Below are 281,566 nucleotides of genomic sequence, written 5' to 3' on the forward strand. Positions count from 1 at the left end.
CTTTGCAAAAAGGTTCCATACAAAAATGTCTAGTTGCGTGCAGAATGTACAGGAGAAATGATGACAGTGACCAGTTAAACTAAATCATTTTGGTCAGTTCATACACTGAGCATCAGGACTGTCTCACTCTGGCTACAGATTTATTATCACTACCGGTGTAATCCATTACAGTCATAATTGTAAAACATAATCTGTTTTCTTAGACAGCCCAAAAGTCAACATCTTAGTCCAAGTCAAGAAATCAGCTGTGGTAAGAAACATACAGAAACAAATAAGAACCTGAAAAGGGTTGTGTTATGTAATGAGTGTACCCCACTTCAATCAAGCAATCAATTGTATTCATTATATTTCACAAAGTAAGAGTAATCACATGTAGTTCACACAAAAATCAGAAAAATATGATGAGATACTAAAATGTTATCAGTCCTCCACACTGGTACGACAGCAGCAACAAAGAAAACTGAAGAATTTACGAATCCTCCTCAGCAGCTTTTTAGTGCGACCAGAAGAGGCTGAGGCTGCCGCAGTGAGGTCTCTTGGTATACCTTCATCAGAAGACCAGTCAGCTGGATCTTTGTCATAGAAGACAGACTGTGGTTCTCCATCAGAAGACCAGGCAGCTGGATCTTCGTCATAGAAGACAGACTTTGGTTCTCCATCAGAAGACCAGGCAGCTGGATCTTTGTCATAGAAGACAGATGGTAGTTGTCCATGCGAAGACCAGGCAGCTGGATCTTTGTCATAGGAACAAGTGACTGCAACTTCATCAGATGACCCTGTGGTGGGACCATCGTCACTGACTCCATTTCCATGAATATACCTGGTGGCTGTCAGGTGTGACATTGTGATGAACGGGCGCTGCAGAGCTTGATAAGGAGAGATTCTCTGATCCCCATCAAGATGCAGCAGCTGTTTCATGAGGTCCACAAAAGCCCCCCTGTCCGCAAATTCAGCAGCCTCCATTTCTGGATAGATCTGTGTTCAGAAAAAGATTCACATCAGCTGATCCAGCCCATACCTCTCAGAGACAGATCATTTAGTGCTTCTTATTGAGGCTTTACTTAAACAACAGAGTAAACTTACATTAACCAGGTCATCCAGAGAGCTGGGCAGGTCCATGAAGCTGTTCTGTTCTTCTGTCTCCATGTTGTTGGCCACTGTGTATTCTTCTGGCGTCTGAAAGAACAAAATATGTATGAGAATATTTCAAGCATTCAAATAAAATGATTAAATTAACTCAAACAAAAAAGAGCTTGGATATTCTACCATCAGCCTCCATGTTGGACCATCGGCAGCTTCCTCCTCACTGAAAAAGTACTGGTTGTGTTCGCCAGCACAGAGCAGGTGGTCCTCCGGCTGACCCAGGACCTCAACCATGCACTTCATCTGCAGACAAAAAATACAGAATTACACCAGTTGACATTCTGCATAAAGTCTCCACTTGGTTGTATACATTTGCCTGAGGCAGATGACCTACCATCTGATAGTCACAGTCGACAGGGAAGAGGTTTTCAGCCAGGTAGAGGAAGGCTAGGACACAGCCGACTCCCCACAAGTCGATCGCTTCAGTGATGGGTAAGCCGAGGGCAACTTCTGGAGCCCTAAGGAGGAGAGACAAGGCAAGCTGTGAGGACCAAGAGAATTTGAATGTTTAGCAGAATGACACAAGCTCAGATTAACAGCTGAGCCGTGGAGCATGAAGACACCTGTATCCAATTGGCTGAAGGTCCATCCCAGCCCAGACCTTGGATGCTGGAATTGCTTCACCGAAGTCAATTAATTTTACCCTCAAAGGCTGGTCCTGCTTGTTGACACACATGATGTTGTCAGGTTTTATGTCAGCATGCAGGATACCGAGAGCCTTGAGGGCATCCAAAGCCACCAACAACTGCAGGGACAAAAGAAGAAAGGATAAGTTTGAGAGATGGTTAGGGTTAGGGATTTCTTCATTGAAGAGATCTGTCGAACAATAGACAATTGGTTCCATCTTACAATAATACATACCTGTTTTGACCTGCCTGAACCTCAGGTGCTGACAGTGTGACTGTGAGGAGAGATGGTGAATAAGGACAGAAAACATGACAAGTCTCTATATTAAGTCTGTAAGGTTCTTTCAATAAAGAGATGTAAGAAGACTGAGACAAAAGTATTCGCAAAACCAACACTTGCTTTGACTAAGAAAGGTATAACAATATTTGAAGTATCCTTCCTTAAAACAAAGAGCTGCTCTGTTCTGTATCACATTTAAGGACCAGTTTAGGCTTGCTGGGAACAAATTGGTGTCCTCACTGTGTTTTCAAAGCAGATACATTTAGCATCATGTACAGTTTTGTGTGAGTCTTCTTACCTGTTGCACCAGAGGCGGCCGAGCTGGACCACGATGACATTTTTCAGAGTGGAATCTTCTCAGTTGAGTAAATCCAAGGTTGAGAATGAACCTTCAAGCTTGTTACAAAGATGGTGAGACTGTTGTCAACAAATGCTTTTCTCGCTCTTGCTTTCTCTGTCTTCTACAAACAACTCTCAAATGTGTGTTTCTCTCTCTCAATATTCTAATGATAAAAGTGTTCTGTTACTGTTACGTCTGTTTCCATTGGTTTGAGAACGGACTGACACGCAGTTTAAAAAACAGTAGTTACATTAAAGAATGTTAACTTCCTTTGAAACCACAAGTTTTTTAAATTGATTTCTTTTGCTTGTGTAGATTTAACAAACAAGGGCAACACATCATTTGAAAGGTGTACAGGAGACTGACATGATATACCATCATATTACGACATGACTTCTGACATCTTCATGAACATGAAGGGGTCTTTATAATTGTTTATGACTGCTGTCATCAAGTGTCATTTGTCACTTATAGAGATATCTTTGTGATGACAATTTGACATTAAACAGGACAACACAACCTGTCACAGCAGGTGTCATTTTTAAACTGAAATGAACTCTTTATGTGTTAGCATTACATTAAACTGTCATGTGTGGTTGGTTTTGACTTTGGCTGGTATGAGACCATTTTTATTGTGTCATTAACATTTGTCTTGACCTCAATTACAATTGGACTTGTCATAATAATAATAATGATGATAATAATAATAATAATGCATTTTATTTAAAGGCACCTTTCAAAGCACTCAAGGACACCTTACAAGACACACATAACACAACAGTAATCAAATAAAATAAAAATGCGATTACATAGTGAATAGTACAGAAAATAGACAAGAATGTGATTTGCATAGTTAGTGTAAAACAGAGTATGCCATTCGGAATAAGTGTGTTTTCAGGCGGGATTTAAAGGTGGGGACAGTGTCGGAAGTGCGAATGTGTGGTGGGACAGAGTTCTAAAGGCGGGGGGCAGATCGGCTGAAAGCTCTTGACCCCATGGTAGTTAGGTTGGCAGATGGGGCAAAGAGCTGGATGAAGAGAGAATTGCAATGGTCCAGACGGGATGTAATCAGTGTGTTTACAAGGATAGCGGTGCAGGTTGGTGTGAGGCAGAAAATAAATACAAAAAATATAAGAATAAGTTAACTCATATTATAAGGAGATGTAGAAAGGACTACTACAGTAACATATTAGATGATGATAAAATAATGTTAAAGGAATATGGAATATATTAAATAGTGTTATTAGAAATGGTTCTAAACAAATAAGTTATCCTCAGTATTTTATTGATGATGATAATGAAAATCATAATATGGACGATGTGGTAAATGGCTTTAATACATTTTTGTGAGTGTTGCACCAAACTGATCCACCGGTGCCAACTGAAGAAATTAATGATAATTCTATAGAAACGAATCCCATCTCTATGTTCCTTACAGCAGTGGAAGAGAAATCATTTTTCATAGATATTGGTAATAAATGTAAAAACAAGACGTCTACTGACTTTGATGAAACAGACTTGACAGTAGTGAAAAGGGTTATTAATGGGATTTCAAAACCACTAACAGACATCTGCAGCTCGTCTTTCCAAACCGGTACATTTCCAAACCAAATGAAAATAGCTAAAGTAAAGGGTTAGTTATTTTTCATTTTAGGTGTCAGATTGGATTTAAAAACAGAAATCACTCATTCGCTTGTGAGCTAATTGATACTATGAGCTAAGGAGATTTACAAGGACAACTAGTTTTTGACTCTGTGTGGGTCATACACACTACACTTCTTTTTTATCTGTTTCAAAGATGTCAAGGAAGAAGAAAGACCTGCTTTCATTCTGGGCAGTGATAATTTGTCAGAATTTCTTGCTTTAACAGATTTTACAATTATTTTCTACAGATGCTGCTCCATTATGAACAATATGTCAAATTGCAGGAAACTGTTTTTTAAGTTGCAAAAAGTATTGGGTGGGGGAGAGGGGCTGCCTGAGTAATGACATAATAAGACTGAATAATGACATCACAACAGTCTAATCTTAATGTAGACTGTGTGTATGAACATCTTTCTGGTCACTAATTTACTGATAATATAATATATAATAATATTTCTTGCATGTTCACTGGTATATTCAGAGTAAGGACAGAGAGGCAGAGAGCATGCAGAGGCCAGCAGGGCAGGAAGAGTAGCTGGCATGGAGGTGAATGAGAAATTAGCAAATATTGATGGTTAAGACCAAATAATGACATCACAACAGTCTAATCGTAATGTTAATTTAAATTGACTGGCTTCACACAGCTCCAGCCAGCGACAGAAGGTCCCTTCCCCCAAAGTGTCACTCCAAACTTTTGGTGAAACTTGGCAGCACTGATTTTAGTCATTTTTTGAAATGATGCAACTGAAATTCTTACATATTGCACCTGCACCTGCATAAGAATCCTGCCTCATAATATCATATTGTTTTAAGTTTTGTAAAGTTTTGTTCATGAATAAGAATTGGTGGGAAATCACTTAATGTTCCACACATAGTGGTTTTCATTCATTCAGATTTATTTGTGCAACGTCTGCCCAGCTCCTGCCTCGTACACACACACAAAGATAAACACACACTGCTGTCCCTCCCCTTAGCCTTTGCTCTTTAGGCGCTTCTTTGCACAGTCAGGCAGAAATGCTGTCTCTCCTCCCTCCTCAGTGGAATCTCCCTCAGGCATCCAGCCCGACACCCCTCTGAAGTGGTTGGACAGGGTATATCTGATGTCAAGTGCAAAGTAGTGCAGTTTGTCACTGATCATGTAACTGTAGCACGTGCTGCCATGTGTAGTATCGTGTAAAGTGTCTGTGTGTCTGTATGTGCCGATCAACGATTGATGCTACTGTTTCATATGTTCAACAGGAGTCCTCATAAAGATAAGACTGAAGATTACAGTTTCTTGGAATTTAATTGTTCTGAGTCAAAGTGTGTGTATGTGTGTGTGTGTGTGTGTGTGTGTGTGTGTGTGTGTGTTGGAATGTCGGATTTGTCGGTTTGTTCTTTCACATGTTGATACCAGGGGAACATTCCTGGAAAACTGTGCACACCTGTTTACATAGGTTACATACTCTATGCTGTGTACACACATGCACAGGGTTACATCACATGTGCACACCTGGACTGTTTAGGAGACACCATACTGGTCATATCTTGTGCAACGCATGTTATTATAACTGTATAATTTGACAGTAAAAGGAGACGACACAGTGAGTGGTGTTGGTGGGGCTCCCTCTCTGTTCACTATTGGGTATTTAATAACTAATCAATCAATCTATCTATCTTTATTTGTATAGCGCCAATTCCCAACAGAAGTCATCTCATGACACTTTCCAAATTGAGCAGGTCTAGACCATACTCCTTGATTGATTTGATTAAATAAAAGAAATCATACCTAAAACCATGACAGCTTTTAATATGGAGATATATGTTAACTAATAAACCTGATGAAGGTCTGTGTACTGAAACATTATTATATATATCTCACTGCAAGTGAAGCGGAGAGTGTGTGGGAGTCTTTCGCTCTGACTGCGTTGACCCACAGTATTCTCCTACACACCTCTACAGGTGTACAAGTATTACAAAACGTGCATATACTGCAGTGTCTTTAAATCTACAACCCTGACAGCGAGGCTCTGACAGCGAGCTAATCTGGGAAATGTGTGGGTGTGATGCCAAAAGGAGTTCGAATTTACCCCATGGGGCTGGATTAGGACAGCCAAACAGACAGCTGACAGTATTGATGTCTGTGAGTTTGTGTGCTTGAGGCCAGAGCATTGCCTCTTACTTGGTTTCTTTAGGCAGTGTTCAGTTAAATACCTTTCAGCAGTGTTTCTGTGAAGTGCACACTGTGGAATTACCTTTCTTTCCCCAAGTTACAATTGACTGATTTACACTGTGATCATGTATGTGCAAAAGGTTAGAGAGAGTAGAAAATGTGTTTGAACGAGTTATCCAATAGAATAATTTACTTTTACATACACTTAGACTCTATTAAAAAATGTCATAACAAAAACTAAACAGCATGGTACCAGCATTGAGTCAATAATTACAGTGGAGAAAAATTTCAGCAGCCTGATTAGATGTATACCACTATGGTTTAATACTGTATCAAGTGGAGAATAGGAAAAATATATTATTAAGAGAGTAAATTAGTGTTGGGGCGCCACAGTGACCTTTATCTACAACAGACACCCCAAATATTTACTAAACAAATTATAGGAATTAATGTACAAAGCTTGTAAAACCATGGTTTTTAAGTTATTTTGTATTGATTTCCTTAATTTACGTCATGAGTGTACATTCACTCAAGAAAATAATATGCCTAAAATAGTGGCTTTACGTATTTTAATGGCACTCATGCAGTGCCTGTTGAAAACATGCTGTCTAGCACAGATTATCTGGTAATGTGAGGGGTGTACAGATCTTAAGCCTCCTGAACTGCTCATAGACTCATCGGTGCCATCCCGATAATATCAAACATGTCTGATATTTTTAAGCTAAAATCTGGATGATAACATCAGTACTTTCTGAGCTGGACCCCAACAAACACTGAGAAAAGCGTCCTAGAGCAGCGGACAGTGCTGCCAAGCAGCAGTAAACATTCTAACTTTTGAGGCCAATGCTAGTTAGCATACTACTGTTGACAGAAACTTAAAATCTCACCTCCAGTTCTCGCTGAAGAATAGTAATGTCCTGCTTTTGATTTTTCTCACCGCAACACGTTGCTACAGAAAGTTGTTGCACCATGCCATTCTCCATTTTGTTTATGTCTGCTTCCCCATGAAATCACTTGAGAGCCCAGCCCTTAAGTTCAATGTAAAGGGTCAAAATTGATACAAAGTTTTTCTATCACGTTGAGTTCATGTGTATAAATTCAATAACTAGATGTGTGATCCATTACACAAGACAGAATAAACAATTTGAAATGCTTTACATTCATCTATACTTTATGTATTCTATTTAAAAACACTTTATGTAGAAGTTCTACTTAACTTCAGATGCAATAATTGAAGAAGCACATAAGATCTATGTGTAAATCTGCAATGGTTTAAAGCTATAGTGCGTAACTTCTACGTGTCTGTAAATATCCATTTCACCCAAGCCACTATAAGAGGAGATGATACAAGACTGATTAAGCCATTCGGCTCCTCTAACATCTCGCGGTACTTTTCAGTATTTGCTCTTTTTGTATTTACTGTCTTGGAGCGACATTCCGGCGCTGGCGCACAGGAAATGACGCGTTCTACTCTTTACCTGACAACGAGAAGGGAGGGGGGAGGAGAGCGCTGCTAGCAGCAACATGGCGGAGAACCCGAAGAAGCGAGCAAGAGGTGGATCCGAAGTGGTGGATCCTACTAAAAAGCCTAAAAAACCTTCACGTTCGGCAGAAGGTATCTTGGCAAAGAAAGAGAGTGACAAAAGGAGAAGACAAACGCGGGTTATCATCGGTGTCGCTTTTCCTCGATGGAGAGCCCTGAAGGAGGAGATTGGACTGAGGTCCGACACGGATCTTGCCCTGTTACTGCTGGATAAGTAAGTGACTCTGTTTATTACGAGCAGGATGTGTTGCTGTTACATGTACTGGACCGAGTACTTTATTATTTTTCTTGGAAATGGTGCTATGAATGTAATGTATTGTTAGCAGCCTGGTGTTAGCCACATCGTTAGCCTAACGAGCAGTAAGTTACCAGGTGTGTAGCCTGTGTTGCTGTGTGTAACTTACTGGGGGGGGTCTGTGTGCTGTGACGAGTAACTTTAGTAGCCTACACGTTGTGTGGACAGTTACAGTCCGTGTGTACCGTGACGAGAAGTACACGTTGTGTGGACAGTTATAGTCCGTGTACGTGGTCCGTGACCAATAGCATGCGGTGTGTTGCGAGTGTTACTCCGTGTACGTGACGAGCAGTAAACATTTTGTAGCCAGTGTTACTTTGTGTACCGATACAAACAGTATGCTGTGTCTGGTGAGTGTTACTGTGTGTGATGTGCATTACACGGTACCGTGGAGAGCTCCACTCTAACACAGAATTTACACAATAATTACCTCTTCTGAAGAGTCAATTTTTCATTTTTTGCATCGGCTGTTCTTCAAAAATGTTGTTTAATCGCATACGGTGGTGGAGGGGTAGCGGTGGGGAGGGGAGGAGTAGCGGTGAGGATCTCCATGGTTACACCGGGGCCATACGTCATATTGAGGCGCCGGCCGTGTCATTGTAATAACGCAGAATTCCTTTAGGGGGCGGTAGAAGTTACGCACTATAACTTTAAGTTAATTAAGTAGCTATGAGTCAACAAGACATTGAAATTATTATTATAATTCAAGGCAAAACTATGTTCAGGGTTCAAACATCCATATTGCAAGAAAACAGACCAAATGGTGAAACACACAATCACAATTTGCTTTTATACCAAGTATTTTTATACTTTTATTTCCATTTATAAGTATTCATCTCAAGTCGACAATTTACATCACAGCCCATCAGCTCTCTGGAATTGTCTACAAGTCGATGCGCTGTATGTCAGCCATAGAGGGAGAGGGGGAATGGTGGTAAGACTGAGGGACACCAGATATGGCTAAAACAGGGGGGGAGGACAGGGGGGAGGAACTGTGGTTACTGCCGCCAGATCCCAAACTCAGCCCGAATCAACACAAGGTTTGTCACGCCGCCATCATCATCATCATCATCATCATCATCATAAATGTCATCATTCAGTTCAGTGCTGTTGTGCAGAAGGGAATGCTGGGAACTCGGAGGACTCAGTGCAGTGGACCTGGAAGAGAAGAGAGAGAGGAGATTGAGGAAGGCATTCACAACATATTAACATGTGATCTGGATGTGGTTTATAATCTGGATTACAACTGAAACCAAGGTGGTCAATTAGTAAATCTTTAGAATGTAATCATATACTTATTTAGACAAAGCGATTTGCTGATGAATCAATGATTGATAAAATAATCATTAGATTAATTGATACTGAAAATAGCAATAATCTGGATAATCTCAACCGTTTTTAAAAAATATTTTTTCTTTTCTAACACAGCTGTTTGCAGCAGTATGAAGCTACAAGTAACCCGATACATTGCCTCCAGTGATGACACACAGTGGCAGTGATTACCCACAATGCAACTGAGTCACTGAGTGACATCTCTGAAGGCAATTTATCAGATTACATACAGCTTCCTCTGATGCCACAAAAGGCTTTATATTACTTTTTTGTTGTTTTTTAATTATTATTATTTTTTTTTACACCTACAGTAGTACTCCCTGTGACCTGTAAACACACTTCATGTGTCAAATTGGTGGAGTTACCCTTTTAGGGAGTTCATCCACTCAAATGTTGCACTGCAGCCCTGTAAATGCTCATCTTTATCAAGAGCTATTCACAAGCCATTACAGGATTAGAATTGAGCAATAAAGGGTAAATTCATTAAAAAGAACATTGAATGCAACTGCAATGGTCCAGCCACACAGTCAGTTTCAGTGTTATGGTTTTGGTTTACCTCCACTCCAACACAACTGAGGTGACTGGATTTTCATTTATAGAGCACAAAGCATTGGAAAAGGAAGAGACTGCAGCCCTGATGGATAATCCACTGACTTTTCTGACAGTTTTTCGAGCTACTTTCTATTACTATGAAGGAATCAGCAAAGTTAACATTCTTACATTTGAGGTTGGAGGGCGGCTCCTCATGACGTCCCCTCAGCTGCGCTCTTCACACAAGCAGCAAAGGCCTCCATCAGATCTTTGCAGCCCTCGGCTCCTTTCTCTGCCACACTGGAAGAAAGATTAATGACAATTAGACCACAATCAAGATAACACACATTTCAATACCCTAGCATTTCGGTTCACAAACAGTTGCTGCATTGAAATGTCACCATCTCACACAGATGCTGCGTGAGTTGGAAACAGAGTTGTCAGCAGTAGTGGACTCGAAGTCCCTGTCCAACTAAATCTGTTGACAAAACAGTTGCTTGTTTCTTGTGCTAACAGAGCAGAAACAACATCATGCAAGTCACAGTGACAAAAGTGCAGTCTCACTGCTGTCCCTTCATTGGATGTGGATAGATACAATAAATAAAAGGGGGGATGTTTGGAGATCACTTGAAATGAGACATGGAAAGTGGCTAATGCTGCGGGGTGCCAAGTGTCCCCCCCCCCCTTCAATGCAAGCTCAACTAATTTACAAAGTTCGATCGCAATCACTTTAAGCACCAAAATTAATTGATATCCAATGACATTTTACCCAAATGACTTGTTCTTTACATATGAAATGCAATGGCTGACAAAGACAGAAAAAAAACAAGAATGAATGAGTGAAGGATGAGACAAAAAGAGGATGAACGTGTGAGAGATAGAGGGAGAGAATGCCGGCTAACAGATTATTTCAGGCTCCCATGCAGGAGCAAACACAGCAGCCGACACTGCCACAAAGCATTAGGGTGATGGAGCGAGAGGAAGAGGAGGGAGAGAGGGGGTAGAGGGAGGAGAGAAAAGCCATGTGGATGAACCCATCTGTTTGATAGGACACCAGAGAGGGAGGCAGGGAGGTTGCGTGATCATGCAGAGATGACAGGACACGGGGGTAAGACGGTGGAGCATACGGGGGGAGGAGGAGGGGTTTTGTGATACATGAATGTGAACCCATCCTTTGGCTCCTCCCATCGCTTCATGGAGGTCTGATCATCCCTCTGTTCTGCTGTTGTCCAATCACTCAACACATTGGAGAGCAGTGGTTTAGAATCCTCATCTCCTTAACATCAATCCCTAAATTCCTGCTTCAACTTCACTGTAAAGCAGCAAAAATAGAATAACTTTTGCTACTGATCCAATATCTGGTCATTCTAATTTAAAGAATAATGCCTGTGATATGCTCCTTTTGGTATTAACATTAGCTATTTATGCACAATAATTAAAATGTATGTAAATAAACAATTAACTCTGTAGCACTGTGTGTACTGGGGGAGTCCGCCGGTCTTGTGAAAGATTTAGGCTACATGTATGCACACAGGACATCATAGGAAACAATGGGTGCAAGCAATCCAGGATAACTGTTTTTAAATTGTATCTCATTGATATTACTGTTCAGTCTAGTGGAGCTGTATCAAGTTTCTGCTAAAGCTAATCCAACAGATATCACCTTTTTCATTCTACACATTCTTCTTCCTTTTCAAAACCTACCACCTACATTATCCACAATGCAACTGAGCCACTAATCCTTATTAGGTCTTATGAGTCCCCCAACTTTATGAAAGTGTAACACTAAATCACTGATGTACTCCCCAATACCTGTAAACACACACAAACAGGGCAAACTGTTATTCATGTTTTTGCCAAGAGTTGGAGAAGTTTGATACCACTCACTGACACTGGAGCCGGTCCATAATGAAATAACCGTCCACTCTCTAAACAGTCAGTTTCATTTTCAGTTGTGTGATCAACTAAAATCAGACCACAGAGTCAGCCAAATCTAAAAAAGCATAGACCATCACATTACAGCCTCACAACCATTTTAATATACTAGCTCGGCGACACAGTGCCATTTCCGCTGCTTTATCTCTTTATATTGTGGCTGTGTGCCTGTTAGTGATGTAACACACAGCTGGCTGCTACAGATTATCATTCAGTGCTTTACTTTGCCAGGAGGAGTGTGTGAGGCAATGTGAGCCATTAAGAGCCATTGACTTTATGTCGCTGCAAGCATGCATTTCTGGTGCTGTGTTAATATGTGCGTGTGCGTGCGTGTGTGTGTGTGCATGCCTGGACAGAGTCAATGAGCGCTTATGTTTGACGCACTGCACCGATGACCCAACATCAGTTCGGCAGAGAGTCTAACTCGGGGGTGTGTCATAAGATAATCCTGCCACAGCATCATTGGTCCACCACAGCACACATACACAAGAGGAGCTGACTGAACTGAGGTAGATGGAGGAATCATATTGGCAAAGTGGTCGCCACGCTGGAGTAGTTTAAAGAAACCGATATTCAAATGTCACCTAAACCAGCTGATGCTTTTTTGTGCAACATTGGAAATAGAAGCCCCCTGTTTCAGTACTATCAAGTTCTGAAGAAAAACAGAAGATGCTCATAGGTGCTGCAAATGTGGGCTCTCCTCAAATTCTCTTTTTTCAAAATAAAGGCAAGATTCTTCCGTTTACATCCTCATTTCCTTAATTTTAAATGCAGTATCACTTACCTTGACTAATTGACTATGTTGCAGATTATCTCGTGTGATTCTTAAGGTTTAAATCTGCACAGTCCTGATATGAATGCATACACGTATATTAGTGCACACAGGGGGATTAGAGAAGCATCAGAGCAGGGCGGTCACATGCACAAGCGGAGGAGGCAAAGGGATCCTATGACATCATCACAAAACCACAGCCATCACGCAATCTTCTGAGAGAAATTGCGACTGAGTGAGGTCATGTTGCAGGGTCATGGAGCAAAGCTGGGTTGTCATGGTGACAATTTTAGGCCCGAACATTTTGGCTAGTACAGACTATTAAATTACATGAAACAAAGCTTCTAATATTCAGATGTAAAATCTTGCAGGGAATTCATACAAACCAGCTTCATGCTATTTATGCCACTACTGTAGCTGCATCCTGATGCAGTGATGTCAGCACGTCCAGGTCAGACTGATCATCATGGACGCTTGGTCCAAGAGTGACGAAGTCCGCCTGTCTGCACAATCAGGAAATGAAGGCTGAATTATTTAGACCGGGCTAGCCGTGGTCTGTCCTCTGGGATAAACATGCATAATAGATCACTGAGCAGGTGCAGTGGGAAGACATGATGTAGAGGCCAAACATTAGTCAACAGAAAGCCACTGCCTCCGGATGTCTACCTAACCCCAGTTTGTTCCTCTCATGTACTGTTACCATTATATTCAATTCACAGAGATGAGCTTTTTTGGTTTGTTACTTGGATTTCCCAATCCAGTAACATGAATTAATCCATCTCCTTTCTGATTTGGTCAAAGGTTCTAAGAAAACATATAAAATACTGTAAGTACAATATAAACATGTTTTGTATGAAAATATACTAAAAGAAAATGCAACAACAATAGATATAACTTACAATTTTACAGCCCTGATTCCAAAAAAAGTTGGGACACGGGTTCTACCTTTCTGTGTTCTAGTCTTAAAATTTAGTAAAGTGTACATTTACAAAAACAATTTAGTTCATCAGTTAGAACACTGAACGTCTTGTCTATAAACTGTACTCAATTGAATAAAAAGGTCAAAAAGCATTTGCATCTCTTTGCATTCTGTTTTTATTTAAGTTTCATACAGTTTCCCATTTTTTTGGGAGTCGGGGTTGTATTTCTCATTGCACAAATTGAGCACATCTGTCACTTCCATCGACCATCTTTGTTTGGATTAGGAAACAGTGGTGTAATTTTAAAAATCAGGTTCAATCTGTTTTATGAGTCTTCAGGAAAAGCCTCCAGAAAGTTTTTTCAAAGACCACAGGACAGAATGTAAATGGGACTAAATGTAATGTAAATTCGGCATTGGTGTGACACAGTTACAACACAGCACTCAGATTACTGACTTCTGCCGCGTCACCGAATTCCATAATGAAAACCAGCACGGTTTCCACTGGCAAGAATGTACATGCATGTCTACACATAAAACTGCAGGCAATCAGTAACAGAGAGGCAGTGTGTGTGTGTTTGTGTGTGTGTGTGTGTGTGTGTGCGTGTGTGCGCGTGTGTGTGTGTAGGGCAAAGTTCTTGTGTCCAACTCTTGTGAAAGAGCCTGAAGTCTCAAAGTACAAACATGTAGCACAGACCAACATGTTAGCTACAGGAGTTTGTAACACACTGAACATGACAAATATTAACAAGAAATAACAGCTCAACAAGTCACATACTGTACTGTATGTGAGCACAGATCTATACTCTGTGTGTGTGAATGCACACATTGATTTTCCTGGCCCTACACACAAGTTCCCAACTTCCGGCAAAATAAATCTGATACTGAGAATACTTACTTTTTAAGAGTTTTGTTGAAATAAATGTCTGTATCATGAAACAATAAGTCTTTGCATTAGTCAAGAAAAAAAATTACATTTGAAAATACATAAAACAAGTTGACTTGTGTTAAATATTCAGACTGTGCAGCACTCTTTAACTTAAAGACTGAATTACAAACAAAAATGACTTAAGATTAAGATTTCTGGAGTGCATAAATAAAGTAGTAACAGAGTGTCACCAATGTTTAAAGAGAAAAATACATCTTAATAAATGCTTTATTATCTCATAAAGCCCGTTTCTCACGCTTCACCTCTGTGTGACTTTGCCTGTGTGACCTTTACAAGGTCATGACTACTGCTACTATTGTCCAGAAAAGTAGAGTTATTAATCCACATGAATACCCTGTCCCATAACTGTAGGAAAATCATCAATTCAGAGCAGGTGCCTGTATAAAAAGATGCTTAACACCTTAGCATGAGGGCCATATTCCAACATGGCCGCCTCCATGTGTCTGAGCATGAATGCAAGGTTTTGCTTATTTGACTGGCCTAGTTAAAAGAAGCAGGTGTCATTTGGAGCAGTAACGCGATCTATGGCTGGGAACATGTCAAGGTATCCTGCACACACAGTCTCGCTCGTACACATGTCTATAAATACATAGGGGTTATGGTATTTATTACACACAGTCAGCCACGTTGAATTTACAGCAGGCTTGCTGCGTGGAGTGAAATGAAAGACCCAGACGGACTGCGTCTCCACTCCCATTCAGCACATATTAATATGTAGGAGCACTCGACACATAATTGGCCACATGCTGAGCGGTGGCGCAGGTCTAGGGCGAAGCTGAGTATTCGATATTGGAATACACTTTGCCTCAAGTAGATCTAATAATAGAGTATAAATTATGGGTTTAAAATATTCTAAACAAGTTACACAAGTACCTTCAAGGAGACCACCTTCAGCCTTAATGGATGTCAAACTGTTACCTCACCCTAGTGCCAGCAGAGGTCAAAAGACACTCATTTGCACTAAAAATGGCCGTGACCAGAGCAGAGGCCAATGACAGCACATTCAATGTCCAACTGGTCCAATGAGACAGAGGAACTTGGGAGCATGGTTAACTTGCAAAGTTGAGTGGAGAAGTGGTTCTTAACAGTCAAGGTATTTCTAGCTCACAGATTAGTCAAGGGTTGTGTTCAAAAACCCTTAAAGGGAACTCCATTATTTTTTTTTTAACTGTGCATCCAGGTACATTGAACTCTTTCAAACAACAAGAACCTATTTGGTCAAACATCAATCTTTAAACCTAAAAAGGATAAGTCCCAAACTGAAGACGTTAGTTACAGCAATTATTAAACTGAAATCCTCACTGAAGCTGTATAGTTAAAATGTTTGCATGCACTCCATCTATAGTTCGGTTCATGAGCTCGACCACAAATCAGGGGTGTAAATAACAATCATTTGAAATCAGTTTGGGTGCTCTGGGCTTCTAGGGACTTTGATTACACTGGATGAGCTGTAGGGAGTAATTGAATTTATTTCATGTAGTTTTAAAACAAGTCTCCATCTACTTCAGTTGTTTCGGAGAATGCTACAATGCTGTGAAGCTCCAGAAATGGACTGTAACCTTCATCCAACTTTCCATCGGCATGGGGGTGCGAGGTCATTTTTGGGTGAAGTTATCCTTTAACAGTAGAGTTGTGGCAAGCCAGCAGGTAACCTTGGTTATTTAGCCACATCATCTTTTACATTGACATGGAGAACCTGTTAGCAGGCAGCTGCTCCTTTACACATCCACATTGTGTTTCTGGCAACTTGACAAATCTTAGTCCAATATTCACTCTTTTAGCTCTGCTCTTAGTCTCCACCAACTCCTGAGGGGACATATCTGCAGTGTGAGCAGGGTCAAGGATCCAGTTGTATACTGTGAGGGGCCAATGCAGCCCTCAGATTAACACTGTCAGCTTAAGGCCCCACTCGCTAATGCAGGTGCTAATGACCTTTCACCTTTCAAGGTCATGTTCTGCGTGGTTAGCACACAATAGTTACTTAAAACCGTGATTATGAAGCATGAGCGACAGAACGCCCTATCACTGTAAACTGACTGGATTGTGCTTTTAACACCTATAGAGTGCAGACCTTGCCCACATGAGTTCCCACTATAAGCTTACTTTACTGCACTTTAACAAGTTGCAGTGAATGGCATTAGCCCTAACCATGACTACCCTGGGACTGACGACAGGGAAGAATCACATCTGCAGCTTTAACACAAGAGCAACTTTTACACATGATTAGTCAGCTATCAACACTTTGCAGTGCCGGCCCTCCCTCCACCACCTCGACCTGCTGTCTTATCTCAAAACTTCACACACCCACTGCCACCTTATCAAGTCCCGACGGTCTGGCTGGACCAGACTTGACAGCCTTTGCTATGAAAAAAAATTGTGTATTCTGCACACACATGAACACAAAAGGGCACATTTACAGAATCCAATTATGCCTCAAGTGTAAGAGTGTGAAAGAATGCAGAGATACATCTTCACTGTTGATGATAATCCATTCAATCAATCAGATCTTAAGCTAACGCTCATCCACCAAAAAACTGTCAAAATGGACTGTTCCAGAGAAGGAGGGGGGGGATGGTTGATGTGCAGAAGCCAAGATGACGTGCACCAAGGTGTTATGTCATTGCACTCACACACAGAACAGAAAATATCCCCCAGTTGGTGTCCCTAACCGTTGACACAGCAAGTGGCAGAAGGAGACGACAGGGGACAAACGGAACGAGCCAACGCAGGGTATTCTGGGGAAAGGGAGGCTAGTGATGTAAGCAGATTCCCAGCCTTCATCCATGCGTGCTGATGAACATCAAACATCAATGCGCTGCCACACATTATTAACCCCCAAATCAGTCACCCTACAGAGGGAACCCCACGTTTTCATAACCCTTCCTCCCTGATGTCAAATTCAGTCACATTTCAACGTGCAGGGCTTCATTCTCTCTCAGTCGTTTTTCGCCGCTTACCACAGCCTCTTCCGAGGGGACTCCATTTTAGCATGGCGCATTTTAGGATGCGGCGGTCTTTTCATTCAATAGTTTGAATTGTGCAACGATAAAATCAGCTTGCAATTCTGGAAATATTTGCTCTGAGCTTAGATGCGATGCTCCCTTTCTGTGGAGCCGCCGGAGAGCTTGTTAGACGACATTCAAGCCCGACGATTCAAACTATTCAAATTGTCGGGTTTTTGCTCAAGGTTGTTTCACCTTCAGCAAATATGAACATTTGACGCATTTCTTACAGCCAGCGGAGAACTTGTGGTATGTTCAGAGGCCAGAGACAGCAAGAGCTTCCAATGTGCTCACAGAGTTTAGTGTCATGATGGACTGTCCTTCAGTGAAGGTAGAAGAAACACATTTACACTTTCTCAAGAATACATCTCTGCAACATGCACACAATCACCTACCATTTGTCCAGGTCAGCCTTGATGCTGGCGCAAGCAGCGGGGACGGGGGCCTCGGCGGGGGCAGCGGCGGTCTCGGAGTCTGACATGTCTGTGGTGCTGCTGTGGGGTGTCGTGGGTGCCTGTCCTGTCCTGTTCCTGTCCTCCAAACGCCTACGGATCCCAGAACCAACAAGAGAAACAGAGAGAGAGAGAGAGAGAGAGAGAGACAGAGAAACAGTGGGGTTGAGAGAGCGTTGGTGGAAGGGGAGGGCACACGAGAGGTGGTGGGAGGAGATAACATGTAAGAGGGCAGCACACGTGTGCACAGCCGTCAAGGGGAGGGGGCAAGGGTGAAGGGGCAGTGACCTCGAGTGGAGTACAAAGGCAGGCGACTGGGCAACAAGGACAAAAGGGGAAGTGATTCATTGAGGTTCCTTGCAGATGACAGGGTCATTATGTGGTGTGATACCTTCAGGAGGAACAGTGGGGTTCCTACCCAACTGTACAGCTCACGGTTGAAGTAAAAAGCTCAAATAGTCATGTCATAATGTCAATAGTAATGGATAAAAAAACTCTAGAAAAAGACATTAATGTAATTCACATCCCATGTAGATGTGATGGAGCACAGTAACTGGTCTGTGTGTGTGTGTTGGTGCTGTTGGAACATGTCCAGGATGTTAGCCCAGTCTGTCCATTGAATTGTGACACCTAGTGGCAGATCTGTGCAACAGGTTACAGCATCCTGCTGCTCCTGCAGTTTTCACTGCACATGGCAGCCATGCTGCAAAGGTCAGAGGATGTAATGCAGCAAAATGTTTTAAACAAAATGAAAGGACACTTGACTTTAATGAGTGTATTTTATGATCAACAGCCAATGTAGTTTTATATATTAAGTATTTTTTTTTTTTATTGGCATCTATTCAACACTAAGTGGGAGCGGTGGCCATATTGAGTCAAGTGTCCTTGTTCAAACTCAAGTTTTCTCAAGGTCACAGTCAGAGCTTCCCCTGGAAAAGTTTCAACTCTGGCTGCAACTAGTGATCTTTTTCACTGGGCTATCAATTCATCTGCAGGCTAGTGTTGGGATTTAACGATTAATCACCAGCCTACAAATGTCTCCCCAGAAATATTCAGCTTAAAGATCAGAAACTGACAGTCTTTTCCACTCATTTTGCTTGAAAAACTACTGAAACAATCAGCCTATCAAATTATGTTTGTTTTTTTTCAAGTCAATCAACTTATGTTTATGTTTTATATGAGCTCACCACCACTTTCAGAGCAGACACAGCCGTTTTGAACAGTTTTGAACAGTTTCTACCCTCACATGAAAATTACTATGAAAACTTATAATGATCACAGGGTTGCTTGAATAACTGACACTGTGTGCTAAAGATGCGCTGTTTATATTCGTTTCAAATATCACAATTTTTTTTTTTGTATGTTTTACAAGTGGAATTAGTTTACCTCAGCGTTATCGGGGGATGGCATAAGTTTATGCCATCCCCCTGAGCCATCCCCCTAAGCCTCCATGGCTACTAATAAGTGAGAAAATGTGTTCCTTTATACTTAGGGGGACCGACCCTTTAACGGGATAAAGACCCAATTATGACCGAAGATTATCAGCCATTATCACTGCGACACATTACGGACACTTGTGTAATGTTACATCAGCGCTCCTCAGATGTTATGCAACAACCTGCACAAGCGCAGCTCTACAGAAAGACCGCTAGGACTGCTTTTGTGCGCAAAACGCGCAAAACTCGGTCACTCCTGTGCAAGTTTTGCATTCTGACAGCATCAGTCTTCTCTTATTCTAAAAAACATAAATCACGTCTTAATTTCTTTGTGTCGTTCATCTACCAAACATTCCTTCGTGTCTCACCTGACCCGTACGCGTACTGTATCTACACCTCTTTGTTGCTTATGACCTGCACACCTGGCAAAGCCCCTTAAATTTTAAACAAGCCTATGAATTATGGGATATGTAGTCAGAGCTTCACAGCCTCAGGCTGCTCCAAAGACATGTTGCTGAATAGTTGCAGCCAAGGCAAAAGGGGAACAGCAGGAGCCCCCCCCCCCCCCCCCCCTTCTCTTTTTAAAACTATTTTCAACCTCTGCTCAACATGTATGTTACACTGAGCACAGTCCTCATTAACTCTGCTGTTTCTTGAACCAGTACTTATTCATATTCCACAAAGAGCGCAGTGCCCAAATTACATTAGCATTAAATGTCATCCAATTATCTCCCTGCATGGAAAAACCTCCTCTCCTCACCTTCCTCTCACAGAAATAATGCTCTCTCATGCATACATTCCCTGACATGAGGACACAAGTTAAAGCAGATGCAACTCACCACAAAACAGGGATAAAAAGAAGTGTAAAAGTGATACTTTAACTTTGTAATATTATATTATGAAGCACTGGATTTTTCACCAAAGTACATGGTCTTTAAATCTTATAGGTTCTGTAAAAATAGAAGTTTTTGAGCTCCTCTGTGAAGCATGTAGAAATGTGCTTCACTGTGAGGCTCATACCACACCTCCCTGTGAGTCCATGTGCAGAGACACAATTGGGTACACCATGTACTTTAAGTAACACAAGTGGCTTCCAGTGAAGAAACCCACCGTATGAAATTGAATTCATAAAGCAATGGCATTAATACCTACCTATCTGCAGATGGGATGTCCTGGTCCTGAGTTAGACAGCTCAAAAAGTGTGTAAGTGTGTGCAGGAAGCAGCAGAAAATGCCACGGGGGGCTGCAACTGCTCTGTAGCCAGTATGATCTCACAGAAAGGGGGTGTGTAGCTCTGCTTTACGACCATGTGTGCATGTGTGTGCATGTGTGTGCTCATGATATCTGCCAGGAGCTAAAAGACAAAGTGGGGGGGGGGGGGGGGGGGGGGGGGGGGAATAAAGAAAGAGCTGGAAGGAGGCTTGTGGGACTAAAAGAGACAATGTGCCTGTTTGATATTCTATGGGAGTTAAACAGTCCTATAGGGGGAGGGGAGGGGCAGAGCTGTGCACATGTGTAACATATACATGTATGTCTGCCTGGCTGTGGCGTACTGCGGCAAGGTCGACTACTCAGCCACTATAAAGTTAAATATGGCTCCTGTGGTTCTCACGTTTCTCCACAGTCTTCTCCTCATTTCAGCCTGCATTTCCTTATGATCTCTTATTATGTGCAGGTTCATTACACACATACACATGGACATCACAAGCTCAGACTTCAGGCTAACTCGGTACAATTTACACCATATACATGTTCAAACACTCTAAACACACAGACAGACACCCTATGTGCACAGCCAATACAATAAACCTGTTGTGTGAAGTGAATATTTGTCTGTAGCAGTTGCTGATCTGAGTATGTAAAATGTGTGTGTGTGTGTGTGTGTTTGTGTGTGTTATTGGAGGTGGTGCCTTGCAAGTGATAAAATCAGAGCCTTCAAAGTCAGTCTGTAGGTCACACATGGGACTCCTGCTGCGCATGTGCATGTTTACACATGTACAATATATCATGTGTGGTGCTGTCGGTTGAACTGAGCAGGCTCCAGGACAGCAGAACGGAAATATACAGAATAAAGGTCACCTGTTGGCTGCGGAGCATGAAGAACTGTGTCCATGCATGAAGCAGGAGGCTGACACAGTCTGGTGAAGGAACATGTAGATAGTTCCTGTGTAATATCTGTGAAATGAGTGTTGATAAGTAACTTTCTGTACTGGTTTCTGGAAAAGGTTCAATAAATTATGACCTCAACCCAAGTGTTCTGTTTGATGTCCTCTTAAACAGCTCAAAAACTCATAAACTCAAAACAGATTTGAATTGATGATGTTTTCTTTCAGACCTGTTTAAATTAAACTGGTCTTTATTTATCCTAGATCTGTGACTGGTGTGAACAGGAGTATTTATTCAGCACTACAGTACATCTCCTAAATAAAAAAAAAACAACTTTATTTAGATTTGTGTTATCGTTGTTTTACCATAGTATGTTTTTTTCACCAGAGGACTACTGTATATTCATTTGTGTGTGAATCAGGCCAAACCAAGGGAATCTATATATTGCTTCATGCACAGTGCATGTACATGTAACATTTAAAACCTTAAATTATTTCCTTGTTTGGTTTAATACGAATGCTTTCTGGTCATTACTGTATTTTCATCAAATGTCCATGTTCAGTTTGTGGCTTCAGTGCTTTTTTACATATCACAGCAAATCTTCATAAGAAGAAAAAAAGTGAAAAATGTTTTTCTGTTCTTTTACATAAACACATGTGTGTTTGGGTCAGCATGCCTCCGAACAATAAAGAATGAATCCCAATGTCAACAAAATATAAGAATTAAATATGGAAAAGTTGAGACAGAACTACTTTTCTAAAAAAAGTACACACTGATTAAAATACTGATATACTGGATAATATATTACTGGTGACACTGGTTTATTCACTACCTGGAGGGAAAAACAACCTCATGAAGTTGTTTGTCTAACCTTTAGGATGTGCTACAGTGGATTTAAACAGAGTTAAAACAAGTTCACGCCCCTGTCTTTCTTTGTTTACTCTTATTCTTTCTCTCTACATCATACATCACCCTTTTTTTTTTTTACAGCCATTAGCTTTAATAAGACATAAGTATTCAACCCCTAAATAATCAAATGAGCTTCGACCCGGTGTCTCTGTCACTATGTCAACACATTATATACAGCACATGGTATCAGGTAATCACTTAAACTGTTAATTTTATCAGTCAAAAATGTTCTTATTGCTAAATTGACCAGATCGTTTTATTTCATTTCATTGATCAGACCCAAAAAAACACATTTTCTATGTGCAGTGTCACATTAATGTACAAGTGCAGTTTGTGTCTCCTCCTCATCCTCTGTTTTGCTGTTTCATCAGTCTTGCAGTGTCATTTTGGACCTGCTATTCCAAACCTGTCCCTCAGATGTCACCATTGAGTTTCTCACTCTGTCCGCCACTCTGCACAACTGTAAACGGTTTGTTTTACCAGAACTGATGTCTGCAATAAATACAATATAAATTGTATGCATGGGATTAAAATGGATTCGATGAAAGTCATTCCACCATACCATGAAACCTTTAAAGAGGCAGTTGATCATTAACTTAAATATTCTGTTTGATTCTTGAGGTTTGTGGAAGCCTGAGTGCAGAAGAGATCGTCTGAATATTGACAACTGATTCACAAAAAGACTCAAAGCTTTATTTCAAGTTCTCTTGTTCCCATGAATGTTTTATCTTTCTCATAGATAGACCAGCAGTTCCTCTGTCTGATACATCCATCTGTTCCTTCTGAAAATACACAACAAAAAAGCGAGATGAATAATCCTTGCATTGAGGGTAAGACTTTTGTTGATTATAATCTAACCTGTGTGTCATACACACATCTATACATCTGGGAAAAAATACATAAAAAAATATAACAGATTGAGTAAAATCATCATTTAACATGAATTAAGTGAAAGTAAAAGTTGTCGTAGATATTTCTTAACGTTGACATTAACAAACTAACCTCTGGGAGCTCTACAGAAATCTACACGTTATGGAGGAATAATATATTTGTTGATGAAGGTTCTCAGTCCTCCAGGTCGTGGTAATTCTAAGTGTTTCCTGTAGATGTTTCACCTCTCATCAAAGAGGCTTCAGTTCTGAAGAAGCCTCAGGGCTGATGTGCCAAACTTTAAGAAATGTCCTCCTGGTGTTCCTGAAATATTCCGGTTATGAAAATGGGACAGCCTTACATCATTATATGATGTAATAAACTCATGTTTTGTCCTGTGTTGTATTTACTATCCAGACAATACATATTATCATCCAGTTGTCTTTGCAAAATAGGTGCCAACAAACCACTTGGAAGGCAGGGTGGAAAAGTTGTCTCTTGCCGCATTAAGTAAAATTTCAAATGTAGGTTTTCTTACTTGGACCAGAGGATTTCTACATTTCTATTGTCGCTTTTACCTCGGTAAATGATCTGAGTTGTTCTTTCATTACTGATTGCAAATTAAAAAAGATCAGTTGAGTTATGGACCGTGATGGTCATCAGTAAATTATGGTTAATTTACTGATGAATTAAAAGAAATAAAACCCATGTCACAGTAAACATCAATGGTTTTATTCATCCATCCAATTAAGATGGAAGAATCTTTTTCCACATCTATGTCCCTCGCACACACACACACACACACACACACACACACACACACACACACACACACACACACACACACACGCACTTACCAACCTGTTACATCCATTCAAGACTCCTTGACCATGTTTCTCATTATAAAGTGGACCAAACAGGTTTCAAGCAATCAGCACACACTGACCCAGCTGCTGCATAACCAAACAGTTGAAGCCAAGGAACTATAAAATGGAGGGAACACGGAGAAAGAGAAAGAAAGAGCGACGGGGTAAAGACGCCAAAGCCAGCAAAAGAAGTGAGATGGCTCACAGAGGAACCAATGGAAGCAAAATCTTCATTACGGGTGAGATGAGCTCTGCTTGGCTGTTTAATCTATCTATGAAATCATTTTTTGTCTGGGAACTATACAAGACTATGTATTGCATTGAACTAATAAGAAATGCATCTATTCCACAATGTAGATTTCTTAAAAAGAAAGAAAGGTTTTTAATCAGAATTGATATGTCCTGCTGTTAAAACCAGAGATTGCTGTTACGAATATTGGCTCATCACAGATCTCAGTATTTAGTAAAAGTGTGAAGCACTTCAGAAGTGTGTATGCTTGAGGTCATTTAGAAACTGTGTTACAGAGCACTGACACGTTTATTTTTTACACTTTAAAATGTTCTGCTTTGACATACTGTACATTGAACTCTAAAATATTGGTATCTTTACCAGCCTCATATACAGTATCAGTCGGGCTGCTTTACAGCCAAAAGTGGATTAATGCAGAGTGTATGTTTTTTTTTTTTTTTAAATATATGTAATGTGTCTTTGAGTACCATTTAAAGTGCTATATATGTTTAAAATATTATAAGCGATTCAGGTTTTTTTTGTACAAAATCATTCATTCTTTCATCAATGGTCAGTAATTCATTACATCATATAGAACACTTTTATTTTGAGAAGAGATCTCAAATATGCTGCATGATATCAGGCTGGAAAGCCTTCACATCTGCTGTTTATAATAACTCACCTACTATCAAGGCATATGTTAACATTTAACAAAATGACCACTTGTAATGTAACGTGTGCTGGTATTGCTGAAACAAAGGATAATGAACTTTGACTTTCTCAGCTCATCGGTGTGTTTCAGTTCTGTTGGTGTGACATCAGGCTTTGCAAATACGGTTGACTTGAGTGTCATGAAAAGAAAAAATAACCTCCATCATTTCTGTCATGTTGATTCATGATCCTCAGTGTTGTATATGGTGGCAGCATGCAGTGCTGTCCCCATCAATGACCTGCTTGATCGAGCCTCTCAGCGCTCTGACACACTGCACTCCCTCAGCACGACACTCACCCAAGATCTGGTCAGTGCCTGTGTGTGTGTGTGTGTGTGTGTCTGCTCTGTCTTGGGGTGTCCAAGCTCTTCCAAACACACATGTTTAACCTTCTGTTGAAAAACCTTCTCAGCTGTGCTCTTGGCATGCAGGTTGCCTTTGCGTGGGATGCTTAGATCTCATTATAATCTAGTATTGTCATGTCTTCAGAATGAACAAAAATACTACATGAGGCCAAATAATGCAATTACTGTTAATTATCTGAGATGTCAGATTTGTTTAAGCTCTTAATTTTAGCATGTTAAACCTTCATGTAGGCATTTTTCCAACTTGGTTTCCATCACAGTGAAACATTTATTTGCCAGGGAATCAGTCAATTTTGATACAATATAATAATCATCCCTTCCAGAACAATCATGTCCCACCTATAGGCTGGATGATGATGCCTCGCCCCTCACTGTGCCACACCTCCTCTCTACAGACACCCAATGACAAAGAGCAAACACTGCAATTATCAGTAAGTGACTGTGTCTCTTTATGTTCTTCCTTTCATTTTGTATTCTCTGCTTTCATTTTTTCCCCACAGATGTCCTTATTAAAGGTCCCATATTGTAGAACAGGTAGAAGTGCGATAAGAAATTATAACGTTTGATTTTGAGATTGGTGGGGACACAAAAGTGCTCCAAGGCAGCACTCCTGAAAGTTGACGTTTTTTTGCATTAGCAATCATAATTTCACATCATGCAGATGTTATAGGTTAAATAAGGAACATACGAGGAATAAACCACAATATACATTTCACAACTGTATAGTAACTACTGTAAACACATACACACTAGTAATACATGATGAGGCCTCTTTGAACACCAGACTTGATATAAAGTTCTGATTTTAAAGCCACATGGGTGAAACATTGCTATTCAGATCATCATCACACTAACATTTGTCACAGTGCTGAATCTCATGACTAACATATCCATCATTATTTAACCTCACCTGTGAATTTCCAGCCTCTCTTTCAGCTTCTCCTCCTCCATCTCCTCCAGCTTCTCCTCCTCTATCTCCTCCAGTCTCTCCTTCTCTACCTCCTCCAGCCTCTCTGCTGTCTGTCACCTTACAAAAATATGTTGATGCATGACATGAACAGATACATTAGGGATAAAATGATCATAGTTTATATTTTATAATTATAAAATCACATGATCATCTAGAATCTGAGGTTTTATTGTATTTCCACCACACATTTTCTTTATTTGTGTATTTAAACCGTTACTCTCTTCTACACAAATACATGAAAATAAGAATTAAAAATAACTTTAAAAAAGTGCATCTCTTTGGCATTTAATATTCTCTTTTATTCAATATCTGTATTGTTGAGCCTCTATACACCCTTGAAGTAACTTACACTTTGACTCCTAAAGAAGTCTCTTATATCCAGTTTTCTTTTCTTTGACATCCTTCAAATCCTATACAGCACACACGCACGCACGCACACACGTACGTACACGCACGCACGCACGCAAACAGACACAAACACAAATGTAAATGACACCACTGATATTAAAATCCAAATAGCTGACGTGTATGGGGTTATTTTTGTCTCATATATATTTGTAAACGCACAGAGGGTGATCTACAAATATTCCTTGGTTTGCACACGTGTTTTGCTATCCACAAATACAAATTTCTAATTTGTAACTTGTATTTTGGTTTTTACAAATACATGTGTATTTGTAAATAAAATGTGTATTTGTAAATATATAATTTTCCATTTGTGAAACGGAAAATTCTGCTTGTGAAGTGTGATTCATCATTTGTGGATCACCAATCGCACACACGCATCTCTAGCCAAAGATATGGTGGGGGAGACATATTAACCAGGGATGGAAATTAGCAAAGTGAATTCAATCAGTTTACCAGCCACTGTGGCGGGTTCATTCCGATCACTGGTCACAGTCTACAGATTACCTCCGCTCTCCTGCACAGTTATACACGGGCTTGTGGTATTTCAAGTGTCCGACGTTTGGCTCCGTTTGCAGCTCTTTCGGACCGGCACTGCCTCCAGTTCTGTCTGCTGCTGCTGCTGCTGTTGCGGTGGCTGCTTCCGCTGCTGCCACCTTGTGCCGACTGCCGCGGCCCCTTTCCCCATGTATTCTGCCCTCAGCTTCTCTGCCGGCTGCTGCAGGACTTTCCTCGGGCTCTCCTGCTGCTGGTGCTCCTTGAAAAAGATGCGGGCATTGATCACACCAGGTCGAGGATGTTATAGAAGACCGCCACTGGCCATCTTCCGTACCGCCTCTGACGGAGTAGGCTACGTCCTCGCCATCTGGTCCAGGACGTCCACGCCGTACTCGGTGTTGTTGTACATCACAGACTCTGGTTTTGCCTTCGCCCCACTAAAGGTGCCCACACCTGTGTGCACGGTGCTCGGGATGCAGACATTCTTCCTCGGCTTTCCCTGGTACACAGTCAGAGTCGCACCGAACAGCTCCGCTCGCTGTTTCACGGAAGAGGAACTCCCGTTTTTGTTTGCCCATGGTGCCAACCAGGCGATATAATACAACTAGCTATATAATCATTAACTTACAAGTTAAGTCGCAAAGAAGCACAAACAATGAAACCCCGTGAAATAATGTGCGGTCAATATGACCGCTTATGGCCGAAATAGGTAAAACATATCATATTGTCTTTGTCTGTTGTGTAATTTATATGAAAACTATTCTAAATTGAAATACAGACAAAGTTATTGCACATATTTGAAAACGGCCGAAATGACCATCTTGGCCGTTCTACTGCTAGCAAGCCTTCACTTGAACTCTTTACTGCTACTAATTATTACTCCGCGCTCCGGTCAGCTGAGCTGGCTACTCTTTTGTCTGAGTTTACAAGAACGGAAGTAAATAAAAATGTGGCGTTACATAACGGTTAAACATAGGTAATAATTGAGTACAGTAAATTCTTTAGTTGCAAGTAGATATTGCTAGCCTCCTAATCACCTAATGATGCAACTTCCACTTCCTTTGTGTAGGTCCAGTGCAGTTGAATATATGAAATAAGTTGAAAGTTGTAAATTCCTGTAAGTTGCAGGGAAATATTGATAGAGATTTCTAGCCATCTGTTACTCCCACTGCGCCACCTGCCACACATCTAACCTTCATTTTGAACCACTTTGTCTATTCAGACTTCATTTCCTGTTATTTCACGGCTTAGTAGATGACCCTTGAATAGATACTAGGCCCTATACTCTCTCTGTGATTATGAACAAGTTTCCTCACTTCAAGCCAAATATATGGGGGGATACAAATTCTGGCAGACAGGTTGACAGTCTGAAATAATATGTCTCCCCCCATAAGAGAAGAAACGTGTTCATAATCACAGAGGTTATAGAGTAGTATCTGAAGTACACATAAAATAGCCTAAATCGTTCAAAGGTCAGGCTTCATCTGTCCATTATAGTACATTTCGAGCGAAGTAGATTTAATAGACGTAACTGAAGCCAGAAAACAATCACAGTGATCTTGATTTTGGATATTGACGTTTATTTAGTTCGACAATTTCCATATCAGGACTTGAATTACAGCGTGTTATATGTCAATCGTTTTTCCGTTCAGTAGGTAGTACGACGTTACGACATACAAAAGAATAAAAGCATTTATTTTGATGGGTGGGACATGTTGCAAAACCTCGTAGATAATTACAACACCAGAACAGTGAATTAAACAATGCAATTGTTGTTAGTTTTAGCGCTGTTTCCGTCTTCGCTGAATGAATGCGTGCTCCCCGGCCAGGGGAAACAGTTTCTGTCGGGGATACTTATCATTGTTATGTTGTTGTCATAAGCTAGCGGGCAGGCAGCAGGCTGTATTGTTTTGCCCATAGACTTGCTCTCCAAGTGGGGCGTTAAACCATTCAGCTACTAGAAAACACTGCCACCTAGTGGTAGTGTTGTGTCGTTCGCGAACGTTTCGTTTGAACGAACGAATCTTTTGAGTGAACGTACTGAACCGAATCACTTCATGACCTGAATCGTTCCTTTCTCAGTTCAGTTGAGCTCAGCCGCGACCGTGCCGGTGGGAGTGGAACTGGCGCGTTCTGTGACTCACTGAACCCTCGAACTGACTGGTTGTCGCTGAGGACGTGATTCAGGTTCGCGCTGCACTCACTTTACTCATTCAGGACTCGCGAACCCATAGTCGCGACTCGCGAACCTACTGTGACACAGAGAACTGACTGTGTCGCGGAGGAGGACGTTACGTCTGGGCTCCCGTTCACTCACTGTGCGCGTCATTCACTGGGTGCTGAGGGCTTGTGTCGTTCGCGAACTGACAAGGTGATTCACGTTAGGCTGCCACTCACTCGCAAACCTACTGCAGTGAATGCACACACCGAGATCTGCCGCTGGGGAAGCTGTTACTCACTCACTCACTCATGATTCGCCAACCTGCACCTGACCTGCACACAGAACTGCTGCTGCAGACGTGATTCAGGTACTGTGGCGCTGTGTCACTCACTGCCTGGCGTTCTGCATGCACAGAGCAGAGGACTTGATTCACAATCAGTAACCTTACTGCTAAACTAAGCACATCTGTGTATGTTAAGTGACTGTACTGTGCACGGAGGACTCCCGTTCACCGTGTAGTAATATTTGAATATTTGCTGCATTTCCCGCGAATGTCTGTGTACTGGTCCTTGTCCGTGAACGCACCGGGCGTCCTTTTTTTTTTTTGCACTGTCCCTCAAGTGCAGTGAACGTGTTACAGAGTGAATGTGAACCTCGGGGCTGAATCATGACCTAGTAACGGATTGTTTGGCTGTGTATCAGTTCAGGAAGTTGGAGAATAATGCACTTTGCAGTCAGGGCTCCATAAGCACTGAGTGATTCGGTGAATGAATTTTTTGAACGACTCATTTTAATGAACTGATTCTAGTGATTCAGTACAGTCAAAAGAACTGCCGATCCCATCACTACCTAGTGGTGGGGAGGGCGGGCCATTTGTGAATCACGACTTATTTGTTTGTGGATCTGTGTGAATCTCGACAAGAACATCTCAGAAATACGTCATCGAGGAAAGAGATGCGTGTGTGTGATTGGTGATCCACAAATGCTGAATCACACTTCACAAGCAGAATTTTCCATTTTTGCAAATGTCCTTTTTTTTACGAATGAAAAAATAATATTTACAAATACACATTTATTTGTAAAAACCAACACACAAGTTACACATCCTAACTTTGTGTTTGTGGAGGGTATATTTACATGCATAGAACAACACTGCCACGTAGTGGTGAGGAGGGCGGGCCATTTGTGAATCAAGACCTATTTGTTTGTGGATCTGTGTGAATCTTGACAAGAACGTCTCAGAAATACGTCATTGAGGTGCGATTGGTGATCCACAAATGATGAATCACACTTCACAAGCAGAATTTTCCGTTTCACTAATGGAAAATGATATATTTACAAATACACATTTTATTTACAAATACACATGTATTTGACCTGACCCAGGAAGAACAAATGCCGAACATGTTGACAACTTACACTCGCAGAAACATGCGCTGCCTCTCGTCCGGTCCAACTAGCACTTTGCAGGTAGTTTTGACAAGCAGAAGGAGTGACAGTGGGGACAGCCAATCACATGTTAGTTAGCGAGAAACCGGCAGCCGATCAGGGAGCGGTATTTAGGTTAGAGGCGGGACTTCTAGCAGACACCGACATTTAACCCTTTGTGTGCCATAATCATTGCCTAAACACTACGGACAGCGGTTGTATTGATAGTGACTACACAGTAGCGGCCGAATATTGGTAGGCACGTGTCCCTAGCGTCCCTACCCAATTCTACGCCCTTGATTGTGTGTATGGTCTTGCATTATATATTATCATATTATGACAGCAGAAAGCTAAGTATATGTTTTGCTGTCTCAAATAAAGATTAAAAAGAAAGTAAAAAAAATAAATAAAAAACAAGCATAATATGTCCTGTTTAAAAGATGATCATCAAATCACTGGGTTTTTTAATGAGCTGTCTCAGCCTTCACCTACAAAACACTAAAAAGTTCTAATCAAAGCAATTTGCAACAGAGGCACAAGCCACAAGAGAGCCTGTTTTAATTAATCAGTAGTTTGAAAGGAAAATTGACCTGATTTAATGATAAAAACAGGAGAATATATTGGCATTTATTTGGTAGATATGACTTGAAAATAAGCTCACAGCGGGGAAGGCATTAAAAACTCTCTGTGACATAAACTTTGCAAATCTGACTATTTATTGACCTCTGCAGGTGAACGATGGGAATGACATTTTGGAAGTTGACTTTTGCAATTGATTACACCAGTGTAGTAAAAATACCATTTCACTACAGCTTTTGCATATCACATCTTTTTGATCTTTAGTTTTTTCCATTTGCCCTTCAACTTATCATGTTATTATCTCTTTTACTTCTTCTGCAGGAGTCAGACCTGTTGTCATTGGCTCGCTCCCTGCTCCAAGCCTGGCAAGACCCCCTGGTAGACCTGTCCACCTCCGCTTACAGCCTGCTTCACCCATCCCAAAGCAGCATTTCCAACAAGATCCGGGAGCTGCAGGAGCACTCCAAGAACCTGGGAGATGGCCTGGATATTCTATCTGGCAGGGTGTGAAGACAAACCATTGAAGGAATACTTATTTGCTTTTGCACTGATTTAAAATGTTACTATAAAATGTGTTTTAAAAACAGCTTTTTACCCTTTCCCTTTTCCCACTCACTTTACCTGTCTCCTCTTTGTCCCAGATGGGTCCAGCAGCTCAGGCCATCTCCTCACTGCCCTACAGAGGGGGCAATGACATCGGCGAGGACAAGATTTCCCAACTGACCAACTTCCATTTCCTGTTGTCCTGCTTCCGCCGCGACTCTCACAAGATTGACAGCTTCCTGAAAGTCCTCCGCTGCCGGGCTGCAAAAGTGCAACCCGAAATGTGCTAAAGAGTGAGGCAGCCTGCTTGACTCCGAGGGGAGATTTCTTTCAAAGGTTGTACTGTCTACCAACTATAGATTAGCTTGTACTAGAAATCTGCTATCTGAGCTAATATAATAACTGCTAAGATGTTGGCATTATGATCTTAGAGAAGGCAGAGATAAGGAGGAGTGACACACAAGAAATCATCTTTTGTTTGAAGTGATACCTTTAAGCAATAAATGGGCGAAAAACTTTGACTTCAATGATCCAAATTCTCAATGTAAATCTGAAGAAGCTACTTTTATACTTACAAACATTCAAATTGATGGTTTTGGCTCTTGATTTTGAAACAAACATTTAAAGTATTACTTTAAACAGCATCCTTATTGAGGTTAAAACACTTCAAGTAGGGGAGCAGCCCACAAAACCTAAAGGTTTATACTGTTGTCCAGTCTTGCTAATGGGTCATTGGAGGACAAAGCATGGCTCATACACTTCCCCAGATGTTTCCAGCTGGTCTGGCATTATGATCCGACCATATTGTGGTTAAAAAACAGAGGTAGATCTGTGTGTGATCTCTCCTGTGTCTCCTCCTTGTCTTTTCCTTCTACTAAAGCTTTATATCCTCAAAGTCAAGCTGCTGCAGAAGCATTGCATTGGCAGACAGGGTGTGATGTATCAAATCACCCTAGCAGCGTCTGCAGGGCTTTAATGGAGAATACTATTTCTCTCTCTTTCTTTCTAATGCTTGTCTGATGACAAACTGCAGCATTTGCACTTTAGATCTGAATAAACTTGCATGAAAAGCATCTTGCATTTGATGCCCATACTTTCAAATGTTTCTTTAAAATCAATAAAAATAATTTCTCGCATAATAAAACTATTTTTGTGGTTATTTTTTTAAAGCAATCCAGCAAGAGCGTCTCCCCAAGAAAAGCAAAAAACAAGCATGATGTGATCAAGAGTAAAACATCAGACTTGAACGTGGGAGACCAACATTTCACAATGTGACTTTCCAATGTGCTCAGTAATGAGATAGTCACTCTAAACAGATAGTCACTCTAAACAGAGCTCAAGAAATGATGATACATTTCGGCCCGCGACAGAATTTGAGATGACCAAAAGAACTCAAATCAAACTATAGTGAACGGTACCTGGCTGATGGCTTTTTGTGGAGAGGTGAAAGCTGGCTGTCCCACAACTGAATTCCTCTCAGCAGCATACATCATGTATGACGCTCATATTGTCCAATGAGATCAAAAGACATCTCAAGAGAAACGCTATATGGGATGCTGAATGCTAATGGTAGGTGCAGACCAATTTTTGTGATCGTTCGTGCACTGGGCCATTTGTGTTTACTTGCCTCAAACAGCCAAAGTACAAACTGAACAGACGTTAGCTGCAAGCTAACACACCGTGTCTGTGGGAGTGGGTTTGTGTTCAGCCAAGTTTCCGACTGAACCTCGAGTTCCTTCTGTTACTTCTCACTCGTCTCTCGCTTTTTATCATGTCTACTTGTTTACAGAGCAATTTCAAAATGCCACAGAATGCATGCACATTTTAAATTCACGTTGATGCATCTCTAATCACGCTGTCTGAGATGAATCACATTTTTCCATTGACTTGCTTTTTTCTGAACTGTGAAAGAAAATTGCTTACGTTTTTATAAATGAGCATAGGCTACTTAATGTTTATCCATTGCTTCTATTAGTTCATATGCATATGACATGTGGAGCCAACATCAGGGGTGACACTTTTTTATTTTATACATAATTAAACTTTGGCTAATGAAATGCTTTATAAAACATTTGTTAAGCAATTGTGAAGGTTTATAAACACATCATTTGAAACTTTATAATGGCCATATAAATCATGTTTATAGATGAACTACATGGTATTTATTAACTATTTATTTGTGTATAAAAATTCAGTTGCAATTCTAGTCTAATTGGTTATAAAGCATTTCATTGTTTTTAACAGTGAAATAACAATAATAAATAACAGTGAAATAATAATAATTTACTTTGATGAGGATGGTTATTATTAAATGACCTGAACAAGGACCAAAAAAGTAGATCACATCACTCCAGTTCTCAGATCTTTACACTGGCTTCCTGTCTGTCAGAGAATAGATTTCTACATCCTGCTGTTGGTTTATAAAGAACTGAATGGTTTCGGGCCAAAATACATTTCTGATCTGCTGCTACGTTATGAACCATCCAGACCTCTGAGGTCTTCAGGTAAAGATCTGCTTTCAGTCCCTAGAGTCAAAACTAAACATGGAGAAGCAGCGTTCAGTCATTATGCACCACATATCTGGAACAAACTCCCAGAAAACTGCAAGTCTGCTCCAACTCTCACCTCTTTTAAATCAAGGCTGAAAGAAGAAATTTTAAGGCTTTGAACTGCGCTGTGACTTCTACTCTTTAGTCTCGTCTCTTCTAAACCTATTCTATTTTAGCCTACTTTCCTATTTCTTAACTTGTTTTAATGTTTTGTTCCTTGATGTCTTCCTACTTGTTTTTAATGTATTTTAAATTAATTTGGAATGCCTTTTAATGTCATTTTTATGTCCCTGTAAAGCACTTTGCCTTGTGTCTGAGTTTTTCTTTGGCATCACCTTATTTACCTTGGGGCCCCTTGATTGGGAACCACAGACCCCGGGCCACCAAAAACCCGAGGCCGGCCCTGCATGTGTGCTCCGTCCCCACAGCACCGAGCAGCCTCCACAGCAGAGCCGCACTGGAGGCGCGCGGAGAGCGGCGGCGCATCGTGCTCTTCACCGGCCCGGTAAACCGACACCTGCCCGCCACCTTCGCCACCTTCCTCCCCCTCTTTCTGCGTGTGCCTGGCGGAGGCGCCGCCTCGGATCCTCCGGGTATGAAGAATAAACACAACCAACAGGTGAAGACAGCGGCTCCGGACCGACTCGACATGTCGGGCTTCGAGGTGACTCTACAGCAGCTGAACGACCTGCTGACAGACGACAGCGGCTTCTACAGCTGGCCCACCAAACACTTCCATGAGGTCTACCCGAGGATCTACGTGGGCAATGCGTGAGTCATTGTTGTGATCATATGGAGAACTCCTCAGGGCTTTGTTTTTCTTTTGTTTCTTCCACCTACAGATTATAGGCTACATGACGTTGAACGCGTCGCCCTTATATTCAGGTCACACAGTATAAACAGTCCCAATCAATCAGTTGGCATTCAATCAGTCCTTATCGCTCTAATTATCTTATCAGGATACCCTCTGCTGTATTAATAGGTCTATTATACCACAATTGCAGCAAAATTATGTGTCCGAATATTTAAATTATTATTTTATAACGAGAAAGGTTAAAAATAGAAGGAGCTACAGGAGAGGAAATCATTAAAGCAAACGCATTGTGTCAGAAGAACATCACAGGGTTTCAGATATGCTCCAGAATAATCTGTATCCTGCAGCAAATCTAAAACCCTGTGATGTTCTTGTATGTTAGACACAATGCGTTGGCTTTAAATGTAGTCAAATTGTAGTTAAATCTAGATTCCAGTCAGGTCATGAGGTACCTATGGATGTAACATAATTAGTCACTGTTTTTATAATGAGGATTAAGTGTTTTATTGAGGCTATATGTCGAAAGTGTATCAGTATGTTCCTGTCATAGACACACAGTCTGCTCAGAGAGCTATGAGGGCTGTATCAGACAGAAGCTTGTTTAATTTTTGAAGAGGTGGAGGAGTGTTATAAAAAGGCAAAATGGAGCAGCGACCCAGAGCTGGCAGGATGAGGGTTTGAAAATAGCTTGCCTGCCGCACCTGTTAATCCCCTGTTCAATTCAGATGTTCAGATTGCTCTGAACTTCAATCTCTCTAATTAACATCACTGACCTCTCTGTCTCTGTTGGGGTTAGCTCGAAAGGAAACGCACACACTCAGGCCTGTAGTCTAATGAATCTATATACTGTAACACAAGAGCATATACAATATACCAGCTGTTCATCTTTTCACTGTGTCAAATTAAACTAATTCACATTTTCACTTGAGCCTTGTGTTGATAATGAAAAATTGTCATATGTTTTCAGTCAACTTTTCCCAATGTACAGACAGAGAACACAATTGAAAGCCTGCGTTACAAGCTGGAAATGCAGAGTTAAAAAAAAGCTTAAGTGGAAAACTATATCAAGTTGCATTATGGAAAGTGTGATCCAAGGTATTTGGCCCCTAAAGACTAAAAGTCAGGATGTCTGAGGCTATGACGCTTTAATTTTGACAATTTTTTTCTGCCTATTTCGAGTCTCCGGCCTTTGAGGTGCGATTGAATAGGATGGAACAATAACAGTTCACACCTCTAACAGCAGCTGCTAGCCTTGCTCTATCTAAAACTAACAAAATTGGTGAATATGGTTAAGCAAGCTTGTTTTAACATGCTGTTAATCGCAGTTTTTGCACAGATTACCCCAAAAATATATGATGTGTTCATTTGTGAGAGGAGGAGGTGCACGTACGTGGGTTTTGTTACCTTTGGACAGAGCCAAGCTAGCTGTTTCTCCCTGTTTGTCGTCTTTACTTTAAACTAAGCTAACTGGCTGCTGATGTTGGTTATGCAGATATGATAGTTGAATCAATCTTCTCATCAATTCTCATTTAATTCAATTCTATTTTGTGATGTGGAAATCATAAGAAGAATGTTGCCAAAGCATGAAAATAAGACACAGCGCGCTCGAATCACGTAATAACTTGAATGCAGGGTGCTGAATCCTTCTTGTAGTGAATTAGCAAAAAGAAAAATCGAGGACAGCACTCCCATTAAAGTGTTTAAATTATGATTTTACAACAGCTACAAACGGCTTCAATCGGCTTCAAAGCCTGATGCTCCTCCTGGGGTCCGTTTCACAAAGCAGGTTCAACAAACTCTGAGTCTAACCTTGAACTCTGAGTTGATCTACTCTGAGATAGGAAACTCTGAGTTTTCGGTTCCAGAACAGCTGATTTGAGTTAGTTTGATCAACTCGGAGTAGTTTCACCTGGAGTTAAGCGCGTGCGCCACAAGTATAAAAAGACAGCGTCAATGGAGCCCCGAGTCGACGAGTCACCATGGCAACAGGGAAGAGGAGGGCTACGTTTTTCACCCCACTGGGCGTTTCAGGGCGAGGCACACTTTTCTGACCGCTCTGCATACAGTTGCCTTGCTCAAGTGCTCTGCATCTCCGACATTGTATAAAAAAAACAACCTATTAAAAAAATTTTAAAAAACGCAGCGCAATATCTACTGGGATGAGAGAGCATGACTTCGGTTGGTAATGTTGGAAATGTAAGGACGGATTAGGTTGTGTATGTAAATGATGATAATTGTCTGGAAATGCAAGAACATCTATGCTCGGCCTGATAATCATCTCCCAACGAATATTTAAATCTCTGCGCAGTAATGCTGCACCTTCATCCACGGGATCATTATCAAAAGGACATGCCATGGTAGTGAAAATAGTCGCCACCTAATGTAACTTCTAATGTAGGCCTACTGACTGATTTTGCAATGATTTTCTCAAAAAACAGACGGCAGAACTATATTATGCCAAAACTCGCCTGCTGACTGAATGAATGAGGAAATCAAATATCGTGTGTGGCTGAAAGAGGGCGGAGACAGAGAGAAACTCGAGGTTTGTTGAGAAAAACCTGGTCCCGACCAGGTTAGGTTCATAGAGTATGTTACCATGGTAACTGACCGAGAGCTTAAGTTACCTCTCTCTGTGAAACAGGCTAGAGTTACCCCTCTTTCTCTGGTTTGAGTTACCTCCCTTTGTGAAACGGAAAACTCAGAGTTTCCCTCATTTCAGGGTTAACAGACTCAGAGTTTTCACTAAACCTGCTTTGTGAAACGGACCCCTGGAGTCTTGGAAGCTACTCACATCAAGGCCCCTTCGGTGGGGTCTGCCATGTTACAAGGCCATGTTTTACACGAGCCCAGAATGGACTAAACAAACACCGACTATGAAGCAGTCTCCATAGAGGATGGTGAGGTGAGGGGCTTTCAGTTGATGCAATCTGCAACCTCACCGCTAGATGCCACTAAATCCTACACATTGGACCTTTAAAATACAATAATTTATCTATATGTCGCCTATGGTCGTGCAAATTGTCTTACATTACAGGAAAGTATGGCACTTCATATGCAGTATGTGTGACTGAAAAGAGAAAAACATACCTTTATATGGACACACATATTCTCTAATATGAGGAGATATTGCAATATATATGTTATAGCAATCCTAAAATCACCAGAAGCTTGTTGTACAATGCAGATTACTGCACATAAGATCATTTTATTTCACAGTACATCAGCTGGGAAGAGTATAGTCCAGACTTACAATCAAATATGTGTTCTAAATTTTAAATAGCCTGATCTTAAAGCTTTAACACAGAAACTCTTAGATGTGTTTTCTTCCTACACAGTGAGTCATGCCAGTGTATTTCAGGAGTGCAAACCTCTTTAGTGCCTCCTTTATTGTGCCTGTGCTCCTAAAGGAGCCATAATGGACAGAGCAGAAACACATGTTACTGGAGCAAAACTCCTAACAAATATAGGCTCGAACACACAGATGCATGAACACAGCTCTGTGAAGCCAAGTGAAGAGGGAACATGCACCCACGCTTCGTTCTGTCTCAGTGGGTGTTTTCTGTTTTGATGTATCTGTCCTGGTTCCACTGTGGAATCTGAAAGCATGGCAGACTGTTTTTTTTGTGGAGGCATGACGCTGCCTTCAGTAAAAGCGCAAGAGTGCATCGAGTCTGTTTTTAGCTCTCTACATCTAAAAGGCAGGAGGTGCCAAGTGGTACAGCAATCCCAGAGGTTCTGAGCAAGAAGCAGCAGCAGGCAGTCCACTCTGTCAGTCCATGGCAGACTAAAACTAACACTGCAAATGACTGTTTTCAAAAGTCTGTTTTTATTTTATAATGACATTAATTACAGTTTTATGTTTTGCCATTGTGTACTTCACACTTTATTCAATAATGTCACTCTTCGTTGCAATTGTGTCTACCAGCCTCTCACCTTTCAGCCTCTGCCCCCTGCTGCTAAAGCTACAAAAACAAAAACTGCTACCAGATTTAGCCTGTCAGCTCCTGTTAGCTAGAGCAACAACAATACTGAACCCACTGAGGCTGCTGCTGTAAATAAACACAGTATATAGACTAACATCTACCTTTGATTGATTTAGCTTAAAAAGGCGACATATGCTACCGTAGACAGTACAGGAGGTGGATGAGCATAGCTTCTTGGTCTGAAAAGCGAAGCCAATGTGGAAGTGGCTTGAACCTGCATTCCTTCTAATGGCCAGCAGGGGGTAACTCCACTGGTTTCAAAAAGAGGTCTGATTGTATGTAAGCTTATGAGAAAATGGTGCTACTTCTACCATTTAGAGTAAAATAGACAATAAAGCAGGGTACGCTTTAGGGCGTGGCTACCTCGTAGAAGTTACTTTCACAGTGTGTCCTCAGGTTCTCTGTCAGATCCATTAGGGATATCCTTCCCAGTTCTAAAATATGCCCAAATATGGTCATTTCTGTCTCCAAGAGAATCCCAAAACAAACAAAAGAAATCACAATGCCAAAAGCCATAATGCCACACCTGAGGCTTCAAAACAGTATTTCGAACCATGCTGCATGCTACCTACCGACTACCTGACTAACTCACTCAGTCACTCAGTAATATTACTCATCAGTTTCTCATTTGTTTTGCTGAACAATCTGATGCAGGTTTGTAGCAATGAACGTGATGCGTCTAAAGCGTCCGGGCATCACCCACATCCTGAACGCTGCGGAGGGAAACTCCTTCATGCACGTCAACACCAACGCTGAGTTCTATGCCGGCACAGGCATCGTTTACCACGGCATACCAGCCAGTGACACGGACCACTTCGACATAAGTGTTTACTTTGAGGAGGCTGCAGACTTCATCGAGAAGGCACTGGCATACAAAAACGGAAAAGGTCAGAAGATAACAGAGCTGAGATTAACTGAAACTGAAATGCAGTTTTTTTGTGTGTGTAAACGTTGGCGCTGTGGGGATCTGACTGCTTATTCTTATATTTCTTGATATTTGAAAAACTGACATTTGCTGAATTCTTTGATTTTCTGAGAAGCAAAAACAAACTAAAGACTTCAACACAGGTTAAAAAGCATGTTTGTCATGTCAAATACCACTTTAGCAAAACATAGAGGACTAATTCTGTACTGTACATTTTGCGTATGTTACGTGTTCACACTGGAAATGGAACTAGGCTTGAAAAAGTCAGTATACAAAGAAAAAAAACCTAGACTTTTGCGTGCGCTTCTGGAAGACGTCATTGGACTCCAACACATTCTCAACTCCCTTGCTCCGCTAAAAACCAGATCTGTCTCCTTCTCCCTTTCCGCTCCCTGGTTTACCCCCGAACTTCGACTCATGAAAGCTAAAGGACGACAACTCGAGCGGCTATACAGGAAAACTGGACTTCATGTTCACAAAGACATTTACAAAAATCATATGTTACATTACAAGAACTGCATTACCCAAACCAAATCAAATTATTACACTGGCATAATCTGTTCCAACAAAGGTAACACCAAATCACTGTTCTCACTGTACAAGAATATCACCCAAGCCCCGGAATCTCTACCATCTCACCTCTGTTCAACTGCTTTCTGTAACTCCATCATGTCATTCCTCAGTCAGAAAATCCAGATGATTCACCAACATCTCAGCTCACAAACCACCCTCAATGTCGTATCCGAACTTCCTCCTCCTACCCACTCTTTCTCCTCCTTCCAGCTCCCCACCACCTCAGAAATTTCAGATCTTATCCGCAAGTCCAAGCCATCCACCTGTCAGCTCGACCCTCTCCCTTCCAAGATTCTTGAAAAAACAGTAGCAATTCAACTCCATTCTCATTTATCCAACAACAACCTGTACGAACAGTTCCAGTCTGGTTTCCGCCCTCTCCATAGCACAGAGACTGCACCCATTAAAATAACCAACGACCTCCTCATGGCAGCTGATTCTGGTTTACTCTCCATTCTCATCCTCCTCGACCTCAGTGCAGCCTTCGATACCATCTGTCACACCACCCTCCTCAAGAGACTATCCTCCCTCGGCATCACTCATACTCCTCTAAACTGGTTCAAATCATATCTCTCCTGCCGCACTCAGTTCATCCAGCTAAAAACCTTCACATCCCAACCTTCCCCTGTCATCTCAGGTGTGCCTCAGGGCTCTGTCCTGGGGCCCCTCCTCTTTATCATTTATCTCCTTCCCCTTGGCAATATCTTCCGCAAACATAACATCACTTTTCACTGCTATGCAGATGACACCCAGCTCTACTTCGCCAGCAAGCCCACTTCCAACCTCCCGCCCTCCTCCCTTACCGACTGCTTAACTGAAATAAAATCCTGGTTCACTTCAAATCTACTAAAACTCAACTCTGACAAAACTGAGATTCTTCTCATTGGCACACAATCAATACTCTCCAAAACCAACAATTTCCCCCTCATCATTGATAACTGCTCCGTTTCCCCCTCCCCACAGGTTAAGAGTCTGGGTGTCATCCTCGACAGCACACTTTTCTTCCAATCTCACATCAACAACATCACCCGGTCTACTTACTTCCACCTACGCAACATCAACCGCCTCCGCCCCTCCCTTACTCCCCATACCACTGCTATCCTTGTCCATAGTCTCATCACTTCCCGCCTGGATTACTGCAACTCCCTCCTCTCCGGTCTCACCCACAAATCCCTGCACAAACTTCAACTGGTCCAGAATTCAGCTGCCTGTGTCATTACCAGAACCCCCTCCATCCACCACATCACTCCCGTCCTACAGCAGCTCCACTGGCTCCCGGTCCAGTCCTGCATTGACTTCAAAATCCTTCTGCTAACATTCAAGGCCATTCACAATCTTGCCCCCCGATATCTTTCCAATCTTCTCCATATTGCCATTCCCTCTCGCAGCCTCCATTCATCCTGACCATTCTGCTGACTGTCCCCCCGGCCCGTCTCACCACCATGGGGAGCAGAGCTTTCGGGTGCTCTGCTCCTCGGCTCTGAACCTCTCTGCCACCCGAAATAAGGAACATCAGTACACTATCACATTTCAAGTCCCGACTCAAAACACACCTGTTTAAGATTGCCTTTTCCCTCTAACTGACCTTCCTGTCCATTTTACCTGTTTTTACTCTTGTGTACTTTTGTGGCTTTCTTTTTTATTTTATTATTTTAATTTTATTTTTAACTTATTTATTCTATTGTGTACTGTGCATTGTCTTTTATTTACTGTAAGGTGACCTTGAGTGATAGAAAGGCGCCTATGAAATAAAATGTATTATTATTGTGAGAGAGCTCAACAATGATCTTGGAAACAAAAAATACAAAAATGAATTGGTACACATTATTCATGTTCTGACTTTTAGGATTATTGCATTTACAGTCTTGATGGGGAGCTGCAATTAATGGTCAATACTAAAGCTGCACTAATCAATACTATTATATAAACAACAGATCACATGACTGTGTAATGTGAGAGGATCAACTCAAGGTTAGAAACCCACACATAATTATCTATTGAGTCTGCTGTTCTCTTTAGCTCTACAGCACTTTCAGCCTGTTGTAGCTCATTGTTTTGGTTTCCAAAAAAACCTTTGTTTCCAGCTGCAACAAGAGGCAATTACTAATAGAGAAGCTCTGATAATCCTGAAAATGTGTTTCCAGTTGGTGGAGACCAAAACAGAGCTGAAAGAAAAGTGAATATTGGTGTTAAATGTTGTTAGGCGGCCAGAAACTTAATTCCAAATAATTACTAATGTTGCTCTGTGTTTGTTTGACGTAAATAAGTGCTTGGATACAGATTAGCCCTTGATTTCAATGGCGATAAATTGTCAAAGTTGTGCTTTTATCCTTTATCTCAGGTAGTACTGTTTTAAATGCGGTCAAACTAAAACTCCTCTTTTGTTCCGCAGGTAAAGTGTACGTTCACTGTAGGGAAGGCTACAGCCGCTCGCCTACCTTAGTCATAGCCTACCTGATGCTTCGCCAAAACATGGATGTCCACACCGCTCTGGCCATGGTGCGTCAGAAAAGAGAGATCGGACCCAACGACGGCTTTCTTCGGCAGCTCTGTCGGCTCAACCAGAGGCTGGATGCTGAGGGAAAGTTCTGGAGCAAATGAGGCAGACAAGAAAGTAGAAATACGGTCTGTAAGACAGAGCAAAAGCTTGCTTAAGGGCACATCACCTTCTTTCACTTGTTCTACAGCTTTAACAAGCAGCAGATATGTGAGATGTGAGGATAGTGGATGATGACAGACATGATCCCCTAGGCTAGGGCTGAAAGCACTGAGTGTATGTATAGTACAACTTACACACAAACGTTTGACATGTACAGTATCTTATTGTGCCCATACAAACACCAGTGATACCATGTGCTGATCATACGATGTAATGTGTAAATCCAGGTTCACTGTGTTTGCTGATGTATATTCTGAATATTAGATTTATCTTGGTTGTGACAATGAAAAAGGCTAACCACTAAGCATACTTTACATGTCCCCTAGAGTTTGTTGTGCTTTCCTGCTGCTCGTTATTCCAGAGACAAACATCGAGGTATAAAGGGAATGTTAATATGCATTTAAATGCACTCCCACTTTCTTGCCATTGTGTCCTCCGTGTCAGCCTCACACACACAAACACTGCCAAATGTCTCGGTCCCAGCAGCTCCCAGAGGGGATATCAAGCGGACACTGTGATTTTTCGTATTGAGTCATATTTTCAGGGTACTAGAGGATGATATTAAAGCAGTTTTTGTCTAATATCCTTAGTGAACTGCACAATCTTTGACTTATATTGTACTCACTTCTAGAAGCCTGCCTCAGAAGTACGTCTCAGTCAGAAGTTTGTCTTGCTGTTATGGTGCTTTATAGCTGCTTTGTTGACACTATTTCATACTCCAAGAAAATTACATTTTTAATAGTTAGATAATGCTGGTCTGATGTTATTGGAGAAACAAAGGAATAGTTTCAACCCACTATTATAGAGAATAATTGTTGGCAGTGTATAAATGTTGGCAGTGTACATTTCTGCAAACCACAGATACGTTGAACCTTTAAGTTATTATTTAGGTTAAATCTTGATAACGCTGTGCTTATGATCTTGTTAAGGTACAAAAACCTTTTGGTTAGGGTTTTGTTGCCAGAAACACGGCTGGAAGGTGTCCCGAGGACTGGTTAAAACAATATTCAGTGGTTTCACACGTACAAATGTTGAAACTTCATATACATGAAATGTGAATGTGATATGACACATAAAGTAGAAATGGCAATATGGTTTGACGCGTGCAAATTTGAACGTACCTTTGGTTTGCAGAAATGTTAACTGCCAATGTATCCTGGCTTTGTGCTAAGCTAAGCTAACCAGCTACTGGCTGTAGGTTCATTTTTACTCCACAGACATGGGAGTGGTATCAAGACAGCAAATACGTGTATTTCCCAAATCGGCAAAGTATTCCTTCATTGTCAGCTTTGGGATATAATGTGTCTCGCATTCTTACATCAAACAATTAATTCTATACACAAGCCCTGTCTGGTTGCTTAGGGTGTATGTCCTGTAACTTTATGCCAAAGGGTCCAGTGAGTGAAACCAAGCCACTTAAGTCTCTGATTTTAACTTAAACACTGCCAGAATGTGAGATATGTAACTTTAATATTATCGGATAACTTCTCAGATAACACCTTTTGCACAGTAGTGTGTGTTTATGCAGTTTTATATTGTACAGCAGCATGCTTTCATACGTGTGGGCCAAAGTGTTGTTTATATTCCCTTGTTAGCACAGCCGTGTATCTGTGTATATTTATTGAGTCATAGTGTGCATTGAGTGTACATTATTCGTCACAATGTGCATTATTAAGCCTGTAACTTGTGAGTCATCATGTGCATTACCGAGTAGGATGTGATGTAATTGGTCATGTCAGTAGGCTTTCATCGAGTCTCACAGATTATGACACCGCTTACATGAAGTGCACTTTATCTAATGACACTTGTGATTGTTGTCGCTCTCTTTTCTTACGTTAAGTAATAAACAGAAAACAACACGTGTGGTTTTCTTTAAGAGTATCTTATAACAAACCGTTGATTACTATTACTATATTATCCTGTCTGATGTGATTTCACTAAACAGCACTTCTGTAATTCTGAAGATGTGACACTACAAGATTAGAAGGGCTTTACATTTTTTGGTGTAAGTGTAACAGATGGCTAAAATACAATATCTTCATTTTATGCATCTTTAGATATTAAATGTGTTCTTTTACCATTTGTTAGTAATTACTATGAAATGAATATTTATAAAAGATTTACACTGTATTAATACAATGTGATACTGATAAAAATAAAAGTAACATAACCACACCAAATCATGAATTCAACTTAAGTCAAAAACTGACATGGCAATACTCTGCTAAGCTAGGCTAACCCTAACCCTGACCCTAGACCTGTTTAGCAGCATTTAGCTGCTGCCTTAAGGATATAAAGCTAAATGAGCCAGATGTTAGTCTCTCAAAATATATATTTTTTGAGTACAGGTAACATCAGTCAAGGCTAGCCATGACCATCTCTCATGCTCGGCCTCTCGCCTCCTAAGTACAGTACTTGAGTAAATGTACTTAGCTACATTCCATCACTTCCTATAAATAAGTGTACAATCTATTACTCGCTGCATGTTGGCCTGTAGATGATGGACTGCTGGTTAGTAGTCACTTCATCCTGTAGAGGGAGCAGTAGGACTACTGTTGCAGTGCCAGTGATCAACAGGGTCACCAGCTCATACTGCAAGATTTCGGCATCACATTATAGTAAAACTATGGAAAGCTTTAACAACTGTTAAAGCTACAGCTCTGAAAAACTGATCAACACTTATAAAATAAACATCATTTTTATGCTGATGCAGCTTTACCGGAGTAGTTTATGTATTAGACAACAATTTAATATACATTTGTTGGAAGAAAGAAAAGAACAGCCTCCACAAATAGGATTCAAAGGAGCAGTCCAACCAAAGGTCAGTTGATGCATCGGAAAAGAGTTGTATGATGTTGTCTGTGGTTGTGAAGAACCACAGTTATAGAACATTATATCTCCCTGATGATATAATCAGGGTTATCTTGACTTGAGCATGAAGACTACACATGTATAATGGAGGATCAGGCTTCATCATTAGGCTCATTTCATAAACTGAACAAAGAACTTATAGGCTCGGCTGTATTAAACACACAAAGCTTATATTAATATGGTCATGTTGGTGGGGATGGGTTCAATAAACTCTTCACTTCGGTCAGTAACATGGATCGTAAAGCGTTACATGACATAACTGTAGTTATATATTACTGAAATATTATTAGTAATGTGTTTTATTACTCCGTTAGCGCTACAAGAAATATCTTACTGTAACGCATTGTTTTTGTAATGCGTTACCCCCAACACTGTTTACTAGGCAGGGTAATTCCAGAGATATATGCTCCTGACTTACATAATTGGATGCACATGAGCTTGTATTTATAGAGCTTAACCCAAGGGGCCAAAAGTCAGGATATCTCAGCCTCTGTTACATCCAATGAGAGTCATACCCTCTGTGCAAGTGCAATACTAAATCACTGCAGTAGCCCTTCACACAAATGTTAGAACATCTATTTCAATAAAAGGCCATGAAAAACTATGTTCTTCTTAAACGGTTATGATTAAAAGAGATTTCTCTGTTGTTGGCAGGGCCCTTTTGGAAAAAACAAGATGTCCCATAATTTCATGCAACATTCAGCATTTCACAACATCTGAGGCAAAATGTGGTGACAGTTGTGAGATTGTCTGCTTCTGTTGCCAAATGTCAATCAAACCACACACACACACACACACACACACACACACACACACACACACAGTCCTGATGAAGCAGATGAGTGTTAAAATGTAATAAGTGAGGATGTTTTTAGATTTTAAACCATGTTTTAAGGGGTTTTCATTTTGATATTTATAAAGTATTGAAATTTATATGTTTTAATAAGAATGTCAATATATCACTACACACTATGATGATACATATAAAATTCTAACAAAAGGTTTCTCAGTGGTTTACAGTAGTATCAGATGTACTTAAAAACATACTAAAAGTTTACCAAAGTTTGACTCCAAGAAAGGCCCCATTTTCAAAATGGCGGCCGTCAGGTCCTTAAAATGACCATTACACCTTTGTATTCCTCCTAGACCAAGAACATTGGTGCCTGATACATGTTTTGGGCATGTAATATTCTAAATAGCATATTTGCATGATAGATAAGTGATAACAAGTACAATAATATATTAAAGCAATTGGCTACAAGCATATTTATGCGAAAAATAAGTACACTTTCCCTTAAGTAATTGCATATTTCTCCTTTCTCATATCGTTTTGCCTAGTGTTTGTGGTTTCTGTGGTTCATAACCATTCTTTTGATTCCAATAATGAATAAATTCATTAGAACTGTATGGTACTGTAAAATTAGTCAAAACAGGGCTGCCACCCAATCATGATGATCCTCTTTTTTTAATGAACTACTCCTAAGGATTGCTGCAGCTCAGGGACACTGCCTTATTGGTGGCGATTTTAACTTGGTCTTTAATCCAACTATGGCCCGTTCCTTGCCTAAATCACCCACACCATCAAAGGCAGCCGTGATTTTGAACCATGGCATAAAAGAGTTGGGGCTATGTGATGTCTGGCGCACTCTCAATCCTAATAAGAAAGATTTCTCCTTTTTCTCTAACGTTCATAAATCTTATTCCAACGTGAACTCTGCCTCCAATGCAATTATATGGGATGCCTTAAGACCTTCATGAGGGGATGTATTTTGTCCTACAGTTCATATAAATCAAGGGAAAGGAGAAAAGAATTGACAAAATTAGATGAAGAAATTAGAATACTTGAACAAAAACATTCTGAAACCAAAAAAATGGACATTTTAAATTCTTTGACTGTGAAACAAATACAGTATAATAATTTATGTACTACCAAGGCCGAAGCAGCTTCAGCTTCACTATTATGGGTGCGGCAATAAAACTGGTAAATTACTAGCATGGCAAATCAAGAAGGGGGAATCAGATGAAATAATTCATTCAATAATTATTGATGATGGCAGGTCTCTGACTGACCCATCCAGCTCTCTCGAATTAGCTACCACTACACTATTACCAAAACCTGACAAGGATAGACAAAAATGTAGCTCCTACAGGCCCTTAAGTCTTATAAACGCTGATTACAAGGTTATCTCTGAATTGCTTGCTACTAGATAAGAAGACATTATGCCAAAAATAATACACCCAGATCAAACTGGGTTCATCAGGAATAGGCAAGGGTCAGATAATGTCCGCCATTTATTTCATATAATTGATTCTGCATAGATGACAAAAGAGCCTAGGCTGATAATATCAATGGATGTTGAGAAGGCGTTTGACAGGATCGAACCTACCTTTCTATTTCAAATGAATGTTGGTGTAAAATTCATTCACTATCTTAAAACACTTTTCAAGGCACCTAAAGCACAAATATAAATTAATGGAGTCCTGTCGGTCGCTTCTCACTTTTTAGAGGGGTCCGACAGGGCTGTTGTGTCTCTCCGTTATTAATCTCGCTTGCCATCGAACCATTTGCTCATGCCAATCCAAGTTAATGCTGCCATCTCTGGTGTCAAATTTGGTACCTCTGAGCATAAAATTACACTCTGAGGGCCGGATCTACTAAGGTTTGCGTGTATTAAAATGTGTGCAAACTGCTTGCACACGCAAAAAAAGGTGCAAACTGATTTACTAACAGTGCGCAAAAAGGGTTGCGTCTGTCAAAGGTGCAAAATAGCGCGTCTGCATTCAGTTAGTACGTTTGCAGCAATGAATATGCAACATGGGGCGTTTACACGCAATTGTGCGTGTTGTGGGTGGAGAAAATGGAAATATATTAATTTAGCACACGCAAAGTGATTTATCAAACCGGAAAGCAATTTTGCTCATAGAAACTGCGTCTATATTTACCACGTCTCAAAGGGAGGTGCAAACGGTTTGTATGCGTAATTGCGCACACATGGCTGCGGTTATTGTTGCAAGAAGGAGACGCCGAGAACGCATTTTTCACCCTCGTGTGAACATTTTTGGGATGAATGAGGAAACTATCATTAGAACATATCGCCTATCCAGCCTTGCCATTTTGGAGCTGTTGGAGGAACTCAGAGCGGATTTGGACCCAGCTACGAGGAGTCACGCAATACCTGCAATAACAAAACTCCTCACAAGTTTACTAATATTTATATTATTTTACGCCTTTTTTTCTTTTGTTCTTCTTCTGATGTCTTGGTATCTCCTCTTCACTTCATCCACTGTTCGCCTTTTTTTCCAACAGCATTAACTTTTTCACTGATTTTCTCCCACACAGCGTTCCTTTGCGCGACCGTCAGATTCCTTTGCTGCAGCTCATTGAAATGTTTATTCGCTTCCTCTACCAACATTTCTTTTCCAAAGGGTCCAATTTCACTTCGCGCTTTCGCTCTCAAACTTGCCATGCTGAAAACCATGAAACACACTAAACCCTCATTTAAATAGGCGTGTCTCCAACACGTTTGCACCTGTTGTCATTAACGCAATCACTCTTAGTAAATCGCCCGCAAACCGCGGTTCAACCCCACACGCAAATTTCTAGATTGCCCACGCAGATTAGTACAAGCAATTTGGGATCTTAGTAGATCCGGCCCTGAGAGTAGTGACATCAGATGGCTCTCTATAGAACGACATATATTGAAAGCTACCCCATTAAAAAATATCCCCTTGTTGGGATCAAAGAAAAACCTTTCTTTAATAACAAAAAACCCATAATCTTGAGCACTTTTTGTGCATGGCAGGAAACTCATGCAAGTTCCTTCAAGTTAGACACTGACTCCAAGATAACTCTGCTGACTTTCCAAATTTGCCAGTGAGTCCCCCTTTGAGAAGCATCTGCTTGATACATGACTCTCCTCCACAAGAGGACTGATATCCTCTATATACAACATCTTGAACAGAAACTTGCCAATTTCTGATAGACTATCGATTAAAAACAAGTGGGAGACAGACCTAGGTTGTAATTATGAAGATGCCGACTGACGAAACACATTGGAAAGATCCCCAACGGTACTAATTTCCACTAAACATAGACAAATACAATTTAAGATCTTTCATAGAATTTATCTCACCCCACACAGACTTCATAAGATTGATAGGAATGTCTCTGCCATGTGCCTAAGGTGTAAGGTGAATGAAGGAAAGTTACTCCATATGCTCTGGACCGAAATTCCAAGAGATCAGAAATTTTGGCTTTTGGGAGATGTCAACATGCTTAAGATAACTAAACATAAGAAATATTTTGTGTCATTAGCCAGCACAGCTGGGAAAAAAATTATACTAGTGAACTGGAAATCAGAAAACCCACCCTCACAAAAGCACTGGCTGAACAAACTTTCATCATACTGCACGCCAGAGAAAATTCTGTACAATGTCAGGAAAAAACCTGAAACACAATAGAATATGGGACTCATTTTTAGCACTTCTCCCTTCAATTAACCCTCTCAGTTAAGTATGCATATCTACTTCTTGTATCCGTCTCTTTTTTTGGCCTTTTCTTTATCTCTAATAAGGACCGAGTGTTGTGAACTGTGCCAATCTATGGCTGGGGTGGGGGGGTGGGGTGTTTAAATTGCAAGAGTGAAGTTACTGTGTTATGTGTTTTTGTATTTTTTTTGTATTTTTTGTATTTTTTCTCTTTGTCTTTGTTATTTTATCTTTTACACTGTATAAAAAATGACCAATGTACCTTGTGCATTGTCAATAAATAAATCTTAAAAAAAAAAAAAACAGGGCTGCCACGTGAAGGCTCAGTACTGCTAACCCCTTTTATTTTTTTGTGTTTTATTTTTTATATATACGTTTATATTTTTTATAATGCGTTTTGATTTTTTTTTTTTGCGTTTTGTTTTTTATATTTTTTTAATACTTTTCTTATTTATACATAACTTTTTCTATTTTCTTCACTTGTTTCCTCTAAATTTTGGTTTATTTTTTTTTATACTTTTTTGCACTGTGACCTTCACTAGATTTACCATTAGTCGTCACACTCTTCCTCCCATAGAGGTTGATTATAGTGATTCTCACAATAATAGGCTAAATCGTTTACATCTCTGGTTCACCCCAAACAAAGATAAAACCTTACAGTAATTTCACAAAATCATATATTCCATAAGTGTGTAATCATGCCAGTGCAATTTAGACAAGTCCAATGGATTCATAGACCCAGAAAACATGGGGTTAGACACCAAGATTACTTGGCTAGGTCAAATAATGAAGGAGTTAGGATATTTTAAAGGCTTCGTGCCCATCTTGGACGCCATCTTGAAAATTACACCTTTCTAGTGGTCAAACTTTGGTAAACTTTTAGTATGTTATTAAGGACACCTAATACTACAAAAAACTGCTGAGAAACCTTTTGCTAGAATTTTTTCAGGGTTAGGTGTTTTTTTTCCATATATGCAGCCACCTAATATAAATGTGAAGCAATTCAAAATGAATAACTAGGGACATAGAGCTGAGTTACATTAAAATATGAGTAAAAATATGATTATACATGGTGAATCATAACAGTGTTTTTCTATCTGCCATCACATCTGTTACAAACATTAAACCCAATAAAAGCCTATTCATCATATTCACCCTATCCACCATTTTGTTTCCTTATGGTTGTACATTTGTTTTCTAAAGATTATTCCCACGACATTCATCATGTCAATCACACTTCATGTAGATAATATTACCATAAAATATATTTCATTCTAAAATTGTTTTCTAATGATAATTATCATAATAACAATAATTAACAATCTGGGCTTTAGTATAACACTCCCTCCTGTCCACACTGTACACCCATGACTGCACTCCAAGACATCAAGAGAACTCTGTTGTGACGTATGTGGACGACACCACCATCACCTGCCACATTGTAAACAACGATGAGAGTTCATAGCGGGAGGAAATCAACAGTCTTGCTGAGTAGTGCACAGAGAACAGTCTACTGCTCAATATCAGCAAAAAGGAGGCAGAAGACACACAACCCTGTCTACATCAGTGGAGCTGAGGTGGAGCAGGTAAACAGTTGTATGTTCCTTGGAATTACCATCCATCACTGAGAACCTATCTCACTCATCACATCACCGCCCTGGTTAAAAAAGCACAGAAAGGGCTTTACTTCCTATGAAAACTGAGGAAAGATAAATTCTGGAGCAAGATGCTGGTCAACTTTTTCCCGACTGGAACGCTGACTGGAAGCATCACAATCTGGCATGGATCGTGCACGGTCCCAGGAGTGGGTGATTAAAACTGCCCAGAAACATCACTGGTACCCATCGACAGAACATCAGTGACATTAGTGAAGTGAGATGTCTGCACAGAGCCCAAAGATACTAAAAGACAACACCCACCCAGCCAGTCTGTTCACCCTGCTGCCATCTGACAGATACAACACAGAAACAGATACAGACCAGACCATACCAGACTACAGAGCAGCTCCTCTCCTCAGGCTGAGACTTCATCTTGATGATGAATTTTCTGTAATAGATAAAAATTACATTGTGATTTAAAGAATGACAATACATTTTCCTTGTAGCCTTAATGTCTGAGCTGCTGCCATGAAAGCACATGAAAGCTAAAACCATACAACCACTGTCATCTTCATGAAATACACAAAGCAAGTTTTGTTAAAATGTACAACTTAATCTCTTCAAAATTGTCAACATTTTCAACATGTAGACGGTTCACCATCACACACACACACACACACACACACACACACACACACACACATACACAAACATCCCTCACAAATACTCTTCCACCCCCTGTTGCTTCCTTCTGCTTCCCTCTAAATCCCTATCATCCTGCCAGTGGCCTTTTAATGGGCACCTCCTCCTCTCCTATGAAGCATGTGTGTGTGTGTGTGTGTGTGTGTGTTATTGCATTCCACAGGCTTTGTAGGTTGAGCTCCACGGTGGGGCCTCTCTCTCCCTCCATATAGTCTTCACTTCTATTTGTCTTTTTCTGTCTCTTCTGCCCTCTCATCTGTTTTCACACATGCTTAGTCACTCTTTCTCCTTTCCCTCTCTCTCTGCATCTGTCTCTCTCGTTCTCTCCTCTGTCCTGGTCTGACACATGGAGTTGACACAAGGACATGTCTTTTAGGAGAGGATGGTAACTCTCTTACATAACACCAGTCTGCATGAATGAATCCATGGGGGTGGGGCAGCCATGTGTTTTTAAGTGTGTGTGTGCGTGTGTGTGTGTGTGTGTGTGTGTGTGTGTGTGTGTGTGTGTGTGTGTGTGTGCGTGTGTGTGTGTGTGTGTGTGTGTGTGTGTGTGAGTTTTGAGGAGTCAGGTGGATGTGTGTAGTCAAGTGTGACTGTACCATGTAGATCCTCGGTATTTAAAACAATTTATTTCTCACTGGTTGATCCATTTTCATCCTCTTAGACCTAAGTGACCCCAAAGTCATGCTGTGCAGCCAGACTTCATTCAAACTGACAGAAATTAATTTTAAATTCTAGTGAAGATCCCAAATTTTCATTCCAAATATGCCAGGCTGAAAAAATATGTATGGTAGTTAAAGTGAAACTCTCGCCAAAAAGCAACCGAGGCTTTATTTACGATTGGGTATGAGTCAAACCTTCACGTACAAGCACACTCATGACCAAAGAGGCACTTTTAAGATTTACCGTAGTTTCGTTTTGGGGCAAGCTCATTTTGAACGGGAGTACATAGGGCATACCACGACGGCATCAAAATGTCTATTTTTAGACCACTAAGAAGGCTCCACACATCATGAAACTTTACTGGTAGCATCACCAGGGTCTCTACTCATGACACGAACAGTAAGAACATTGTTTGTGTACACAAAGTGTGTGAAAAAGACGGTTTTGAACTACTTACGCTTAGCTACTGGGACTCCGGCGCGCCGCCGCCATTCCAGGCAAAAAGTGTCGATCTCCGAGTGCGGCCATCATGGCCATCAAAAGCAACACTGACGTCCATGTTGTTGCTTTTGACTAACGACAGAACAACGAATTATCCGCGAATTCATCTGGAAATAAGCCCGAGGAGCGTCCCACCGTTACTCTCCGTCATGATGGCCGCACTCGGAGATCGACACTTTTTGCCTGGAATGGCGGCGGCGCGCCGGAGTCCCAGTAGCTAAGCGTAAGTACTTCAAAACCGTCTTTTTCACACACTTTGTGTACACAAACAATGTTCTTACTGCTCGTGTCATGAGTAGAGACCCTGGTGATGCTACCAGTAAAGTTTCATGATGTGTGGAGCCTTCTTAGTGGTCTAAAAATAGACATTTTGATGCCTTCGTGGTATGCCCTATGTACTCCCGTTCAAAATGAGTTTGCCCTAAAACGAAACTACGGTAAATCTTAAAAGTGCCTCTTTGGTCATGAGTGTGCTTGTACGTGAAGGTTTGACTCATACCCAATCATAAATAAAGCCTCGGTTGCTTTTTGGCGAGAGTTTCACTTTAATGGAGAGACAAATAATTTTTTGGTCACGTTTGAATTGTGCCATGAATAACGTTGAATTGTCATTAAACTAATAAAGTACAGTATCTGTGAAAGTTCGTGATTAAAAAATTCCCTGCTCGTTTGATTTGTCTCTCGTCATTGACTACTGTACAAATTGTTTCCGAATTGAGGTCCCATGGGGTTCACCAGAGGGGGCGGGACTTTGCCTTTTTATAGTGGTCGACCTAGAAGAACTTATCACATCTGGCGTCGCGTCCACCTCTGCTCCACTCATCATGTACATTTCTAAAGTCAAATGGAACCAATAAATACGCCAATTATAATGTACACCATCTTGATACTTTAAGTCTATAATTACACCATCACTTAGTGTAGTTGTACAGTTTGTTAAAGCACACTTCCTGATGTCTTGTGTTTGTGAGGTTGCCCAGCAACCAGCAGAGACTTCAACTAAATTAGGGAGTTTTAGTCACATTGGCTCACATTGGCACATCGGCTAGGCTAGCTGTTTTCCCTCCTTTCTGGTCTATATATGGCTTAAATATCTAGTTTCTTAATGAGGCTTTATATTTACTGTGTGGACATGAGTGTGGCATCAATTATTTTATTTTGGTAGATAATGGTTGTTATTCAAATGTGGATCTGACCTCAGAAAATATCTAATTCCAATGATGGACACATCTTTTTATTTTTGGTTTTGCCAACTATTATGATAAAATATGAAATCAAATCATATGTGCTTCGTTCAGCCGTGAATTAGATGCATGCATGATTGTAAACATGAGCGTGTGCTTTTCTTAGAATCTGCAAAATTATCAAAATGACATGCAAAGTCAGTGAATATGAGAATTATCATCAAAACACACTGTTTTATTTTTAGAGCCTTGCTGGAAGCACTTTTCCCTTGGTCGAGGGGAAAAATCTGTAATGGATGTCCGGCTCTCTCAATCTGTGTCTGTGTAAGAGGGTTACACACACACACAAACACACACACACACACACATACACAAACACACGCACTACACAGTAGTACACACTATCCATGCCAATCTGCACAGATAGTACCAGCTGTGCCCCTCTGTGTTTTTTTTGGAGGGAGGTGTGTGTGTGTGTGTGTGTGTGTGTGTCTTGGGGGTTTTGGCAGTGAAGGATTTTTGATTGGTGGAGAGCAAAGCTGCTCATTGTTACATCATCTCCTCCACAACAACCCTAAAACAAATTTGACATCGTCTGACTCTCATGCGTCTCAGAGTTTGTAATTATTTAGTAGTCTGTTTCCAAATTTAGCGAAGGTGCACCATGGATAACCAATTGCTGTGCATATACAACACGATAACAGGGAGCATTACATTCAATCATGTCTCTTAATTCTATAGATGAAGAACATACATGATTATTATGGGTATGTTTCAATTCAATATATCCCTCTGTACAGTCTCACTAAGACACCAGCAGTGTAATAATAAACAATCTTATAACTAGACTGACATAAGGTGCTTTTGCAAGACAGGGTGTAAAATAAGGTAACAATGCATGACCTACCCTTATTGATACATATTCCTGGTATTTCCAGGGACCAATCAAATTACCAAAGTCAGCTGACATGGGGGACTTTGTGTCTTCTGGGGCCACAGGAGATTTCCATTCTTCACCTGGTTATCAATCCATCCTTAGTGCTGAGGAAAGTGGTTTGGTGTTCAGTCAGGAGGGACACATGGGCCTGTGATGCTGAATGTGGATTTGTTGGAGCTCTGCATCAGACAGACTGCAGCTGTTGGAGGCTACAGTACTAACAGAGCTGCTGTCAGCATCCACGATCTGTACATTTATTGACTGAGGTGTTGTCAGACTATTGTACTGTAGGTCTGTGCTGATGTATTATATGTTATACAGTATACTTGTGGGTCACCAGTAGCCTCTTCAGAACTCAACATGTCAGACGCAGATGTTATACCTTGATTTATAGACAGGGACATACAGTAAGAGTCTGTTCAGTGCAGAGTTTTTACTGTGACACACACGTGCTGTGTGCTGTCATTTGCGTCTGTGTAAGTGCATAGACTGGTAACAGAACTTTATTAGCTTGCATGATTTTAAAGTTTTTGTCAATATGAGGGTCAATAGTACTGGAACTCTTTAATGGGTTGACTGATGATAGTCAAATGTGACATACTGTTCCTGACAGAGTCCATAGACAGCTACAGTCCTGTCCTGTGGGGCTGATGTACTGTTAGGGTTTCTAACATCACTCTCTCTGAAATGCTGAAATATACTGTGTTTGGTGTTCTGGTTCTACAGCAAAGAAATATAGTATGTTTTATAAAATAGTTAGAAATGTAACACTTTTTAGTCAGAACACAATGTCTAAACTCAACAAAGATGATTTGATTGTGCACAGTTACTGCTGATATACTTAGCTAATATATTTAAGCGAATATAGCATATAGATATTATTACAGAAACCTTGTTTTAGTTTCTTTAAACTATTAATCAACTACTCTCAGGTTTTTGTACAAATACACTATAACACTAAATATTATGTGGACACAGTGTCCATATACTTTTGATGCGGGGGTGGTTTTAATGGTTTAGGCCAGGGGTCAGCAACCTTTACTATCAAAAGAGCCATTCTCGCCCCCTGCCTCACCAGAAAATCTGTCTGTAGCAGCAAAACACATGTTAAAATGTCTAAATTGGCCCATCAAGATTATCAATAGGCCCTAATGAGCATTCATTAATATGTTCACATGTGGCTACTCTGGAGTGGGCTATTTATTCACATTACGTACTTGGCCAATATAATAATACCAACTTTTGGTGTTTTGGTGCAAATGTTGTTCTTTATATTGGGGGATGCTATTACCAACAAAACACAAAACTGAACACCGTGACTTGAATCCATCCTGTGTTTGTGAAAATGAATAAAATAAAAAAGTAGCATACTTTTAAAATAAATAAAACATATAGCAGCATCCTAGCCATAAAACAGCATGTTTAATTTTGACTAAAGTCCATCTCAATGTGAGATAATCCTCTTGTCTTTTTTCCTCAGCCACAGACAGCATTCAACCCTCAGGCCTGAGCATAAAGCACAACAAGATCAGTTCAGGGTCATTCAATTCACGGACCAAAATCGCAACTTGCTAGAACAGATAGTATTCTGTGTGTAGGCTACGCATTTTTCACAATCAATGAATGTACGAATCACTCCTGCAGAAAAATATCCATCATCATTCATTTTCATGGCAGTTACTGGCAAAAGTCACAGGGAGCTGCTGCTGCAGAGGAGCAAAACAGCCACATGTGGCTCCAGGGCCGCAGGTTGCTGACCCCTGGTTCAGGCCAACAGAACACCTTTGGGATTCACTGAAAATGTAAGACCATCAAAGTGTTTTGTTGCCACACTGGAAAAAAGAAAAGGGATCAGTAATATGTTATGATTTCAAATGTTTGTTATAACAAGATGGTTTCACATTATAGCAAGATATTTTCACGTTATTATGAAATACAAACTTATCATGTCATAACAACACACTTTTTTGTTAAGACAATAAACTATTGATCTTGTTATAGCATAAACGTTTCACACTATGACTTGATCACTAATTGTTGTAACATAAAACAGTTCATGCTATAAAAAATGTTTGATGTTATAACATTATCTTGTTTGTTTGTAAAAAGCTTTTACACATTACACGTTGTAATAAGATACATGTATATTAAAAAACACCCACCAAAAACAAAACCACTTTCCTCTGACCAATCAGACACAGTGTGCTGATTTATTTTTTCTACTAATGAAACCAGACATTGATGTTGTTGCACCTATGATGTCATCCAAAAGGAAAGTTTGAAGTCCCTTTAAAGGAATCAATCAATTAGTCAATCATCTCATGACACTTTCCAAATTGAGCAGGTCTAGACCACACTCCTTGATTAAAACAATTTACAGACACCCAACATTTACCCCAGGAGCAAGCACTTGGTGACAGTGGTGAGAAAAAAACCTGCCTCTTGACAGGCAGAAACCTCGGAGCAGAACCGGACTCAATGGGGGCGGCCATCTGCCTCGACAGGTCAATGAAATCAATGACAGCTGGTAGAGGTCAGTGACATAAGACTGATCTCATAACACTGTCCAAAGTCATTTGGGTGGAAAACTACAGCCTTACCAACACAATATATATACTGTATATTCACAATCATTCATATAAGTCAAAACAAAAAACCCTTTAAACATCAGCTTTGTAATCCTCTTGACAAAGACAAAGCAGGCAAATTGATATCAAATAATTTTTAATGTTGAAAATGAACGTCACATAGCCACAAACACAAACAGCTTTGAGCCATTGAGATGCCATTCTCTGATTGTGCCATGAATGATTTGTCACAGAAAACAAGACAGACAACAACCGTGCCCATTACAAACCCACAACCAGCATTATAAAATACACCAGCAAACTCTCATCTGGGGCGCTTCCACCCCACGTCTCATTCAGATTTACATTCAACACTGTGCTGTGCCAAAAAATTATGGCTGCTTCTCTAACAGGAAATAGTCTCCTGCTTGTGCATGGCCTCACATGATGTCTCTCAGATACGCTAATTAGGGCCGGGTTGTGTGCTACTGCATAAAGTCACTGTGAAGGGGAGCTGCAGGGAGCGACCAACAAAAACAAGAGAGGACATTGTTATCATGGGAATAGTAGGCTGGGACTTGGGGTCCTAAACCTTTTTCTTGTTCAAGGCACAATTGACTGGCCTGTATTAAAGTTCACTGGTTACAAATAGAAATGTCTAACTGCATGTTTGCACTTGTGAAGATCTGAAGGCCTGAAGAGGACACAGTGTCTCTTCAAAGCTGTTTTTTTTGGGGGGGGACAGGAGCAGCATCTTTGATTTCTTTGCCCCTGCCGACTATTTTTTTACTATTTGCATTTAAAGATTCTACTACTCAATGTCCTGATAAAACATCAGTCCTCTCTTGGTTTGTCAGGGCAGAACACACGTACAGAAGGAATAAACATCTGCCAGCCGAAGATAAATACTCAAAGCATGGCTTCGTATCTCATGCTATCAGTTCCGTAAGAACAAAACAAAGTAAGTGCAGTCATTTTCAAACTTTTTTTTTCTTCTAGAGCCACACCATTGTCACCATGGTGTATCTTACAACCCGAACTGATCCTGTAAGCATTTTTACTAAATTCATTCACCCTCTTCAACACGTTTTGAGTGGTTGCTTTTTCTAAGTCTGGCTTACATTTCCAGGACGTGGCCAGGAGCTCCGAACTAAACTGTCCTGCCTAAAAACTATTCAAGCCACCAAGTTTTATTCAAAAACATTTGGGGCTACATTTTAGGACCACTGTTGGGTCTTGTTTCATATTCTGACAACCACTGATGATTTTCCTTGCTTGAGACTGATCACTCCCCCTCCTTTACTCTGGCACATGGCAGTACAATGAGGTATGAACAGTTGTATAAATCTCTGTTTTTTTTTTGGTTCGTATTTTGTGATTTTTTTTCTTTGTCGCTTTCCTTTTTTGTATGTGAGGCTTTATTCCATCAAATCCAATATTCTTGTCACAACATTGAGATTAATACATAGCAGATTTATACATTGTAAGATGAGCCCTGGTCTAAGGTCAGATTCATTTTGAGCAATCTAAAGGCTAAGATCAGGATGTGGCTGTTGTTTTTTTTAAATTTTAAATCGACTTAGATCAGGGATATTAGCAAATACTCAGCTTAGCGAGTGATACAGCTCAAGCAACTGTGGAAAGCAGGATTCAGGTTCATTCACTTTCAGTTCAGCTAACTGGGTAAAAGATTTGGCATGACCGAAGTTTACTGTAAAATGAAACATCTTCCCAAAACAACTTCAAGGGACTGTATGAAAATTATTAGGAAGGGGTTATTTAATCATTCTTTTCGTTGAAGGAAGAGCAGGAAAATATTCTTCAAATCTTTTAAATGTTGTACCAATACTTTTCCATTAAATAAAATGTCAATACCGCTGAAGAGGGTCTCGAAATGTGAGGGTTCAACTCCCTTTCCTTCACTAATAAGTTTTGTACAGTCCCTACGATATATAAATACATTAATTGTACGAAGTATGAAGTGAAACTGATCTTCAAATGTGTTGTTAGCTGTTATGTTAGCTAGAGTTTCCCATTGGTCCACCTTACCCAATGTGAGAGTGGAAATAGACGCAGATAGGTTTAGAGCTAACCACTGTGCATGCTAAGGGTTTGGGAAACAGTTTTTGACTTGTCATATAGGTAATTACTTTATTATGGGATATGAGAAAACATGCAGTTCCCAATTAGTTTCTAATTCAGTTACAGCCAATAATATAACAAGAGCAATGTGGCCCGAGCATTAAACTCCACATGATAGTGTGTGTAAGTTCTGTTTGTGTTTCAGGTTGTCTGCTTTCTCAGCAACTCGTTAGCTATCGAGCTGTGACTCCTCTAATGGCTGACAGAAGCTATAATCAAGAAAACTCTTGTGTCCTAATGAAAAAATATGATTACCATTTCTTCATTAAGTGGGTTTTAAGATTAAAAAATGTATGTACTCAGGTATCTTGACAGTGTCTCGGCCTGTCATGGCAGCAATGGTGGTAAGTGACAAAAAAGGCGGGAAAATCCAATTGTGGGCATCAAAACTATAGAATCTGCTTAAAATCATTATGAATCCAAACCAGAACTAAGTTTGTGTTACTTAAAGATTATACTTGGAGTAACACAAGTCACCTATGATTAAAGGTGCATATTAAGGTGCAATGTGACCAATGGACCTATGGATGTGTTTTGTTTTGTTATTCTGAATATGTAACTGCATTACTTGCAGATTATAACACCAAAATAAGGCAACTACAAAGTATAAATGCTAAATCTGATTACACATGTGAATAGCAGGCTGTTTTGAAGAGCCATGCAAACTTCTTTTTCAATCAGCTAAACTGAAGGTGATTTGAACCCTGGCCCTTGGGTGATGTTCGAGCACTAGCTACCACTACACCAATGATGGTCTAAAAGTGCATACACAGCCATTTTTCTCACAGTAAAGCATCAACACAGATAGACAGACATTCACTTACCAAGAAAATCAGATGCAAAGTAATATCAACATGAAAGAATACTCATAAAAAACATTTTTTTCCTCTATCCAAAATAAAGTCACTTCATCTCTTGCTTTACAACACTCCAAATCTTTTATAAACATACTATATTAAAAAAAAAAGGACTTATCAGTAGCAGTCTGTCACACGATCAAGGTTTTAAACCCACCTACGAACTCATCCACCCCAGAATAAGCATAACAACGAACACTTGGTGCACAACGAAAGCAACATCAACAACATCAAAAACAACATGAGTGTGGGACTTCACACCGTGTCTTTAATCGTACAATTTCAGTATTTTACATTCCACATGTGGACATATTCCTGCAGGGATTGTCATCTTTCTCAACCAGAGTGCTAGTATGAGTTGGGGTAGGTTTATGTGAGTGCGCATGTGCTCGGGAAGGAAAGAGGACAGAGTGAAATAAATAGAGAAAGGGGGCGGGGATGAGGATTTTGGGAGAAGACTGAGATAAACAGGAACTACTGAATGGGAACGCTGGGTATTGGAGATGGAAGGACAGGAAACGACAGATGTTAGGAAGATAGAAAGGATGTTATTGACTTACTTATGTTTTCCCTGGGTAAGTAATAAAAGTAGTAGAAGTATTTATTTGTGGGAAACAAATGACATGAGAGTTGAACTGTTTCAGAGTGGTTTGTTATAGTTTTATGCCATGCTGCAGTGACAGAGCTTTTACATCTTCACATTTTTAGTTGAGTGTAAACAAACATTAAACTGAACCCTAACTTTATTCTTAGAGACAGAAGAGAGAGAAACACAATTCTGTGGTCACTGTGCGGAAAAGACAGAGGTTTTTTTTGATTTGCAGCTTGGCTAGGAAGTGCAGAAAGTAATACAGGGTGCAACTTTTGGGGCAACTAACATGGCTGCTTTTGTCAAACCGTGTTTTACTCTTAGAGGGAAACACATTTCTGACTCTGTGGCTCTTATAATGGAAGGCTTTTCCATTTAGCTTTGCCTGCAAAATTGCCTCGTGTGCCACCACCCTGGCCATGTCCAAACACGCAGAGCAAATCCATGAAACTTTCAGAAGCTTCATGCCTTTCCCTTGTGAATGCACTGCAAGGGGGGTAATGAAGCCATAAAAGTTAGAATAAGCACCCCGTGTCATCGGTTTGTTGCAGCGTCTCGAGTTGTCGGTCATGCGCAAAAACATGTTCCTCATCACTGTGTGCCTGGCTGCCCTGCCACTATGACGACCAAGGTCATACAGACAACAAATAAATATACTGTTCAAACTCAAATTTGACTTTTCCGAAAAAAAAAAAAAGATAGTATTAACAGATCAGATTTGAACAACTAATCAATTTGCCTGCTGTGTGAACGTAGCGCTATCATAGCGAGCAGTGATGTCCAGGTAAAAATGGCTTTTTGGTGAGGAGGATGGTTGCTGACTATTAGTCTGTCTCTCTGCTATGCTGGTGCAACTGATCATGGCTGAAGGCAGTGTGCTCTGTGGTGCTGGTGTGGTTTTTCTTTAAGAGGACGGGGTGAGGATTTCTCCAATGATCATTTGGCTGAGAGAGACAGAGAGAGAAGAGAGAGACAGACAGACGAGAGCGGCGGTGCTGCCAGCTCAAATCCTAACCTGAACTTGCCGGGTTATGTGGACCAGACCTGATCTCATGTTTGTCGTCCTGAAGCAGGAACAAACAAACAGAGCTGCTTAAGGTACTCGCTGTGCTAAGTGACGTGATTTAGAGGTATGCGAAAGGCGGGTAAACTATGAGAGTTAGTTGGTGATCACCACAAGGCAAACAAGCATCATAATGCAATATGACGTTAACTGCAAACAATGCATAAATATTACTTTGAAGATATTAATACAGTTGGGTAAACTGAGTACTGACGCCCCCTGCTACATGACTGGTCAGACAGATTCGTGATCTGATTTGAGCTGGCAGCAGAAATTCACAAACTGATAGCTCTAATGCCACAAACAATAACTGTAACATTTATACATATCTATATATATCCATAAATATATGCTTCTGTATACTGTATAATGTATATTTGTATTACCGACCTCTGTGAGGCACATTAACATCGGAAATCAGAATTACTAAGCCAGCGTTTTCCCTGTCTGAGCCATGACCCGGTTGCAGCATGGCTTTCATTCACAGTGATAGTGAGCAAAGTACGGTACAAACACACAAGGCCGGGAGATGGCGGGTATGAAACTGTACTGCTTGATCATCCTATTGCTGTGTGTGTGTGTGTGTGTGTGCTGCTGCTGCTGTGTGTGTGTGTATCCCTGTATAATCAGCGCTTACGGTTCTATTTTAATACCCTGCACCATAGATTAGTAACACTGAGAGTGGCGGCGCCTGAAGGCCATGTCACAGTCCTTGTTGGTTTCAACAGGTAATCGAGAGATAAAACGAAATGCGTGTGTTCTTATGCGTGTGTCAGAGAATACTGTTAAGACTGCTAAATACAGGCAGGAACAGGAGAGATGTGGTGGGGAGGGGAGAAAGGAAGGAGGTTCAGGGCTACTAAGGGATACAGACATTGTGGTTTTAGTGCAACAGAAAAAAACCTGATAGTTATTTGTAGTGGATGGCAATTCGGGATATGGTTGGTGGAGCTTATTTCAGCAGTGTTTAATTCATATTCCAAGTGTCTGGGATAGGACAGTCGCTCAGAAAGTCTTTAAAGTTGCTTGGTGTCCATTTCTGCTGCGACGGCGAGGGAAGGATCTGGAGATGTACTGCAGGTGCGAGGACAAGGGTCCATTTTCGTGTGGCGGTCTGCTATTGGCTTGGCCTGAGTCACATCGCTACCTGCCAAAGTCGCTCACTCACCGTGTCCCTCCCCTCGGCTGGGATGAAATCGTATCCACAGGCGAATACTGCTGACTCACTTGCTGCTTATTTACCTCCCAGTCACCACCCACAAAAGTCTGTTGGCCTGACCCAATTGGGCCCAAAATGGCTTCCACTGGAGTCTAAGCTTCCAGCAGTCGTTGTCCTCTGACAGTCTCCTTTGAGTTCAATCGGCACACTGTATTGTCATATATTCACCCCTGCCCTTGGTGTTGGTTTGGGTTGTGAAATGAAAACTGAATCCAGAGTGACTGTTGGTCCCACGTGGTGTGTGATAAAAATGAAAAAAATGGGAAAAAAAGTCAAATGTTGATCCACGGAGCGGCTGAAAGACCTGCTGTACACTGTCAGTGGAGCAGCACACCCAACGGGTCCATGTTGGCAACTCATTTGTGCGCTGTATAGATATTTATATATGTGTGCATGCATGTCAGTGTGTTGCAGACAGAGGGGCAGCTGCACTGAGATGAGAGGTGAGGTAGAATCTGTCGGTTCAGGCTGGACTTGAAAAGGGTACAGGTGTGCAGAGGTAAGTGACACTATCCCCTCCCATCACCACCACCACCACCACCACCACTACCATCTGCCAGCGCTGGACCTATCACAAGACAGCGGGGAGGTGAGGAGGCGGGGCAGTGGTGCGATTAACAGGGGGAGGGCTCCGATGAGAAGACGCACTCATGTATGCACACAGAGACAGAAGTGTGGTGCAGCCCAGGAGTTATTCAGGATGAGGAGGAGAGGAGCAACACAACAACTGAGGTAATACATCAGAAAACAACTGCATGGGTGTGTGTAATGTGTGTGTGTGTGTGTGTGTGAGGTAACAAAAACAGGAGGTATGTGTCGGAGAGGTATTGTAGATATATATATATATACACACATATATATATATATATAGATGTATATACGTATGTAAGTACAGTAGATTACTTGTCAGTATTAATGAGTAACATGAATTTTCAAGTCATATTGCACCTACATGTATTGTGATTTTAAAATGTGTTTTCTTTTAATAAAGTAAATTTGTTACCTAACTATTTTCTTTTGTTTCCTACGTAACACTGTATTATAAAGTAGTGGAAACAATTTCCATGTAGCCTATAGCTACAATACACCTTTGTATCATAACAATACACTTAATTTTATCAATTAGCATGAAAAGGTCTAATGTATTATGAATGAAACTGTACTTCCTGTAAACATATTGAATGATTGTAGCAGGTAATGTTCCTTTCTTACGCCTCACTGTTTACAGCAAGTACAGTAAGGATCGACTGATCCCGAGCAAACACACTTTAATTATCCATAGCCATAGGGATGAATGTAAGAATGGAAGTGGTTGTTATGCTAACGTGCCATGGATCTACTAAAGGAAATCTGGATACAACGTAGGAGGCAGAACCCCATTTATTCCTATGAAACCAAACAGTCTGGCTGCAGGACGGAAAACAAAACCAATGAGCTGAAATATACTATAAAGCTGCAGCTACTGTTGATTTAGAAATGTTGATTTTAGCCTATATGTATAGATATATAGGCTATAACAATAATAATAATAATAATAATTTAATAATTTAGATATTAACTTGCTGAGGTAAGTTGTATTTGCTGTACTCACAATCTTAGTTTAGCATGCTAACATTTGCTGTAATTGGCACGGAACACAAAGTACAGCCAAGGCTGATGATTATTATGTTATTAGCGTCGACGTTTCTGAAAATTTGACCTGATGAAAAGACATTACAAGTCATACTCTGGGGAGATTCCCTTAATGGTAATTAATCTAACAGTTGTAATTCTGATTCTGGAAGCTACGATGCGATGATGAACGACTATCAGATGTTCATAACACATTACAACTTTTAATGCATTAAAACTTACCAATGTGTTGTGACCGCAGTTTTAAGACATAATAATGCACATAGCAAATGTGATAATGCATTATTATGTGTCACACAGGTCTATGTATAAATAATAATTACATTATAGATAAGGGCTTCATACAATTTGTTCCCACTGTAACTTATCCTAACACTAACAGAGAGGTTCATGGGTAGCTGAGGACTGCATGGCTCCATGTTTTCTCAATAAACTACCACCACCCACATAATAAATGAGGAAATACATTATATAAGCTATGAGGTAACAGTGTCGGGGTGTGTTTTGTGCACGTTCACAACGTGTGTGTGTGTCTCTGTGTGTACGTGAGACAGTGAGAGATAGAGAGGTCAGTACGTGAGGGAGGTAGGCCGACAAAGACTCACAGAGCCTCGGAGGACTGAGGGGTGGGCTGCACCTGCGGACAGAGAGTGCCATTGCAGTTAAGGAAATGCATGGGAGACGGGTGTCTGGCGGGGGGTGGGGGTTGTCTGAGAAGCTAATGGTCAAGTCCCGAAGAAAAATAAAAAATATTACAGTTTCTGTGGTGTGGGGTGGTTGTGGGGGGAGTAGAGACATGACGGAGCCCCTCAGTTTGCATTAGTGTAGGAACAGAGTACAGTTGTTTGTCCAACAGGTGCAAGAGGAGTTAATTGCTGAGATTTGCATAAAGGTCTTCTGTACTGTACGTTCATGGCAGTGTGTCTGGAATTTATATATGTGAATAACTAACTGCTTACAACTTTGTACTGTTTGTGTGTGTGTGTGTGTACCTTTAAGAAATGACAATACACAAATCCAGATTGTCAGTGTGTTTCTCTGGTGTGTTTGCTGGTGGCAGGAGGTGGATCTTGTGGGTGTTTGACAAAAAAAACCAACAAAATTTACAGGGCACGTTCCCACTGAAGAAAAAAAACAAAAATATAGACTTTCTTCGCCTCTTGTCCTTCCCCCACGCTTCCTCTTCCACTTAAGCCACCCCATTTATTTCCTTCTGTGTCCAGGGTTCTTTTAGGGGGACTAGGCGCTCCATAAGTCACACTTCCTGATCCTCGAAGACCTCCAGGAAGAGCGGGGGAAAGAGTTCGTTAGGACACTCCACCTTCATATGGAGGAAGCGGCTGGCGTGGCAGGCTCCGATCATGCGCAGGTCCGTCACCTTCATCAGCAGCTTGGGCCAGAAGTGGGGAATGTTGTGCTTGCGGTAGTTGATGTAGTGCTCGAACGCCAGCAGGTAAGCCTCTTGGCACTGCTCGATTTTCTCCACACTGGTCAGCCCTGAACGGTCTGGGGTGATACGGAAGAGATAAAAAATTACATTTGTTACTTTTAGGAAACATTTCCACCTCATCCTGAAGCAGAAAGTACATTTCCAAAATAGTAGAATACGTTTTAGTCTTGTCTTATGATGACATCATCTAACAGCCAAAAGAAGATATGAAAAATAGCATTTTCTGGGCATTTCATTACCGTTTGGCAGAGAGAAGAGAGACGGCAGCAAATTAGGGAGAGAGTAAGCAAATGCAACAAATGCTGGAGTTCAGCCAAACGGGAACCGGGGACAATGCAGGTCATAAGTGCGCTATCAACTGTTTTTAAGCACCGTATTCAATACAAAAACAGATCTGTGTGTAACCTTCCTCAAATGAAACAACATTAAACAATCAGATGTCATCTTGTTGTGCATTGTTCTTCTGCAATGGTTTAATAGGATCTGCCTAGAGAACTAGTGCAACCAACTACTGTATTTATGAACCAACTCACCAACTCATTTGCATTTTCATTGTGTTCAAATTTATGCTAAACTGGATTATATCCAGCATATTAACCTCTTAGGGTTATCTGGAAAATTGATTTTTAAATTGATCTGGCTTTATTTAGCTGATACCATTCCCTTAACGAATGCCTGTATTGGGCACAATCCCAATCATGATGCTCATGCGGTTAAGCTTTGAAACACTTAGCTGTAAATAGACCCATGGAAAACCTGTCTGAACTCAAAGTGAGTAACTTATAATAATATACAGACAATACTGGCAGCAGCATGCCAGTAAAGAGCAGTAACAGTCAGTCAAAAAGCTGGTAGAGGTGACAATGAGCCCGACCTGCAACAATAGGACGGAAACCCCATCGTGATTAGACTAAAAATAATATGCACCCAGATAGGACCTCAAATCCCTCTAATTTTTATAGGAAAATTCTGCAGGATTTGTGTTTTTCCACTTTTGGTAATGTTTGTGGCGACATTTACCTATGATTGCCTTTCACTCGTGTCATGAACTGTGCTCTTGTCCCAGACTTTGTTCCAAGCACACTGCTTGCATTATTCCAACTGACAAGAGAGATAATTAAACTTTATGTAAAAAAAATGTGGTAACTTTTTTTGCGGTGGAATTAATTTTTCTCTTAAATGTCAAATCTGGAGTCTATATTACTCAGGAGGCATCAGACTATTTGCTCCAGTTTACATAAAACGGTGACTGCCTACAAACTTGTCAGTGATGGGATTGAAGGCAGATCAGACGAGATTACTCTTATTCAGATTGTTTAGGAGGTGTGGGAATTCATCTGAGATGACGAGATATGTGGGTATTGGTAATTCCCAAATTTTTAACAACTTTCAAAGTAGACTGAAAATTGATGTGATACTTATATAACTAATTATATGACTATGTATAATTACCTAATATATAACTATAGTTATTTTCTGAGACTTGACAAAGTTCCTTCACAAAAAAGAGAGCGATGAACTCAAAATGACTAGTCCAATCATCTGGGTGTGTGAAACTGGTGAAGTTCTCCTTTGATGTAGCGAGAGACACGACTCCTTGTTCTTACAGAAGTAACGATGTCAGTGTCTTGTTTTGAAGTGAAAAGCTAAAAAGTGAAATCTATGAACCAGTTAAATGATCTGAGCTCAGAAACAGCAAAACCTTCACTCCTTGTATTATTAATGTGCCAGTTATTAAATATTTAATTCTGTTTTTACCAGAATCTTTTATTTTAAGCTGAAGGAAAACTCTGGTCATTGCAAAAGAAGGCAGGTGAGAGTCAGAAAACCAAAACACTACATTTAAAACTACTCTGTCTGTAACAACAGCAGAAGTAGTACACAGAGTTTAAAAGACTGCAACTTCCCTCCAGTTAGTTAGAACTGAAGAAGCCTCTTGGATGAGAGGTGACGATGCAGCACTTAGAATTCAAAGTGTGTACATGCACCAACATGACTTATTCCTCACCTGAGCTCATGAGCAGCACGGCCTGCATCAGAGCCACCTCTGAGTCATCCAGGTTGAACTGAGCCAGGCTCTTGCCCAAATCAAAGATGGCGTCCGACACCACGCCCAACCCGCCATTCTTCAGCTGCTCACGTTTCACGGCCATCTCGCCGTTTAGTGTCAGCGTCTCGCTTTCCGGATCGTAGCGTACGGCGGCCCGCAGCGACATGATCTCCATGCAGCAGCCCTTCAGCAAGATGATCTGGTCTTCACAAGGCAGCTGCGAAACATCAAGGAATGATATGACAGGAAATTTAATGAACGTAAGAGTTTCAATCTAAATGGCCACAATAATATGAAAACTGTTCTAATAATTATGGCTTATAAAAGACGTTTAGATTCAACACAAACTCTGAAGTATTCTAGATAAGTACAGAATTGTTTGTGTTGTAGGAATGAATGGATGAACCAATACAGTTATTGTAATGGCTGGCAACATATTACAATTTTTTTTTACTTCAAAAAAGCTTCAATATAAGTGTTTATATAATAGCTTATATTATATATGATGGAAATGTATTTTATTTATTCATATATACTGGAGAAAGGTACTTTGGCTTCTTTTTTAATATTCATTTTCACTGATGGACTGTATGGATTTGTCAAAATCAACCTTTGAAATGCACTGTAAAATGCTATGTCATAGCTTTTCTTCAACCCTGATAATAATTATCTTGGAGTGCTTCCTTGCAGAGAAGGGCTATCGTTTTCTTTTCACAAACAAATCCGCTGCCAAGCATTATGTAACCGGGAGGCCCCTACAATATACATGATGACCGTGCTCAGTAAGGTGGAACTCAGGCGAGGACACTCAAACTCTCACGCATATCATTTCTGTCGAGAGCAGAGCGAAATCAGAGAGTGGTGAGTCATCACATCCTCAAGAGAGAGAGAGAGGTGGGAGGATGACAGGCAGCATGACAAAGGCTGCAGATAGGGGAAGTTCTCAATCAACAGACCTCATTACAGTTAATAAGCGCGTTAGTGGGTTAACAGTGTTCATGAGACGGGTCTTGAGTTAATGAGGAGAAGCAATTACATGTCAGTGAAACTTCAAAAAGAGGCTGTGTTCAAAGGCACAACCTGTTCTATCCAAGCTTACTGCTTTCTGTCTCTTATTTACATCCTCACCATGTACTGTATAATAAATGGAAAATTACTTGTTAGCTTACAAAACAGGACAAGCAAGACAGAGGCTTGTGTGGGACTATAAACTTCCCATAGCTTAATGAAAAGCAGGACAGAGCTGTTAGTTATACTCTACACTGTGATATAGTAGCATCCAGGATTAGCTTCCACACTAACAGGAAATACTACACATTGGATGCGCCAATAATTAACAGGGAGTTTGTTTTTTTAACTTAACCTGTGAAGCAAATGAGTTTATGATGTGCTCCTTTCCCTGGAAGTAACACTAGGTAACGCTACTGTGGTAAGTTATTTAGCCAGGCATGCTAATGTTAGAGAAAACACACCGTTAACTATCGTCCTCATACTTTTCTCTTGATGAAAGCATTCACAAGTGTTTTTATATCACTGTGCTAAGGTTGATGATAGACAAAAACCCACAGATATGTTTGAGTGTGAGAACAGATTTAAACACACACCACCTGCTGAACCTACCTCCGAGAACATGGGCAATTTCTTGGCGAAGTCGACGACACGTGTGATCGCAGGAGTCATGATCTTGGTGAACTCGCTGAAGGCTTCCAGGTCCACCTTATCTCCGTCGGAGGTGGGCACCACTGGACCCTGGCCGATATCATCCGACTGGAGACAAGACATCATATATGTGAGGGAACCTTTCAGACTAAAATGTCAGAAGGAAATGATAATATTTCAAACAGTTCGCTTAAGAGAAGACTGTTCAAAAGGTCAGATGTCTTGTGAGTTGACCTTTGAGCTTTGATTATCTTTGGATGGGAACACTGACTAATAGAACCCTGGAAATGTTCTAAAAGGTTAACAGACTTATAAAAAGCCGAACATACAGACTGTTGCAATGTGGAGACTCATATGGAATCAATTTAAACACCACTGGTTTATAAAAGATACTGTCAGACTGTACTGTAGTGTAAAATACAGATTATATTTCTCATCTGTATTCGAGGAAAACCTCATGTGAGTTCAGCAGCTTAATGACAGGATGATTAGATGAGCCATGCTGCATTACAATATGGACAAATGGAGTCTGTAGTGATAATGGCATACTATATGACTATCAGTATGAATGCAAGACACATAGTTCATTGATTTAAATATTGCTGTGATGCATTTTTAGCCTTGCATGTACCAGCTTAATGTACTTGTGTGATCAGAAACACATGCGGATCATCCTCTGTCTAATTGAAAGGCAGTTGGCATCCTCCCATTAGATCAGCTTATCTGTGCTACAGTGGATTTGGCACCAGGGAGCGCTGAGGTAAGACGTTATCTAACAGACTGGGAGGTAGCACAGATAGTCACACAGCAGATCCCTATCCTGTTTTGATAACACAGGATCTTGAGTGCTTTAACAGACAGGAAACAGCTTCAGGCAACGCATCGTCAGGAATACTTGGGGGTCATCAGCAGGATGTTAGGATGAAACCTAATGAAATATTAAAGGAGGCATATCATGCTCATATTCAGGTAGATCATTTTAATTTGGGTTAGTACTAGAAGAGGTAGAGCTTCTCATTCTGTCCAGTAATGCAGCGCTGTCTGAAACGCTCTGTTTTAGCTCCCGTCTCTTTAAGGCCCCCCTCCCAAATACTTAGTCTCCTCTGATTGGTCAGCTCATAAATGCCTGACCCAGCATCTTTAACAACAACACAGCTGCTGTGTCAAGTTGGGTCGTATGTGCTAAACTAGCAGCTAGGCATGAATTATGCAAATATGTGACACGGTGACGTAGTGTGATGTCACAATGTTACAGAATAAGAGGCAGGACTACTGACGGGGCGTTTCGGGAGCAGTGTTTTCTGGGGAGAGAGGAGCTACTGTTGGTGTGGATTTTTAAAGGCTGATATAATACAAACAGTTGGTAGATTTGAGATATCAACCATCCAGCTGTTTCTGGATGACGTTCACATCTGTTTTGAGTGGCTGTATTGATAGTATGTAAGATGGCTAATCCAAAGTATGAAGCAGTGAAGTTGCTGTAACAACAGACAGACTCCGCTCTGATTGGCTTCGCCTGCTGTGTTCCCAAATACTGAATCTGTTATTTTCTTTTTGGGCATTCTTCTGTTCTCTTGTTCACCTTGGACAAGCTTCCCCACTGTGCAGTTTTTCAGCAGGGCCAGGCCTTCAAAACAGTATTTGACAATAAACCTGTCTTTGCCTTTATGGAACGGTTGCCTGGTAACTGTCATCTGACCTTTGCCTTGAGGTAACCATTGGCGCTGTAGACACATGCATCATGCACGTGCCACCGATCGCATACTGTAGGATGGCGGGGAGTGAAGTTGCTGATGAAAAGGCATGCTGTCAAAACATTTCTTTTGGAAAATGAAACAAAGTCGCTTTCTGATTTTGATTTTAACAACTTTAAACACACTGCTGGAGGAACAGGGATTTATGAGCCACATAAAAGAAAAAATAAACTACTTTGACAGGCTCAACGAGTGTGATTATGCCATAGAGTATCCCGATTTAGATACCCATTAATGAAAATGTGACATAATTGATAACATTTCCTTGGTTATGATTTATTGTAAGCTTTCATGGAATAGGGTAGAGGGCATTTTCACAGGAGCTAAAAAGAGAGTGGGGAGGTGAGCCTGCTGTATGTTTTTTACACCCCGGTGCTTTAGTTTCTGGTGTGTTAGCGTGTTAATAAGTCGGCCTGAGTTTTGGAAGTCACACTGTGGGCCTCCCCTCAAAGCAAAGAAGAGAATCATTCTAATCTACCATGAAAAAAGTTCATATTTTGGGGATAGTCATGCTCTAGGTCACACTGTGTGGGCTAAAACTAAAGCCCTTTTGTTTATTGTCTTTATTTTTTTTTACATTTTGGTAAACAGGCAGAACCAGAATAAAGCCGATTTAGCTATTAGCAGTTCCTGTGTGCAGTGTACTCATGGATGTACAGATCACTGGAAAGCTGATAGTAAAGAAAACACATGATATAAAGTTCTGCTCTTACAAGGAACGCCTTTCTTTCTATTTCCATGTGCTGCTGCAATTGTTGACCAAGTTGCTGAGTGGACCAAATCAGTAGGCCAAACCACAATAACTAACTCCCAGTAGCTTTTTCAAACATTAGAAGCATTTCACTTCATTGCTCTGTCTGCTCAAAACAAAAAGCTTACCAGGAACTTGCGCTTCTGTTTCCAGCTGGAGCCCTGGGCATTGGTGTGCCGGTGGGCCTCGGTTACCATCCTGATCAGCTCCCACTCTGCCGTGTTCGGCTCCGGCCTCGTCTGCAGCGTCCGCACCATCTCCTCCCTCTTCCTCCTCTGTCGATTCTCCTCGATCAGACGCCGCTTGGCCACACGCTTTGACTCGTCCAACACCACTGATAGGCGCGATGGAAGAGAACATTCAGGCGAGTTAATGCAGTGAGGCTACAACTGAGGCTAGCAGGTCTTCAACATAAACTGTAAAATGTTCTTTCTTTCTTTCTGGTTGTGAATCTGTTTTTGCTTTCTCTTTGCTGAGGGAAATTAAAAGGCTCTAGTTTGTCAGTGAGTTTGTGTCGTTCTCCTGATTGTGTTTTTGTCTCCGTTTGTCGCTTGTTGCTGAAAATGTTGCAAAAACAAAAGCCATACTAAGAGTCTAAAGCCGTACTTCCAGCTCTGTTGACATTTTGCTCAGCTGTTACTGTTAACATTATAGCTACAACCACTCAGAGTACCTGTTGTAAATGGACATATGATACTGAGACATTATCTAGCGTATACTGATGTCTAGCATCTCGATGCCTTCAGTGCACGGAAACCAAAATCAGAATGTATTCTGGGAAATGTAGTTTGTGGACAATGTTATTGTGCTATATCGTAGGCAACTGGACGTGTCTCAGTTTCTTGTAGACGTGTCACCTCTCATCCAAGAGCTTCTTCAGTTCTAACTAACTGGAGGGGAGTTGCAGGCTGTTAACCTCTGTGTGGGAGTGTCCTTACAGAGTCGTTAAGGACACCTGTGAGCTCTGAGTTTCAGAGTCGTTAGGGCCACTTGTGGGTCGTTGACCCAACAGGCCTTCATCTGGGTTGCTAAGGCTAGGTGAGCCCAGGTGTGAATGGTTGTTAAGCTGTCGGGGGAGAGAACTCAGTACAGCATTGTAGGTGGGTGATAAGTAATGTCTTAGGCCATCTCCTCTGTTCAAAGACGGTCATTCCAGTTTGACATAGATGGATTCTTTTACTCCTCTTTCGAACCATCAGTCTTCTCTGGCCAAGATGTTTACATTGTTGTCCTCAAAGGAATGATTGTTCTCCTTCAGATGTAAGAGTCTTGCCCTGAGGAGTTGGCCCTCCTGACTCTGTAAGGATACTCCCACACAGAGTTTAAAAGCCTGCAACTCCCCTCCAGTTAGTCAGAACTGAACGCAGAATAGAATTGTATTATGCAAAGTTTATTCTTTGCAATCACTCATGGGCCACATAAAATGAGGTGCCAGGGCCACCATCCTCTAGTTGTTGACGAACAAGCCATGCTAGCTTTGTGAGGGTTTGCTTAAAGACAGTGGGGCCTAGAGCTAAATGCTAACATCAGCATGCTTATATGCTAACTCTGACAATCACAAGGACACTCAGTAGAGCACATACCTCCACCAAGGTGCAATAGATAACAGATAGTTAACATTGCTGAAAAATCTATCACTTGAACCTCACATTTCTTGCAGGAACGTGGACTACACATGTGACTCTCTCTGAATTCGATCAAAATACGACCAAAGAGGAGCAGATAATTCTGAAAGAAATGTTACTAGGTATTCAACCTTATTAGAACTAAGCTGGGTGACATTCAAAACATCCAGTGAAATATTGAAAGGAAGTCAAAGCAAAATGTCAGATGCAACACTGAGTTCTAAGGACTCTGCTTTGTGGAGAGCTGTTATTTGTGTTGGTGGAGTTGGAACAGAATAAATGTAATAAAACCCAAGGTTTCTGTCTTGTATTGCTCAACAATCATTACTGTACAAATGTCAGAACACACTGTTGTGTGTATGGTGCTAAGCAGTATCACAGTGGTGCAACAGTACTGAATAGAGCTTCAGCCACATCACCAAAATCTTACTTAAGACATATGTAGTTTGTTGTATTATACTGTATGTCTTGTTACTATCTGTATATACTGTATTCTTCATCAGGTTCAACTGATAAGCAGAAACCATTTCCTTTATCCACAGGTGTGGCTAGATCGCTTAATTAACATCCTCCACTACATGAAATTACATGATCAGTTCAGTATATGTGTATGGGTATGTGTGTGTACTATGTTATGTTACTCCTTAAGTAGTTAGACCACAAGGTGGAGCAGAAATCTGTGTGTGTACATGTGAATACAAATGTGGGACACATGGATCTAAGTACCGAATCTCATGCCAATCCATCCAGTATCTGTCAGTGATCATTTATGTCTGGAGCAGAGTGGTGGACAGGCCATCCATGGATCCCTGTCCCTGAAATGGCTGAAAATATTTCTCTCTGCTCTGTGCTTTGAATACGTTTTCCACAGTTACACAGTGAGAGTAGCAGCCTCAGCCTCATGGATCTATTTGCAAACACTTTGATGATAAGAATACTAAGAATACACAAGCTTATAATAACTCACAGTCCATCGCCATGCCCACTGAGATGCACTTCTTAAAGCGGCACAGCTGGCACTGGTTGCGGGTGATCTTGTCGATGATGCAGCAGCCTTCATATTTACACGAGTAAGCTGGATGCAGGTTCTTCTGGATAGTCCTGCGGAAGAAGCCCTGCAGAGAGGAAGGGAAACAGGATGAGAAAAAAAACAAAGAGAGGGGCAGTAAAACGAAGAAAAAAAAAGGTAGCAAAAGTGGAACAGAGAAAGAGCATTCAGTTATTGAGAGAGACACGCAACTCCATAACCTCAATATTAAATCCACCAATTAAATGTTCTTGTGTCTTAATTAGCATAAAACAAGTGCATTAAATGGGTCATATCACATGGCAGGCTGATGATTGCATGACAGGATCTTGCTTGCCAAGAATGGCTAAGTAATGAAGTGATGGCAGACTGAATGTCTCTCAGTAAGAGCTTTGTACAAGACAGTCAGGGAACAGTTAGATTAGAATCCCACTGTGGTTTACATAAAACATGATTTGAAGCAGAGAAATATCAGGGTGGCAGGTAGAGAAGTTTTGTGAAATCCCCTCTGAGTCATATCAAAACAAGCTGACTGGTCACTCCCTAACCCAAAAAGCAGCTTCATTTATCATAATATTGTAAGTTCACAATGAAATCTTATTTGGGAACAAAGTTTATTTCTTTTAAGTGGGCAATATGTAAGAATTGTAGTCAAAAAAGTCCAAAAATGAAGAAAGTGAAGTGGTTTTGACATTATGATGTGTACATATGTTACTGCGGAGATATCTACTGATGTTAACCAGCTCGCCTCGGCCCATTCTGGTCCAAAGCTCTTGTCCTAGGGTTGTAAACACTAACACTCCCCTGGTCCCTGAGATCCTAGTCCAAGCTGCTAGCTGTATGGCTAACTAAGCTAAATAGCCATGGTTAGCTGAAGTTAGCAGCAGTTAGTAGTTAAGCCGGTGGTATGCTGGTCCTAACAGGTGGACAATTCTTGAATATTGCACCTTTAAGCCTTATTTCCTGGATGATTGTACATGATACAGACAATTGAGCAAATGCTTTGTGTCAGTCGTGAATTCTGTATTTCGTATTCGGTGTATTCGTTTTTAAGACTCCAGTATTTTTGCATTTTTTTGCGCTACTTTTTAAAAAATGACAAACCAGTGACCCTACAGAGCTCATCTGTGCACGATGCTCCTGACCATTTTTGCTTCCGTTTTCGAATCACCTTAGGTTAACTATAGCTTTATGCATGTGTCACTGAGAACAGGTTTGTCTTTTAATTTCCACTTAGTAAAACTATACACATTTTAAATACTTCTACTTCCTTCTTTTAATTACCATTAAAAGAAGGAATGTCACATGAGCTATGTTGGCATTTGGTTTCATAGTTTTTGGTGTCTAAAAAATGTGGCATATGATTATTAAGTTAGTGGGTTATTGTGCTGTGAAATGGTGAAATGAGTGTGGTTAAATGTGTGTGTGTGTGTGTTTGTGTGCGTGTGCAGGTGTGATGCTGTCCATAGTGCTGAAATGGAACGGAGGAGATCGAACAAAACAGAGATTGCTGCGAACAGCTGTTTCTGCGCATCCCCGCTGCTGATTCTCGTGATCATTGTGAACGCTATAATTAATACAAGTAAATAAATAATGCTGTTTGTGATGAAAGTTTCAGTTTTGTTTGGTTGTCCAGTGTGCACTGAGGATTTTTGATGCGTTCCGTGATTTATCTCTCCCCCCGTGACCTCTCTGTGTGACAAATTAAGCATTTCCCATGTTTGTACTGCAGATATAAATCTTTAATAAACGATTATGGAAAAGTTTAATTGGTGACCCAATAAAATCTTATGCAACCCACATGTGGGTCGCCACCCAGTCTATGGGAATTAATTTTAGCTCACTTAACATCCCTGCCAACAGTGATAAAAACATACCACTGATTTTTAGAGAACCGAGTACGTTTTCTCAACTTCTGGGCCACCGTTTTCTTCAGATCACATCTTTAAAGCGCTGCAGTAAAATTAGCTTATAGATGATTGAAATCTGTTCAGAAAGCAGACTTCTTGGCTTGGATCAATAATTTTCTGGAGTCTCTGCTGCCTGACTGCCAGCTGCTCAGATCTGAGTATTTGTGCTAAGCTAAGGTTTCTGGGTGCTGGCTCAGGCCTTATATTTTAAAGACAGTTATGAGAGTAGCATCCATCCTCTCAGCTTACTTTCTGCCAGAGAGCACATACCTAAGCATATTTCGCAAAACGTCAAACTCTATAGTTTAACAGCTGGCTACTAAACAGCACGAAACACACAGCTGTCTGCATATCAGTTCTGGGCAGGGGAACATACACATACATGAACTATTACACAATGCTGGTATGAATTGTGGTCTATTTTGATTCCAACCCACATATGTTCTATGGCACCAAATGTGTATTAATCTATGGCTGATGAAATTAACAATTCATTTCCGTTTGAAACACAGTTACTCAATAATATAGTGGCCAGCTGTTTAAGGGAATCATTGAGCTCCTATTTTAAAATTATTTATGAAAGTGTGACTCATACGACTCCACATCATATGAGTCATACTTTGGGCCTGAGTACCACAGACAGGCCGGGGAAGTCAGACAATGTAGACAGATGGACTCAGACATGTCAGTGAACTACCTGATTAAATATCCAAAACCAACACATTTAATTCAAGTGGACACAAAGGGCTGCGTCCTCTGAGCTCCACATATTAAAAACTTGCTCCGGGTCATATCCAGCCAGCTTTTATTCTAGCTTCTATACATGCCGCTTCATGGGTTTAACAAAGCCTGAATATATCAAATTCAGGAGGGATTTGAAGACTGTTCACATTTCTCTTCAGCTTTGACTATATATTGTGCTTAAACAATTGACATGGGCCTTGAACAGATAAGAGAATATTGTTGTGTGACGGCTGACTGAGGACTGTTTTGTGAGAAAAATGCTTTGGATGATTCTACCAGTGACGGCTAGCCTCAGGGCTCAAAGGGTGGTACTGTGACATCAGAATAAATCAAAATGTCAAGGATGTAATTCCAAATTACTTCTCATGCCAGCAGTTATTTTGAGCTGGAGCCACATTATTCAGACGATAGGGGCCTTTAATGATAAGAGATCTACAAGACCAAAAATCATGTCTGGCCAGGTCAGTTGGACAGGAGCTTCAGAAATCGGTTAAAAACAGTCTCCACTTTTTAATGGAGCATCGCTCTAACTACAGCCCCATGCACACTGCTTCAACATGTGGAGCGCTGCAGGGCTTGATAAGCCTGCTGTGCCTACAATGGTTGCTAATCTATGATAAGACGACCACTTGTTCCATTGAGGGGTTTAATGAACAGTCAGTTCAGCTCCCACTGGCTCTGCTCTCTTGTGTCAATGATCATTTATTAAGGAGATTGTCTACCGTACCTTGCAACCCTCACATGTGATGCAGCGGTAGTGGTAGCCAGTCGCTTTATCCCCACACACCACACATGGCTCATCCTTCTCCAGGTAGCTGGGGATGTACCCTGGAACAGAGACACTAAGAGCTATAGGAGAGGAGGAGGAGGAGGAGGAGTTTGAAAAGGAAGACAGGATGGAATGAGACAAGTGTGATCAATGAGTACAAGGGAGGTAGGTGAGGTGGAGTGGAGGATGAGGAGGTAAGGTGATGATTTTGAGGGATGGGGGGAGGGGGAGAAAAGAAGCGTGGTGGTGACGAGGGAAGGGAGGAAAAGATTAAGGGACAGAGGAGTGGAGGAGGAGAGGGAGGAGGGGGCTGAGTGTTATCACAGGGTCTCAAAGAAGCTCCAGTGCATAGGGCCTCAAGAGACTGTGGTACAGGATGGAGCGTACAGTATAAAACACTGGCAGGCTTTCCTGCAAACAGAGACCTGAAATCACACAGGCTTATGTTTACAGTCACATTCCCGCAATTCATAAAATATGCTTTTCATCTTGATTTTTGATTTAGATGAAAAGTTTCCCTCTGCTCCTCGATCCCTTTAACCAACACTCACAATATGAACAGTAGATCATCTTATTTTCTTCATCTTGCTATTACGTTGTATGCACGAGGACTGTAGAGGTCGTCTGGGAGCGCTTTCTCCTCAAACAGACTGCTAACCGTAGAGTTTTTTTTTTTTTAGAGCACATACATACATTTGCACACTTTCATTGAAATGCCCAGGCATCCCCCTCCACCTCTACACATACCTTGACACCCACACGACCCCGCAACCATGTCACAGTTGCTCGCAGTCGCACGAACACACACATGCTGAGGCGCTTTGAGTAAGCGAAAGTGCTAAGAGCTATTGAGCGGCTCTTCTCGTATTACTGAGGCCAATGACGGGTATTTGCAAGATAATTACAGTATAGGCTAATAAATGTTCACCCGACAAATCAGCTTGTGTTAAATAAATACATAAATATTAATACATTTTTCATTCCACATAAAATAAACCCCACTGTATTAATCAAGGAAATACATGCAACATAGTGTGTTGTATTTCACTTTGTCAATTTGTTTGACTGGTTTTAATTTAATCATTACTAATCGTCCATAAGTTGTTACTTAAAATGCAGAATTAAGTACCAACTCATGGATGATAAGAAATGATTAAATTAAAACCAGTTAAACAAATGAATGTGTTCTTTGGTGCACATCTTTAATGAGCAGCACGATTTCTTCTCTGCTCAAGTTTTTAAAAAGTTTTATTTTCCATTGCAGACAATTTTTATAATTTTACCCTTGATTCTAGTAGTTGGACACTACTTGAAGATATTCAGGATTAAAAAAATAATAATAATACACTTTTGCTGTAAAGAAGGGATACATTGCTTGATAATTGTCTTATTCTTCAATTATAGGGAATAACATTATTACTCCGAGGTTGACTCTTCTCCAGTAAAATAAACCTGTGAAAAGGGAACAAAACACTTATTTTTGGCTGACAATTAGGCAATGATTTTTTTCATCTTTGATTAAGCATGCAGTCTTGTACCTTAAGAGCTCTGTGTACAGCTCTACCCAAACAAATCTCTTTAGCCTATAGTATTTGGTCACCTAGGTGAGTGAATTTGTGTTCAACAAGGCCTCTGAAGGAAAAGAATATAAATATAACATGATGGGAAGGAGATTATCATAGTAATGACACAAAGGAAACCATTCAGAGCTCAGGAGAGCCAGCTATGAAGTGATGTGCACACTGAACACTGACTGAATCAACCGGCACATCAAAAGAATGAGCGTCTTAAAAGAAACCTGCTCTGAATTGAGTTCGCTCACTCGTTTGGAGGTGAAAACGACACGAGGAGGTGAAGGAGGAGATGACAGATCCTTACCAGACATACTCTTCACCGAACACTGCCCATTCTTGCTCTTTCTCTTCGGCACATTTGGCCACCTGGGAGGGGGGAGAGGAAGAAGATGGGGGAGGAAGAAAAGAAAGAACAATGTTACAACGTGAAAAACAACACTGTGATGAAAACACACTGCTTTTTTATTAATTAACTATTAATCCATCATCTTTGGTTGATTGGTTCCTTTCTAACTGTATATTCTACATACATTTAAATGGTAAAAAGTCTCAGAACCAAAGGTGGTCTTAACATTATAGCTTGGACCAAACAGTCAAAGTCCCAGAGATACTTACATGTCATTTGCTTAATGTGCGAATCTTCACATATGAGAAATTAGAAGCAAGAAACCTTTGGCCTTTTTGCTTGATGACTTTCACAGTTAATCTTTTATGAAAGCTTTGCAATAACTTATCTTGTGAACATTTAAGTTATTGGTTTCATCGTTCATTAATCTGTTGCTTTTTCAATTAATCAACAGTCTATAAAATGTTAGAAAACAGTAGAGATAAAGCCCAAAGTGACGTCTTCAAAGTGCTAGTTATGTCCAACCTGCAGCCCAAAACCCAGCTGAGACGTTTCAGTTGAAACTAGTGAATGTTTTATCACGGATCATGATAAAAACAGAAAAAAATGATTGTGGTGAATTTGTGTTATTGGGATAATCATGAATATCCTCACATGAGTGACTTAAAAAAAGCCGTTGAGCTCAATAACAAACAGCTCTCTTGATTTGAAGGAGGAGCCTGTACTTCTCCAGTCATTCCAAAAACCATAAGCCTGTCACCATGGCTGAAGGTTCAGTTCACCCATTATATCCCCCACCAAACAGTTAAATCAGATGTGTGTAGCTATGGTATCATAATATGGATTCCAGACTAAAGAACCACACAGTGGTCGGGTTAGAAAGCTACTGTGGCTAACGTGTTGTAACATGTTGGCCACAATAACAGCCACACATCCAGCAGACGTGGAGCAACATTATTATTCATTTAAAGTCATATTTTATTCTGACTGAATGCTTATAGACAATCTCAGTCCAAAGTTCAACCGCAGCCAACACTTACAAACGACAAAAAAGAGAATTATACGAGATAAATGAACTTGTGTCAGACGGCTTGTGGACTTGCTGGTGGCGTGGATGCTCAGCTGAGGAGGAATCAGCCTGGAGCGGCTCGACCCGAGACACGTCTGAGTCAATTTTCTCTTTCCTTATGATCTCTTTTTTTCTCTGCTGCCATCTTCCTGAATTCATTTCAACTTCTTACTTCAGCCTGAATAATATTTTCATTTTCAATCACATATCTAATTTAGAGGTAATTCAAAGCCGTGTACAGCCAGTGTCCATTTGGAACACTCAGAAATGAACAAATTACTATATATATACAGTATATGTATATAGAGACCGCACACACACACACACACACACACTCACACACACACACACATAGACTCCAGGATATGGATAATTCCTTCAGTCATCTGTTCCCCACCTCATATCTCTTTCTATTATTCCTTATCCTTCCTCTTGTCTCACTCTCACAGGATGGAATGAATTTGCTCCTGGCGGCAGATTTAGATTACCGTCTTCTCTCCCTCCCTTTTCTGTCTGACTATTTGCTTCCAAACCCCTCCCATTCCCATTTTCCCTCTCCTCTCCATAAAAATTTCTACATCGCTCTCTGTCCCTCCCACTTTTGGCTATTCTTTGGCATTTCTTTCTTTCTTCTCCCCTCGACCTTCCTTCTTCTTCGCTCCAAGTTGTTTCTGTTTTCCCCCTCTCCTTCACCCCAATCCCTCTCTTCTCCTCTCTAAACTTCCATCAGCAGTATTAGGTAACACCGCTCGTCTCTCTTGTTCCCCCTCGCTCCCTCCCTCCATTCCTCTCTGTGGCTGTCAAATCCACTTTCCTCTTCCAACCAATAAAAAAAAAAAAATCCTCTGACGCCTCTTTCTCGGCTCTTGCTGCTCTTCACGGTTGAGCAAACTTATTAATTTATTGCGGTGCACATGGCCAGGCAGTAACACTGTGGGAAACTGTCTACTCTGGTAGCTGCTCACTGTGAGGTGAGCTACCATAACAGAAACACCCACATTATCATTTCTGCATCTAAAAGAACTTCAATTAACGTCATTCTGTCGAACTCGTGACAGTGTTGACAGGTCTGTGTGTATTATCTGGATGTGGACCGTGAGTCAAAGCAGACATATACATACAAAACAACTCTAAAATACTAGACTACATCACAATATGTAAATAAAAACTGGCAGAAAACGTCCTCTGTGAAATTTAAAGCAGCAATTATTCATTTTTGGCCACTAAGGGGCAGCAAAACAATAAAAGAATTTAATTATTAAGGTGAATTTGTTAGCAAAAGTTCTCCTCGCTACACATCAGGAAGAAATACAAACATTATTGTGTGAATTTGCTCAATTTATTTGCACCTGATGCATTTAAAAACGGCTGCGAGTGACATCCTGATCGGATACAAATTTCCAATCAGGACAGAGGTCTCCATAAGAGGCACATTCATCTGATCCATTTTCGTTGTTAAAAATATTGATCGGTGCAGCTTTAAAGCCTCCGTGTTCACTCTGAAAATGTCAAATTTAAATCCCCAGTGGCAGCATCAGAAAAGACACTGTGGGGGACAAAAATACATGCTGCTACAAAGTTTTGCTTGGTGCTATGATTACGTTAAGACCTGACAATTAGTGGCTTTAAATACACTACCCTGGGAGAAAACACGGTACGAGAGCGGCTACAAATGCTGCGGTTGCAAAGACAGAGACAAGCGGCGGTCTATAGCTCCGATCGGAAGGCGTCAGCCGGAAAATCACAAGCTTCAAGATGCTGCGGTGCGGTGTGAGCTTTAAAAACATCGTAACTGTTACGACGGCACGGTTTATAGAATCACTAACATGCAGTAACAACTGATATCAAGCTCCCAAACACTAAAGACCCAGAGGCACATGTATATCAACTGATTGTCAGACGACAGACCCTTCTGCTGGACTGATAAGGCACCACCAAATGAACACAATGTACTACTTTGAGGGAGTTTCCCTTGTAATTTCTTCAGTGAAAAGACTGATAGCAACAAATTAGTTCATGAAAAGCACTAGAAGAATCATGTTGGTAAGTAGATTATTTGTTTTATTTGAGAACATTCCAACATTCTTCTAGACAATTTTAATCCCTTAATAATTTGGAAATCCAATATGTGGACTTCAGTTATAAACTCAAGACTAATACATTCACAACAAACAGGTCAGACAACAATACGGGAAAAAGGGCAAGCCCTTCTTAACTGCACTCAACACACATCTCTTAGTTTATCTGCTGTACAGATGCAGTACAGGATACGGATGTCAACAGTGGCACACACCCACTTTCAGCACACATCAATGTACAGAAACATATGCACAGGAGCACACCAACCTGTTGATGCAGTACGGCTGTAATATATGCATGTTGCTGTCTTTGTAGGAAATATCAGAGGAAGAGAACGTGAGCCAGCAGTTCTCCCTGCTGTATCAGCCTCCCAGCAGTCAGCACACGTGCCTCATTCAGCCTTGTTTACATTAAAACACTAAGGTTTTCCCCGCTTGATTAGTATTACGATTGGTTCCACTTCTCCAGGAGTACATGCGCCTGAATCTGGCTAACGGCAGCTGTTCGTTGGTCTATAAACCTCTATCAGGAGGTCCTTAAATCCCCTGACGCCAACCTGCAGGTGACCTGAGAGCTCAAGTCGATCCCAGTGAAGTCGAGTCGAGCAGAACCTCGAGCTACTGCTGTCAGCTGAGATAACTGAGGCGATAGTAGCTCTCTGCCTCAGACTTGCTGCTGGGAGGATTGGCTACTCTGTTTATTTCCCTCTCTCCCTCCCTCCCTTCTGGTTGTTTTTGTCCAGCCTCCCCCAACACCTCTCTGTCTAGCTCCCTGTCTGTCTGCATGTGCATGTGTAGTTCCTCCCCCAGTGACATGCTCACTTTCATCACGACAGACCTCGTCATGCTTCTGTCTACCTTGCGCAACCCCACCCGCCTGCTATCACTTCCTTTCCTCGCTTTTTTTCTGATTTATTTTCTCTTTCTTTACTCAACTATGCGTCCCGTTCTCTTCTTCTCTTCCTCAGTTCTTCTGTCACCCTCTCATCGTGTCATATGTCGCGTTATTTTTACACCCGTCACTTTCTCCCTGCGTGCCCTTTTATTGTTTCTCTTTTGCTCTTTTCATTTTTGTCCCCCCGAGAAAACAAAGCAAAATAAAAAAAGACAAAAAAACACGCTGCCTCTCTACATCCAAACTCACTTAAGCTTTAATGCTAACTTGATTACATAACAGCAGGGCTGATGCGGTCTCCACAGTACAGCCTAGTGAAGTCTTATGAGGACAAATAAGAGATGCTTGATATCTCATCAATTGAATTAGATTGCACTATGATCTCTTTTCGCTCCGAGTGTGATCATAACCAGTTATTATGAAGTCCACGCTGACAGCTGGACACGACACTACCTCAGGCGGTTAGCTGAATGATCATTAGGGTTCATCTCAGGCATAATAGCTACACAGCATGCTAAGCACCGTGTAAATTATGAAGTAAAAGTATTCCAATTATAGCCAGGGGTGTAGCTGGCACAAACAAAAAGGCTGGGTGCTCATGAAGGCTAGGTAAAGACCTTGGGCGTCGTTGGACGTACCTGTGCTACACTGGCTCACATGGTAAATTGAGCATAAAGCACATTTACACAGCACAAATGAACCATTAATATATAAACAAAGTCATGCCATGACTATGTATTTTTAACTAACATTATGTTTTCATCGTTACAATGAGTGATTATATCCAGTCACCTCTGCAGTACTTTGACATTTTTTCAATCATTGTTAGAGGAAGGTTCATCCAACAATGAAAATGTAGTCATTATCTTCTCAGCCTCATGCGACGGAAAACTGGGTGAAGTTTCATAGTCCACAAAACTTTTCTGGGGCTTCACAGCAAAACAGCACTGCAGCATTCTCCCAAACAGCTAAAGTAGCTAGGACTTGTTTTTAAAGGTAAAAAAATAAATACAAAATAAAATCATTTTAACTGCTGGCAGGCTTTTATTGTGAACCAACCTTGAAGGAGATGTTGTTTTGTTAAAATTTGACTGACAGCAGATCAAGAGCTAGTAAAAGAGTGTGACTGGTATTGAAATGTGAAAGGAAGAACACTGCTGTTAAAAATAGAAAACTCTGAAAGCGGTGAATGTAACATGATTAATAGAGGGAATCTGTGTTCAAGATAATGGGATAACATGTTGGAAGCGTCCACTGCTAACTACGCACAATGACAACGCTGACATTCACCACTTTAACATGCTGACATTTGCCTACAGGAACTAAACATTAGTTATGCAGGTACTTGATCAAAGTTTTAATGTTGGCCCTCTAGATAAAGTAGTCAGGGGATCGCCAAAGTTATTCCAACTTATCCTAAGTGGAATATAAATATCTGCACTGACAATCCATCCAATATTTTTGCAGAGTCAGGGAACATCAATCTACCAATCAGTAGAGTTAATTTGATAGCTGTTGGGATACTGATGAAGAAGCAAAGCAAATCCTGCATTTAAACTAAAAGTGCAGCAGTGGTTTAGGAAAGAATGCCGTAAACAGACAAATGGTGATCGTTAAAAGTGCAATAATAAAAGTAAACCTCACTCTTAAATCCTCCAGGTTTCATTTTTCTGTATGGCCTGTCAGAAAAAATGTCACATTCAAATGGTGAATAATTCATTTTGGATTCATCTCCTCCCCCCTCGTCATCACCGTTCACACCACTCTGTTATTCACTCTCCTCCTCTGACTTGTAAACACTAACTTCTCTTACAATTTCACTGACAATGTCACCCTTTTGTCAGGCCTTAACCGCACACTGACAGTTTTAGCAACACCTCAAGGTAATTTCCACAGTGTCACTTATCTGTCAGATTCCTCACTGCCTGAAGAGTAGAGAACAGCACAGAAAAAGATCTCTGGTGTTTAGTCGATGTTCTTATCATACGTGACCAAGCAGTGGTTCAGTGTCCTACCAAATAATCATCATGTTGATAGACACACTAAGTAATCAGTTGGTCGCAGGAAAATGATGCGGCACGCTAATTCACCTTGTCATGTGCAAAAGTTTCAAGGCTTCTGTCCGCGGCTGTGACCAACCTGTGCTCGTTATCAAATCAACGGCACCACTGGCTTAAAAAAAAAAAAGAGTAAAAAACGGAAGGTTAATTGGGCTCTGGCCTCAGTGGTTCTGAGAAGGGCTCATGCAGTTGCTTTCCTCTGGTGACTACACAAACGCACAGTGTTTGTGACAGTGTTATGTCATTATCAGTGCTGACACATTAACGTTGTACAGTGCTGGTGTCCTCACAATAGTTTGCTAGAGGCCCTTAAAAATACTGCTGCACTGAATGGATTATAATGGTCTGCTAGCACAACAGACACTTGAAGTATTAAAATACTGAATATAATGCTGTCTCATTTTGTCTCAGGAAACATGGCTTTTTGTTCACAGAGATGCTGGTAAGTGAATTTTGCCTTTTAAGCTTGGTGGTGTTACCTTCATATGTTCTATACACACGAGAACAGTATCGATATTCTCATTCAACTCTCAGCAACCAAGTAAATAAGCATTATTCCAAAATGAATTCCTTTGATGTTAGAAGATTTTGATTTGTTTTATAGTATTATAATAATCACATTAAATTTTGGAAAGTTCACCCGCAATTGAACATTTCCGATGGGAAGTCAGTTGAAGTTTCTCAGTCCTAGAAACATCTCTGGAGCTTCACAGAACAAGTCCCCAGCTACCTCAGCTCACGAGGTCTCTAACATGGTTAAGAAGAGATTAAAAATAGGTTTTTGAAGGATATCACTGAGGAAGGATCTTCTGGAAAGAATACAAGATGGAACAGATAAATGCTAGATGCCTGGCTGTTTCTCTCTGAACAGACATATGATTAATAGATAGGTAATAGGTTGGAGTGAATTGCTTGTGTGTTATAGCTACAATTATTCTTGACTTTTAGTGAATAATGTCGGCCGTTTGTAGAGGAAGAGATGTTGATTCTGCAACAAATCATGAGGCAACCCATAAAAGGTTGGTACTTGGATAGCAGATGAACACAAGAGAACACAAAGATGGCAGTTTTGGTCCGATGATGTTTTATCAGGTATTTTTGGCAGAAAAGTCTGGGAGCAGAGTGAGTAGACTGAACGCGCACATAATGTTGGCACATAATGTTGGTTGTAGGTAAATGTCCTGGATAACAGGAAGCTGGTACCATTGACCCTCATGATGGGGCTTGTGGTCTTGGCCCGTGATACTCCACGGCACACATGTAGAACTTCCTGAGCTGCATTAGATGATTAACTTGCAGTTGTGTCATCTCAACTGCAGTTCCTGAATGTAGATCCCATTCTCTGTTTTGGGCAAGCTGAGGAACCTAAAGTACTGACTTTCTCTTTCTGCCTCTGTTAATGGAGGAATGCTCGCCTGTAATCCCCCACCACCTGCTTGGTCTTACTGATGTTAAGGGACTATCTGGCTGGCACCACTGCGACAGATCTCCTTATGTCTGCCCAACAGTCGCTGGAAATCAAGTCGACAACTGTTGTGATGTTGGTGAACTCCAGGGTGATGCTGCAGAAGTGTGTGTTCATAGGTTCCAGAGGAATATGAGTTCAAGAGGGACCAAAGGCCTTATTTGACGTAGTTACTGTTTTTAAGTTATTTGCATCAAAGTGTATCAAAGACCTCACGTGATGGACTGTTGCGCTAAATGAAATGAAATCCTTGCATTAAATTTAATTGTGGAGAAACCCTGCCTGCACCCATGACAATGTTATGTCACGTTGTCACATGAAGCCACGGATTAGCTTGGAGGCAGAGTGCTATATGAGTGTCTGTAGGTCACATGAATTAATTATTGACAGTGATCCACTGAGGCCTACTTCACATGATCACTGGGATGTGTATGTGCCCACAGCAAGGCACTGGTGCTATGTTGTCAACTACTAGCATAACACATAGGCATCTCTGAACTCTGAACTCCGAACTCCAAACTGCCAAAATTTGACACTCCCTTGGGTCCTTAACAACAAATCTGCTAAGTGTGAAGTAGAGCCGATGAATGGTTCTCAAGATATGCTTATAACATACATACATACATACATACATACATACAGACAAACAGACAGAGGTAGATTCCTTACTGTGGGGCAGTGAAGTTGATCCCTGGCATCATCGTTCTCATCGCTTCTACACGTAATCTGTAAAAGTCACCAAGCTGTGACTGGTCAGGGGGTAATACTGTATGTAGTCTGTCATGCCTCCATCATGTGAAGAAGTAGTAAGCCATGCCATTGTCAACGTCAGGAGACCCTCACCACTTCATTATTTGCCCCAGGCACACACTTTAGCAGGTCAAACGGCAAAGAGGCTTTTGAATTAATACAGAACTGTTGTTGTGTTCACTTGTGCTGCTTCACCTAATAAACTCCATGTACAACTACAGAGGGGTCACCTGAGGACAAGGCCTCACCAAGAGGAAGAAAGGCCCTTTGAAAAGGAGTGGAGGAAGGATAAAGCCTATTTGTTCATTTTACATAAAAAGCCATGCAGTTACTGGTATCAGTTTCTTTGAAAACAAATTCTTGTAGTAAAATGCAGTACGAAAGACTTGAAAAGAATAATGCAATATTTCCTTGGCTATAATAACCGCCATGTGAATGTTCTTTACCATGATTACAAGACAACTAAGCAACTGCCTGTCCAGCAATGGAAACCAGGAGAATCATTTGTTTTGGCCCTTTGACAGAGATGAAAGCAGCAAATCAGAATCTCTCCCTAGATATTTCTCTAGGTCAGTGAAACCTTTCACATGCTAAAGGACAAAATCACTCTATGATGGCACCATCAATCTCTGCTTTGTGTTGGACCCACAGACTGAGCAACTAACTGCCATCCATACAGTTGTGTTGTTAGCAGGGCTAGAAATGTACAGGTAGCACTTGATGTTGACAGATCAGCTGTAGCTCATTAAAGTTTAAGCCTTAACTAAACTGCAAATATATGAAACCTGTGCATACTATTGTCAGCTAGCTCTTTGAAAACTGGTGTCTGTAATCAGCCAGATTATAGAATTGATCCAAAAATTGACCCAGAATCTGAGCGAGAGTTCATTTAAGGTGCAGATTCTCTGATCAGTTTAATCTCTGGCTTTCATTCACTGTCAGTGGTAAATCTAAGTGATGTGTTTCAGTTTGTTGAAGACATTTCACCTCTCATCCAAGAGGCTTCTTCTTCAGTTCTAACTAACTGGAGGGGAGCTGCAGGCTTTTAAACTCTGTGTGGGTGTGTCCTTAGAGAGTCGTTAAGGACACGTGTGAGCTCTGAGTTTCAGAGTTGCTAGAGGCCACGACTCTGAAACTCAGAGCTCACACGTGTCCTTAGTTAGAACAGAAGAAGCCTCTTGGACGAGAGGTGAAACGTCTTCAACAAATTGAGACAAGTCCAGCTGCCTACAATACAGCACTCAGAATTACCATGACCTGGATGACTGAGAGCCTTCATCAACAAACTGTTAGTGGTGCATGTGACAAAAATACTGAGCTTTGTTATGGATGACTCTTCATTAAACTCCACTTGGGAGTCAGAATTAATGTCTCATCTTCTGTTTTTATGTGCACAGGCTGACTTTTTTGAACCGGATAGGCAGTTGTTCATCTCTGATGATTCAACTGGAAGTTTCATGCATATACAAGCTTTGGAAGCGATCCAACCGTGAGTCACAGACTTTCATGCATGTCATGTCAATAATTTACACTCCAAACCATTTCAGATAGGGACTTCCAGTATTTTGTAGCATATGCTATTCTTCTCATTTTCCCTTTGTTACTTACAAATGTTGAAATCTAAACTTAAGCTGACTCAATAAGGGATTCAAAAGGACTGTACTTTACAAATATACATGTTTGTGCTAGTATAAATACACAGTACAAACACACACACAGTTAAAATCCCTCTATTTAAAATGTTAATTGAATTGAAATCCTGAAAGCCATCAACCTTCTCAAATATTTAGAGGCTTCAGACTGTAGTTACACGCACACAAAAATAGACACACATACATGCACCAAATTCTATTTCAGCGTCCCCTACTCCAGGCTATGTGAAGTTTTTCATCAACATCTCTGTGTGCGTAAATGTGTGTGTGTGTGTGTGTGTGTGTGTGTGTGTATCCAGAATGCTCAGTGACTCAGAAATCACAGGGGGGAGGGGTCAGGGCATGAGGCAGCGCTCACAAGAACACGTGCGTGCTCAATGACACTGACAAACACACATACACACACACACACACACACACACACGCGCGCGCGCACATGCGCACAAACATAAAGCGACAATCCCCTGTTGTTGTCACATATTGAGGCGTCCTGAGCTGTCCTCTGCTTTCTCTGTCCATCTGCCCTCACTGCTCCTAATCCTGCTCTCTCCACTCCACTAATCCGCGTACGTACGACACATGCGCGAGCACACACACACACACACACACACACACACACACACACACACACACACACACACACACACACACACCTATAGCTGCATTTACATGCACATAAACACACTGTCTCTGCAGCCAGGAAAGGCCTGATACACCTTCATGCACACATACATGTTCAATAATATAAACACATCTGCTCACATTAGGATGCACACACACACATGCATATGGCACACACTCAAACCAGAGAGGCCTCTGCCAATGCCTAATTACCTCCCCAGGTAGATGCTAGTTTAACATTGTGCTGGCAATGCCTCGCACTACCTAAACGAGGGCAGCCATGGTGATAGCGGCATTAGAGGTCATAGGGAAAACCTCTCTTTCTACCGACAGCATGATATTTCATATGAATAATGAATCATTACTGAACTGAAGGGAAGGCCAATGTAACTTTTTACTTCTGAGGTTGTAAATAAAACTCAGTATGCCAACTTAATAATACTGAAGTTAACAGCTAAACAACTGTTGTTAACAACCTGAAACGTGCCTTGAACCACTAATTAAACACAAAGGACCTCCAAAAATCGTTACGACGGCCTCACACACACACTACCTTCCAACTGTGTTCTTTAACATAATCCTCTGGATAAATAGAAGCTTACTATACATAGAAGGGGCTCTATGTAACAATTTATAAATATGAATCACTTTTTTATCGGTCATATGTGAGCGGATTGTAATGTGACGTGAAAAATGAGACCGTCCCCGTCTCTCTCGACTGTCTATACAATCCTACGGACAATTTGTTGAAGCTGTTTAATGCTGCTGGACTGATTTCTGGTGAAGGACTCGGGTCTGTTTTTCCGTGACGGTCCAAAGGATGTGACTTTATGCATGTTTCTCGAGTGCATCTGTCTGCGGCACTAACAGAGAGCAACAGTCACCGATAATACTGTTAGTCTGACATGTAGAAAAACTCCGTTCTGAGCTGCGTGTCTTTCTCAGAGGAAGATCTTTAGATTCAAAACGTGGCAGAGGTAACTTAGCCAGCTGTTAGCACTGCCTCTCTACTTGGTGCTGACGCTGAAGCTCACACCCCCACCTAGCTAGTTAGCCGGCTATGTAGGTTGCATGTGCCGCCTTGTTTTTGTTTTTGTTGCTCTAGCTAACGGGAGCTAACTGGCTAAATCTGGTTGCAGCTGCTGAAGCCTGCTAGCTAAAGTGTGCATGTGACTGGCTGAATGGTGACAGAGTGGCAACGACTCCGCTGTCGTGAAAAGTGACATTATATGAAATACAGCTCACCTTGATTTAAAAGTGTGACTGAGTGAGTTTGAATTATTTCTCAGATCATTCTGGTGGCGTGGGATCTAACAAGCTCAATGTTTGTGTTCAGTTCTCTGAAGTCAGTCTCTGTGAATTTATTTAATGAAGCGATGAGGGCAGCATGTGTGCGACGTGTCTGTGTGTATGTGTGTGTGTGTGTGTGACTGCACGTGCCGGAGAAACGGAGAGAGCACAGATGGCAGCAGGATGGATTGTTCTGCCTTCCCTTTTTACCTCTCCCAAAATACACTACAACGCTGTCTCCCCCCCTCGCCGTCTAGCCTCACATCCAGCCCGATAACGTCCTCGTCTTTATCTTCTACACAATCGCTGATCTCTTATTAATCATGTCTTCATGTTCTATTCGCCCTGTCATTAAAGCAACCTCTGTCCATCCTTGTATTGATTTCTCCTCTCTATATTATATGAAATGTGCGAGTGCTTGTGTACGGACCGAGATGATGTGAGATCGTGTTGATGCAGCTCTGCATCTGTGTATACTTTCATCCATCCATCAATCCATCCTCCATCCATCCATGCCCACAGCTATTCTTTCATCCGTCAAATCCACAGTTAATCTCTGCTTCCCTTTCATGTTGACATCAAAGATGGACACACACACACATGCAGATGTACAATCCATCACATTTTTGGGCCACACACATGTACACACACACCCTCGCCGTCTCACCCTTTCTCATCTCCCTCTGATGAGTTGCTATCGTGCTTGTTGGACATTGGCTCCATGCAGCCTCAGTCCCATCCAGCAGCCAATCACAGGACAATGAGGCGGACCTCGAGCTCGCCAGCCTGCTCAGCATTCGCCGGCGGCCACTTCAATGTACGGCCATCTGAGATTCTGGGCGGCGATTGGCTGGGAGGAGCACGGTGGGCGGGACATCAGTGGAAGCAAAATACAGCTGGAGAGGGAAGAGAGAGGAGATACATTTATTATTACATTTTAAATACACACTATCATATGATAATACACATGTAGTGTCTCTGCTTACCTTGTAAACATGCCTGGGTGCTTACGTGATGCAAGTAGGAATACTTTTATGGTTTAAAACATTCTGCACAATTTTGTTTGCATTCAGTACTAAATTGTTCATCAAATTAAGTAATCAGGAGATTGAATTTGTTGTTCAAGGGAGGACTTGTCCTTTAAAGCCTGAAATTATATCAATTGTCAGCTAAATATATCCATTGAGGCCTGCAACTAACTTATTTTCTTATTTAACTGATAAACTGCCTGGTCTGTGTGGTACGTATGAAGATAGTGAAAAATGCCAGTCGCAACTGCTTTGAGCCTGACTTGACTTTTCAAAATGTCATTTTGTCAACCTAAAGTCTTTTTGACTTATGTCTGGTTTGCAATAATATAACACAGAGAACAGCAGCAGTTCGTCACACTGGAGAGGCTACATTATGGACATTTGGCTGGAATAAATGACTTCGCTCATTTATTTTCTGTCAACTGACTGCTACAACCCTTTATTTCTCCATGTCTGAGGAGGTGGTATTTTGAAGGGCATTGAGGGAATGCATGGGCTGGTAAAAATAACATGAAACGTCGTCCCGTATGTGTTCATACATCACAGACGAGGCATAGCTTTCTGTACTTTTTCCAGAATTCTGTGTGCAGTTTTTGAACTTTCGGAACAAAAAACAAAACAAAACAAACACCATGTCATGTGTTTTTTTTTACTATTGTTACTGTGTTCCTCTGAATTTAAGACTGTGAGAGTAAGAGGTTTTTTTAGGTATTTGATCATGATTATTTTTGAGTATTGGACAACTTAAATGTTTGAATCAAGCAGTTTTTTAAGACAGCATCAGAGGTATCTAGTTTTTTCAGAATGTCTGTACTATATATATACTTTTCATTTATTGATGATTGAGTCATTTTTCCATCCTCCATAAATCTGAACCGGAGGCTGAGTTATATAAAGCTGCCAAGACCAGTAGACACACAACTAACTAACCCATCAAGGCTTCTTGAGTTCACCTATTAAAAGGAGGAAAATGTCTTTTACTACATTATTAGATTTCCAGTAAAAGTGATCTGCATTGAAGGAATTTCTTCAGCTTCGAGTGGCAAATGTTTTCTAATATACCGAGGACTGCTAGGAAAGTACTTAAAATCAAATCATCCTCAACTTAAAAGGTACGCTCCGACCCTTTGACCCCATTCATTCTTTAATTTCCTCGTTAGATGTCTGATGCAGACGGCTGCCTTCACAATACATCCTCTGTGTTCGCTGTGTTTCATTCACCACAACAATCCTGCATCTATTAGAGGAAACAGGCTCCAGCCAAATCTAATTTACTATAAGCTACTTACAAATCCTTGAAAGGAATTCAGGGTACATTGCAGTTCACAATTTTCTTGGCTGTTTGTTCAGCATTGTATTCCCCTTTTTGCTCAAGTCCACAGCTACAGTTAGACCACGCAGATAAACGGTAAAGGCAAATTTAAGCTTCTCTGGCAAACCGTTGTGGTTTTAACACACGGTAAATCTTTGAAGTGTGCTAAAAAACGTTATGCTTTAACTTTGCAGCTTTGCTAAAAAGATGTATAAATAGCCTAATATACCGTCTGCCTCAAAGACTTAAAAGGATAGGATAAAATTAAGAAAATCATCTGCAGGTCGGCTATAATGACATTATAAACATATGTGGGGAACTCGTGAAATTAAAGAAAGTTGATTTTCTCTTAATGGACCAGTGAAACTGACCTCAAGAAGTCTGAGTTGAAATGACCAAAAATATCTTTAATTCAGTTTAGTAAGCAATTTAGTTGACATTTAACAAGATTTTAAAATGTTTTCAGCGAACTAGCTAAGCTCTAGGAATGGCAGTGTCTGTTGGTCTGTTGGTGGGTCAGTCGTTCCGTCTAACACTCTGGTCTGGACTGAAATGCTTCAACTACTATTGGATTAGTCTAGCATAGCCAGGTCTGGCTGCACCAATTCTCATTCTGGTATGGGGGGAAAAACGCGCTGGCTTGTTTGCATGTCTTTGAACCAATCACAATTGTCTTGGGTAGCGTTGGTTGGATGAGTACTACTGGATGGATTGCCATAAAATTCTGTTTAGACATTCACGGGCCCCAGAGGATACTGATGACACTTTTTGTTCTTCTTGGTCCTACAGTTGAATGTTTCACAGTGTAGAATGGTGAGTTGTTGCGCGAGGGCAGTTTTAACATTCATTAGTTGATACATTTTTCTGTGCTCATTAAAAATCCTATTCTAAGGGCGGGCCTACGATCATGATTTGCGACATCACAAATAGTTTGGAAGCCAATCCTGGTCCACTATTCAGCATACACAAGTGTGATGTGGAAACTTGAAGACTCCAGTGTGCAGACACTGAGGTATGGACTTTACAGTGACGTAGGAGACGTCTCGTGTCCAGAAGGAAAACTTTGGAAATGAAAAAATATTCTGGATACTGGAAATGTTGATGAAGTAGAGGGAGCAGATTCCTCTTTAGGGACTTTAATGTGAAAACTTTGATTAAATACAGTAAAAAAGCAAAAGCAAGACACTTTTCTTTTTTAAAGCATTGGTCTTGCTACTTGTCTGTCGGAGATCCAAGTGGGATTTTTCAGCAGGAGTGTGGCCCCTCACTCATGCTGAAAATCCTACTTGTGGTGCCACCTAGTGGGTGCAGCACTTCACAATGCACTGTTATGCACAGTGGGCCACCTCTGAAAACATAAATATAATGACTCAATAAATAGTATTTGTCGTTATACCATGAACGCAGAGAATGCTTTAGTCTCACCATCTGGGAGGCAGTTATCCATGTTATAGATGTCTTATCACTGACATTAAATCAAAGGGAACAACAGCCTGAGGTTCTGCTGGTGGGCTCAATGTTTTGGTCCTGACGCTATTCAACAAGGTTCTCTAGTTATGTCTTCAAAGTTTGACAAAGTTATAAAAAAATAACGCAATCCTTTGTATGAATCGTTATTAACTGTGTTATGTTTCTATGACTGCAGGGCTCAGAGTGGATTATCTTGATAACACCATGGACATTTGCCAGAGATTGAAATATTACCATCTACTCATAGTTTGAGGCAACACTCATGGTCTTCTCAGAGAGCTTCTGTATCTGTGTCAAGTCATCATCACTATAACTTTTAATTAAACAAAACCCTAATATAACTAACATTAACTTACATAAAGACCTGTCACTCTTAACCTATGGATAAATCCACAAACACATTGCATGTTTGGCACCACCTCAGCTGTTTGCATATTACCATGCAAGGAGCGGCGCGTGCCAGGTGAGGGCACCAGAGTCATCACAACACTGGTGATCTGGATGTTAATGTGACCTGAGCTGACCTGCTTCCTGTGCAGAGCCCGGCTTCTACAGGCTGATCTCACATCACTGAGCACGAACACTGTAAACACTGGGATATAGCTACTTATGGAGATTCCCTTAAGATTGATTTGACTGCTTAGCACAAATACTATTACTTATTTCATGCACAAGTTTTTGGATGCATATTTGTACGTAGTCAACTATGTCTGTGCATTAGTGTCAGTGTACTGCAGAAAATGCTGTTTTACAGTTACTATCCAAACTTTCTTGAACTTATAGTATTGTCACGAGTGACATCCCAGTGCTTTTGTGGTCCTTCGAAAGTGTTAACAAAATCAATTAAATGAAATCATCTTGGCATGTTTGAAAACAATTTTCTCCTTGGATTTAAGATAACAAACAAATATTGCTGATAAATTGTCTCTGAAATACCTCAAGGTCTTGATTTTTGGCTGTTATTGCTGACTACCCTGGTGATTACTTTCTTATCCATCTATAATCAATTAAGAAAATGACCATCATTGTGACCATTAACAATGATAGAAAATCTGACAACATTTGCAATTATTCCACTTGAGGTGTTTTTGTTTTTGCTCTAGTTCATGAATATTAAGGGTATGTCACCCATGGCTGGAACTAATTATTTTCACTATCAACTGATCAGTCAATTAATGTTTTTTTCCACCAAATGTTCAAAACCAAAGAAATATAATAATAAAAGTACTTTAAAATAGAGAAACACTGCAAACCTTCAATTTAAGGAGATGAAACCTGAAAGTATTTGGTGTTCCTGCTTAATGAATTACTTTTACTTATTGATTGATTATGAAAATGATTGGTAATTAGTTACCTCTGACGCTGTTTTATGTTTTGAATAGTCTTTGGCTGAGCTTCATGAGGCTTCACAGACGAGACTTGTCTGTACAATAAATGCTTTGTTTCAAGTCTTTGTAAGGGATCTGTTGATGATAACAATAATAAAGAAAAATAGCGCCTTGAGCTTTGAGGTGAAGTATCTGCCAGTTCCATTTCAGATAACATTTTATGCTGCCTGCTGTGGAACCCAATACATTTTTTTTTAAAGAAAGCAGAGCAGTAAAGCTCCACTTCCCCACCCGGGACAGTAGATGGCATCAGAGTGTGAGAGATCAGATAGGCGATCTATACACCAACAAGAAAAACATCTGATATCAAGATTTGATTGCCACTTGTGACAATTATATTCATAAGAGTTTGAGTGCTTCAAAGCTTTATTCTCTTCAGGCTGTATTCAGAAAAGGGAAATGAATAGAACAAGTGAAATAACCCCAAACAGAACAATAACAATAAAACTCGATTAATTGTGAAAAACAATCTGCAAACTGTTGACTTGTCTTTTGGTCGTGTGCCAAGCTGACTTTTGGATTTAAGTTTTTCTTGTTATAGGTAATGTTTTGGAGGTTTTCCTTGCAAATGAATCCAAAGAAGTTAATTATAGACAGAAAGCCAAGTACACTACACTTTATTCATACAGGCTGAAGTTGAGTTTGAAAGACTGCAGAAAGATGTTGGCGTGCAGTCTACACCTACAGTAATGGACAGTGTTCGTGAAAAGTACTCAAGAATTATACTTTTGTAAGATATCGTGTTAAAATATAACTTTTGTTTTAGTGAAAGTCATCCACAGGAATAGAGGAAAACTAATATTAAATGGTATCAAAAGTATCTGGAAAAGTGAATTGTACATGTATTTATATGTATGTACTGTATACTTGGAGTTGACTGATTATTGGATCCAATGTTTAGCATTTTTCTAATCAATGATTTTAAAAAAAATTGCCGATAAAATCAAAGACTTTAAATTCTGCTGCTTTGGCTCTAGTGACTAAAGTTATCAAATAAATAAAGTGTTGATAATATTTCCTTACAAACTGTAGTGTAGTGGAAGTATACACTTGTAGAAAATGGAATTTCTTGACAAAGTACAAGCACGTCAAAATTGTATGTAGTAGTTAGTACAGTACTCGAGTGAATTAACTTAGTTACGTTGCATCACTGCTTATGAACGTCACAAGACTCTATATTTATATAGACAATATTTAAGTGCTGCATGCTTTAATGTGTTGTCAGGCAAAGAACAATTAATCCTTTTACTTGGAATATATGTTCACTTTTTTATGATGTGATTTTTGAGATATTTGTATGCAACCAAATTTAGATCTATAGTGTTAATGTGGAAGCATCACCTGTGTGGTTCACACCAACACTGTGCATCACACTCGCTAACACTGTTCAATTCTTGTCACACAAAGAGTCATCAAACAACCACATATACACACTTAAACACAGCAAAACATAAATGAACGCTGTCAGAGTTTTTTTTTTTCATTCTTAACTTTTATGTTTTATACCAGCAACAACATTTGTAACTGCATTTTGGCAAATCACAATGAATTAAAAATTTAAAACAAAATGAAAGTTGAAAAAAGGGGGAAATTTCAGAAAGCCATGAAATGAAACACACACACACACACACACACACACACACACACACACACACACACACACACACACACACAACTTGGTGTAAATGTATATAGGGTCATGGGTACATTCAGATCAATGTACTGTGCATTACCAACAGACAGATCAGCTATGTACACTCTGCTGTGGACATACTGTACCAGTCTGTCTGAACTTGGCAATTAAAAGATCTTGCACGGGTATTTCAAAACTCACACATGCACACACACACACACACACACACACACACACACACACACACACACACATACACACACTTATGAAAAACACCCGAGTCTTTATGAAACCTGTTCTCTCCGACACACACAGTCGAAGCCATAGACACAATCTATGTGCACACACACACACACACACACACACACACACACACACACACACACACACACACACACACACACACAAGCAAACACGCACACCTCTAGTCTGTCTCAGAGCGGGGAGGCCTTGGATGGCATCCAAGCTGATTAGATGGAGAGAAGCAGCAGCACAGCATGATCTCTTTCTGTCTCTCTCTTTCTTTCAAACCACCTCTCTCTGCCTACTTCTCCCACTGTCACTCACACTTTCTCTGTAATCAAAATCAGAAGAAAAATAGTCATCACATGCAAAAACAAAGGAGGTGAATGGCCCAAAAGGAAAGCTGGAAATGACTGTTTTTCTCTCTCATTTCAGACAATCTAAATGCAGCATTCCCCAGGCGGCTGCTGTTGATAAGTTCATACTATTACTCATAACACAATGTTCTTTCAATAAACAGTCGTGGCAACATTTCTAGTGTTACCTCACAGTACCACCATTTTTCTGAGCACTTAAAAGACTTCTTGAGGTTTAGATGTTCATATTTGATTCATGGGGTGTGATCGAAAGCCCCGGCACAGCTACTAAATGGCCTTTAAGGTGAGATTGTTTCGACTGAGGCTGTTTCCAAGGCTGAGAGTGATCGTCTCGTGTACTGCCTTCTATTACCTCGCATTGTCAGGGTGCAAAACACTTGAAAATATTGCATTCTGTCGAGAATGATGTTTTGAAAGGCACAATAACTGGAAACTCATTATCAGAACTGCAAACACTTCCAGCGTTCAAATAAGAACTCACTAAAACAACACAGAAGTTTGCTCCTGCAGCTCCTGAAAGAAAACACCGGTCCAACATTGGAGTCTATCTGATGGTGAGCATCAGCTGACAATTGGATGCTTTACAGTTCACTCAGTGCATGGTAAACATGGGTGGCCTTAGATGATCCATGGTAAGACTGGAGTTATGAGTACTGTACACAGTCCATATTAGCTGATATGTGTCTTGGCTGAGGGTGCATCAGCTGCCACATGATCCCTGGAGCTTATGTGTGACAGATCAGCAGGCTACAACGGTTTGACGGTGGGACTAAGTGGGCAAAGCCAGGGGAAAAATATGCAGATTATCTGGGCTAAGATGATTTTATCAGTGCAAACAAGTTAATGGCAGTTGTGAAGTCCCAGTATGCTTCTTTAACCAGACCTGGGACACACAGGCTACCAACCAACCGACAGGCAGTCAAACATTAGTTGCACTGCACCCAAGTGCATTTTTCAACAGCTGAAACAATTTGATGAACAATGTCGCGCTCCTGGGTCTTTATGCTGATCACATACAAGTCTTTGGAAACTTTGAAACTTCTCTTCTCCCCTTCTTAAAGTACCGGATTGATGAGCAGTACCGCTTAGAGTAGTAGTACCGTTAAAATCTTAATGGTACCCATTCCTAGTCTTGCCTCTGTACACCCCCCATCGCCACCAACCACTATCATGTAATGTCTGCATTTTCTAAGCATATGAAGCAACAGAAAGGAACATTGTGTCCCACTCTCCCTGAACCTGATGGAGTTACCACAGTCCCTCTGACATTTAAATTAAACACAAAGTTACTTTCAACTGCAAAACCACTCTGTGCATGCAGTTAAACAGTTTGTCTCAATGTACTTATTTATATTTCAAATGACAGTAATGTTAAAAGAGTAAACTTAATTTCATATCCGTGCCTTCTCTCCTCATCTCAGCCTCTTCTCCCCTTCTTCGATCTCTTTCGTCTTTATTTACGCCCTCGTTCTTTCCAATCCCCATTCCCCTCTGTGCCAGCCGCATCGTGTCCTCCTCCGTTCCTCCCTTGCTCCACTTTCATTCTTTTATTTACAGCAATCATCTGCTCTGTGTGTTCATTGTTTTCCCCGCTCTCATTGACTATGTATGGCTGCGGCTCCCCTGCCAGCAACTGTAATTACCGACCGATGACAGTGTGTGTGTGTAGATGTGTGGGTGCTTGCATGTGCGCATTTGTGTGTGCATTTCCCAGCAAGCGTGCGCATATAAATACATAAGTGCATTTATGTGACGTTGTGTCTGTGGACGTCTGCCTGCACACAACTGTGTACGGACTAATGAGTTAGCAAGCACGCATATGCCTATATGTGTGTGTGTATGTGCTTCAGTGGGCATGTGAGAGTGCATGTGTGTGTGATGTACCACAGTCTAGCTTCTTATCTCTTGGGCGATATAAAAACTTGCCTCTGCTCTTTGTTTGGTGCATTAACTTCCATTTTATGTCTTCACCCTGTCAAACTGACACTTTTTCCTCCTCATGTCTGTTCTGTCTAGACTTGTGACAAATACAAGCATTTTAAAATACCTGTGTGGGTTACAGGTGATGGGTGGAGTATAGAAGATCTGTCTGGTAAATGTGACATTTTGTGAGCATGAAATGTGATTTAAATGTATTTCTCTGAAAAAGGCTGAGAGGAATAAATCAGCTTCATGAATACGACATGAAAAGAAGAATGGGAAGGAGTGATTACCACTGAGCGAGTGGAGGCAATATTTTAGGCTTTTATAAAGTTGAAAACAGGGTTATTACTTGGAAATGTTGATGTTGCAAGATATCCAACTGAATGTGTGGGCAGGTAGTAAAGTGATGGTTGAAGAGAAACTTAAAAGTCAGTCCTAAGTGGAGGGGATTTTAAACTTTGTGTGGGAGTGTCCTTACAGAGTCGTTAAGGCCATGTGTGATAAGTAATGACGTAGGCCACCTCCTCTGTTCAAATGAGATTACTTATCACCTCGCTACAATGCTGTACTGAGTTCTCTCCCCAGACAGCTTAACAACCATTCACACCTGGGCTCACTTAATGACTGCCTACTCCTCTCCAGTTAGTTAGAACTGAAGAAGCTCTTGGATGAGAGGTGAAACGTCTTTAAGAAACTGAAACAGGTCCAGTGGTCTACGATACAGCACTTAGAATTACCATGACCTGGATGACTGAGAACCTTCGTCAACATTAAAAATCAGTCCTTTTCTAGCTAAAACACGGCCCAAACAGACAAAGCGAATAAATTCTGACGTAAACCAAGCATGGTACTTAAACATCACTTGTCATTGAGGGAATGCGTGAAAACAGCAGCATTTTAATTGCACAAGCCTGGAGAACTAGTGCCAACGATTGCTCATCTCAATGAATCCAATCCAATCTAACAAACTAATATTTGTAGAACAGTACTGGATGGGAGTTCATTTGCATTTCCGATTACAAATTTTCAAGACAGTCGGTTGTCACTGGCTTTAAATTTGGATGGGAGCTTGGCCGTAACTGCTCGCTCGATGAAGCGTCTTTCTTACCGGCCGAAACTGAAAGTGTGCCGCTGACACAGTGACTGAGTGTCAGTGGGTTTAGTGTTAAGTTACTATTTGAGCCGACACTCAACACTCTCAGGACACACAACTGTCGATGGACACACACACAAGCTGTCGAGGGCGCTGACCCTGGTCCTGATTCTAATCCCAGCCGTCCGGATGCAGTAAACCTCACCCATCTGCTCATTGACACAGATTACAGAAATGCCAAGAATTATCAGACGTGATGCTGCAGGTATTCCTCTGGCTTTATAGAGAGACAGTTGGTTTAAACACAAGGTTCTGCTACTGGGCTGTATTATTAAGTAATTATTTGCATTATACGTTAATCTCTTGATTATTTTTTTGTTATCTCTCATCTCATCTCATTATCTTGTCCGCTTTTTCCTGTTCGGGTCGCGGGGTGTTGCCGCTTTGCGGGGCTACTGGGGCCTAATCCAGTTCTCACACATTTTTTTGTTATTTAGTCTACAAAATGTCAAAAACTAGTCTTTTTTTGTCCAAACCATTACGTTATTAAATTCACAGTAATATAAAACAGAGGAAATTAACAGATAATGTATCTGAGAACTGAAACAAGCAAATGTTTGACATTTTTGTTTGATAATTGACTTAAATCGATTATTAAAATAGCCATACATCTGAAGGAAACTATTTTTGTTTCAGTTTCTTGGCTGAATATTCTCTTGTTCCAACAGAGGGTTTGCTTCCTGTCTGTGTTTTATATCATTATAAACTGATTTTGGACTAGTGATTGATCAAAAAACATCACTTTTCACTGTTTTTTGATATTTCACTTCATATCCATGGGCTTTAAAGTCTGAAAATTTAAGTGTCCCCTCAGACAAAGATGTAATGTTTCACTGTAACTTTCGGATCTACAGTTATCAGAACTTGGGGGCTTTTGTTGGATGTAAAATGGAAATATAATGTCGCTGTACAGTCAGTGTGTTAGCTTGGGCTACAACTTGAGCCCCGTTTTTAATCCTATATTTGTTTTCATTTTGGGAGATTCGTTTGACACCATTCAAAGTCTGGTAAATTCACACATAGCAGTGCAGCATACCCATAAGTCCACAGATAACTACAGCTTCTTTTTAATGTGATTTCTAATGAGCCTCGTGGATGTTTATTTTTAGAGGACATCTGATTTTGACTAATTTAGTTATAAAAAGACAGATCTATTCCTGCACATCCACTGGTCTGAGGCATAGCTAGGACATAGACGGATTCACTTTTTCTTTTCTGAGCCACAGACAAAGCACCTCCTTCTTCTGTTGTAGGAATGTGAACACAGGGAAGCAAGTCAGGGCAGACTGATGTATTCGACAAATAATAAAGAAACTGACATACAGAGACAAACACAAAACCAATGTTCTTTGCAGCTAAGATTAAAAATTCTTTCCATAACTTGTTTACTAAATTGTACGAACAAGCTCACACATACACCGAGGCAACATAAAAGCAAAGACTGACCTTCTGATCAATGCTCTATGGCCTCCTCTCCCCTCTGTCTCCATACCCCTGCAGTCTCTCATCCTTCACCTCTCCTTTGTTTCCTCCCTTCCATCCTCCCTGCTCTCTCCCTCTAATGACCAGCCAATGTGAGGGCTGCCAAGAATGTAAGGCTGCCATGGTTGACCTTCCTTTCGCATCTCCTCTCTGTTTATGTGGATGTGTTAGAATGACTGCACTCCCCCTCATCTCTCTGTCCACTGTTGACTGTTATTCATTCAGCAGAAGCTGCAGCCCTGCCGCAGCTGCATAATTGACCCTGCTGCTGGAAACATGTAGGAACAATCATAATCTGATACCAAGTCTTGTTGCCCAGACAAGAACAAAAACAGGGCTGACTATGGAGCTGTGGTAATAACTAATGTAGCCGCATTGTTTACTGCATTATCTTAACCTTTCCTTTCCCTGCGCTTTCACCATTTGAGTTCATTTAATTCACCAACCTCTCTTTAAAGGGGCACTATGTAGCTTTTGAGAGGAATATTTCCAATATTAATGAGATAATAATACATTTTTTTTTTGTTTTTTTCCATAACTGACCAAACAAGCTGTTCTCAGATGAAAATAAGGTCCCCAGAACAATGTTGAAAGCTAGAAAGACGGCTGGGTCCGCAACATATAAACAAAATAAAACAGTGTGATATTGTGTGCCATTTATATAACTTCATGTCAAACTTTTCATGCTATAGCACAGCTCTGTTCTGATTACACTATGTTGGCAGCTGTGTTCACATCTTCTATCTGATGTTCCTAAATTGTAATGTGGCTTCCCAACAGCAGGGCTTACATTTAGTTAAAGAATGCTCTGTAACACTAGAAGGGTATTTTCATGTTTATCTGATGAAAATCCCTGTGGGATTTTGTGACATCACAAAAAGACCAGTCAATCATTGCTCAATATGCCATGGTGAATTTCCGACAAGGTAATTTGGGAGGAAAAACATCAGACTCAAATGATTATTCAGAGAAATCCTAGAATTGACCAAGGCAGCACGAGGGAGCATCACGCTGTGACATTTATGAAGCTATAAAACCAAGACCAAGGTGTTATAAAAAAAAGTCTTTATGCTCCTGTGCTCCCGCCAGCGTACATTTTCTCTGCTTTATCTTGAACAGAATCTCCTTTCGGAGTTTTTGCTGCTGAGGATAAACAGCTCTATGACCCCAAGGGCACAGCATTGGTTGTGTAGATAAAACCTGTGACTATTCCGTTATTGGATGGACTCAATAACCTCTAGCCCAGTCTTCCTCCCCCTGACCTCGCCTTCCTCTTTTAATCCTCTACTTATACAGTATATGACCTGGAGTTCCTCCCTCAGCTCATCACCCATCCAATCTAACTTTTGATTTTATCACTTTGAGTCATTCTGAAAAGGCTACAGGGACTGGAATTGAGGAATAAAACCAGAGCAAACTTGAATCACAATACTGTACTGCCTCGCCAGTGTCTCAATGTATGTGCGCTTCGCTGTTTAACCTTTTCCTCTGGCATCCTCATAGGTATTATCTGGCCTACTCACAACTTCAAATTTTTTCCCATTGTCCCTGTCAACTCAGTTTACAGATAACATGTAATTCAGACTGGAAATATAACGTGTGAACTGCCACTAACAATTACAGTTTGGTCAAACTTGCACTTTTCCAATGTATATATATATAATAGCTTTTTTACTGGCTACCATCATTATTTTAATCAAATATTTATCAGTGACATTGATTGTAGGGGAGATATTACCAAGATAGATTGTACAAAAATCGTGTTCAAACTGAGAGCCTACCACTGATTTCATTTTCTCCACAACATCTCGCCAGTAGGGTTGTATAATCGGACAGCCCCAAAAGACATGGAAATGATCCGCCTGAGTATTTCCACACTCTCTCCAACACCTTTCATAACTTGGGTGGCCTTTCTGATGCTGTTTAATTTTGGGAGTAATAAAAAATCGAATCATATTTTTCCACGAAAATTCCCTCCAATGACCAGAACTGGAAGTGCTCATTTGAGTTTTACAAATGTTTAACCAGTCATCTTCTGAAATGGTTATTTTTGCTTCTTTTTCCCAGATGGATTTAACATAAAGAGTGGAAAAGCCATTGAATGACTGTAAACTGGAGTATATTCGGGTAATCAGTTTCCGGTTTAACTTAGATTTGTATGCATCAATCAAAATGTTAACTAAATCAGAACTACCTTCCTCTGTTGTTTTTATATCACAGTTAAAATGAGCTCTAACTTGAAGGTATCTGAAGAAGTCTTGGTTTTCTAAGTCATAATTGTCTTTAAGTTTTTGAAAACAATGTAGTCTCCCTTTATCAGAAATAAGACAGTATGTTGTGATACCTTTCAACAGCCACTGTTTAAAACGCCCATCCATTTGGGCGGGTTTAAAATCCTTATCATGCGCCACCCATCGTAATATTTTGATATGATTTTCCAGTTTGTTTTTATGACTTTCTTGCAAACCAAATGTTTAGGGTTGTTTTTGTCCAATCATTTAAGTTTTGTTTATGCAGTAGGTATAGGTTCCTGTCTCCAAGCAAGGTCTGAAGGGGAATGTCCAATTGACTTAGTTCTAGATTTTTCCATTTAGCATTATAATATGGGTCGCACAAATAAATCAAGTATCTAAGCTGTGCAGCTTTGTAATAATTCTCTATGTTTGGAAGAGATAGCCCTCCCTTTTCCTTGGACAGTTGCAATGTTTTGTACCTGATCCTTGGTTTAAGGCCTTTCCATATAAACCCAGATAGCATTCTCTTCCACTCCGTTAATTGTTTTTCAGGTATTTCTATTGGTATTGACAGAAAAAGAAAAAGCAATCGCGGTAAGATATTCATTTTAACTATATCTATTCGGTTATGTAAATCTAGTGGTAATAAACTCCATTTAAGTCTGTCTTTATTTCTTTGGTAATTGGCAAATAATTAGTTGCATAGATGGTGGATAAATCCTTCGGAATTTTTATTCCTAGATATTTGATGATGTCATTCTCCCATTTGAAATTACACAGGTTATTTATTTGTAGTGAGGGGGTATAATTAAATGAAATGATTTGTGTTTTATGAATGTTTAATTTGTAGCCCGAGTAGTAACCAAATGTTTTCAAGGAGGACATTAATTTTGGTAAACTCAAATCTGGTTGCGAAAGAGTGATTAATATATCATCTACATAAAGGCAGGTCTTATATTCAGTGTCTTTAAAATAAATTCCTCTTATGTCTTGGTCTTCTCTAATAGCCTGAGCCAGAGGTTCGATAAATAATGCAAACAAGGCCGGACTTAAGGGACATCCCTGCCGACAGCCTCTTTTGAGTGACACAAGGTTGGACAGACAACCGTTTATTTTGATTCTGGCTGAAGGGGAATGATATAATTGTTTTAGATATGAGATAATTTTAATATCAAAGCCAAATCTTTGTAATGTTAAATATAGGTATTCCCAGCTAACTGAATCGAATGCCTTTTCGGCATCAAGGCTGAGAGCGATGGATTCATCTTTATCTTTGCTCATATGCTCCATTAAATGTAAAGCCCGTCTTACGTTATCTTGTGTCTGTCTGTTTTTAAGGAACCCAGTCTGGTCTTCATCTATTATGTTCGGAATAATATTTTCTAATCTTTTTGCAATTATGGAAGCAAATAATCTGTAATCTAAATTTAAAATCGATATTGGCCTATACGAACTGCACTCCGACTTATCTTTGCCCATCTTAGGAATTACAGAGATAATGGCACGTCTCCAAGAAGCTGGTGTTTCACCTCCATTAAGTATAAAGTTAAAACATTTCAATAATGTTGGTGATAGTAATTCTCTAAATGTTTTATACCATTCTGTGGAGTATCCGTCGTCACCGGGCATATTATTTGTTTTGAGTCTCGAAATAGCATTATCCAATTCTTTTTGTGTTATTTCATTCATCATTATTTTATTCTGTTCTAATCCAATGGATGGTAAATCCAGTGAGTTAAGAAAATGTGTAATACTTAAGGAATCTGCTCCTTTCGGTTGGGTGTACAGATCTTTATAGTAATTTTCAAAGGACTTTTGTATTTCTTCTAGTTTATGACAAATTTTTCCAGATTGCGCGTCTTTAATTTTATGAATGGATCTTTCTTCTTGTTGCTTTCTTATTCTCCAGGCTAGCAGTTTTTTAGCTCTTGGTCCATTATCATAGTACTTTTGTTTGATGAACTTTGCCTTCATCTCCTCATAACTATCATATAGTTTGTTTAAGTTTTGTTTAATAAGTTGTATCTGATCTAATAATTTGGGATCGTTAAGTTCCATGTGTTTCATTTCTAGGTTTTTTAGTTCCTGTAATAGGTCTTTTATTCGCTTCTGTTTTTCCCTCTTTTTAAATGAGGACCACAATATAAGTTTTCCCCTTATTACTGCCTTAGCAGCATCCCATACAGTACCTGGAGACACTTCACCAGTATCATTTTGTTCTAGATATTCTTTAAATTCCTTATGAATGTATTGGATACATAAAGGATCATTTAGTAAGCTTGTGTTAAGCTTCCATGTAGTATTTTTAATTTCAGTGTCCAAATGTAGGGATAGATATACACCTGCGTGGTCTGAGATATCTTTGACCCCTATTTGACACTTTAGGATTCGGTGTCTTTCTGAATTAAACAAAAAAAAGTAGTCAATTCTTGAATGAACATTATGGGGATGAGAGAAAAATGTAAATTGTCTTGCTGTTGGGTTTAATTCCCTCCAAACATCCATCATACCTGTTTCAAGGAGAAGTTTCTTAACAGTATCTGTCTCAGAATTAATTCTTTTCGTTACATTAGTGGAGTCAAGAGAAGGTTGTAACTGTATATTCCAATCACCACCACAAATCAGGACCCCGTCAGCTTCTTCAGTAATCAGATCAAATATTTTCTTCATAAATGTTTTATCGTTACCTGGGGGTCTATACACATTCAATAATGTTACCTGCTTATGATCAATGTAACCTTTCACTAGAATGTATCTCCCTTCAGTATCCTTTATCTGTTTTGAGACTTGGAACACAACTTTGTTAGAGATTAATATTATAACTCCTCTTTTTTTCCCATGCTTATAGGATGAGTAGTAAGCATTTTTAAATCCCAAGTGTTTAAACTTCTCATGTTCTTTATCACTAAGATGAGTCTCCTGCCAGAAGATAATTTGTTGTTTTTCTCTTTTCATCTTAGTGATCAACTTGCTTCTTTTGATAGGATTTTGCAGACCATTAACATTTAAAGTAATTATCTTATATTCCTGATTTAGCATTCTGACTCTTAATTTCAATGCACATATTTCCCACCTCTATTACTGTAAGCATGTAAGTAAAAAACCATCTGTGCCGAACATGACAACAAAACAAAAATGACCTCCAACAGTGAAGTAAAGTAACAACTTCTGAACAGGGAGGCCAAATCTCTTCTTAATGCTTAGCACTTGTTCCATCACTAACAATCATCTTGCATTCAGCAGGTAACAGTGATGTGAACTAATGTTACTATTTTTTAGGTCTCTATCAGTATTGTTAGCTAATGTTATGCTCTGTTGGTAATGTTAATCCCACTGATGTCAGGCTGCGTCAACATATCAGCTTATAAAAAAGTACAGGCCAGTACACAGACTTTTGGAAAAATGTAAGCAAATTTTACAATTCCGATATCAAGAACCAATCCTGTATAAAGTGGCTAAAGATCAAACAAGGGGTGAGAATATTTGGCAATCTCACAATTCATTCCGTCAACATCATGCACAAATTCAAATTTAGAAAATCAAATTTTGACATTAGTGAATAGATTCTGAATCCTAGGAGATAAGAGTATCAGGGCCAGTGGTGAGAAAAAAAATGAGAGGAAGACTTTTTTTTCCATTATGCACTCAATAGAATATTGTGAATAGAGAATAAAGTTGAAATCCAATTTTGTGAATAAAGTCAAAATAGTCGAGAATAGTCTTCTTCAAATCCAGTGAGGAGAGCGATTGACAGCTATGTGTGCTGCCTGAGCCTACAGTCTGTAGTGTAACAATCTCATCCAATTCCTAATACTGACAACTACATTGTGTTTATGAGCTGAAAGAGAAATCATTTCTTTGTTACTAAAGCTGATTCTTCTTAAAAAACTGTTAAAAACATACTGTTATAGGCTGGCCTTCCCATGATCTTTAGGCTTCATCTGTGTGAGTGTGGATCTCTAGTGGTGTTTTACTTTCTTACTTACTATTTCTGGGGCATGCAGCTTTAGCCTTTGCCTTTTACAACAATATCATGAATGTAGGCATTATGTGCATATTTATGAGCCCTTACCAGGATTCACATTATTATGGTATTACGGTTATTGTAATTGTAAACTGCTTATGGACTGCTAACGGAAAGGAGGAGTAGCAAAAGTAACCGGTTGCTTACCGGCTTACATAAGATGAATGTACTGCACTATCAGGCTTTATTAATCATAAACATGCTCAGTAGCTATTTATATGATATTGAAATGCTGCTTTCACATTAAATCCTGAGTGAAATGTGTGTTGAAGGAAAACCATTAATTGACATTAAATGGGTTGTGTGTGCGGTCTGTGCTGTCTGTGTGTGACAGCAGCACTGGCACACAGGAGTCTTCGTACGCCTATGCATTGCTTTGATTGAGCACAGCAGGTTGACATGTGTGAGGAGACATTGGATGAGGGGGAACGAGGACATGTGACACTGCAGGAATCAGCAGCCAAGATTGACTAATCAGCCCTGCATAACTGAATATAAACAGGAGCATCTCTCCACAGGAGGACATGAGGCCACATGGAAAGGGGGGCGGGCAAAATCACATCGCATGCAGATCTACTGGCAGACAAGCAGTACAGACGAGCAGACAGCTCTTCAGCCATGACGTTGAGTTTTGCCTCGTTCGTTTATGATGTGACATTCCAGCAATCCGAGGATGCATTTTAAATCCTTTCACTGTGTGGACCATCACAGAGTTGATTGCAGCCATTTCACCATGTTGATTCAGTGGCTCGAGGCACACCGTTGGAATTTGAATTATGCTTATAGGCTTTATACTTGCTCTATGCTCCATATATGCTGCTCTTTACTCTGATTGGGGATGTTGAACCATCTGTTCTTGTTGACAGGTTTTCTACTGTTCATACTTATTTTGCCAACATTTCTATCACATTATATCTATATCACTGTATCAACAGCCTATCAAGGTTCCTACAACAGCTGTGCCAGAGCGTGAATCAAGTTTGGAGACAGTCTAATACACAAACACAAGTGAATACTTAAATACAAGCACAAAAAAATAAAAAAATAAAAAAAATAAAATATATATATATATATATATATATATATATATATATATATATATTCTAGTGAACTCCCAGGTTTTTAATTCCAAGCTGCTTTTAACCCATACATATGCTGAAACTGCATTAAACAGTAGTAATCTAATATCTAACCTGTTTATCAGGTTTGATCCCCCCTCCTGCATCAAACAAGAACTTGAAGCGAGGACTAAAATGACTGCCGTGGTTGCAGCTGATAGTCTTGATCTATTTACTGTTTAGGAGGGAGTACTGCTATAGGAGGACAGCTGACAGCATGGCCTCAGATCATGCTGGCACACTGGAACCAAGCCAACCAAACCAGGCCAAGGACTCCATGTTGGTCCAAGCTTCTCTCAACATGCCTGTCAGGCAGGCCACAAGCACAGACGACAGGAAGAGTTGGTACAAAGACTAGTAGAAAAAAATGATTCAGAAACTGAGAGGACAAAAAGGGATGACTGAGGGATGAGAAACAGACTTGGTAGGAGATGGTGATAAAAGGAGAAGCATCAAAAAATCAAGCTTGATCTGTGTGCAACAGCATTGCTGTGTGTCCGTGTTTGTGAGTGTTCCCAGTGTTAACATGTCCTAGTGTGTATGTATGTGTGTACACATTTTTGTTCTTTGAACCCATTGACTGCACAGACAGAGACCATGCTGCTGATTAGGAAAAGGTCAACAACACATTCAGCGGTCTCACACAACCCCTTATGTATGAATTATTAAATGAATGTGAGTACTGTACGTACAGAACAGGCCAGGCACTCTGTCTAGACTGAGGCTGATAAGAGAATTTGCCAAGAGTACACTTATTGTACTGTACGTATACTTTATTGACTGAAACCAGGCTGTCTCAATGTTTACAGCTTCTCTACCCTTTAGAAAGAGTAGCGTCAGGAACTACTTTACCAGTGGACCTTCATCCACAGCACATATAGAAAACCTTAGTTCAAGTACAGCTTTCAGATAACAATTGCCTTGGTCATTTTTCAACAATTGTCACTAACATTTTAGCCAACATTATGCCAGAATAACAGGGTTTTCCTGACCATTAGAGCACCTGGAAGCAATAAAATTCAACTTGTTTTTCAGATTGTGTGGTTAAACTTTATTGCGTGTTTATTTAGGATATATAGAGTTCTGCAGGTATGAGTCCTAAAACCAGGAAATACGTTAATCAATGGATTTTTTTGAATGGGATCCTGTTTTTAATGCCTGAAATAAGGTCTGTGGTTAACACAGGCGGTAGAGATTTTCACGTTTTCTACAGCATACATTATGTTAATAAATACACCACGTTTAAATTATAGTGTTTAAGGGTCTTTTTGATGACTGAATGTGTGTATAGTATGATGTAGTCTGACGTTAAGTGGCGGTGACGTTAAAGTCATGGTACTTTTATAGCCTTACGTTAGCTTTTTATTTCTGGTGGATTCATTTACAGCTCAAAAATCTTTTCAGTGGTGTTGATCTGTGAGGGTTATCTGGCTGAACAAAACGGGTATGATGGGGATTTACTGATACCAGTCCCATCTGGACTGCAATAAACAAAACTTTGGAAATGGTCTTACGTTATATTTGGCTTTATTGTATAAAGCCGATATAGGGATATCAGGACTTCCATTCTAAATCAAAAATCTATCAACATGAGGTGTCAAGTTTGATAATCAAACTCAAAAGCAGGATCTGCGATTCTTCCGTTTTTTTTTTCCCGCCACCCCTGCCTATTTACGCATGTCTGGCACCTCAATACACTTATCCTGTGTGCAGCAAGATGATCAAGTGACTGGTATTGGATGTAACTCTGATGCATATGTTTTTTTTGTTGTTTTTTTCACCCTGTATTGATTTGTTTGGGACCATCAGACTTTGTAACAAACTCTCTCTTTTGTTGTTTTGATTAATACTTGAACTTGCCCAACCCTAACATGTAAAAAGCCACCAGGATTAAGTCAAGCTGTTGTTGTAAAGTACCCTCACGCCATCTAGTCACTCTGTTGTAGTTTTTGTGTTTAAGTTGGTTACGAATTGGCTGGTGAAATTTGGATTTGGAGAATCATGACACCCAGAAGCAATCAAATAGAGACCTGAGGTGACACAGAGCTTGCTGATTGGCTCAGAACATCCCAGATAACACTGCCTGAAGAAAATGGCTCTGCAAATATCAGAAAAAAATATGATATTTTATGAAATACATCAGGCAACAAAGGTGAGATATTCAAAGACAGAGGCAGCTGCTTAATTGTATAATTCTCAAGACTTTAGTCCTGGTTGATTTGCCCACAGATGTAGCTTAACACTGCAGCAAAACTCCTTCAGCTATGACTTCATCAAAAATACAACAGAAGGGCAACAAGGGTACAGTGCAGTCAAACAAACTCACTTGTTTTAATAAAATAAAAAGCCAGTCAGTAATTGGCCTTTTTCCATCGTGCAACGATCAATCGACCTCTGATGCCATGTTGCCTGAGTGAGTAGGTTTCCAGCAGGGAACAGTAACTGGAGTTGATTATCTAGCTGAGGGGTTGGAGGTCAACCACAGCTCTTCATCTGATAGAGAGTAATGACTGTTTCATTGCTCTGTGCAGTTAATTCAATGAAAGTTTAAAGGTTTATAACTTAAAACGGTCATCTAGTAATGAAATTGATAAGTAGATGAGATGCATTAGGGGGGTAGTGACCAATTCTGCAAACTACTTTTAAGATGCTTGTGACCCAAGCATCGATCAGATTGGGAACTGGAGAAGTTGGAGGCCAGGACAATGCCTTGGGCTGTTTGTTGTGTTCCTCAAGCCATCACTAAGCAGTTTTTGTTGTGTGTCAGGGCACATTGTACTGCTGGGGGGGGCCACTGACATCGGGGAGTGCCGTTGCCATGAGAGGTTGTACTTGATCCAGAAACGTGTTTGGATGGGTGGTGCACATGAATGCCAGGACCCAAGGTTTCCCAACATTTTGATTGTAACAGGATGAACAAGGTTATTCACATCATCTGTCTGTGGTTTTAATGTTGTGGCTGATCATTGTTTGTTCAACCGTGTTAATTTTTCCCAGCTCAGAAAGAATCTAGAATATAAAGTGTAGTGTGTTTACAAAGAGAAGTCTTTCTTTAAGACACAAACAGCTGAAAAACATTAAAGGAATTAATACTTTATGTGTATGGACTCAAATATTTCTCTAAGGTAAATTCTACTTTCACAGTTGAAGAGATTCCATTACCTCTCACCTTATATCCTACAAAACATTGGATGTTTTGAGAATAAACACAGTAGTAGACCCAGCTATGATTACAGATGATGACCTCCATCTCGAGGCGCTCAGCAGCGGTATACAAAAAGCTCTGCAAATAAAGTTTTATTATCTTCTGTGCTGCATGTTGTTAAAGGCTTTGAATTGCTGCAACTTGCTACAAGTTGTGCTGCTCCACCCAGGGATTATTAAGAGACTCTCAGGGATTTGTAGATTGATTGCCTAAACAGTTTACGGCTGCCAGTCACACATTAGTATCTACAGTATTGATTGGCTCTTATCAGTCAAGCTTATCAATTAAAGTAGAGTTTTCAAGGCCATACAGATCAGTAATTAGACTACAAAGAGTTCACAATGTTCTGGACCCCATGACTGTTGTTTGTCTTGTTCTCTAGCGCAGTTAAGGAATAAATAATTGGGATAAGTGCATCTGCAACGATGACAGGATCTGCTCGAGGAGGCCAAATTAATCCACATAAATGCTCCACATAGAGTGTAGCTCTGCTGAACTTTGACCTATAACTCCACGCCACTGACACAGTCTACAGAGAGCTGACCTTAGAGGGGAAGGAGGTCCAGAGAGTCCAAACTAGAGGCAGCTATCGTAGCTTAGTAGCTGTGTTGCGGCATTCATTTTTTAATGAACCTCTGTTGTTGGAATAAAAACTGCACCACTGTGCAATGTGCAGACAATTATAAAAGGGAGTCTATGGTACAAGTACGCCCTTTGAATAAACTACAAGTTCAGCAAACTCGTTGGCTCAGAGAACTTTATTTTTCGTCATCAATAACTCAGGATTCAACAAAATGGTACGCAATGGTGAGTCCAGCAGCATTTAACAACTTAAACAAATCGTCCGAAGGCTTGTCGAGAGACAGGGAAGATCTCATATTTCACATCACGTGACAATCCACTCACATATGGCTCATAAAAAAGTGATGAAGAGTGTAGTGATGAGATAAATCTGTATACTTTTTTTAAAAGCTCAGCATTAAATATAGGTTTTCTTGTATCGTTGTTACAGTAAATATGTTATAGTAAAATAATTATGTGTTGTTAGCCATGTACCTTTTGGTGTAACTTATTCCGTGCACCACTGTGGGCTCATATTTCTAAACTTCATGGTTGATATTTATGTGAAAATTCATAGGCATATCCCGCTAATGTGTCAACCATGCAGTAATCAGTCGCTGGTTTGAATCCCCGGCTCCCCCCGCTGCATGTTGAAGTGTCCTTCAGCAAGACACTGAACCCCAAATTGCTCCTGATGAGATGGCACCTTGAATGGCAGCCTCTGCCATCAGTGTGTGAATGGGTGAATGTGACAAGTGCTATAATGCGCTTTGATCGGTCAGCCTGGAAAAGCGCTATAGAAATGCAAGTCCATTTACCACATAGTTTAGCTGTAAAACTTTCAAAACCATCACACTGAATGAAGCGCTTTCCGAAGCACCGGTGACGTCTGCTACAGCTATTCACCAGCTAAGTTTGCAAGTACAGTCGATATGTCACCAAGCTCCTATTTCACATGAATGAGTGAGTGTCATTTTGGAAAAGCAAATGTCAGAGGATGGACACACAACAACAATTTCAAGTGACTGAACCTCCCTGGGAGTGCAGTTAAATCAACCATTAAGACATTTTTAAGAGTATGGCACCTCTGTAAACCTGCCCAGAGCTGGCCGTCCCCAAGAGTGTTGATGTCTTGGGGTGGATGAGTCAGAGTCCAGATCTCCATCCAATGGAGATTTTGTGGCTGGACTTGGAAAAGACTGTCCATTAATCATCATGACGCAACCTGACAGAGCTTGAGCTGTTTGGTAAAGTAAAAATGCAGAAAGCTTAAAGAGACCTATCCAAACAGTATACTAATGTAAAAAGCCACAATATATCACAACAGTCATATTACTGTACACTGTAAACATGACTAGGTCAAAACCTAGTCTATGGCTGCACCATGTCTAGTCAAGGTGTGAAGATGCAGGGTAGTCAGTCTATGTACAATTTCATCTTTACAAATAATTTCAGTTTTCGCATTTTAAATTTTACTTGAGATTATAACTTTACATTATTATTTTACATTTTAAGTATGTTTTATCAATTTACTTTTCCTTTTTAAGTTTAAGTTATGTATGTGTATCTGTATTTATTTCACTTTTAATTTCTTTTTGGACTTCGAATTTTATTTATGACCAAAAATGTCCTCAACACAGGATGCTCAGAGTGCTCTGTAACTGTGACTGTCACACCGGAGGTGAATGAGGAAACAAGACACAAACTCTGAGCTTGGCAGTCTACATTTTTCTTCTGTACGTCGGCCCAAGTGATGCACCTTCGCTAGATCTTGGGAAAGATTTCTAGTGTTTCGGCCCTTACGTACTTGTTGCACTTGAGGCAAGGCACTGTCTGTTTGTGGCGCACTGTCATCAGAGCAGGGTCTCTGAAAGTGTTCATGAGGGCTGAGAGAGCTGCCCTGCCCCTCACACAGCACACTACTGACAGCCATGAGAAAGGGAGGTCTCTCTTGTGGAGTGAAAACAGCCAAAATACAGCAGAACCCAATTAAAACATTGAATACATGCTTCAAAATCTGAGGGGGAATGACATTTGCCTTAATAATGTTTAATTTCTCTAATTAACTGCTTTGTCGTGATACCGCAGCTCACACTCTTCATTCACTCTGTAGCTTGCATGACCACTGCTGCTCTGTCTCTCTCTGCTCCCTGTTTGCAAACACAGCTTGTTTGCAACGGTCCAATGATCAAATGATACCGTGCATGAAACCTGCCCACGCTTTAATTTTGCAGTGAACCACAGAGCAAAAAAAAGCCTTTTTTTACGAGGCTGGCCTACTTTTGAGCGAAGTGATATCATGCATGTTTTAACAGGGATGTTCTGGTCAAAAATTAACAGTGAGGAGGGAGTAACAATCAAAAGAGAGCAAATTAAAAGGATTCCAAATTACCCTGTGTGCAACTACCAATTAGACAGGTAACGAAGCCGGCGTCGTTATAAAAGTACACCCCAAGGAAACCAAAATAACATCAGGACGACTGCAAATAACAGGAAGTTGCAGCCGTGTGATGAAACAGGGTACAGGTAGAAGATCAAACCGCCAGCTTGCCTGGATCTGTCAAAATCTGCCTAATAGCAACTCTAAAGCTCACTAATTAACGTGTACAATCTTGCTTGTTTAATCTGTACAAAAATTCAAGTTAAAAGCTAGCCGGCTGCTGACGGGTTCATTTTTACCGTACAGACATGAGAGTGGTGTCAATCTTCTCATGTGATTGCCAGCAAGAAAGCAAATCAATGTATTTCCCGAAATGCCAAATTATTCCTGTAAGCATGGAGCTAGAGTCGAGAGATACCCCAGTGAACCTTAATCCTAACCTGGTTGAAGAATCTACCTGCCAGAACTTTAGCAGCTGAATAATGAACATGTTTGATCTCATATGTTCAATCTGCAAAGGAAGAGAAATGTAAAAAAAAAAAAAAATGTTTACCCAGAATACAGTTTAAAACGCTTTTGTTTCCTACATCTTATACTTACACTATGCATGCACATGGCAATGAGACACTATCAACTCATCCCACCAGGTCACTTGAACAAATGCAAGTTTAATGTCTAATGTGTGAATAACCTCGCCTCTCTTGGTACCATAAGTAGCCACCCTTCCATGAACATTAGAAGTCAGTGTGCAGCTGCACCAATCCAGTTGAAACTGTTGTTAATCTCAACTGTCGGTGCAACAACACAATCGGCTGATATTTTTCCTGGTTTGGCTGAGATAGAGCACAGAATTGTTATTAGGGGTTGGGGGCCAGATAAGCGTCATACATCTGCCATCTCCGACCTCACAGACGTTTCTATTCAAAATGCTTTAAGTGGTTTGTCTTCTCTCTTATAACATCTGTGCTGGAGGATTTCCCCTGCCTCCACTCTTTATGTTAAGCTTAGCTAATCACCTCCCAGTTCCAGCACAAGACATAATGAACAGACATGTGAATGGTATAAGTTTTATTTTTTCATACTTGAATTTTGTTTTTTATTTCCACATTCATCAAAAATATACAGTACCAATAAAGGTGAGCAGAATCATTAAACCTGCCGATCCATCAGTACCTGCCTTTTAATTCTCAAAGACTTTGATGAACCTGTATCATCCTCCACAGTAGGCACACACTGTATGTCTGTAGAAAATGAACTTCGGACAACTGCTTTCTATCACTGGTGAAAGGTATTCAGGTGGAAAAGCCCTCACTGAACCCAGCACACACTGTGTGGAACGACACCCACCTGTCCACACATTCTCTCTCGCTCTCACACACACAGCATGATTGCAGCAATAGTCAGAGAGCCCATTGATGACTCATTCAATGCTCTAATTTCATGTACCTGAGCACACACGAGATAATGAGATCTCATCCAGCTCCTGTCGGCCTCACGTGCCCTTTAATGCGGCAGCAGAACAACCGGGCCTATTAGCAGTATACATACGTTACCACCGACACATTTTACCAAGCCTTCTGATTGGTCCAAGTAGGTCAGCGCTTCCTAAACATGACTGGGCCAGGCGCTCATATGCACACGAATGCACGCGTGCACGGCCTGGAACACAAAGAAGTCGGCGATCTGATTGGCTGACATTGGCTCTGCGTTCTATACATCACGGCGTATCTGAGCCACAGGTGGCTGGGGAAGGGTGTGCGTTACCGTGGCAACACGAAGCAGAGGGCGGGAACAACTTATGGCGCTATGATGTGAGGAGACTGTCAATGATGGAGGCTAATACATGTGTGACTCCCTCTGTATGACTGAGGGAGGGAGGGAGGGATGGAGGGAGAGGACAGAGGGTGTCTGAGGTGAGTCTTGGACATTTTCTGTCTCTTGCTGTAATCTCTGCATTACTCTTCAGTGTTTGCCATACATTGAGTCATTTGTGGCGGCACAAAATCACATAATCAACACTGACCATTGGCCATTGATTTTCTGCTTCTCTTGCTTTTGAAAAATGGGGAAAATCTTATTTCATCATAGGGCTCCGCACTGCGCATTGATTTCGCTCAGCCCCTCCTTGCCCATCCCTCCCTCTCCATCTCTCTCTCTCAGGAACACATTAACAACAGACCTGTCTGAGAATAGCTCCTCCTCTCTGTGCACACTCTGAACCAAAACATGATTGGGATGAAGGATTATTGTCCGCAGAGAAAACAGCTGGTTGAATTCCTTAATATAATCAACTCTCCGCACAAAACTGACGCATTCAAGTTAACTCTCAGAATGAGTCTATCCATATTCTTGACACAATGCTGTCAACCTCTGAGACCTGACTCTTCAGCCACCCCCCAATCATCTACCTCTCTAAGTGTTTGCTTTACACCACACTCCTTCTCCTTGTCTTCAAACCACGTCAAACAAGCAACAGCATGTGGCCACATTACAAGTTAATATGCAGCAGCAGTGCTATGCATTATTTCCATGCGGGGATCTCGTCACTCGTCTTATGGTGAAGTAAAAGCTGCTCCACATTTAAAGTAATTGAATACAGATCATAATGCTTAGATGATTTGGGAAATCTAGGCCAAGTAGCATCGTCTTTCCCCTCATGGGGTGGCCTGATGTTCTTATTGGACTGACAGCTGAGATGTACACATCGTCTTTTGCAAGAGGAACTGTCTTCTTTTGGTGCATGATGCAGGTTTATCCAATCAGGTTTGGATGGTTTTCATAAGTTGGCAGCTGTAATATTCTCAGTTTCTTCCGTATGATCCTTCCAATGCTGTTCCAAAGTGAAGTCTGTTCACTCGGGCAGTTTTAAGAGGTTTAATATGACAACAGCAGTAGTGCTTTCAACTAAATGCTAAAGTCAGCATGCTCACAATGTCAACGCTAATATACTGAAGTTTAAAAGGTGTAATGGTGTTATTATTACCATCTTAGATGAGCATGTTAACATGGTAACACTTGCTAATTAGCACAAAAAAGTACAACTGAGACTGAAGGAAAGTCAGGTAGTTAGCCACAAACTGACTTTTGATGACTGCATTAGATCAAAAGACTGTGACTACAATTCATGAATGCCTGTACCAGTGACTTCATGTCTATTTATGACAATCCATCCAATATTTGTTGAGACACAATACTAAAAAATCACAAATGTCAACTTCAAGGTAGCTTGGAAAAAAAGTCAGAGGATCAACAGAGTCAGCAAGATTCATCCTCTGCGGGATTGAATGTCTAAAAAGACGTCATGGCAATCCATCTTAAAGTTGTCCCGGCATTTCTGTATGTGTGTAGTGGTAGTAAATCAATACATGCACACAATTAGTTGTGTTGAGCGTTGCAACCAGCGATGTTAGCTGAAGTCACAACACTGAGAAAGAGAAAAGCTAAGTTTTACAGCAGACAAACAACATTCAAACACCAATAGCTCCAATCAGGAGCCAATACAAATGTAAGATTGGTCCTCAGTACCCACCTTTACTTGAAGCTGCAGTCATCAGCAGGGATACATGAGGGACAGTGTTTACAAGCTGATATGCACTGTTTGCGTCTCTCCACTAAAATGTTCCATTTTACTCTCATCAAGGCCTTTCTGCTGCAATTCTCTACCACTTCACCACTCGTCTCTTAAGAGCCTCTGTTGTGATTGTTGAGTCATAAACAGAATAACTTGATCAGTCACAGCCACTGTCTTCTGCAACTCAATCAGCTTGTATGGAATGCTATTTTGTCTTTTGGTTTGGACTCAAGATAAGGTGTACACCTGTGGATTCATTGTAAACAGGAGATACACCAGTTTTTATATAACACATAACACATTTGACGATGGCGCAGGATGAAAGGTCAGAGGATAAAAGTTCATCTCCTCAGGGACCCTAACCCTAACCCTCCTCGAAACAAAATCCTGAAGACTGGCGATCATATATGCGGGATATGACTCATCAGGTCAAACCTTGTTCACCACTGACAGGCACCAACTAAAGCATGAGAATCAGAAGAATTGTCTGATAAGTTAACATATCATAACAACTTAGGGCTGCTTCAAGCTTCCCAGAGAGTTTATTTGAAGCATAGTCTCGTCCGTGTGAGGTTTCTTTGCCAAGATGTATGTTACTGTGAGAGAGTTCAGATTCACTGAGTGACCTTTTCGCAAAGCGTTTTTTCCATCTCTCTTAATCTCCTGTCTGTCTCCACTCTGGACCATCTAATAAGGCAGAAATGCCATTTAAATGTCAGTTAGTGATCCGACTAAATGAAAAGATAAGAAATGAAAAAATGAAAAGCTTTCTTGTACTCTTGTGTACAGTGTAGCTGAGGAGAAGAGAAATGAAAAGAGAGCACGCTGATAAACAAGCGTAGAGAATAAGAAAGAGGAACTCACCGCTGCATTCTTCTCTTTACTCTTAATGCTTGTTTCCCTCCTTTTCTCCTCACTGTCACACAATATAGGTGTTCTGTGAAGTTAAATCTGCCAGGAACTTCTATATTCTCTGTGGCTCGCCCCCAGACTCCTGATGAGGTCCCGAGAACTTCTCCTGCGGGTAGTTTTGACTTCTCTGGGGGCTTCGCAGGGTGAAGAGGAAGCTCAAGGCAGGAGGAACGTCTGAGTCTCTTCTGTGATCTCTGAAGGCCTCGTGGGCAATGGCTGATTTATGCTACCGCTTCGATCACGAAAGCTCGCGTATGATGTGATTTTGCCGAGAAGCAATTGAAGTGACGTTGCCTGCCAGGCAATACTCCTGAGTCTCTTACCCTGCTTCTCCGGAGGCCTCCCTGGCTACTGTTGCTATCCTCCCGCCTCTAAGGCAAATGGAACATGCTGAAGTGAGTTCTCTACTGGGTAGATTGAAGCACCAGGCTAGTGAGGATGTGGTACCCGCTAGGTGGATTGAAGCACCTGGATAGTGAATGCTGTTACTGAAAAGTTCCCTTGTGTTGACTGTCTGTTTAGAGTCAGTAGTGTTGAGGTATATTTGCCTGCCAGGTATATTGTAGTGAAGTGTGAGGTTTGTTGTGGAGGTATATAGTTGCCTGCCAGGTATACTGTATTGAAGTGTGAGGCTATTGTGAGTGTGTAGCTGCCTTTCTGGCAATATGATACTTTTCCTTCCAGTATCAATCAGCCCAGCGTCCGGGCTGCGAGTGTGGATCCGCACAGTTTAGGCAGTGAGCACGTCTGAGCTGGCAGGTGGTAAGAGGTCCAAGGTCATTGCTGCTCGTCACGGTTGCGGTGAAGAGAGCTTGAGAGGCAATACAGGTTGTCACGGTAACGGCAGTGAGAGGTCACAGGTGTGTTCCTGTCACTGGGTTGGCTGATTCGGTGGAGGAGGTAGGCAGTGGGAGAAAATCCCTGAGGTAAATGGAGAAATGTTGCACGAAAAGAGAAGAAAAAGAAGAACTGATAACGGATTATAGATTGCTGTTTGTTTCCTTTTCTAGTTCTCTGGGAGGTAGAAAGCGGACGAGGTTTTCTGAATCGGAGGAAGAGGAGAGGACGGTGGGAGGTAAAACTGTGCTGTGTCAATCTTGAGTTGTTTCTTCTATCTTATGCCTTTTGAAACAGAACGCTGGTGGGTTCCCTGTGTCCATCTGAGAAAGTCGATGCTTGGCTCTGCCTCTTAACATGCACAGGTAGGTTTCCTCAGGGGCTCCACCTGCAGAAGACAGAACACACCGACAGGTTAGAGTATGACCCCAGCGCAACATTATTAATACTATTATTATTGGACTTGACCGAGGATGTCCCTTTTCACAGATTGAGTCTTTGACTTTTCTGGATCTCTATTCACAGTCAAGTACTGAGACTCTTCAGGACACATCAAGTTCTTCAGACTTAACAAAGCATTTGAAGAACAATCTTTCTAAGAATAACAGGAGCTGAATGGTTAAATACCTGAGACTGCCCACCAGTCAATCAGGACTGAGGAAGCCTTTTTGATTAGGTCCAGATACTCTTGACCTGGCCCTTCTGGATTCACTTCCACTGTGAACCAGACTTGAACCAGCATTGAGTTGTCTTTGACAATCAAAACCGCATCTAAAAACATCAACACAGGCAGGGCTCTAGACTAACGGCATCCCATCGTGATGGGGGATGAGGGTGCACAACTTCTTGTACTTTTACCATGATTATCTATTCGTCCATAGCCCTGGGTCAACGCTAGTCATTATCACTGGTTGGCTACTCAGCGCGAGACCTTTAGCAGTAGACTGGAAGAAGACACAAAAATGTATTCTACTCCAGCCAGTCTTAAGTCATACATTAGAAGACTGCATACTTTCCATGATGTCTTCCCTGCAGATTCCACAATGTAATATCATGTTTTTTTCATTATCTAGTGCTGATTTTACTTCCTTACTGCCTTCATCATACCTGTGTCAATTGATCAGAACATCATTTAAAGTTTCAGCTTCATGAAAGTGTAGGCATAGTCATGAAGGGTGCTTGCCTTACAGTAAATAAATGGACTGAGTTACTTTAGCGAAGTACAAATTAGGTAAAAGTAGTTTGAATGTTAATACTTTTACTAATAACCATAGATGATAAAGTAAAGAAACAACATTTTGGTTTCAGTACAGTTTACATTCACTTCAGGGCGGTTAAAATTGTTTTTCGAGACGGTTCCAGGACAGTCGTGAAAAATCTCGAGCCCTGAACACAGGGCAGAGGCGTTAGACAGTTATTATCCTGGAATAAAAAATAACAGTCCAGAAGATAAAACATCAGGTAATTTAAAAACTCTGCATCACCCTTGGATGTGAATGTATTGTTCTGTTATGTGTTCGTCTTGTGATGGACGGGCATCGCATGCTAGGATTCTCCCCAGTAAATTCAGACATATTGTAGGGTTTGCTTTTTGTTGACAATTTTATAGTCTCGATGATGACATTTAAATACATATATGTTTAAAATGAAGTTAAATGTCTGGTGATGCACTCCCCAGTCCCCCCCAGCAACCGTGAATAAGTATATAGAGACTGGATGGACAGAAAGCAGAAGATAAACCACCTTCTTATTAATATTCTGAGTGATGGGTCTGTGCAGTTTTTTTCTTCACCTGCGTAACTTGGTTGGTTTCCAAAATGACACCACTATCAAAATGATGCATTTCCACTGTAATTACAGTACATTAGATGTGGCAAAGTACTTACTGTCTCCATAACAAAAATACTCCTAAGTGGCTGTAATTATATGCATACTGATGCGCTCAGAAAACACGCTGCAACATGTGTAATGTTGCACAGTGCGTTTCTGCATGTTACAATGGCCCTGCAGTGCTGATAGTGCTGTCAGACAAACAAGTTCATTCCGCAATAACAAAAGCTACGGCACTTGTTCAGTATGCAAAGCAGCGAGCGAGTGGACAATCTATTGTTGGCATCGACATCTGAATTCACAAAATGTACAGACAGACACATACACAGACACACATTCCGTGTTAATCTTCCTCCATCTGTGCAAGCTGCTCTTGGGTTGGGTCTCTGTCACAAACACATACATCTTGTGGTGTGACTCTTTCTCATACAGACAAACAGATAATAGATTCATGCTTAAGAAGACACACACACACACACACACACACACGCATGCACACACACACATACATAACAGTTGGAGGCTTCACTGAACTCGAAGTGCTCACAATCAAAGCGACCATGAGAGTTGAGGTCTGTCCTCACTTTTTAAGACGCACTCTACCTTTTTATCTGAATGCCCTGTGTCTGCATGTCTGAGACTCAAGCACTCTTAACACTGTTGGCACCACTTGTCGATACATTAACGGTGAATTGGACAGGCAGATACACAATGTCCTACACTCACACACTCACTCAAAAATTTAATTAAATCGAGACGTGCCCAAACTTTACACCCGCCTGCTACGGGCGGGTTTAGAAACTTTTGAATGAGGTGGCAGGCCGGGTCATAGATTCAAAGAGCTGGTAAACATTTTAAAAATTTATTCAATGTAAAGGAAAAATAGACAAAGGTAGCTGAAATATTCTAACATGAAATAGTATTTTTTTTAAAAGCTGCCATTTGTGACTCCAAATAACCTACACCCATGGACTATGACACAACATAGACATAAAATACACCCCAAAAGAAGTGTCATCGAATGTAAGCTCATGAGACAGTGACCCTACTTCTGACTTGATTTATTACCACAGTAAACAGTTTCCTCATGAGTTTTTTTTTTTTAACTTAAATTTTTTATCGAGTTTTCACATGCAAATAAGCAAAACAATACAAAACACAATCCAGATCAAAGTAACAGTAATGATAATAATAACGTTGACAGACTGTCTGGAGATGTTCTGCCATTCGGTCCACTCTTCCATTTAGCAATTGTTCAGTTGGTGTCATGTCTCATATAAATGTTCCATTTTTCACAGTTTTTTTCAAATACGTTCTCTTTGAGTCTCAACAGACATGTCAGTTTTTCCATAACAAGGATTTCCTGAACAATTTCCAACCACTGTTCCTGTTTTGGAGCATTTACATTAAGCCAGTTTCTTGTGACCGCTTTCTTACTTGCTGCAAGTAATGCTTTAGTCAGGTACAGATCTTCTTTCATTACTGCCTTGTCAATCTTCCCAAGATACATCACTGGACAGGTATTGGGGATTTTGTATCCCAGAACATTTTTTACAACAGAGTTAACATTTTGCCAGTATATCCTCATTTTTGTACAGTTCCAGAAGATATGTGCATGATCTGCCTCCACGCTCCCACACAGTCTCCAGCAGTGTTGTTCTATAGCGAGTTGCCTAGATTTTATCTTTGGTGTTATAAAATAACGAGTTAGGTTTTTCCAGCAGAACTCCCTCCAAATTAATGAATTTGTCGATGTACATTGTGTCTCACACATGTGATACCACTCCTCCTCTTGTATTTTAATTTTTAGTTCTGCTTCCCATTTTGCTTTTATATAGTGTTGATTCCCCCCTGCTCTCACCCAAAGCTCAATAGAAAGCAGAGATGGGCCGAAACCCCTTCTGTTTATATGAATCTATAATAACTCCAATCACCTTATTTATAGTTTCATTTGACCTTATCTCTTTTGTAAAGTAATCTCGCAACTGCATGTATCTATAAAAGTCTTTGTTTTCGAGGCCGTACTTTATCTTTAGATCATGGAAACTTAAAAATTCTCCGCCCTCTGAAACTGTACAGATTGCTGTCGCACCTTTTTGTACCCATTCTTTGAATGCTGGATCAGACGTCCCTGGCTTAAACTTTGAATCATAAGCAAACCACCTCAAAGTGCATAGATCCCTCTTAAGTTTGTATTTTCTTACTACAGCGCTCCATATTTGTTGTGTTTTTTGTATCTTTGCAGTCCTTTTGTGTCTTTGTTGTCATCTTATGTCTCTCTGTAGCCATGTTGATTCTTTCTGTGGTCATGTTGTGTCTCTTTGTGTGTCTTTTGTGGTTATTTGAGGTCTTTTGTGTGTCTTTTGATTGACTTTTCAACAAGAAATGTTTAATCACTTCATACAGGCCTGCTCACTAATTCAACCCTGATCCTGAAAGGCCAACTACCTAGAACCTTGAGAGGGCACCGAGGGTGGCCAATCAAATTCTATGGGGGCCTGTGCCACCTCCACAGAGGCAAACACAAACCAACACTAATGAAGGTCTGTTCAAAACCTCAACCACTGGTGTGTAGGCACGCACGATCTGATATCACCAAGTAATTAACAGCCCAGGATCAATGTCAAAGTTGTTCACCCAGGAGCGCTGTTATAACCAACCAATCAGGGGTCATTTGTGCGTTGTGATGTTATTGACAGTGCGACGTGAAAAATTCAGATCAGCAAACGAACAACCCGCCTTTTCTGTAGCCTGCCTTCATTTCACCAAAAAGGTAAGACCATTTCCAAAACTTTGCTGTACCATTCTAGACTTTTGATTGTTTTTAAAACATTTGCGAGAAAAAAAGGCTTGATGAGCAAGTAGGCTTATGTTTTCAGTGTTGGATAAGGTAGCTAATTTGCTAACAACTAGCAACTAGCCAATTGTTAGCCTAACTAAGACTTTTGCTTGGTTTTAAAACATTTGCGAGAAAAAGAGTCTTAATAAGCAGGTAGGTGAATGTTTTCAGTGTTGGATAAGGTAGCTAATTTGCTAACAACTAGCAACTAGCCGATTGTTAGCTGTTTACTGTTAAAACTCGGAACTAAAGAGAAAGATAGAAGAGCTCCTTGCCCTTGGAACAAAACCTGACATCATTCTGTCTGAGAGTCATAAATGGGCACGGAATCGAGGACACAGTAACATCCATTATAGGACATACTTTGCCACACCACGAGACATAGACATGCAACATATACATCAATAAAAAAATATGAAAACCCTAAAACTGGTCTGGGTGTGTTTGGACCAATGCAGAAGAGTGGTATGAAAGTGGGTAAAAAAAATACTTTGTCTGTGTGAAATTTGGATCCTCATCAAAGGCCATATAGGCTTTGTTTATGTTTATAAACAGACTCCTATCTCCCATTTGTATGGTATCTCCATACAAATCTTTACAAAAACATACAAAATATAGAAAAAATAATATAAAACTTCATATCTACAGTTAGGTCTGAAGTTTGTGAAAAGATTTGATGCAGTAAAAAAAAAAAAAATTAATGTATATTGCCTTTTTATGGCATTTATATGACAAGGGCCGTTAGTATAAAAGTATATGTTTTTGTTATAGCTCCAAAAATAATAATGCATTCAAATTAATGTTGTTATCAATTGTTGACATATTCAAGCCTCTAATAACCTCATATGGAGTGATCCACTTTGGATCCCATTTTTGGGAAATATTGCATATTTACTATTTTTTCTCATGAAAAGATCAGGGGTTCGCCTGACAAAAAGTGCATAAAAACATTAAAAAAAATAAATAATAATAAAACAAATTATATTTATGGATAGGTCTTTTCAGTTTAAGGAGAAAAATCTGATTACAAATCTTTCTGGCAAGATGTAATGCAGCTTTGTTTACTGAATTGTAAGGCAAAACCGTATATTAAAAAAGCTGTGACAGATTTCAACACAAGTAACCCATTACGTAAAGTACAATATTAAGAGTAGCAGCAAAAAGGGCTTCTATAAGCAAAGCTCTCTAGATTTCAAGGGTTCAATTTAATGAAATGTGTTAAATATGAAATGAGTCAACACCGTAAAATCTGCTGTACAAGTCAATTTATTTTGGAGGGTCTCAAACAAACCAACATATTCAGTGAGAGAACATGAAATGAGAAAATGCGAGAAATATGGGTACCTAAAGAAAAAGTTTGGGAACCACTGTCTTACAATACCCAAATAATGTTGAATTTGAAAAGAAATATAACTAAAACTTTAAACTGTCCAAATTGTTAATCAGGGCAGTTAGGACATGCTCGAGAGCTTGGGGCCCAAATGAATGAGTCTCCTGACTGAAAGCAGAATTTTCGTCAAATGCAGACTTTGCATTGGTCACCATCTTCTGGAGGGTCTGTCTACGGAAGAAACATCAAAAAACAAGCAACAAAAAAGACTGTTAAGAAAATGGCATGGAACTCATTTGTGAAACACCTGAAACATTCTATTACACACTCGGTCACACTCACCTGGCATCTTCTACGCCTACACAACCACACAACTCTTGGGGGGGGGCAAAAAAAACAAACAAACAAAAAACATCCAAGTTATTAAAACTACTAGCCTAAATCTCATTGTATCTCGGACAAAAACGCAACAATTCAGGGACAATTAAATTTCAGACCAAATGACAATTCAGGAATACAAGATATAATATTCTCTGAAGATCCTAGGTAAGCACTCAATAACAGTAAACCATAGCTCTAAGGCTGTGATTGTCCTGGGCTAACAATAAATAACAGTCCGCAACAGTCCAGGATAAAAGTAGTGCTATGTTGGTCCTAGATTAAAGTGCAGGATGAAGTGCAGGAGTCCTGGACTAAAGATAGGCCTAAGCAAAAACAGCCCAGGATGAATGTGATACTGTATCAGTCCTGGACTGAAACTTAATGAGAGGAGAGTGAGACCGTGATTGTCCTGGACTGATGAAGAAGAACAGTCCACGTCAATATGATGACTGTCCTGGACTAAAGATAAGTAACAACAGTCCAGGATGAATGTGATGCTGTATCAGTCCTGGATTAACAATGAGTGGAAAGTGAGACTGACTGTCCTGGGCTGGTGATGAACAACTGTCCAGGATAAATGTGATGCTCTAGTGCTCCTGGATGAAAATTTTGATAGCACAGACAATGTGTGGGGTTATCGGCCTGGCCTGGATTAGCCTGTTGCCATCATTCTCTGTCAAAATTGAGGTGAGTAGCCTAAGCTACAGTTAGCTATTGATGAATTAACTAGTAACAGCAATTATTTACATTAGCCTGTTTCCCTGCTAACAGTTAACAAAGCTACGTACATTGCATCCTGTTCAGAAATATTTTGAACTATGCTGCTTCACCACTCTGCCCTTCAAAAGTAACTATTCATTTTTATCAAGGCAAAATGCAGTATCTGACAGTAATTCTGAATATTTTCCAAGGCAATAACTGCACAGTTGACCCGCTGTTCACTTTTCTGGCTAGTTTTAACAGTAAACAGCTAACAATCGGCTAGTTGCTAGTTGTTAGCAAATTAGCTACCTTATCCAACACTGAAAACATTCACCTACCTGCTTATTAAGACTTTTTTTCTCGCAAATGTTTTAAAACCAAGCAAAAGTCTTAGTTAGGCTAACAATTGGCTAGTTGCTAGTTGTTAGCAAATTAGCTACCTTATCCAACACTGAAAACATAAGCCTACTTGCTCATCAAGCCTTTTTTTCTCGCAAATGTTTTAAAAACAATCAAAAGTCTAGAATGGTACAGCAAAGTTTTGGAAATGGTCTTACCTTTTTGGTGAAATGAAGGCAGGCTACAGAAAAGGCGGGTTGTTCGTTTGCTGATCTGAATTTTTCACGTTGCACTGTCAATAACATCACAACGCACAAATGATTCTGATTGGTTGGTTATAACAGCGCTCCTGGGCGAACAACTTTGACATTGATCCTGGGCTGTTAATTTCTTGGTGATATCAGATCGTGCGTGTAGGCACAGGCAAGAGCTGTGTAACGCCTGCACAGTATGTCATGGTTCATGCTGCCCTCTTTGCTCTGCTTGTACATCTATTTGTGGCAAGAACGACAACAAAAAGCACCACACTACTAGTCTCTTCTCCCCAACACACCGGAGCCTCCCAGGCAAACAAATGAGACCTCAGCAGAGGGGCTAATTAAGCTGCAGCAGGAGACGCCAAATGAAAGAGACATCAAGATTAATCTTCTGAAGGAAGATGGCAGGGGAAAAGAGTGGGGATGAGAGGAAAGAGCCATTTCGTACAGTATGCATCATTCTGTAAGCAGGAGGGGAAAGAAGACTTCCCTCCCCCATTAGCTACAGTGACAGATGTACAGTACAGGCTGCTATCAGTCGTTCACCAGATATACAGTGTCAGAATGCAAAAGAAACCTTGACTTTATGCCTGGTTGCCTGCCAAATTAGCTGTGAACGTGGAAAAAAACCCACCATCCGTGAACAAAATTAACGACCATTTGGCTGTTGGAAGAGACAGAAAGGAAGAGAACAAGGAAGGAGAGGGGGGTAATCTTTCTGTCTACGACAACCAAATTCAAGGCTGAAAATTCTCACAGTTTTCCAAATCTTGAAAAATTGAATAGAGCAAAGCCAGCAATGAATTGATTCAAATAAGTATTTCACTGCATAGCATTTGGTGCTGAATATTTTTTATTTCTGCCATGGAGCAAAACTCATCAATGAGGTACGCTGTTAAGGGTATAAATTAAAAAATCCTATATCACAGTAAATGTCATTTGCAAATCTGTTTTTATCCATGCAGGTGGCTTTGCTCTATGTATGGCAATGCCTGTCAGTTAGTAGGTCCACCACTTCGGTGGACCTACTAACTGGCTGCTAACTGACTACTAACATAAGTTTAAAGGTACATTTAACTTATGTTTTTTTTTCCTTTTATGCTACTTTCACAGAAAAAAAAAGATTAATTCTAGAAATAGATTTATAAATAGAAAGCAATATGCCAAAGTAGCCTCACAAAGCTGCTATCATTACTGTAGACATCTTGTTGGGTATTCACTCAAACAAAATACCTGACAAATCAAAGAATCATCACATTAATAAAAAAAATACTATACCAATCCAATATTGCCATTAAAGAGTGCTGATCATTTCCAAAACTGCCCACAAATGGCCTTGAACATGGAGATATACAGTATTCAAGGTATCATTTCTGTGAGAAAAGCAGTAACATATCTGATGGCAGATAAATGTTATATATTGTTACATTGTCCACTGCAAATGGTACTAACAAACGCACCACTAACTCCTGCGTTTGCTATAAACTACACTGCCCAGCCTTTTCATGAACATACTTTGGTGCTGAAAAGTTAAAACTATATATTTGTGATGTGTGTTTTATATTGTATATGAGAACGCATGGGCTCGGGGCTGAGCCACAGAGACTGTAGGGAACACACAGTTGGTTTTTAATTCTCTTTTTGTCCACAGTGTGATCATAGCTGGAGGAAAATTACAATATAATTGTATTCATGGACTAAAGCTATTTTACTGTAACATATTCTATATTCAGCATTTCGTTCACATTGTTACTGCATAGTAAAGATTTTTGGATTCAGGTTGAAGGGTTATAGGGCTGGTTGTGAGTCGGCTGACTGCCCGTCGTTGTTCTGTATCTGACTGTGACCTTTGACCTCAGAGACCAGGCAGGAAACCAAAAAGGGAAGTTACCCTCCAGGCATTAATAAAATATCACATTGATGTTTCATTGCCTCTGAACCTGCTGACCTGTCTTTTAATACTAAGACACTGGCACACTGACCTGGAACAGCGTGTATGAATGTGTGTGTGTGTGTGTGTGTGTGTGTGTGTGTGTGTGTGTTTGTAGTGAGCACAGTCTCTTGGCTGAAGCTCTGGCTCAATATTTGGCAGCAGGTAGGGGTGAGGTCAAACAGCGTAGTGTGAGTAGGACTATTTTTTTCTTAACTATTTTCTCCTTCCATTTTGGATGTGGATGGGGTGCTGAGCCTGGAAAACACCCACAACCCGCCCACGCACACTCTGCAGCAACAACAGTGGGTACTCAGCCAAGAGTGTGTGTCTGTGCGTGTGTGCGTGCGTGTGTGTGTGTGCGAGACCTTCTCTCGTCCTCAGCACTGCAATGTTACTCTGCACCAAACCCACCACGCTGAATTAACTGTTTTCAGCAGCCTTTACTAAAAACAAGAACACGCTTGCCATAAAAAGCTAAAAAAAAAGATAAGAGATTAATATGTGAGTTAATTGAAAATGTCTTTCCCAGCTGTGAAGATCCTCTTGCATTTGTGCATTTTTTTAATTTGGAAAGTAGCTGGGCCGTAGTGGCTGTGTGGCACTGCAGAGTGCTGTGGTATTCAGTGTATTCACTGGCTCTAAGTTAATGTGAATATGTGAAACTATGTCAAACAATGAGACACGGTATGTGATCCTATCGAACTGGTGAAGCCTGTTTAACAATGCAGAACATCACATAGTTTGATGGCAGTACTGGCTGATAACATCCCAGCTCTGTTTTCACATTGGCTCAGGTGTGGCGTTCCTGATATCAACGTGTAATGAATATTTCTCTGACAGCGTGGAGCATTCTTTCATGTCACATCCAACCTGCAGACTAATCTCTTCCCTTTTATCTCAAGGATATCAAGACATGAAGACAATTTTACAGAATGGCAGAAGTGTGTAATTACAGCGTCAAGTGATGAAATGGAGCCCAAAAAGACGTTTTCCTATAAGCTTGTATTGTGAAAGAAGCATCTTTTTGAACGTCACAACACCCGCAGAATGACAGATTTTCATCCTCAACATATAATCCACTGGTCTGATAACATTTGTAAAGTCTAAAAGAGCCACACTTCTCCTAAACAACTTAAGAAGAACCCCTGAGATCTAAAACTGATTTAGAAAGACATTATTTACACCCTTACCCACAAGACGGGGTGCACACTAACACTTTTAGCATAGCAGCTACAGTGAACATTTTGGCTCAAAAAGGTGTAAATAAAGTCTTTTTAAATCAATATTGGAACTCGGGGCTTTTTTTCAGTTGTTTTTTAACCTTTTCAAACAAGTCTCCCAACTACTTCAGTTGTTTAGGACAATGCTGCAGCGCTGTTTTACTGTGAAGCTCCAGAAATGTTTTGTGGACTACAAACCTTCACTTTCCAACAACATGGCGGTGAGTAGATAATGACTGAATTCTAATTTTGGGGGGAACTTATCCTTTAGCACTACAAATCTTATGACAGAAATGGAATATTAAACCATCCATCTTTTCTTATTACATCTTAGCCTTTCCTAGCCTCAGGTGTGCATAAACTCCAGGTTATGAACTTCTTTTTAAATCACAATAATGGGCAATTATTGGTCATCTTGTCAGAATCGGCCATGAAGAGCTGGTAACTGTTGGTTATCAGATGGAAAAAATATGTGTTGTGCATCCATAATCTTAATTGTTGAAAACTAGTCAGTCATGGCAGAAAAAGAGCATCATCATTGATTTTTCAACAATCTTGAAATGATCTTTAGGCCACTGTTAATTCACCAAACCTTATATTTTATTAGGTCTTAAAAGCATATGATAATAGGAAAACGATGGCAGTATTATACAATGCTGGAAATGATAAGCCAGGTGAACTTCAGGAAAATGGTTCTTAAAATGTAGAACTTATCAGTCACATTTCCCACCAACATAATGGAGCGGCACACTATAAAGATATAAGTGTGGTCTCGTTACTTCCTGTAAAAACACTTACATCCAGGATGGAAAATGGAACTCAAATAAAGTGGGCAATTAAGGCTGTGTTTTATTGACGGTGAGTAAAATACCCTTTTTCATGCGGTCTCTCCATTTATCTGTGGTCTTTATCTTCTCTCCACTGCTCATCAAAGCAAACTGAACACATCTGCCTTCTTTTGATCATCTCTCTCAGCGTGAACCGCTGCGGAAAAAAATACACCTGCGGCTTGACTGCAGCAAAGTAGATCTATTTTCTTTTTTCTACATGCATGACTGATGCCTCGCAAAATCACCGAGTAGATAGACCAAATTTATAATTGCATATTTTTTCAGGATAATGTCGCTGGTTACTGTGTAGAAAAGGTCTAATATGAAAGGAGTAGGGGTCATTACTGTCTCTTGGACATGCAGAAAGTCACATGCTTACCGTAAAGTCGATCTTGAATGAAAAAAAAGGCCTTGAGAAATAATGAAAAAAAAGCCAAAGTCCTTAGAGACGATGAATCATAACTTTCTTTGAACATTAAACCCTCTTTTATATATGCATTAATATTCCATTCATGTCAGCCCTGTTAAGTGTGGAGTTTGCCTCCCACTGTGAGGTCTGCGGCTGATTCAGGGCCACTCATTTCATTTGGGACTCTTATATGAGGTTGTGCTTATAAGAAGCAGGATTCAGTACTCGCAGTGTGAGCTAACTGAGGCTAGATGGCACGAGCGCAGTGAAGTGAAGAAGCTGAGTAAGGCTCGACGTGTAACGTAAACCCCAGGAAATGTTGAAGCTGTTTGCGGTTTTCAGGAACAGGCCAGGAAGTGACAGCAGAGACTTTGGCGGGGTCCATCTGGATGTTGCCTTGTGTCACAATGTTCCCCAGGAAAGACACTGAAGAGACATGGAATTCACATTTCTCTGCTTTCACATACAGGGAATTCTCCAGGAGGCGCTGAAGGACGGACTGGACATGATGGATGTGTTGCTCCTTGGACCGTGAGAAGATGAGGATGTCATCGAGATAAACAAAGACATATCGATTGAGCATGTCTCTGAGCACATCGTTTATCATTGCATGGAAGACAAAGACAAATGCTACCTTTGCCGGTTCCGTGGCAAAGGTGCGGGGCTGCAGGGCGAACAGGAGAGAGCAGTTGGTGAGGAAGGGGCCACAAGTCTCTCAATCACCGTCGTAACGCTCCGGGGTTCCCACCCGGGGCTCAGGAGCATCTCTGGGCGGTGAAGAGGCTGGTACAGGTGCAGGAGCAGAGGCCGATGCTCCAGAAGAGGGGGCAGACACAGCCGATGGGGAGAGCTGGGAGAAGCGGGCTGCTAGCTGATGGTACAGGCCAAGTGCCAACCAGCCGCAGGCAGACGAGTAACAGGAAACAGGCAGGCAATACTCGTGGTCGGGGACAGAAGGCTGGTAGATTTCCCGGGGCTGAGACGTGAGGCGATGGTCGGGGGCAGATCGGGTCGATACCAGGTAGGCAATCCGGGAACAAGAGCTGGAGAGTCAGGCATGGGAGCGAAGACAATCTGGCAAAGAGTGAGTGGAGTGAGGCTGCCTACATCTATCAGGGTTTCCCCCAGTGTATTATAAGCCTGGCGGGCCGCCAGGTCTTACTTGCCCCCCCGCCGGGCTAAGCATCGTTTATTTATTTTCTTGAAATCAGTTTTTGCGCTCCATCAACACGTGATCAGGCGTCTTTTTCATCACCTGACAACGTCACAACTTCGTCGCGCATAATGGGACATGTCACGGACATCATGCTCATCAGACCGCTGCTTCACCAGCTGACCGAGAGGAACGCACCAGGTCGACGTCGACCTCGTAGCCGTTAACGTGAGCCGAGCCGCGGCTCTAGAGGCTCAGCCAGCTGCTGCAGCGGCTAGTAGCTGTTAGCTGTTAGCACGTCGTCCCCTGCAGCGTCAGAGCTCCGGACTTCTGTGAGCCGAGCTGCTTTCACCAGATGTCAAAATGACCCAGCGTTTCATTTTTCAGCTCGTACGGTTCACGTTTACACACGTTTGTTTTCTCTGGTCCAAACAGTAGATTACAGAGTGTCTTTGGTAGATCCGTGATTGTCACGTTTCCATGACGACTGACCAGAAACAGACGCGTGGTCATGTTCACGTGACTCCAGATTGTAAAAATCTCTGAGGAAAAAAAATAAAATCTCTGGAGACACCAGGCAGTTGTTTTCTAGTTTTTAGTGCAGGCAGTTGATATTATTTATCTAAATTATATTTTTATTATTTATTTATTTTTGTGGTTGGTTGAATAGCATTTCAAGAGTGCAATCTGTAAGACCTGGTGTTACATAAATGTCTTATAATAACACATGATAATGATAATATTTTCAAATTTCCAGTCAACTTTTAACATTGATCTTAAAGCCTTATGGAATCACTCCTTCTAAATTCTACTACTCCATTAATGAATCTGTTACCTATAGGGCCCTGCCATCAGTCAATGGTCAGGGTTAGGCCCCTGACACAAAAGAACACGCTTGGGCACCGGTGGGCCGCTGGTGGGCCACCCTACCACCGGGCTTAACAAGTTTTCTGGGGGAAACCCTGTATATACTGGCTTGATTGGAGATGGGGAGCAGGTGAGAGCAGCAGGTGAAAGCTGTTAGACTGCTGAGGGGTGTGGCTGAGCAGCAGAGCAGGGGAGTAGCAGAGCAGACTGTGACACGACGGTGAGAACAGAGTCGATATCACTGGACATCTTACCCAGTGTGACTTGTGCCGAGTGATTAGGAGGACGTGTGCAGTTCGCTTTGAGACAGAAGTTTGCAGCTTAATTGGAAATCAATTGTTATTTCATTAAGTTTGACTGGATTTAGTACCTTTAGTAGCTTTATCCCCCTTTGTTTTCACGCTCGACTGATTCCACAACAGCAGACTTGTTTCACGAAGCAGACACTTCCACCTCAGCCAACAGCCAGTTATACACAAATGTCTTTTTCATATCTGAGTACTACAAAATGCCATAAACTCTGATAACGGTTATTAATGTTTTCGCTTTATTCAAAGTTGTAACCCTCAAAATAATTAAATAAATCCCATTAACGCTGCATTAAGTGCGGCACCAAAAACTGATGCCACAACGGTAACAAAAAAACCAAAATCAACAAAAGGCAAACAGACGGATGATGAAACCGCTGCGCCAGTTCTGTTGACTAAATGAGGTGGAGGTAGAAAAATGATTGGAAACATGACAACGAAGCAAAATATACAGGAAGTGGAAATGAGAACATTAACACCTGGAATATTTTATATGCCTTATTTTTTAAATGGGTGTTTTTCAGTTATTATCTATTCATCCACCATGCTGATGGGAAGACTTTGTGACAGTGAGAAAGCTCTTTGGGAGAACAGTCTCAGTCCATTCACTTTATAAAAACAAACACAGACACCCTCTCTCTGCACTTATATATATTACTGCTATCAGTTTCATAGTTTATTTGGTAACACTTTATAATAACGATCATTAGTAAGTCCTTTATAAGACATTAGTTAATGATGAACAAAACATGAACAAAACATTAATAAACCTTTGTAAATGATTAGTTAATACTAAATTAACATATCACAACTATGTTGTAAGTCATATGCAAATGACTTGTTAACCATGGAATATTCATGAACAAATCATTAGTAAATGATTACTTAATGATTTGTTGATATATTATGAATGACTTGTGAGTGATTATAAGAAATTATTATTAATGAATGCTGTTAACATATCACAAATATGTTGCAAGTCATCTACAACTGATTAGTTAATGATGAAATATTCATGAAATAATCATTAGTAAATGTTTACCTAATGATTTGTTATGTAACGAAAGTGGCCTGTTCTTCATCTTTTATAACTCATGTGTAAATGTATTACTGAATCATCTATAAGTCATTTACAAGTGCTTTTGCATCCCCCTAATCTAAAGTGTAAACACCCCTCGCCACACAGCTGTGTGAACAGGGCTAGTGCCCGGCCAGGATGCGAACCAGTGTCCTGTGGTTTAAAATGCAATGGCTGGCAGCGTACTTAACCACTCAACTATCGTATCATGAGTTATATACATATATCCGCTAATATTAAATTTTAAAAAATCTAAACTACGATAACTCTTTTAAGGATTAATGAATGAATGAATGACGGATGCCGCCTTGGGTGCGTTCCTTCGCCTTTTTTTGAGTGCTCCGTAGGGGCGGGTATATGGTCTGTTTGTAAAACTGCTTCTCTCAAAATACACCAATTTACCACATTAGCCAGCTATTTTAATCGTCACCTATTTATACAGCACATTTATGTATAATTAAACTTTAGTAATCCTAAAAAGAGTTATCGTAGTTTAGATTTTTTTAAATTTAATATTAGCGGATATATGTAATATAGTATACTTGTGCTTATGTTACTATGATACGGTAGTCGAGTGGTTAAGTACGCTGCCAGCCATTGCATTTTAAACCACAGGACACTGGTTCGCATCCTGGCCGGGCACTAGCCCTGTTCACACAGCTGTGTGGCGAGGGGTGTTTACACTTTAGATTAGAGGAATGCAGAAGCACTTGTAAATGACTTATAGATGATTCAGTAATACATTTACACATGAGTTATAAAAGATGAAGAACAGGCCTCTTTCATTACATAACAAATCATTAGGTAAACATTTACTAATGATTATTTCATGAATATTTCATCATTAACTAATCAGTTGTAGATGACTTACAACATAGTTGTGATATGTTAATTTAGTATTAACTAATCATTTACAAAGGTTTATTAATGTTTAGTTCATCATTAACTAATGTCTTATAAAGGACTTACTAATGATCGTTATTATAAAGTGTTACCGTTTATTTGTATATTGTTGCCTTTTCATTTTAAAAAAATGTCAGTTGTGTATTAGCTGGTTCATCCATCTGCATGTTTTCTATTACTCAATGTGACTTTCAGTTGGATTGCATTCACTGTTGCTCATTGTGAAGCCTTTCTAGTATGTGCATATGTACACATACATATGGGCGTGCAGTTGGAGGATGATTGCTGTATGTTTGACTTGCTGGAACGCGTTACTTTCTAATGCAGCTGACAGTGTCGTGGGTATCTTGTGCGGCCTAAAACTATGTAATTTTGTTTCTCTCAAATGACACGTCTCTTTTCGCACTTTGTAACACAGATGAGGGTCTGTATTTGCCAGTTGAGGCGACAGACAGGAGGTTTGAGACAATCAGACTGGTCCTGCATGTTTCACACAGAACAGAGTGTCTTATATCGCCTCCTATATCACCGCCTACATGACCTCCTGGGACAGTTACACAAGCGGGCCATACGAGGACACAGAGGCATGGACTCCGTAAGGACAGCCACATAACCACACAAGCACTGCTGTACTGGAGAAAGTGCATGAAAGAAATCATCACATTCATTTACATCAAAACAACGCAGAGAAGCTTTTATCCACATCCATGGGTCCATATCAACACATTATCTGTGGAGGGGTGAGGACACGCTTACTGTACTCTGTGCTGAATTCTCCTAGTAATTACACGCACACGCAAAGACACACACCAGCCCACTTGTCACACCAACAGCACAGTATGGATGACCTTGGATGCCGTAAGCTTTGCCAGCAGCTGAGCCAGCCAACACCAGGAGCAGAAGAGGAGGGCAGGGAGGAGGCAGCAGCATGGGGGACAGATGACGGGGGGGGGGGGGCGGCAGAGCACCCGAAGTATGAACAGATCATTTGCATCCATTTCAAAAAGGATGCAGAGAGATGAGAGGGAGAAATGGAACAGGAGGAAGTTGGGAAGGAACAAAGAAGAGAGGGAGAGGGGAAGGATGAGGAGGAAGAGAGTGGAGGTGTGAAAAGCTATGCACATGAATAAGCTGGAAACATCTTCCTATGGTTGCATAGCAACCAATCGAAAGTCATGAAAACTGAACCCTGTGCAATCTGCCAAAAAGGGAGAAAAAAAAAGTACTACTCTGATTTTCAAGCACTCAGAGGCTGAACAACTCCCCCATTCGTGCAACGCAAACACACACACACACTTTCATACATCAACCTACGCACACACAAATCCTATACAGCTACAAGCAGAGGGGATGTGGTTAAGCAGTAACGAACAGCTTAAGGGATGGGTAGATGAAACGATGAGGGATGGTGAAAAGGACATCAGCACGGAGTAAAATGAACAAAGTATTAAGATAAATATAGAAAAAAATAAATAAAAAAGAAAGGTAGAGAAAGATAGGGAGATTATTTGTGAACAACACTCAGACATGGAGAAAGATGCCATCCACCATCCACCAGTCACATACAATGAAGATGAATGCCGTTAAGTAATCTACCGGGTGTAGTGTAGCATCGATCGTTTTGAATGCTCAGTATCATTGTTTTGATCAAGGTTGGCTAAGCCATAACACTTTTAATTCCATTACAGCAATTCCTTTTCTTTAGACAGCCAGCTGAAATGAGCTCCACTGTCTAACATCCTTTCTTTAAACTGTATTTCAAAGTGCCTTCGCTTAGGCTTTAGTGTCAGAAAGGGAGCAGGCATTTAGAAAGCATCTTGTTTCTTGAGTATTCTGAGTGTCACTGTAAAGCACAGCCGAGGAAATATACACTGCTGAGCCCTGTACCATCGTAACATTGTGATTTAAAAGGCCTCAACTAGAGAGCTTTAACAAAGAAGCGTGTCCTCTCAGAGTCTCAGTAAGGGATGAGATGTTTGCATTTGTAACATATGGGAGAGAAAATGAAAAGCATTTTGTTGCTGCTACGTACAACGTTATGTCTCCCATGATGTCCCATTCATTATTTTCTTCAAACCTGCCCAGTTAGGCAAACCCAAGATTGTTGGTAGCAGTGTTTCATTTCTGCAGCTGTTAGTGTGTCTCCTTCAAACTGTCTTTTGTTATTTGCGCTGTCTTTGCACACGGGGATGTACAGTACGCTGGAGATGAAAGGAGACATTTTTCTCACACTGGACGGGCCATAATGGAGGAGGCAAACCTTTTGACTCAGTTTTATTTGTCCCCAGCAGAACGGAAATTGCCATCAGAACATCAGCGTAATGGTTTGGTTTCATTCAGAGTTCTCAAACAGGATATCTGTTGCCATAAAACCAAATTATAACAAAAATGGAGATGATGTGTAGACATGACATTAGCACTTCATATTATCATTTTGAAGAAGTAAGCCGAAGGCAAACAGGAACAGTCACTGTCATTAGTCTTATTTCCTATTCATTAAAATGTACTCTAACACTGCAGTGATGGCACAGACTGCACCGCTGTCATTAAGTCAGCGCAATATCCTGATCAGCTGGCTGTCGCAGACTAATCCCTCGAGGAAATCTTTAGCAGAGGCCCAATCAGCAGCTTGGCACTAGAGCATGACATTTTTCGGGAATTCCCGCGGGTCACGTGATTCCCGTGGGATTCCCGCGGGATGGGAGTCAAAGTTTTATTAATCCCGTGATTGGGACGGGATGGGAATAAAAATCAACGGGAGCGGGCAGGAGCGGGAACGCCATTAATAGATGATGATTTTCAGCCGTGTTAAACAACCAAAAGGACAGACACGTCCATTTTTGTAGTCATCTTTCAGTGAGCCAAAACTATTTTGACTTGCGTTAGAACTACACATCCAACAGTGCTTTGACTTCCGGCCGGGCCGGCCACTAAAAAACGGAGTGGGATGGGAGTGGGAGTAATTTTGAGTGGGAGCGGGATGGGAGCGGGAGTCATTCTACAGGAGTGGGACGGGATGGGATTTTTTTTTTTACTCCGGCCCAGGATTGGGATGGGATGGGATTTTTTCTCTGGGAGTGGGATGGGACGGGAGTGAAAATCCACTCCCGTGTCATGCTCTACTTGGCACCTCAGATTTAAATGTCACCTCTCCTCTTTGCATTGTGTCTACTGGTGAAACATTTACATCTTAATGTGCCTCGGAAGCTGTTGGACACGAGGCAGCTACATTGGGGAGTGCATATATCTTGCATGTCTTGAGCATCTACATATGTTAATATCAGTTCAACAGCTGCCAAGTCAGACGAAAGCGTTCCCTTTCTCCACTCACATTTTCCCAGCTGCTGTGGGGAAATCGAAGCGCTCTGGTCACATGTCCACTTCTTTGCCTCCTCTTATGTCCACTTCCTTTCAACTCCCTGCTCTCTGAAACAATCCTATTCAGCAACAGATCACATGCAAGCAGTTTCTGTCTTTCCGAGAGGCCAATGACCCACTTAGCGAGTTTATACCCAGTCTTCTGGGCAGGCACTTATTAGCCCTGCTATTCAATTTATACACAATGTGTTATCCTGCATTCGAGCCAGCTTTGCAGCTATCCCTGCAACAGTGACCACGATAAAACATCAGGTGTCAGTCACAGACACCATGACAAGTCTAACCAACACAGCTATGGTCCTGCTTTGTGGACTAAAAAATTAGATTCAACTACATTCAGTTAATTGACCATTCACTAAACCTACACACAACAAGTGATTGTCCAATAAAAGCTTAGCAAATACAAATAGACAAAAGGCCAGTCAATCTGTGGGTTTCTTCATGTTGAAGCCAACTGCACAAGGCTTTAGTGAGACCAATACTCAATGTTTGAAGGGTTTTGAGGACTGTGCCCTTTATAAACCTTTTAATGAAAACAAATACATTAGATGAAAAGTTTAACAAATGAATCAAACAGTGTGGTTAAGCGCCATATTGTAAGCCGCAAACAATAGCATGTCCTGCTAACAAGCCTAAACTAGATCATATTTCATGAAGAAAATGTTTTCTGGTTTTCCCTCTGATGTGCTCAGGCTGCTCTGCCTCAACTCTCGGAGTTTCCTGAAAGCAACCTGTAGCTGTACGACAGACACCGAGCTAGACTTGTTCTTGTTGAATAGTAATTAATACTAGCTGACTTGCTAAGTTATATGTCTTGGTTGGTGTTTGACTGTGTTAGCAAAGTTGTCAACGTATCAACGTGTCAATGTGCTGAGTTTTGTTTGTTGTTAATGTGTATTGTTACATTACATCTGACAAATTGTTACAGAAACGTGTGTGTTGCACTCAGAAACAGTTTGGGGCACCAAACCACACAAAATCTGAATTACTACATAATATTGCTTTAATCAAAGCCCCATTTACACAAAGCATATGCACCGTGTGAAAGCTAGTCGTAGACCTGTTTTCAGACTTTAGGGATAGAATTGGTAGAGGAGCAGATGTCCTAATCTTTTCAACTGTTTACACTTCAGAAACCCCAGTGAAGTTAGCAAAGATTTGGGAAACACTTTGATTAGTTCTGATATTGATCAATTCTTTTTTTCTCATAACCTCAACAGTGACAATATGTTTTGTACATTTTTTTGAGAAATTATTGTAGAACTTTTTAATTATACCTCTAGGACCAGATCCACACTGCAATACCTTTTTGTTATTTCCATGTGTTCTACATGGATCGTATGTTCCTGTGACATGTATCTTCAGCATCAGTCTTTTAGCATGATCTCATGTATGTAGCCATCGAGCCAATATTACACACTGCTTCCATTGTTCTTGCTTTGAAATGAGTCTGTTGGAAACAGAGACAGTGTTTTCAACCAAGTCACGGAGCTAAATTGCAGCTGTCATTTCAACCAGCGACTGTCTATCAAAAACAGAAATGCTACCTACAAATACGTATCTTTATCACCTCCATTATTAAACTACATCCTAATGGGTTTTCTCTTTCAGCTGTGGAGGAGGCCATCCAAAACCCAGGCTCCAGAAAACTTATTTGCAGGTTTATAGGGCCCTATCAAGCCCAAATAACGTATTTACGGCTCATGTTAGGGCTCTCTGGGAAGCCGATTTTGGAGAGGTTATTTCAGATGATGAGTGGGACAGTGTTTGGTCGAGCTCCGCAGGCTGCCTGTTTACCAACAAAGCTAGGGAGTTGCAGTTTAAGGTTGTACACAGGCTTCAAATTACTCCTGTGAAACGTAACAAATTCAATCATCTGCTTTCAAAATACTGTAATAAATGTAAAATTATCGAAGGTTCATATTTCCACTGTATTTTTGAATGCCCTCTTATTAATGACTTTTGGATCAAAGTGTGTAAAGAAATTGACATTATTTTCAAGAGGAAACTAGCCCTGGAACCTATTTCCTGTATCCTGGAAGTACAACCAGCAGCTTTGAACCTCAGCCCCCCTTCACTGAAGCTGCTCAAGGTGCTGCTGTTTAATGCACGGAGATGTATTCTTTTACAGTGGATTTCAGACTCTGCCCCCACAGTCTCACACTGGATCCGGAGTATTATGGATTTTCTCCCTCTAGAAGCTATAAGCTTCTGGCTTAATGCTAAACCATTTAAGTTTTTACAAATCTTGGACCCCTTTCTAGAACATATTGGAGACGATGGGGCCGGGGCTCTCCGGAGTGGCCTCTGTGGTCTGGCATGGACTGAGGTTTCAGGATGCATTCCTAGATCTTGATGTGCTGTTGGCGTATTGCTGTGTTTGATCCCCCTTGGTACTTTGACTGTGTAAACCTTCTGTTTTTTGGGGGTTTTTTTGTTTTTGTTTTTTTTTCTGTTCTTTTTCGTCTGTTTTTGTTTTGTTTTTTGTTTTTTTCGCATGTATGTGTGGAGAGTAAGTTCTAAAAAACAAAAAGAATAAGAGCTATATTTGTCAGGGATGTAAGTATTTGCAGGCATCTGTGTTCATGTGTTTCATGCTGTACTGACAAAGCGAGAAATAAAGAGTTAAATCCTAAAAAAAAACCAAAAAAAAAAAACCAGAAATGCTAAAGATGAGATGTCGGGTGCTGGCTACATCTACCATTATGTGCCATGTGAGAAAATAAAGCCTGTCAAGCGTAGCAGCAGTAACTAAGGGCGGCTTATTGAATGGTCATTTTCAGGAGACACAACAACTGTGATTCTACTGCACATAACCACGGTGCATGAGACGTTTCAACACTAACACGCAAAACAAGCCGTTGGGTATACAGTATTGGGGCAATGATGGCTTCAGTGGCATTACTGTTTCTGAAGAAGACGTGGGTCTAAACCTAGTCAACATCCAATGAGACAAAATAAAAACTAAGACACCTAGATAATACATTCGCAAGTTAAACCCTAATAGATACTGACCGCAAACCACAACAATTACGATAAAGATGGGCAAATGCCCTATATTACTGTACTGACATTTTACAGTCCACCTTGTGCACTCATGTGTGAAGACGTGGTTTTGTGTGTGTGTTAGAATTTGAAAGTCAGGATACTTCAAGACACAACAAAAAGAACATACAGGTTACATTTACATGTGCTATGAGGCACTGCGGTACATGAGAGAAGAATATTTGTCAAATGTACGCATGCTTTATTTACACTCACACACCCAGGACTTGTCACGGAACATGAAGAAAGATTAGAGGTTTGAATATTACCTCAGTATGGATCAGACAGAGGTTGTACTATGGAGCTTACAGATGTGAATGTGTAACTTTGTGAATGTGATCAGGGCACTCCTGGAAATGACTACACCTAAATGAATAAAGGCTAAAAAATAAATTGAGAGAGAGAACCCTGGGAGGACAGTGGACAACTTACAATACAACAACTATTTTCTAGCTAAAACTAAGAAGGGAATGTAAATATGGTTGGAAGATGCACCGACGCACTAAGTTTACTTTATAGGGATTAATAACAATTAAAATTGCATTCACAGCCCTGTAGACAAATGTAATTAGATATGCAATCCGTTACAGTGTTCAAAGGGCACAGTGAAATGCTCCTCCATCCTTTGTGCAAATGACTACTACACTAAATGTAAAGACTGGAAATTGATTGGGCTTTATAGAGCTGATACTGAGCCATAAAAATGACTTAATTGGCTCTAATCCTGAGGACCAGCTAAGGACTTTACAACCAAACACGTTACCAAAAAACAATATGCCAGCATGTCACTGCTACTTCATCTAACTGAAGAAAAAAAAAAAAAAGAAAAACAACCTCAGAGGACTCAAATTGGGTCATCACATATATGTCACAACGCCAAGGCAATGTCACAATTGACCCCAACGTGATGATGGGTTCATCCCACGGTCAGCTGTCAGCTGGAGTCTTGATTTCAAATCAATCACGCACCATCAACAAAACAGGGGGATACGTAGATAAAAGAATGAGGACAATAATGGTGGTGGTTCGGGGGGTGCTCAGATGGGAACAGGGGCTCCCTTGTCTCACCACGGTCCACTCGCATTATCTGGGCCTCAAGCTAGATTGTCCAAAACCTTCCCAGCAGCACTGGTCTGGATAAACAACAATGGATGACCAGATATTGCTCAGCGATGCTGTGAGCTGCTTCATTAATGCTTCATGCCGCTGAGCGCTGTTCTGGAAATGAGCTGGAGTGTTTGTTGTCCCGTCAAAGCATTCAGTGCCCCAATCATCCCTCGTCAGAATGGAGCAAATTATAACATGATGAGTGCGATGAGCAAGAACAAAGAATGGAATTCACACATAAACAAACGTGTGCGCAAAAAGATACTAATACACATTAAGACGTAGACATGTTGTGACGGTTTTTAAAGAGTGACTTTTGGTTTATGCTGGGGTGCCAGTCAGGTGTCTGTGTCCTGACAAAGAGTCTGTCTGTGTCACACTTATGAATAAACCTCCCACAAAGGATATGTACCTTCTTACTAATTCAAGCTAAGCACATAACCATTTTTTAAACACATGTAAGCACACTGTACCCAGCACAAAAGGCAATGAAACAAGACACCACAAAAGCTTTTTCTTCGTTCTTTTCAAAAATGTATTTAAATTGTCCACAACCAATAAACAATGTTCTTGGATGAGTTCTTATCTCAGTTCTTTACAACAAAACATCTGACCTTGTAAAAACAAAAGAGGGTAACCAGAAATACCCCAAAGTATCCAGAAAAAAAAGGAAAAAACAAAAGTAATCCAACAAAACTTGATCGGTAGTACTCACACACACCACTGGGGGGGAGCCGTTCAAACGTACTAGTCATGTCAGTCAGTCTAATAGTCAGAGGGATTCCGGAGAAGCAAGAAGCAAGACGTTCACAGCAAGGAGACGGTAACCGAGTTTCCGGCGGCCAAACGTGGCGGACAAACGGGCTTAACTACCTCTCCTTTGCTATTCTACACTACGTCGCTTCTGCGACTCGACTCGGCCACTCTAACTAGAGATATGCAGCTCTGCTTCCTCTCCTGCTGCTGCCATTCCCCTCGCTACTGGCGCCGCCATGACACTTATGACGTCTCTATTGCCTCTCCTACCGGCGACGCCATGACACTGGTGACGTATCCTTTTTTTTTTCACCTGGCGGTCACGTGAACGGGGATTACTTCAGCCCGTCACAATGTCCACCCCTAACAGACACACATGTTTGTGTTTACCTCACAGTGTGGGGACACATGATATCTCACTGCGCTTTGATTTGGTTGTCGAGGTAAATTTCAACCAGGGTTTTTTAAATGATGGGTGGCTCTGCTAAGATGGTGTGTACAAAGACAAATACTAATGTACAAACAGGAGGTTACGGACTAAGTGAGAAAAGGAATCCGGGGAATAAATTCCACCAAAATGTCAGATAGAAATGTCTCACTTTCACACACACTAAAGATCACTTCTGTGATCTAATTTTAATTAAAGGTGTTGCTTGTCATGTCAGTTTCTCCCCAAATTGTTGTGTAGGAGACATTTTTCTGCTTGACATTTAGCTGATACTTACACAGAAATGAGACAATGCTCAAAACAAGGTCATTTTTCAGTCTTGTTTGCTATCAGCTAGGGCTCTACCCATATATTTTTTTCAGAGCCGATATCAATATCAATTATTAGTTATCAAGGAGACCAATAATTGGAAACGATATACATTTGCAGTAAAAAAAAAAAAAAATCGTAGCGTCAAAGCTGAGAATAACCAGTGATGGAATGTAACTAACTACGAGTAACTCGTATTTCCATTTTCTCCTACTCAATACTTCCACTCCACCGCATTTATTCAGTCACTTGTTACTTTGCAGATCCTGATTTTTAAGTGTTGATCGGCCATTACTTGTGACGTGTAACCAATCATAGTGCTGTGGGACAGAAAAAGGATGCTGCATCAGACACAAAAAAACACTGATACCAATAATCGGAAAAAATGTTGAATATCTGCCGTGATAATTGGCCAAGGCTGATAATCCCTACTAATTACTTTAATTTCATTGTATTTTTTAAAGGACACATGAGCATGTTGTGCGTTTCCAAAGCCCAACAAATATGTCACAGGTATCAGCGTATATGTCTGACAATGAGCAATAAAAACACTTTTGTTGTTTCTCAGGGAATCTCTTGGTTGCAGGTTAAGTCTCTCTTCCTGTTCCTATTTTGAGATATCTCCTGTATTTTACTGTTTCACCATGTTCAGTTTTGGCAGTTTGATCTTGTTACCGCTGGTGAAAACACAACACGTCCTGATTTTGCTGCTTCATAATAAAAGCTTTTAAATGACAAAATAACGTAGCACTTTTATTGTAAAGAATTTATACTAAATGAACCATGTGTGTCATTGACTTGGCGGCACTTTGTTAGCGGCTACTCTTTGATAAATCTGCGGGGAGAAGGAGTACTTACAGCCGCTCCTTCGCCCACTACTCAAGCACGTCATCAGTTAAAGACACGCTTTCAAGCAGGTCACCCTGTTGTAGTGGAAATGCAAATCCCTTCCACGCCCAGTCAAATTGAGTTGAGTCATGTTAGTAAATGTATATGGAAAGATGCTATGGCAGGTCGCAATAAGATGACAATAAAATGAGCTCTACTTATACCTCAAACAAACAAAATTTGGAAAATGTTTTGTTTCTTGCATTATTTCAAGGAATTATGTATATATAAATTGTGTATACCATTCCTTAAGTCTGTATCCACTGAATTTTGTTAATGGAAACACTAACTTTTCTGACCTGTCAACAATTCTTCAGCCCAAAGCCTACCAACACTATACCCATTAGTAGTAATATATGTTAGTGAGTGAGGTCTGGTAGTGATGAAACATCTTACTGGAATTTCAAGTGCACAGAACAAAGTGCTTCAAACTCCTGGTATGAAAACTTTGGACAACTCTGATCTGAAGTGTGCTGGGAAATTGCTGCAGCGATGTTTCTCTGTGTTAACACGGGATATGCTACACAGCTGGGGATGAACATGAATCATACAGCTTGTCGGAAACACTGCATTGCAAATGAAGATGTCACCCCCGGGCCCATAAGCTTTCATCTGTGGCTCTGATCTGGCATGTGAACAGGACTGAAAATAAATCGAACTCCTTGTACAAATTCTCCCACTGCATCTCTTTTTATGATCGCTAAGAAAATAACAGGGATTATTTTGTTGAATATGGGAGCTCATGTGACTGACTCACCCAAAATCCTTCCGGCAGAAAAAAAAAAAAAAAGTGGAAACTCTTTCTACTCAGATTTGACTCAGAATGCTGATGTTCTTTTTGGAGTTCCCTGTGAATAGCTTTATGGGGATAAACTTCCAAGATCTCAGTTTCTGCTCATCAAAAAGCAGAAAAATTCAGTTCTGCCGATGTTATTTCAGTGAACAAATTGTTTTCTATTGATGCAGGCCCATGAAGCGTGTTCTTGTCGTACTATGGTGCACTTTGGATGAAAGTGCTGAAAAAATGGCATGTGTGAGGTCATTCACTTCCTACTTCTGGGTCTGGAGAGATAAGGTCTGCTGATTGCTATCACAGCCTAAACGCCTGTTAGGACTGCATGCATGTGGACTTTTGAGCTCACAGAAACATGGTGTTTCTCAGAGGTGGGACACACTAGCCCACTATTTTGGTGATTGCACTTCAGAGCTCATGATCGCGTTTGTGGATTTTGGGACGGACTAGCAGTTTGCACCAACAGCCTGATGCTCTCTAACAGTACTGTAGATGCATCCAATGTGCAACAACAATTTGGTTTCTTTCAGACTTAATGATATGCATCTAAAGAAAGCACAGTAGGGCAAAGCCGGAGGTTAGGGGGCAGTCAGACTAGGGCCTGAGTTGAACAGGAAGTGTCTCCATTAGCGGCCCATTAGAGGCAGTTGCTGGTAATTATGTGTGGGTTTACGGTAGCACGGATGATGACCAAGAATATGCCTTCAATTCCATCATCGCACTCACCTTGCTGCACACTTTGGAGTGACTAGCAAGCTTTCTGACGTACAGTGTGACAAACCTACAGTAACTGTGGAAAAGGTCAACAAAATGTCTGGACATGGACAAATCGTTTGACATCCAGGTAATTAGCGCGGCCATTGGAGAGTAAGTGCTTATTTCGAACAGCTGTAAAATAAATCACATAAGCCTTTAATGGTTTTTCAGAGTCAGACGGCTGCTCTCGCTCAGAGTGAGCTATAGCCTGCCTCCACATATCTGAAAAACTAAAGAAAAGAGGCTCATGATGACACATCTCAGCTTTTATGTAGGTTAATGCATTTTTTTTTTTTTGCCTCTGGGTCTGGCGCGTACTCATGTTCGTGTAGGGCTTGCAACCAAAATTATTTATGCAACATTTAAAGGACTCTATAATTTAAGCTGAGGGGAGAGTTTGCATTACAGTACATGTTTAGTGGCTCTGAAATGGTTGAACACCCACCGGCTTATATAGGCATTTATCTGAGTCATCCAACTGAGTGCATGGAGACGACTTCTTTTTCTTATCACAAAGTTCTGAAACCCAGAAACCAACACAACCCTGGAATAACTGAGATATGCGATACACTTAATTTCCAACAACTGAGCTGTAGTGAAGTGAATATTTTCTGAAAAATGCATTTACAAAGTGGAACTTGTAATTTCACGGTGTATCAAGAACTGTGCTTAATCTGCATTTGTTTAATTCATTTAATATTTCTACATAATTATTCAAAAAGGATTGACTACCATCCATTTAGTCCTCAAGTTTATGAACATCCTCTTCTCATTTTTTTGCTACACCGACAACTCTTACATTCTTATGAATTTAGCTGTCTATTTAAGTTTAAGCTCTTAAAGTAGGGATTGGTGTAGAGCTGCAATGGTAAGAATATTAATCAAGAAAATTTATCAGCAACTATTTTGATAATGAAGGATTCATTTCAGTAGTTTTTAAGCCGAGATGCTATCTAACTGCTAACCAACTTCTCAAATGCAAGGTTCTGATGCTAATCTATAGGACTGGTCAGACAACACATGACATTTAAATCTTTAAGAAGGTCTCCAAATTGGATCTCACGAATTGCTGAAGATCTCCTGACTTCACCCTATTTGTTTAACCTATTTAGTTTATATAAATGGTTGTTTTCATTCTTATTTTATCATGTAAGTAGACCAGGGGTGAGGAATCATCACTTGGTACCCAAAGAAAACTCAGTGAAAAGTAAGTGTCTCATTGTTCTCTTGCTTCTACTATCAGGAAATGTTCATCCTAACCCTTAATGTTAAATGGTTTAATGAACATTTGTGGCAGTCTGGCTGTCTGGTTAACATGCTTTCGACAAGTTGGTGTCTGTACTCCAACTTTAAGACCTGAAGACCAAAAGAGAAGTGAGTGCAGAAATGATCTCATTGACTGATACATCATATGAATTTCAGGAGAACCTTCAAGTTAAACCTTCATGCATATCATGTTAATAATTCAAGCATCACAGCTCTGAATCAGCTCCTCTCGTATTAAAAGCAAGGATTTCGTGTAGGATGAGGTAAAGTTATTTCAATGTGTCAGATTCATTTAATCAGCATTGCATATCTCCTGCTGCTCATCTCATTTTCAGGTCGTAGCTGCAGGTTGTGAATATTAACCAGGGCGACGGTAGAAAACTGCGCTATATCTGTCATCTCAGCTAAGAAAAGCTGATTAAAGAGCTGCGAGTTTTAGTTTTTTATAACTTCAGTTCCCCGAGAGCACAAAATAATTAGATTCAATATGGGCTTCAAATCTAATAACTTGATACTAGGATTCACATTTGATAAAATATTTAAAAATGATTGGGATTGAATCCCAACCAGACCACATTTATTTCAACCTGCAGCATCACTCTCAAACCCTTTTTACAGCTCACGATTTCTCTGCTCAAGATTTCTGTATTCAGAACCATAACATCACGTCCCTTTTCAGTGCTGAAAGCAGAACACTTTGGTGAACTGAAGGCTAAGATGACTGTACTTTAACCCCACCAATATCAGCCAGTCATTACAGTTTCTCTTTGCTCTGTCAATCCCACCGCTACTTCAAAAGGGCAGTCAGTGCGGTCACTGCCTCTTGGTCTGCACGGCTACAATGCATCAATTCCTACACAGAACATGAAAACTAACACTTGCACAGTTATGGCAACACTAAATCTGATTTTTATATTCCAAACATATCTGGCATGCCATGTGCTGCAGCTTCATCCTGCCTGAGGTTGGTCACACTGATTCAGATTCTGTGTCGCTTGTGAGGAAATCAGGACAGTGTGAATGCAGCCATTAAGGAGGTACTGAGCATGTGTCATGAATTTTGTATCATGAGGACTAACGAGTGTGAAAATAATTAAAGGTGTTTGAGACAAGGTTATTTCAAATCACATTACATCTACCGTCCTGTCACGTCGCATCGCATCAGAGGGTCAGAGTGTCTATCTATGACTCCCGCCGCTCTGCTAATCTCTCTGCTCTGCTTTCCCCACATTCACTCAGAGGGGGTAATAAGGCCATACAACCATTATCCACTCCCAGCAGGGGACGTACCACTTTACAGTCAACACACACACACACTTCTCGTACAGAACTGCTAATTTAAAGCGAACGGGTAATGTCAAAAATCCTTCGCTGCTCATGTGATGATGAGGTCTTACACAATATGTGTTTGTATGTGTTGTCATTATTTACATTCACTAAATTTTTAGTGACATTTACTATACGAAACTGTTATCTTACATTTTCTATTACCTCGCCTGTAATAATTTAGTTTTAAAATATTCTGCCTCATATCAGCCTCATCTAATCAACAGGGAGAGAGGAGCACACAAGAAGAAGTGATGCAGCAGATAATGTGTAAAGGCTTTTAGCTAAAGCTAATCTAAAACCATTCATCAATAATAATAAGTTGTGTTTTTGCATCTCGAAAAAGGGTATCAACCAATCATGTTGTTTGCAATAGATGCCACATCACCTGTTGATTGTTTATGTTTGTCATCATTCTGCATTATATGACAATGTGACAAAGCTGACTTGGGATCAGTTACCTTTATTGCTCACCGCACAGACAGGCTGCTTTATATGTATTTTTACAAACATGCCGATGTTAAGCAGGTACTGTATAATGTCCACCATCATCATCAATACACTTTGGTTATTGGCGTGCTAACATTTGCACTCAACGCAAAGCACAGCTAAGGCTGATGGGAGTGTCATTAGTTTAGTCAACCTCATGGTAGCACTAGAGATAAAGTTCCCCCTGGGAACAATTAGCACCACATTTAGTTCCATTCCATCTAATTGGCATTGAGACATTTAAATCTGAACCAAAGTGGGAGGCAGACAGAGAAACACTGGCAAAACTGAGAATTGAAAATGCTGGCATTAAAAATCACAACCATAAAAGGAGGATTATCATTTAATAGTTGTCATCATACTGCCAAAACATGTTTGCCTGAGCCAGTTATTTACGCTGTAACATGTAATATTGTTTTGGAAACACACCGCATTTCTCAAAACACTGAAAAGGTTAATAAGCTCAAGTCAAAGCATGTTTCATTATCTAATTAAAAAAGATCGATTTAAGAGCCGAGAGCTTAAAGCCTTCTCCTGTCTGCTGACTAAGAACACCTTCTTCCTCTTTTCCTACCATGTTGCTGCTTGCTGAGCCATGCAGGCGTGACACAATTAACCTGACTACTAAAAATGCTGATTTCACTTACAGATACTGCCTGAAATAACCAACCTGAGGGCAGACTGTGTCGCAGATGTGCAGCGGGTACATAAAATTAGCTTCATCATATAACGCTGGTGATAATTATTTGCCTGTGCACTGACGTGTGTGCATGACTGAATGTCATCTACTTTTTCTTTTTCTTTCACCTTTCTTTAACCAGCTTTTTCTTATCATAAGTAACCATGATGTCACACCTGAGCTGTCAGATGTAGCCTTCAATTAATGAGATGCTACTGATGTTGTACCCTGTAGGCTTACAGCAGCATGGTTTTAGTACCAACACCTGCATGGAAATCATTTTAATAAGTAGTTCCACCCTGCTAAAATTGTATGTGAAAGCACTGTATTGCTATAATTTGTGCCATATAAACGTTGATTCCCTTATAATTAAAAAAGCCATCTGTGCAGTGTAGCAGGTGACTTACACAAGTGGACGTTAGCTGCTTCTGGTGAAATTATTTATTGCAGATATTTAAGACGACAGTGTTTGGTAAAGAGGTCAGCCTGCTTCAAAGTTCACTGCAATCAGCTACGAAGATGAAGTGATGAAGAATACCAACCTGGTGCTGTGAAGACGGAGGTCAGTATCCCTCACTGAGACAAACACCAGATGGAACGTCTTCATTGAAATAGATGAACGGCTCCTATGCCAGACGAGAAGTTCTGAAACAATATGAAAAATAACTTAAGACTTATTTTCTAGCAAACTTGACATTCTGAATGTAAACAGATTTTACTCAAGTTTATTTTGAAATATATTTTTTCTGATAATATGCTGCATTTTTTCACTAGTATATTATATTTAGGCCTGGGCGATATGGCCTTGTATAATAATATTGGGATATTTTTAAGCAATATCGCGACAAAATCAGTGTTACATCATATCATCATCGCTTAAAGCTTATCACTTTCAGTACTGGAAATCATTCAGTAGGCGACTGTGAAGCTGTTGAACCAGTCAATCTGTTAAGCTCACATTAGCTTAAGCAGCGTTGCTACAGAGTTCTCTGCTTGGTACAAGCTTATTGTGTTTAATACTACATTTGTGTTGACCACAAATGAAAGCCTGTGGTGTAATTAATCAAAAAAAATGGCGACTTAAATCTTAACTGCAGTACTGGCCAGAAAAGAAAAAAGTCAAATAGCCTTACATGTTTGCTTTCTTAGAAAAACTAAATTTGGGCGTTGAAGTTGTAGTTTGGAAGTTAATAAAGAATTAAAACGCAAAGTCAAAATGTTCCCTTAGCAGTCAGCACCATTACATAGGCTACCACCAAGTCCATTTTTATGTGGACTACACACAGCCTGGAAAGCTCTGTATTGATCGTACCTCATTATCACTTTAAATTCACCAGGCAACGCCAGCTCCTTCAGCTTTATATCACTTGGAACTAAATTAAGTGAAGCTGGGCATATGTAGAACAGCACCGCGTGTGTGCGTCTTTGTTATGCACGTTAATCTGATTTAGTTTAAATGAAAAGAAAAAAAAAAAAAATCGACCTATGATCTGAACCTCCTTATAAGAGGGTCAACTCGTGCCTTAAGTTATGTATATCACATGGCTCTGATATCAGGAGGAATTTCCCAACTTGTCTCGTAACAGCTGCCTTAAGACCTTTTCCTCGGTCGTTTACTTGAGTATTAGCTGGCAGCTCTGACACGGTGAGCTTAATGAAAACTGAGAACGCATTTAATCTACTAACTAGTGAAATGTTAGCTGTTAATGAAGTGGTGTATGTGACAAGCCACATGAAGCCCCTGGCCCGAGGTAAATCCTGCACCAGGGCTAAAAAACAACATCTGAATTACTAAACAAACATCACAGTGAACTGAAGCTGACCTCCACCATCAGACTATGTGTCGTTTCCACTCTATTTACCTGCTATGGACAGCATAGCCCGACTACTGATACTTGCGCATATGTGGAACCGTCTTAGGCTGCAATTTCCCATCTCACACTTCATCAAGTAGAAAACATACAACTGCAAACAGTCAAAAATGCTGGAATGCTACAAAACGCCTCTGACTGTAAAATAAATGAGGCACTGCAGGCCAGAATGGATGGACAGATGGCTCACTAGATAAGACAGTATTGTAGTTTAGTGCTGAAATGACTGGATGATTAATGTAGTTAATTAAGTAATCAGATAATCGACAGGAAATTAATCTTTTTTTAGGCAAAGACCCCAAAGATTCACTGCTTTCTTTCACTCAAACATGATCTGCTGGCTTTTATTTTATTTTATATCATTTAAAATAAAATGTCTTTATGATTTGAATTGCTAATCTAATAAAACGATGAGAAACAGAATAGCTGAAAATATAAAATATTAGTTACATCCCTGTAATCAGCAACAATTGTTCAGTCCAGCAATGACTTAAAGGATAATTCCTTTTATTTTAAGCTTTAGACCTTATTCTAACATCTTGTGCAGAACACAAACACTACGGATGTCAGTTTCGGTTGATTTTGCTTCTGATAGCCCGACACTCATTAAGCAGGAACTACATGGGTAATTATCGAGAGAGAAAAAAACCCAAGATGACATTAAATACAAGAGGCGCCTTCCTTTTAATCACATCGGCTCTCTGACATGACAGACAAAGAGACTCTGAAAGAGGAGCGCACTAGTCTCGCATGACTGGACTTATTTTCACACTTAGTTTTGTCGTGTGAGTGCTGGAGATGGGAGCGAGCACGCAGGACTGCATTAACATTAGTGTGTCTGCTCTGGCTAGCTTCAGCTCATCCTTCCTCTTCTCAAAGTGTTTTCCATGTGTTTGTTCACAGCATCTCTCAGTGTTATACTGTACTGGGGCTGGTATGAGGTACCTCTCTAGATCTGGGAATCCCCTGCCCTCTACCACACTGATTAGCAGCATGGTAATCCTCTGACCAGCGCATCACACTGTTTGTTGTTAATGTGGTAGAGCATAGTGGTAGTAGTACTACTACACTGAAGAGTTGAGACTTTTGACTTTTGATTTTGTTGCCTTCCCGGAGGAAATGTTCCCAAACTAAGCTTCTTTTAGCGTGCTTCACTTATTTTTTTACCTCCAACTGTTGTAGCGAAGTCGTTAGTTGTGTCTGTGTGCAGTTAACCTATAGACTGACATGCATAACAGTTCAGAAATATCACGATTAACCGAATAACAGTTAACATGGCCTAACTGCTTTGGCATTAGTACAGTTATTAGCTAGATCACTATTTTCATGTCAGCCCCTGGACTTATTGCTCATATTATAAACACAGCGGAGAAAACCGCGCTGGAAGAGCCTCAAGTATCCTTCAGATTTTTAGTTAAGTAGTACTTTGTTACACTTGCAGTGACACTGGACAAAGGGGGGAATGGCCAAAAATGTGCATTGACCTGTTGAACTAAAGCTGGTTGACAATATGTCTCTGAAAAAGCAGTCAAACGTGCTAATTCACCCGTCTCAGGTCTTAAACACCTCCATAATGGTCCCTCCATGTTCTGTTCAACCTGCTGTATTTCTGTTGTTTTTCCTGCTTTACTGAAAACATACATAAACCTGAAAATGTAATGCTCAGAGATGACGTGATAAGAAAAAAGAAACTATAACAGCACAGCTAATATTCAACTGATAAAATCCATGAGACACAGCTCAGTGTAGTTCCTCTCTGGTGGGTGCTTACAGGAGCAGGAGGGGGCAACACCAAGTTCTTCATGGTGGATCCACGTCCAGAACATGACCTTTACTGTGCAGCGCCTCCTTTATTATAGTCTCCTTCCATCTTGATCTTGATTTCCTGCACAGTGTCTCTCTCCTCCCTCCCATCTTCCCCATCTCTCTCAGATGTTGAGAACAGCAGGATGCCAGGACAATACTCTTTCAAAAGTCGTGACAAGAGCTTTGCTGTACAAGATTGCTGTAAGCCCCCCGAGGGGAGGAGTGAAGGCCCTGACCTCCAGCAGAAGTTTATTCTGAGCAGGGAGTCCGTTCTTTTAATGTAATCCCTGGACCACTTCCTGTTATGGCCACTCCTAACACCGGCCTCTGTTCCTTCCTCCATAGGGCAGAGAGTGTGTGTGCGTTGCCTGCAACATGGATTTGTGTCTTCTCTTTGAGAACATTCGTGAATTGGGAGTGTGTGAGAGTCCTCCCTGGAGGGCCGGGAGCTTGTTATAAAGTCTTTCTCTTATCCAAGTAAAGCAGGATTTTTTTTTTGGTCTTTGCTCTTATCCCCCAAAACAATACAAGCCCCCTGAGAGATGCTCCTGAAAGAGAGAGAACGACTGCACCGTAAGAGAGCCAGAGATGCAGGGAGGGGAAACTGAGAGATGTCATCTTGCCACTTGTCACTAACCCTCATGCACTCACCTTTTCTGTACCATTCAAATTTGATAGTTCATTCTCTCCTCATTTAGTTTGTTGACCATCTCATCTTTTGTTTCACACATTATACTCAATGTGAATGTCACTTTTTTGGCAGTACATTATGGACACCTACGGAGACAGACCCGTTGCCCCAAAGGATTACATTGCAGCCATTGGAGCCCATATTGTGGCTGCATCGTGGCTGCCAGCTGAGGTTATCTCCTGGACCGATCATTTACACACCAAACATGTGAAGTACATATGAATACCAGAATTTCTCTTTAACTTCCATACAGTTGGCACTTTGTCACAGTTGCTAGGTAAGTGAGTTATAGTTCTCTTAGATACAGGAAGTGGCCAATCAAACTGTTTAGTTAGGGTTAGGGTTAGGTGATAGATTGATTGTCCTGTTGTGCTTTATTTCTAGTCTGGGGGATAGTTTTTGTCTTTGTGTTATCAACCATGATGTTGCCTTTTTTATTCAGTTTGTTAGTTTGGTCTGCTAAGCTCTATTCAGCTCTTGTTATGCTGTCCTGACTTTAGTTCTGGTTAGTTGACCTGTTTTAGAACTTAGTTGCAGATTTTCTTACACTAAGTGTTTCGTTCATTTCTTCGGTGAGTGCTTGCCAGCTCAGTCCCTCATAATCAGTGAGATTTAATCAATTCAATCAGAATCTGATCAGTAGCGTCTTGAGTGGCACATGTGACAAGTGGATGAAGAACTATATGATTGACGTAATCCCCCCCAAGAGGGCCAATCACTGTAAATTAAAAGCATGGAAACACATCGATGAGATGCATCATTTCCTCGAGGTGTGAGCCAATTTCATCAGGAGTGTTTGAGATATCAAGTGTGACACATGGACAAACAATTATAAAGTTCAGAATCCCTCAGGCTCATCAGTGTTGATGCTGAAAACCCTGTGGAGCAGTGGTTGGACGCATTACTTCCCCCCGATTTTGGTAAAATACTATTTGTGATGTCTGTCACAGATGTTGCAAACCCAACAGCATGGAACTGATCTTGTTTAGTTCTTAACACATCCTTGCCAATAAAGATTGTTCATTGCCACCATAAGGTAACTAAAATTATTTTCTTTAAAACTATAATATAAATCTCTCTCTAAAACTTTTTGTGAGGTAAAATTGCTCTTTGAATATATAGGATCCATCATTATTAATTATTTGTCATCATTTCAGCATGGCGGGTAGAGTGACAGTCAATCAAGGGAACTTCAGATCCAGTACCATTTCTTGCATCATAACAATACTTTACAGCAGGTGTTTGCTTTTGGATTGTGCCACACCAGTACGTTTGATATATGGCCCACCAAGGGAGAAAGTCAAGGCACCACTGGATTAGACTGAGTAAACAGGATAATGAATCCGACATTTGATGACAGTTTTTGCTGCTAAACATTTCTTAAATCTGTGTACAGAGCCTTCTGTACAGGGGTATCAAAACAATCAGTATCAATTTTCTTCATCAACAATGGATGAATCAACTGTATATCATGTGAAGCAAAGCTCATAGCGATGAACCCAGAGAGTTATCGCCCAGCTCTGCAGTTCCCCTGAGCCCTACTCAACGTCTAGGTCTAAGTTTGGCCAGCTAGTGAACGGTGAACATAGTGGAGTGTTTAGCAGCTAAGGTGTACAAAACAAAAAACAACATGGACAAAAACAAACATCCAAACAGATGTTAATGCAACTTTTTGCTAATGCGTTGGCTATAACAACTTCAGCTATTGGTGTTGCCTCCAAGTAGCCCAAAAATATCAATCATCAATTTAATTACAAAGGCAGACGGTTGCTTTTAGCAGGGTTTATGTTGTCTGGGACAAATTCCAGTCTTCTCTGCTTTGTTCCAGACTTTAATATCTTTAGATCCTTGGCCTGTTTTCAACATAATAACCTCTGTTTAAATCCCCTTTTATATCATCCTGCCTTTATCCCACATTACAAATGGACACAGTGGATACCACGGTGAATACCATTTTGCCTCCTCATCTGTATCTGCCCCTTGACATATAGCTTGGTATTGTGTGCATTTTTTCAATACTCTTACAATATAGATATATGATTCAACTTTTTTCAACATTCCTTGAGAAATATGGGAGATGCATTTCAAAGTTTGCCTTTAAATGATGATGGAATTGATGTGAACATTTTAAAGCATTTACAATTTGCTGTCTTTGGTTAACTAGCTGCGGCTGTGAAGGTCTGCAGGACGTTAACAATAATGGTGCAAATCAGTGAGGAAAGACCAGACAGACTCTAGAGAAAAAAAAGAAAAAATTTCCGACTAATATATCCACCCAACTCTGGCGCCCCCTCATGAGTTCAATATGGCCCTGAAACACATGCATCTGCAATAGGACACTGCCATAAAAAAAAAACTACCACAAACTCTTTTCATGCCTGCTTTCAATTATTAATGTTTCCTGCTCAGACACAACTCATGCTTTGAGCACATATTCCTTTAGGTAACACAACATTAAAACTTAAACTCAATTAAAGCCCAATGTCATGGTCTTAAAACAATACGTCATGAGACTTCTGGTGATTCTCAAGGCTGAGTTACGACCTTCTTTATCAGTAATTTCCTGTAAGATGGAGGGAGAATTGTCCTTGGCTGATATTTAATTGTCTGTGTGGGAGATGCATGCCTAGATCTGGTGTTTAAAATGAATTGAATAGAGGCTGCCTTACATTAAGATGTTCCTGCCTTGACAGAAAAGAACAGAACATTCCCGACAGACTCGCATCAAGGAGTTGCCACGAGGCTCTTCTATGTCTCTGTGTCTATGTGCATATATGTGTGTGTGTGTGTGTGTGTGTGTGTGTGTGTGTGTGTGAGTGTGAATGAGTACACTTAAGAGCAGTACAGCCTGTTTTAAATTGTACTCTGTCAGGCGGTACAGTATGTACATTCACCAGTTGGTAACTTCAATCAGTAGTCTCTAAGTTTAAGCTCTGCGCTGTCTATCTCTTACCCCTTTCTTTTCTGATCCTCTCTTTTCTCATCGACCTGGTCACCTATCGACGTGCGTCTGGTTCAACTGGAGGTTACTTTTCAGATTAATCGTTGGTTGGTATATAAAGTGTAAAAAACCCCAAAGATATTCAGTTTAGATTGATATAAAACAGAGACAGTCATCAAGTCGTCACATTTGACCGGCTAACACCATCAACATTTCACCAGCTTTAGTTGATTAATGACTCAAAGGAGGAATATTAATAAATGCTGCCTTTTAATCTTCTTTGATCCATTGATCAATTAATCAACTCATTAGGTTCAGTAAAACCATGTTATCATTCCAAAGAGCTTTGATTGCAAAGTAAGACAAGACAAAGTACAGAAGTGACACAGTAGCAAAACACTGATAAGTACTTTAGATTGCTATATAATTATATTTTGATTAGTTTAGAAAGTTAGAGCTCTAAATTGGACAAGCCAATGTACTTATGAGCAGATATTAGCTTATTGCATATGAACAGTTATAACATTATCATAGTACTGCTGACCTGAATGCTGGAACCGTCTACCATTTTAGTTTTTGTATTTTTCCCTCCACCAAGGAGGTTATGTTTTCGCCTGTGCCTGCGTGTTAGTGGTTGGTTATTCAGAAAGATTACACACAACTACTGGACAGATTTCCATAAAAATTAGAATAGCGCAGAATAGACCTCATTAACTTCTGGTGTGATCCAGGATCACTGTCTTTAACTTTATGAGATAACCATTTGATATTGGTTAATATCTCAGGGAATATTCTATGGATCGTAATAAAAAAAAAAAATCAGCATTAGCAATTAGTATTTAAGTGGCTGGTATCTATGACTGAGTACAATTTGATGCCAATCCAGATGAAAAGCCGGATGTAGTTGATATATATATATATATATATATATATATATACTTGATTGAATTAAAGGGGACTGTTGGGCCTTGGCAGAGGTGTGCACTCTACTGAGATCCATACTAGTTGTAAACACTTCCCTTGAATATACTTAATTAGGGGTGTGAATCTTTGGCAATCTCACAATTCAATTTATTTCCAATTCTTTTCAAAGGAGGCACTATATTGAGTCTTTTGCCCAGTAAACTATTCACTGGTGTCCTTAATCTGCTGACATACCATATGAAACTAGATAAGACAATAATAAAATAAAAGATCTGCCTCTTTATTTCAAAAAGTTAGCAGAATTAATGATTTAATTCATTTGAAAGCATACATGGCTGTATGTAGATTACAAAATAAGAGGCTGTGCCCTGCTGTGTTATTAATGTTAGAAGTCCAGCAGTGAGAGCAGCCTCTCTGCTGGGCTTTATCTGATGTCATTACTGCACATTTTGTACTTATATAAATATATACGTAAGTAATGAGCCCAAGTTTGAGGAAAGTTAAAAACAAGTTAGAGCCTAACTAACTTCTGCTGAACAGCGCTCTATGTGGCCACTAGTGGTAAATACAGGATGCTGGCACATGGAATCTCCCCACATTCCCCAAGATTGTCTTGAGTCATTTGCATAAAGGCCCTTCACACCAGCACAGGTGTTTACAGCACTTCCGTCTGATTGGAGCTCTGCTCAGGCAGAATTACAGTACGCTGGAAATGACGTACATTTACTTGACACCGTCTAACAATGACAGTGAGGTGTAATATATCACACCCTGACATGTGCAACATAGCTAAAGAAGGGTGAGGGATCAAGCACAGTGTGTACATGCTCACATAGTGCTGAGAGGACGTCTAATTAGCCAAACTAAGTCAAAACATCTGTGTGGGTGTTTACTGGGTCGCAAGAACTTACGTGACATCATGAGTGGAACGTGACCAAAGACCAAGTGTGAAGGAATGTACTCTGCTACCGAGCTTGTTTAAACAAATGAAACATATTTCAGTGCACATAAAGGAAGGCTGCACTTGAGAAGATGGTATTAGAAAGTGCCACCAGCTGATAAGAAGGCTGAGACACTGAGCTAAATGGTCCGATCAACTCGAGTACGACATGAGCTACGCTGAAGTGAAATGTGATTAAGAGTAGGCTTAGAAATAACCTCTTCCATCGCACTGACAGTGTCTCTGCTACAGTCAGGATTTATATGATTCTTCATCCCCATCTCACATATTTTATACTCATAACAACATAACAACACCTGAAAATAAAAAAGGCAGTGCATACGACTCTGCACAGCACCGACTATCACCGACATGTGTGAAACTGGATCTTATTTTATGGAAATAATGTTAGTCGGCTTGCCAAGTTATATGTCTTAGGCAAGTAATATTAATTTTAAGCTTTAAGCTATATGCTTGTGGCCAAACACACGGTGGTTCAATCCATCAGCATCCTCAGAGAAACTCGCAGCAGCTACAGGCGTGGTTCAGGTTGTGACAACCACTGAGACATGCGACTGTTGGTGCGAAAACAACAAAGATGGCACCTCAGGAGGTTGGCATAGCTGCTGCCATAGTATCGGTTATATCGGAACTGGAGTGTATATTTCATTAAAAAAAGGCATTTTCCTGTTGTCACAAGTCTTTGGTAATCACATCTGACGGATCATATTGTTTTATTCCCTAATATCAGCATCAGCAGTGGCCTCAAAAGTTGAGGGGCTCTACTCTGTAATGAAAACAATTACCTGTTGTGGTCCTTCATTGGTTTGACAACATAAAACAGCTACATGCTATTTGTTAGCATCTAACGAGAGCCACAATCTTTAGTGAAACAAACACACGATACAAGGTAGTAAACAGCTTAGTAAGTGGGTTACATGTAGACAACACTGTCGAACTAATCTATAGCATTAAACACACTGCATGGATCACTGAGAGCTCCTCCTCCCTGTGTCTACACCTCTGTGATGTAAGCAGGCCGTGGGACCTCGGGGACTTGGGCAGCGCCTGTTATGTAACTGGTTTTCCCTCAGACAAGAGGCAGGCAGGGGAGAGAGAGACTGGTTTTCCTTCCTGTCTCTCTCCCTCCCCCTTCCTCGCCCCAAACACCCTCTCCTCCCCTCCCCTCCCCTTCCCTCGCTATACATTAAGCCTCAACCTCAGAAAACCAGGACACTGCCTTCCAGCAACGAGCTATGGGAACGGAGGGGAGGGGGAGGAAGGTGTTAGTCGGAGCGGACGTCAAAAGAGGTCACGTCTGGCTGCGGGCAGAGATTATGGCTTTGTGTGAATGTATATATACATACATGGAGTGTTTTCGCATGGACTTTCTTTGTTTTATGATTTATTTCAGTAGCATTTTTGTTTAGTTTTCTTTGAGGAGTAATACATGTCACAGTAATATACATGCCATCAGTTTCCTGTGATATTAGTGAAATCCTGACAGGTGGAATGTACCTGACAAACACATACTAACAGCATTTTTAGCTTGATTTAGCTTCATATGGGTTATTAAGCATTGTGCATTGGCTTGGTAAGCTGCTTTAGGAAAAAAAAAGTCCTTTTGTCCAAGAAATCCTGAGAAAAGGACTCATAAAGGCTAATAAATCTGAGAGAAAGGTCGCTGAAAACTAATAAAATCCTATTTGGGTTACTGGGGGAAACTCCTGTAAACAACGTGAGTGAGAGTGCTTCCCCTGTATTATTATGTAGGCCACTCTCCTGCACTACAGGGAACTATCCTTTTTGGATGCACATTCATTCTTATCTCACACACAGCTATGGTCACATGAGTTGTCCTTTCTTGTCCACCTCTCTGCATGTTGGATTTCTTGACTGGATTGGAAGATTTTTAGACTAATGCGTAACGGCATGTCAAAAATGTCATGTCAGGTTCAGCCCAGGAACGGCATCCACTCGCAAAAATGTGGAGTGACAGTGGCAGTGAACTATGAAGTCGCGCGTGATGCACGCCATGAGGCAAAACAACCTTTACCATTAGTGTTTCGTGTAGACATTGCTGACCTGTGAACTCTGCTGTAATATTTTGCGCTGGTCATCACCTACCCTGATCCAGGACGCCTGGGACCGCGGAAATGAATCATAGAACCACGTCTGTCTGGTCCACAAACGAAGGCGATGATGTTGACCTCATCCTGGAATTGAAATTTCAAAACAGTCAACAACACATTCCTCCTTCAGAGCACACATTTACCCTAACCACACACACACACAGACATGGTATAGACTGCCTGTAATATGTGTAACTGTAATCTAATAGAACACAAACACACCACGCCTCAGCCCTGCAGGAGCAGCTATAGGCTGGTAACTACATTTCATATTTCATGCTGTCCTGTAACACATGCATGATTCATATCCAGTCTCAGGGAGCTCTTCAAGCACTTTGGCACACTCCAGCACAGCACTTGGATATGTCACACAGAAGGAATGTGGACAAGCATATATGCATATGTAGCCTATATATATATATATATATATATATATATATATATATATATCAATGAACATCTATAGGCTGCCTACAAGTTGGCACAAAGCACTATCTCTGCAGCTTATGGGTGCCATCTCTCACACGTCCAGACTGTGCAGCCATTTAGGGAAGTGTGAGTGCACAGAGACCCTATAGTCCCCCCCCACCACCACCACCACCTTAACCGTGAACCTCAGTCCTACCTGACCCAGGTCCCCTCTGCGTTAAGACAGGGGAAAAGAAAGCACATGGCAGGCATGCAGGACACTTTCTCTAATGGCACACCGGCGCGCACACACACACACACACACACACACACACACACATACAAACACACAGAGCGCAGTGGCCGTGCAGTCTTTGCATTAACCTGACGGTACAGTATGCAGGCCGGCGCGGAGCCCCGGGTTGACGTGAGGACAGCACGTAAAGACGCCTCCGCTGGATCTCGCTACATGCGGCACGTTGACACACTCACCAAAGCTCGACTTGTGGTACAAAACAGCCTCCTGCACCGTCAACATAAAGCCCCCCCCCCCGCGTGGACGAGGAACAGCCGGATTAACACGTGAGGAAAAGAAAGAAGAAGAACAAATACAAGCTGATAGAGTCCAGCTGATAAGCGTATCGATGACGGCTCTCCCGGTGGTAGCCCCCCGCTCTCAGTCCGCGATCAGGTGCGAGGAGACGGGAGCGCCGTGTCTGCCGGGGACTGCCAAAGCCATGGCCACGGTCTGCAGAGGAACTCTACGGCGTTTATTTGCTTTCTGCGCTCGGTCCTCCCCCCCTGCCTGTACAGTACGGGTGAATGCGGGTCAGGAGAAGCGGAGCAGCCGCCGGGAATGATTCATCACCAGGCTCCACAGCGCCCTCTACCGGCCGGGGAGCGGTACTGCAGCGGGGGGTTGCATAATCCCGAGAGCCTGGAGAGTTAAAGGGGAAGCTCACCCGTTTATTAAAATCAAGGTTTGAGCTGCAGGGTTTATTTAATAGTCAATACAACATAGGGCTGTAGAACAAAATGTAAGTTGTAGTCCCTACAAGAAAAAAACCTTTTATGGTGGAGTGTTGATGATGAGTTCAGGAGTCTCACGGCTTGAGGAGAGAAGCTGCTCTGTAGTCTGGTGGTATGACAGCGGATACTTCTGTATCTGTTGGCAGATGGCAGCAGGGTGAACAGACTGTGGCTGGGTGGGTGTCATCTTTTAGTACCCCTCTGGGCTCTGTGTGTGCAGACATCTCACTTCAGCAATGTCACTCGTGCTCAGTGGTTGGGTGACCTGCTGAAGAGCCTTCCTGTCCCGGGCCATGCATGAACCACACCAGTTTGTGATGTTTCCAGTCAGGATGCTTTGGATTGCTCCTCTGGAGACATTGGTGAGAACTTGGCACAGGGATTCTTAAGTTTCCATAAGAAGTAGAGCCTTCTCTGTGCTTGCTTTCTTTCTTTCTTTCTTTCTTTCTTTCTTTCTTTCTTTCTTTCTTAGTGTGATCCCAGGATCCCTGTTCACCTGCTCCACCTCAGCTCCATTGATGTAGACAGGGTTGTGTGTCTTTGCCTCCTTCTTTCTAAAATCAACAATCAGCGCCTTGGTTTTACTGACAGTGAGCAGTCAGTAGATTGTTCGCTGTGCACCACTCTCCAAGATTGTCGATTTCCTCCCGATATGAACTCAGAGTTGTTTTATAGTGGGGCCGATGATGGGGGTGTCGTCGGCGTACTTCACAATAGAGTTTCTCTTGATATCTGGGAGTGCAGTCATGGGTGTACAGTTTGAACAAGAGGGGGCCGAGCACACAGCCTTCCGGCTCCGGTGTCGAGCATTCAAGTAGGAGGTGTGACAGCCAGTCTGTGTGTGAGGAAGCCCGATATCCAGTTCCAGAGTGTGGAACTCACAATGCTGCATGCCTTACACAATAATGCTGCGATGATGATGATCAAATTACATGCTACTTGGAAAGTGTAGCCTGCTATTTACTTTTGACTCTTTAAAGTGAGTATAACTAATATTGTTATCATGATATTGACAATTTAAAAACAGTGTGAAGGGGTTTTGCTAGTAATGAACCTCCAAACCTGCCTGAATCTGCAGCTCCTTCAGCTTTACTGAGCATTATAGTGAGTATTAGCTCATTGTTAAGCTGCCACACCCACAATTTTATGGCTCTGTTTTACTCTCTGGGTACCAGACTAAAAAAAAAGAGCTAATTGAAGAGTGAATATTGGATTTATATTTTACCAAGTTGGACTCCAAATGAGTGCTAACATTGCTTCTAGATGTGTAAATAAGCTGATTACGAGTGAAATATCAACTAGATATAAGTAATAATGATCTAGGTAATGATTTGTCAACATTCAATAAAACTAAAATCAGTTTTTGCTATATTAAATACATTAAGCTGATAATGCGTTTGTATCCTTTAAAAAAGTAAAAAGTAAAAAGTAAAACTTTGGTTTTGCCTTGGAGTAGCCTACTTTTTTATGACGGTAGCTGGCCTTTGTAAAAAATACCAACATTTAAAAACAAAAAATTGCAATTTAAGAATATTTATCATCATTTTACTGTTGTAGTTAAATGTGGAAGTATAATCTTTAACTAAGCATCATGTGTATTTTGAGCTGATCCCTTGTTTTGTGTGTAAAATCACCAGCAAAGCAGGTTAACCACCTATTAGAGCAGTAAAACATAAAAAATGTAATGAAATGCAGGGTAGTAGAAGTAAAGATGTAAATGTTGAAGTAGGCTTAAAGTATAAATGCTTCAGTAAATGTGCTTTGGAGGATTTCTGTCTGGGTAAAAATGAAGTAATGAGGTTGAAAATCATCTTTCATCGGAATATTTAGTGAGAAAACAGAGAGTTAAAGGAGGTAACATGACAGACAACAAAGCAAAGTATAGTGGAGGTCACTGTGGCACTGCTTTCGAGTATGAATCGTTAACTCGGAGCTTTTTCACAAGTCCAGGATCAATGAGAACTAGCCTTGAGCTTAGCCCAGGGCCACATGCAGGACATATCTGGACACCATGTTGTCTCTTCGACCTGATGTTTGGATTTTCTCCTATGTATGTTCGATTTTCTTTTCAACGTTTTTATACATTATTACACACTTTGAGTGTCCCTGAACCAGAACCCTTGCTTTTCATCATGGCCGTGTTAATAAGGTGTATCTTTCTTTCCCGTTTTCTGCCACAATATGGCATGCAGCCTTTCCTTTTTGAGGATCCTATTCCCCTTTCAGACAACCCTGCTCTCCCTGTGAAAGCCTGCTAGTGCTTTCTATTGTTTGTCCATGATGGTATGGGTCTTAGTGGTCAGTTGAGTGTAGAGATCCTACAGATACAGATCTGCTGTAGATCTCTGTTTTGAAGCGCATTAACTTTATTAATGTAAATACAAGGGACGTGTCACCAGTTGTGTTTATGTCCAGGATATGCTCATATTCCAGGCCCCTTTTGGACTTGGCTCTGGTTTTGGAGATTCATTAAGATGATTTCGACTATTTCGACTCAGAAGACCCTCGGGCCCTCTAGATGGGTATCTGGGACCCACTGTGTCTTTCAAGGGTCACCATGTTTATGAGATCACGTTAAGTTCCCATGAACGCCCACTTTGCTGGTTCTCCCTGGCTTGTACACTGAATTTCAGAGGGAAATGAATGTAATGTTTTCACCCAAACTGCACATTTATCTGACAGCTATGTATCGTTGCAACTTTGCAGGTAAAGTTAAAAAAACAACTATAATGTGCATATCAAAAGGTTATGCCTGCTTATTCAGTGGATTCAACTACTCTTAATACTTTTACTTCCGTACAGTTTTGAATGCAGGACTTTTACTTGTGTTTTACTTCTACTTAAGTAAATCTGTTTGTGTGTTGGCTGGTTGGCTGGTTTGTCAGCAGGATGACACACAATTCCATAGTGGATTTCAGTGAAACTTGGTTGGAGCATTGTTCTCGACCCAGAACAGACCCCATTAACTTTTAGTGCAGATCTGGAGAAAGGAGCAGATCCGGGTAGTTTTCTCATTTTCTCTAACATAGATGAAACGGTTTTTTTCTTCTTTTCATTGATTTCTGAGGGAATAATACATAACACATTTAATTAATGTGTTGCTCTCTGTTAGAAGAGCAGAGAGAGGCACTGAGACAAGCCACTCGAGAACGTTCATTAAGTCACATCCTCTCCAATATTGCAGAAAATCCAACACGAGTCCCTCACAGAGAAATCTACAGTCCAGCAGCATTGAAGGAGCAGTTTGTAAGATATGGGCGGAATTTTTGTGTAAAGCCATGAGTTAATATAGCTGGCAAAAGACAGCAGCTGCCTGTTACTCTGCTGATATGCGGCCCCCTATGTTTGTGGAGCTACCTTTAAATGTTGGTCATGTTCTATAAATCACATTTAAACAACCTTAAAACAGCTTAAACAAATCGCCCACAGGTTTGTAAAGGCAACAAAGAGAGAGACGAAGAAAGTTCCTTATTTACTTTCCCATAAACCCATAAATTCCTCCCAAAAAAAAGAGAGCAGACACACAGCTGGAAGTTTCTTTTTCTTGTGCATCAGTGCTTTTTATTGCAATAATACATCTGCATGTTGATATATATGTACACGCGCACGCACACACACATTACACACACTCACGCATCGTCAATGGTCAGAACAGAACTTTGGACGATAAGCACTGAACATATTACATGAGAAAAAAACACACAAATTAACCACTGACTGTCTAAACCCAGATTCACACGAGAACCGAAACACACACATGCTCAGATTCAAAAGCACGTTCTGCCACCACGCACACACACACACACGCTCACATACTCGACACATGCAGCATAATGTTCCCCCACACATGCACACGAGTGGACACAAGCTCGAGTTGAGAAAAGGTCTTTTGAGTTGATGTTAAAAGTGCAGAATATTTTTTTAAAACACTGATGATGCCGTAGCTACACTAGCTGGACTGAACTGTACTGTACGCTACACAGACAGACAGACAGGCCCACAATCCAACATTTACACTCACTATTACAGTAACCTGGTAACATCTCCAGAGCAATAGGGAAGAAGAATCATACTGATATAGTACTAAATAGACTGTAGACTGATCATTAAATTATTCTGCTGATATACTGTATTTTGTCTATATATACTATTTACAGAACATGGACATGTTACATACTGTATATTTAAAGGGTTTACATTTACACATGGAGCTGCTTCTTTTTTTTTTACAGCCACTACATATTCACTGAAAGCCTCCCACAGATTCACGTAGAAGCTTGTGTTCGCGAGGATACACATCACACTAACGATAACTACAGCGGGACGAGAGATATGCAACGAATACAACGAATACTATAGCGAAAAAACATACATGGCTTCTTTTTTACGTTATTTTTTACGCACGATGCACAAAACAGCACTTTTTACAATCATCTATTGCAATTTTCCTTTACAGATAACAGTTGTAACAGTACGACTTCCAGTAGATTGCTGCGATATGTACGTGAGGTCGTTGATGAGAAAGGAGGACAGCCGAGGCGGTTATATCGCCCATGGAAACATGCTGAGATAAAGAGGACCTGTGTGTGCCTCGCTTTTGACCAGGTGTGTATTTAGACTGACAGACGGATGGATCACTGGGTGGATGGATAAAAGGGAAGATCCCCTTTTTTCTCCCCCTCTTCTTCGTTTTGCCTCATGGGTGGCTTGCTGATGGTAAGATGATCGCTTCACTCCCTTTAGCCGATCTACTCGTAGAAGCTGCGATCACTAGGGAAAACAGAAACAGCAGAGGAGGAAGGAGAGGAGGGTTTAGTGTTGGTTGTGTTGCTTTACTTCCCCTCTAATAGAACTCCTATTAAAGATGGGTCCTTTTTTAGCAAGCCTCGACAAACTCCAGTGTACTCACACAACACCAGCACAACGCTGGGCGGTGTCTTGAGTAAAAGAAAAAGTGACGGGCGGCATTTAACAGGCTATAAAACAAGAAGAGAGCCACAACATTAAACCATTGACTTTATTTACACTCCTGCACTCTTGATTCTGTGTAAGGAGGGTTCAATAGATTTGCTTTATTGACATAATACTGTAACATCCTCCAACACACAGTCTAAAACTATATTTCATGTAGCTCTGCAGGCTCTCACTTTAGCCATCTACTCAAGGTTAGGGTTGCACCAGCTATTTGTAAATTCAGAAACAATCCTTTGTGTTAAGTCCTTCTTTATTTCTCCCATAAAACTTCAGAAATGTCTTATGTGTACAGACGTTCATATGGATTGCACACATAGGAAAGGCTCTCATGTTAACTACTTGTGTTCACAACAACTCAAGACGGTTGTATGATTACACAATTGGTTGTGTAAAATGGTTAAAGATACCATGAAATTACAAAATAACACTATATATATTAAAGCAGCTGGAAGGAACGTTGGTTGGTTAAGATCATGATCCGGCTCGTACATGCGTTTGTTAGTTAGTGACAGAAAAAGCGCACTGTATTTTCAATGCTATTATTCTCTTTTAAACACAGCTTTTTGCAGGATGCATGTTGATAAGGTAATATATCTTTCAGTGGCTATGGAAGATCAATAAATGTAATATGACGATGCTGATTTTTTTTTTTTAACCGACAGACTACAAAGCAGCTTCTTTCTTTCAGCTGTGAGACTCCTCAAATCATCCTAAGAACTCCACCATATAAAAGTTTTATTTCACGACTTATCCAACAAAATCGAAATCCAATCTGATGACAAGAACAAAGTGTGACTATGTAAAAATGGCCAATCTTCTTGCTGACTTGCTTATGTGGGTCATATACAGGCCTCAGTATGAAATTAAAATAGTTTCATAAACAGTCAACACTCTTTATAGTATGTTCAAATATGAGTTTCATAACATTAAACAACAGACTGTAGAGGACATGAGCATCAATGTTTGCTAATTTTTCAGATGGATATATTTATGTTTGCAAATTATATCTATGACTTGTATGTTGACGTGAACGCTACATACGTGCTGGATAACCCTGATATAATGTCACACAGCATCAGGTAGACTTCAGTAATGTGTGATGCTAGCTAGCCCCATCCAGTTAACGGCAAACTGTTATGCTAACAGGAAGTCTTGGTTAACGCAGTATAAATGACGGTGTCATATACACCTGCATATTTTCCATGGTGAAATACATGTATTTCAGACTGTGCACCTTATTTGAATGCATGTGAAATATCCAGATATGCTAACCAAACTAATGCTAGTGAATAATTTAGTCTGACTCTTTTAGCATGTGTTTGTAACATATATTGCACATTTTTGTGAAATGGCATTTATTCACCATCACTTCTGATCAAGTGTAAGGTCACGTGATGACCATATTACTTTCATTTACTAGCAAGCTAACGTTAGCGTAAGTACATTTTGTTAGCTATCAAACAGCTATGCCTGTGTGTGCTTTGGTGCAACCCCCTTTTTGATTTAGTAATGTATTATCTCCCTAAAGTCAACACTTCATTAGCATTAATGCTAAGTTTACATTTACAAGACAACTGCAAGCCACTTCTGAAACCTTACAGGCCTGTTCTGCTGCTGAAACTGTACATAGAAACACCCAGGTTCACTGTAGTGATATGAGTCATAAGACTGCTTGCAATAATAAAATAAAGATGAAGAGGAAGAAAAAAAAAACAGTGCATACACTACATACATTATGAATGACGCTGTCAAGGTGAAGGCTTATACTATTCAAGATACACATGTTGTACAAGGTTCCTGTGATGTGATGTGATGTGATGTAAAAAGACAGACATGTGAAGACACAGGACAGGTTTCATAAGACCTTCAAAGCGAGACTATTTCACTTCATACCACACTATGCTCTTACAAATTACAAGATGAATTTGAAAGAAAAAAAAAATAATTTTTTTTTAATACAACCTTTTGCAGTCTGATACAGGAGCAGGAGCTCATGGCTGGTTGACTTCTCTTTTAGCATTTATCATTGTCATGTATGAGCTAGCAAGTCACATAGTCTCGCTTTAAACGTTGAAGACATGAACTGTGTAAAATAAAACATTTGTACTCAGTGTAAATGCCTTCCATGTACACTAAAACAGTTATTTAAAGGTTCAACTGCAATCAAATCCTAGAGCTACAGGAAAAAACAAATGCGTTAATGCTAATGCGCTAGCTAACTAGGAAGTGACAGGTTTTGTACTTCTAACCTTCAGGCACACGTCTCATTTGCTTTGCTGTTGACCTTACCGGTGTGCAGCAAGAGTGATCGACAGCTTAAATTCGGATTTGATCGCCTTCATTCAACCTGGTGATTGCAAAATAAAGCCATTATGGTAAATAGTTGGTGTGAGGGGATCACTGATTGTTAGCCTTTGTTTTTGGCAGCTACTTGCAGTGTGGAAATATAAGATTTAAGTCTTCAACATGTATGATTGTGTGACATTACTGTGCACAGTCGGTGATGTGTATGGAAATAACAATATACTGACACATAATGGTCTGAAGAAAATAAAGAGGGAAGATGGGAGAAACTAAAATGGCCTAAAATGAGAACAAAATAAGAGGGTTTAGGTAAATGGAGGCTCTTGACAAGCGATGAAATTGAATATGATTGGTGTGGAACGGCTGTACTTACGCCCCCTCGTCTCTGAGCAGAGACAGGAACTTGGTCACTCTGTAATCCTGGTCCATCTAGAGACGGCAACAGAAAGAAAAAGGAAGAGAAGAGATTGAGCAGTCTGTCTAGAAATATAATCGACAACAGAAGCGGTCTTTCCCAACACTATGGAGGTCCACTAAAGCTTGTGACTAAATATCCCCATGGTACAGTAATATCATCGCAGACAGTGGAACATTCATGGTCATTTTAGCATTCAGCAGAGAAGACCGCCTCTTTATGGAGCTCTCTGATCAAGTGGGCAGGGATGCCAGAATATTTTTGTTCTCTTTTACTGTATGGGGGAAGGAGAGACATGGGCACTGACCAAACACTCTGTAACAGTGATTACTGCTGGAATACAGAGTTATCAAACACTCGTGTTAATAAAATACAGTTTATTATGTACAGCAGCTTTAAAGTGCCTGATATTAAATTTAAGTGTCAAAAGAAATAAATCAGGCAATAAATACACTTTAAAAAAAGCAAATAAAGTGAATTACACATATGTTTATATGTTATATACCATATGTTACAGGTCAACTGAAAACAGCCTGGATGATTATTGGATCCGATATTCAGCATTTTTACAGTTGGAGTTAAGATAAGAGATAAAATATATCAATTTAGAAATACTTTGGCTCCAATGCAGGAGGCAATCTACAAAGGAACTATGAACTAAAGTAATAAAATAAATCTGGTGGAGAAAAAGTACAATATTTGCCTCTAAAACCCTAAAATGAACTGGAGTGGAAGTTTAAAGTAGCAGAAAATTGGAATACTACTGATAATAAGTAAAGTTCCTCAAAATTGTACTGACAGTAAGTACAGTAGTTGAGTAAAAGTACTTAGTTACATCACATTATAGACACATCAGTAATGAATAATTATAGGCCCATATCGAACCTCCCAATCTTAAGTAAAATCATTGAAAAAGCTGTTTTTCAACAGCTGAACAATTACTTAATAGTAAATGGCTGTTTTGATGTCTTCCAATCAGGATTTCGACCACATCATAGCACTGAGACTGCTCTAGTCAAGGTCCTCAATGACATTCATTTAAACACAGACAATGGCAAAATTTCAGTCTTAGTATTACTGGATCTCAGTGCTGCGTTTGACACAGTCGACCAAAACATACTACTGGACCGATTGGAAAACTGGGTGGGACTCTCTGGTACAGCACTAAACTGGTTTAAATCCTATCTAAATGATAGAGACTACTTTGTGTCTATTGGTAATTACACATCTGAACGGATGAAAATGACAAGCGGAGTACCCCAGGGCTCCATTCTGGGGCCTCTACTATTCAACATTTACATGCTTCCTCTAGCTCAGATAATGGAAAACAACAAAACATGTTACCATAGTTAGCAGATGACACACAAATTTACATAACCATCTCACCAGGGGACTATAATCCCATACAAACGCTAAGTAGATGCATTGAACAAATCAATGATTGGATGTGTCAGAGTTTTCTTCAGTTAAACAAAGATAAGACTGAAATAATTGTTTTTGGAGCCAAGGAAGAACGACTCACAGTCTCTGCTCAGCTTCAATCTATAATGTTGAAAACTGCAAACCAAGCCAGAAACCTCGGTGTAATAATGGACTCAGACCTGAACTTCAGCAACCACATTAAGTCAATTACAAAGTCGGCCTACTATCATCTTAAAAATATATCCAGGATAAAAGGACTTATGTCTCAGCAGGATTTAGAAAAACTTATCCATGCATTTATCTTCAGCAGACTGGACTACTGTAACGGTGTCTTTACAGGACTCTCTAAAAAATCCATCAGACAGCTGCAGCTGATTCAGAACGCTGCTGCTCGAGTCCTAACAAGAACCAAAAAAGTAGATCACATCACTCCAGTTCTCAGATCTTTACACTGGCTTCCTGTCAGTCAAAGAATAGATTTCAAAATCCTGGTGTTGGTTTATAAAGCACTGGATGGTTTCGGGCCGAAATAGATTTCTGATCTGCTGCCACGTTATGAACCATCCAGACTTCTGAGGTCATCAGGCTCAGGTCTACTTTCAGTCCCTAGAGTCAAAACTAGACATGGAGAAGCAGCGTTCAGTTATTATGCGCCACACATCTGGAACAAACTCCCAGAAAACTGCAGGTCTGCTCCGACTCTCACCTCTTTTAAATCAAGGTTGAAGACCTTTCTGTTTGCCACAGCCTTTCACTGAAGCAATTTTAAGACTTTGAACTGCACTGTGACTTTTGTTTTTTCTCTGTGACTTTTGTTTTACTTTCCTATTTCTTAACTTGTTTCAATGTTTTGTTTTAATGTATTTTAAATGTTTTACTGTAATTGTATGCGCCTGTAAAGCACTTTGAGTTGCCCTGTGTCTGAATTGTGCTATACAAATAAACTTGCCTTGCCTTGCCTTACATTGCACTGTAACTATTTCTTGGTCTAAGTAGATGCAACGTATTGCAGAATCACATGACTGACACTGGCGTCAAAAAACCCTTCTTTTTCCCATTTATAATGATGATAATGGCGTTTAAAACAATGAATATTCACAAACCCCCTGAAACAAGTCTTTATTTGTAACTTTTATAATCAGAAGTTGGTCGATTCAGTCCAAGTCAAAATGTTTAAAGTCTACAATAACCATATCATTAAATGATTAAAGCTTATGTGTATCATTAAATGATTAAAGCTTATGTGTGCTCACAGGGACCAGAAGGCAGGAGCACATTACACCTGTTTTAAAATCGCTGCATTGGCTCCCCGTGCGTTTCAGGATCGATTTTAAGGTTCTATTATTAGTTTTTAAGTGTCTTAACGGTCTTGGGCCTTCTTATCTTTCTGATTTGCTTTTACATTACTATCCCTCGCGGACCCTGAGGTCCTCCGGCTCCAACCTTTTAGTCATCCCAAGTGTTCGGACAAAAACCCACGGTGAGGCATCATTTTATTACTACGGCCCACGTCTGTGGAATGGCCTGCCGGAGAGCCTCAGGGCTGCAGAGACTGTTGATGTTTTTAAAAGCAGGCTCAAGACACACCTTTTTAACTTGGCTTTTAATTGATCTCTTTTTATCCTTCTTCTAAACACCTTTTAACTTGTCATTTATGCTGTTTTACTCAGATCTTAGGCTGTTTTTTTTTTTGTTTTTTTTTGTTTTTTTATTAACTTTTATGATACAGTTTTAAGAATGGTACCTTAACTTTTTTCTTTTAGTCTCTTTCTTAATAGTCTTAAATACTTTTAACTTCTTTTAGTGTTGATTTTATCCTGCTCTCTTTTTATCTTTTAGCTCCAGTGTTTTTTTCACAGGGGGCCCTCGACGCTGGGAATAGTTTGATCCGCCTATGGGGGTGCTGCCCTGGGGGCTGTCCTGGCCTGGACGGGCGGGGTGGTACTGCACCGCGGCCATCCCCAGAGCCGCGGTGTGGGCTCCTCTGTCTGTCCTGGTTGGGTGGTTCCCGTGGCGGTGCCCCCTTGTGGCCATGGATCAACATGATTTCCCAGCGTGGATGGCTCCCCAACGTTGCTTTCCTCACCTGGATCCTCAGTGCCCAGCCATACCCTATCTTAATGAGTGTATGTTTGTGGCTGTGTGTGCATGCCTAAGTGAGTGAGTGAGCGCATGTACTTGTGTGTATGTGTGTGCTTGCGTGTGTGTGCATGTGTGTGTGTGTGTGTGTGTGTGTGTGTGTGTGTCGGGGTGGCGGGGGGGGTTCGGGTCTTTTAAGTTGTACAGCACTTTGTGTTGCATTTTTAATGTATGAAAGGTGCTATATAAATAAATAAAGTTTAAGTTTAAGTTTAAGTTTATGCCGGTTTATGATCTGTTACTCATCAGTGCTGTGGTGAGTCTCCCGTACCTGCAGCGACATCTCGATGAGCACCAGGAGTTTCTTGATGCCGATCCAGACCCTCTTTCCTTTGAGCTGGTGTGCGATGTTGGCCCGCTCTTTGTCTGAGAAGCTCCCCAGCAGCTGCAGAGGAAAACAAAGGAAGATGGAGATTTTCATTACTGCCTTCAAAACCCTCCCACCAAAAAGCAGAATAAAGAAAGGGCGGCACTGAAAACACCCTTTGAACAATGTCTAGACCACTTACATTATTCCAGTCAATGAATTTAGCAAATGTGGTTTTTTTTACAGCTTCCAGGAAGGTTACAAGGTTGGATAATTCAAGGCTGTGTGTGCATCAGTGTGCGCTCTTGAGAAAGGGGAAGTGGTCGTGTATAATTCATCCCCTTCATCTGTGTGTCCTTGTGTGACAGCACAATTATGAGCGTATTTACCTTTAAGCAACCACATGTATGACTACATAAAAGAGAGTGCCTCTGGTTGTGTGTGTGTGTGTGTGTGTGTCAATACCTCTAAAGCGTCGACCAGCTGCTCCCCAGTAGAGATGTTGGGGATGTGGATGGTGGTGCTGAAGGCGTCCAGCATCTCCATCTCCTGCAGCACGTCCTTCCTGCTGGTTGTGCCGATGATGAGCAGCTTCCGACCCTGCGGGAGGAAAAACATGACTCGGTTTGTCCTTTGTTAATTACACCACATGGGTGACGAGTGAAGATTAACTGTCCATTCACAAATTCACGAGTGAAGAAAATTTAATATTAATGAGTATGGACAGCTATAACCACAGGCTCAATGTCTATATATATCTCTATATAATTAAAAGGCAAAATATTGAGAACTCCAGCTACATTACATCATTTGTTGAAGCAGAAAAACAGTGAAATAAAACACAAGATAAAGGCAAGAGATAACAAGGGATTTGCTGACTATCGTAACAGATGCACTCTGACCTTTGGCGGAGCTTTCTTCAGCAGCACCAGCAGAGCCTGGAGCACCAGGTTGGAGAAACGAGGTCCGATGGGGACGTAGTCCAGCAGGCGCTCGATGTCATCCACCACCACGCAGCTGAGCTGAGACTTATAGGCATCATCGAAGACCTGAAACAGAGGGAGGATAGAGGGCGGGACAAATAGACAAAGGGAAGACAGACAGGGAGGATGCACGACGACATTCGAGGATGGAGAAAACAAATGGAGGAGTCAGCAGTGAAAGAGAAAGAGCAATTAAACACATTAGATCCTTCCATGAGCCATTGTTTACATGCAAATGTTGAATTGTTTGCTGTCATACTATAAGGGGTTAAAACACACTGCGGCACGTACCTTTTTGATTGCCTGGCACTTGGAGATCTCTGAGTTTCCAATCATCTTGTCTGGAGAGCAGATCTTAATGAAGGGGAACTGCGAGTCCTCTGCAATCTTTGCTGCCAAGGCTGTCTTTCCACTGTGTGGTGGACCTGAGTGTGTGTTGAGAGGTGAGGAGGGGTACAATTTAATGCCTGCATGTGTTTGTGTTTGTATGTGTGAAGCTTTTCTAAAAAAAACATGATATTTACATGAATCATTGCAAATGCTAGGAGTTTGTCCTACTGTAAACAGAAATTAACCTTTACGGTAAGTGCTTCTGTGTGTGTTGTGTCCTTTACTCTGTTTTTGTGTGTGTTTCTGATCCCTTACCCTCCAGCAACACAGCCACCAGCGGTGTGCGGTCGCTGTTCTTGGTCTGCTGTACCAGCAGCTCTCCATCATCCAGCACATGAGTGACTGGGTCACCCCATTTAATGATGCCGTTCATGATGTAGCTGGCGTAATCCTCCTGGTTTGTACCGAACGCCTGGATGAAAAGAACTGTGTTAAGTTCTGTGCTTTGCCTTGTCATTTTTACAGGATTATACTGCATTCTGCAGTCAGGGACATTTAAAGAGACCTGGTACATACAGGTTTGATGTCGTTGTTAAGGGATCCCATGAAGTCGCTTCTGGTGACCTGCAGCTTCTCAGCCCTCTCCATGTCCACCTCCACTGTAGATGTAGCCTGGAAGAGAATGCACATATACAACTGCATCAAGATAACGTCAGGTTTAAGGGTCGCTCCACTTATTTAAGTCAGCCTGTGATAACTGACATGACACTAATAACCCTAATAAAACCCTGCATGAAATAAAATCTTAAATACTATTTTTAAAAGCTGTTACAATGGATATATTATAGTAGTTATTGATCACTACAGTAGCATCCCAACCCAGCCCTTTGTGTATTTGAAAGTGTCAGGCGACCTTGATGTGTCGGTTCATGGCGGTGGACTGAGCGGCCCTGACCAGCCCCTCCAGCTCTGCACCGCTGTAGTTCTTAGTCTCGGCTGCCAGTTCCTTGATGTCGACATCGGCGGCAAGCAGGTTGAAGCTTTTCATCTTAGTAGTGTGGATGTTCAGGATCTGGACACGGCCCTTCTCGTCAGGCAGACCTGGAGGTTAGACGGTGACGAACATAGAAATGGGAAATTAGTAATATAGCGCTCATACTGAGTCTCTATTCGCACATTCAATTCTATTCTGATTTATTGGCATGGTATTCTGATTAAAAACATGTTGCCGAAGCGTACAATGAAAACATGAAGAGTAGAGATTTAGACTACAGGGAATTCATTAGTTACACTAAAACGTATGATAAAATGTATATTCTGTGTATTTCAGTATACAAAGATTTAAAAAAGTCATACATGGAAGCATGTCTTACTCTGTGACAAGAAAACAGTTGGTTTAAGACAAGCAGACATGTTTTAATAATTGTGGAGCCCCAAAATAAAACTAAAAATAATTATTAATATTAATTAAAATGAGAGATATGCACTTGAAAATAATATAAAGAAGTTTGAAGTATGTTGTCTGTGAACTTCTAAGTAGCATTATGCAATTATTATTATTGTCTTTATTTTGACAGATATTATGATTGTGATATGATTCATAATTAGTGGGAATGATCACTTATGTGTCACAATTTTCAGCATTTTTGCTTTTTTGATCCAATAAAGTGGAGTTCAAAGGTAAAGCATGAAGCTGATGTCATACTTTGTCTCCCAACACTTTGGTGCTGCGTAGAAAAGCTCTTCTTTTTGAAGGAAAGGTGACTGGAATTGTCTTTCTATGAGAAAACAGACTTATTTTGTTTTCCCCTGTCCTCTGTCTTCTATGGCAACCTATTCAAATGCGCAGTTGGTGATCATGTGCATTTTTGCGATTTCGTTATATACCAGAAATGCATGAAACAACACATAAGACTTCCCACTTGCACAGTTCAGGAGGCTTCACGAGAAACTGCCTAACACGAAAGGTGACATTTCAGCACGTTGAAGTCATGGTTATGGATGAGGAATTCTATCTTTAACCCTCACAGCGTCAAGTCGAGTTGTTTCTACAGAAAGGAAGAGGAAGTTGAACACTCACTGATCTCCATCTTGACCTCAAACCTGCCAGGCCTCATCAGGGCGTCATCTATCAGGTCAGGCCTGTTGGTCATACCTGCAGAGGAAGAGGAAACAACAGTGAGAGAAGAAGCGGAAGGAGGGAGGGCACGAATGCTGACCGGTATCAACCGCATGAAATACATTTCTAGAAATTTGTCACAGCGACGTCTGTGCCGATACATGGAATAACAGAGGAAACTGACTTTATATGGAGTTGGATGATATGATATGATATGGATATGGATGATATCACACACACATTGCATATATTACATGTATTCAGTTTAATAATGTTGATATTATTTCATATGTAAACCTCAATACATTTATCATACTCAGTCAAAAAAGGGTATTTGTCACGAATCTGATCAAAATGAACTCTTTGAAGCCAACAATGGGCCTCATGCAAATCAAATCAGACCTACGAGTGATCTAATTTATTCTATCTCATTCCAATATTAATATTCTGTTATGATGTCATCATTGTGGCTTACTAATTCTGCCCTAGAGACACATCGTTAGCTGTTTATCATTATTTTTTTACAGCAAATTGTTTCAGTTCCACAGCGTGGAGCAGAGCTGACAGCCTTATATAGTAATTAAAGTGAAGGGGATTACGCTAATGATCAAATCTCACAAGTGCACACCTGTTCACAAACAGATGGCGCTCATCAAGTTGAAGTGAGCAGTTAATGAGAGTCTGACTTGGAAAGCTCATACGACAAACCTCAGGGTGAGAAGTAAGAGAGATTTAAGACGAGAATGCGGAAATGTTGTTTAGCCAATGAGACTTTTACAAAGAAAAGTAAAGGTGTTGGTGCCTGTCTAATGATGATGTTATTGGCCAAGTTGTCTAACCTCTTCAAAAAGTATGACAACCAACTGAATTTGTATTAGAATTATTGATATTCATTGAAATAAATCAATACATTAACATAGACGAATGATTTGAGTCATCTGGTCTCAAGTCAAGTCTTTTACATCCAAGTTGAGTCTCAAGTCATTTATTTTCTGTCAAGCCAAGTTGCAAGTCATGGTTACTGTTTGCTGTATTTGTAAAACTGATGTGTTTATTGTCAATAAAGTGATTTCTTCCTGTAAATGTTAAATCAGTTGAAACAGTGTGTTCAGACAGCTGAGAGATGGAAGCAGACAGGCTGGGACGATGATGCTGCGACAAACGGACACTTTTTAACGAAGATAGAAGCAACTTCATGTACTTAAAGCTGTCCACTTGTGATCGGACCACTCGGGACGCATGCTGATACCAGGTCTGAACAGCCAATAAGAGCCTCCGGGGCAGCTGTAACGCTGCTTGGTTTGGATTCTCTGGAGTCCCATTACTGGCTGTTTTGATGGTGATGGTGGTGAGTGCTGCCTCACACGGTGCTCTTAAACAGCATTTCACTCGTTGTGGGACATAAAATATCTTTCAATGCTGAATATGTGCACAGAAAATAAACACCACTGGAAGGTAAACAGTCTGGAGCCAATTTCAACAAAAGCCATTTGCATGTGTTTGGCAATTGATTGTCACTCTCAGCTTACAGAGAACAGCTGGGCTCTTGCGCACTCATTCATGGGCTGAAAGTGCGCTATTTGACTTGATTAGTGAGTGTGTGTGTGTGAAACGTGCCTCTCCAATCACTATAATGTATCACAGAGCTGGTGAGGATGTGGAATGGGGTGAATCAGTCTCCTGTGATGCTACTGACCGATGACCAGGATGTTGTTCAGTTGCTCCACACCGTCGATCTTAGACAGAAGCTGGTTGACCACGGTGTCATGCACACCTGTGCTGCTGGCGCCCGTGCCTCTCTGCTTGCAGATGGCATCCAACTCGTCAAAGATGATGATATGGAGCCCGCTGTTGGCTCCCAACTGTGGACGGACAGGTTGCGTTTAAAAATCGATCAATTCAGTTTTGTTTTTTAAATGAACAAGTAGAAATATGTGCTCACCCTCTTCTGCTCCTCCTCTGCCTCGGCGAACAGCTTGCGGATGTTGGCCTCAGACTCTCCCACGTACTTGTTGAGGATCTCCGGGCCGTTGACGACCTTTGGCTCACGGGCGTTGAGCATCTTGCCAATTTGCCTGGCCATCAGTGTCTTACCACAGCCAGGGGGCCCAAACAGCAGGATACCCTTCACATGCTTGCACCCTGGAACAAAGAAAGAGGCGACACATGATGAAGGGCAGAGATAAAGAGCAAGGGAGAATAAAATGGGAGGAAAAAGAGTGAGATGGGAGAAATAAAAAGAGTGAGAAGAATGAGAAAGGAAGAAGTCAGGGGAAAAGGCAGGGATGAGGCAGGAGAGGGGGGTAAGACATTGAGAGAAAAGAGATGTATGCATGTTATAAAATGGTTTTATGTGCTTAAAGCCAGAGGGAGCAGAAACCGGGTTAATAAAATGAATCATAAAACCAATGAATAAATTGTGTGTTATTGTCTCTCATTGTGCATGTAGATGAGAAAAAATATTTGTGACTAACCCTGTTTCCTGCATTATATTACATTCTGCTACCACAGGGAGTACATAATATAGAAATGTATTAGCAAGGTTAGGTTATCCAAACCAAATGTTTGATCCATGATGTAAAATATTTTTTTTACAATAAGAACACTTCACTTGTTGGTTGACAAAAAACATTAATTTACAGTAAAACCAACAGCAAATGCTGAAGACAGAGACATTTCAAATCTTGTGCATACAGAGAAAAACAAAGACATAATGACAACCTGTGGGAGCCAAATTATAATTACAATAATTGATTTAATTGAATAATAAGTTAATTATAAATATGTAAAAGGTCGGCTAAATTCATTTGATTTAATTCATGTTTGGTAAGGATGATGTTTTTGGTAGGAAAACAGTATTTTTAAGGTTTCTGTTAGGAGAGTCATCTTATGTTACTGTCACTTTAAGAGAGTAGGTCTCTTGGGTGCACAGAGGTGTTTAGTGCAGTTGAGGCTCAATTGAGGACCGAGCCACACAGTTTTCTTACCGTAGTACCTTTGCTGATTAGAAAGGCTTAATTTGGATCAATCCTGTAATAAGACACAGCAAAACCTTGGAATAAATATATTTTGTTTTATCTTTTTACATCGGAGTCCTGTGGAAGTTTTTTGCTGCTCAAGCGAATGTACACAAGTCAAGTTAACACTATGGATGAGCTTCAGCTCCCACACAACCCAGAAAAGGATGGTGGACATTACCACAAAAAAAGCTTCACTTGGATGAATGGACAAACAAAGGATTCGTAACCACAAGGGAAGAGGAATTACAACTAATACAGGATACAGTGGTCGTGAGTAAAGTGAAACTCTCAACTTTGCAAAGAAAATGTGCTGAGTCATGTGCTAGTTAGCAGCCTAGCCACAACATCATCGTTAAGGGACACATATGGGCAGTGTCAGCTATCTTTGTGTACTGTAATGATCAGACTTCAAGCAATTCACATCGGCTAGTGTGTAGTTTTGCACATAAGGCATGGAGCACGGAGATGAGGATTTGGCTACAGTTGTGGATGCTAGGGCAGGGAAGGTCTCAGCTAAGGCAATGGAGGAAAGGCTGCAACGTGCCGTTAGCACACGAAAGGCCAAGCTGGCTAAGCTAACAGGTAAAATGAACCAGATACGTCAAGCAATGGATGAAAGTGGGTGATGGCTGCTTAACAGTAATTCAAACCAAAATGGTGGATTTTAAAAAGCTATTTGGAGTGTTCTGTGGCTTGAATATCAGTGCTAAGGAGATATTTCACCAACTTTCTGAAGAAGACATGATCAGGGATCAAGCTAACTGGTTTGAACCTAAGGCTTATAGCTTTAAAGATTTTGCAGAGAAGGCTGAGGCTTGGATTAAAGGAGCTCAGCTACGCATTGAAGAAGCTACAGAATACAATGAAGCGGTTCAGCCATCTGATAGCATATCTAGCGCATCCTTCCCATCATTGAAGCAAGGTTCCAAGGCGGCTTCTGGGCATTCTTCTCGTGCATCGTCTTCTGCTTCATCTACTCGTCTGAAGGCAGAATTGGAGAGAGCTACATTGTTAGCCAAGGCATCCACTCTGAAAAGGAAACAGAACTTGGAGGAGCAGGAAGCTAAGCTTAAAAGAGTAAAGGAGGAATTAGAGATTCAAACTGCTTTAGCAGCATCTGATGCTAAAATTAAGATCTTGGATGAGTTTGAAGGGTTGCGTATCTCATCCAGAGCATCAAGTCGTGATGGCATGGACTCCTACGTAGGTTTAAAGCCCCCCTCACACACAGACAGGCAAGCAGCGCAAGGTAAAGATATTCAACCCAATGTCCAAAGAACAGCCGCTGCAACTGCCCAGACACAACTACAGGCACCGGAAACATTGCAAGGTGTTGCTGAAATGCTAACGAAGCAGCAAAGACTTGCTACGCTGCCTCCTCAGAGCATTCCTGTGTTCAAAGGAGACCCCCTAGAATATCTGTTGTTCAAAAGAGTGTTTGAACATGGAGTGGAGAACAAGACAGAGAGCAGCAAAGATCGGCTCTATTTTATGGAGCAGTATACTGCAGGACAGCCTAGGGAGCTGGTAAGGAGTTGTCTCCATATGGAACCTGAACATGGCTACTGTGAAGCTAAGAGACTTCTGGAAGAACACTTCGGGAAACGCCTACAAGATTTCAGTGGCATATATTAACAAAGCTTTGAACTGGCCTACTATCAAGTCTGATGATGGAGAAGCTCTTCAGTCTTTCGGCCTCTATCTCACAGGATGTTGTAATGCTATGACTGATGTGGAGTATATGGTGGAGCTGGATAGCGCAGTTAACATGCGTGCTATCATTGCCAAGCTCCCATATAAGCTGAGGGAAAGATGGAGAAGCGTGGTCTGTAGTATTCATGACCATGGAAATCACAGAGCCAAGTTTAATGACCTTGTGGATTTTATTAACAAGCAAGCGAAAGAAATGTTACACCCCAGGGCTCCAGACTAACTTTTTGCATTGGTTGCACTGGTGCACCTAACTTTTTTTTTTAGGTGCACCAGCAGAAAATTTAGGTGCACCCACATTTTTCATTGCGTCGCCTTTAACGCCAAAAGGTCACCTTTTTATAGCTTTCCATAACTTTCATATAATGTGAATGATTTTTTAACAACAATAAGGTGTAGAGAAATGATTTTCTTAATTTTCAGCCCAATTATATATATATATATATATAAAAGAAAAATAAAGTGTTTAAAGTGCTGAAATTGAACATTTAAAACATAAACTAAAACATTAGCAAACCAAAACATTAAGCAAAATAAAACATTTCCAAATAAAAGTGCTTGTGCTTAAATGAATGGTCAAACTTAAACATTTCAAGTAAAATAAAACATTTCCAAATAAAAGTGCTAAAGTCTTCCAAAGTCTTATAGCAGGTCTCCTCTTGCTGGCACATGCCCCTCAGATGGCCAACACTTGTAATTTGGCCTTCTTGCCCTTTGGCCTTGGCTGAACCAGTTTGCCACACTCTCCCTAGCATCAAAATCCTCCAAACTAGGCCCCTCCACACTGATTCTGATGAGATCTTCCACTGTGTCTGTGTGGAGTGATGCTCTTGCATCTGATTTAATTCTCTTCTGTGAAGAGAATCCTCTCTCACAAACCGCAGAAGACACTGGGAGGACCAGCAGAATGTGGACCAGGTGTAGTATGTTCTGAAAAATATACAAAAAACAATACACATATATATATATACACATACACACACACAAAATCAAACACATTCTCATTGGCATGTACAAGCTGTCAAAGTTGTTTTTTTATGTCAAAGTTGACATTGATATTGATATAAAAATGTCATTAAAAAGAAAAAGAGTAAAACCTTGTACTCTGAACAGTATGGCTCTCTGGTTAACATCAGCTCCCAGAGGCTGAGGTAGGTCTTGTCCTTGAACATCCTGGCAATTAACAGCTTCAGGCCCACAAACTCTTCTTTTGCCAACTCAGTGTTAACACCATTTCTGAAATTGACATGGATTAAACAGCCAATCAGTGTTTAAATTAACATGATTGCCACCAGCACTACTACATACCATTGTGTAGTGGTCCACTATGCTACCTTGTGAGGACAGGGGAGAAGTGATCCAAGAGAAATGCTAGGTCATCTGCACCATGGTCCACTAACTCCTCTTGGTCTTCTGGCCAGCTATCATGATTGAAGATGTTGAAGCATTTGACAGCCTTAGTTGTGGCAGATTGGGTAGCATCCTCTCCTATTGGAAGGATAAAGACATTTTAATAAAATGATTAACATAATGTCTGATCTATCAATGTGTTCATAAGACAGGGGAGTACACTTGCCTAGGAGGCTACAGAATCTTGCTTTCAAGTGTTTGACAGTAGATTTGATTGTTGTCTCCATTGCTCTGTGTAGTTTAGTGATAGCACCACCATCTTCTGCCAGCTTAGAGACTTCCCCGTTGAGTGTAACTGTCTGTGTGGGACATAAAGCATAAACACAAATTGTGAGTTAGATATTATATATATATATATACATTCCTATATCAGAAACAAAACCACAAATGTACCTGGAATTTGTAGAGTGGCATTTCACCCTGCTTATCCTGCTGCCTCCTCTGCAGCCTAAGGTCAGCCATGAACTGTGACAGTCTGCCCCCAGGCTTAGGTCTTGCAGCCATCACCTCTGTGGTCACCAGCAGATTTTCAAGAGCACAAACTGCCTGTTTAGACATATCAAGCACTTTTATAAATACAGCTGAAGCTAATAACAAACATAATTGAAAATGTAATCCCATTTCATCTCCCTTACCTGAGGTAGGATGGTCTCATTTTTCTGAAGTAGGAGACTGAACTTGGTTATTCCAGCAAAAACATCAGCCAGAAAGTGACAAAAAGCCACAAAAGTGGCATCTTCCATTGATTTCTTGACCTGTATCACACAACCAGAGCATATATTCATATAGCCTTCAACATGAATAAACAACATTCTGGGCAGGGAAAATGACTGAAGTTAAAATGGCACTAATTTAGTACATTTCCTGTGGAAATCCACTAACCTTTCTGGCTCGTCCTGCAATATCTGCATTGGCAGAGGACCCTGCCAAATGGTCCATATGACAGTAGACTGCAGTGAACTGGCCATGGCCATTCTGTCCGGGTCTGAGGAATGTCTCCAGGGCCCTGGAGACATGTGGAAGCCATCGTGTTCCTTTAACCCCACCGGGGACTAGGACATCCACTCCCAGGTCTGCTCCAATGGCCTTCAGCTCCCTCATTGATTTTGGACTAAAATGGTAGGTCTTCCACACCAAATGTAGCAGATCATATACTTGACCAATCATAGCATTGTCCCTCTGGACTGACAACATAGCCAATTCCAATCTGTAAAGATACATCACAATTAATCTACAAAGATAAACTACATTAATATGAGAAAATGCACAACAGCCTATATAATTAGGCCTACCTGTGAGGCATACAGTGAAAGGGCACAACGAAATCTCCTGCATCTCTTTGTAAAAGGGCTATAACGCCCCCCTTGTGGCCTAGGTTAACTGCAGCACCATCAGCACCCAGAGCAACCGTTTTCCCCAGCCAATCTGCACACTGATGCCCAAGCGCAGCAAATGCTTGCTTTGTGGCAGCATAAATTCCTAAAGAATAAAAGGATCATACAGGTCACTAGCCTATAGATTGCAAAAGGAAAACTGTTTATGTGAGCTTAGCCTACTTAACTTTTTATTTATTCATTTTTAATAATATTTAGGAATACTATACAATTTTCTTAAGATTTCTATTTCATTATCTCTCATGCTGTAATGTGGCTGGGCCTTCAAACTTACCTTGTGCATGTCCATGCTCCACCTCAACGTGTCCAATTAATATGTTGACCGGCCGTCCTTTCCGCAAAATGCGGCTGTAGATAATCACGCACTCCTTTGTAGAGATGTCTGTGTCGCCGTCAATCATGAAAGACATATACGTGGCGTTACCAACGTCCGCAGCTGTCTTCTTCTTCAATGTGTCTCCTATTACACCAATAAATTGGGCACATGCCGTATCATTGCTGTAGGTCGGGTTGACGTTTAAGCCATTTTTCTTCATCAAAATAATCTCTGACTTAAATTTGGTGAACGGCATTTCCTCCTTTGCAATGTTGTATGCCACATTAAATTTTATGATCATTTCGGATTCCTCAGAGGACCTGATTAATGCTGCCTGCCTCTGAAATGCAGCTGGGAGAGGGGCCACTTTATCTACACATTTGTCACGGCATATAGTATGCTTTTTTGACATGTTGTGCTTTTTTAATGTTTCGATACGAAACGTCGTTGCCTCGCCTACGAATGCACTATTACCGGCCATATTCTGACCGCACTCCCGACAGTAAATGCAGTGCATTGCATTCCGTCCTTTATCGTATCTCAGCCAGGGAAATTGTGTCAACCAGTCATGTCTGAAAGAATAAATTTTGGGCTTTTTAATCTGAGTCTCGGGGCCGGGCTCTATCTCAGACTCGGTTGTCTCCTCTGGTTCCGAATCTGACATTATCGCCGAAGGACCGGGGCTTGGCATCTTCCCAGGGACCGTCACCGAGGCCGAGGTCTCCGTGTCTTGGCTGGATGGACTCTCAGTGGGGATGGATGGAATGACAGTAGGGCTGGTTGTAAGAGTAGGCTTAGTTTTCTTAATGAAAAAGCTTTCAATGTTTCTACCTCTCTTCATTTTCACTCGTTTTGTCGCGTTTATTTTCTTTTCTGTTTCAGTTAGGCTACTCTGGCGCTCAGCCTGCTCAGGTCGCTCGCATTTTTTTAACTCACACAACTTAGAGCAGTGAAAAGGACGACAGCCAATCAGAGGCAAAGACCCGCCCTGAGCTATGTCTCTTATTGGTTTAGACCACGATGCCATCAGGCGAGCAAAGAGAGATCCTGCGCTTGCGGAAGAAATTTATGTTTTCACCCGAGCAGCGTCAGGTGCACCAGTGCGACCTAGAATTTTTTTTAGTCGCACTATTAAATATTTTGGTCGCATATGCGACCAAATTGGTCGCACTCTGGAGCCCTGCACCCACTGTTCGGTGACATTAAGGACTTCTCTACAAAGAGCTCAGCTAAAGGTCAACTGGATGAGAGGTTGCATAGGAGAAGTGATAACAAGAGAGGTTTCATCACACTGCAACTATCACAAGCAATGAAGCAAAGAGTCCTATGCTTAAGCCGGGAAGTAAGGCTACTGGCAACCAAGTCCATGCATTTTCCAAACCTTGTCTTTTCTGTCATGGTGCAGAACATTCTATGGAACAGTGCAAGAAAATGAAGAAGTCTCTTCATAAGGAGAAGATTGACTTCCTACGAGCCAAAGGTCTGTGCTTCAGCTGTCTTAAACAGGGCCACATGAGTAACTCATGTAACGAGAAGATGACCTGCCAAGTCTGCACACAGTTGCACCCTACAGTGTTACACATGAAGGCCAAAAGTGGCATTGTGAACAAAGACATAAGGCCTGAACATGAGTCGTGCGATGAGTCAGTCATAAGTGGGTTTGTGGGCACCAGTGCTGCGACCTACAGAGCTACAAGTGCTGAGATCACAGAGAGCATTTTAGCTATAGTTCCAGTTCAAGTAAAGAGCAGCAAGGGCCAAAAGGTGACGACGACTTATGCTTTCCTTGACCCTGGCAGTACTGCCTGCTTTTGTACTGAGGGTCTAATGAAAGAGCTCAACCTCACAGGCAGAAAGACACACATCTTATTAAAGACCATGGGAGAGAAAAGGATTGTGAGCAGTCACGTATTGTCTGAATTGGAAGTGAGCAGCTTGGACTGCAATGACTTTCTGGAGCTCCCAGATACATTTTCCCAGAAAACCATTCCTGCAACCAAAGGTAATATTCAAGAGGATACAAGAGGACGTTGACAAGTGGCCACACCTACGGGAGGTGTTGCTTCCAAATATAGAGGCAGAGATAGGACTGCTTATTGGGACTAATGCACCCAAGGCCATTGAACCCTGGCAAGTTATTGCCAGTATAGAGGACGGTCCATATGCTGTAAGAACACGGCTTGGCTGGACAATCAATGGACCTCTCCGGGAAGACATTGGTCACAGCACAACACGTGGGCTGATACAGGTTCAGGCAAACCGAATTGCAGTTACTAGACTGGAGGAACTCTGGAATCAGCAGTTCCAGTGTGACTTTCCTGAGTGCAATCAGTATGAGAGGCTGGAGATGTCTAGGGAAGATTGTCAGTTCCTTGACATGGTTACACAGTCAGCTAGACTTGTGGATGGACATTACAGCATTGCCCTGCCACTAAGGAACAAGGACCTGAAGATGCCCAACAATCGAAAGGTAGCTGAACAACGTGCTCTGAACTTAAGGCGAAAGTTTGTAAAGAATCCAACATTCCACACAGAGTACTCAGCATTCATGGACGGGACTATAGAAAAGGGCTACGCTGTGAGGGTACCCAGCAAAGATCTCAGCCGTGAAGATGGTAGAGTTTGGTACCTGCCGCATCATGGGGTTTATCACCCGAGGAAGAAAACGCACAGAGTGGTTTTTGATTGCGGAGCATCATACCAGGGCATCACTCTGAATGAACAGCTGCTACAGGGACCAAATCTCACCAGCACTCTTCTTGGTGTTATCACCAGGTTCAGACAAGAGGAAGTGGCAGTCATGGCCAATGTGGAAGCAATGTTCCACCAAGTGAAGGTGCCTGACGAAGACGCAGACCTTCTCCGGTTCCTTTGATGGACATTAGGTGACACAAGTCAAGAGATGGTGGAGTATAGGATGATGGTGCACTTGTTCGGTGCTACCTCATCTCCAAGCTGTGCCAGTTTCGCCCTGCGGAAATGTGCAGAAGACAGCAGAACTCAGTCTAACACCCAAGTAGTCGACACAGTGGACTGTCTCAAATCAGTCCATTCAGAAGAAGAGGCAGTGTCTTTGTACGACAGCCTGTGAGCTGTATGTGAAAAGGGTGGATTCAGGCTCACCAAGTGGGTAAGCAACAACAGGGCCGTGCTGTCTGCTATTTCAGAAGAGGACAGGGCGACCGAGGTTGAAGACCTTGACCTGGATCGGGATGCACTTCCCATAGAGCAGGCTTTGGGAGTTCATTGGTGTATCGAGTCTGATAGCTTCAGGTTTAAGATCATCATGCCGCACAAAGCACCCACCAGGAGAAACATCCTATCCCTTGTAAGCTCATTTTATGATACATTGGGTATCTTGGCACCAGTGGTGCTCTCAGCTAAGAAAATCCTGCAACAGCTCTGCAGACTGAAGATAGGCTGGGATGTCCTTATACCTGAAGAGCTTGCTCATGAGTGGTCTGCTTGGAATACTGCACTGAAACAGCTAGCGAATGTCAGTGTTCCTAGGTGTTTCAAGCCTGCAGGTTTTGGTGACGCAGTAAGACGCAGTTGAGATCTGAATTGCAGCTGCAACTCCAAGAGTCTGTATTCTGGACAGACAGCACAACTGTACAGAAGTACATCAGAAACAGAACAAGCAGATTCCGCACCTTCGTCACTAACCGTGTGGAGACCATCTTGAGGATCTCTGAACCTTGTCAGTGGAGGTACGTTAACACCTCACTGAACCCTGCAGATTACGCATCAAGGGGTCTCAAGGCAGAGAAATCCAACCAGAGCCATACTTGGTTACAGGGGCCGGAATTTCTCACCAAACCCACTGAAGATTGGCCCGAGAACTCAGAACACCCTGGGGATCTAACCACGGAGGACCCAGAGGTAAGGAATGCCGTGGTTGGTGCTACTGCAACTGAAGATCAATGGGATGCAGTACTGGAGTTAATGCAGTACTTCTCTTCATGCATTCGTCTTAAGAAGGCCATCGCTTGGATGCTTAAGGTTAAGAGCACTCTGCTGAGTTTGTGCCAAAAGAGGAAGGAGTTGAACACTACTCTTGCTCCACCTGAAGTTGACAAGGAGATGAGGAACTTCAAAGCAGGTCTTTTGAGAGCAGATGTTTGTAAACTCACAGCAGAGAACCTTATGGAAGCAGAGCAAGAGATCATTTGCTATTGTCAAGGAAAGGCTTTCGCAAAAGAAATCACGGCACTCCAAAGGGGTGAAAACGTGAAGAGAAGCAGTAGTCTCTTCAGGCTTAATCCAGTTCTCCAAGAAGGCATCCTCAGAGTAGGAGGAAGACTCATCAGGGCTGCTATGCCTGAGGAGTCGAAGCAGCCAGCAATTTTACACAAAGACCATCATGGATGCTGATCCTCAGAGAAATCCATGAGAACCTGGGTCACAGTGGTCGCAATCATGTGCTCTCCAAGTTGCGGTCCAAGTATTGGATCCCTGGTGCAAACTCGGCTACAAGGAGAATCCTATCCAAGTGTCATGTTTGTTGGCGCTCTCATGGAGCTGCAGGGCAACAACAGATGGCTGCTCTACCTCGAGACAGAGTTCTGACAGATGAGCCTCCGTTTACTAACACTGGAGTGGACTACTTCGGCCCGTTCAAGTAAAACGCGGAAGAAGTTTGGTGAAAAGGTATGGCGTGATTTGTACATGCCTGGCAGTCCGCGCAATACACTTGGAGGTGGCGTCTTCTCTGGATACAGATTCATTCATAGCTGCTCTTCGTCGCTTCATGGCTAGAAGAGGCCAGGTGAAGATCCTCCGTTCAGACAATGGAACTAACTTCGTTGGAGCCGAGCGTGAGTTAAAGAGAGCCATCCAGGAGTGGAATAGCTCCAAGATTGAAAACACTCTACACCAGAGTGGCATCCAGTGGATATTCAATCCTCCCACTGGCTCCCACCATGGAGGAGTTTGGGAGATTGGATGATCAAGTCTGTGAGGAAGATCCTGAACGTCACCTTGAGACTACAGAAACTTGATAAGGAGAGCCTGCATACCTTGCTATGCGAAGCAGAGGCCATCATCAACAGTCGGCCTATAACCAAGGCGTCAAGTGATCCAAACGATCTGGAGGCGCTTACACCAAACCATCTCTTGCTCCTCAAGAGCAAGCCATCTCTACCCCCAGGTCTGTTTGACAACCAGGATCTGTATTCACGCAGGAGATGGAAACAGATCCAGTATATGGCAGACATATTCTGGAAGAGATGGACAAGAGAATATCTACCACAGCTTCAAGAGCGCCACAAGTGGTCGCACCCATCTCGCAACTTTGCCATAGGAGACATCGTGTTGGTCGTAGACGACTCTGCACCACGCAACTCCTGGGTAGTGGGAAAGGTCATCCAGACAGTCCCGGACAGGTTTGGACTGATACGTCAGGTTCGCATAAAGACCAAGACCAGCACGTTGGACAGGCCCATCACAAAGATTTGCCTCCTCCAGGAAGTTGAATGAGGCATATGGTAACTCATGCAATGAAAAAGAAGACTACTTATTTCGAAGTACTTTAATTTCTTTGGCTCCACATGTTATATAATTTGGTAATTGTCTCCAGTCAAGAGTACAATTAGGGGCCGGTATGTGGGAGCCAAATTGTGTTTTATATGTTTCAGTTAAATAAATAAGTGCAGTTTGGATTGTGTTTAAAAGTTCACGTGAATGGAAATAAATAATTGATTTAATTGAATAATAAGTTAATTATAAATATGTAAAAGGTCAGCTAAATTCATTTGATTTAATTTATGTTTGGTAAGAATGATGTTTTTGGTAGGAAAACAGTATTTTTAAGGTTTCTGTTAGGAGAGTCATCTTATGTTACTGTCACTTTAAGAGAGTAGGTCTCTTGAGTGCACAGAGGTGTTTAGTGCAGTTGAGGCTCAATTGAGGACCGAGCCACACAGTTTTCTTACCGTAGTACCTTTGCTGATTAGAAAGGCTTAATTTGGATCACTCCTGTAATAAGACACCGCAAAACCTTGGAATAAATATATTTTGTTTTATCTTTTTACATCGGAGTCCTGTGGAAGTTTTTTCCTGCTCAAGCGAATGTACACGAGTCAAGTTAACACTATGGATGAGCTTCAGCTCCCACACAACCCAAAAAAGGATGGTGGACATTACCACAAAAAACAGCAAAAAATATGACCAGTGACAAAGAAGAGGAAGAGGAAGAGGAAGATGACTGAGCGGGTTTCTCACCCATCTGCTCCACAATGTCTGGAGGGAAGACTCGGGAAGCGAAGGCTCTGCGGAAGATGTCGGAGAATTCCCTGTCCAGACCTCCGATTCCCATCTTCTCAAAGTTCCAGTCAGGGTTGATGATTGTCTGTCGTGCCTCCTTGGTCTTTGCCTTACCTTGTTAAAACACAGAAAGGGACTACGTTACCAGAACAGCACAGATTTAGATTTCAAAGGATGGAGGAAGATATTTCTTAAAGATTCTGAAAATAAAGCATGCTTCATGATGTTGGAAAGGAAAAGGGCATTTCTGAGGAACGCAATAATGAATTAAGAACCATGAAATAAAAGCTAAGTTTGCTGTTTCTCTTAAGGCTTTTTCCTTGACAGGCAGTGGAGTAGGATCCTATGTGGTGATGTGTGAAAGATGATGCATTAGTGAGAGAAAACTGTTATGTGTTTTTACTGCCATCCTGTGGAGGAAGTGGATAAGGGACGGTTACATGCCCTCATATTGCTTAAGCAGAGATTTTACCATGACGGTTGTACAGCATTGAAATATCTCAGCTTTTAAAAACACGACACATTTATAAAATCATGCAAAGAAAAGCTGCGAAACGGATGTTCTGACCACACTCGCCCTCATAATGAGGTGACATTTCTTCTCCTTTCTTAGTCCCTCAAAACCCAGATCCTGAGCTCAAAATGTTTGGGGAAATATTATCTACGTTAAGGGAGAAAACATACCAACGAGTGTGAGGGATGAACTCTCCGCCTTTTCAAAAACCACTTGGCTGTTGCCCACCATCAGCCCGATGTCGATCTGTCAGAGAAAACAAGGTTACAATCAGTCTGAAATCCATTCAGAGAAGTGGCCTTTCTTTAGCTTCATTCATTAAGTGACATGCCAGTCATAACAGCATCAACTAGGATAGAATTTTGAATGTAAAATGCTTGAGAATTATTTCCCTTCATCTCCTGATTAAAACCTCAGCTGGGAGCAGACTCATATACAGCACTATATTAATGCACTGTGGCCCCTTTGAATAAGACACAAACAAGAGCAAGGGCACCAAGGGCTAAATTTAAAAATGCAAACAATAACAAAACATGTCTGATTTATAATTTGAAGCATTTTTAGTTTTGAAGTGTTAAGAATTTCTCTGAATGATTTTGCCTTCACTCAAGGGTATGTTTATATTTTCACCAATTCTGATTTTGAAATGACATTTTTAATAAGTTTTGTTTTTACCTCCCCAGGATTTATAGTTTTAGATTTTTTCTTTAAATGTTTGTGTTTTGACTCTTGTATATGTGTGTCCTATGCCTCATTTCTGCATTTGGAGTGTTTGGGGGTTGTTAGGGCTACATGCTGTGGTAAAAAAAAAAACCCATCAAATTGTGATTATTTTGACAGATGAACTGTCTGGCCAAAAAAAAGTCACCGCCTGGATTTAACTAAGCAAAAAGGTAAGAGCCTTCCATTGGATAATTACTGCAGTAATTAAAATGTTTCAGCTGGCAACAAGTTATTTAACCCTAACTGATGCAGTGAGTAGCTTCTCATTCATTCAACAACCATGTCAGAAGACATATCCTGTGGTCCTGGAAAAGATGTTACTCTGTTCAGAAGGGTCAGATTATTGGCCTGCATCAAGCAAAGAAAACAACTAAGGAGATTACTGAAGCTACTAAAATTGGCTTAAGATCTGTCCAACACATTATTAAAACCTGGAAGGGTGGTGGTGAACCATTAACTTCAAGGAAGAAATGTGGTCGAAAAAAGTCTTGAATGATCGTAATCGGAGATCACTAAGTGAAATCAAATTGTAAAAGATCAACAGCAGAACTCAGCTGTGTAGCCTTAAGAAAACCACTTATTCAGTTTGCTAGGGAGCATAAAGATTGGACTCTGGATCAATGGAAAAAGGTTATGTGGTCTGATGAGTCCAGATTTACTCTGTTCCAGGGTGATGGGTACATCAGAGTAAGAAGGGAGGTGGATGAAATGATGCACCCAGCATGCCTAGTGCCTACTGTACAAGCCTGTTGGGGCAGTGTTATGATCTGGGAATATACTGAATGACCAGGTTTTTCCATCAATGGATTTTTTCTTCCCTGATGGCACGAGCATATTCCAAGATGACAATGCCTCAATTCATTGGGCTCAAATTGTGAACACAGCTCTGGACGGAAATAAATGTTTCATAAGCTTATCAAAACGATGACACAGTGAATACGTGCCGTAATCAAAGCTAAAGGCGGTCCAAGGAAGGCGTGTGTGACTTGTTTTTTGACCGGGCAGTGTATTACAATGGCGATATGATCCAGGATTAGTGGGGCTGATAATTTTTGCATCACAATTTTCATTCTCACTAATAAAACTATTAAAATGATATTACATTTGTCAGGGTCTGTACCAAACAAACATTTCTTACATCTGGAGAACTTCTGAAGAAGATTTGTAGGCCAGGACATCTCTGCAGCACTACAGTACTAATGCTGTTTTTCACACATTTGACCTTCATCAAAAAACTGCAGCTTCTTGCGGTTTGGATTTAACACTAAGCCCAACTGTGATTCTGATTATATTTTGATTCACTGTGCAGCCCAGCATTTCTGAATTGGGAGCAAAGACCCAAAATGTTGTTTTGTTTTTTTACTGTTGTATTTTTGGATCTTACGTGCATTTCTCTAAATGATTGTACTTTTGCTGGTGCGTGCCTTGTGTCCTCGGGGGCCACCATATTAAAGTGCATGAATAAATAAAGCAAAATACAATAATTTAGGGGGTAGGAGGCTCATCTGTATTAGAGAGGCCTTGGCTGTCAGCTGGGTGTATATGAGGGTCATGATGCTTAAACAAGAGATGAATTATTCACCAGAAGACATCCAGTGGTAAACATCGGGCAAATCATTCAACAATGTACCCGCTGTAATGATTCCATCCCTGTGATTCATTATGAGCTGACTGCACCAGAGATCCAGATGAAATCGGGCCACTACGTTTCTTAAAAGCAATTTCACTTCAAGCTGATTCTCAATAAATTGTTAATTAGAGTTTAATTGCGGAAGGCTAATAATATTGCTCCAATTTACATTTTACAAATCAACGATCTCTGCTTCTCTGACAAAGGGGAATGGAGCAGAGGTAAAATGACATGTAATATCAACAATATGCCACCGCTGGGAGGACTGAGTCACACTGACAATCAAGCTTTTAGTAACAGTGTGACAACATCCCTGCCATCTACATTTAGTGGAGTTTAAAAAAAGACAAATCCACTACACTATAATAGCCTAATTTGAGAAAGGCTTGTAAATGGTGACACTGTGAACTTTTTATTTTACTGGTTATGAGGATAAATCTCAAAGCACATCAACCTCAGCGAGGTCAGGTACCTTCTGTTTCTTTCCAGAGGCTGGTTCTCCTTTGAGGATGCTGGCGTCCATGGCCTCGATGTCCTTTACCATCAAGCCGAACAGCTTATCGCAGAAACTGAACACGAGCTGAGAGAGGGAGAAAAAGCAAGAGGGTGATCAAAAAGCCCTACAGAGAAACATCAGACAGCACAGAACAAAGCAAATGAATGTGCGCTTCCACGTCTGTGTATGTGTGTAGATATTTTGAGAAAATGAACCTGCTGGGTGACGGAAAAGGCCTGGTTATTGAACTGTTGGATAAACTCGGCGGCCATCCTGTCTGAGTCATACGGGGAGGAGTCGGTGCTCTTCTTTTGCAGGAAGTCAATTTCGATTGTCATGGAGCCAATGCACTGCTTGGACTTGTCAAAGTTGTAGTTGGACACTGAAGGGACAGACAGGGACATGTTCACTGGAATGATCGAGAGCACAGGCAACAACAGCAGCTGTTCAGGACCTGAACAGAACATGTAAGATAAATAAATGCAACATCTTAGACTAGATGACCACACGTTAGATTGTATGAAGACAGATTTTATAAGATCATAGCCGAATACAGATTAAAATAATATTGCAGCTTTAGCCTCACAATATCATGTGCGTAGCTACTATTTCAGATTGGTTTTTTTTCTAACATGAGTCAGCTGGAAGCATTAAAACCTCAGCCTGAGATAATGTTTCTAAGCGTCTCTCAGCTAACATTAGCTTATTAAGTTAACCAAAGATGGACTATTTCAGGTGCTAGTCAATCACTGTATATGTGCTGTTCCAAAACTGAAAGCTTGACAGGCGTTGCAACATTATCTCAGGAAGGTGGGGCTTAGTGAATGTCAATTACAGCAAAAGACCTGTGATATTCTTATACTTGTATAGTTAACCATCAAGAGATCATACCTTCCACCTCCTGGCCAATGGAGAGACCGGCCCATTTCCTCTGCAAGAGAGATGAGTGAAAAAAGAGAAATCAAGAATTGAGCATTGAGCTAACGAGTAGTAATTGACAATGTGTGTGTGACTGCACATGAGTGTGTGTACCTGCGGCAGGCTGAAGGCGATGCTCCCAGGGGCCACAGTGTGGTGGGTCTTGACTGTAAACACAAACTTGTGATTGGGCGTGGTCTTCACAGTCACATGTCTGCAGAATCAGGAGACAGCTGGTTAGTTCGTATGCCATAATGGATTTTTTGGCTTAAAAATAAAATGTGGCAAACAATTGTCTTTGCACATCCAGCAGATGTAGAGCAACATTAGCATTCAGTCGAGAGTTGTGTTTCTGTCTAATATTTCGTCCCCTTTTTGCTCCTTTTTAGGTCTCCACCACCTCCTGGGGGAAAATATCTGCTAAATGCTTCACTATCCTCAAGCAAGCAGCTACTTTCTAACTGGCTCTGCTGTTTGGTGCTGAGCAGGTAGCTGCATGCTAAAAACACCAAGGCAATTATCCAAAACAGAATACAAACACCACTCTGTTCTCATTACACATGTAATAGTCGTTTTTTTTGTTTTATTTTTATTGTTGATTCTAGGACGGGAGGAAAAATACACCCACATGCATCACAGATCAGTGTGTTTGGAGACCATGCAGCACTTTTAATTAGCCAATTTCATAGAACAGTTGCGCTCACGATCGTTACTAGGATACTAGTACCTTCTTCTCCCATAAACCACAAAGCTGCCTTCAGTAAACACCCTCTAATGTTGATGTTCATGAATGCACCACATTACATCATTACATTGGGTATTTAACTCCTTAATTTTAAGATTAATTAAAATTCATGTTACTGCTACCGTAAGTCATGACTTTAAAAATAAAGTATTTACTACAATGCGAGAAGACTACGATGTGCTCCATGCAGTATGCTCAGTATACCACTGACAGCACCAGCATTACTGCTTGGTAGCGGTGAATGATAAAGACAAGGCTGCAGTTGCCATGGCAGCAAAAATATGGGACTACCTCATTAGTCTCGAAATAATAATGTTATTTTTTTTAAATTGATGTGTGCATCAAAATGTATGCTGTGACCTATAGGATCTGTTTGCATGCAACACACAGTTGATTTCTGTTGTTGGTCAGCAGCTCAGTCCTGCCATTGTTTTCCATCTGAGCGTTAGTACAGAGCTTCAGCACACAAAGAGATAAAAGCAGGAGGAACATGACGACATCTGAATGCCTGAATGAATGTCTGAATGCTTATCACGCTGCAGAGAGAAAAGCCGACTGGAGAGGCTTTTATTTCACTGTGACACGAAATGGTCTGCAGGGACAATAATTCACACACTACAAAAAGAAAAAAGTGTGTGTTTGCTTACTTTTAATTTTCATATTTTATTTCACTTAGAGAGTAAACTGAGATAACATAAATACACATAGTTATTTTGGTTTTGCTTTTGGGTTGTTTTTAATGGCAATAACAAAAATATTTTGTTCTTTAGTTTCTCACTTGTCACATTTTTTCCTGGTTTTTACTTCTGTGCTGGTGAGTTAAGGTTGGAAAGATTGTGTATTTTTACATCAAATTTTTACTGATTTAATTATCATTACTACAATATCCAGAGAAATAATCTAATAATCATCAATCACTGATCATTGTAAGGAGTATCGACTGATACCGATAACCAAATCAAATCAAATCAAATCAACTTTATTTATATGGCACTTTTCATACGTTTCAGTAGCACAAAGTGCCTCACAGAGGTTAAAAGCAAAACAAAACAAAACAATACAAAACACCATGAAAACCCCAAACCTCCCACCCCCACAAACATACACACAGATACACATTTACATACACACTCACGCACATACATAGATATACGGACAGACATACACACACACCCACACACACACAAACATACACACACCCACACACATACACTAGCTGTTGCTAAGGAGACATGGCTGGGCACCGAAATCAGAGGTGAGGAAGAAGCTACCTTTGGGGGCCGCGCACACCGATAGAAATCATGGTCCATGACTGCAGGGGCGCCACCACAATGACCCCCCCAGCCCAGGCAGACAGGAGGCTCCACACCAAGGTGTAGAGCTCTCTAGCCACCCGGGCCAGGGCCGTCCACAGGACAGCACCCCCATCGGTGGACCAGAGCAACTCCCGGTGTGGTAGGCCCCCAGGAGGAAACACTGGAAAATCGAGGGGCTAAAACAGTAAAATAAGATAAAAGGTATAAAAACTGAGGGAATAAAACAATAGAATGTATAAAATAGACCATAAATAACGACTAAAACATTGAAATAAAACAATAAAATAATAAAACAGGATAAACTAAACTAAAAATTAATATAAAATAGAATAATAATAAAATAAATAAATAAAAAAAATAATAATAATAAAAAATATAAGAACTTAGAGAGAGTTAAATGAGTTCAGTTAAAAGCCTGATTAAAAAGATGGGTCTTGAGCCTCTTTTTAAAAACATCAACAGTCTCTGCGGCCCTAAGGTTCTCCGGGAGGCTGTTCCACAATCGGGGGCCATAATAACTGAATGCCGCCTCCCCGTGTGTTCTAGTTCTAACTTGTGGTATCGTTAAAAGGCCAGCACCGGAGGACCTCAGGGTCCGCGAGGGTTGATAGGGTAAAAGTAATGCAGATAGATAAGAAGGCCCAAGACCGTTAAGACACTTAAAAACTAGTAAAAGAACCTTAAAATCAATCCTGAAGCGCACAGGGAGCCAATGCAGCGATTTTAAAACAGGTGTAATATGCCAACCAATCACAGATCAGATAGATGTTTCTTCTTCTTAGTTAATAGTGGCATGGTAAAGTACATTTATTTGGTGTAAACTTGTTGTGTTGTCACGTGCCACTGCAGTTTACAGTTTAGCACTTCAAGGTCCTCTGAACAATTCTCCTGTGTTTATCTCTGCTGTAAGCTATTCACTGTGTCAGCTGTGTTATGTCGTCCCTCCACTCAGGACAACAGAAAATGTATCCCAAATAATGAACTAAACTGAATACTTTCTGACTACAATGCAGCATCAGACTTCTCGCGCTGTTACCATAGTTATCTCACTCTTCACAGCTCTGTGTCCGCGCTAGTTATAATCACCGGCTGGCCTCTCAGTCACTGGCCGGCAGGCCCCTCGCGAATATAATGAACTGGCTGAACCAAGAAGGCACTGAAAAAGATATTGGCACAAGGATGGCTGGTCAGCTGTTAGCAGCCAGCAGCAGAGTCCTGTAGTGTGTGTGACTGTGGCATTTTAATTGCTGCATAGAGAAACTGTCTCCTGTGTTTATCGGCTCTTCTGATCGGGCTCTATAGAGACTTTTTACAATGCATATCGGCCGATAACAATCAGTGCCCGACCAATTGGAGCACCCTTAACAAAAATGCTGCATGATAAACACACACTGCAAGTCGTGCAGCCTCATATCAGATTATTGACTGTGACCTTTCGGATGGATGATGGGTGTTAAGGCTGGTGGATGGATGGGTGTGAATGGATGAGAAAACGACTGCAGAGATGGCTGGGTGCGTTCCTGTATAGACAAATGCAATGATAAATAGGGGATAGTAACTACTCACTGTCCTGACTGCAGATCCTTCTCGCTCACCACGGCACAATTAGTCAGCGACAGCTCATCTGTCGGGCATCGCGCCGCTTGCATGGTCTGTGAAGAGAAACACAGAGGAGGAAGGGACACAGAGGGCATTAGTTAAAAGATACAGAGCACGTTTTTATTCCAGGAGAGAACAAATATGTGATGAAACCCACTTTTACTAAATCTGTTGTACAGCTAGCATAAAGGTTTGAAGTGAAATGTTAATAGAACATTTGAGATCTGTATCCCACATTGGACAGAGGGCTGTTTTCTGAAGTCAGGTTACTGTATGTGCACACTGAGGTGAGATCTGTGGTTTAAGGAAATGTTCAGCCGATTGGAAGCAGAATCTTGTCACTTTATCAGGATTTTAAAATTCCACCTGACACATCTATCCTCTCTGTGTTTTTCAGTCCTGGTCCTGTGGCCGCCCTTCCCTGCATGTTTCAGATGTTTCCCTGCCCGGACACACCTGATTCAAATGATCGGCTCGTCATCCAGCTCTGCTGAAGCCCGATGACGACCCATTCATTTGTGTGATTATCTCATATCAGCTATCTCTATTACTACATGGTGCTGGCAACATTAGAATTGGAATCATGCACCCAGCATCAGGCGCACGCAAACATTTCTTGAGAAATGTTCTAGTTTTCTATTCAATCGTACACTTTAAATCATTTCATGCTGGTTCACCCACGAAACACTTTTCTACTGCTCCCTTAAAAATGGGAGTTAACTCAAGTTAGGTTGAATAATAAATTCAATCCTCTGAGTTTTATAAAATACAAAACCAGCTGAAATGACAGAATTTATAAAGCGAGCTGAATGAACTTAAAACTATCAAGCTGAATCAACAGTTGTTCAAACAGATTTGCCTTCCCTTTCCTTTTCTCAGTTTGACATGGACACTTCCAGCTGTGGCTGCTGTCGGAGCCATTTTGTATCAAAGTGAGCACAGAGACTACACATAAGGGTGCTCCTGGTGACTTGTGACTGTCGTGAGTGCACTATAGCAGCGACTGAATCCAATACAAGCATTCACTGAAGCTTATTATCATGAAAACAAGTTTCCATCTTGAATATTCTCTTCAACCTTTAATAAAGAGGGGTCTCTGGAGACGTCTAACTCTCAAAAATGCACACAGGGAGGTCTGCTGGTATGCTGATGATATTTCCATGATATTTTTATGAATTGGAAGGAGTCTCAGTAATACAATGATTCAAATTATCACACCAAATTGAAACAATTGAAGTCAGAAGAACTCATATTGATGAGAACAGGTGTGCCAAACTAGCCGCTTTGCAGACAGTTATGCAAGTGTGTGACATGGTTACGTAGCGTGAGTCACAGAATCAAAGTGTTTTCTGTGGGAGAGAGGAGCTTCTCTTGGTGCAGACTTTGACCTTTTTAGCTTTATGACATTTTAATACATAAATGTTACATTAATCTTTAATGAGAAAAAATGGATGATTCCACAAAATCCCTGCAACTTTTACAGTGTTAGTTTTCTTACATGATTTCTGGAGTGAATGCATTCTGTTAAAGGTGATGCAGACACCTGTTGAGATGACCAGTGGTGCAAAGTAACTCTATACTATACAGTATTTACTTTAGTATTGTAGTGTTCTTACTTACTTACTTACTTAGTATTCTTAAGTATACTTCTGAGGTATTTGCACTTTACTTAAGGATTTCTGTTCTTATTGTACTAATTTCCACTCCAATACATTTTAGATAGAAATATTACACTTTCTACTATTTATCTGGCACAGTTACAGTTACGAATTATTATTATTATTATTATTAATGAGTCATTTTAAATGAAGGTAGGTCATTTTTTGCATAAGTAAGTAGTAACTAAGATCTAGTTCTAGATCTAGAGGAATGAATCATAGCACTTTAGAGAAAGTGATGAAGTTTGCACTTCCACGCAGCTATTATTAGGAAGGTGAAAATAGATTTTCTTGGCACAATGTCACAGTGTATATCTTTATATTTGCTATCAACATGGAAGACGAAGAAAACCCCGGCCTACACCGAATAATCTCTTTTCATTAGCACAGAAAAAAAAGGAAAAATTGTAAAGTAGAACAACATTCTGGAAACAAGCAATGCCTGAAGAGAAAATTAGTCACTGCATGAGACGTTTAATCTCAAAGAGTGTGAAGAACCAATACCCTTTCAGCGTTACCGAAGGAGGTGAGATTTGGCCATCACTGTCATCACCAGATGGTCAGAGACAGACACGTAATATCGTTTTGATGTCTCATAAAAAGGCGAATCTCATCAGTTTTATCTGAGTAAAAGTGGGTCGGACATGAGGAGAAGACGCATCAAAGTCCATGCTTCGTAATAATCTGTTCACTGTGTTTCACCTTGACAGAATTCATGTCCTTGTAGCCTATAAGTCCATTTCTTTCAGTAGGGCCTCACTCTTTCACAGCCAAGGCCGGGTTATGTTAATTCTCCACCGAGGACACAGCGCCTCGTCCTAATCTTCGACACAAAATGAAAAGCCTCTGTAGTACAACCACCTCTTCAGCACAGAAGACAGGTACAAGAATCTGCCCTGCGGTTCAGCAGATAGAGAAATTCCAATGCACATCACTGCAGCCTGAGGGTTGAAGTGGTAACCATGGGAACTGCATTAAGCGATCAGGCAGTGGCTCTGACGATAATTCAGGCTTTACTGCTGACTTATTCATCCTGGGTTTGAACGGCACTGTCCCCAAGAAGCAGCAGAGAGTACTCTGCTGCAAATTGATTTTAAGTCATTTGCTCCTGCAAGACAGCTCCTCCCTCCCTGTTGACCTGTGTGCTGCTTCAACTGAAGTGTTTCATTTAAAGCTGACCCGATACAGCAGCTTGCTGATATACACTGGTGAAACCTCCTCCTATAGGCCTCACTCGACCAAATCAGGCATAACAGCAATCAGTGCAGGGTTGTGCAGACGTGTGGGAGGACACAACTAGGAGAGTATCATAAATTGGTCCATATGAAAATGAAATATTTAAATGAATGGTCTGACTCAATGCCTCATGTGGTCGGAATGAGGCCTTCAAGAACATCTAAACTAAACTAAAGCTTGAACTCACACCCTTAAGAAATTAAGTGCATTGTGTTAAATGCATTCAAACTCTGACACACCCAACTGTGTTTTCTCTGGTTCAGGGAAAATAACTTCTGTTTTAAATCAGGATTAGTTGGTTGTGTAATAAAGTGACTGTAAATATAATTTACTAACTTCATTATGAGTGTCCAGTGGTCTGCATGTTGTTTTGGATGCTTTGGGCAGATATGTGGGTAGTTATTATTTCGTCAGCTTCAAAACAACATTGTTCACAATTTATTGATCGATGTACAGATAATCGATGTATTTATTGGTCCAATATTCACTCTCTTGTTGTTCTGTTTTTGGTCTCTACCAACCCCGGCAGGAAACGTTTGGCTCATTAGCTGCTAAAAGCTCCACAATGTTCACTAGCTAGTTGCCAACTGTGTCTGTCTGGATTTTTAGGGCTTTTTTCTGTGACGACAGCTGCCTGTTGCGGCCCAGAATGATGCTGTGAGAGCAGCGAGAGTGGCATAAAACAGTAAAATCGCAGCTCAAACAGCTTAACTATGAGCTGAAGCTCATTATAAAGCTGAGGAGAGCAGCAGATTCAGTTGACAATTCAATGTTGGTTCATCATCACCAGTTGTCATTTGATACGAGGTAAATTTACAATGTGTTCTATGTGTTCCTACCACTTGCATTTGCAGATATATGCAGACGACTCAGAGTCAGGTAAGAGTCATGTTACCTAGCTGTGCGGGTATCAACTTTCCTTTAATCACTGTGTTTCTGTACAGCATGTGTTGATCTATAATCAGCTTGCATATAAACAGATATCCAACACTGTCAGATCGTTCTGCTTCTTCTAAAGCTGCACCCTCTGCAGCAATTTAACATCAGCATCGCTCTGCTTGCCAGATTTCTGGCCAACGTGGCACATAAACAATGTTATTTTTAACAGGTTGATAGCAGGGCCTCTTCATTAGGACAGTGGCTAGGGACAGAAAATGAAAACTGTTTCATGGGCGAAAAATTCCAGATTCAGATTACAGGCAAAATCTAGGAAACGAATGATTTTCTGCCTGAGCCTTCCTCCGAATTTCTAACAATCGATTCATAATCTCTAGAAATTCTAGAGAAGAGAAACAGGCATACAAGAACACCTGTTGACGACAGCAACATTTTCATTACCTGTGAAAGCAGAAAAAATCTGAATGATCACTAATTGTGTATTTTTATAAACTGAAATGAGAAGACAGTAGATACAGAGAGAGAAAGCACTGCAGTGCTGGCATCACGCCCACATCACCTGCTCCCCCTGCTGTCTGACCAGACAGAGGTGAAACAGAGCAAGACCAATGTGTCAAGAAAAGCCTTAAAGGGGCCTTTCACTCAAAATAAAACAGATTCTTTCCCTTATTGTTTTAAAGTCATAATTATTTTTCCCAAAGAGGATTTTATCACAGTGACTGAATAGATATTTAATTCTGTTTGGATTTTTATCACCATATAGAATGAGTCAGCATTTTTATATCAAAAACCTTATCAAGCACGGCTGAAATAACGACTGCCACACCATTACAAGAACAAAAAAACTGCAGCCTAAAAACATTTAATTCCATGTCCAGTTGAACTTCTGAGATGAGAAATGCCCATTTTAGGCCACAAATATAATAGTTACTACTCAAACGTAATGATCTAATCAACAATGTCATTAAAGGTTAGAGATGCCTGGGTTAGCTTGACAGCTAAATTAGCTGTCAAGCTAACCCAGGCATATTTACATTGGTGTCACCACAATATTAATTAATATTAACACATAAAGAAGCAAACACATATTCGGCAGATATGAAGCGAGCATTCACAGTATTTGGTCTCCACCAACTCCTGAGGGAAATATCTGGATCCTTAGTGGCTAAATTCTTCAGGCTGTTCACCAGCTAGTTGCTAACTTTTTCTGCTTGCCTGCTCTTTGGTGCTTGGGCAGGTAGCATACAGTGTGTTTAGCAGAGCTTTTACGCTGGAGGTTGATGAGAGCTGTGAGAGTGAGCCTCAAACAGTAAAGTCGCTGGCCATAAAACCCAAATAATGAGCTCAAAGACACTGCAGTGCCCTGGAAAACTAAACTAAAATGTCAAATATGATTGCATTACCAGCCTTTAGTCAATACCTTATTCAGTGTGTATAATTGTAAATGGTCAAACTGCAATTGTCTATGCATGTCCAAGATGTGTACTGTATGTATTTTTCTGTTTATTATACAACATCAATGCTTAATCAATAGGACAAGCAATTACAAGTGTTTTACAAAGAGGGTAGTTATAACTCTATAATAATTCAATTATCTTAAAGAGTATTACAATCAAGCAAAACCATTTTCCGTTGAAAAGGCTGCGTCATATACTGAGGAAATGAAGATTTCCCCTGGTGGAAAGTACACATACTGTAGATTACAAATGTACAATGATGATGCATAATGGAAAACATTTTATTGTAATGGAGATGGGAAATATTGCTTTAAGCAGGGACAGCAAAGTGGCAAAAAGATTGATATGGATGACAGAGAGGGCAGGAAAGAGCAAAAGCATCATGAAATTCAAATACGGGATTGCCATGGTTATCTGCAAACTGAATCCCATCTAGGCTACCCTAGAAAGCATCTGGGTAACCTAGAAAACAGTGAATATCGAGTGTCATAACATGGTTTATGTAAAACCTAAAGCAATGGCATTTGAAATCAGCTAGTTAGAATCACACTGTGTTTGCTGAGAAATTAAGTTTTAACAATTAGTCTTTTAAATGTCTCTCTCTAAAGAAATATGATTATGGTCCTTTCAAACCGACAACACCAATAGTGCAACCATGTCTATATTTAAATCAGCTTTCAAAAACCCTTTAGAGGTTGGGCGCATGGCGTATGTCCGACTTCCCATTTCTCCGACTTCCCATTTGTCCGACTTCCTATTTCTCCGACCATACATTTCTAAATTTTTGCGTCCATTAGTCCGACTCTCTATTTCTCCGACTACCCAAAATTTCGACTTCCCATTTCTCCGGCCATACATTTCTATATTTTTTCGTCCATTAGTCCGACCTCCCATTTCCCCGACTTAAGTATGCCCGGTGTTACGACTCCCAGTAATTATGACAGTGTATTAGACCGACTAATCCGGCCCAGAAGCAGGATAGACTGAGATATCAACTTAATCTCCTGTATTTTGACGGCGCCACAGTGTAGTCAAAAGCGCGTGGGTCCTGCTCCTGTTCCTTTTATTTTTTAAGACATGTGCACAGATGTGATACAGTCAGTGAAAGCTTAATTAATAAACACAAAGTCTCGGCATCCGAAGGAGGAGATGCCTTGAACGGGAAGCAGACCGTGGTGGATTTTAATCACACACTCCGACCCCAAATGTTGCAACTTTAGAAAATGTTATCCAGGAAAAAAAAGACTTACTAACACGGACCAAAACGGCTCCATAATACGCACAAAAATCCAAAAGAAACTAAAGTTAAAAAAAAATAAAAATCTCTGCATGACATATTGTTCAGTGAAATCAGTCAGTTTATTTTGAAAAGTGCTGGGGACAATAACCATATACTGGAGTTTGTTTTGAGGGGTGCTGGGTAGGCTACAGTTATGTTCCGTTAGTTTTGACTTTTGTTAACACTAGAGGTGACCCCGAATCATACACCGCGGAACCAGGGGGGGGGCATGGCCCAGGTAACTTTTGTGCTCTGATTATTTTATGAATAAAAGCAAGCTCAGCCTACCCGGGGTTACTTTAAACCGTGACTGTGAATCTCCTTCGCCTCGAGCCATGACCCAGAGCCGGTTCGGTCCAAAGTCGGAATTCTGGATGGTCTGATTTAGCCCTGGTCGGAATATAGAGATTATTTTGGTCGGAGCAATGGGCAGTCGGGCCAATGGGCCTATAAAAGTCGGATTAATGAGTAGTCGGAGAGATGGGCGGTCGGACTTTTGGGCCGTCGGACTGACGTATGCTCCCCTTAGAGGTTAGCCTGGGATATGGTAGACAAGACACTAAGTGTTATGTGGTCTCAAATGATCTGATACAGACATTGCAGTCTTGACTAAAATGCCCACTTATACTCAACAAGCCTTTAGCTTTCAACTGAAGGTCTTCATTGGGAATTTGGTATTGTGTGATTGTAGAGTCTGTCGACAGCCTGAGAATGATCCCATCCAACGCCAAAGGCTATTTATTTTGAGATCAAAGTTCCAAATGTGGGTCACGTGGCGACAACTGAGCCAACTTTGGTCAATGATGAGGACTGTGAGAGGCAGTGGAAAGCTATGACAAATGGCTAGTAGGTGGATATTTGAGTTAAGATTATTTTCCCAAGAATGAACCTCCATGCTCAAGACACTGTCCCACATATTTAATGGGTTCAGGGACTCACCAACCCCCTCGGCTGTTTTTGCCCTGGGATGTTAGTACTAGATTAAAAGCAAATAGACCATATCCACACGGCGGCCTTTTCCTGTGATGTCACGCTCAGGGTGGGAAGTATAAATGTGGGGATCTGACAAATTGTTAACTTTTCACAACTTCCCAATTAATCAGCAATTGAAAAAATGGTAGATAGTTAAATCTGCAGGGACATTGGGCCATATTTCAAGGTAAAATAACATATTTGATAATCCATTAGCTAATGTTAGCATTCAACAATTTCTTATTTAATATAACTGTTAATATCCAGGGCGTCTTCCAGGGTTAAATAAATGAGTACACAATGTGCGTTGATATATTTGATATTTATTTACATCTTTCCTATGACATTGTGTAACTAACAGTAACTTTAGCTAGCAAGTGGTTAAATGGAAGCTAATGGGATTTATCAAATATGTTGTTTCACTTTGAAATATATTGCAAGATGTCCCTCCCTCTTTTCATTATTAATTGTCTGTACATATGCTGATGAATCAAGAAACGGTGAAGTGGAAACGATTTGTCAGATTTGCCACATTTATTTATAACCTGGGAGACAGAATTACAACATTTGAGCTTCCCACCCTGAGCGTGATGTCAGATGAAAATGACCAACGTCTGAACATTGTTGATGTGTTGGCATGAATTTACAGAACCCCAAATTGGGTTCATAAAAGTTGCAATGGATTCCAATGGTGGCAAGTTGTCAAAATGGAGACAACTAACCCTACAACCCGTCCCAGCACGTCCTGCCTAGTTATGGACCGAGCTAGCGATTAGCAGTTCATTGCAATGTAGCCATAACCTGACATGCCAGATGGTTTGTTACATACAACCATCTGGGTAGTCGTCCTTAAGGTTGGAAAAGGGGCAGGGACTTGTTGTTGTTGCTCACTGGTCCTACCACCTAGACCACGCCTGTAGCTGCCAGTAGTTCCTCATAGGATGCTGACTGGTCGAACCACTGTCGTTTGGCCTTTAGCTTGAAGCTGGGCAAGATGGATTCTCGAGAACACATGCTCATGTGATCTTGCAAACCCATCTGCCTCACAAAATAAATGTGCCCATGAATGTACGGCCGACTATGATTGAAGTTCTGGAGTTATAATTCCATTGTTTCTAAGTGATTTATGTATGCTGATGTATTTATACTATGGAAACTCATCATCACTGAAATCCATTGCAACTGTTGTGACACCACCCTGACCACTGGCTCTGCTGTCTGTCAAGAAGAAGAAAACGTTTAGCTTTTAGCAGGCACTAAGGATTAAATCCCCACAAAATGAATTAAAATAACTAATTTTCACTGGCTATAATTGCTACCTAAAATGGCATTTTTACAGCACCTAATCTCTTGAGTATCAACCTTCACTTCACATTTAGGATCCTAGATGTAAGCAAAACTTGGCTATTTGGCTACCTCACTAGATTGAACTTGAACCTGAATCAAAATGGCAAGCTCCGTATGGAACAAATCCATTTTGTTCTGGGCTTCAGAGACTACGCATTTGGGTTTGCAGTGCACCAGGGGAGCTGATTAATGGATGCTAATGAGTTTCCATTCAGCCAGCATGTGACATTGGCTTGACATTGCAGCTCAGTCGCTGGTTGCAATGGTGCCAGACATTCTAGCGTTGCTACTATGTGTACGGCTGACTGTCTCCGGAGGAAATAGCCAGCTATCCTACCTGTAGCAAAGGGGTTGGAAGCAGTGACGCACAATACGTTTCCTATACAACCATCTCCAGTCAGAAAGCCACAAGAAAATATGTTCCCCCTGGTGAGGACGCGGTAGCTCGTTTTGAAAGTTTAACAGGTGTGCATCCAAACATACGTACCTTGAAAAATATTACGACCTTGTGGGGCGCCAGCATAGGCAAGCAGAGAGGAAGGACAGAAGACAGTATTTGAGACGGAGGGGGACTGAGAGCAGCAAGCTGCTGAGGTGCGAAGCTGCGGTAGCTGAAGACAGATGCATTCAAGCTGCATTCACATGGATGGATTCAGTCATGCAAGGCCACACACACACACACACACACAGAGTGATCACCTGGGATGATGTTTAGTGCATGCAGGCCAGATTTGGGGTTTACTTGTATTGGATTCAAAGCCATATTTCAAGCAGAAAACACGTTTGTATTTCTTTCTGGAATGTGAGCCAAATTTGCACATTTTCCTGTTACATATTATGCCCCAAATCTGGTAGTGGTGTGATGATGTGAGCCGTATGCTTTAGTGCCATGCCAAACAGACAGTTTTATGTTCATCATGTATCTCTTGCCCACAAGACAAGATGCCATCTGTCTCATTGTGGTAAGGGACATACAAGAGAATGGAATTAGCTGATGTTCTCCTCTGATGGGTGAGTGTTAATTGTTAATGGATGAGAGGGGAGATGTCACCAATGTGACCACACTGGGAGTGGGAACCTTTACTGTGTTGATGTGCCCTCATGGTTATTTAACTTCACATTTCATTCAATCAATAAATCGCTCAGTGGATGAATGCATTTGAAAATCCATAATTTGTAAAATGGTGCAGAAGGGCAGTGGTTCACACCAGTATTAGTCCTGTTACTGCTTTGTGTTAGGTCTGCCGTTGTTAGGACTGTTAGGACTGGATCAGTTAGCATTAGCCGGCATGCTCAAACAGACAGGACATCACAGGTAGTGGAACAATATCAGAAGAAAAATACATGACAAGTGGTCCTGCTAACATCAGCTGTCTTGCATGAATTTCCATTTTGACTTCCTGCTCCAGCTTTCTGAGTAGAACTGTATCTACCTTTGCCTCGAGGAAGCTCTGGGCTACCTTTGACAGCTGGTTAAACTCATGACGAACAGCAGAGGAGTACAACTTCAAAGAAGGAAGCCTTTCTGTAACGCTCTGTATCTATGGATTACGAATACTATTGGTAGTATTGGCTTGAAATTAAATCAAACAGTTAATAGATTTTATAAAATCAATTCAATGTATTTGAGTAATGTCGAATTAATAGCTCAATATTTTGCCGATTATGCTTATTCAATATTTGTCGAGAGCTAGATGAGGAGACTGATACCTCTCATGTCTGTACCTCAGATATAAAGATACAGTCGGCAGCTGGTTAGCTTAGCTTAGCTTAGCTTAGCACAGAGACCGGAAACAAGGAGAAACAGCTCGCCTGGCTCTCCCCAAAGGTAGCAAAATGTGCACAGCAATACCCCTAAAACTCACTAATTAACATGTCACATCTTGCTTGTTTAATCTTGACAGAAGCGTAAAAGCAGCACTTTGTGGTGTTACAGGTAGTTGCGTAACAGACTGTTTCTTGGCTGGGTGCAGGAAATTATAAAATCAGAAATGTGTCTGGCATGAAGACCTTTTTTATTTCTTACTTTCTGTCTTGTCAGTCATCATGCCACTCCATCGACCCCTTGGGAGATTCTGACCTGCAGGTTGCCAACACTTTGTGCTGACTCAGTTAACAAGCATTTAGGATGAATGGCTAAAACTATTTCAGGGCTCTCGTGACATTAAGGTCCTTCCGTCCTTTCCTTCCTTGTTGAAATATTTACAGTGGGATCTTGCCTTTGCTGCGACTGCAGCTTGGCTGTAGCAATGATAAAAGGCTTGACAGTCTCCTTGTTTGATTTATTGAGCAAAAATACAGCCAGCGTGTCTGTTTCCTCTGGATGGCTGATAGAACATCTGTTGTCCAAGGATTTCCACTGAGTTTCTGCTGGCTCAGGTGTTTTTTTTACTTCTTCTCAAGCTGCAATCTCTCTATATTTACAGTAAGTAGTTAAGTGTTTTCCTGCATTCTGATGTTTGATTTCCTTCTGCCAAAAGACCACCTCGATCATCTCTTTCAGTTTGCGTTTGCTGGATTCAGTCTTCCAGTAAACTCTCCACCTCCTGTCTGTGGACAAATTATCTGTCCATGGGCTTTTTGCGAAATGACTCCTGTTTAGTGTCGCCCTCATCTAATTATGTATTCATTTCAGCAAACACCATTATCTCCAGAAAAAAAAGACATCACTTTAAAATCTCAACCCAACAATTTTCTCTCCCATTTTTAAATAACGACACGTTATTCAATTCCTAATCATCATTCTGTCTCCCTTCCTTGAGACTGTAACAAGTCTACGGTATAATCTGCTGTTCCTTCATTATATTATTCAAGGAGAGTTTCCACTTTTGGCAGTGTGGTGTGTGTGTGTAAAACTGCAGAGGCAGGGAGTGGCTGGACAACATCTCCTTTTGGCTGCTTCTAAGTATTCCTTTTAACCCAAGATTCCCATGAAATTATTCATGCTGCTGTGCCTCAGGGGTGTATCCAGTAAGATACCTGCACTGTCAATCGATGGTAACTAAGCCACCGCTGCAGCATCATATAAAAGGGTTTATGATAAAAATACAGTGGATAGCATGGTATCATGCTGAGCAAGACTACAAATTAAACCCTGTGGACATTCTCAGATTGTATCAAATAGTCCATGTTACCAGTGCTCTAAAGATAGATTAAAACAGTATGTCGTGTCAGCAGAATCTCAAAATCTCTCTTTTTCCTCTCACTGGAATTAAAGCTGCACTAATGAATATTTTTATAAGAACGACTGGTCAAATAAAAACGTTTATATGTGAAAGGGCTTGCCTGTGTAGATGAACCTACAGAGAGAGAGAAAGCCAACTTTATCATTTGGTTCAGTCAAAGGAGGATTTAGCTACTAAAGATCCAGATATTTCCCTCAGGAGGTGGTGGAGACCAAAAATGGGCTCAAAGGAGAGTGAGTTTTTGGGGCAAGTTTTTCCTCACTCGAAACGAGGGTCGAAGGACAGAGGGTGTCGTCTCTGTACAAATTGTAAAGCCCTCTGAGGCAAACTGTGATTTGTGAATTTGGGCTATACAAATAAAATTTGATTTGATTTGATTTGAAGAACAAACCTACAGGCCCAATCCCGATTCACCCCATGGCCCTTCCCCTCCATTTTACGTGTTCTCGCGTAGGGGTAGTGTGTCTAGATTCTTGTTGGGATACAGGTGTAGGGTGAAGTGTTGGGGCTACATGGTCGTCCAAACAGAGATTTTTTCAGAGGCACAATTCAAACTGAGGTTAGATATCTGTCATTTCAATGTATTGTGGTTTTCTGTATGATAAGCAAAAAACAATAGCAACTAGTTTGCTAATGTCTTGGTACTCATTAACTCATTAAATTGAAGAATGAATTATTTGTAATTAAATTAATGGTTGCTGTGTTACTGACCCTCACAGATGTATGATTTAACTGCTTTTATGGGGGCTTAACTCTGACTTTGATAGCTACTGAGAGGCCTTTCTAATCATTATCATTTATCTCAATGAGTAAATAATAGAAACACCTCTCAGTATAACACAAAGCAGTTCAACACCACAAACATCCAAACTGTTTCAACACAAACTGAGCAACACACACAACAATCTTTTTTCCCCCAATGGAGCGCACAATGACAGTCATCTTTTTCAGCAAGTTCAATTAAAAGAAATAAAAAATCAAAACCTAATGACAATCTACAATCTTTCAATCTCAATCACTTCAGCCTCTCAACCTCGGGCCTCAGTTTGGCTTCATGATCTCGCCGAAGAAATACCAGAAAAATCAATGTCAAACAAATTTGTTGGATTTTCTTGCCTGCAATTCAATTATAAACCACTGCTGTCTAACTTTTCCATCCAAGTGCATGAAATATGAGCTAAGCAGAGCAGTTAAAGTATCAGCTCTGTGTGTATTTTCAAGCACAAACATGGCTTAAACACCTACAAATGTGGATACTGATAATGACTGGTACATGTTTGATGTAGATCGTAAAAAGCCAAATTACAATAAACGAAAGGAACACCCAAATCAGCTTTGAGGCTGCTCCTGCTCAGCACTTGAACCCAACGTACACAAATCCAATACCAGCTGTCGCAGAGCACATTATGAAATTAATAAGTAGCCTATAAGAGCCAATTCACTTTCCCATTTAAATGGATCACACTAAGTGATTCCTTGGCAGCTTTCTGTTGAAGACGGTATTAGATCAGGAGGGTATGGGGGCACAAGGTGCTGTAATTCTTTTTACAGGGAGTGATCGTTCTTGCCTATCAGATTTCATTTGTTATAAGTGTCTGTTATTCAAGGGCTCTTCTGCAAAGTTCATGAAAAATGTATTACAACATGGTCAATTTTTGTTATGCTATTATAAGCATTGCAAATCATATCGTATCAATGTAACAAATGCAGAAAATTTTGCGTTTCTTTAAATTGCATGTGCAGCAGTATGTGGCTTTGGATCATTATTCATCTACTGCAGATAATCTTTAACTTGTGTTGACTGAGTGCATAGTGTCAATGAGAGGTCAATAGAGGTCATCAGCGAGTGCACTTCAAAACCTGACTCAGCCCACAAACATTATGTATACTGTCAACCATTCACCACAGCTGGGTGATATTATCTTGACTTTACAACGAGTCAATCACAATGATATGACCATATTGTATGATTGTTTGTTGACACGTCAACACATAGCAGGAACTAATGATCGCTCTGTTCCAGCAATTACTGCAAAGCAGCAATAATGATTCAGGCTGAGAATATTGCTGCAGATATGAGTGACTGCAGCAGCCACGTGATGTTTTCTCCTCAATTTACCCATTTCATTTCTAACACCGGCCGGACACTCTGCGCCAATCAGCTGGTGTTGTTAGCTACTCCTGACAAAATGTCTCATGTCTTGTTTTCCCTGTGGTCATGTGCGCCCACTTAGCTTAGCCTAGCTCACTCATTTTCTTTCTTGCCATGAGTAAAATTACATTATAAGTTGATTAGTTTTGTTAATTAATACCACTCCCATGTGTTTACAGTAAATACTGTATAAGGTAACGGCCAGCAGCCGATTAGCTTAGCTCACTTAGAAGTGGGGTAAACATGTAGCCCTGCTAGGATGGCACACTTGCTTTCTGAGCCCGTGTTAATCAGTTGGGCGGGTCAAACAGAGGGCACTATGGCTGGCTTACAATCTGGATCAGTGTCTATTATCTCCTGGAGCTAATCTGGCACAAAAACACACTGATAATATCTTAGAAATCAAGTCACTGCTGTTTCTTAATTGTTCTTGTTCAAATATTCCACATATATGTCAGTTGTGTCCAAACACAGAGTGAGAATGTCATCGTCCTGGGGTTTTTGCTTGATGTGTGTTTCCTGATTTTTCTTTTTTTTTTTGTTCTAAATTTCACTGCCCTCATGTAATGTTTCGCTTTACTTACTGCCTTTGGCATTGTGCTTCTGGTGTGAACAGCCAGGCTACTATTTACATGAGAATTGAACCTGTCATGTTTTTTTCCACCTGCTGCGTATCCCCGGCGTCAAGGTAATACAAATCCCTCCCCAAGCATCTCTAAAGCTCACTAATTAACATGTTGTATCTTGTTTGTTGAATCCATATATAGGATAAAAACAACAAGCTGCAGTTTGGCTGGATGATTTCTTGGGTAGGAGCACTGACTTTCAAAATTCACTGCTTTAATCCCCAGAAAAATGGGTGATGACCAAAAAACATCACATTCTTATCTTACATACATTTGCCATGTCCTTATTTTCGTGCATTAGTACTGGAAAAATATTCTAATTAATACTGAAATATTGTTTAAACCAGCTCTGACGATGTCAATCCCCTGTTTATGCTACAGACGGACATCAGGGTTGCACCTCTTCACAGAACAAACATGCCGACCCACACAAAGACACTCCCAGAAACACAATATGTACGGTGTGTTTGGATCGGTGTATTTGCTGGTGTTTTGTTGTGTTGGCTGCAGCTGCCTCACAGCAGAGAGGGGCTCGCTAAAAATAGCTGTAGCTCAGAGCTCACAGAGGAAGGCCCTGCATCGACAGCCGGGGATTAACCATTACTCTCTTACACACACAAACATGCACACACACATAGATACATTCCTAGACACACGACCACTCACACGCTGAACAAGCACGTACAAGATACACACAAACATACACTATGCATTTACAGAAGATACATAACCATGTACTGTATGTGGTTTACATGCAGATGGATTATGCCCATCCACACGCAACAACTGGCCTTGGTAGCAATGTTTGTGTGCGTTCAGAAAACAGGCCACCACACAACGGGCATTCAATTCCAAGGGGACATGTTTCATGAGGTTTTGGAATAATAGCATGTCACCAGACCACAAACGTGCTGTTCTGAACAAGGATGTTTTATTACTGGACAAAGCCCTGGAGGGCGGAGCCCCATTCATGCTTATGAAAGCTGCTCAGTGGCACATGAAGCCAAAAAGCTCGACTTCCCCGGCTTCGAAAATATCCGGATCTTCTGTGTTGTTTGGCCAACAGAGCGTGCACACTGGAGACTTCTGCCGACCGAGCCGGCTAACTTCCAGTTTAGCTCCCGGCTAACTTGAATGGGGATAAAATAATTTAATTGTGCGGCTCTTCTGGACTTTCCAATTTTTTTTGGACCAAATGGCTCAAATTATGATAGTGAAACAAGTCATTTCGCGGGGGGCTGCAGTATATCACTTGACGTTATAATTACACAGTTTGGCCACTACGTCTTCAAGGCCTGGTGCTCCTCCTGGGGGGTTTTAAATGGGCTTCCCAGAAGGATTGTTGAAGTTAGCTAGCTAATGTTAGCTCTCCTGATACAACCAGACATTGTCTCAGGATAATACATACACCCACCAGAGTGTAAATATTATTAATCTCCACAGGCCCATTGATTGCAGGGCAACAATCTGCTGCAGACATAGCATATAACTGAGCCGTTAGCTAATCAGTTAGCATTCCCTCTATGTACTAATTTAAAGGGGCTGTGTGTAACAATTTGTTGCAATTTACATGCATAAATCCATTTTTTATTGGCCACGAGTGGATCTTAATTTGACACAAAAAATAAGACCTTCCCGTCTCTCTTGCCTATAAAAAGTTTAATGGGGCATGCATTACCAATATTTGGAGATGGGATAGGTTTGTGTTAATTCTTACAATTACATTTTTTTAAATTAATATGTATTGGAAACAAAAGGAAAAAAAATCCTATTCACTTTAATTATTCATATTTAACAGCCAATGAGATTTGTTGCAGTGATGTATGTTTATGATCTATACACCAATGTGCATAGGTGTGTGAAAAAAAGGAAAAGAAAAGATTAATCAACAAAGGGAGAGGACGAGGAGGGAGAAGCAGAGAAATGAATGTGTTGGTGCAGCTGCTGATGGAGGTAAAATACTGGAAAAAAACATGACTACGCTGTCTACCTCCGAAATAGGGTGTGGGTGCTAAAAAGGAGGCAGGAGCAGAAAAGTAAATAACTCCTGAAGAAGAGTTGCTGAGTAATAGATGGTGGAACTACAGGGAAATCATAATGGAAATAAACTGCTCACTTCATTAAAGAGGAGAGAGGAAGAGACCGTGAGGAAGGAGAGACACACATTGGGAGAGCTGCCATCTTCTGTAGCCCACTCACTTGTTCCATAACACGAGATGTGTCTGTTTCTTTTTCTTTTCCTTCTCTGACTGGAGGATGAGAAGCCCTTCAGCTCTATCTATTGATTTTGACACAATTAGATCAATCAGGTTGTGCTTGAAAGACAATAAGCACCTACACTGCATTGTTGGGAGGCAAAATAAATGTTCCATCTGCCGATGATTGATCTGCCTCAAATCAATGTTTCATCTAAAATGTGTCACGGTCCACTGGTTATATTAACCTGGTTTGCGTCCACACTCCACTAGAGGTCTATTTTGAGTTAAGCTGTTTCAATTTTACACTTCAGTGCCAAAGATACAATTAATAAAGCGGTAACCTGAATATTTGCCTCCAGAGGGAGAAATGTCCGTCTACACCACATGTACCCGTAACAACAGTATAAATCTGAAAGTATGATGATGTTTTATTCTTGAACATTTGTAATGATTGCATGCGACGGTATTGAGTTGCTGCTCTCTAATCAAGTGGCTTTATGAAGGCCAAGTGGCTGCTGAGGCTGCCTAGTGGTCAAAAAAAGCTGTGCAGTTCAACCTCCACCACAGCAGGACAGTGCCCAAGTGTCTCACTGATCTTTTATCTTCCTCCCTGACCTTACACTGAGCAGTCTATGTTTACTTTAAGCACACAAGGCGAACGCAGATAATCCCTGTGAGAATCCTGAGGTGAATTCACCATTTTAGATCAATAATCTATTAACGTCACATCAAACTGCACCAGCTACCTGTGCTCACCCGTATCTTCATCTTAAAGGTGTTGCATGTAATAATAATCCTTTGGCTGTGGTTATCTGCCCTGGATAACTGGTGCAGCAAGTCTTTCTAGTTTCCATTATTAATTTTAATGTTTTAAAATCGACTGTGTGCTAAATTTGAGCTGAGCAACCATGACGCAGGCACTGCAAGCCTGTCGAGCTTTGGATTTCTCTACATGCTGAATGGGTGCACACTGGGCTGCAGCAAGAGTGATATCGCTTATTTAAATAGTTGAGTAGTAGAATTATTAACAGTGCCAGGTCATTAATTTCTTCCCAAATTAATTGGCCCATTGATCATCATAGTTGTAATATTTGACACTAGTGGGGAGCAGGAAAACATGATGTTAGTTTGCTCAGTCCAAAAAATTTTTTTTTTTTTAATAAAAATGTATATAAGCAGACCAGAATACTTAAGCCATTTAGCAATGTCCTGGTACGCAGCTAGTTTAAGCTTGGCAGCGCTACTAGTACTTGAACCAGTACCAATATCTAAATTAACTATTGTACTGTTATCATTAGCAAATATTGCGCTAATGTTAGTCAGTAAGCATGTCTGATGTTTAAAAACAATCAATGTATCATTTTCACTGTCATCAGGACCAACAAAGACCAGGCTTCGGCTTAAACCAGGTATTGTAAAGTTTATTATAACCTATAGAAATTTAATTAAAATCTTTTGCTAGGTTAGCAGCATATACTTTCTGTCTCTCTTAAACTCAAACCTACAGGGGTTAGTCATACTAATAAATGTCAAGTTTATTGGTTGTGCTCAAACTAGAAAAAAAATCCATACATATATTTACTGTGACTGCTTCACACTTAAAGGTTCAGTGTGTGTAGGATTTAGTGGCTCTAGTGACAAGATAATGAATATCCTTTATCTTAATCTCCCCTACGGTGGTGAAGAAACACTAAGGGCCCCCTTAGAGCCAGTGTTTGGTTTGTCCATTCTGTGCTACTACAGACACACCATGGAAGACAACCAGCTCATTGTAAGGTAACAAAATGCAACAATTCTATGTTTCAGAGGATCATAATGAAAACATGAAAACTGTGATTACTACATTCGATTTCTGCCAGTAGATCCTATAAATCCCCCTAAAGCCTATGTACTGGACCTTTAAATCAGACCAGCCTGGGATCAGCATCACCGCCATGTTTCTTATTTTGGCATCAGTGATGGATTCTCTCTCTGCCTCCCCCTCCTCGACAGGGAGTCAGCACATAGGTCAGAAACAGCAAGCCAGTGCCAAAGGCTTATCAACATGCAGACTGGACCACATCTTCTTCTTTCCCCACTGAAAGCTTTCTTGGCCGTATAATTATGAAAGCCATTAAAATATTCATGAATATATTTGACAAACAGGCAGTCTGAAAGGCCACCACCTGCTCTGGAAGTGAGAACTGAAAGAAGCTGATTTTCAAAACAGTTTTTCTGTCGAAAGCACCAGACAAAACGATGATATAAACAGTGAGGTGATAGAGAGATCTGTCAACAATCAACCAATATCACATTAATCTGTGAATCATTCATTTCCATAATCCATAAATATTCATTTCTATTGGGCCTGATGTTGAATCCATCATGGTGTCACTCTGTAGAGCTGTTTGCTTTGTCCTGACTCCCTCTGACAAGCTGCAGTATGCCCAGCAACAGTACAGAGTCTGCTGGGCAAGTGAGGGTGAAGAGTGTGTGTGTGTGTGTGTGTGTGTGTGTGTGTGTGTGTGTGTGTGTGTGTGTGTGTGTGTGTTTGTGACTGCAGTGGGGAGATTCATACAACACGCCACTGGACATGTTTGACTCATGCTGGATGACCGAGAGGAGGAACGTACCATCACATCTCCACTTTCCATGCACACACACACAACTGTGATGCATTATTAAAATATTATCTGCTATATAAAACGGCAGACTGAGAGCTGTGTCCTTCAACAGCCACATCTACATGTCAAACAGGTGCATTGCATTATTGTTGTCCCTTTACGAAAGCCCAGTTCAACTCTAGCTTAGTAGCGTACTATTAATCCCAGCGCGTTGTAGTTGGTCCTGGATGCTATCAGAGCTAATGCTAACGTTAGCAGCTCTGTCCTGCTTTTGGATTTGGAAACCTTTACACTCCAGCAACCACAACCAGCGTTACGTTCTCTAAACACATATTAGTCCTCTTTCTGAAAGATTTTTCTCTTGTAACGAAAGTTGAAAGTCGAATATTGTAGTACACACATTGTTTGGAAATACTAACTGGTAAGTAGCCTAAGCTAAGCATAGCCTACTCTTACTAATACTAGGGCTAGGTTGTCTACCTTGATTGTCTACTGATGAGGATGTTGACTTTTTGTCTGTAGCTTTAGCCTCAGTCTTGTAGCATGATATCATGTATGTAGCCAACAAGTGAATGTTTAAGTGGCCCTTAACAAGATTTGCATTTTATAATGAATCAGCTAGAAACAATAAAAAGGAGAAACAAAAAGAGTTATCACGTAACCCGTGGAGCGAATGTTGGCTGAACTGGCTAGGTAACTATGGCTAGTGACAGATGTAGGAATAGCAGCTAAAGGGGGCAGAGGAAGCAGTCATTTCCTCTTTCACTCACCTTTCTGCTAAATGTTGTTATCATATTCAATATCACAACGTTACTAAAACATTCACTTAATCTTCTCTATCCAAGTGTTACAGCGTGTACTCCAGATGATGTCACAACCCCGCAGCTACCCTGAAGGTTTTCTTTTCATACGAGCGCACCAGCTTTAATGATTTGGATTTTTTTTGTTTGTTTGTTTGTTTGTATTCCTAATGATGTAAAGTCCTTATGTAAAGACTGACAAATGCAAACATTGCAGCCATTTATAGAAGTGTTGACTCATCTCCCACGGGTGCACAGCCTCATCCACAAGTCAGTCAGTGGTCAGATTGTTAAGACACAGCACGTTCAGACTGATAAACAAAATGCTGCCGGGCTCTGCTGCAGAAGTGGACCGCACTGGCAGGTCGGCGCTTTCCTCCAGGTTCATGGGTATCCTAGCTTGTTTATTCTACAGAACTATTACAGAGAAAAGACAATGAGAGCTATCATCGCCGAGGTTCAAAGACTTCTCTGTATAAAAGCACCCACCCCATGGCATGTATTAACCCCCGAGTGTCTCTTCAGCATGCACCGCTCTTCATCTGGAGCTTACAAGCTGAATGGGTTAAACTATTGAATGAGCTGCTATGAGAGGTTATGAATAAGGCCCCTGCTGAACTACACTGAATTCAATCTGCCAGCACAATGCTACACCCCCATGCATAAATGTGCATGTGTGATGTCTGCTCACTCTGTAGTGTACATGCCTGAGCACAACGAGACAATCTTCCTGCATAATGCTACAGCTGTTAGCACCCTGCATCACTACTCTGCACTGTGACGCACTGTTACCACAGACAAAAAAAAAACACTCAAGTAAGTACATAAGATTGGTTGAGAGATAGATAGATGCATGAGCCCATTTTATGATAATATGATACTGACTAGGAATATGGGTTCCCAAGCTGGGGTCGGGACTCCACCAGGGGTCACAAGATACATGTGAATGGTCGTGAGATGATTAACTTGATTTAAGAAAAAAAAAAATGAACTGATTGTGACTTTTTTTCTGGTACATTTGAAATGCTCGCCAGTTTTAAACCTCAAGTATGAAAATCTGAAAATGTCTCTGCAGTGGACCTCACTCAGGTATGCAGCAGACAAAGAGGGCCCACAAGAAAATGCTGCATAATTTTCAAGGAAAGGCTTGACTCGTTTGCTTTATGGCAAAGAGTCAGAGTAGAAGATACCCCCCTCATGTCGTCAGGGTAAAGATGAAGCTATGGCCACAGAACAGACTGGAAACAGTGTCAAAGCAACAATTCTCCATTTTATGACAGGGTTCTGTGCAGAGAGGATGAAAATGGTAAACTGTAAGACCCAGCCAGTCAGTGCATGTTGGTCTGTGACAAACACTTTGTCACAGGTTAGTTAATGATGTAACTGATTAGATGACGTGTACCGATTGTGCCTGAGGATTGAAGCGAATCAGATAAGAGTCTTTTAATAGTGTAACTCCAGTTAAAAATATGGTCCTTCTATAAAACACCTGCTTTTAGAATGGAGTTCAGTTTAACTGTCTCTCCACTGGAAAGAGTGCTGTGAACAGAGGGTATTTTAACATTGATAATTCACATCAATTAAGTTGACCCACCTTCTTATAATAAACCTTGTAAACAGCGTTAAGTAACGTAGGAAATCGGGCTAAAATCGACCTGTTTTCTATCCTCTTGGCTCGTAGCAGCTCGAATCAGATAAGAGTCTTTTAATAGTGTAACTCCAGTTAAAAATATGGTCCTTCTATAAAACACCTGCGTTTAGAATGGAGTTCAGTTTAACTGTCTCTCCACTGGAAAGAGTGCTGTGAACAGAGGGTATTTTAACATTGATAATTCACATCAATTAAGTTGACCCACCTTCTTATAATAAACCTTGTAAACAGCGTTAAGTAACGTAGGAAATCGGGCTAAAATCGACCTGTTTTCTATCCTCTTGGCTCGTAGCAGAAGGTCATGTAATGAGCACAAACAGATATCAAAACAGAGGCAGTGGTTCTGCTTTGCCAAAGAGATGTAATTAGTTTACAGTAATGTCAATTATAAAACAGAAAAAATAAGTATCTTAACAACAGAAAAGATGATGGATGACAGAAATATATTACCTAGGCATTCAAGCGTAGTTGCGTATGTCAGGTTCGTCCATTTTGATGGCGACTGCGACTGAAAGGATGGTCATCAACCATTTTTTCTTTAATTTCTTCTATATGACGGCGATCACACATCGACAGCACCATAACATGATTCTTGCTTGTGGCGTAAAACGCAATAATGTTCTTATTTTATGCTATTAAACTGCCAAAAACTGCAGAATTTGCATTTAGCGCAAATTACAAGGGCTGTTTTTCACCCAAAAAGGGGCGGGGCATGATGCAAGGGCAAGGTACCGTGAAAGACTGGCTTCTCCGATCTATCCTAGTAGTTGCTGGTTTTACACTTGTATGGATGACACAAACATAATGACTTAAAGTGGAAACAAATGGTGCCGGGCTGCCAGCGTGACAGGATCGCCGGTCAGCCTTCATTTTCCCAGGAGATCACGCAGTGGGAGACAGAGCACCCTAGCCATCACTTCATGTTAAAACAAGAAACGTGTCTATTGCTGGTTTAAGGTGTTAATTAGTGAGCCTCAGAGGTGATGACAAAGACAGGCTAGCTGTTTCCCCTTGTTTCCAGTCTCTGTGCTAAGCTAAGCTAAGTAGCTACTTGTGGTAGCTTTATATTTACCGTACATACATGACAGTGGTATCAATCTTTTCCTCAAAAAAAAGAAGAGCATTTCCAAAATGTTGAACTGCTCCTTTAAGGAGTCATAAGAGTCTACATTGATGACTTGCAAGAGCAGACAGCCTTTGTCAAATCAGGAAGGAACCTGACGTTTGAATGCCTTTTCATAACATGATGGAAAGAAGAGTATAGGAAGGTTTATCCATCTGTGACCAGTTTAATTTCACTGCTTCCACCTGGAATATTAATGAACATACTGCAGCAAAATTACATTTCTGGGTTGCCCTTCCCTTGGTCATTACAGTGTTTTGCCTTATTTCTAACCGGTGGGTTCCATTTTAAGATCTAAAGGAAAATAAAACAAAAAAAGGAGGCAATTTGGGGAAATACGTCCAGTTTGAGCCTACAGAGGACCTCAGCTCCATCCTGTCTGTAAAATGAACCCACATCAGCATCCTTCTCCAGTGAGGCCTGTGATGAGGCTGATGGCAGACAGACCAGGTTGACACTGGTTACCTGGCATCATCCTCCCTGTACGTCGACAGCTTCTTCACAACCACTCATGTAAATATGCACACAGTCCACCAGCCGGCCATCCAATGCTCATCTGCTGTGCCACAAAGCGCTTATCAACGCAAACAGACTGCAGATCGGACGCTAAAGCAGCGAACCTCGCTGTTTTTTTTTAACTGATCTCATCAATGCTGACATGCTTCACACGGCCTGGTTGTGGTCGATGCACCGACCACTCTGATCTTTTAGACGCAGCTCGTAAAAGGCGGCTCGGTGGTCGCTAGTTACGCAGCCGTGTCGGCTCAAGGGCAAGCAGAGCCGAGGATTAATATTACAGCCGGAGATCCTCCCAGAGAAGGCGGCTGTGTGCGGGGCTGAGGAGGGCTGAGATGTAGCCCTGGGTGAAATGATTCCCGGTGGGAGGTGGCAGGGCTGAGGGGCTGCAGCACCGTGTGAAACCAGCACCAGATCCTGTGACATTCAGGCGTTAAAGGTACCGAGACCGCCTCGAGACAACACTCGGCCGACGTTTTTTCCGCCCTGTGTATGTTTTTCTCTTATTTTCCAGACAGACACACGAAGGCATCATGTACCTATATATTACATAATATATAATAAATATCTTACCCGGGTCGCCATCTTCGCGGTCGCCGTAGATCAGGGATGCAGCTCGGGTCAATGATTCACAGGACAGCGGGGACAGTGAGCGGAAAGGCTCGGCAGCAGATGGGTTTATAAGCTGCAGCGTACCTTGCTCTGATTGGCTGATTCAGGCGGAAGCGTTCCGATTAGCTCGCGTGCGGCTAAGGAGGATATCGCCTTTGCTTCTCACGTGGCAGGAGGCAAAACACAGTTGGCACGACGGAGGCTGTCAATGTGATAATATTAAGTGTCTGATTTCATAACTCTGAGCGGAACTTGTGAATTATTTGTTGTTTATTACCATTATTATTATTTTTTATTTTATTTTGGTAAATCTCATATTCGGCCTCAGCACCCTGGACAGCGCCCCTGTCTCCCTCTGTCCTGTCCTGTCCTGTCCCACCGCAGTGATCAAACCCTGCTGAGACCACGAAAAACAGCCCACGCACCCAAACAGAATATAAAGTAGTCAATGAGACATTAACACACCATGTAGAGGGAAAATACCCACGGGCAGCTGAACACAATAAGAGGAGTTAAAAGGGCATTATGTATGAGAAGAATTTTAAAATCAGAATTTTTTTATATTTACAATATTAATGAGGTAATATAACACAAACATAAATAAATCAAATTATTAAATCAAATTGAATAACAAGCTAAAATCCCCAGAATACTGTTAGAAGCTAGGAAGGTGGCAGGGTCCACCAAATACAAACAAAGTAGGAAAAAAAAATCAGTCAATGAAGATTTTTCTCTTCTGTTAATCTTCCCCAAAACTACATGCTCCTTTAAAAATGCTGCGCCTCCCACTGGGCTGATCTTGAAAGGATTCAGCACCATGGACAGAAACATGATCACATACTGTGTCTCCGCCTCTTTTTTATGTATCAGCCTGATAATGTTACAATTCAACACCTCAGTCCAGGTATAGTTTCTACATTAGTTCTTTCTGAGCTGGTCTTAATGGTTGGATTGACTTACTACATTATGATCACTCAGGGCTCAGTCAAACTCATCAATGATTAATCATAGTGTCTCTGAAACAATTTCATCTGTATATTTAGCAGCCATGTCAACACTATATATATACTGTATATACAAATGTAAAATGATCAACAGTATGCCATCTATGAATCAGTTAATACGTCTTTTAAAGGGATACCTGCCATCAAATTATTTAACTAGTAAATACTATAGTATAAGTTTATCTCGCTAGCTCACAATTTTCTCCTTGGAGGGCCAAGACTAAACCTTGATGGTGGACCATGGGCCAACAGCACACACCTAATGTATTGTTTTGTTCTGTTAAGAGTGTACCTGGATCCCAAGTCCCCTTAATTGACTGCCTTCCTGTGCAAAGTGGGTACCTGAAGAGCATCATTACCTCAAAAACATAAAACAGCATAAACATTATTATAATCTTCTAAAACCCAATTATTTTCTTCCCTAGAAACATCTGGTGAGCAAAACTGAACCCTATGTTGGGTCAGCGTTTTGGCCCCACTTTGGGCAGCCCTGCTCTAGTTACTAAGCAACCAAGCTATTAGTTTATTTGGTACATTGACAGCTAATCTATGTGTAGCAGTGGTGGCCTAAAGGTAAGAGAAGTGAGCTTGTGACTGGAGAGTTACTGGTTCAATCCTTCACAGTGAAAGATGTCCCCTCCTGTTATAACCACTACCAAGGTGCCCTTGAGCAATGTCCCTAATCCCCAACCACTCCAGATCTTCCAAGTGCGACTGTATAACTGTGTGAATGTTATCAGGGCGTTCCTGAGGAAGCGAGCTGGACAATCTGAGAAGTAAAGAACAGTAACAAGAAAACCCTTTTATGTGAGGTCGGAGTAAAAAATAGTAAGAAAATCTTATTTTATGAAATCAAACATTTGAGGGAAGGGAATATAAAAAAACGAAATATTGTAGTCATAAGAATATTGGAAAACAATCTCACCAACCAACTGGGTCGATTTCTCATGCATTTAAGAACCACAGTATACAGCATGTGATGGACAGGACCAGCATTAGTCTGTGCTGTTTCAGCACCATGGAGAGCACCATCCACAGAGACATCAGTGCTCTCTGACCACCCTGGACAGGAACAGAGTGACCAAGAAAACATCCTTCCATAGCCACTTATGCTTTGCAGGGTCACAGGGAGCTGGAGCAACAGTGGGGTACCCTGGACAGATCGCTGGTTCACCACAGGGCTGACTACAAACAACCATCCACACTTACACTCACATGGACAAACTCCACAGAGAAGGGTCCTGCCCCAGTCTGGCATCAAACCCAGAACCCTCTCGCTGTGGAGCAACAAGATAACATAGAAATTGTTTTTGACATTTCAATTACATTGAGTCTTAGCCATTATTTCTGACCAAGTCGCCTGTACATTTACAAAACCCACCCCAGCTCTTTCTTTTTTGACAGTAATGCACTGTATATCGCTGTCTTTCAGTCGTGAGGGGAGCTACAGGCTACTGATTCAACCAGTCACGATCATGGTTCATATGGGAAGCCATTGTTGTCGAGGATTCACCACACAGGATTGACCCACACTATCAAATCACTCCAATCTAGCTGGAGACTTTTGTTGCATGTCAGTTTCTGATATTGACTATATGGTTCATTTAAGAAGGTTCTGTGAAAAACTGAGCTGACATGACTAGCCGGCTCTAGAGTTGAGTAGACTCATAAAGCTGCCTTATTTGCTTGCCTTTTTTCAGGTTCTATGTATTTACATTGTGTTCGGACTGTGTTAACCTCAGCAAGCTGGTATTTTGCCTGAATCCTTTGAGTTGTACTTTTCAAGAACAATATCCTTGCTGCACTTGGTATAAAAATGTCATCACCCTTGGCTAGAATTTGTGTTTAATTTTGGTAAAGAAATGTTATTCTTGTTACACAAAAGTCTCAAATTCAAATTTGCTTTAAACCTAACTTCAAATCTCTGCACCTGATGTCACAATTCTTCTTTGGTGGTCCACCCTGCCTAATCGGCAGAGCCCAGGACAGTCATCGTCAGTGATTGGACCGACTTAGCTGCACTTCTATCATCAATTTCACCACAATAACTGTTTATAGACCAATAACTTTACAACCGCACATGTTCCAGACAGCTAATAAAGCTACTATAGTAATATAATAAGCACTGTGGCCACTGTATCTGTGTTCTCCTGACTATGCATTAGCAGCTTTGTCAGACCAGTGACACCCATGATGAGACAGAAACCTGTCTTGTAGGTTACCATGTCAACATAACTGAGGGAGTTACAGATCGTAGACAGTCAGTGACCAAAGTATGTGCAGCTGCTGTGAAGGACTGTGTCCCTGAGTTAGAGTTTTACTTGTCAGACTGTTATTACCATATTAGAACCGTCAAATGGTTGTCAAAACTGCAGGTGACATGCTTGATACCTTTTTCAAATGCCGTAGAGAATATTGCAAAACTTGTATTATGATCCGTCCACCAAGTAATAAAGTTTGACTGTGAAACTGGAATATTTGGTGTTGCTTACAGTCTCTATTTTACTACCTGTACTAAAGGATAGCTAGCAGAACATCTTCATGGATCAATGTGACAGGACCTGTAGTGCTGTATTTCAAAATAAAGCTCTTTAATCAGTCAGCTGGCCGATGACAGGGCCTTGTTTCTTAAAGGTGCTTCCCAGGTACCAGTGGCAGTCAGCACTATCCAGTCCTTCTCTGAGGCTCCTGGGCTCTCTCTCAATCTTAATATGTGTGAATTATTACCAGTGAATAACTGTATCGTGACTTGGGTTTGTAATATTCCCATGAGACACTGTGTTACATATCTTTTGGTGTATATTACTAAAGAAAGGAAATCCAGAGGAACTCTACACTTCACGCGAATCATTGAAAAGAGCCAAAAGGTTCTGAACCACTGGCTACAAAGTGACTTGTCTCTGAAGGGCAGAGTTCTGCTCACTGAGGCGGGGGTTATGTCTCGTCCCACCTGTGCTGTCATTATACATCTACTCCCGCAGCAACGCTTTAACAGAGTACTTTTGTTGGTAATATTGACCGGAAAAAAGTGTGGAGATTCCTTCTAACAAATAAAGCCATATGTTTGATGTTTTAAGGTGACATTTTGTATGTCTACTCTTACATCTTTCATCTGCATCACCAAGGAAAAGTCATCAGAGAAGTTTACAGTTTTCAGACACAGGTCACCATCTCATCACTGCCTTCAAGATAAATGAAAGAAACGTCACATTCTTAACATTTCGTCTCTGTGGGTGCATCGCAACAACATCTGTCAACACCACATCCACTATGAGAGCCATCAAGTGATGATTGCATCACCTATTATGGGCCTTTTTCCTGGATAGGAGCTCTCAAAAACTCCCCAAATACCACTTCACACCTGAAAGAACCTGCAGCTGGTGTAGATCACTTCAACAACTCAGTGCTGCCTTGCTGTGGTCAGACTCAGAACATCTATCTATGACATCTCACTGTGACCTGAGAAGTAAACAAAGAAGACCATGCTTGTAAAGGTTTTTATATAAAGTACCTGTAACAGTTGATCAAATTATTCTTATTTCTCACATACATATTCATACATCCACATAGTAACAGACTGCAGCATCAGCACTCTAGTAACACTAGTAGCCTTGACTTTTGTTCAACAAAGATTCTTGTTTACACAACATGAGTCACAAATGAAAAGGAAGGAAAAACCATAATAACTTCATCATCATTATCATAAGCTTCATATGTTACACGATAGTTTTTGTCTTGTACGTGTTGCAAGATAAAATATGGCACATATTTATGAGTCGATCGATGATGAGAGCATGTACCGGAGGGGAGATCATCAACCCATACTGTTCTCTCTCCAATTCTAGAAAAAGATTCATTCTTCCTTGTCTGTTTTTTTTATTGCCCCTGCACAGCTGGAAGGACGGGATTTTTTGCCTGTCCACTCCTTTGTTTCACAGAGAAATGTAACAAATCCCCTCTTGTCTGTTAAAAGCTGTCATCTGACATCCACATGGTCTTGAATAATCAACATATAATACACTTAGTGTGTGTGTGCGTGTGTGTGTGTGTGTGTGTGTGTGTGTGTGTGTGTGTGTGTGTGGGGGGGGGGGGGTGTTTTCAACATAGGATAGGTGTCAAACTATTTTAATAGAAATAGTCAAATTGACCATTCGCTAAATCCCTCCCTCGAACACTGTTTGCACCTGTAACGTTAACAACGTTATCTAGACACAGCAGGCCTGTCAAGCTTTGGATTCCTCTACATGTAGAAGTCGTGTACATACAGTAGTTATGTAGAGAGACTCATTTCAAGAGTTCAAAAGTATAAGAAACTGATTAAACAGTGTGTTTGTTTGCTAGGGTATGTTGGAATCATGAACGACTAACTAGCTTACTAGCTACAGTAGCCTACCAACCCTGCTTTACGTCCAGGGACAAGGAACACTAGGCTACAGTACATTAGCTAGCTTGTGGGGCTACAGTTTACATAAAAAAGTCAAATCCCCAGTGCAGCATTTTTCCACTGTGAGGACGCCGGTTGTGGAGGCTATCAGAGTTCAGGCTAAAAACTTAGCAGCTCTGCTCTTCACTGAATCTGGGGCAGCTTACACTTCAGCAACAACTGCCGGCTTTTGCCAGCATTAGCTAGTGTTACATTAAATTTACATTAGCGTAACACTCTTGTAATGTTAAAAGTGAACATAAACACTCTACTTTTTCCTCATCATGGTCACAATATTGGGACAAACTAGCTCTAAACTGCAACAGAAAAACAACACCAGTTAGATCATCAGCTGGTTAGAACACTAGCTTTTCCCCCAGGACCTAGCATTGTGTTGTGTATGTAGGCTAGCCATCATGTGCATATTTAAGAGCCCTTTGACATAATGAGTCAGCTGGAAACAATAAAAAGTCAGGAGGTGATGCATTTTTATCCAACATGTTGAGCTAACGTTAGCTTAATTAGCTAGCTACAGTTGATCAAATCTGACCATTGCCATCTGGAAACAAACAAATGTTTTGTCTACCTCTGTCTGATATTGAGGACCCACTGTTTCATTTATGAATCTTTCATCGCTATCATGTAAACTGGCATATGTGCCATACAAGAACAGAAAGCTTGAGGCGGAGCAACAGGGGCTAAAGGTGGCAGCGTTTAGCGAACGGTCAATTAAACCTTGATATTTACCAGAGATAACCCAGATTATCAGCACAAAAAAATCATCAGTCCTCCACTGTATAGGTGACAGTCAAATAATAATGATAAAAAAAAGAATTTATGTTCACAGACTTCTTTCACTTAACCAAAGGAGGATGTGTCACCCTTTGTATTTTGCTCATTAACCTGCTGTGATATAATTCCCATCAAACCTACCATGTTCAGCTTGGATCCTTGGGTACAATACATGGAAAAAAAGAAAACGATCATTAAACAGTCCTCCTGGGAATGCCGTTCAGAGAAATGCTACTTGTATACTGTTCAACCCATCAGAAACAGCTAGGAGGAAGGATGTGTAAACAAGCTAGTTTGCCACGGATTCATTCTTCATGTGCATATTTGTCTCATATGAGGTCTGACTCTGCATCAAGGCTACATTATTTTTTACAGCATGGTACCTACTGCAGCCCGGTCACTAATCATCTGAACACAAAACACAACCAGAGTTAAAACATCACCTGCATCATGGAGACACCCAGTCTGGAAACAGACACCGTATTCTGTTTTGTTAACAAATTTCTAAAACCCATTTTCCCCCATGTTTCTGAGCAAATAGGGAGCTGTTATTTCAAACGTTTTATCATGTAAGAGGCAGAATACAGCTTTTCAAAAATTTTAAATTTACTAACAGAATGATGAATGCTCCAGCTTTGGATGGCTCCAATTTTGGCTTACATTTTCGCAAAGTGACACATAAAACTTCACCGTGTATTAAAAATCACAAGCTTTTCATTTGGACTCCACTTCCTCGCCACCTGAACAAAGTCCCTCTTTCATGGTCATCATCTCTGACGATAACGTAGCAACATCGTGAAAAAGCTTATTCGTCATCGTTCCTTTAAAGTCTTTCTTGTTCGGCGGTTCGGAGACTTTGAGTTGGCTCATGTTTCTTTGTGTTTTGTATGAAATAATGAGTCTTTAGAACGATATGGCACAAGATCTCTGCCCTGTTTGAGGAGGCGGAGCGTTTCTAAAATTGTAGACAGTTTATTGGCTGCGGTTAGACTTAGTGATGTGACATCATCAGGGCGAGGAATCTCTTGAGGCACGCGGTTGACTTTTTGACATGAAGTTCAGTTGTATGAGGTCTTCCAGCATCTCTGCTTGGGCTTCAGACCTGAACATTTTTAATAGAAAACTGGAAGGGTGAGGTTTGAAAGAATGGGGCATGAAATCCACTTGCATTATGGGACATGTAGGATTCAACATTTTTGGAGCATGACCCAATCAAACATTAGGGTATCTTGGCATCTGCTGCCTCGATCTTGACTGTTCCTTTTTTAAAATGTCTCTTGTGAAGCCCCCGACCTTATTAAACTTCCATGCTTAATTGCTGGCATGCCCTTTAAATATCCAAATTTAAATTGCAGGGGTCTTTTCAGCCCCTGAGCACCATGAGACCAAGAACAGTGGGGATCTCGATAAGGGTCAGCACAGGCAAGGATACAAACCAGCCTTCCACCAATTCCTTCATTGGAGAGTCTTTGTGCCGAGTCGCCTGGATGTCACATCACTGAGTCTAGCGTTCAGCAGTTCGGCACGGTGACCGCTCAGTCTCTGCTGTAACATGTGGTGCGGTGTGCCCAACACAAAGCAGCATGCTAGGAAACCTATAGAAGCACACATGCATGTCAAACAACTCAGTGAATAAGTAAGCCATCGGGTCAACACGACCGGAGAGTGTCTCTAAATATCAGATGACTGGATTGGACAGGACCGCACCAGACAGGACACGACCAGTTCAGACTGGACAGAGAGAGAGAGAATCTGTGTCGTTTGAGTTTGTTTCCATGGAGAGTAATGAGCGGAGGAAAGAGGGAGGGGAAGGTGACGCTTTAAACAGCAGAGGAAGTCCACTGAGGCGACGAAGGCGACATCAAAGCGTCGTGCTGGAAGAAGAAGTCACATGTACACTTGTAGCGTCTGCCCCCGCCCACACACAACTGCTGGGATATAATCACATTTTCCTTTCATTCTGACGTGAACAGCCACTGGTCGAGACAGATCACATGATCTCTGAACATGTCCTCCATGACCCAGCGCCACCGATCATTCATACAGTATGAAGCACACAACGTGAGTGCAGCATTTTTCTTCTTTCTTTCTTTCTTTCTTTCTTTCTTTCTTTCCTTCCTTCCTTCCTTCCTTCCTTCCTGGACTGCAGGAGAAAGTGCAGGGGTACAGGCAGGAATGAAATCATTGCCCGTGATAAATTTGCCCTAGAGGGGTCAGTATTGCATTTTCCCACGTTTTTGTAAATGTAAACATCTTACAGAAGGGCTCGTTCAGTGATTATTAATCTGTGCCCTGGGGATTAGCATTTCATACTCTTAAAAATAAATAACCGATCTCCCAATTCATAGTAGATTTTGGATCCCGTAAAAGTACAGTACTTTATGTAAGACGCCAATGAATAAATCCACTACAGTACAATTATGCCAAATAGTGACTGAAAATTTCTCAGTCTGACACGTTTTGCGTTTGTGGCTAAGTGATGGTATTATTCAATGCTCTTAAAGTTTCAACAGTGGACCTCACAGCCAGTGTTGGTGAGTGCAATAAGCTTGGGCAGGACAATGGGAATAAGGTAAAGTGGAGTTGGCAATAAGCAGGGGGGTCATGTGCAAGGACGTATGAAGTGACCTCATGCAAGGTGGTCCGTGTTTCTCATCACCCTGACATTTCTCTATAGCGATAATGCCTGGATGCTATCACACTATATCATCGTATCCACATCCTGTATCCTTATATTTATAATATCCACCCTCAATGAGTTCATCTGTGTTGTCTGGCGTTTCTAAATCCATTCATTTACATTACTCGCTGAAACAAGATACAGATCAGACTGATTTGTGTTTCTGGACCTCAGGCATCACATACAAATGATGGTTATCTCTTGAGATAGTCGGTCTTGAGAATCTAACCAGATCCAATCATGTTAAATAACGTGGCTCATGATGTGACCAGCGCTACAGTAACCTATTTTTATTTGTTTTGTTGGGGTAAAAGTGCCCTGGAGGCACCAATTCACCTACTCAGTCAGGTGAGCCTAACCCTAACACTGCAGTTCAGTAACTGCCTTTGTTAGTGTTAAGGTGGCTTTTTCAAAAATTGAATGTTTTGTTTAACCCCAGAGGCTCCTTGTTCTGGGTTATGATCAGGAAATTGGATGAATGGTGAAACAGTAGAGACGGCAGACAACAGTACTGCTCCAAGGTATCAGTGCTGCACTGCATTATATTAATCCACCCGTCCTCAACCTAATTAAATAATTCTCTATCCTTCCTTCCTTCCTTCCTTCCTTCCTTCTTTCCTTCCTCCCAGCTCCTTCTTATCGGTCAAGGCCTATGAGGAGTTTGGTCTTCTCCTCCTCTTTCTTGCTCTCGTTCTTCAGGTCAGCAAACACCTGGGTGAAGAAGTGCGGGTCGGTGTTGATCTGGAGCATCTTGCCGCTCATGCGGTTGATGATCTCCAGGCAGCGGTCCCAGAAGGCTTCCTTCTCTGCCTCGACCAGGAAGGGCTTCAGCGGGTAGGAGATCTCGTTGCCCATGTAGGAGTACGACAGGTAGAGGCAGGTGAGCAGCGAGGCCTGCAGCTCGCGCTCTGAGGCCACCTCGGACGAGACCACGTCGCGGCACAGCATGTAGAGGAAGACCACATTGGCCGGCGTGATGAAGCCCTGGTCCTGCCAGCCCTGTAGGAGGAGGGAGCGGTCCACGCTGCGCAGCCACAGCACCGGATCTGTCGGGGATAGACGCTTCAGTCGGTAACACCGACGGCACAGGAACTCACCCAGGCTGCGCATCAGTTCACTGGTGGAGGCCTGGGTTGGAGAGAGACAACAAAATAGAAAAGAAAGGACAGTAAGAAAGGAAGGGACTTGTGTAAGACCAAGGAGAAACAGCTGAGATTCTGTTTACCTGGACGATGACACGTTTTGGCGTGCCGGCTGCAGTAGACGGCTGGAGTCCAGAGCCTGTGAGGGAGTTCTTTTTGGCAGCGACGGTAACTACATTAGCCAGGGTCTTGGAGGTGGGCAGATGGGAGGAGGTAGTGGTGCTGGTGGCTGAGGGGTCCTGGCTCGATGTGAAAGATGACAGGTTAGCGCAGGACTGAGACTTCTTCAGCTTTAGGCTGTTGGAGGCCGAGTTGGCCATGGCAGTGGCCTGGCCATCCGGGGAGCTCCCCTTACCACCATCGCCGGCGTCTGACTGCAGCTTCTTCGAGCCCTTCCTCTTCGCCGATACAGCCACAATGCGTTTCCATGGCAACACATTGATAATAGAGGGCCGTTTGAGGGACTTTGCGGCCGCTGCGGCTGCATCCTTGGCATTCTTGCTGTTCTGGACCGCCGTGTAGTGGCCCACAGTGGCCGGGCCGTCTTCAAACAGCACCGCCTTGCGGTAGCTGGGAGACAGCGACAGCACCGTACCCATGACGTCTGTGTGAGATCTACCAGTGGGATGGAGGAAGGGTGGAGTGGGGGGAAAGCTCTTTGAATGGTCTAGACAAAGAGCTTCAAGGTGTGCGTCTCACTTCTGGAGCAGGTCGAACCTGGAGGTAATGGCAATACTGCATTAGTTACATTATATGTAGTAAAGAAGCCGTCAACAACAACCAAAATGTTAGCCAAGTGAAGCAAAGGTGACTCTTTAGTTTGACAATATATTGGCTCAAGGTCCATTTATTGGCCTTTTTCTGAGCTTTTAATTCCATCTGATGGTCGTCCTCAGAAGATGGGGCTCATGACGTTTTCACTGATATTACTGCTTAGAGAGCTGCATCCATGGTGACAATTAAATGAACTCCATCTGCTGAGTAGGACAGTGAGATACGGTGAAAGCTCTAGAAAAAACAAGTAAAAAGACTTGACTTATGAAAAAACATAACTCTCATCCAATGTAACCCAGGTCTCCAGAGGCCCCGAGATCAGAAATTGATTGATTTTTTTTTAGCAGACTTTTTCACAGTAGCTTCTCAGCTAAAAGTTAGCACGCACCCTGTCTGAAGTGGGTGCGAGTTTAGAGAAAGCTCGACCACGCATCGAGGGTGTAAATAACTTTTTTTTTTCTAAATCATTTTGGATTCTGGAGACTTGGATTACACTAGACGAGCTGTTTGGAGCAATTTTATCATATTGCAGTTGTTCTTTAAGGTTTTAAAATGAATCCCCATCTACTTCAGTTGTTTAATAGACTGCTGCAACACTGTTTTTGCTTTGAAGCTCCAGAAATGTTTCATAGACTAGGAAAATCATTTTTTGGGTAGCTTATCCTTTAAGTTTTTTTAATGTTTAATTTTTTTAATTTATTTACTTTGTCAAGCTATTGTTTCAAGAGTAAACCTTCACAAATGAGCCTTAAACTGCTTTATTAACAGTAAGAAAGGAGGAAACTAGTAGAGGTACACTTATCTTTTTTTTTCTCTGAATGCTTTTCAGCATAAGTAAGTGGACCTTGAGTTAAATGATTCCAGGGTGAGAAATGAATTCTCACGCTTGTGTTTTTACTCATTTTGTGATCAGCGAGCCAGAGAAGTGGTCACAGCCTCTCACTCCTTCTCATTCTTCCTCAGCTATCTTGCCTCCCAGATTCCATGTATATATTTTCCTCTAGCAACTTGATGAAGACCATGAGATGTGGCTGAAAGCTTCACAAAAACTACTCAGTGTATGTTTTTTAAGATTGTTTGTAGTTGTCATTTTTTCTGTCTGTATGACGAAAATGTAATACATATATCAGAAAACTAGTAAGTGGACCTTGAGTTGAGTAGTTGTTTTTGTTTGTCTTGTTTTGTTCAACCCACTTTTCTTCTTGTCTATGTGAGAGTGAGTCAGAGGAAACCCTTTAAAAACACTGAATGACATCATCATTGCATTTTACAGAACAATTCTTCCACACATGATGAAATATTAACCAGACTAACAGAGCTGAGATCTCAACCTGACTGAAAAATCACTACACTGAGCCACACCATTTGGTGACATTCCCTCATAGTAACGTACAGACCACATCTGCAACCATGAATCTCATCTCTTAACCACCAACTGAGCCTCAATGTGATCGACTGAACAGCGATTGCTCGCATCTCCCTGCACCGTCTCTCACGTCAGTGTGACTCGGGCCTGCCGCCGCTCCAGTGTTCATGGGTGTTATATAAGATAAGGCCACAGAGGCAGGAGGAAGAATTGTGCGCAAGCATCCATCTTAGCTCCAAAATGGAAGCCTTGAAAACAGCCCCTCCAACACCAGGCAGCTCCAGGCCTGCGCGCTCACACATCCACAGCCTCCACACAACAGTTATGATGCCATGTGTCTAATGTTGGTGCGATCCATTGATTAATTCATCTGATTCCCTGTGCGTTACGTGATTAATGTGCCTGTATCGTTGGCTCTTGCATTATTCAGCTCCCCTCATGAGGCTGTGTTTTATGTTTTATCATGTGCAGACACAACAGCATGTTGTTAAAACAGCCCTGTGTGTCCTCCTACCTTCTGATTAATCGACTCTTCGTGTAGGATCCATATATCACACCTTGACCCGCTCGCTCCTGCGGTCAAAATGTGAGAAACGCGCTCTAGCACAGGCTGTCCAGGGTCCAGGGCGTGCAGGCGGCTCGGTCCCTGATGGTGTGGGAGCCCCCCCAGTGGTGCAGGCCGACAGGTTCGTCTCCCGGTTGGGCTGCTGCCTTTTTTCCCCTCAAACCTTCATTTATAAAAAGTCCCTCGCTCGTCGATGGGAATACAGATGCGAAGCAGATGCGAAACGTGCCTCGGTCCTTCGCTCGCAGCGAGTGGGAAGATGTCTTCCATTGAGAGCAGAAAATCTCTCACGGCTGTTAACGTCCCGATACGATGCTCGCGGCTTTGGACGAACCTCTCTCACACAGTCAGTGAAAAAACATCGGTCCAAAAAATCTAAATCAAAACAAAGGCGGAGAAAATACCGTGAGAGGAGGAGGAGAGAAAAAAATGGCCACTATGGATTCCAAAAATAGCAGCTTATAGCTCAGCTATGCAAACCTGCCAGAGAGAGACAGAGCCGCCGCTTTGATGCGGGCATCTGCAGTTATTCGGGTTGGATGTGGGAGAGAAACGGCGGCCTCTCATTGGCTGCTGCCGGGATGCTGCTGCTGCTGCTGCTGGACGTCGCTGGCTCAGCCGCGCGGGTGAAGCCATTGGCCGTCGAGCGGCTCCAGCCTATCGGAGAATTCGCTGTCCGAGGTGCTGAAGCAGCCGAGCAGATGTGTCAGAGCTGCTGCTGCTGCTGCTGAGGAGGAGGAGGAGGAGGAGGATGCTCGAGATCAACAAGGAGGATTTTATGAATCACTTGGCCGAGCCCCGCTAACACTGTGGGGTGCTAAATCCTCCTGCAGACTAATGTGCTCATGCGCTGCACTGACACTCCACAAGCCTGCATGCCTTCATGCTCCTCTTGGTATTAGAAAGAGGGGGAACCGCTTCCCATTTATTCTCTACTAGAGATCAACCAGTGGTGGAAACTAAGTCAGCTACATCTGAGTATTCCCTACTTTATACTAGTCTGATTATATAACATGACATATGATGCTTATAAAATTGCTAAAGATCAAAAATGTGCTTCAAAAAATATCTAATGTGTATCTGACAAGCACGGTTACCACATTAAAATCCTTGAAAAAGGAGCCTACTCCTTCTCTGTCAATTAATAATCCAGAATATATGGATATGTGAATATTTTTCACTTCACAAGTTTAGCTGTTGGCCACAGGATGCCTCCTACTTTGCTATAAAGTCCATTCTCACTGTATGTGCACTGGAGGCTTCAAGCTTCCACATCACGCTGCTGTATGCTGAATATTGCACCAGGATTTGCCTCCAGACCAGCTGTAATGTCTCAAATCATACTTATTATACTTATCACATCATTCTACACAGTGAAGGTCAAACACGTTTTTGACAAGCTCCTCCTCCATCTGCTACAACAGTATAATGCTGCTCACATATCAGTGTATCAGTAGCGACAATATAATTATGACACATATTAATGTTAGTCGAGGGACATTTTTCTGCAAACAAGCACTTTTGATTTTGATATTTAAAGTATATTTATCCGATAATACTTCTTTGACCTAAATAAGATTTGTTTGCAGGACATTTACTTGAAATTAAGGATTTTTCACATTAATGTTTTGGCACTTTACTTAAATAAATTATCTGAATACAATTGAATGAACATTATGACACTATACAGTATGTTACTGTAAATTCAATAAATGTTTTATATCAATTGGTATGACTTATTGGGAGAGAGTTCATGCAGTTGGTAGACTTACAATCCACACAATTGATTAAATGTAACTGTAACATGAGGAGTCTTTAGTTTATGGCACAGCAGGTGATATTTATCTACAGGTGACAATTCAACAAATAATGTTTCCAAGAATGAATTAATACTGAATGTTTGGGTTTCAAAGAAAGTATTGATTTCCAGTTGATCTGCAGGGAGAACCTTCAGTTAACTAAACTCAAATACACAAAACAGAACTTCATCTTTATTATCTCTATTTAGTACATAAATAACATAGGTAACTTTATATTATTAAAGGCAGAATGAACAGGGTTTTCCAAAGAAAATGGACTTGAATTTCTATAATGCTTTTCCAGTCCGCTAAAAGCACTTTACAACACTCGTCACATTCACAAGCTTATGAGCAGTTGCAAGGTGCCAACTGCTCATCAAGAGCAATTTGGGGTTCAGTATCTTGCTCATGGATACTCCGACATGCAGCTGGGGGAGCCAAGGATTTGAAACAGCGACCTCCCGATTACTAGATGACCTGCTCTACCTCCTGAGCTACAGCCACCCATATAGACCCATACAAATGTAATCCCTCTCAATTATTGATTATATTTTCTTGTTTTGCTGTGTTCACAATGTTTCTGGGCTTCAGCCTTTGGGCAGTGGTGTGTAGCCTCCAGCAAATAGCAGCACACAGGTTGTGAGGTCAAGACTCCATAAAAAAACAGATGCCAGATCGAAGCACCATCCAAGAGGAAGCTGAGAGCAGGGGAGGAGGGGCCAGCTTTGAATTTCAATTCAATCGGCAGAATAAATGTTAAATGCTAAGTATGTTTCTGCAAAACCACGGATAAGTTACAATGCTGTGCTTATGGTCTGCTCGGATTTAGGCACGAAACCCACTTGGTCAGGGTTAGGGAAACATCACAGTTAGGCTTAAAAGGGTCTACCTGTTTTACCTGTTTAAGGGCTGGAACTGTCCACAGGTCTCCTTTATAAAATGCACCTGCCACTAACACAGCTGGACATCTCCCCACAGAGTCCAACTGCAGCTGCCCACATGGCAGCCTCGTGACTTGTAATGTCACAACCGTCCCCTCCACCTCCCAGTGTGGAAGTTAGCTTATAATCATATAGCGTGACAGGGATATTACATGTTTGGCACAAATGTCTGTGGACTTAAATGTGGTATGCAGAAACATTGCCTGCTAACATTGTATTCCACTCCTCCATAATGCCTCACTCTTTCTTCTTGCTTTATTATGTCAGTCATTCTTTGTTTAGTCTTTGTGGTGTTGCTGTTTAGGAGCATGTCATTGGGGACGTTGGGGACTTGCAAGACATGTATTAAAAAGAGTAGAGTCAAAATGATGCCATTGAGATATACAACTCAATGGCGTCTTTCATTAATCTTTCCCTGCCGGTTGAATACCCACATCATCACAACTTCATCTCCCCATAACACAAGATTTCTGTTACACAACTGTCAAGCTTTAAGCCTTGGTAACACAAGCATTTGAATCCAATTATTTCCAGTTGAGTCACCACAATTAGTTGACTCGCTTGCTGAGGCAAAGTAAATATATGCAGTCTTTTTAGCAGTAGGAGCCATCTTGACAAAGCTGACCTTTATGTGGACGGAGACATTAACAGTTACCACTGTTTATTAGCTGTGATTTCAGCAGTCACCTCCTGTTTCCTTGTGCAATATTTTTCCCTTTGTGTTTTCTTCATCTCTTTGTCATGTATCTCCTCCTTCGGTTGCAATGCTTCTCAGACTATCACGTTAAACCACATGGAAATTCTTTGTAATGTTTGCCTGCTGTCTTCCAAACCTCAGGAACTTTCTATCTAAGAAGACGCAGTGATGTGGCACCCCATCACAGACAGGCAGACCTGGTGTAGAGCAGCTGGTGTCATGTATTGTCTCTCCATGAAGCCTGATTGGAGGATGTTAGCTAGAACGTAGCTAGAAAGAATGACTGTATTATTATGCATTCATTTATATGTATAGTTTTAGCATTTTTGCGTTCATCTTGGGGGACTACATCTGGAGTTTTGTGTTGCGTAAGGACAATTAAAATAATCTTGAATCTTAAAGAGGATGCTGCAACTGGATGCTAAGAAGAAGAACGCCAGCTGACCTCTAAACTATGAACACAACACTGGCTGCTGACTGGCTGTGTCTAAAAACATATATACATGTATAATTAATACAGGATGTGTGGTAATGAAAGCTAACAAAAGGTTTAGTGTGATGGATTTACTGAATATATTTATTGATTTTCAGTTTTCACAAGGTAAACAGCCGAGTAAACAAAACAACAGTGAAAAAATAAAAGGGACTGCTTCTGTAATGAAGTGATACAATGATTTTGATCCATGGTGGTTTATTTCAGAGTGGACGGGGCATTTTATGTTGTGACTTGTGTAACTTGTGCAGTCGACTCCAGCAAAGTTATGGTTTTCTGCAATTTGATTTTGTGTGGAAATAACTGAAAAAGCTAAATCTAACTATATTAAACACAACACCGGGACTTTTTAAATTAATTGATGTTTTTTTCTAACACATAGTTGACACATGATCCTGGCTTTGAAACTGAATCCAGTTAACCCTGGTCATGGTCATGTTTCTGAATCACTCCTTTTCTTTCATGACTGCTGGCAGGTAAACCCATAGACGTCCATATAAGGAAGAACTACATATCCCAGCATGCGTTCCATGGCAGCGCACATCAACTTCCGGGTCGCGGGGTTAAAAGCTGAAATGTTTTGTTTTTGAAGTCTTCCACTACTTTTAGCCACTTTGTTTGTCCAAGTCATTGTATGTATTTAAGCTAACAGTCACTGGTAACACTACAGATGGACGCTCTGCACAGACACCGCTCACTTTATAAAGGAACGACGCCGCCATGGAAGGAAACTTACCGCCGGGTGAGAAATCACAAGTCAACCTGTCAGCTAGCTAGCTAACATGTCGGGACGCTGTTCACTTTAGTAACGTTAGCTCTTGTCAGAGTTTAAAATGGTGCTGCTGTGTGTGTGTTCGTGTTTTGTAGCGGTGTGTAGACAGACTGAAAAACAGCCGGTCGAGGCTGCTGGAGAGGTATCGTCAGACGGGAGAGGGCCAGCTGCACAGCGGCTCCGGGGCCTCTGCTATCGTCCAGGAGGTGATGGAGGAGGAGTGGACCGCCCTGCAGTCAGAGGACCGGAGGCTGCCCTCGCTGTGGGGGCCACAGGGCATGGCAGAGGTCGGTGTCTCTCTCAGTCTGTAACTCTCTCCATTCCTGGGTTTCTGTTCCTATTTACTGTTACTGTGTGTTCCCCGAGACACCAAGTTGAAGTTACCTTCAGATTGCACTTCACCTTTTTAATAAAACCTTTTTTATTTTCATAATAAATGGAGGTGTGCTTCTTTTCTTCTTCTAAACAGATGTTCAGTGTCATGAAGGAGTATGATGAACTGGCAGTGCTTGAAGAAATCCAGCAGGAGCTCATGTCACATGGTAATGTACTTCTGTTTCCATCCAATCAGTGTAGAGTGTAGATATAAAAGCAAATTTCCAGTCAAATTAATGTAAATGTGTAAAAATCTATTGTACAGTGATGTGATTGGGGCTGAGATATTTCTGCAGATGCTCTGTAAACAAGGAGTTCTTAAGTTGTGCCGTCTTTTTCTTTGTGCCACCACAGAAATGTCTATTATTGAAGAGTTTGAGAGGAACCTGCAGTTTGAGCAGCAGTACATATCGTCTGTTGTCGAAGGGATGGACAAAATGCACATTATTTGCCCCATATGTCACATGTGAGTCCAAGAAATGGCTGCCGTAACACAAGATGCTGCGATGGTTGTACCATAAGTTTTAGCTGCAAACGTATGAAAATCTATGTCTGCAGGCTTTTCTCAGGAGCTGTGTTTTTTTATGATTCAACATTATGTATAATCATCATGCTTCTTGTGTTCCGCAGGAATAACTTAAACATCAACAGCCATTTTATCTCCTGCACCTGTGGCCTGTACATTAACACCAAGGTTTGTTTGTTAAACTCTATCTTGTTCAAAATGAGGGACACAAGTATTTTTTTTTTATCCTCTTGCAGCCTCTCTGTTTTCACCTTTTCAAGCAGAGTGTGTTACCCTTGGTGCCAGATTGTTGCAATTTGTATCAAACATGACTTTTCCTTGTTTTCAGATTCAAATCTGCACTCGTAGACATGACCCATTTCATCATGTTTTATTTTTTTATATTAACAATGTTACAAATATACACATCCCGCGTTCAAAAACAACCACAAGAAAATCTGAGAAAAATCACAAAATAATTTTTATGAAAAAAAAAAAATCGAAAATGGACTAAAATCATCGACAGAATATGAAGAAATAACAGTATTGATCTTATGCCGTCAATTCATTGTGTTGCTGTGAATTTAGCATGCTAACCAGCTTGCCCCAGCACATCTCGGTGTAAAGCTCCAATGCAAAAACAAATACACAAGTTCCTAGTCCGGACCGCTAACTGCACGGCCAACTGAGCTAACTAGCAAATGGCAGGTAGCAGTTATTCTGTTGACATGCTGCTCCTTATTCCTTAATTCTTACATATTGCACCTTTTTTTAAAGTCTTTTTTAAACAGAACTAAAACATTAGTAAGTCCCATCAACATGATATTCCTGGGACACAGACTCTCTTCTGTCCTTTCACATACAGATATTTGACCTATGTTGAAAATCTGTCAACTTAAAAAATCAAATTCAATATGTATAAAAAAATGTATGTTTTTGTGACTCTGCTAAAAACCTGTAAATAAAGGAAAACCAAGAGAAAGGACTCAGGGTTCAGTTAAGTAAGTAAAAAAGTTTTAGACTTTTGCTAAAATGCTGCAACACCTTGTCTTCAGAAACAGAACATCACCCCTGACGTCCTGCAGCATCTTCTAGAGGCCAGGGTGTTGGAGCACACGGAGGACTGTGTCCACAATCCTGTTTTCTCCGTAGCGCCCAACACAGACGGCTCTCCTAACCTCATGATAAGCTGCCAGGTATCAAACGGTCAAGTCATTATTAACCAAAGTTTCAGAAAGTTCATACCGAGACACATCTGTTCCTGCTGCCTTAAACAAAAAAATGCATGACTCTTTATTATAGACTTCTTTCTGTAGATCTACTTCTGTAGTGCTGTATTTCTTTATGTGCTTATTATTGTGTGTGTGATACTGAAAAGTAATCATTGTGCTACACAGTAACAGTTATGACTGACAAATTATTTGTCACAACTTAGATCAATGTTGTTTTCTGTGCTTTCAGGTGTGTGACTACCTGTCCATCGTGCTTTGAAGGCAAACAATGAGTACCACCATGAGTGACTTAACTCGTGAGATTTGATTTGGAGTTTTTTGTGCTCTCTGTATGTTTTGAAATAAAGATATTTTTATACATGTAATGTGTCTCTCTTAGTCTTATTTAAGCTATAATACATTTATGTATTCTTTATTTTACCATCAGTGTTTTCATTGAAATTATTAAGATGCTTAAAATATTAACAGTGAATTCAATGTGAAGAATATTCTTCTGTCACACAGGGAGCTGAAACTTTATGTAACTTCTACTTAAAGGTAATACTGTGAGTAATTCTATGATTTAAAGTTGATGTGTATGGACCTGAAGATGTAACCTGAATTTTACACAGTCCACCTTTTGAATTTGTCAAACTGTCACAGTAACTAACACCCCCATAACACAAAGGGATATTGCTGTGCCCATCACAGACCGACAAATTATTCAAACTTAACTTATTTATGTTCTTAAATTCATTTTGTTTTATGTTCTGGTGCAGCACTTCCCTTTTATTTTACACATTTTGAAGTGTGGTCCAAATGACCTAATAATATAATAATAGTGAATTCCACACATAGCAGGAAATTTATGTTTCTGAACCTGCAAAATCAACTTTTGAGTTGAATTAAATGGTATTACCTGCACAGTTTGGGCTTAATTTGATACTTGATATTTATTTCCCGGCATTTAAAAACCTGATTATAAAGCATATTGTAGTTTCCTGAAATGCAATACTCAAAAAGGCATCAATAACAAGAAGAAAAGAGGCAACCTGTGGTGGTATTAATCAAGAAACCTGCAAATTTCAGACATATTATATAAATGAAACACTTCTCCAGCGTCCCATTGAACATAAATCACTCAAAATTCTCATAAGCAATAACCACACATATATACATGTCAGCATGCAGAAGGCAGTGAATATTATATTTATATTTGAGAGTATGGCACATAAAGTGATTTCTGAGGTATCTGCAGAACTCTGCATCACCGCTAGGAGGCAGCGTTGTTCCGACCATGTGAATGACCTGACCGGAAAACAACCAGGCAGAGCGGAGCGCAGGCAGGCAGAGGAAAGATGGCAGCCGCGGCAGTGGCTGAGTTTCAGAGAGCACAGTCTCTTCTTGGAACAGACCGGAATGCCTCTATCGATATCTTACATTCAATAGGTAAATATGATCAACACAGTATGGCACTGGAAAGAAAATCCTCTTACGCTCAGACACTGAAGCTGTACACCCCTCTATCTAATGTGTAGCAGCTGAGTTAGCCATCTTTGCTGTTAGCCAGTTAGCAGCTAAGCTATGTTAGCTAGCCCAATGCTTGCCGTCTCTTTTTTCTCCTAGCTTGCACAGTGAGTCAGCAGCAGTGGGCTAGCCGGCTAGCAGCAAACCGGCTAGCTTATCAGACATGCTAACGTTAGCTACTCCGGCTCATTCATTTGACAGGAACTTGGGTGACAGCTGGCTAGTTAACGTTAGCATGCAGCCAGCGTTGTTAGCAGCTACGGCTCGTCTTGTCAGATGTCAGGCCGAGAAGGAAATTAATGTGAAACTGAGCTGACTCTCTTCACCTCAACTACTTTGTCACAGCCTCCATTGTGTGCGTATGCACCATATATTGCTTTATGTTGACTATTAACGCGCAGCCATGTCGCTGTCAATATCGTTTATTGTTTAATTAGACAAGTTCGATATTTCGTTAGCCACTTGGATGTTCGCCATCCAACCTAACCTACTCATGATATAACTTGACTGCATGCTTGTCTCTAGAGACAGAAGGAAAGAGTTTATCAACAGTATGTCCCTTTCTTTTTTTGATACCGCGGTGATTTATGCCATTCTGATTACATCATTATATGTGTGCCTTGTAGTGAAGCGGGACATCCAGGAGAGCGATGAGGAGGCGGTGCGTGTTAAAGAGCAGAGCATCCTGGAGCTGGGTGGGCTGCTGGCCAAGACAGGACAGGCTGCAGGTAACAGGACATGATGTTCACACATGTAGCTACTGCTTTATTTGGGGGAACACACACACACCCAACATGGCTGTTTTAATAGATGTTTTTAAAATTCACTGAACTACAGTTTTCAAAGCCCAGTCACACCGTACAAGTAAGACTCTCAAAAGTGGTGCTCTTTATATGGGAGCACCTCTTCACATGTCTGTGGTGACCTGATATAAGAAGACTATCCAGCTGTGAATGTGAGCAGCAATGCACTTTAACAAGCGTTTGTCTGATGTAAATGTTAAATGTTCACCTCATCTACCCTCCTCGCTGAATGGATTTCCATGAAGAGGGAAGTGATGTCCCTCCTTACTAAACATGATTAGGTGGTTGTGATGTCATCCACTACTGGGACCATTGACCTAATATCTTTTTACAACATCAGGATTCTCCTTAAGTCTTCATCTTTTTATATCAAAAGGCCATCTTTATAAAAATTCACAGAGAACATTTTTTTTCAACATGTACATGGAAAGCGATAGGTACTGTAAAGCATATGATAGACAAGGACTTGACATGATACTTCACCTAGAATGTTTTTCTATCTATAAGGAATTTGTTGTTTGGTATAGTTGAGATATAATCCCTTTCAGCAAACCTGCTCTAAAATATCCAAGAATCTTCTTATGAAAGAAAACCAAACCACATTGTGCAGAGGGAGGTAGTAACAGGTAGCAGCTTGAGTATCCTTTGGATTAAAAGTTTTTCTCCGCCTGACTTTTGTGCCGGTGGACCTGCTGTGATTCATCAAAACAGTAGAACAGAAGGAAACTATGACCTTTGTCGTGTTTTGCAATTGTTATGACTAATGCATTTTTGCATTCACCAGTCATAGTAGCAGGATGATCATTCGTTATTTTGAGCGAGTTTTCAACTTGTTTCTTTTCCTCCCAACCTCTTCTCAGAGCTCGGGGGTCTGCTGAAATATGTACGCCCCTTCCTCAACTCCATCTCCAAGGCCAAGGCAGCCCGGCTGGTGCGCTCCCTGCTGGACCTGTTTCTGGACATGGAAGCTGCCACAGGTCAGGAGGTGGAGCTCTGTCTGGAGTGCATAGAGTGGGCCAAGGCTGAGAAGAGGACTTTCCTCAGACAGGCACTAGAGGTGAGACTCGGTGTTGCTGCAGGACTAGTTCACACGAGCACTTTGTACAGCCTCTGGAGCTTTTTCTTTTCAGGTGTGTTTGGATGAGTAAGAACAGACTGGTCCTAGTCCAGTGGCAGCAGATACAATATGATGTGGTTCATTGTTGCTGTTTCGTCCAGCACCCTTAGCAGACAGGCCACCTCAATTAGGGATCGACTTGTCTTCGCTGGCTATGTCAGTGGTTCATGCTAATGCAAACTGACAGAGGAGAACAGTGCTAATGCTACCTAATACTTTACAACAAGAATAAAACAAAAGCCTTTATCCAATCAAAGGGAAATGTAGAAAGATTCCCAGGATAGGTGAACTCTACAGGACACTGTTCCACACGAGAACATGTCTTCAGCATCTAGACGAGATACACTGAACATGCGACGCTCAACTATCCCCGACCATGTAGATACCAGAAAGAAATGGGCTGGACTGTCTATTAAGTGCAAGCCCCATCCAATATGTTTAATCTCTAGGGGTTCGATGGAACAGAACTCACAGTTTAGTATATTTTGCACCAGGGAAAACAAAAAACATGTCGTAAATAGCATTTGTGTCATTTATATTTGGGAAAACTTCAAACATGTGATTGTTTTTTTGTCCACAATCCTTAATGTAACAGCGAAGGCACTCCAGATACTGTCATGTTGTCATAAAGGAAAAATAAGTAACACAAACGTCAGTAATGCTCCATCTCAAGACTGTTGATAATTCCTGAACAACTTTTGCGTTTACAGAGCAGCACCACAGACTGACTAACACGCACATGTGAAGGCACGTTGTAGCCAAACAAACAAATTCTTGGTGATGCCGTCATAGATGACATGTCTGAAGTGTTCCCACAGACAAACTCGACTTAGTTTGAACAATATCGGCACACAGCGCGACAGCTTATTCAGTATGATTTAACAATGGATTTTGTGGTGATTTTGGGCCACACCAGATGTTTAACAACACTGTTATTATGGGAAAATGTTCACAAATAGCTAATTATTGGTTGTTAATACATCCAATAATTTATGAAGAAATTTCCTTGACAAATAAACATTCCTAGTTGTGTAGCGGAATCCTCTGTTACCCTGGTGAATCTGGGTAATGGTTAAAAAAAGCTGATCTATGTTTAGTCTTCTCTTCCTGGGCAAACAGTGGCCTTGACATGGTTATTGTTCTTTTCTCTCCTCAGGCTCGTCTCATCTCACTGTACTTTGATACAAAGTGCTACCAGGAGGCGCTCCAACTTGGTGAGTGTTGAATCTCCTGGTGGTGTTGTTTTTAACTAGCTTGACAATCACAGAATGTCACCTCATATATAAAACATACATGAAGCTTTGGATGTTTCAGACTCATGTACCTTCCTCTTTAGTTCTCCTCGTCATTTCAGGTTTAAAATGTGACAGTTGGGATTTTTTAAATTCTAATTGCATAATTTTTTTATAATGGGAGGAAGTTCTACAACTTTGATGCATTGACTCTAAACTTCCTCCCCACTCCAGAATCCCAGTTGCTGCAGGAGCTGAAGAAGATGGACGACAAGGCCCTGCTGGTGGAGGTTCAGCTGCTGGAGAGTAAGACATACCACGCGCTCAGTAACCTGCCCAAGGCCCGCGCCGCCCTCACATCTGCCAGGACAACCGCCAACGCCATCTACTGCCCCCCTAAACTACAAGCAGCTCTAGACATGCAGTCAGGTACAAAGCAGGACAAATCACTGTTGTGATGCATCTCTTGCTCAAGTAGCTCTCGATGTATAGACTACCTGTTGAACAACTAAACCAGAAATGTGGGTGAAGAGAAGTGAAGTTGCTACTTTCTGCTACCATTGATCTGACTTTTCTGTGTGTGTTCGGTTTCCAGGAATCATTCACGCAGCGGAGGAGAAAGACTGGAAGACGGCGTACTCCTACTTCTACGAGGCCTTTGAGGGCTACGACTCCATCGACAGCCCACGAGCCATCACAGCCCTCAAATACATGCTGCTCTGCAAAATCATGCTCAACTTGTAAGTGTTATACTGCTCAGATACATGAGAGGCTGCAAAACCAAATCACTTCACACAGGCCTGCACAAATCATTTAGTAGCATTTAGTTTGTCTGCTGTGTCTGATGCATATTGTGTCTGTTGCAGGCCAGAGGATGTCCAGGCTCTCATCAGTGGCAAGCTAGCTCTGCGGTATGCTGGCAGACAGGTATCACTCTTCATTGCTTCACTGATAATTGCTACACCCCTCCCCTGAATGCAATAGTTTTTCTTGCCATGATTAAAGACAAGACCCGCCCTACTCCGCCTCTGATTGGCTTTCCCTTATGTTTCTACCCTGTCCCTAACCAGTCTCACTCATCCTGCTTAAATCTAACCAACCCAACCAATAGAGCCAACAAGTATTAGCCAATCAGAGGCAGAGTATGATGGGTCATGACTTTGCCACCCTGGGACAAATCCCCCAATGGATCGCAATGAATAACTTTTTTAATCTGCCATCATTATCATTGTAAACCGCATAATGCGACGTGAGAAAAAAAGCTTGACAGGCGTAGCAGTGGTAACTAAGGGGCGGGGGCATTGAAATTGAAAGTCATTGAAATGTACATAAAACTTAAAAGATGGATTGTCTTTGTGCAGGATGCTTCAGTCAGACTTGGTGGAAGCTGTTCATCTGCTGTCACGCACCCATAACCTTTATGTTTTAAATTCTTTATCTACAGACAGACTCACTGAAATGTGTGGCACAAGCAAGCAAGAACCGGTCGCTGGCAGACTTTGAAAAGGTGTGTGTCTCTATACAATGCTCCTCAGTAACATTATGAACAAAGCTGCTTGTTTGATTCTTTGATGTTTGAGCCTCCGTCCTCATTTGTGATCTAAATGTTTTTCACATCCTTCCCAAGGCACTAACAGAGTACAAAGCTGAGCTGAGGGATGACCCCATCATCAGCACCCATCTGACCAAGCTGTACGACAACCTGCTGGAGCAGAACCTCATCAGGGTCATCGAACCCTTTTCTAGGGTCCAGGTAACCATATTCAAACACAGTCATCCAGGATATGGAGACTTAGCCCAGTGCCCTAGAATTCAAATCAGACACATTTAGTTCAGTTAAAAAAAAAAAAAGATTCCTCAAAGGTTCTTCTTCAGGTGTCTTATTCTTGTCCCTCTTTCCTCTAACAGATAGCACACATTTCCTCCCTCATCAAACTCTCCAAGGTAAGATTGAGCTCATCTTCCTCAGTGTTCCCTTCTAGACATTCGCTTTCATTATACATGAGTTACCTATTTTAAGTAATTCCTGAGGTATTTCAAATGAAATAGCTGATTGTGTCCGCCTTGCAGGGAGACGTTGAGAGGAAATTATCACAGATGATCCTGGACGAGAAGTTTCACGGTGAGTGTCTGCAGCTCTTTCAGTACATGAAGAGACGGCTGAATATCAGTGATTCCTTGTTGTGAATATCAGCTGGATCTGTTTTAGACTTCCTCTCATCTAATTCGGTTTCAGTTTGCTGATTGTTGAGGTGTTTTGTTACTAAATAAGTTAGTGTGCCTGTACACGACAGCCCTGCACTAGCTTTTTACTGCTTTTCCTTACCTGTGTTCCTCCCCTTGCCATCCCACCCCGCCCTACCTGACAGGTATTTTGGACCAAGGCGAAGGTGTGCTGATTGTCTTTGATGAGCCGGTGGTGGACAAGACATACGAGGCGGCCCTGGAGACCATTCAGAACATGAGCAAAGTGGTCGACTCGCTCTACAACAAAGCCAAGAAGCTAACATAAGGTCAGCCCCGATAGAACGGATAATGTTGGTGTCTATGTGTGATAATGTAATAACAGACACAGTATAGCAACCTGAATATAACTTATAGCTAGTAAAATTCATTTTTCAACATAAACACTTTTCTCAGTGTTGAATCTCTTCGTCCTGTCTCTGTCCGCCCCCTCAGAGAGAGCGAAACCATCGGTCCTCCTGCTCGGAGTGACTCGGGCCAGTCTGCTCACCTCCGTTGATCGATCACTTCAACCCGGGGAGCGACGAGGGGAGGAGGACGAGGAGATTAAAAACACTTAACAACCCAGCAAGCAAACAAACCAGCTGACCATGTGAAGACGACCCGACAGAATAACAAAAGTGACTGGACAGACCTCCGAGCCCGCCCTCAGCCCTCTGCTCTCCCTCCCTCCTGCCTCTTCCTTCCAATCTGACTGGGGTTGATTTGACACAACGTGCTCCTCCCTATGGACAAATCCAGGCACTGTGCCCCTCTTCTCTTCTCTTCTCTTCTCTTCTCTTCTCTTCTCTTCTCTTCTCTTCTGTTTTTTTCTCTCACTGGTTTCTACTGTATGTCAAATTGGACAACAAGCCTCCTCCACCAACCCCCCCCACCCCCTTATCCCCCTCTGTTTCTTTCTGCACTGGCCATCAGGGAATCTTGTAATATAACAATAAAAAAATACATATACAGTACTTATACATACATGTATTATATTTAAAAAATCATGCTCGGTCTGTTTTCAGAGCGTAACCGGGGGTAAACGTGGGTTGGTTGGTCAGTCTGTGTCTCCCCCACTGGATTCTACCTGTTCTGTTTGCCAGCCGGGCCCGAAGCTGAATGTCTGAAATTCTCCTGATTTTCCTGCGGTTTAGAAACACTCGCCCCACATTTAATGAGGTCACCTGAAGAACAGTCCCTCCCTTCTCCTCACATCCCCTCACCTGTCTCACCCTGAGTGGTCTCACTCACTCACAAGGCATTCTGGAATCTGTGGACCATACAGGGAATTTACTCTTCTATCCACTTTGGGACCATGCTACAAGGAGAGGAGGACATTTATCACCACATCGGGGTCTCTCCTATACCCCCCCCTTCGTCCCCTCTGCACTCCTACTTCCTGTTTGTATATAACATTGCCAAGCGCCTCTGTTCATCCAAGGCCTGATGTATTCACACTGTCCCCTTTTTTATAATGCATAAGAACAGAATAAACCTCGCCACTGAGAGCTGGGTCAGTCACACAAAGTGCTTTTGATTTTGCTCAACATGTGACTGGAGAGGGAACTCTGCGTTCTGAGATGAGATGGGTCGTTGTAAAAATCAAGCTGTACATTTCTGGGAACTTAATTTTGCAAGGACTTTCAGGGTTTATCATATATGACATAGAGAAAGACAAATGCTAATAAAAAAAAAAAAAATTTAACCCTGCAAGTTGTGTGGTTTGAGGATCCTGGAAGTGACGCTGTGTAACAGGTTTTCCTCTGGCTCATTAAGCTTCTTCTTGCGTTCCCTTTGTGTGCCTTTTACATTTTTTCAGTGAAGCTGTGTGTTAAAAATTTATTTATAATTTCTCGTCCAGTAATGTCCAACCAGGGACCCTCTGCAGTTGCCAGGAGTGGAGGGATTATAAAGTAGCTCATTACATTTGAAGAGACTCAGACAAAAACTAAATCCAAACGGTTTAATTTAAATAAAAAATCTGTATATTAACTCTGTAAAATCAAGCCTGATCAGTCCACATTAAAGGGCAACTCTGCCAATTTTACAGTGTGTTTATGGTACTTGGAGAGTACTACTTAATGTGTAAAAGTAGTATAAAGCCTTTTGTGGCTCCAGAGGAAGTTGCATGTAATCTCATAAATTCCCTCCAGTGATGTCACCTAGTGACTAAATTGCATTGTGGGTTATGTAGGTGCCAGGTTTAAAAAAAAAAAAGCCAGCTCTTGTTCTGCTGTATTGATTTCCATGATTTGTTTTTAAATTGTCCATAAAGGCTGCATCCAAATTTCCAGACTTCTCACTTTCAGACTCACACACTTTGCGGGCACGTTCGCGGGAAGTCCTCCAGTGTTGACGTCCGTCCAAACTCACAATTCATCCAGTCCACAGAGGCCCTCAATGGACCTGATGCAGACTTCCAGGGGGTCCGCTTGGGCTGCAGACATTACCTGACTTCACTGATTTGATTACCCGCAGTTCATTGCAGTATGGGCTCGAACGTTGTAGGATTTATTATGAATAATAAAAACAATTACTTTATTACTTGAATAGTGCAGACTAGAAATAATATTCAACCACATCGTGATACAGAAGTATGTAGAAGTTCAGGCTGTAGCGGTAGCCATAGGCCTGTCGGTGGCTCATATTAGCCCTGCAGTCTCAGGCTCTTGCATACTCGACGTGATAATGGAAAATGTCGCAATACGTACAACTGAAGTCCACAAGGAGCTCAGTCTGCAAATCTGGAGGGTGAAGATTTGGATGCAGCCAAAGAGTCTAACAGTGAGTGCAATGCTGGACCAGGGGACTGCTGCACATTACCCACAATACAATGAAGCTACTGAGTGCCATCACTGGAGGCAGTTTATCAGATTTTATGCAGTTTCCTATTTTTTATTTGTACATATGCTGTAATACTCCCCAAGACCTGTAAACACACTTTAATGTGGAAGATTGGTGGAGTTACCCTTTAAGATTAAGAGTGTGTAAAACCAAAGCCAAAATGAATGAATAAGTGGTTTAAAGAGTTAGCTACAAGTAATGAGTTGTTGGCTAAAACTAATGAATACATGGTTGGAGAGTAATGAGCAGCAGTTGGATGATGAGTAAATGATCGATATGTAGATGTTAGCTACACATTAGGGGATAAATGGTTGAGATAGATAATACCAGCTCAAAGTGAAAGCATTAGTGAGCAAAAAATAATGAATATAAGGTTGAAATGTATGACTAAGATTAATGAACAGGCTCGTTAGCTTTGAAATTAATGGAAAGTAATGAGAAGTTGTCTTAAACTAATGAATGAATTGTTTTTAATAGCTATCTCAAAGTAAAAGTAATTATCTCAAGTTGTTGGATCATTCACAGTTAGTTAGGTTCAGTTCATGTTGGACAAGCAGCTGAATGAATGCAAACTTAATCAAATGAAAAAAATAATACTGTAACAAGTTGCTTTTATAAAAAAAATTTGAAAATAACATCCACTATCAACGATTGAAATAACATAGATGTGACTGCTTGTGTTGGTGAGTGTGCAGGCCCGGCTTCACTTCAGTTCATCTGAGGAGGCACAAATGTCTGGGCCCCACAGCTGAATACAGTGAAAGAGTGTGAAGCCATTATCTAGTTAGTGACACCAGGTGGTGAGAGTGTGTAAATTACCTGGATTAAATCTTCTGGAGAAGTGGAAATGTCATTAGGCCTGCTCCTTCCTGTGTATTAAATGTATTTTTATTGTAGTAATTAGTATTTGTAGCCTAGTTTGTACTTTCTTTCCAAATGGAACCTGAAAACCTCAGAAGATATTGTTTTATTTGTAGGTCTGTGTGCAGTTGGATTTAAATAAATCACTCTTAGCTCATTTTTATTTAGATTTAGTCTATTTAAAGCGAGGTGCCATCATCATATACCTACCGTATCCTTTAGGAATGAAGTGTATTGTAGGTTTATGTTTCTCTGGGAGCAGCCTGAGGCTCAGGTCAACACATGTAAAGCAGGAGAAGCCTATTTTAAAATAAGTCTTGATTAACTGTAAATAACTCCCACCATGGGTCGACAGCAGCGCTTGGCTCTCTATCTGCATTTGAATGGGCAGAGGCGTAAAGCTCATGCGTAAACACTCCTTATCACAACAACATTATGCGCGGTTTGGGTTGGTAAATCTTTATCTGCTCTGCTGAGAATCTCGAGTGTTGTTAAGTCTTCAGGACATGTCGAGGTAAATGTTAGTTAGAGGACTTTACAGGGCTTGCCAACTGTTTATGCGCTCTGGTGCGGGCCCGAGGAGAGGCTTACTGGAGGTTTCTGTGGGGAGAAGAAGGGAGCCAGACAGGCGACAGTCAGCGCTGTCTTGGCCGCGGGGCAGAGGCAGGGAGCGAGCAGGCGAGCCAATGAGAAGGAGACATCCACTCCCCTCTGTCCTGCCCGGCTTGGCTCAGCTCGGCGCGCCCTGTAATTACGAGCTCTAGTTGGGTTGGGCGCCGCCACGGTGGACAGCCCGGCTGCTGCTGCGTCAAGGGAGTTTGGGAACGCCAGCTCCAGACTGCGAAGACTTCTCAACGCTGCTGCTGCTACACAAGTGTAAAGCCTGAGAATGAACGGGCAATCCTCACCTATCTTCGAGGAGAAGAAACCTTCCCTCCCCGTGGTTGGGAGCTCCATCTCGGCCACCAAGGATTCCCCGACGCTGCCGGAGTCCTCATCCACAGACATGGGCTTCTACAGCGGTCAGAGCGCGCTCCATGGCTCACAGGATTTCTACCAGGCGCAGCAGCAGTACTCGGCTCAACACATGAACCCGTACGCGTACCACCACTACAACCTGAACGGGATGGGTCCAGGCGGCGCCTACCCCGTTGGGAAAGCAGAGTACCCGTACCCGCATGCAGCTTACAGAGAGCACGGTGCGTTCAACAGGGAGATCCAGTCAACGCTGCAGGACAGTGGTAGGTTACAACTTCAACATATGTCTTATATGGCACACCTGACGGATCACTGGTTATGCGTTAAGGGTCAAACACACTGCAGGGATCTCTCACAGACACCATCACCTCCACCTTTGTCCATGGAAAGCCACACTGACCACCAGAGGCTGATGTATGGCAAGTGCTCATGTCTAGCCAGATAAACCCAATAATTGCGCAAGAGTTTTATGCACGGTGATAAACAAGTTATTTTTATTCATGGCTTTTCCACTGCCTCCTAAACTCTTTTCACATTGTCCTTTGTAATATTTTTGGAGCGTTTGGGAGATGCTCTCTCAATCTTGAACCTCCAAATCTCAATCACGAGGAGATGAGTCAGAATTACAGTGCACTTAGTGGAGAGTGAGACTCACACTCCTCTTCACCTCATAAACTGTTGTGTACATGTAAGAATAGATATACTGTATTTGTCCCAGATACACTTAATATTAGCTTTTCAGCTCTAAGAGTAATATTCATACCAAAAGTATCATCCCATGTTAAAACAGAGCTGCAGATGTAGTGTTTTCTGACATGTATCTATATTTTCAAATGTAGATATTTTTGGCAGAGATATGCCAGTGTTCAGGGTTAATGACTTGTTACTTTTCAAACTGAGAAGCATTAAGAGAAAGAGGATTCTAGGCTCACAGACATTAAATATGGGGTGTTAGTTGTAGTTGGGGGGGACAAGAGACAATTTCAACCTGGAGAACAGCAAGTTTGGAGAAAAAGTCCTTCAGAGGAAAACTTATCTAGTTGTTTTGTGTTTCATTTGTTTTTTCATTGTTATTTACTGTAAATTGACGCTCACCTGTTTTATCATCATTTCCCTGAAATACTTTTAAGATTTTCTTTTGACAGGTCAATGGAGATCACCCTTAAAGCTTTTGGATGGAAGCCACAGCGTCGTTCTTACTGTGTCAGGAATGAAGAACTATTTTATTAACATGCAACCGGTTTATGTACGCTCAGTATGTAACTTGAACAGTCTCTGACAACATAAATAAACCAATCGCACTGTACTATATACAACAAGGTCAAAATATTGGATAATAACTTCCTGTAGGCATCATCATAAGATGTTAGAGTCATGCCATAAGTTTACTCAAAAACTCAACACACAGATCCTACAGTGATATTACAGAAACATAAAAGAACATTTTGGAACAACAAACATCATTTTGGCTCCTTAACTTCAATTTAAGTTTGCCTACAGCAGGACTGTGTTTAAAAAACGTTCTCCTTTGGCTCATTTTCGGGCCTGGTTGGCGTCTCTGCACGACTACAGAGGAAAAACAAACCCGACAGACTGGTGTACTGTTTTTGACATTCCAGATGGGAGTTGACTCCTGGAAATGGCCCCAGGGGACTTTGGCCCACAGCCACGCACATCAGGTGTCACGACATGTCAGTCAGCCTTGGCCTTTGAATCATCCAACGAAGGATGGCTCCTTATCATGCAAGGCCCCGTGGCCACGCCCGAACTAATAAATAAATAAACACACAAATAGAGGGGGAAATAAATTCATAGATAAAAAAAAAAGCCCAATTGATAATATTAAAAATATGATACATAGATGAAAAAATATCCAAATAAACTAAAGGGACAAATAGCACCAGAACGTAGCCAGGGAAGCTGGAAAATGTTGACCTGACACTACAAAAAAGTCTTTTATTCTTAAGAAATAGTTTTTCATTTTTCATATTTTATTTATTTAATGAATTGCTAAAATAATCATACAGTCTGGAATCCTGACATGAAGGTTTAAAAATACTGCTTCAGTGCCGACCCCGACATACAAACTTCTTTTGATGCAGAAAAAGGCCCATTTAAATATATTGAGTCCTAAAACACAGGAATCAACCTTCAAAACATCCACTATTTAGTTGTATAGTGTAAACTCCCCGCTAGGCTGCTAAAATCCAGAGAAAGAAAGACTGGATACAGTACATCAGTGTGCTTAATGGTAATATAAACTAACGCAGTAACAGACCATAAGGTCTCTTTTAAAATAAATATATGTTCATTAGTAAAATAAATAAATAAATAAAGTAATGGCAAACTTGCAATTTTTTTAACTTTTTAATGAACTTTATTATATTTTTTCAAAATGTCTTTATTTAAATCTGTTCAATAAATATGATTAGAAACATATACTAAGTATATTACACATAATTTGTAACTGAATTACATTCCCTATACAATTTGCATTTATATGGTTAAATGTTTTTTGTGTATGTCTATGTGTTCAACAAATGTGTTTAACTAAAGTTGATTGTATATCTAAACGAAGGAAAAATCACAGCACAAATGGGGACTGATGTATACAACTGAGCCTCAAGGCTACATGAAAAGCACCTATAAATCTCTGTCTCCCTCCCCGGCTGTGGGAGACACTCAGACCAAAATTATAAGTTAAGAGTCCTGGCGGAATTTCTTTGAAATTTCGGGGTTGTAGCAGCAGTGGCTATTTTTGTGCTACAACTTCTCTGCACAAACTGCCCTGTGGAGACCTGAAACAAGCTAATTTCACACAAGGAAAAGACAAAAGTCTCATATGGGTTACATTTTACAAAAGCAGTGAACAAGAAGGCGACAGCACCGTGACTTTTTGACTAAAAGTCCCCACAGGAATATTACATGTCTTTTTACTGTTTACACCCGCAGTGAAAGAGGAACCAGACATGGAGGTCCGGATGGTCAATGGGAAGCCCAAGAAAGTGCGCAAGCCCCGGACCATCTACTCCAGCTACCAGTTAGCAGTCCTGCAGAGGAGATTCCAGTCGGCACAGTACCTGGCCCTGCCGGAGCGGGCTGAGCTGGCCGCACAGCTGGGCCTTACACAGACACAGGTGAGGCCGCAGACCCAGAGCAGTTCAATACCGAGACAGAAATATAATACAGTACAGTAGAAATGAGAGATGGTTATGTTTTCTGAAAGAAATCTTGAAAATCACAGGTGCAAACACTGTTTACAGCTCATAATGTTAACTTTATGCATGTGAGACTGAATGGGAGTTGCAGTTGAAGCAGTTAAAGCAGTCGAAGCTGAAGTACTGAAAGGGTAGCTCAAAGCGTTTGATGTTTTAAGTTCAAGTTGAACCCCCTGTTGGTGGTTGAGTCATCAGCTCGTCAGGAACTGAACTGACATTTGAAGAATCAGGACTGACAACTCTTGAAATGTCAGCTGAATTTATCACCGATGAAGTTTGGAAATTGAAGCTGAAGCGAAAATAGTTTGAAAACAAAGATTTACAGCCAATTGACCTTTTAAGATTATGAGATTGGAGCTTCTAAGGAATAAAGAGATTTAAAAAGAGAAAATGAGTTGAAATGTCAGTTGACATCTGGAGGATGAGAGCAGAAATTTCAGCATGTTGAAGTGTCAGTGCAAGTGCAATGAAAATGTAAGAATCTCTGAGAAGGAACTTGAACTGGTTTGAAAACACTGAACTAATATGATGACTGTTGTAAAGTTTAAATGAAGTTTCTCGGTGAACGTATGAGGAGGGTGAAGAGGAGGTGAAAAGGTGAAGATGAGCATAATGTTGAAACCTTGGACATTACGAGACAATGGGTTAAACTAAAATATAATTTTAATTAATGAATCTATTTTTTGCTACTATGCTACTAAGATAACTTGTAATAAAATAAGAATAACAGAATACAGTACATATAATACAACACAATAGAAGAACAGAATGGTAGGCAGTGATCCTCGGCTGCCCTATGAGTTGTTAATGTCATGTCACTCTGGTTTATGCAGTCATACCCGTCCTGCCATAATGATTTACTGCGATATGTATTATCTTCGCTCTAGTGATAAAAGACAACACTTGTGGCACGGGCTTCTTTATCACATCTGCTGTAAATCATTGTTCAATCTAATACATGGCTTACACGCAAAAGCTTTGAGAAAACAAAGGCATGTGCAAGATTCACTGCATCTGGGAACATTTGATTACCGTGTCCTCACGGATTAAATGTTGTTTATACAAATAACAGCATTACAATAGCTCTCATAGTATCATAATGATACATTTAAAGGAGTCGTAAATGATCTGTGACATTATCTCTGCTGGGCAATAATAGTTCTTAGCATCATGTGCCAAGGAAGTAAAATATTACTTACTGGTTGCCTGGTTTATTACTAGTACAAATATTTAATAAAACATTTTGCCCTATTTATTGAATGTATTTTTGTTTATTTATTTTAAACAGCAACTGTTTAGTAGTTGTATTTTAAGGAAGAGCTTAGATCAGGGATTAGATTGATGAATGTAAGTCCAATTTTAACTCTCTTTTAGCTCCGTTTTTGGTCTCCACCGCTTTCTGAGAAGCATATCTTTAGCTGCTAAAGACTCCGCTACGTTCACCAGCTATTTGTGACTAGGCCTGTCTGCTGTTGTGCTGGGCATGTAGTGTACAGTGGCTTTATCAGAGTTTTTTTCCACAGCTAGCAGCTGTAATGAGCTAAAACAGGCTAAAAATAAGCTCAAGTGCTACAAAAAAGCTTGGGCAACTTTACAGTTGCTCAAATCAATTGTTTTTCTATTTAAAATTAAATTGAATAATTATGCAACTTTTCACACCCACAGACAACTAAGCAGTTCCCCTTAGCGCTACAGAGTTTTTAGCTTCTTTCAGCTGATTGTTTTGGTCTAATGGCCCACAACTGTTTTCAAATGGGACATTTACCTGCTAAAAGGCCATTTACTTGCCTTAAGGAGTCGGTGGAGACCGAACCAGAGCTAAAACAAGAGTGAACATTGACGATTCAGTCAATATTGCATAAAGCTTTTCAGTTCTTTGATTTCTTTAAGTTGCCTCAACATTTGCTGCTCTTCCCTCCAGGTCAAAATTTGGTTCCAGAACCGCCGCTCCAAGTTCAAGAAGCTCTACAAGAATGGAGAGTTTCCGCTCGGCGATATTCCTCTTGAGCACAGTCCAGACGCCAGTGATTCCATGGCCTGCAACTCTCCTCCATCCCCGGCTGTGTGGGAAAACAACAACAGTAACAACAACAACAACAGCAGCAGCAACAACACAAACGGCAACAACAGCAGCAGCAGCAGCGTCAAGACTACTGCAGTGATGGATCCTACCAGCAGGGGGCAGGGTCCATATCAGCCTCCAGTGGATTCCTCGCCTGCTTGCATGGCAGATTACACACATCAGAACTGGTACCAGCAGCAGGGTGCGCATTTAGGTCTGACACAGTCGGGCCACGCAGCATCAACAGCACCGTCCGCCGCACAGAGTATGGGAGCCGTCTACTGATGCTGAAACACGCACCGTGCACAGCAGAGTGACTGGACCCCTGCGCTTCAACACCAGGGGGGTATTTTTAGGATGATTTGGAGCGCTGCTGGGACCAGAAACACCTGACACTGACCATCAGACACGAGTCATGACCTGACACACATAATGTAAAGGAGGCTTTTTTTTCTACAGTAAATGTGGACTGAAAAATACTGGCCTCATTCACCCTTTAGCCTTCATCTAGGTTAACACAGAGGTTACGATGGAGATCAGGGTGACTGATGTGGCTTGCTTTCGGTGCTCAGACCGACACAGACATCTTTTAATTGAAATCACTGATTTCACAGACAATATTTTGTGTATTTAATATTTTAAATATGACCATATTTATACTACAAACTGAATTGATTCAGTTTTTCCCTTAAAATGTTCCCCTGGAAAGGGCCTCCGACACAGCTTTTACACTCTAAAACCGAATACTACTGAGATTCCTCCAGACTAAATTAAAGCCGGCCACACCAGCATAGGGAACTTTAAAATATGCAAGGAACAGAAAACAGGACTGTTTACTGCAGCTGTGCTCAGACACCACGTTGAAGGTGAACAACACTGAAAAGCTGGTAACCTTTTCAAATAAAACATCAGTATCAACCGAACACAGGAGATAAACTGCAGAGGGACACTGAAATGATCCCTGAGAGTGTGTTTTGTTAAATTTACAAACTGAATTTATACTCTGCCCACTCAGAGTGTGTCGTGACATGTCACGGACATTATCAAGGAGGATTCAGTGGAGGATTTATGTGTACATTTTACCTGCCATTCACAAAGTGCTATCCGAACAATGTTTGCATATGTTAATATGTTTTTTGTTTGTCGAAAGGCTTTTTCTTTTCCTATAAAACAAGCCAGGAGCTAGTAAAAGTAGATCTGTGTGTGAACTGGGGCTGTAATGCAGATGACAAGCTCAAGCTTGTGCGATTGGTGTCGAGAACAGGCGAGGAAAACACACTTTTTCACGACAATGGGTGAGAACGTCACGTCGTGTAATGGCTATTGCAGCTAAAGAGGCTTGAGACACCAGCAGCTACTAGCATAACACACCCGAATCTTGATCAAACTGGTCAGCAGTCAAGTTGCATTGTGGATAAATTAAGCATGAGGTGCGAAGTTTATGAGAAGAATCATGCGTGAGATGAAATGATGCTATCTCTGTTTCTACTGCATTTGGTCCTTTAAAAAAAAAAGTCATCCATCGTGAGCTTGACTTGTGCTGTAGGAGTGCAATGCTAAATCGATGGCATACATAAAAATGTTCACACTACTGCACAAAACATGTCCCTTTTTAAAACGTCTTCTCTCCCACTGACCCCGCGCTTATGCCCTGTAATCAGTGTGAACATAAAAAAACTTCATGAAGTCAGATTTTTCAAGTTGGACCACGTTGGGCATCTGCTAAAGAAATTGGATCCCAAAACACAAAACTGTAACTGACGTGCATTTGAAGACTTGTGTGTCATCTGTCAACATTGCCTATAACGAACCTTATAATAATAAACCTTATAATGTCGACATCGACAGCAGTTCGGCTCAGCCAGTCCCATACCTAAATGGCTGAATAGATTGCTTGCCACTGAGTGCTTGGTTATGTTTAGGAAAACATTGTGGTTAGACTTAAAGTAACGATTACGGAACATGATGTTACTTCACTACCCTAGTAAGTTAAAGTAACTCGTAGCTGGCTTTGCTTTCACACGGACACAGAAAGCGTTCTCCTGTGCTTGTCACACTTTATACTACTTCGCCTGATTTCCTCCTTTGCGCCCAGAATAATTATAAAAGTCACTGAAGGTCACCGTCGAACAAGAAAAGTAAATATGGCTTGTAATAAGCTGCTTTCACAGTCAACCTATATGGTCTTTTTTTTTTGTTGTTGTTGTTGAAGCCAGTTTTGGCATGGAGGGCAACAATCCAGCGACTGAAAGACGGCAAAACAACTGGCTTGATGCTTAAAATTGTTGGGTATGAGCAATAATTCAGAAATGAGCCTGCTTGTAGGCGAAGTTAAGGTAGCGGAAATTTCTCTTGGATAAATTGCACCGATCGTCCACATGAGGCAACTTTCCGAAGACATACATTTTAGTATTTTGGTGATAGGTTCATTCATTCATCCAAGATAATGATGTCACTATGACTTCATAAGGGTCATTTTCTCAGACTTCTTCAAAAAAAACTATTATTAGCAATACTAAAAACATTTGCCGGTGCTAAAACCTTTGAAAAGGGACTTGTATATATTCTATTAACACATGTGCTGTACTCAGGTCTGTTATTTATAGTTTCAACTGTAGATTGAAAGTGGCACAACAGTGTGTCCCTTAGGAGCAATTTTACTGTCAAAATGAGTAGAAAATAAAATGTCTATATTTGAATCATCCTGTAGTTTATTGTGTGTATAGTTTATGTGTGAATGCAGCACACACACACACACACACACACACACACACACACACACACACACACACACACACAAAAGGCGTTGAAAGCGTGCTGACGGTGCTTTTCTGGTGTGCCTTTCAGAGTGAGTCAGACAACAGATACAGGTTGCACCCATCTATATATTATACACACACACACACACACACACACACACACACACACACACACACAGTGCGTGTGAAGAAGGTTGTGGGAGGTGACAGTGCAGCAGACACTCTGGAGTCTCTGGATACTAATAACACACCGCTGACACAGAGAGCGAAGGGTGTACACTGCTTTCATGTGGCACACAGTTGGAAAGGGGAGGAGAGACGTGTGTGTGTGTGTGTGTGTGTGTGTGTGTGTGTGTGTGTGTGTGTATGTGTGTGTGTGTGTGTGTGTGTGTGTGTGAGACAAACAAAATGCTCTCCACTCTCAACCAACCAAACCCACAGGTTAGCCAACATGAAGAGGGTGTGACGAGGCAGAAAAACATAGAGGGACACTATGAAACAATGTCACAGACAAAATTATTGGGCTCATGTAAAATACTTAGAATGCTGTTTGCTTTCTTACCAAGAGTAGTCAAGAACAATGGCGAGACTCTCGTGTCCGTACTGCAAAAAATAAAGCTATAGCCAGCAGCTGGTTAGCTTAGCTGAGCAAAAAGACTAGCAACAGAGGGAAATAGCGAGCTAAGACAATAAAATCGACCTACTAGCACCTCTGGAGCTTGAGGAGTAGCTGTCCAATCTGAGGAGTATGTCCACCATCTTGTTTGACAGCTAGGTATGGCAACACCACTTGGACAGACCACATGCAGAACTGCAGTGAAACTGGAAAAGTTAGTTTATGATTCTGATTTTATTTGCAGATAATTATTTCTGATGGGGTGCATGGTTGCCTGTTGTGTCAATGTTCATATACATGTTTAGACATATACTGTTTTTTGGCACTGTTTTTGGACAAATTGTACTTTCAAGCTCTGGCAATATTGTTGTTATAATAATCATGTCAGTTAAACCCCTTTTTTCTATTAAACTGAAGGAATGCTACGCTACGACCACAAAATAATCATTAGCAAATATCATTCTAATTATAAACTAACTTAGCAAGTTTACGGTTTTGCTAAGACAAGCATTAACGACTACTCACAACACCAGGCAACTCGTAAAACGAGCAGCCATGCCATGACTCAGATGGCCCATTATTCCGAAACCCCAACAGTCTGAATAAAGTCCAATGGGGCCAAAGCCCATTTTTCAGCCCGTTGTCCCGAAAACAAAAGACCCATTGCTCCTTAAAATACACTAGTATCGCCAACTTATGTACGTGACTTAACTGATGTAACTAACGTACACATTTTTAACCCAAATCATGATATTTTCCTAAACCTAACCAAGTAGTTGCCTTGATGCTCAAACCTAACCAAACATAACTGCCTGTCACTAGTGGTGCTGTTTCTTGATGAACAACACTTCATCAATCTTCCTGGCAGTTTCTTGACAGTGTACCTGGCTTCAGCCGAATGGGTCCCTGAGCACGAGCTTTGCTGTCTGTACAGGAATTATGATGTCAAGTCTGGCATTCTCATTGTGACGTCAAGGCAATGATACCAATAATCTACAGCGTCTACCCACATTTTTTACACTTCTCTTCATTTTTTACACTTAGCCCAACTTATACTGAATCTCAATTTTTGAGGCCAAAGCCGACACTCATATAAGAAAATTAAAAATAAAAAATATAACAGGAGCAGGAGAAATATGTTCTCTCATATTAGTTCCTGCCAGTACATGTGCAGCAGCATTTTGACTTAGTTAAAGAGTCTTAGAGACTTATTGGGGCAGCCTGTTAAAAGGGAATTACAATAATCCAGCCTGGAAGTAACAACATGGACCCATTTTTCTGCATCGTTTGAGAAAGGATGTTCCTGATTTTTGCAATGTTGCATCAAGTCAAAGTTCCTATTTTGATCAATGGCTTATTCCTATCAGCCTGATCTACTTTGTGTTTGTTGCAGCACAGTCACCAGGATATAATACTTTCGGTTAACTTTTCTGCAAACCATTGATATGCCCAAGGTTGACATATGTACCAGATGTGGCATTTCCCGTTCATTTCTATTAAATATATTAGCCAGCTTTCACTTTATGAGGTGGAGGGGAAGGAGGTGACGTTATTACAAGCCAACAAGGCTGTGGGGTCATTTCAAGCTGTTTCAGTGTTGACCAAAATCAGCTATTTTTATCTCAAGGCATTTTTGTAGTGACCAAACCAGGTATTTCAGGCAAACCATGATGTTTTCCAAACCCTAACCAAGTGTTTTTTATTGTGCAGAAACCTAACCAGAGCATATGGACAAAGTTAACGACAAAAGAAATAAAAAATTGGACCTAAACAACATAAAAAGTTGCAACATAAAGAAATGTGCATTTTGAATTTATCTGAGGTTTTTCACAAACGTACTTAGCTAACATTTATTCTGCTGATTGCTGATATTTGCTAATATTAAAACACTAGCGTGCAAAACTAAGATGGTGAACACGGTCAACCTTTTCTCAATAAACAGGACTGTAGAATGATAAACCATCAAATTTAAAAGTGTAGTGAAGAAAAAAATGTGACTTGCAGTAGGGAAGACACATTATCATGTCATGTTCACCTGAACGCACGAGTGTGCAGGGTGTGGACCCTAAACCACACATCCACAAGGACACCTTCCATGTTTGTTTAGGCTCTTACCTTCCTGTGCTGAGCCCTCAGCTTCCAGGTGTCAGAGAGGAATGTATCTAAACATCACGGGCAGACAGACAGAGAGAGCCAACAGCGACTTGTAGCAACCTGTGACCGGTACTCCACAGGAAAAACGTTTTCCACCAAAGTCATTGTGGATGTCTAGATAACAGATTGTGGTTTTAACAAAGGAACAGCACCATATATCCATCGAACGAACAGCAATATACATCCAAACAAACACGGCAGGCGAATTTGTGCATCTGGCTTTTTCATAGTCATGAATTAAAGGTGCTGTTTATAAAAGAAAATATTTTGTGTCTCATTCCCAACTCGTTAAATAAAGATGCTCTGGGTTTTTCCAACTCCTCAAAAACGGACACTCTGGGATGGCGGCCGACCCGTCCTACAATCCCAAATAGCACCTTTAAGTGAATCTTATGACCTTTCCAAAGTGTTTCAGCATTGTTTGCCTCGATACATGGAGAAAATGAACGCCTGATCATTTATCTGTCCAGGAAAAGTTATAAGGAGTGTTTGGAAGGTGAACTGAGGTGACAGTTCTGCTCTTTGGCACTCACAGGCAGGCTGAAGAGGGTGAGACGAGGTGATGACATCAGCTGCTGCGAGCTGAGGGGAGAGGAAAACTCAGCAGCGGAAGGAAAGTTTATAACAATGTCCTGAAAGATTTGGAGCTGACGTTACTTTCCTTTCCCTGCCTACAGCCATGATCTGCACACTGCGCTCCGACTGATGTCTGGCTTTAATAGCCGATACTCACGCCGACGCCTGTATTTTTTTTTCTTTTACAGAAGAATTCCACCAAGGGATACAGTATGGCTGCCGATATGAAACATCAATTTTTGGGAAACAATCTGAAGCAGCTTAAAATGATCAGATTTTAGGTAAAATTGTCACCATGTGAACAAATAGGTGTAATGTGTAATGTGTAATTTTACAGAACATATATTTGATATAGAAAAACCGGGCTCACTGGTGCATTCAACCCCACAAGAACACATCACACCGTAGTGAGAAGGTTCAAGCTTGCCCTCCAAGTAGCTTTGGATGAGTGTCGTGTGGCAGGAGACCGACAGAGAATCACATTCATCATCATATCATATCAAGCATGACTGGCTGAAAAGAGGTCACATGAGATGTAGAATACATATTTTGACCATGACAGAATATAAATAAACAAATTGTGAATGTTAAATGAATTAATGTAGGATCATGATCAATGGTCAAATTATTGTATATTGTGGCAATTGGCTTTATTGGCTTTATTGATGGTCATTCTCTGTAGACAGGGCAACATTTTCATTAAAATACTAGATTTATCATACATCTGGCAACACAGTGACCAGGCACTCTGATTAAACGTGTTAATTAATAATCTTTGTTACTTTCGGACGCAGATGAGCCAGCTGTCTCGGCTGTAGTTCAATATTTACCACACAAGACTGATGTCATTCTCATCCAACTCTCTGCAAGAGAGTGAATAAACATAGTTCCCAAAATGTTAAAATATTCTTTTAAAATCCATTACATTGTTTAAGACCTGATGCTTCTTCTTTACTCTCTGCATTTGGGATGTATCTCTGTTGCTGTGTGCGTGGTTGATCCATTCATCCAGGTATCCAGGTCAAGGTTGCCTTGATTAAATTAACATTTGTTTATTAATATAATTAGAAATTAATGTTGTTTATTGCTTCTTCTTCACTTTCTTGGTTTGGGAGATATCTCTGTTGCTGAGAACACGATACTGACGGACTCATTCACCAGTGCAAACTGCTATTTTTCTGTATTTTACACAAGTGTGTACATAGTTAAGGAGGTTCCATATTGAATGCTGTGAAACAGTCACAGTTTGATTAGACTTAGGCACCAAAACTACTTGGTTAGGTTTAGGAAGAGATAATGAATAAGTATGCTAATTATGTAATTACATGAGTTGAGTTATGCACATAAGTAGGTATGTACCAGTAAGCAAAGGATGAATAAAGTCTATACAGAGTGACAAAGTCTGTATAGCTCAGGGTGGGTGAATCAATACAGGCTGAGATTTGTTTGCGGTTTAAATCCAAGTATTTCTAACCGAAACCTTGATTTCTTTTCCGCCATTCTTAAACATCCCCGTGATTGTCACAGAAAAGGGAAATAAGAATCTGCTGTATTTAGAACCGACCACATTGTGAACTTCTGCATACTAATTAGGTAACCATCTTATCACCAGGAAACATGGCCACAAAGATAGCTCTCAACACTATTTTTGTGCACACCGGCTGTCGAACTGCATGCGTAGGGACCCATTCAAAGATACATTGCTCCATAATATTCTCATAAAGTCCAAAGGGTACCTCATTTGGTGTAGACTTGCAGGACTGATCATTATTGCATCTCTAAAATGAAATGAATTGCATTACATTTGTTAGCAGAATGCAGTGTATATGCCATAGACATTATTTTCTTTGTTTTGTAAGGGTCAAACAACATTATTGTCATCTGACCGAGGCTCAAACTATTTTTAAAAAACAGTTTTTTCAAATATAATTTTTTTTTACCTTATCATACATACAAAGATTGACAGTTGACAACATGCCCACCAATATCAGCCAGATACAAAGGTCTGACCGATGCATATAGCGTTACTCCAACCCCCACATATGCATGCAAACATACACACATACGAACACTCTCGCTTACACACACACACACACACAGCTCTGCAGTATCTCAGTTGCACTAAGCGTGTATGTGTTTTGGCGCGGCATGGGTCAGGTTTAACAAGCAAATATAAAGTGACCCCTACTGTTTAAGACTTGTTTTAATTAATGTGTTTTTTTCTCCACGTCTCTCGCTCTCTCAGTATGTCTCGTTCTATGAATCTCTCTCTCTCTCTCTGCTTTCTACTCTGTAGGTGGTCGGATGCTGTCATCTGCCCAGTAGCGAGTTGTGAAGTCTTCAGTTTTATAGTTTTTACATTTTTGTCCTCACGCAAGCTCTTGAGTTTTTGCCCCTCCATTTTCTATTTATCTTCCACAAGCTTGGTTTTTATTTTTTATTTTAAAATAAACAGTATGTACTTGTATGTGTGAAACGCTGAGGAGTGAAAGTTGTATTCCTCACACCTCCATTCTTTGAAGTTTCCATATTATAAAGCATGGGGAACAGCTGCTTATAGTAAACACTATTTATGAACAGCTCATTTCTTTGATATATAAAAGTCAGTTACTTTTTCCAACTGTTTCGAACAAGTCGCATTAAAGTCTGTGCCATTACAGGGTATCTGCATGTCCTGAAAACTCTTAAAAAACATTGAAGTTTGTTTCTATAAAGACTTGAATTTATTGATTTATTTTTTCATTTCTTTTGCTTGCTGTAGGCAGTCATGTGAGTCATAAAATTATGCTGTACCCAACTGCATGATGTTACACACCTGTAGACCTACAGTGGTTTCAGTCAGCACCATCGGCAAACCTAAAATAAACACTGTCACGACTGCAGCTACATGCAAGATAAAGTGTATATATGTAAAATTACACATTGTGGGTTTTGTACACATAAATATCATATATGCCATACAAACACTGTCACTGCTGCAGCTTAGAGGAGCTAGGACACTCATTGTCTCACTGTAATGGACAAGATTTTAGCACAATTTGAAAAAGTTGATCTATTCATCCAGATATCCAGGTCACCTGACACAGAAGTCGCCATAGGTAAAGCAGACAAAGGGAAATCACACACCTAGCCGACAGCTAGTTCAGAGTAGCACACTATTTTCTCAAACAAATTACAGCTGATCGATAACCAAAACAAATCAACCACATCTACCAGCAGCGAACGCGGTAATACTGATGCCCGATGCCATGCACAATCATTAACTGTCCAGCCGTACGAGAACAAACTCCTCAGATCCTACCTATTAAAACTTTACCTGCGTATGAATCGGCGGCCGAGGCCCTGAAATGTCTGCCTCCGACAGGGAACTTTATCCCTGCCCAGGATTACTCCGAAAACAGAAAAGGCAAAATAACAAAAGAGTGCCCTAAGGAAAGGCTCATTAACAACCCAGCTGGACACTCACCTATCTTACCTGAGGAGCAGTTTCTCACAAAAGGTAGCAACGGCTAGACACTGGTAAACCAGACAAGCAGTACTCACCATGGCAGCTACTGCAGAAAGACAACTTCCACCAACAGTTTCTCAGGCGCGTTTTACTAGACGGACGAGCCCCCAAATATGTTACGTCCCCGTAAGGCCAGGGGATGAGGGGTGTACATAGTAAATCGAGCATAAAGGAGGGGAAAGAAACAGGAGGTAGTAGTTAAGCTAGAAAATAGCTTATTTACAAACGAAACACTGGTCAACAAAGGAAGATTGGTTTCCAAAAGAAAAGGTGCTGTCTGTAGCTCAGCCACTCTGGCTCCTGCACACCACAGCTGCCCAGCCCACTGGCACCAGCAGCACTTTGTACCACCCGGGCCTAAGTGGCGAGTAGGTTCAGGTGTGGACCGCCACAGGCAGCAACAAGGAGCGGGTGATCGAGGGCGACACCTGAGTGGAAACACAACACAAAAACACAACACAAACATGCCCACAACACTAGGGCTGTAACAGTTGCGTTGATTTAATAAATATTTGTTTATTTATACAATTAGAAATTAATGTTGTTTATTGCTTGGCAGCACCGGAAAGTTATTCATTATTATTATTCAAGGCCATATTGTCCCTTTTGGGACAATGCTATCGTGGCTAAAGTATTATTGTGAGAGTTTCATAAAATTTTCCTTTATGTGCTATTAAAAAGTCTTAAATTGAACTTGGTGAACCCTGCAGAGACCCTGTATAAGATCACAGAGTAATTAGTACAGGAGCATCACAGGGCTCTGCTTCGTTCTGTAGACATGACCGTCATTTTGAAAACTGAAGTGTACTGTTGACAGGCCTGTCAAACCTTTGTCGTATGGCTGCGGTTTGATTATGCTTCGGCCAACACTTGATTAGGTTCAGACACTAAGACTACGTGATTAGGTTCAGGAAAACCTAATAGTTTGGGTTAAATGGCTAATACTTAACTTAAAGCAGGAAAAAAAAAAAACTTCTGCCATCCTAGCGTTTCCCTGTGGTGTCCCTTGCCACTGCCGCAGAGAAGACGTTAGCAACATGGTTACTGACAAAGGCCCGGCTACTGTCGAAGTCAAAAAACAACTGTAAGACTCTCAATTTGACCTAGAAACTCTGATCTCAGTGCTGTGAAAAGACAGAGTAAAACATCCACTTGTATTAACAAGTAGGCAGGTTTTGTTACTTACTTATCTAGTGGAAAGAATGCCAGTTTTGAACCATCCCAAGTCCCACTGGTTAGAGGAAACATATCTTTTGCAGTGTAGAGTTTCCACAGTTATTCCAGTTGTTCCACTGTTACCTGGGGATGGTGACCGGGTAGAACGATGCCTCTCCCTGAGAAACCCACAGATGGTGTCACCCTTACACTGTGCAGTCAACATTCACAGACTTAAAGATAAGTTAAAGCACAAAAGTTGTGCATTGCCAGTTTAAGTATGTAGTAAGTTATCTAGGTTAACGAGTACAAACAACTCTCCGTCAACTTACGGTTTCTCACAGGACATGAACAGCAGTCTCCTCTGTGAAAGTACTGTTGTTTCTGGGCTGTCTCCATCAAAGGTGTTGGTGTGTAGTCTGGTGATAAAGGAATCTGCGGAGGCAGCTGGTGGATGGATAGAACATTCTTAATTGAAACAGATTTCAAGCCTGCGTCCGAACCAGTGTGGCCACACCCGGTGTTCCCAGTATCTGACAAAGTTCTGCCTAAAGCTTTGTCGTCTGCTCTAACCAGAAATCCCCTTTGATCAAGGAAATCTACAAGTGTCCACCTCTGACTTTCTCTGTCTGCGTGGGCCTTTTTAGATCCCTTCCGCCTACAACTATCTACTTCTTCTAATTGGTCACTTTGGTGGATTGAGGGTCCATCTATCCAGTAGTAGTTGAATCTATAAGTGGCCTAACTCTGCTGATGTCACTTCTGGATTTTACGACCTAAAGCAGCTCTGCATCCCTCTCTCTGTCTCTATATGGAAATGTATACGTATACTTTTTTCGTTGCGGTCTTCCTCTTTCGCCAGCGTTGTGTTACCATGTTCCCTCTGACCCCCGACAGGCTTCCATCAGTTCATTAGGACAATACGACGTGTCTGAAGTCTGTGAAGCACAGTATTCTATAAAACTCTACAGTGTGAACATCGCCAGAGGCAACAGGATGCTGGTCCAAGTAGCGGATTAAATAAGTCGGGGCCTTCTTAAAAGAAATTCCACAGTCTGGCTTTTTGAAAGTGACGCCTGATCCTCGGAGGAAAAGAAAATGAGAAAAGATGAATAAAATAATAAATGAGGGTTGATGAGAGTTTGCCACAAATGTAAATAAGTGATGTCATTTATATTTCTCTGTGGTCCACTGATATCGTTAAAAAATGTTCAGGTTCCCCAACATGTATTTCTGCAGTCAACAGTCTCCACTGGATTTAAGAGGAACAGGAACAAAGTCTCCCATGCAACGCCAACGGTGTGCAGCTTTACTGTTACGCCCAAATCTCTTCCCGACAGTGAAGCCACAGGTACAGATGACTGATTCTCCAGCTAACAGGGAAGTGTTGCTGTTGTTACTTACACTTTTAGCATTAATAAGCACTGTGTCAACACATTTATGAATGTCTTTGTTGACAGCCCCTTCTATGAGGCATTCATAACTTAATATATGCTTCACTAAGTAAATGTCTATGTCGTCAGGAGATTCAAACACATTTATGTATAAACCTGCTGTAATTCATCTTTAACTAACACTGTGAGCATCATTACATTAGTAAATCTTACTTTCACACATGATGAGTAATCTAGTTAACATGCAATAATCACAAAGATACGACATGCACACTTTTCTTACTCTTTTACAGCTCGGTAAGCTGCATTTTGGAACAGCTCCTGAGTCTAAATATACAGAACAGAAACAAAGTGATTTTGTGGGATAAATAATGTCCCAAAGACACACTCCTGACATCACGTCTGCTTACAGAAGGTAAACAAATCAGCAGTTGACTTTTCTAAAAACAGAAGGATGAACAGACGGGTGGATACACTGACTCACATGCTGCATTACGGCTTGAATTGTTCTTTTATAAGAATATCTAAATTAACATGGGGGCTTAAAAATAGTTTACAATGAAAAAACAGCTATTATATGATATATAATTTTGATATACTATGTAACATATACATTGCTATAAAGCATTTATTAAATGTTGCATTTATTACAATATGTGTGTAACTATTTATATGCATTGATAATCTATAATCACTATGTTTTACTGTGTTATCAAGCACAGTAACTGTTTATGCACCAGTTATGAATGCCTTAAAGGAAGAGTTATAGTTTTGAACAAAAGTATTTATAGACATATTGATGTTTTTTATTTAACAATAAACAATGCAATACATTTACATAAATTCAATAATAAATTTCTAAATGTTGATGGATGAGTTGCATATTATTTAACATTTAAGTTGTGATTTTGTGAATAAACTGTATGAAATATGCTGCATCATACGTAAAACTGTAAACACTCACGTTTGAGCAATCAATTAATGTTGAATAAAATGGATTAAATTTAGTAAAATAAATGTAAATCCTGATTTGTTTTGGAAGTATTCCAACAATTTCATCAGGGATTGTGTATCTAAGTGATCAGCTTGATATCGACTCCACTGGTGCAATGCCAATATCATTTGACATTTTTCTTCCTTATGGTAAGCTTATAGTTGTAGTTACCACTGTATGTCACATGACAACATGATTAACACTACTAAGTATCAGTTATACACAGACGTATAATGTAGAGGATGGATCTCAGGGTTGAACCGTGTAAACTCAGGGTTTATGGAGGGTCACAGCTGGCTATTAATGCTAGGTGTAAACAGATGCTGAAAGATGCTAATGCTACAGATGAAGTGGGTCCTATAGGATCAGCAGAGGAATGTAGCTGGGTGTAACTATGTCAGTTGGTGCTTTTACTTGAATACTCCACTTACAGTAACTACAAATCTGAGGTACTTGTGTTTCACTTGAGTATTTCTGTCTTATGCAACATTATATTTCTATTCTGTGACATTTTCAGAAATTATTGTACTTTATACTCCACTGCTTTTCAGAAGTTTTCATACCCTTCATGCCCAGTGAAACCATATATCTATCTATATTTTTGTTGCTACATAAACTCTTTAAAAGCCACGTGGCATCTGCTTTGTCTGGATCTTAAGAGACCTGGACTTAGATTTAGAGTTTAAATAACATTATGTTAAGCCATGAAATAACTATACAGGGCACCTACACAGGTCATTATATTTAATCAGCCCCATCTTTTCTTCTTCTTTTTGATTCCATCCTAGTTTGTTACCAACAAATCTTTTGGTCTGAACATGAAGCACCCTGAGGTGATTATATAATGATGCAGAGCATGACACCAGTGCTATAGGTCTTTACACTACTGGATGTGTTCATGAGTGCAGTAGACTCATCATACCATGGTGTGGCAGTGCAACAATGCATCTTTCTCTCTCTCTGTGAAGAAGGAATGATTTTATCACCTTTTTAAGACACACAGACACATTTTCTCTCATACACACATGAAATCATTATGGCCTGCTGTTCCCATAATAATGAAGGTAATTTTCTTTTGTCCTTTCAGCCTGTCTGACCAGTCAAAACAGTGACTTGACCGCTCGATTACTCTAACACAGTAACTGAATATACACTTTAAACTAAACATTCATGATTTGTTACATAATAAATTGAAAAGGAGTGTTAACTTTAAAAATCTACCATAAAGCAGCATAATGCAGTAGTGTATGAATGCATTTTTCCAGTATTAATTGAACAGATCAATTTTGTTGTGAAAGGATAAGCCCCCAGTAATCCTGTTTGATGTAATCCACTACTTCCTAGCCTTTGCCTTCAGGGCCGGAGGCAGAGGGATATTCCCTT

General features: G+C 41.0%; 9 protein-coding genes and 1 long non-coding RNA gene across 16 annotated transcripts; 5 read left to right on the forward strand and 5 right to left on the reverse strand.

The window, feature by feature from the left end:
* Positions 1-8,822: 8,822 nt before the first annotated feature.
* On the reverse strand, positions 8,823-20,654 carry LOC311268575. Its single transcript, XR_014623981.1, has 4 exons — positions 20,504-20,654; positions 17,859-18,008; positions 10,076-10,186; positions 8,823-9,181 (listed from the first exon to the last, which is right to left on the reverse strand). It is a non-coding gene; the product is annotated as an uncharacterized lncRNA (long non-coding RNA).
* Positions 20,655-24,211: 3,557 nt separating this feature from the next.
* prl (prolactin) lies at positions 24,212-33,137 on the forward strand. Its single transcript, XM_084372397.1, has 5 exons — positions 24,212-24,341; positions 25,238-25,350; positions 25,730-25,837; positions 31,769-31,951; positions 32,089-33,137. The coding sequence occupies exons 1-5, from the start codon at positions 24,227-24,229 to the stop codon at positions 32,278-32,280; spliced, it is 711 nt and encodes a 236-aa protein (XP_084228523.1). The 5' UTR covers positions 24,212-24,226; the 3' UTR covers positions 32,281-33,137.
* A 1,844-nt stretch (positions 33,138-34,981) lies between these two features.
* On the forward strand, positions 34,982-45,352 carry LOC311268637 (dual specificity protein phosphatase 3-like). The gene is made up of 3 exons (XM_084372380.1): positions 34,982-35,310; positions 39,991-40,223; positions 43,227-45,352. Exons 1-3 carry the CDS (start codon positions 35,135-35,137, stop codon positions 43,433-43,435), a joined length of 618 nt encoding a protein of 205 aa, XP_084228506.1. The 5' UTR covers positions 34,982-35,134; the 3' UTR covers positions 43,436-45,352.
* Positions 45,353-60,350: 14,998 nt separating this feature from the next.
* Positions 60,351-169,060, reverse strand: LOC311268606 (thyroid hormone receptor alpha). 5 transcript variants are annotated; one of them, XR_014623986.1, is made up of 13 exons: positions 168,724-169,060; positions 167,819-167,907; positions 157,061-157,163; positions 124,015-125,287; positions 94,713-94,941; positions 82,124-82,185; positions 80,204-80,325; positions 76,763-76,910; positions 74,299-74,504; positions 71,627-71,773; positions 69,965-70,223; positions 67,499-68,012; positions 60,351-67,143 (listed from the first exon to the last, which is right to left on the reverse strand). XR_014623986.1 is itself a non-coding variant. In XM_084372330.1 (12 exons), exons 5-12 carry the CDS (start codon positions 94,766-94,768, stop codon positions 67,762-67,764), a joined length of 1,251 nt encoding a protein of 416 aa, XP_084228456.1. In that variant the 5' UTR covers positions 94,769-94,941; positions 124,015-125,287; positions 157,061-157,163; positions 167,819-167,907; positions 168,724-169,060; the 3' UTR covers positions 60,351-67,761. The 5 variants fall into 5 exon arrangements, 4 of the variants coding, with proteins under 4 accessions (XP_084228456.1, XP_084228457.1, XP_084228458.1 ...); XM_084372330.1 differs by having other exon boundaries at positions 60,351-68,012; XM_084372331.1 differs by lacking the exon at positions 168,724-169,060 and adding an exon at positions 168,616-168,668 and having other exon boundaries at positions 60,351-68,012.
* Positions 169,061-172,788: 3,728 nt separating this feature from the next.
* Positions 172,789-230,691, reverse strand: LOC311268157 (vesicle-fusing ATPase). 2 transcript variants are annotated; one of them, XM_084371617.1, is made up of 21 exons: positions 230,582-230,674; positions 215,642-215,659; positions 206,276-206,361; positions 202,763-202,862; positions 202,622-202,661; positions 201,946-202,112; positions 201,707-201,814; positions 199,052-199,127; positions 198,326-198,481; positions 186,196-186,395; positions 185,950-186,115; positions 184,215-184,289; positions 183,048-183,235; positions 182,711-182,806; positions 182,450-182,606; positions 182,096-182,229; positions 181,724-181,870; positions 181,287-181,421; positions 180,786-180,899; positions 176,912-176,967; positions 172,789-174,030 (listed from the first exon to the last, which is right to left on the reverse strand). In XM_084371617.1, the coding sequence occupies exons 1-21, from the start codon at positions 230,591-230,593 to the stop codon at positions 174,009-174,011; spliced, it is 2,253 nt and encodes a 750-aa protein (XP_084227743.1). In that variant the 5' UTR covers positions 230,594-230,674; the 3' UTR covers positions 172,789-174,008. The 2 variants fall into 2 exon arrangements, with proteins under 2 accessions (XP_084227743.1, XP_084227744.1); XM_084371618.1 differs by lacking the exon at positions 215,642-215,659 and having other exon boundaries at positions 230,582-230,691.
* Positions 189,471-193,252, reverse strand: LOC311267368 (zinc finger protein 862-like). Of its 2 annotated transcripts, XM_084370421.1 has the most exons (9): positions 192,062-193,252; positions 191,686-191,872; positions 191,276-191,600; positions 191,029-191,148; positions 190,787-190,939; positions 190,560-190,692; positions 190,318-190,471; positions 190,081-190,219; positions 189,471-189,913 (listed from the first exon to the last, which is right to left on the reverse strand). In XM_084370421.1, exons 1-9 carry the CDS (start codon positions 193,128-193,130, stop codon positions 189,626-189,628), a joined length of 2,568 nt encoding a protein of 855 aa, XP_084226547.1. In that variant the 5' UTR covers positions 193,131-193,252; the 3' UTR covers positions 189,471-189,625. The 2 variants fall into 2 exon arrangements, with proteins under 2 accessions (XP_084226547.1, XP_084226548.1); XM_084370422.1 differs by lacking the exon at positions 189,471-189,913 and having other exon boundaries at positions 190,168-190,219; positions 190,292-190,471.
* A 4,416-nt stretch (positions 230,692-235,107) lies between the features above and the next one.
* LOC311268049 (cyclin-dependent kinase 5 activator 1-like) lies at positions 235,108-244,164 on the reverse strand. Its single transcript, XM_084371390.1, has 3 exons — positions 243,316-244,164; positions 240,745-241,378; positions 235,108-240,647 (listed from the first exon to the last, which is right to left on the reverse strand). Exons 2-3 carry the CDS (start codon positions 241,258-241,260, stop codon positions 240,156-240,158), a joined length of 1,008 nt encoding a protein of 335 aa, XP_084227516.1. The 5' UTR covers positions 241,261-241,378; positions 243,316-244,164; the 3' UTR covers positions 235,108-240,155.
* Positions 244,165-247,839: 3,675 nt separating this feature from the next.
* rpain (RPA interacting protein) lies at positions 247,840-250,545 on the forward strand. Its single transcript, XM_084371100.1, has 7 exons — positions 247,840-248,038; positions 248,164-248,355; positions 248,538-248,610; positions 248,798-248,909; positions 249,074-249,137; positions 250,004-250,144; positions 250,410-250,545. The coding sequence occupies exons 1-7, from the start codon at positions 247,967-247,969 to the stop codon at positions 250,437-250,439; spliced, it is 684 nt and encodes a 227-aa protein (XP_084227226.1). The 5' UTR covers positions 247,840-247,966; the 3' UTR covers positions 250,440-250,545.
* A 936-nt stretch (positions 250,546-251,481) lies between these two features.
* LOC311267718 (26S proteasome non-ATPase regulatory subunit 11A) lies at positions 251,482-259,111 on the forward strand. Its single transcript, XM_084370942.1, has 13 exons — positions 251,482-251,608; positions 252,313-252,414; positions 253,350-253,546; positions 254,763-254,820; positions 255,073-255,267; positions 255,434-255,578; positions 255,705-255,765; positions 256,283-256,345; positions 256,466-256,591; positions 256,747-256,782; positions 256,909-256,960; positions 257,208-257,351; positions 257,518-259,111. The coding sequence occupies exons 1-12, from the start codon at positions 251,518-251,520 to the stop codon at positions 257,348-257,350; spliced, it is 1,269 nt and encodes a 422-aa protein (XP_084227068.1). The 5' UTR covers positions 251,482-251,517; the 3' UTR covers position 257,351; positions 257,518-259,111.
* A 2,440-nt stretch (positions 259,112-261,551) lies between these two features.
* LOC311267924 (homeobox protein Dlx3b-like) lies at positions 261,552-267,531 on the forward strand. Its single transcript, XM_084371198.1, has 3 exons — positions 261,552-262,010; positions 264,700-264,884; positions 266,887-267,531. Exons 1-3 carry the CDS (start codon positions 261,659-261,661, stop codon positions 267,310-267,312), a joined length of 963 nt encoding a protein of 320 aa, XP_084227324.1. The 5' UTR covers positions 261,552-261,658; the 3' UTR covers positions 267,313-267,531.
* The last annotated feature ends 14,035 nt before the right edge of the window (positions 267,532-281,566 follow it).

Source organism: Pagrus pagrus, assembly GCF_965226575.1.
Source record: "Pagrus pagrus genome assembly, chromosome: 13".
Classification (NCBI taxonomy): domain Eukaryota; kingdom Metazoa; phylum Chordata; class Actinopteri; order Spariformes; family Sparidae; genus Pagrus; species Pagrus pagrus.

Coding starts and splice junctions, on each gene's coding strand:
- LOC311267368 (XM_084370421.1), bottom strand. CDS start 193,130: ATGGCATCGTGGTCTAAACCAATAAGAGACATAGCTCAGGGCGGGTCT. Junction 191,601..191,685: donor TTTCACTGTATGCCTCACAG/GTAGGCCTAATT, acceptor GTATCTTTACAG/ATTGGAATTGGCTATGTTGT. Junction 189,914..190,080: donor CATACTGTTCAGAGTACAAG/GTTTTACTCTTT, acceptor TATATTTTTCAG/AACATACTACACCTGGTCCA.
- LOC311268049 (XM_084371390.1), bottom strand. CDS start 241,260: ATGGGTACGGTGCTGTCGCTGTCTCCCAGCTACCGCAAGGCGGTGCTG. Junction 240,648..240,744: donor CAAAACGTGTCATCGTCCAG/GTAAACAGAATC, acceptor TCTCCAACCCAG/GCCTCCACCAGTGAACTGAT.
- LOC311267924 (XM_084371198.1), top strand. CDS start 261,659: ATGAACGGGCAATCCTCACCTATCTTCGAGGAGAAGAAACCTTCCCTC. Junction 262,011..264,699: donor GTCAACGCTGCAGGACAGTG/GTAGGTTACAAC, acceptor TTACACCCGCAG/TGAAAGAGGAACCAGACATG. Junction 264,885..266,886: donor TGGGCCTTACACAGACACAG/GTGAGGCCGCAG, acceptor TCTTCCCTCCAG/GTCAAAATTTGGTTCCAGAA.
- LOC311268157 (XM_084371617.1), bottom strand. Junction 202,863..206,275: donor AAGGATCTGCAGTCAGGACA/GTGAGTAGTTAC, acceptor CTGATTCTGCAG/ACATGTGACTGTGAAGACCA. Junction 180,900..181,286: donor AGCTGGTCGACGCTTTAGAG/GTATTGACACAC, acceptor TTTCCTCTGCAG/CTGCTGGGGAGCTTCTCAGA.
- LOC311267718 (XM_084370942.1), top strand. CDS start 251,518: ATGGCAGCCGCGGCAGTGGCTGAGTTTCAGAGAGCACAGTCTCTTCTT. Junction 253,547..254,762: donor TCCTCAGACAGGCACTAGAG/GTGAGACTCGGT, acceptor TTCTCTCCTCAG/GCTCGTCTCATCTCACTGTA. Junction 255,766..256,282: donor TGCGGTATGCTGGCAGACAG/GTATCACTCTTC, acceptor CTTTATCTACAG/ACAGACTCACTGAAATGTGT.
- LOC311268637 (XM_084372380.1), top strand. CDS start 35,135: ATGAAGAATAAACACAACCAACAGGTGAAGACAGCGGCTCCGGACCGA. Junction 35,311..39,990: donor AGGATCTACGTGGGCAATGC/GTGAGTCATTGT, acceptor AATCTGATGCAG/GTTTGTAGCAATGAACGTGA. Junction 40,224..43,226: donor GGCATACAAAAACGGAAAAG/GTCAGAAGATAA, acceptor TTTGTTCCGCAG/GTAAAGTGTACGTTCACTGT.
- rpain (XM_084371100.1), top strand. CDS start 247,967: ATGGACGCTCTGCACAGACACCGCTCACTTTATAAAGGAACGACGCCG. Junction 248,039..248,163: donor GGAAGGAAACTTACCGCCGG/GTGAGAAATCAC, acceptor CGTGTTTTGTAG/CGGTGTGTAGACAGACTGAA. Junction 248,611..248,797: donor GCAGGAGCTCATGTCACATG/GTAATGTACTTC, acceptor GTGCCACCACAG/AAATGTCTATTATTGAAGAG.
- LOC311268606 (XM_084372332.1), bottom strand. CDS start 94,768: ATGGAGCCAATGTCCAACAAGCACGATAGCAACTCATCAGAGGGAGAT. Junction 82,186..94,712: donor TCAGAGGGAGATGAGAAAGG/GTGAGACGGCGA, acceptor CCCCCCTCCCAG/GTGGCCAAATGTGCCGAAGA. Junction 74,505..76,762: donor AGTGGGCATGGCGATGGACT/GTGAGTTATTAT, acceptor CGCGCCTATCAG/TGGTGTTGGACGAGTCAAAG.
- prl (XM_084372397.1), top strand. CDS start 24,227: ATGGAGGGAACACGGAGAAAGAGAAAGAAAGAGCGACGGGGTAAAGAC. Junction 24,342..25,237: donor AAGCAAAATCTTCATTACGG/GTGAGATGAGCT, acceptor CATGATCCTCAG/TGTTGTATATGGTGGCAGCA. Junction 31,952..32,088: donor TGGATATTCTATCTGGCAGG/GTGTGAAGACAA, acceptor TCTTTGTCCCAG/ATGGGTCCAGCAGCTCAGGC.